At 42.1% G+C, this 235,100-nt stretch overlaps 1 protein-coding gene across 2 annotated transcripts; it reads right to left on the bottom strand.

Annotated features, from left to right (window-relative positions):
- Positions 1 to 51,454: 51,454 nt before the first annotated feature.
- LOC126210142 (uncharacterized) lies at positions 51,455 to 171,847 on the bottom strand. 2 transcript variants are annotated; one of them, XM_049939291.1, is made up of 7 exons: positions 171,733 to 171,847; positions 102,334 to 102,384; positions 98,721 to 99,714; positions 85,384 to 87,300; positions 67,348 to 67,434; positions 54,738 to 54,973; positions 51,455 to 52,489 (listed from the first exon to the last, which is right to left on the bottom strand). In XM_049939291.1, exons 2-7 carry the CDS (start codon positions 102,381 to 102,383, stop codon positions 51,862 to 51,864), a joined length of 3,912 nt encoding a protein of 1,303 aa, XP_049795248.1. In that variant the 5' UTR covers position 102,384; positions 171,733 to 171,847; the 3' UTR covers positions 51,455 to 51,861. The 2 variants fall into 2 exon arrangements, with proteins under 2 accessions (XP_049795248.1, XP_049795249.1); XM_049939292.1 differs by lacking the exon at positions 102,334 to 102,384 and having other exon boundaries at positions 51,456 to 52,489; positions 171,733 to 171,841.
- Positions 171,848 to 235,100: the final 63,253 nt, after the last annotated feature.

The following is a 235,100-nucleotide window of genomic DNA, read 5'->3' as shown; positions in this document are numbered from 1 at the left end:
TGCCTTTTAAATTCCTGTTTTGGTTGAGTTTTCCCTAATTAAGAACTGTTTTATGCAAGGCCTTTTTTTTAAAAAAAAATTAATGTTGTTTAGCCTTTCAGCCGATTTTGAATTCAAATTGTTTGGTCTGAAAAGCTCAGATTCTTCGGGCCTTCAGCCTAAGTAAGGAACTGTTTTAAGATAAGGCTTGCCTTTTAAATTTCTGATTATGCTTGCGTTTTAAGTTATTGGCCTTCAGCCGTTTTTAATTTAAAGTGGCTTTCACCTGGTAATTAAGTCCCAAAGATTAAATCTGTGTGTTAAAAAAAATTATTTTGGGGCTTTTGTAATGTCTGATCAAATAATAAAATTGTATGTTCGAGTGTAACTGACAACCCCTTATTTTGGCCCCTTTCCACAATTTAAACTACCTGTCCTGTCCTGCAGGTTTAGCAGGGCGTCTCAATACATGTAACTTTTCATATGAGATTTTCGATTTGTACATGTAAAGTCTCAATTAACGAATGTTCATGTTTGATATCACTACATCTTTTGATTTATTTCAACATAGCAAGAACGAGAAACTGGCAATAATCAGTGAAACAGTCAGTTCACAAAATGAATAACCAAATGGTGTAATAATTCGGTAAAATTCTCTCCTACAATCGCGGCTACATATCCAGTGAATTCCTTCCTCCCAGTTTGTCAAAACAAGTTACGAAGAGCTGCAAGTCCCACAGATGTCTTCAATCTGTCTTCCCAGCCAGGCTCGAACTCAACATTTGCCTTCCGTTGTTCTGCTCCCCTAATCCTAAGGGTTGTAGACACTGCCAGGGCAATAGCTCCAAAAATAACTGCATCCTCTAAGCATGTAAATTTAGATGAACATATGCTAATGTAAACATAACATTACATAAACAGATGAGCCCTTAATTCAGAACAGTAGCAACATAATTCTGTGATAGCCACATAAGAGAGCAACAGTTACTTAATAAATAATAATAATAATAAATGAAATAATTACTTAATAAATAGGAACCTTGAGCTATTAGAAATTTTTAATTTGAATCAATGCCTTTACAAGAAATAATTCAGTTTCCTCCAAGTTTTGGTCATTATTGACACACAGTGTACACGTGCGGATTTTTGTGAGAAATATCACACGCGTATCTTGTAAATCAGATGACATGAGCCAGTCTGCAGCTCTAATCATGAACACTTGGGGTGCTGCTGCATAGATAATTCATGTAGCACAGGCTTAAGTGAGTGTACCTATAAGTGCGCATTAGTGTAAAAAAGTTTAATTTGAAACTGCTGCTAATCACAACTGACTAACGGTGGCTGTACCGACACAACTACTGGAAAGCAAAGCACGAGGTAGCTAAGGATGGTTCACCGTTTAATAAAATTTGTAGAACAGGATAACATCATTAAATTGATCAGTGACCCAGCCATGAGGTACCAAAAAAACACACACAAAACTTCTTAAATGCTCAAAATTACGTCCACAGAAGTTCAAGATGGCGCAAAAGATTCCCAAAGCACCCCACCTAAATAGTTTACCATAAATACAGAAAAACAACTGTTTAAGTAGGCTGTTAATTAACTGAAAATGCACTATCTTACCACCTAGCAACACACACTCACTCACTCACTCACACACACACATACATACACACACACACACACACACACACACACACACACACTACTACTACTACTACTACTACTACTACTACATAAATTGTACACGTACATTAACAACTGGGGCCTACAAAACACGAACTAACTGATAGAAATTCCACAGACAATACAGTCAGCCACTGGCACACATACACTCAAATTTCAGATTCATGCTGCACAGTCTTAACAGAACTCCACTGGACAAACTCAGCTATGCACGGAAAATATACATAATATAATAGACGGCAAGAGAGAAAGAGTAGAAAACACAAATAAGCAAACTGTACAACAAAATAAAAAGAAGCAAATTGAAAAAGAACAAACAAATATATATTACCAGTCACAAGAAAGGACTAGCAACACTAACACATGACACACACAGAGATCACAGGGAACTAAGAACACCTTACCAAGAACACAATATGTCATATAGTAACATACAGTAGTTAAAACGTTAGACGTGGGGAATTTTTTTTTTAGATTAACAAATTATTATACTGTGGTCACAAATTAAATGTTAAATGTGTTTGCTCTGCTGACTTTAATTGTCCAGGTAACTCGTTCTCTTGACTTGCACAAAATTGACATTAAATACAATTCTGGTGTCAGGATAAAACCTTGTCCAGATGTACGATTTTTGCTTTATTTATTTAATATTTATTTGTGCTTCTCAATCAATTTGTTGATTTTTTTAGGTCGTTTAAAATTATTTAAAGGAATATTTACCGGCACATGCACCACTGCACAATCAGACACCTATGTTGGCTGAGAACATACTAAATTTACTATACAGGTGTGTGCTTGCCCAACGGTTTGTAGTCAGCAGCAAACATTCGCCTGACGATTAACTTCACTTTATTTCAATGTTACAAACCGAATGGTACATTGAAATTGGTTAGCTTTCATCAGAAAATAAAGCACCAATAGTATACGTGATGAAATTGGATTGGCTCATCCAGGATAGTGCTGTAATTTGCATTCCATTGCATGATTTAGTTAGAGTTCTCGTGTTCCAGTAAATGTTAATGGCTTTGAACAGTTAAAGTGGAGGCTCTGAGCCACAGGCATTGCAAGAGCAGAAGGAGCGTTAGTAGCAGTGCAATCGTCACGTATGGGAGCACATTTAGTGTAGCAGCAGGCTACGGCACACACGAAATCGAAGCGCATTTTGTACCACTGCACTCTGCCACAGTCTCTGCACAGAGTTTGTGGCCGCCACACATTTACGCAAGTGTTCACTGGGTCGCGAGGATAGTGTTGCTGCCATCCGAACCGCTGCGCGCGACTGCTCCAGATTTTCATCGGATCGCCACATTCACACTTGCCGTTGTAGCTGTAACACTACGTTACTGCGCAGCTGATGTAACAGACTGTGGGAGAGAGCGCGTTGGGACATAAGTATTCCTACCATCCGAACAAGAGAAACAGACTTGTTGCCAAGAATTGAACTTAGGTGGAAATAATAATTTGTTAGGGGATCCTATGGGGATAATGATTTCTTACCAGAGCTTTTAATGGAGGGGACAGATATCATACGAAGGGTTTCTTGGCTGTATGCAAGGACACTTTTGTAGGTGGCATTATAGATGTTGCTACAGTTAAATTTGTAAGGAGGCAGTTAAAAAGGGGCAGTTCAAACTTGAACTAGTAAAAATGATGAACTGTTTTGTAAATTAGGACACTGGAGAGAAAAAGCAGTTAAGATTAGAAAATGAAACGATGGAAACTCCAGGTACGAATATCAACAATGTAAGAAAAGACAGAGCCGTACTTACTGTAAAGAAGATGCATTATGTTGCAGGTTGGTACAACTAAAAGACACTTACATAAAGCTTTTGGCCACAGCCTTCATGACTAAAAGAGAGACACACACCATTCAAACACACAACCAAGCACATATCATGCACACATGGCCACCAACTCTAGCATCTCGGGCTGGAATGCAACAGTCACGTTGGATGCAAGCAGCAGCAATGTGAAGGGATCGGGGAAGGGGAGAGAGACGAACGCTGTCTGGTGAAGTGTGCAGGGACTAGAAAGCAAATAGGGGCAGCGTTAGGATTTTGTGGAGCAGGGAGGTGGGGAAAAAAGGAGCTGGGAAAGACAAGTGGATGCATTGACAGAATATGGCACATAAACAGCATTGGAGATGAGAATGAGGAGGGGGTGGAAACTGTTGGGTGGATGGTGTGGGGACAGTGTTGAGCCGTGGTAAAACTTGCTGTTTTGAAGAGCGCGCCACAGTGCGTAGTGTGAAGCAGTCGCCCTCCGTTTCTGGCGGTGGCGCCGCTGTGGCAATCGCAGCTTTGGTGTCTCCCTCTGGTGGGAAAGGAGAAAGGTTGCCTGTTCACGTGAATTTAAGGGGCGCTATGAGCTCGCCAGTCGGTCAGTCTCTCGTCCGCATTTGTTGGGCAGTTAGTGTCTGTCTATCGTTCGGAGTGCTACTATGTTTGTCGTTCGGATCAACCTTTAAAGCCGGCAAAATGAGAATCTTTCCACTCCACCAGGAAGAGAACTCAGCGAGTGATCGCCTGGTCGGGGCTTAGTTCCTGCATCTGAGTCTGCTCGAGTTTGCTCAGGCAATGGTCATTGGCAGTTGGATCGATCGGTTGGTCAGTCGCGCACTGAGACACAAGATGACTTGTCCGTCTTGAACGTCGGCGCATGTGAGGTCGCCACGTGAGTCCAATGGGCCGCGGCGTATAGCGAGGGGTGGTGAGTGACTTCGCGGTCGACTCGAGAGCAACAGGAGTCAACCCTCGACATCAGTCTGACCGGTGCAAGCTGCGACGCCGTGAGACGGGAGATCGGCGCTCCTTCCTGCGTCCGTTGAAGCGGCTGGCAGCGGGCGATTCGGGAGAGCGATTTGGGGGTGCTGCGCCAGGTCTTCTCAAAAAATCGCAGTTTATTAGAAGTGATTGGTGATATCTTGTTTGATTTACTCTTGTTAAATTCTACTTGTTTTCTTGGTGAGGTCACCAGCCGTTCCGTTTGCCCACCGCGGGAAGGTGGTTGTTTATAAATTGGGTGGTCCGTTTTTCCCTTGTGGAGCAGGGGCGGGTTAGAGCAACCTCCGGTTCGGGTTGTTCGGTAATTTCCCTATCAATATATCGTACGTTAGTACCTGCCTCTGCCATGTTTGTCGGATTTTGAGTGTTAACGAATTTATTGCTTGGAGCGTAACGGCCTAATACCTGAAATACACTCCTGGAAATGGAAAAAAGAACACATTGACACCGGTGTGTCAGATCCACCATACTTGCTCCGGACACTGCGAGAGGGCTGTACAAGCAATGATCACACGCACGGCACAGCGGACACACCAGGAACCGCGGTGTTGGCCGTCGAATGGCGCTAGCTGCGCAGCATTTGTGCACCGCCGCCGTCAGTGTCAGCCAGTTTGCCGTGGCATACGGAGCTCCATCGCAGTCTTTAACACTGGTAGCATGCCGCGACAGCGTGGACGTGAACCGTATGTGCAGTTCACGGACTTTGAGCGAGGGCGTATAGTGGGCATGCGGGAGGCCGGGTGGACGTACCGCCGAATTGCTCAACACGTGGGGCGTGAGGTCTCCACAGTACATCGATGTTGTCGCCAGTGGTCGGCGGAAGGTGCACGTGCCCGTCGACCTGGGACCGGACCGCAGCGACGCACGGATGCACGCCAAGACCGTAGGATCCTACGCAGTGCCGTAGGGGACCGCACCGCCACTTCCCAGCAAATTAGGGACACTGTTGCTCCTGGGGTATCGGCGAGGACCATTCGCAACCGTCTCCATGAAGCTGGGCTACGGTTCCGCACACCGTTAGGCCGTCTTCCGCTCACGCCCCAACATCGTGCAGCCCGCCTCCAATGGTGTCGCGACAGGCGTGAATGGAGGGACGAATGGAGACGTGTCGTCTTCAGCGATGAGAGTCGCTTCTGCCTTGGTGCCAATGATGGTCGTATGCGTGTTTGGCGCCGTGCAGGTGAGCGCCACAATCAGGACTGCATACGACCGAGGCACACAGGGCCAACACCCGGCATCATGGTGTGGGGAGCGATCTCCTACACTGGCCGTACACCACTGGTGATCGTCGAGGGGACACTGAATAGTGCACGGTACATCCAAACCGTCATCGAACCCATCGTTCTACCATTCCTAGACCGGCAAGGGAACTTGCTGTTCCAACAGGACAATGCACGTCCGCATGTATCCCGTGCCACCCAACGTGCTCTAGAAGGTGTAAGTCAACTACCCTGGCCAGCAAGATCTCCGGATCTGTCCCCCATTGAGCATGTTTGGGACTGGATGAAGCGTCGTCTCACGCGGTCTGCACGTCCAGCACGAACGCTGGTCCAACTGAGGCGCCAGGTGGAAATGTCATGGCAAGCCGTTCCACAGGACTACATCCAGCATCTCTACGATCGTCTCCATGGGAGAATAGCAGCCTGCATTGCTGCGAAAGGTGGATATACACTGTACTAGTGCCGACATTGTGCATGCTCTGTTGCCTGTGTCTATGTGCCAGTGGTTCTGTGTGATCATGTGATGTATCTGACCCCAGGAATGTGTCAATAAAGTTTCCCCTTCCTGGGACAATGAATTCACGGTGTTCTTATTTCAATTTCCAGGAGTGTATATGTCCTCCCGAACGGATGCAACACTGACAAAGAAAGTGGCTCAGAAACAATGTTACCTTACTACTAAAGCCATCATGAAAGATGATGTCCTGAAAGCAGATTAGTCAAATTAATTTACATGCCTGCTGAGGGCCTGCACTCATTCGTGTCCATGATTGACAGTATAGGTTTGTTGTCAGGGTTGCATAAAGTATGTGTCCTTTACAGAAAGATAGCAACATTTGTTCATCAGACCACAAGGATCAAATTATCGCACATGTGCGCCTAGCCAATCCTCACAGCGTAGAGACAAACATATAAAAAATCACGAGTTCACGCTGAGCGAGCGAGGCATGCGCATAGCTGCTAACGTTTGCTGTGCTACTGGGTCTGAAGGAGAGCTGAGGTGATGTGTTCCTGCTGTGGCGTTTGTTCAGAAGCAGATTGTCACGTTTTGAGCTGCTGCATGGGCCAAAGAACCAGGCAGAAAGAAGCAGAGAAAGCTGAGGCTACAATGCGGCCTTCTGTCATACAACTCAGCGAGCATGCCAATTGGCAGAAGACCGAAGACGACTGTACACCTGTCGCTCATCTGTAAACCGGCTGCAGAGCTACAGGCCGGACAGAGACGTACGACGACAGAGCCAGCTGCTGCAAGCATAAGATCGGTATCACGTCTGTCAAATGTGATGCTACGATTGAGCAGCAAACAGTGAGTGTGGCCGACTTGAGGGCACTAAAGAGCAATGTGATCGCTCACATCTTCGAGACACCTGAGAGGAAGAAGATGCCAATGACACAGCGCAGTAAGTCGACTGAGGCACTGCTCTGTGACTTGCCGTGCACCTGTAGGGAAGAGACACTCAAAGAACATCTACATCTATGTGATTACTCTGCTACTCACAATAAAGTTCCGGGCAGAGGGTTCAACGAACCACCTTCGAGAGGGTTCAATGAACCACCTTCAACAGTCTCTCTACCGTTCCACTCTCGAACGGCGAGCGGGAAAAACGGGCACTTAAATTTTTCTGTGCCAGCCCTGATTTCTCTTATTTTATCGTGAAGATCATTTCTCCCTATGTAGGTGGGTGCCGACTGAATGTTTTCGCAATCGGAGGAAAAACTGATGATTGAAATATCACGAGAATCCGTCACAGCGAATAACGCCTTTGTTTTAATGATTGCCACTTCAATTCACGTATTGTGTCTGTGGCACTATCTCCCCTATTTCGCGATAATACAAAACGAATTGCCCTTCTTTGAACTTTTTCGTTGTCATCAATCAGTCTCACCTCATGCGGATTCCACACCGCACAGCAATACTCTTAATACTCTAGGGTACGTGGGACAAGCGTGGTGTAATCAGTCTCTTTAATAGACCTGTTCAACCTTCTAAGTGTTCTGCCAATGAATCGCAGTCTTTGGTTTGCACTACCCACAACATTATCAGTGTGATCACTCCAATTTAGGGTATTTATAATTGTAATCCCTAAGTATTTAGTTGAATTTACGGTCTTTAGATGTGTGTGATTTATCACGTAATCGAAATCTAGTGGATTTATTTTAGTGCTTATGTGAATAACTTCACACTTTTCCTCATTCAGGGTCAAGAGCCAATTTCCGCACCATACAGATATCTTATGTGAATCATTCTGCAACTCGTTTTGGTAATCTGATGGCTTTACAAGACGGTAAATGACAGCATCATCTGCAAACAACCTAAGAAGGCTACTGAGATTGTCTCCTATGTCGTTAATACAGATCAGGAACAATAGAGGACCTAAAACACTTCCTTGGGGAACGCCGTATATTACTTCTGTTTTACTCGATGACTTTCCGTCTATTACTATGAACTATGATCTTTCTGACGGGAAATCACTAATCCAGTTGCAGAACTGAGGCGATATTACATTCGCACGCAGTTTGGTTAGAAGACGCTTCTGAGCAACGGTGTCGAAAGCCTTCTGGAAATCTCAAAATATAGAATCAATTTGACATCCCCTGTCGATAGGACTCATTACTTCATGTTTATAAAGAGCTAGTTGTGTTTCGCAAGAACGATATTTTCTGAATCCGAGCTGGCTATGTGTCAATAAATCGTTTTCTTCGAGGTACTTCATAATGTTCGAATGCAGTATATGATCCAAAACCCTACTGAAAATCGACGTTAGTGATTTGGGCCTGTAATTCAACGGATTACTCCTACCTCCCTTTTTGGGTATTGGTGTGACTTGGGCAATTTTCCAGTCTTTAGGTACAGATTTTTCTGTGAGCGAGCGGTTGTATATAATTGCTAAATATGGAGCTATTGTATCAGAATACTCTGAGATGAACCTCACTGCTATACAATCTTGACCGGAAGCCTTGCCTTCATTAAGTGACTGAAGCTGCTTTGCGACACTGAGGAAGGGCCTTTGCATGCTGGTTTCACAGATGTGGCAGTCAAGCTGCAAACCCAGACAAACATTAAGTAGCTGCCACTGGTTGTCATAGCTGTGCAAACAGCAGGCGACGTCTTCATGCTGAAGAAGCAAGCTCCTAGGCTTGCCGATTCAGATAGGAGGCCCCCTCCAGTTTTGGACACTAAGCCCCAGTGCTTCAGGTGCCAGGATGACGATAACGGGGCTAAATTTTACCGCCACACCCTGAGACGCATCAAGAGCTCTCGTGGGCACAAGAGCACCTGTGACAGATGAAGAGAAGACTCTCTGACAAGTGCTCCCTACGCTGACTCACATGTCACCAAGTGGCGTGGCTGCCCGGCCTTCTCTGGTCACAGCCGAGCCACGGACAAAGGAAGACCCCAACAAAGAAGAAATCCCACTGAAGGAAAGATGCTGGTAGACGGCGACAACACGACTGAGAGGCGAGCAGCCAACTGCCGACCACGATAGGCCGGAACATCCCACCAGAGGCCCGAACACTAGCAGAGGAGCAACGGATGCTGCCTGCTACTGAGCAGGTGACTGTAGCCTTCGAGGCCGCCACAGTGACAGAGAGGGCTGCTTTCGTGGCCGTCCTCACAGTGGAGACCGAGGAGGCGTGCCGCAAACTGCGTCAGTTGCACGCTGCTCTCACGAATTGACCGGCAGCAGAGGCAGAAGTGGAGCCAGCCCCAGCCACTGCCTCAACTTTGGAGCGTATAGTGCAGGAAGGAACCATCGAGTAGACAACCACTCCCGTCGTACTGGGGCCAACTGAGTGTAGCCTCAGTTGCCTGAGACTGCAGTCTTGTGTGTGTGTGTGTGTGTGTTGTCTGATTTCGACAAGGCCTTACTGGCTGAAAGCTATATTTGTGACATTCTCTTTGCTGTGCCTATCTGCGATTCAGCATCTCCACTACATGGTGTGTACAAGGTGTATACGAGGACAAGGAAAAAAAATTCCCGTATTTTTCCCAGATTTCACGCTCAAAAATACATTTTCTCCCGGGTCAAAACACACTTTTTCCATGTTAATTGAAAGTCTATTTTCCATCCGAACTGCAAAACTTATCAATCCTTTGAATGGTTATGGTTTTATACACGGGCAAAGAATTTCCTGGCACTTTAGAAAACGAAACTGAGGGAAATGGCACGTTTTGGAAATATATTTGATGTGCAGCAACATGCACACTGCGTATTTTCCTATTGCGAAAGTATGCATTGGAATTCCACCAAACACCGCATGTTACTTTCCGAATAATTGAAATCTATATTGCCATGAGCCTTTGTAAGCCAGTCATAGCTCATTTCACGTGATCTCGCCAGCTGTTGACAACGGATATTCAGAGCACAGGACACGTGATATAGTCAGCCAACAGCAACATCACTGTTAAGTAGCACGAACACACGAACAGGGAAAGTCCATAGTTTAAATTCATATACACAGTGTTGCTACAAGAAAATCAAAGCTTTCACATATAATATTGGTCTCTTGGTTAATAAGCTGCAAGAGAAACTAAGCTTTCGCAACTAACGTTGAACTTTTTTGCGCGTATTACACTTTAAGATATATCACACAAGCGTACCAGTAAAATTTTTAATAATGACATAAATATCTGATCTTCAAGATTCAAAATTCTTCTAAATGGCTCGTCATCAAAGAGTTGATTTTTAAATGAGAGTCAAACGCTCGGTGATTTAAGTAATTCGTGGTACATTCTTGCACATAGTTCAACTTACATAAAAGGATATTTACTTGGAAAGTAACGCTTTTCAGACCACCATTCGCAATATTTTCCCGCGACCTGTTAGAAATGGGTTCGTTTCAGCAGTCGCCAGAGAGTGCAAATAACAGACGACACCGCGCTTGCGCAGCTACCATGACGTAGGCTCATAATCAAAATGGTTCAAATGGCTCTGAGCACTATGGGACGTAACATCTGAGGTCATCAGTTCCCTAGAACTTAGAACTACTTAAACCTAACTCACCTAAGGACATCACACACATCCATGCCCGAGGCAGGATTCGAACCTGCGACCGTAGCAGCCGCGCGGTTCCGGACTGAAGCACATAGAACCGCTCGGTCACCACGGCCGGTCATGACGCAGAAAGGCCGTACGCACATACGTGTAAATCATTGAAAGATCATACATTATGTCATAAAATAAACACGACATCCGAGGATACTCCAAGTGCATCAGAAATTTCATGAACCATACTAAAATGTGCACATATAAAGTACGTATTTAAAGTGCACATTCGTATGTCCAGATTCACAACGAAGTAGACCTCGACCTGATATTAAACTTTTCAGTGTGGTTTTCGGGATGTAAATTTTCTTGGAGCGCCAGTACTGTATTACATCATGTTTTGTTCTTTATTATGGCATAATTCCATACGTGCTAGAAGATGAAAACGTGCACTTGCAACGCAGCGAACACAGTTGAAACTAGTCAGTACTGCGGAATTAAACGACTGCCTCTGAGGAAAAGGTTAATAAAAGTCAAATTTCTTTAGCAAACAGACAAAAAATAACTTCATTGTTCTGCAAGGCGATTAATGCTTGACTGTCGGAAAGATGGAAATAAACTAAAATTTGAAGCTAATAACATATATTAGCCTTCCGTAATTATATGACTATATTTTAATTCACTTGATAGCTCCTGGCCACAGATATCTCTTTTGTTTTCATTTGACATGAGAGTAAACTAAGGGGAAACAGCAAAATCACTAAATGTAAACACGGGTCACGTGGAGACTACCCACTATAACTCATAGTGCTCTGCACATCAGCCCTGGATCTACGATATTTGCTAACCGGGTCAATACTAAAAAAATTGAATTTTCAAAAATATGTTCATCTTGTAGCGAACATCCTTCTGAAAAGACTGAACATAAAACTTATGTGTTCGAGAAAATGTAAGAATGTTATTCGGTCTTAAGCGTGCCAAGGTGCAGTGCCACACCTCTTCATACAGCATTCTTCTATCGCACGTCACTGTATGTCGTTCTGTGGTACTCAACCATGTAATATTTTGTAATGGTTTTGTGTGACATAAAATTAAATATAGGATACATGAAACCAATAAAGACAAGAGAGAAGCAAGAAAGTACACAATTCTTCAAACCTTAGCTCCTAGCATTTTTTTCTCAATCTTGCTACAGCTTTACATGGCATGCTTTCTTTTCTGCGAAAAAATCTATTACCTTATGAAAGTTCGTGGAACGTTGTGCTACATGAAAAATCGAAATGTTATCTAATACTGAAAAAGCTGTTAATACAAATAATACCCAAGACTGGTGTGGTTTCTCGATCTGATTATATATATTTTGTCACTGACTGCTAGATAAAACAAAATAGGCCTTTCTAATATTGCAGCAATTTTGTAACACAGACCAAATAAACGAGACTGTTTTGGCACAAATGGTCATATTTATAAACGACAGAATATAATTCACAAAGTACCAATGTCAAATGCATATTAGGCCTACTACGAGCAAAAAGCTTTATGTTAGGAAATAGTTTCACATTTCATTCATACACACCAGTTTCTCAAACATGAGATCGAAATCTGGTATTACAAAATTTTTATATAAATTTGGAATCGTCTTATTCTTCCATAATTTGTGTGATGTTCCCGCTTATTCTTCTTCCTCGTTCTAACAAACAACCTTGTAATCATCAGTTCTGTAGCTGTTCCTGCCATTGTCAATATTTGTATGCTGATTAACGTCACTAACCCTGCCAGAATCACCGGTTTAGTTATCCCGCGATTATTCTCCGGTTAGGCGTTGTTACGTGTTCGTACAACACGTTTTCCGAGTTACTTCCAGAATAGAGCGTAAGCGGACGCTAGCTGGGGACTGTACGACTGGTCCTTACTAGTGTAGAGATCTGGCCAAAAATTTTCTGTCAAAATTTCATTTTCTCGCATACACGGAGAAGATAATACGTAATCATTCGCATCTGTTATTCCTGTTAGTCGTTTATTTTAATTCTGGTAGTCTGAATCTGTGGATTTCGCTTGTAATTATAACAACGCCGAACATTCTCAAACCCAATCAACCACATAATCAGACAGTGATTGGCATTCATCCGTTCAGCTTTTCTAGGCTCAGCTCGTATAGTCTCGTCCTCTTTTGTCTGCGGAAAGTTTATTTCTAGATGTGACGAGGATACTCCAGACAGATACATCATGTACACTATGCACGCATTCAAAAATCAACTTATGATTCATTCATAAATCAACTTAAAATATATTCAAAAATATTCAAAAACCAACATGGATGCGTTTCAAAATCATATGAATAATCGATAGACCAACGTGCGCTGGATGCTAGGCGCTTTGTGAGACAAGTTTTTTTCCTCAAGAATTTGAATTTGGCTCCCCCTTTTCCCGGTAGCATCTAGCTGCTTGCTGAGACTGCTTACACTGCCAACAGCCACAAACAGCCACATGCTTGCAGCCAGATGCGGGAGAATCTACTACTCAAACGCGACTCAACTGCGCAAGCGCATTAGCCTCCTCCTATCTGCTAAAACGAATCTAATGTAAACAGTTGTGACTTCACGCTCATCGGAAGGAATTTTTTGTTATGAATCATTGCGTAGTGTTCCTAAAGCCTTTGACACATTTCGCTGTTGGCAGACGTTTGCATGAGCACTGTGTGTCGTTGATGTATATGGTGCATTTCCTTCGCAATTTAAGTTATTTTCGCTTTTTTTCTCTCATTTATGTTTTATTGTTGAAGTATTACTCTTCAGTAGCGGGATACAGTAATATCCTTTGTTAGTGTATCGGTTCTTACTAGTCAAAATTATAAAATTTTAACAGAAAAATAAAACAATGAAAATTTCCCGGAATTGTATAAAATTCCCGGGTTTTTCCTGGATGAAAAAATTCCCGCGTCTCCCGGGTCGTGTACACCCTGTGTGTAGCAACTGCCTTTTCACAATATTGAATACCGGGATTCTGAGGAGGGACTCCACGAAGCCACACTGCCTGATATAACTGCATTTACCAGCAAACTCACAAACACTGCCACTTCAGATTCAGAGTATAGGCATGTGGTCAATATCTGGCAGGAGTTCAACATCTCTGGCTTAGAGGGGTATGCAAAATTGTACATAAAGACAGTTGTGCGCTTGCTCACACACGTTTTTAAGAAATTCCAGGGTGCATACCCATGCACATATACTCTGCACACTGTGTTCTATTACATCGAGCTGTGGGATTTGTGGGATGCAACATTCAAAATATGTGTATCGTTATCGAATTGTTGACTGATATCGTTATGTTGCTTTTCTTCAAACGCAGAAGTCGCAGGCAACTTTGCCAATGCTTCACCGGAGAGCTTCCTTTCACCCGAACGAGCTAAGGAAGTGACGTCAAAAGAACATAGCTTACATGAAGTACATCGATCAGCGAGTACAAATCAAGTTGACATAAAAGCTTAGGCCAGCCATGGGTATTAGGGTGCATGCGCAGACTTACATGGAGTCTCCGCGAAAATAGACTGTGTTAACCATGCAATAAAAATATGTAGTTAACATGTGGATAAGTCATTGATGTTTCTCTTGTATTCTTATTAACTATACTGTGTCTGTTCAGTCATCCGTGGCAAAATATACATACGACCTTTCTTCCAATTGCATTTGCCAAATTTTACGTGCATTTCCTAGATGATTAATGAAGTGCCATATTAACAGACGTAATCCAGAAAAGTGCATATAGAATCGAAAAACGTGTTAACTGGTTTGTTGCAAAATAATTCATCGAAGTATGATTAAAAAACGAAAGTTGTCACAGACTCAAAGAGTTCTTTCTCTACATTTGTTTCAGTATATATGAAACGACCATGTCACTATACCATTTAGAACATTCATTCCCACGCTGTATCCGGTATTTCAGAAATGAATGTGGATGTTCAGACGACTATTTAAAAAGACTATTTAAAAAAACGTGAAAAAATTATGAAACAAATACCCGTACTCTTAAGTGAAAGCTAATTTTCAGAAAATGTATGCATTGTTTTACTGTTTTCATTAAGAGCAATCTACAGTCTCCAGTCACACTTATAATCATGACTCCATACATACAGAACTGTACCAATAGTGTGCAATGATGTGTTAATAAAAAGTGAAAATAATATATGGCTACCTTGTGAGTGGTAGTGGGTGATTAAATATAATTCACAAACTAAATATTGAGGTAAGTGTGTGATCTGACTGGCAGTTGGTTGGCATAATATACGCAGCTTCTGAATCTTTTTTACCCTTAGGGGTTGGGTGGGTTTTGTAAACAGCAACAATTTGTATTGTGTGAAAAAAGTGCATCACTGAATTTATTTCTATGTGTACTGTATCATTTATAAAGTACTCATCTCTATTTGGAATGTATTCTCATATGCCAATACTGAATGGAAATTACCAAAGTAGTTAGCTTCTATGGAAAGTAGCTGGGTAGCCCATACAAGTATGTCAGTTACACAGCCACAAATATGTTTCATTCGTTTTTGCATCCAGATACTGATAGTGGAGACTGTTTTAATAGAGTGACAGTACTGTTTTAGTATTGATTCTTCTTGCACCACCACAAATTTAGTACGTGTTGTTCATTGCCGTGCCCTCAGTTTCAGAAAGGTTATTTGCGATAGTTTTAGCTACACTTGTGACAGTATTTAATGCTAGGACACTGAGACCTCATTTTTTGGTAGCATAAAACCAGTCAACTTCATGGCATGAAAGTGATATGTAAAGCAAAAGTGGCAGAGCTTGGTGTCCTCTACAGATGTAGTACAACATCAAATGTCCAGTTCAGTCTGGTGCCAATCATTTTCTATTTTATTTATTGTGATTAAAATTATGTTTGATATTTGTTAGCAAGACAGACTGTGAGGCACTTTACAGAGATAAATGGTAACAGTAAACAGTGGCTGCACAGAATACTATTTATTCTCAGGCTCTGAACATATTCGCATATTCACGGAGGAGGTGAGAGAACCAAAAACCAATATGAACAAAGCTCCTAGCTACACTTTTACAGAAGGGCATGGAGGAAGGGGTGCAGATCAAGACAGTAATGGCCAGGGTACAAAGGGACAGAATTTCATGGGGCTGGGCTTGTCTACTCTGTTCCCAAAGGAGTTCTCATTATTTTTCATACATCAGTTTCCTTTTCAAATACTGTCAGTACTATATAGAGGAGACTGTCATAAGCTAGAGTTTATGGTTGCAGATTTTTCACTGTACCTCTAACTGGTTCTAAACTCCAGAAACACTGAACAACTAAGGTCTTTCTTAGCTCTTTCAGTTTAATAATGTACATTACAAATTCCGAAGATTATTTCTCTTTTAGTACTAGGTGAAGCAGGTATGTTTCTTATCATACAAGTACTGTATAGATATATGTGTGATTTATAAACTGCCAGCTCTTACCAGCTTACCATCGATTTTCATCTGTGTACAGGCCTACAATTACTAGTGTACCATCATTTGTTAATTTCTTGTACATCCATACATGTTTGCACGGAATAATTACACATCCAGTCTACAATAATGAGCTACATGATTGTGTCCATGCAGCATTCCGTGGTGTATTATGAGAAGCACAGAAAATGATGGTGGTCTGCACACTCTATTGTGTTGTTCAAGCACCCAGTGAATAGGTTTTTGTTATGCTTTTCAGCAAGATGATGGCCCAGCTCTAATACAGACAGTAGAGCACTTGCCTGCAAAAGGCAAAGGTCCCGAGCTCGAGTCTTGGTCCAGCACACAGCTTTAATCTGACAAGAAGTTTCATATTAACGCACACACCGCTGTAGAGTGAAAATTTCATTCTATAAACATCCCCCAGGCTGTGGCTAAGCCATGTCTTCGCAATATCCTTTCTTCCCGGAGTGATACTTCTGCAAGGTTTAGAGGAGAGCCTCTGTGAAGTTTGGAAGGTAGGAGACGAGGTACTGGCAGAATTACAGCTGTGAGGATGGGGCATGAGTCATGCTTGGGTAGCTCAGTCGGTACAGCACCTGCCTGTGAAAGGCAAAAGTCACGATTTCGAGTCTCAGTCGGGTACACAGTTTTAATCTGCCAGGAAGTTTCATATCAGCGCACATTCCACTGTAGAGTGAAATTTTCAATCTATATGCTTCTAATGGTTGAAAAATGAATAAGAGGTGGAATTTCACAATGTTGTAAAAGATATGTAAAAGTAAATAATAAATATTTAAAAGGTTTTAATAATGAAGAAATATCAAACTGTATAATGTATCTAGAAGCAAATAATTCATATGCTTATGCTATGAACCAATATTTACCATATGGCAGATATCAATGGAACGAACCAAATAATTTTAGTTATACAAAATTAATGAAATTTCCATCAATTGTGAAAATGGTTAAAGATTTGAAGTAGATCTACAATATCCAAAAGAATGACATGATGTACGTAAAGATTTACCATTAGCTCCTGAATCAAAACTTGTTCGAGGTACAAATGAAAGTAAATTAATAACTACTTTAGATAAAAAGCATTATTAAGTGTTACAGTATAGAAATCTTAAACAATATTTATCTTTAGGAATGCAACTTTCAAAAATACATAAAGTTTTTAAATTTAACACTCTGATTGGTTAAAGAAGTATATAGATCTAAACACACAGCTAAGAACTATAGCCATGAATGATTTTGAAAAAGATTTCTATAAATTAATCAATAATTCTGTATTTGGAAAAACAATGGAAAATATAAGAAAGAGACAAGCTATGAAATTAATTTCAAACAGTAAAATTTGTGATAATCTTGTAGCTAAACAAAACTTTAAACATTGAACTATATTTAATGAAAATTTTGCTGCTATTCTTATGAATATATCTAAAATAATTTTTAATAAACCTATTTGTGTTGGATTAAGTATATCTAAAGAATTAATGTATGATTTTCATTATAGAATTATGAAACCTAAATTTTGGAAAATATTGAATTATGCTATCAAGATACAGATAGTTATATTTATAATATTAAAACTAAATATTTCTATGAAGATATGAAATCGATGATTGATTACTTTGATACAAGTGATTATTCAACAGATGATATATATGGTATTCCACAAGTAAACAAGAAAGTGGTTGGTAAAATGAAAGATGAATGTGATGGAGAAGTAATGGAAGAATTATGTGGCTTAAAAGCAAAGATGCATGCTTACAAAGTTGGCGATAAAATAGAGAAAAAATCTAAAGTCATTAAAAAATTTGTAGTTATAAAGAGAATAAGTTTAGAAGATTAAAACGATTGTTTATTTAAGAATATAGAATAAAATAGAAAAAATAATTTAATTAAAAGTGAAAAACAAGAAATGTATACAATTCAAGTAAATAAAAAAAACCACTAAATCTTCATGAAAAAAATATATATATTGGAAAATAAAATAAATACCATATGATTATTATAAGTTATTAAATTATCAAAAATAATTCTGTATAAAATTAATAAAATTTTTATATAAAAAGTTTTTAGATATTAATTGAATCGTTTTACAGAGATAAAATAAAATTTTACACAAGTCAAATAAATCATAAAGATTAGTGTAGACAAAAACTATGAAGGTTAAATAAATTAAACAATGAAACAAATAAAATAAAAGATGAAAGAATTAAAATCAAAGATGAAGTACTAAAGTAAAAGAAGAAAGAATTAAATCAAAAAAATTCAAATTCAAAATTTGATGGAAACATTTGATACTTATTCTTTGAAACATAATTGATTGTTCAACTTATTCTTTAAGACAGCAAAAAGTTCTCTTAAGACTGCATTTTTATAAAATTAGTTTATCTTTATTTATCCAATTGTGTGTATTATCGAAACATCATAATTTAACATAAACTTTATTATCTTTCTTTTTTAAAACTTTTTAAACTAAGTATACATCTGGATATTTAGTTTTTTGTAGTTCCTTTTATTTCTTTTAATTTATATGTAATTGGATTAGAATGAATAACATCTTCAATTCCCAATATTTCTGTTGACGAATAAGCTCTACATCCTTTTTCAAAATGACTAAGTTTATCACCTTTATTAAATTTAATTTCTTCATTAGATATAATATTACTTATTTTTAAATTATTTTCATTTACTTCTACTGGTTACATTTCTTTTGTAGAATGTTTTGTATTTTTGTATTAATGAATTACATTTTTTACTCAATTTAACCATTAATACTTTCTTGTAAAGCCAATTTCTTCCACATCCTTCCTTTAAGTGTTCTGTTAAAATGTTCAACAATACATGCTTTTAATTCTGAAAAAGTTGAATAAAGATTAATGTTATATCTCTTCATTAATTCTTTTAATTCTTTGTTATTGAATTCTTTACCATTATCGTTTGTAAATTATTTTGTTTTCTATCTATAAAATCTTTTTGAAAAACATCAACTACATTCGTACTTTATCTCTAATAGGTTAAAATTCTTTCTAATGGGTTTATGTAATACATTAATTATATTTCCACAGATATTATTATTATTATTAATATTATTATTTAAACCTTCATCATTTACAAAATTTCTTAACAAATTTCCTTTTTTGACATTTACATATTGTACAGGCCTTCAATTCATTGTCTTCCATTTTTAGTTAAAATTCTATGCGGATTTTACATTTGAAACAATTAATACTATAGTCATGTTAAGTATGATTTTCAATTAATATAGTTAAAGAATTTATTAAATTTTAAATTATTTCACCAATTACAATTATATTTATTCTGCAGGAACAGTTTTAACAGAATCATTCTGTATTACAGTTATAAAATTAGATTTATGTAACATTATTAATTGATAAATATTATTCATTTGATATAGCTTATCAGCTACACTTACTGTTATATCAAATTCAGCAATGTTTAAACCTCTATTTATGTTTTTATCAACAATAATAAACCTATTAGGTATGAAACGAGTTTCAAAAATATACATTTTTTGTTCAGCACCTATCATAAAAGTAAATTCAATTATTTGTTTATCCTATACTTTTTCTTTAAGATTACTTAATTGTTTTTGTTTGGAGTTAAATCCGTTTCTGAAAAATAATCTGAAAAAACTTTTTCTATTTCCTTTTTTGTGAAATAATCTGAAAAAGATTTTTCTACTTTCATGACATTTTTAATAGTCAGGTTGTTATTTTGATTAATCTGATTCATTTCTTCATTAAACTGCATATTGGTTTCATAATAATTAAATTGTGTTAAAATGCTAGTGTTTTCTGGTTTTGTAACATATTCTTTTTCTGAAAATTATTTGTTAACTGTTTGTTGTTGTTGTGGTCTTCAGTCCTGAGACTGGTTTCATGCAGCTCTCCATGCTATTCTATCCTACCAACCGATCCCTTCTTCTGGTCAAGTTGTACCACAAACTTCTCTTCTCCCCAATCCTATTCAATACTTCCTCATTAGTTATGTGATCTACCCATCTAATCTTCAGCATTCTTCTGTAGCACCACATTTCGAAAGCTTCTATTCTCTTCTTGTCCAAACTATTTATCGTCCATGTTTCACTCTCATACACGGCTACACTCCATACAAATACTTTCAGAAATGACTTCCTGACACTTAAATCTATACTCGATGTTAACAAATTTCTCTTCTTAAGAAACACTTTCCTTACCATTGCCAGTCTACATATTATATCCTCTCTACTTCGACCATCATCAGTTATTTTGCTCCCCAAATAGCATAACTCCTTTACTACTTTAAGTGTCTCTTATCCTAATCTAATTCACTCAGCATCACCCGACTGAATTCGACTACATCCCATTATCCTCGTTTTGCTTTTGTTGATGTTCATCTTATATCCTCCTTTCAAGACAGTGTCCATTCCATTCACCTGCTCTTCCAAGTTCTTTGCTGTCTCTGACAGAATTACAATGTCATCGGCGAACCTTAAGGTTTTTATTTCTTCCCCATGGATTTTAATACCTACTCCGAATTTTTCTTTTGTTTCCTTTATTGCTTGCTCAATATACAGATTGAATAACATCAGGGAGAGGCTACAACCCTGTCATACATCCTTCCCAACCACTGCTTCCCTATCATGTCCCTCGACTCTTATAACTGCCATCTGGTTTCTGTACAAATTGTAAATAGCCTTTCGCTCCCTATATTTTACCCTACCATATTTAGAATTTCAAAGAGTCAACATTTTCAAAAGCTTTCTCTAAGTCAATAAATGCTAGAAACATAGTTTTGCCTTTCCTTAATCTTTCTTCTAAGATAAGTCGTAAGGTCAGTATTGCCTCAGGTGTTCCAGTGTTTCTACGGAATCCAAACAGATCTTCCCTGAGGTCGGCATCTACTAGTTTTTCCATTCGTCTGTAAAGAATTCGTGTTAGTATTTTGCAGCTGTGGCTTATTAAACTGATTGTTCGGTAATTTTCACATCTATCAACACCTGCTTTCTTTGGGATTGGAATTATTATATTCTTCTTGAAGTCTGAGGGTATTTCGACTGTCTCATACATCTTGCTCACCAGATGGTAGAGTTTTGTCATGACTGGCTCTCCCAAGGCCATCAGTAGTTCTAATGGAATGTTGTCTACTTCCGGGGCCTTGTTTCGACTCAGGTCTTTCAGTGCTCTGTCATACTCTTCACGCAGTATCGTATCTCCCATTTCATCTTCATCTACATCCTCTTCCATTTCCATAATATTGTCCTCAAGTACATCGCCCTTGTATAAACCCTCTATATACTCCTTCCTCTTTTCTGATTTCCCTTCTTTGCTTAGAACTGGATTTCCATCTGAGCTCTTGATATTCATACAAGACGTTCTCTTATCTCCAAAGGTCTCTTTAATTTTCCTGTAGGCAGTATCTATCTTACCCCTAGTGAGAGAAGCCTCTACATCCTTACATGTGTCCTCTAGCCATCCCTGCTTAGCCATGTTGCACTTCCTGTCGATCTCATTTTTGAGACGTTTGTATTCCTTTTTGCCTGCTTCATTTACTGCATTTTTATATTTTCTCCTTCCATCAATTAAATTCAATATTTCTTCTGTTACCCACGGATTTCTACTTGCCCTCGTCTTTTTACCTACTTGGTCCTTTGCTGCCTTCACTACTTCATCCCTCAAAGCTACCCATTCTTCTTCTACTGTATTTCTTTCCCCCATTCGTGTCAATTGTTCCCTTATGCTCTCCCTGAAACTCTGTACAACCTCTGGTTCTTTCAGTTTATCCATGTCCCATCTCCTTAAATTCCCACCTTTTTGCAGTTTCTTGAGTTTTAATCTACAGGTCATAACCAATAGATTGTGATTAGAGTCCACATCTGCCCCTGGAAATGTCTTACAATTTAAAACCTGGTTCCTACATCTTTTAAATCAATTGGATCATTTACATTATCAAGTCTCCTATTTTTAAAACCAATATAACCTTTAGTTGTTTTAAAAATAACATTAAATTCTTTTTGAAATTGTTTCATTTCATCAGTTAGCTTTGGATCTATTGATGATTGTAGTTGCTTAATACTATTTTAACAATTTCTTTATTTAATGAAGATGTATTAACTACTTTTTCATTTTGCTTAACTAAATGTATCTTATTTCCAAAAATGACCATTTATTAAATCTAAAATATCATTAAAATTATAATTTTCACTAAGCAAATCTTAAAACAAATAAACATAAATTACCACCTATTAATTCATCAAAATTTTTGTATTCTTTCTGTATTGTATCAAAGTTCACTTTTTCCTAAATAGTTAACTAATTGTTTTGGTATATTACCGCCAAATGAATCAAAAACAACTTTTTTATAGATGCAGCCTGAAGACTGCTTTAGCTCTTGCTCATTATTTTTATAACAACAAATCCAATATGTACCAGGATTATCAGATTTATCTAAATTTACTATACAACATTCAATTTTGAATGTCTTATTTGGCAGTTCATCAATCATATATACACAACGACAGTTTTTAATTTTTAATTGTTTAGTTAATTGTTCTATATAAAAATTGCTTAATGCACGAGGATATATATTCATTGTTTTTTGAAATATTTTTTCTTTAGTCCTGCGCCAGCTGAAGCAGGCTTAAGACTGCATCCAGTTCCTGCTTTCCTTTCCAGTTCTAAGTTATGTCTTTTTTGTTCTTCTAATTCTTTATCATTTTTCTTTTTATTTAATACTGCATTTGCAATTGTTGCAGAATCACCAGCTAAAGAACCAGTGGTTCCTAAATATGGTAATGCAGCTAATAATAATGGTAAAACTCCACCTTCATGTTGTGTTAATCCTTTACCTCCTTTCTTTTTTGTTAAATATTCAATAAGTTTTTAACAACAGGAATAGCTAATCTAACAATTAAATTTCTACCAAATTTCTTTTCTTTTCTATGTTTTTGTGGTTTAGTTAAAAATGGTTCAATTGCATTCAATTATTCATTATTTAACTACAATTTTATTGATTTTGGTTTAGTTTCTCCACTAGGTAGCAAAGTATATTCATTTGTAACGTTATTCATTTATATAGTTAAAAATTAAATAATGCTTTTTTATATAGTTAAAATTTTATATAGTTTAAATTTATTATGAGATTTATTATGGTTTATAATTTAAAATGATTTTTATATAGCTTAAAAATTTATAAACCCTTACCATTTTCATCAACATTAACTCCAGCACCAGCTGATGCAGTCATAGCTGCGCCCATACCTAATTTACATTTTCCATACATTATTACTCTAACTGCTGTTAGTCCTACTATTTCACCAAACGAAGTACCATTTACATACATTCCTTCTTTTGCAGTTAATTGAACTTCTTTATCACCTATATGTCTTCTTTGTAAAAATATATTATCTCTATAAGCAATATCATGTTTTTTTACAATCTTCATCTAATGAATTTATACCATTATCATCTATAGCTAATCTATTTATAATAATTATATTAATAATAATTATAACCTGGAAGATGCGTTTCAAATGGTAGTTTGTTAATTAAGTATTTAGTAATTCCTTTCCATATTTACCTCTTTTCCAAAATGTATGTGGATGATTATCCAAAAAAGTAATTAACTATGGAATTCCTTTTGGATTATCAATTTAAAATCACTAAATTTATTTGCTAACATTTGTGCAATACTAACTTTTTCATTATGATAATTTTTATTTCCAGAAAGTTCTTCCCCATGAATTACTACTAATCTATCAATTAATTGTCTAACATCATGTAACCAAACATATTCAATTCATTTATCGGTATATTTTTTAATTAAACCTTTACCTTTTCATTCTGGAGAACTACTATGTGTAGAATTTATAGTTCGTTATCTTAAATTTGGAAAATAAACATCAACAATTCCTTTTAATGATACTTATATTTATTACCTCTACTTGATCTTAATTTGTTTGGATTATTATCGGTATATAATGCTCCTGAAATAAATAATATATCTGCCTAATTTGATAAATCTACAGCATTGGAACTTTTTATTTAAAACTATCATAGTAAAGTTTTTTTCAGTTAAGAGTTTCATTAATCCATCTGTACCTTCATATTTCTCATCACCAATTTTTAAATTATCAGCATTAAATTCTACAGGTAAATTACCAACATATTTAAATATTGCAACAGTTTTCAAACCAAATACTATATCTTCAATATGATTAATATATTTTAACATTCTTCTACTAACATTTATATATTTACTTTCATTTATATTTTTATATTTATTTTCATATATATTTTCAATTACATTTTTATTTTTATTTTCTTCTTCATTTCTTTAATGTGTCAATAACTTCTGTTTCACTTAATATATAATTATATTTTCCAGGAATATCATCAGACCAATGTTATAATGATTTAATTCGTGATAAAACTCCAAAATCTTCTATATCATGGCGATATGGAATGATTTGTTTTTCAACTTCCTTATTTTCTTCAGTTGCTTTTAAAACATTATCACCTAAACCTTCAATACCTTGTTTTAATTTTTCAATAGCAGCAATATCAGGTTATTCTTCCTTTTTAGATTTTTCATATGGTGTTCTTTAATGTTTTTCCCAAAGTTTAAATTTTTCTTTTAATTTATCAGCTTTCTTTTCATTTTGTTTAGCTTTTTTTACAACTTTTTCATCATACTTTGCAAACATTTATTAACGAAGAAAAAACATTAATTATGTTTATGTTTAATATCCATGAATATCGTTTATGTTTACGTTTACGTTTATATTTAATGTTTATGTTTATGTTTATACTTATATTTACCATTTATGCTTAAGATTTATGTTTATGTTTAATGTTACGTTTTTGTATTGTTTTAATATTTAATTGTAATGTTAATGTTTTAATGTTTAGTGATTATGTTTTTAAGAAATCTTGTATTTGACTTCCAAACTTACCTTCATTTGGTTTTCTAGCCATATCTATTGTTAAAAAACCAAATTCATCATTACAACATTTTCTACAAATTTCTTTAAAATTATCAAACTTTAAATCTCCACCAACAAACTCATGCCAAATATGATTTAAATTTGTATGATCTTGTCCAAATAAAGTTAAAAAATTGAAATTGTCTCTAACTAACTGTTTGGGTATTTTTGAATATATTTGAGCTAAATAAAAACAATCTATACCTTTGTGGCAGCCTATAGTAAAATAATCTCTAACAATATCTTAATATTCGAAAATAAAATCATAAAATACAACAACTGAATTACTTTCACATTTTTCTAAAGGGATAATTTCTTCATTATTTTCAATAAAACTAACAATATTTTCCTTAATTCTATCTTGAATTTTTTTCATTGTTTTATCAATTCTTGATACTTTCGTTGTTCTGAACTTTTTTAATAAATAGACAAATGTTTAATTTTATTCCAATTTAACCATCCTGAACCTAAAATATAATTATCAATCATTAATTTTGTTTTTCCACACCACTTGGTTCAATTAATGCACATCTTACAGTATTTGGTAAAAGATTTCCATGTTTGTATTTTGAATTATTTTCTGGAAATCTTACTTTAGCTTCCCAATCTGTTTTGTTCATTTATTTAATAATTTTTTATTTATTTATATTTTTCAGTTATTTATATTTTTACATTTATTTATATTTTTCATTATTTAATAATTTTTATATTTATTAATAATTTTTCTGTAGTAAATGAGCCGTTTATTTCAACTTATTGATAAACCTTCTATACCTAGAAAAAGATTAACTGGTCCAATACATTATAATTATACTAATGTTTCATTAGTTGGTTTTTATTCTACTTTTTTAAGACAAAATATAAAAAAATAATAATAAATTTTATTGTTATGGTGCAACAATAGCAATTCCTGTAGGTCAATGTAGTTTTTAAAATTTTAAAAAAATTTATACATTTAAAAAAACGTAATATACACCTTTAAGCAGATGAAATTTTAAACAATTGTTATTGAAAGTAATGTAAAACTGTATACGGATATAAAAGATAGAATTGGATGTTTACTTGGTTTTAATAATCAAGTTATTTTACCTAATTTAAAAGTTGTAGCTACAGGTGTTCCGAAAATAATTCCTTTTGAATTAATAAATATAAATTTTAATCTTGTTAAAGAATTGTGTGTAAAACATAACAAACATTTTCATACAGAAAATAATATTATTGCTTCATTTCAACATAATGCAGAATTGGGTGGAGTAATAATTTATGAAACAAAGTATCCTGTATATGTTCCCATTTTTAATACAATTCAGAATTTAGTAGTTACTATAACTGATGGAAATTATATTTTAATTGACTTTAATGGTGCTACTGTAACAGTTATTTTAAAAATATCTTAGTCGCAGACTAAAGTCAGCTTCAGCTGATGGTAATAAATTTTTTCCTAAATAAAAATAATTACTTAAACTGTATTTGTGTGATGAATAAAATTGAAAGTTATCAGTTATACTCATTGCCTGTTAATGAAAAAACTAAAAATAATCTACATGTTCCTAACAAAGATACAGAAATTAAAATAAATATTGCTGATGGTTAGCTACATTCAAATCATGCACAATTATACATGAATTTTTGTATTATTAATAATGATGGTACAGATTACCCAACTTAAGGTGGAAAATCAAATAAAAAGTTAATATATAATTATGTAACTAAATTGTTTGACTTTGTACCAACAAAAACAAAAGAAATTATATGTTATCTAGAATTGAACATCCTTTTATTTCATCAACTGGTTTATTACATTTAACTTCATCTGTTACTGATAAAATAAGTTTAGAAGGTCATATTATTAATACAGGAAAAATAAATTGCAGAATATATATTTAAAAAATGGTAGAAATGAAGTGTTTCATCAAGAAATGTCGAACATTAATCCACTAAATAATTTTCTAAAAGCATATTATGCATTTTTAGATTTTAAACGAATTACTTTACTAAAATCAGATATTGATATTAGTCCATTTAGTTTTACAACTAATTATCCAATTTATGAAATCAATATGACATGTAGAAAGAATGTTATAACTACACAAATAACAACTATGAAATTTTGTGCAACTTTTAATGATAAAATTCCAAATGGTATGCTTGCTTATGTAATTATGTATGTTAAAAAATCTTACATATGATGCACAACACAGAATACTTACTGAAAATTTTTCATTATTAACATTTGCTTCTATATAAATGAGTGAAAAACTTAAAAATTTATAAAAATGGTAACTTCATGTTGATATACATTTCAAGAAAGATATAAAAATAAAAAGTGATTTTTAAAAATAACTTACTTTTTTTAACTAATTGTTTTAATTATTTACTTACATTCACAATGCAATTTTTAAAATAATGTACTTTGTTAACTAATTCATTTTATTTATTTTCTTATTGTTATCCGTTTTTTGTTGTCCATTTCATTTTTAATATAATTAACTTTTGTTAACTAATTCATTTTAATTAATTTACTTACTTTCATAAAAATTGTTTTCAAAAAGTAGCTGAAACTAGATAGATGAAAGCAAAGTAAAGTACTTTTCTTACATATCTGAAAGCAAAGTAAAGTATTTTTCTTACATATCTGAATGTGGTAGAACTGCAAATACGTATTATCTCAAGAAACATTTACAAACAACAAATCATAATAATCTAATGGCCACTAAAAGTAAAAAATAAATAATTTTATATATTTAATTTATTATACATAGATATTAGATTCGCCTATGGGAAATTTAAGTAAAATAAGTGATTTTTTAGTCCTTTACTAAAATGATTTTACTTAGTAAAGTATTTAGTAAAGGTTCTACTTAATAAATAAAACAAGTAGATACCTTTTGTAGGTTCTGGATAATTAGATCAATTTTGTGAAAAATAACAAAATTGTGAGTGTTAACGAACAATTTTTAATTTTTATAAAATTGGTCTAGTGGTCCTGAACCTACAAAAGGTATCTACTGAAAGCCTGTCTACTGATAAATCTTCAGTTGTACTAATAACAAGCGTTATCCAGTTCTGACTGTGCTCTAGTGATGCAAAATGATTTTTAGACTCCAGGTAAATATCGTATTCAAGTATTTTTCCGCTTCTCCCATACTCGAAATACAACAGACTTACATGAATTTGAGCTGATGTGCTTCTAGTGAAAGCATTAACTTCCAGAACGACAGAACAAAAAACCAACTGCGCCAAATGATCACAGTAAACAAGTCACAAATGTTACCTCTCAAAGTGTAAAAAATAACATTTATATCAGACAGCAGATTTCACTGAAATTACTAAAATAGATGTATCATTGTTTGTGATATGAAGAACAGCAATTAAAAATACACTGTACACAGTGTGACGACGCTTAAAGGTGGCAAAACGCGATACGTTTCAATGAGTACAACTCCTTTAAGAGTACAGTGAAGGACTCCATAAAGAACTGGTTCATGTAGGCCTCACAGTACACTGCTGCAGGTTTCCGTTCTCCACTCCTGAAGAAGTACCAATTGGCAAACAAGTGCAAGAATATTGTTTTCCCATCAGGGAACTGGTACACTATTCCAGCCATCATCAAGTAGTCCCTTTAAAACGATGGCGTTGCTGGTATGTATGTATTCCACAACAGAACCGATGCTGCAAGAAGCATCAGCAGTTCTTCGTGCCTTTCCTCGGCCTCCTCAAGCTCTGTCTCCATTCCAAGAGTGGACAATTTGCCACCTCATTTCGCCCTCCAAACGCTCCTGATGTTATTTCAGAAGAAATATTCGTACAGTCAGAATGTCGTATGTCTCCTGTATTTACTGTGACAGATTTGAAAACAGAGGGATTCTCAGCATACCCTTTGTGCTCCATTTGAGACAACTGAAGGGTGGGACGTTTTTCCTCGAGGAGTGATATGTGAAGGTATCTCCTGCCCTGAGTCTCTGAAAGACTCCAGTGAATATGCCGGCACTTCCAACCAAGCCTCTGAACACCACCGTTGCTGGTCGCATTGCCACCAGCAGCTTGCCCCGGCCTGGTCACAGCACTGGCAGCACCTCGAGACACTTGTCGATGTAGTTCGTACAAGCCTCGTCAGAGCCATCCACAAAAAAGACCGTTTGCAGGGACTGGAGCAGCTGTGACGAGGAAGTGCGTATTTCAGTTCATCCAGCTCATTTTTGTTAAAAACTGTACCCCTCAAGATGTCTTTCACAGCAATCACACTATTCTTACTGTAATTTAAAATTGTGTAAAACTCAAAAAGATTAACTCTCAATAGCCAGCATATAGGGTCGTCTTCTTTTATTTCCTCTGTCTCATGTGACAGCACCTTCGACTAGCCCACTTCAGGCATCCGCTCCCCAATTAGTCTGCTACTAGCGGTGGGTAACCCTTTGGGCTCTCTTCCCCCTGCTCTCTTTCAAAACCTCGAATCGTAACCAAAGTAGAGAGAACACGTCCATCAGCAGCCTCTGGGCCACCAACTTCCTGGGCATGTAGTTCCAGGGCAGCGTTTTCAGCTCTGTGCCCATCTTCAGTGGTTGCTACAGCTGTCTCAGGGCCAGTAATAGTAAGACTGCTGCTTTGCTGCCCAGCAGTTTTACAGCTTTAACAACTGCCACCAAGTCCCTCAGGAGGTAACTGTAGCAGTCCCCATGCGTTCTGATGTTGACACCCAACCAAACATTCCAGATGTCGTCCCTGTCATTAGTTGATCAATAGCTCTGAATGAAGCCATTATATTTCCTGTATGACACAATGATGAGATGGCGTTCAGATTGTATATGCATCACCACCTAATCCAAAAGACAGAGTTACATTCTCTGTCATCGCCCACATCACCTGTAGATGAGTGAAGTAGACTAGTTTACACAAATATTTTCCAAGGCTTTATTTTTTTAAAAAAGGGCATTGAGTAACCTTCCAGAAATTGTGAAATGCATTCACCTCATTTTTTTCGCGTTTGGTAACATGCCTACATTAAAAATATTGATTATTCTGGTTTATTTTCAAAAACCTTTTGTGCATACATTTATTCTATCAGTCCTCTTCATAAAACTGAATTTTTTTGAGTTTGCTTTGAAAAACTATATGCTTGATAATATGCAATGGCAGTAAGAACTACCAGTTATTTCCACTGCAATAATAGGTTTTGTAGGGGTCATCTATCATTGGATAATTCTAGCAAACTTATGATACAACAGCGCTGTACTACTTGGTATAAGGTACTTTTTACAAACAGCTTATTGAAGTAACTGAATTTTCTGAATAGAATTAAAAAATTAAAATATTTATATTCATACACTTTCCCTCACAACACTCAACTAAAGTGAATAAACTAAAGTCTAGGTTAGCTCCAGTACACATCTACTGGGAAAAATATGGAAATAGATTCATATTCTCTGTATCACACAAATCCTATAGTTCAATATGCTTGTCTATAACATTTCATTCACCTTTTATTGAAGTAATGCTGTAGAGAATTTTTATATATTTGTAGTACTACTACACTCAAGCCAAACTGTACAATATACATTTTGCAAATACGATTTTCATCCATAAGGAAGTCTTATTTAATGTCTCAGTGAATTGCAAAAAGAAACCGTTACACTGTGTCACTGATAACTACAATGATTCTTTAATGGACAATATTGGTTGACAATCACTTGAAAAATTATTTTGATATGCTTTCCATGTAATATGATTGCCTCATGGACCAATCACATCAATAGTGTTAGTACAAATTTGGTAAATACATGAAGCAGGAATTTGCTCAATGACGTACTTTCCAGTGAATGTTTCTTCTGAATCTGAATTTCTGATGTCAAACTATCTATACTAGGGAATAAGTTTTCTCTTTTGCAGATTTTAAATAAGCTAATGTTTCAGTGGACCGTAAGTATACCTGAAAACCAGTGCAATTATTAAAGAAAAAATAAATAATACTGGTCTAATGTAAAGTTAAGGCAAAATTTTCACGAAAGTTGGCAATTTAAACAAGAATTTGACAAGGAGGTGGCGTGTCTCTGTTACCTTACAACTCAGTCTCATAAGAATCGAAAACTTGAGCAATTCAGAGCTTAAAACAGACCAATCATTCAAGTTAAAAACTAATAACATAATAATCTGCTTAGCTCTTGTATACAAACTAGTAATTACGTGTATGAACATACTAACAGAACGAAAAAAATATATATTCTTAACTGTGCATCGCATGTAATGAGCCTTGGAAGTCCTTGAAGGTCTTACTTCTTAAATGTTCTTGTAATTCTTGATTTAATTTCAAACTCCTTTCCAGTATTCTTCCGCTTACCATCTGGCATCCTTCTTATCAAATCTGCACTAAATTGTTTTTCAGGATTTTTGCACAGTTCAAAATATTTTCCAAAACACAATTAATGCATACACAGTCCTTTAGAAGCCCCTTACAGTTATACATGTTTTGAATTCCATATTGACTTCTACATCCATTTAGGAGCCATTACTAATTGAATAATAATTGTAGTAGAGGCAGTTGTGGTATTACCAGTAGCAGCAGCAGTAGTAAATGTAGTAGTAGTATAAGAGACAAAGTCATAGTAATCACTTTCATTTACTAGAGATGTCGGTAAACCTTTGAGCTTTTCGCAGTCACATGATTTATTGTTACACAATATTTTTGTTCTGTGCTGTTATGGTCACCATCATGGTTAATTTAGTTTATTTGTTTCCTCATTGCTGGTAATGCTGCCACCGTGAATTGTTTAGTTTTGCATTAGCGGTCGTTCGAGTAATACATATTTTTTTATTGCTTTATCAAGAAAAATAAGAGACTCAGTGTGTGCAACAGCTGCTAATTTTGATAGTGTTCCCACTCAGTGGTTTGAAGAAGCTAATTCATGCGAAGAAGGACGTATTTTTCAAGATAAAAGTAGTGAATAATCAGACTTTGAACATGCTGATACGAATGTTCTGTAAGAGTAGATTATTTCAGATAGTATTACTTCATCAGAGACTGAAAATGAAGTTCCACATCAACAACTCGGAGATACCAGCACAAATACCAATCTCAATGGAACCATTTGGAATTTAGATCCTCCCGCAACTTCTTGTACACGTCTTCACAATATCATACAGAAGGCACCCGCTCCAGCATTTGGTTATGTAATGCTACGTCTTCATATGCTTTAGACGAAATAGTCTACATGGGAAGGAAGCCACATGAACCTGTTCAGAAATATCTTAGACTGAATCTGGTGGAAGATCTTGCTAAAAGTATAGAAAGATCTTCCAAAAATATTGCAGTTGACAGTATTCAGCTGGCAGAAGAGATGCTTCAGAAGCAAATTACGATGGTGGGAATCCTCAAACAAAACAAAGCAGAAATTCCCAGTGAGCTGAAACCGTTGCTGTCAGGGGAAGTGCATTTCTCATTTTTTGCCTTTAGAGTGAAATCACAAAGGTGAGGTATGTTGCCAAAAATAAAAAAAATGAGTAGTTCTCATTAGCAGAATGTATCACAAAAAAGACATCGATCAAACTCATGCAAAAAAGTTCTACAGAAGAAGATGATCATTTGCGTTATGGATGAATATGATGGTGGTCGCAGCCATGAACACTGAAGTTTTATTTTCTGCCCACCATCCGACATATCATAGTAGAAGACCCAAAAGGAGGCATTTGTTCCTAAGAGATTCAGTAGAGGAAATAGACCACTAGTGGAGCTTCGTACACATATCGCCTATCCCCCCCCCCCCTGAAAAAAAGCTTGTGTCACGACAAAAAGAGTAACTATTCTAATCTTGTTTATAAAAGGACAGGTACACGTTTTGAACCCAAAGTTTTATACGCTATGGAAAAAGAGCTTAAGATTCTCTATATTTCAGTAAAACCATTTAAGAGACAAGCCTCGAAAATATTATTTATGAGATTCATTGTGACAAAATTCAAACAGCCTTAACCTTACGGAAGAAATTTACAGTAGAAACTCTATAACATGATCATCAAATCATAGTTTCTTGTGATTCTGTAATATGCGTTTTTTTAAAAAATAGGCATTGAACAAATCCAAAAGAGAACTAGCCAAGTTGTGAAGTTCTACAAACCTCGCAGCAAAGATAAAAAAGGAACAACCAGCGCAAAAAATGCTTCTTTTGGAGCACATTGGCGAATATGTTCTACTTTCACTACATCCTGGCGGAAAAGTGGGGAAACAGTAGCACCTCAGTCCTCAGTCTGTCTTCTTCAGCCGCAGGCAGGGATGTTGTGATGTCCTTAGGTTAGTTAGGTTTAAGTAGTTCTAAGTCTAGGGCACTGATGACCTCAGATGTTAAGTCCCATAGTGCTTAGAGATTTGAACCATTTTTTTGTCTTCTCCAACAAAAAATTTGGGATGCGAACAAATCCTTTTAGCCAGTCTCTCTTTGCAGTTAATCCTTCATACTCTGCATCTCTCTCTCTCTCTCTCTCTCTCTCTCTCTGTCTCTCTGTCTCTCTCTCTCTCTCTCTCTCTCGGTGCCACTGTCTATATACGTCTCAGTTTTCTCCCATTCATTTACAGTGTGTTGTGTTGCCACTGTCTCTTCATTCACTTACATTGTCCTCTTTTGTCTTTCTTTCCCCTGCCATTTTCACCAGCATATTACGGCAGCAAAAAATTCTGAGGACATTTAATTTATTTTTCCCCCTATACCCACAAGTTTAAAAGTTTGGTAAAAATGCGCCCTCCCCTACACCTATGTGTTAAAGTTCGCTGTTCTGTGGGGGTCCAGACCACCTAAACTATGAATGGTCTCCACTCATCTGTACTTTTCATTTCCCCTGTCTCCTCTTTCATTTGCTCCCACTACTTTTACCTTCACCCATCTCTCATTCCTTTTACTGCTATTGTCTTCACCCACGTCTCTTTCTCTTTTATTGACACTCCTGCTTTCGCTGTCTTTTCTCTCGTTTCTCTCTTTCACTGTCACTCGCTCTCTGCTATCTCTTTCAGCATAAAAAAAGTGCAAATGTGTTTGTATGCCAACACTTCAGGCGAACAAGGCGGCATAAGGATTGAGGCAGCTAGTTGCCCACTTTTCTGTTAGAGTCTTTTAAAAAGTAACATATTCACCTTTTTTACCTTCAACAGGAGCATTTTTCCAATGATTTTATTCTTTTCAAATCTACAGCAAGGTACAGTACTTATACAAAATGAATTTTGTAGGTCACTAAAGTTTTTGCATTTCATTTATATACTTCGATACATTTATATACGTTGACATACATTAACAGCAAATAAGTATGCATAATACAAGGGTAACACACAATCCCTTGCTTTACTTTGTTCTTATATCGCAGTTCAATGAAAACGCTCGGCTTAAGTTTTGTATCTTTAAAGAGCAAAAATATTGTCAGACATATTTTAATGAATTTGCAAATTTTTGCAGATTTATATAATTTTTGGAAGTCATTTTAAGTCATGTTAAGAGCCTTTTACTCAATTTTTGTCATTGTGGTACCACTTTGTGCATATTTGTAAATGCATGATATGGAGAGACATCGCGTCAAAGTTTTATTACTGAAAAAAAGCTGACTAAAAACATATTTTGCTGACCTGAGAACCCTTGCGATTGTCCTTTAACCCTTGCCATGTGTTCATTATGTCAATTAAAACTACATTTTATATCATCATGCATACCTTACGTGCAAACGTATAACAATTTGGACCTCTGGATTTCGATGACGAATAGTGATATCGATTAAAGCTTCTAGGCTCCTGGAGAATATCACCTTAAGAACGTGTGGTCAAATTTCGACGATCTGTCATTAATAGAATCTATAGAAGTGGCTGATGTGTTGGTGAATGTGCCAACACCTTGTAGATAGAGGAGGCCGAAATGCACGCTATCTAACGCAGACGGGCGTGAATTCTGGAACAGGATAAGTAGTGAATTCTAATAAGAAAAGTATGCAGCTCCTCGAATACTGTACTTTTATTTATCCTTGTTGTGAATACAGCATTCTTGATGAGATATCTGGAGATTGTGGCGATACAAGTGAGACTCTTTAGATACATGCACTGTGACAATTGGCGCCTTGCTAAGTCGTAGCCATTAACTTAGCTGAAGGCTATTCTGTCTCTCGGCAAATGAGAGCAAAGGCTTCGTCCGTATAGTCGCTAGCAACGTCGTCGTACAACTGGGGCGAGTTCTCGTACGTCTCTCGAGACCTGCCGTGTGGTGGCGCTCGGTCTGCGATCACACAGTGGCGACACGCGGGTCCGACATGTACTAATGGACCGCGGCCGATTTAAGCTACCACCTAGCAAGTGTGGTGTCTGGCAGTGACACCACAGTGGTCATCCCCGCTATTGATACTTTTTGTACCCAAAAATCGTCGTTTTCCGAGGTTTTCCAAGGAACTGCCCATGAACAAATGGTGCTTCCATCTACTACATCGTACTCCGCAAGCCACCTAATGGTGCGTGGTGGAGTGTACTTTTGGTACCACTATCTGTTCCATCCAACACTGTTAGACTCGCGAATAGTGCGTGGGAAGAATGATTGTCGGTAAGCCTCTGTATTGGCTCTAATTTCTCGAAATTTCTCCTCGTGGTCAATACGCGAGATGTGTCCCACTCCTCCTGCAAAGTGCTGTCCCGAAATTTCAATAGTTAATCTCTCTGTGATGCACAACGCCTCTCTTGTAACGTCTGCCAGCAGAGTTTGGATAGATGAACAATACTCAAGAATCGGGCGAACAAGCGTCTTATAAGGCACTTCTTTCGTGGATGAGTTAAATTTCCTTAAGATTCTTTCGATGAATCTGAGTCTGGTATCTGCTTTTGCCACTATCTGTTTTATGTGGTCATTCCACTTAAGGTCGCTCTGGATAGTTACGCCTAGATATTTTACGGTAGACGCTGTCTCCAGCTGTTTGTCATCAGTAGTGTAGCTGTACAGTAGTGGATTTCTTTTCCTATGTAGGCGCAATATATTATATTTATTTTCGTTCATAGTCAACTGCCAGAACACCATTCGTCAATTCTGTGCATGCCGTTCTGCAAATTCTTACTATCTTCTGGCGTTGCTGCTTTGCTACAGACAACTGTACCATCTGCGAATAGCTTTGAAGAGCAACCTACGCTTTCTACCAAATCATTTATACACAGGGTGATTATAATTACAGTTAAATTTTCAAAAAACACCACTGGTCACAATGGCGTCAAATTTCAAAGGAATATTATCGGAGAAGCGGGCTAACGTATGGCAGAAGAAGAAAAAATTTGAAAATTTATCAATAGATTGCGCTGTATGTGTTATAATACGTAAATTAAAACACCTGTCATGCGCACTACCCACTGAAGTTGGTATAAACAGGCCGGGTACACGGCTTTTCCTCTTTTCGCGCCTGCGACGTTCGCCATGACAGTCTCAATGCAGGATCGCGTGCTGTTTGTAAAGCTGTATTACAAGAATGATGACTGCACACGTCGCTCTGCAGAAGTTACGGACACTGTAGGGTTTGAAAAACGGCGTTGGTTCGATGACTGCCGTGGGTCTGGAGAAAATGATTCGAAAATTCGAAAAGATGGGTTCTTTTAGTGTGCAACCTGATAGAGGGAGGAAACGAATTGATTCGACGTCAGTGGAAGCAGTGGTCACAGAAATGCGGGAGGTGGTGTGCAAACATATAGTGTACGGAGAATTGCCCGAACACTGGACATACCCGTGACACGGTGCGTAAAATCCTACGAAACATCCTTCTATGCTATCCATTCAAAATTACCCATGTGCACGAGGTGCTTCCTGTTGACCTGCCACCAAGAGAGACCTTTAATTTAGAATTTCTTGCTCGCATGGAAGTGGACAATGATTGGCTGTGGAAGATTTTGTGGACAGGATATGCCAATAGACAGAATTGTCGAATATGTGCAACGGAAAATCCACACGCAAATTAGCCAGTACCACTTCATCCTGATAAGGTCACTGTGTGTTGCGGGTTTACGGCATCGTTTCTCATAGGGCCATATTTTTTAGAAGATACAGATGCTTCCGCTCCTATTTCCTGTACCGTCACTGGTAAGAGCTATGAGTAACCACGTCTTTCCAGCTCTCCAACAGCGTAGATGGGATCGTTTGTATGCAAATTCAGTTAAGGAAGTGCTGAAGCGCCATTTCGGAAATGCTAGAATTATCAGCTGTCATCTCCCTACAGCCAGGCCATCCCGATCACCTGATCTTAATCCGTGTGACTTCTGGCTGTGGGGCTATCTGAAAGATGTGTTCACTGTTCCGATTGTAAACTTATCTGCATTGAAGGCACGCCTTGCGCAACACTTTCTGAACGTGACCCCGAAACGCTTCGATCAGTTGTGGTACACGCTATTTCTCGATTTCAACTTGTAGAAAACGGTGGACAGCATATTGAACATGTTTTGCGCCAATCACACGGACATTAATAATCCGATTTGATTTTGATTGATGCTTTTTATGAGGTTTTTGGCCTCAGGACAATTAAAAACCGATTTTTCCCATCCCATGTGATATGACCTGACATTAATAATCCGATTTGATTTTGATTGATGCTTTTTATGAGGTTTTTGGCCTCAGGACAATTAAAAACCGATTTTTCCCATCCCATGTGATATGACCTTACCGTGGTGGATGGGCTTACGTAACTAAGAGTACCACACCTGTACACCGATGCACACTGAGTGGTACAGTTTGTTTAACGTCAAACGTACACCTTAGGCATTGCTGTATGATTCATTTGTCATAAGTAGTCGACCACTATTAAATTATGGTGCTTACAGCTCCATCCATTGCTACATTTTGTAACTATCTATATTTCTTCTACCATACGTTTTCTCCCTTCTCTGATAATATACCGGTGCAATTTGACGTTACTCTGAGCAGTGGAGTTATTTCCACAGTGGTTTGAAAGCTTAACTTTGATTATTATCATTCTTCCCTGTGGTACTCCGGATATTACCTTTACATCTGTCGAATTTACTCCGTTAAGAACGACATGTTGAGCTCTATCTGCAAGAAAGTCTTCAATCTTTAACCGCCCTGTTAAATTTTTAAAAGCTTAGTCAGTCAGTGTCGTAATTTTGAAATGGGAGTTCGTACGGATGTCGCGTGATAAATATTTCGCATGAAGAACCGTTCCGACAGAGGCAATGGTCAATTGTAGAAACTAAGTCACTGAATATTAAAAGTAATTTTACTAAGGAATACACCCAACTGACTACCCAAAATAAGAGGGCACGTACATTCGCGAGTGAGTGGTTCAAATAAGAATTAATACTGTGAGAGAAATGGGTTATACGTATAGTTACGTCGGTACACACTCGGTTGTATGCGAATGTACGATCACGATAGAGGAACGTACATTCTAAGTACCATCATTCCCCGTGGACTGGGTAAAAATAATTGTGGTTAAAATGCATTTACTCATCTCAGAAAGAAAATAATCGAACTTAGTAATTGAATGAAAAGAAAGACTGCAGGATCTGAATGTCGCCGCAGGTAAGACCAAAATATTAAAATTGACGTACTTCCATTGTTGAGTAGCGCCGTCCTGAAGATCGTCGCCTCCATCTAAATTCTCCATAGAAAATTAAAATAATAATAACCTTCCAGATTTACAGGAGTTGGTATCCATGGTATCGTAAATAAAAAAGTCCCTTTGTTTCAGCACTTGCTTTCATTATTTAGCACAATATTACTAGTAATTACACAGCACGTCTTACCACCAGGGCATGAGAGCAACAAAAGGTAACTATTACCAGAACCAATGAACGAAGAGCGTAAATCTTCTTTTGTCCGTCAGTGTTAAATACATTTCAAATTAATCTTTGGTATGAGAGTCGAATTATTATGTATACATTTATCAATGAGAAAAAAATTGTTAAGTTCCTTTATATCACCCCCTTGGGCGAATTGTCTCTAGAAATGTCAACTTCTGGGCAATAAACCCAATCACTTTACACACTGATAGTCATTTCACTCCTTTACACACGTAGTTGAAGTGTCTTTTAAGGGATTTCTCATCATCACTTTGCTTACATAGTTTTGGTACTGGCCCTGGCACGTAGCAATGAAAACAGAATATATACACTAGGGTACACAAAATATACACTAACTTACATACTATACACAAAAATTACTGCGTCGTCCTTTACGTCAAATACATTATTATTACATTACATTATATACAAGTCCATTGTTCAGTTCTTTACGACTGTTTGCAGCGTCATTGTTAATGTGTACAAATAACACTTTCCGTAGCACGTTGAAAACAAAATTACATTTCACAAGTCTTTTCTATGATTCTACAATTACATTTTTCCTGAAAACAAAACAAAACAAAAATTCACAAGAACGTCGCATATTTTGGAGTGTCGATCCAGGGTATAGGGTTAGCAAGAGTATCTGGAGTGGTAAGTCTGGTAAATTCTTCCTCAAAATTCCTTGATGCTCCCCACTACGTCCCTCTTTTATACCAGTATCTATTTGATAGCGTCCCAGTATATGTCCTTTATGGCTTTTTATCGTTGTCTCATCACGGGCGAGATAAACATATACCAAATAAAGTTCACAGAGATTAGTGCTTAGTCTAACTTAACCCTAACATATATTATACATAAACATAGGTATTGTTCTGCCTTAAGTTCAACGAACAACCGGCCGTAGTGGCCGAGCGGTTCTAGGCGCTACAGTCTGGAACCGCGCGACCGCTACAGTCGCAGGTTCGAATCCCGCCTACGAGCATGGATGTGTGTGATGTCCTTAGGTTAGTTAGGTTTAAGTAGTTCTAAGTTCTAGGGGACTGATGACCTCAGAGCCATTCAACGAACATGGGTGAGGTTTTTATTTCGTAACGTGGGACGTAGATCATGAGCTGTAGTGGTAAGACTTTATGAGGTGGGTCAGGAAACTGTGTCTCTAGATCTCTTTGCACTTTGGTGAGTGTCCATTTGAAGGCAAACTTTGCTTTCCGTTCAAACTGTCCTCCAGCTTCACGCCGTCAGTCAATAATAACAACGACACACGCAACAATGAGTCTGGCAGCACGCTACGCACCGTTTGGCGTCCAGTAGCCGTGCACGCACCTCAGGGTAGCGATGTCGCGCATGCCGGTCAATACATCTTTATGAAGTGTTTTGTGCAGCGTTCGCAGCATTTGCGAAACTGCTGCAACCGCTTTAACTCGTCGTACACATTAGATGCGAGTGGGGACCACAGGGCACCTCCCACGTTCACTGCATGAAGGTAAGTACAGCACTTTATTGTTGTTTACCTTGCCAACGGCACACCGTCCTAGAGACAAACACACGTACCGTAGCAGGCTTCCTCGATTCACCAAGTCTCCTTTATTTCCAAGCAGAAGGCTCGTGGTATAAAACTTGTTCTCACTTGCCTCCATGCGTATAAATGACTGTCACTGAATAACTCACTGTCACTGAATAACTATACAATGTCCCATTCATTTTTACCGTTCAAAAAAACAGTAGCTCATGAGACCACTGGCTAGTTTTTAGTAGTTGATGCCCACGTTCGTTATTTGCTCTTGCATTCTCTTTCAAAACTTTATCGGTGTATAAATTGCTCCAAATATTTTATTATACAATTTGGTAGGTGAACGTGTTCTCAGATCCGGCCGAAGTGGCCGTGCGGTTAAAGGCGCTGCAGTCTGGAACCGCAAGACCGCTACGGTCGCAGGTTCGAATCCTACCTCGGGCATGGATGTTTGTGATGTCCTTAGGTTAGTTAGGTTTAACTAGTTCTAAGTTCTAGGGGACTAATGACCTCAGCAGTTGAGTCCCATAGTGCTCAGAGCCATTTTTTCGTGTTCTCAGAAAATATGTAGCTCTGGTAGTACAGTTCCTGATTGCGATCATATCTTACATCTCACAGGGCATAAGAGAACACATTTTTGAGAACAACAGCACTTCCCTAACTTAGGATCGTGCTACAAATGCACTTATACATCGAAACGACTAAAAAAAATGAATGTACCAAAAGTGCTTCTAGAAATTGTCTCCAAATGAGGCAAAATCTGTGCATTAACCGCCCTCGAGTTACTGTGGGGGGATTTCATCTTTATATCACCCAACATTGTAACAACGCATAGTACACATATCAAAAACAAGGAGAATGAAATAATGGTTGAAATGGCTCTGAGCACTATGGGACTCAACATCTGAGGTCATCAGTCCCCTAGAACTTAGAACTACTTAAACCTAACTAACCTAAGGACATCACACACATCCATGCCCGAAGCAGGATTCTTCGATCCTGCGACCGTAGCGGTCACGCGGTTCCAAATAGAGGGAAATAAAAACATAAATACACAAATCACTACACACACTTATATTCACACATTAATAGAAAATTGTCCGCCCCGGTAGCTGAGTGGTCAGCGCGACAGAATGTCAAACCTAAGGGCCCGGGTTCGATTCCCGCTTGGGTCGGAGATTTTCTCTGTTTAAGGACTTGGTGTTGTGTTTTCCTAATCATCATCATTTCATGCCCATCGCCCCGCAAGTCGCCGAAGTGGCGTCAAATCGAAAGACTTGCACCTGGCGAACGGTCTACCCGACAGGAGGCCGTAGTCACACCGCGTTTACAATAGGAAATTAAAATGCTAGGTAATACGAACAACAGACTGATAATTAAGTTTGGCTGCTGTACGCTGTATTGCTTCCTAAGTCTGTCTGTTTGTACATCTTTTCATGTTCGTGTGTTCATCATTGTATCACTGGTATGTGCACAATTCTTTTTTTATATATACTGTTTTATACTGAACGTGATCTTAGTCACTCCCTAATTTACTTCTTCCACAAAATATCTTCAACTCAGATTGGATAAAATATTATAAACGCAAGAGAAAATCAGTGTACGTATTCTCCTAAAGTCAACATAGATCCTTAGTACTTTCATGCCGAAGAAAATCTCTGGTGTTGCTGAGCTTCAGGTAGTGTACTTCTCAGTGATCTTGGAAATATTTTATAACGTCGATCGTAAATTGTAGTGACATTAGTGTAACTTAGTTGCTTCTCATCGTCGGTTGAAGTCTCGTAGCATCTTGATGAACGCCACCTCTAAAGAATTCTATTTGTTTTGGCATTACCTAATTTCTTTGCCGGTCAGTTTCCTGTAACTTACATCGTACATATTCCTTTCTTCCTTTTTTTTATTAGTATGAGAGAGAGTGTTAAGTTTGCCTCAGATAACGTTTACAAATCGTACCTCAAAAGTGTATTTGCACTCTAACGAGTGTATAAAGTTAAAAAACTATTTGTGTTTCAGTAAGATCACACTAGTTTTCATTCATAGGTTATATGTTTAGATGCACTTTGCTTAGATTAGCTTGTCATGCGTATGGTATATACCGCGCTGAACTTTCATTAGCAGCCAGAAATCATTTCATTATCGCAGCATTAAAAAAAAATTGATACCGTTTTTCACGATTTATTCACAGATAATGCCTAGTGGTGTGGATACGTCAGAAAAAAATATTCTCTCTCGGGACCATATACGTATGTAGTACCTTACGGAGTCCAATATTTTCTGTATTTACCCTTTACTTTACAATCTTGATGCACAAGTGGCATAAAAAAACTTACAGCTACTTTGTTCTGAGGTCTGTGCCAATTGTTCGCTCTAGAATCCCTCGTACATAAACTTAAAACTAAAATACCACTGTGATCATAAACTATTCAGTCAAACCTTGCAAGTACACCCTGTGCTTACATTGTTAGTCATCAATTGATGTGTATATCCTAGCTTGCTTGTGTATTGTGTATACAGTGACTAACAAATGTAAATAAAGGTAGTGAAATGCTCTGATTCAGGTAGCTGCATAAAATGGACTTACTTTACCCTGATCGTATTTCTTCTTTTTTCCATAGGTTAATTATTTCACTTGTGTGCATAAATAGATGTGAAATGTGATACTTAAACATGGTAGAATTTCTTCAAGTCTCTACATCTACATCTACATTTATACTCCGCAAGCCACCCAACGGTGTGTGGCGGAGGGCACTTTACGTGCCACTGTCATTACCTCCCTTTCCTGTTCCAGTCGCGTATGGTTCGCGGGAAGAACGACTGTCTGAAAGCCTCCGTGCGCGCTCTAATCTCTCTAATTTTACATTCGTGATCTCCTCGGGAGTAAGTAGGGGGAAGCAATATATTCGATACCTCATCCAGAAACTCACCCTCTCGAAACCTGGACAGCAAGCTACACCGCGATGCAGAGCGCCTCTCTTGCAGAGTCTGCCACTTGAGTTTGTTAAACATCTCCGTAACGCTATCACGGTTACCAAATAACCCTGTGACGAAACGCGCCGCTCTTCTTTGGATCTTCTCTATCTCCTCCGTCAACCCGATCTGGTACGGATCCCACACTGATGAGCAATACTCAAGTATAGGTCGAACGAGTGTTTTGTAAGCCACCTCCTTTGTTGATGGACTACATTTTCTAAGGACTCTCCCAATGAATCTCAACCTAGTACCCGCCTTACCAACAATTAATTTTATATGATCATTCCACTTCAAATCGTTCCGCACGCATACTCCCAGATATTTTACAGAAGTAACTGCTACCAGTGTTTGTTCCGTCATACAATAAAGGATCCTTCTTTCTATGTATTCGCAATACATTACATTGGTCTATGTTAAGGGTCAGTTGCCACTCCCTGCACCAAGTGCCTATCCGCTGCAGATCTTCCTGCATTTCACTACAATTTTCTAATGTTGCAACTTCTCTGTATACTACAGCATCATCCGCGAAAAGCCGCATGGAACTGCGTAGAGTCCTTTGATTTTACCTTTGTGACGATACGCAAGTAAATAACATCCGTCGTGCGGAATGTGTACAATAATGTACGGACCAGTATACCTTATTTGCCACTTGGCGTTTTTCTTGGCTAAGAGAAGATTTCACATGGGTCTTAAGTAATACTTTTCCTCTAACCACAAATATAGCTGTTTGTCAAAGTGTTTCTTACGGCGTTGAGCTTGTTCTGTATTGGAGATCAATACCTGTCTTACCTTGGATCGCCCCCACGACTATCCGTAATCAACATTGGGGAGCATAATAAGACCACGTTTAGTTTAACGCCCCATTATTAGTGTTTGTAGGTGTTTCGTTTGTCATTTCTATAATATTCACTTCCGACGTGTTGTTCCTCTGTTGCACATTCCGATCATGATTCTGCCCTGAGTTTATAGGCGTAATATTGTGACTGATAAGATTGATCACTAATTAGGTACTGCCACTGCATATTTCGTGGGTCTTATCAATATGAGAAAAAATATAAGTTCCTTAATAAATCCAATTGGAAGTCTTCACCGATACCCCGTAAGCTCGTGTTTTTTTTTTTTTTTTTTTTCATTAAACAGCAATGCGGGTCGGTGTCAAATGCCTTAGTACTGAAATCAAGGAACACAACATCAACCTGAGCACTTTTGCCCACTGCGTTGTGGATCTCATGTAGGAACAGAGCGAGCTGAGCTTCACAGGATCTCTGTTTGCGAAATCCTCTCTGATTTTTATATTCATTTTCCAAGAACGTCATAATACTTGAGCATAAAACATGTTCCATAATTCTACAGCAGATTGACGTCAACGATATAGGTCTATAGTTGTGTGGATCTGTCTTACGGCCTTTCTTAAAAACGGAAATCACCTGCGCTTTTTTCCAGTCGTCAGGTATCATTTCGTTGCTCAAGCTATCTACGATAAATTACTGCTAGAAGGGGAGCGAGTTCTTTCGCATAATCTTATAGGATCTTATAGGTATCTCATCTGGTCCTGACGCCTTTCCACTACTAAGCGATTGTAGCTGCTTTTCATTTCCGCATCGGTTATCTCAATATCTCCCATTTCGACGTTCGTACGACGATTGAAATTGTGGTGTCACTGCCAGACACCACACTTGCTAGGTGGTAGCTTAAATCGGCCGCGGTCCATTAGTACATGTCGGACCCGCGTGTCGCCACTGTGTGATCGCAGACCGAGCGCCACCACACGGCAGGTCTCGAGAGACGTACGAGAACTCGCCCCAGTTGTACGACGACGTTGCTAGTGACTATACTGACGAAGCCTTTGCTCTCATTTGCCGAGAGACAGTTAGAATAGCCTTCAGCTAAGTTCAAGTCTACGACCTAGCAAGGCGCCATTAGCCTTAGATAGCTTGTATCTAAAGAGTCGCACTTGTATCGCCACAATCTCCAGATGTCTCATCAAGAACGATGTATACAAAAGAAGGATTAAAAGTTAAGTAGTCCAGAAGATACGTACTTTTCTTTATAGCATTCATTAAGTCTCCTGTTTCAGACCTCACTCCATCCTTCGTGAGTCAGCGCGTGCATCTTGGCCGCCTCTTTCAATTAGTGTGCGTAGTGTTGGCAAGTCTGCCGACACTACAGAAATGAGGGACAGTGTTACGATTTTTCGCGGTGAAACAACTTCGGGAGACCGAATTCAGTATTTCGGCCTTCTCTCTGTTATCTTCCGTTTCGTTGCAAATGTGGTCGCTGAGAGAATGAATAGATGATTTTGACCCACCTACTGGTTTTACATACAACCAAAATCTCTTAGGCTTTTTACTCGGGTCGGTTGACGTCTTACTTTCAAAATCATTGAACGCTTCTCTCATTGCTCTCCTTACGCTCATTTTCGCTTCGTTCAGCTTTTGTTTGTCAGCTAGGTTTTTACTTCTCTTGAATTTGAGATGAAGTTCTCTTTGTGTACGCAGCGCTTTTCTAACACGGCTATTAAACCGTGATGAATCTTCCCCATCCCTTAAAATCTTACTAGAATATACTTGTCTAGAGCATAATGAAGGACATCTTTGAATCTTTTCTGTTTGTTCCCCACATCTTCGTCCTCATCACAGAATATTTGATGCTGACTGCTGAGATATTCTAAAATTTGTATCCCGTCCGTCATAGATATTGTCACAGCCTTGCGTTCACTGATACCTTCCTCTGTCTTAACTGATTCGATAAGTTCAGGTCTGTTTGTTGCCAGGACGTCTAAGACGTCACCCTCACGAGTTGGTTCTCTATCTGCTCAAGGTAATTTTCAGACAAGACATCCAGAACAATGCCAGACGAATCCCTGTCTCTGCCACCAGTTTTGAAGGTATAACACTCCCAATCTATACCTGTCAAGTTAAAGTCACAACCTATTACAACGACCTGATCAGGAAAATTACTAATGCTATTCTGCAAGTTCTGGCTGAAGCGCTCTACAACTGTACTACCTGACACTGGTGGTCTATAAAAGCATCCGATCACCATTTTAGACCGTTCTTTGATACTCAGTTTCAGCCAGATTACATCTCATTCCGTATCCGTGATAACTTAGCTAGATTTTGTCGAATTTTTTACTGCAATAAACACGCCGCCACCATTGGCGACTAACCTATTCTTACAATAAATATTCCAATCTAAACTTAGAATTTCGTTGTCATTGACGTCTAGTTTCAACCATCTTTCTGTTCCCAATACTATCTGTGCATTATAACCTTCAGTAAGCGATACTAATTCTGGGACCTTTCCTTGGATGCTCCTGCAGTTTACTAAAACCATAATAATCTTTTCTATCTCTGATCTGCGAGGACCAAGATTCTCTGAGGTCACTATGGGTGATTTAACGGGCAAATCGTCTTTGATACCAAGGGAGGAGTTCTGTAACCTTTCATAAGCCACTTAAGGTCCACCCTAGATTACACCTAATGCAAAAGAAACAACTGATTTACTCAAATTGCCTGGACTGGATGATGTGTGTAATGTGTAAATTTTGACCTTGTACTGCAGGATAGATACAGTAAACCCATTCTTCCAATAGGTAGACGAAAGATCATGAGACCAAAGGCTATCTAAATTACTTAACACATTATTTCTGTGATCAACAGAACCTGACATATGACGCTCTGCAAAATCTCGTTTTTGCTGGTGACTTTTTGGAGCATATTGATAACGTGTGCTATTGTGCACCGACCGATGAAATGAATTACAGCAGTAAAAGGAGACCTGTAACAACCAGAGGTAGCACAACCGCGAAAAGAAGAATTTGGGGTAGAGTGTTCAGGAATGAGCAGTCATCCAGGAAGTAAAACCAAAGACGACTTGAACTACTTGCTCATGCTGAAGAAGTGACTGTAATATGGGGGCAAGGAAAGGGCAAAAGTCAATTCAGTAAGGTCTAAACGTGAATAATAATAATGACAAAACTGTCTTCAGTCGTTACATGTTTATTGTTACCACTATTTAAAATGAGCTAAGCTACATTTTCAGCTTTACTGTGTTCGTTCAGGTGAACTGGCTTTCGAACCTTCCACTAATTTAAAAATATAATAACTTTCGTCAAGGAATTCAAAGCTACCATTGGAGAATGACAGCTGATGGGTGTGGCCAAGGTTAGTTTACGGAACCGTAACTTCGCAATACTAAAAGGACCAATGAGCAACAGACAATGTAGTTTTCTACACTTGCACTGACAAGCCACTACGAGACTGAATGCTGACTGGTGGCGTTTTGCAAATGAAACACAGTAAGGAAAGTATATGAGAAGAATAGTGACAAACGGGGATTCATTCCATCGATGAAAGCGATGGAATCTTCCATCCTAAACCTCAACATTCACAATTATGCTTCTCTAACCACTGCAGCGCGATTTTTGCCATGTGACATGAGATAGTGAATGTTGACATTTTGGCCACCAAATTCGTTCACTCTGAAGTCGGTGGAACACATATGGGGTGCTATTGGACGCCAGCTCCACACCCACAGAGCACTGGCTCATAATTTATGGCAATTGCGTAATTCGTGATTAGATATTTGGTGCCACGTTATTTTCGTTGTGATCTTTCTCCTGTAGCACCACATTTCAAAAGCTCTCACCCCGTTCTCCTCTGAACTGCTTATCTAACAAGTTTCACTTCTGCACAAGGCTACAGTCCAGACAAATACCTTCAAAAAAGACTTCCTAACACTTATCCCTTTCAGACTCACTGATGCAATTGTGCAGATTAAATTTTACTGTCTCTTCGTTGCAACAGAATAATTTCTTTCCTACGTGGAAACCTCATGAACACTTTTGTGAATGTTCAGTCTTTTCATCATGTACAAGTACTGCCAACTATTGGTCTTCACTGTAAAAATCTCAACAACGCACCGTAGTAGTGCACAGCAGCTTGTGGCCGCCAGAATACACAGACGTGTTTTGTTACTTGTGTTCTACAGTGTAAATGAATATTATTATTGTTATTTTGCATGGCAATTCTTGAATGATCAGTTTATTTATCAAAGCAGTGAATATTTCAAAATTAGTTATTTTAGTACATAAAAGAAGAAATGACAAAGTACTTTTTGGAAGTGGGTACATAATTTTGTATAAATCTTGCATCTAAAATGACTGAAAGATCACCTAAGAGCGTTACAGCATAAAGAAAAGTTTTCTTCGTCCAGAAGAAATAGAGGTGTGAACGGTTTAAACTGATATTAGATGTTAATAAACTCCTCTTTTTTTTATAAATACTTCTCTTGCTATTGCCAGTCAACATTTTGTATCCTCTCTATTTCGGCCACCATCAGTTATGTTACGACCCATAGCGCAAAAATTCTTCTACTATTTCTAGCGTCTCATTTCGAAATCTCATTCCCTCACCATTCGACCACATTCCTTTACCCTTGTTTTGCTTTTATTGATGTTCATCTTATATCCTTTCAAGACACTGTGTATTCCGTTGAAATGCTCCTCCAAGCCCACTTCTGTCTCTGGCAGAATTCCGGTGTCATCGTCAAACGGCAGAGATTTCATTCCTTCTCCCTGAACTCTAATTCCCTTCCTGCATATCTCCTTGGTTTGCTTTACTGCTTGCTCGATGTGCAGACTGAATAATATTGGAGATACCTACGATCCTGTCTCACTCCCTTCTGAATCACTGCTTGCCTTTCATGCCCCTCACATCTTATAGATGCGGACGGCTTTCTGTGCAAGTTGTAGATACCATTTCACTCCCTGTATTTTATTCCTACTCTCTTCAAAATTTCAGTAGGTCACTTAACATTGTCAAAAGCTTTCTCTAAATCTAGAAATGCTATAAACATAGGTTTTTCTTTCTTCAATCTATCTTCTTGGATAAGTGGTACGATCAGGCATCTGTGTTCCTGTATTTCTCCGAAACCCAAACTGATTTTCCACATTGTTGCCTTATACCAGTTCTTCCACTCTTGTGTAAATAACTAGTGTCAGTATTTTGCATTGATGACCTATTAAACTAATTCACAACTTAAGAGCGACTGCCTTATTTGGAATTGGAATTATTACATTTTTCTTAAGTGTGAGTGAGTGTATTTCCCCAGTATCGTATATCTTGCACACCAGATGCAATAATTTTGTCACGGTTAACTCTCACGCCGGCCGCAGTGGCCGAGCGGTTTTAGGCGCTTCAGTCTGGAACCACGCGACAGTTACGGTCGCAGGTTCGAATCTTGCCTCGGGCATGGATGTGTGTGATGTCCTTAGGTTAGTTAGGTTTAATTAGTTCTAAGTTCTAGGGGACTGATGACCTCAGATGTTGAGTCGCATAGTCCTCAGAGCCACTTGAACAATTTTTTTTAACTCTCACAAGGGTCTCAGTAATTCTCAGGGAATATAATCTATTGCAGGGACCTTGTTACCTTTCAGTGTTCTGTGAAATACTTCTCACAGTATCATATCTCCCTTATTATCTTCATCTCCTCCTTTTGCTCTCTCTACAACATTGATCTCAAGTTAGTTTCCCTTGTATAGACATTCTATATGTGCCGTCCGCCTTTCATTGTCTCCTTTGCTTAGTACTTGCAAAACTCTTCATATTCACACAGTCGCTTCTATTTTCTTCGAAGGTCTCATCCGTCCCCTAGTTGTGCATACCATTCCTGCTTACCTGTTCTGCACTTTCTGTCAATTCATATTTTACACATTTGTATTCCCTTGCTGTATTTTTATATTTTCTCCTTTCATAATTTAAACTTAGTTATTCAGGGATTTCTACTCGGTCTTGCTTTTTTACCTATGTGATCATGTGCTGCCTTTACTATTTCATCTCTGAAAGCTATGCATCCAACTTCAACAGTATTCCTTTCACCTGTTACAGTCCAGTGTTGCCCGATGTTCTCTCTGAAACTTTCTTTCAGCCACATTGCCTGGAAAACTACCAAAGAATTATCGAACGCATGTCAAGCACATTCGCAGCTGTATTGTGAAAGGTGGCTACACTGAGTCACAGCGCCAGAGATTGCGCCAAAGAGTTTTATTCCGCCGCCTCCACTGGCAGTGCTAGTTGAGAAGTTGCCGTGGTTAGTGGTTGTTGAGAGGATGTCAATAGCAGTACTAGTTGTGAGCATGTCGTGTGCAGTTGTTCTAATGGGCTAGACACCCGATGCTGTTCGATTGGGGATGTTGTAATAACCAGAGTGTATTTTTCGTCAATATATATGAGGTAATAAAAAAAATTTTGTATTTCAAATTTCCTAACTAACAATGTCTCTTGGTCACAGGTTCAGTCAACAATGCATCTGGCTTGTGTTCATGTATTAGAGTGTAATTCTGGTTTCTATGTGCAATCATAGTATTTCTGGTTTTTTAATTACTTCATTTCACAATGAAGTTTTGTCGAAGTGAGGAAGAACCGTGCCAGATGTCTACGTTGAATCACACTTCCACACACAGAACAGTTACACTTGTGCTCTGTTGTTTCGGAGTTTTTTGTTTCGTACCTTTTATAGTTGCTGGGGACTTAATTAATTAATTGTGTTAACGAAAATTTCCTTTCATTCTTTGTTGTTATTCCATGCAGTCAGATTGCGGAGTAATACTAGTCAGGGCCAACCGGTTACGAGACTGCATAGCCGGACAGACAGCTACTAAAATTAAAATTATTTGCATTATATTTAATTAAGCCCCCATGCAATTGCGTTCCAATAGTGGAGGAACACGCTATTAAGCACATGGTAATTATGTTTTCGCTCAGCAATAAATATATGCATTTGCCACAACAAAGCATTTCTGGGTTATCATCTGAGGCTGATTTCAATTGTTTTGATGGTGGCCAATGGTGGCTAATTGAATTTAATGGCAGGCCAGAGTGGCCGAGCGGTTCTAGGCGCTTCAGTCTGGAACCGCGCGACCGCTACGGTCGCAGGTTCGAATCCTGCCTCGGGAATGGATGTGGGTGATGTCCTTAGGTTAGTTGGGTTTAAGTAGTTCTACGTTCTAGGGGACTGATGACGCCAGACGATAAGTCCCAGAGTGCTGAGAGCCATTTGAACCTCTTTTTTCTTTCTTTCTTTCTTTTTTTTTAATTTAATGATGCAAAATATTTTCTGAGATCGTATAAAAGAAATTTGTACAATTCAAAAAATTAACTCTTTCATACCCAGCAGCGAAGAACCTGTCTATAGCTACCAAGGTGTGCATTTTGTGAGCCAGTCTTTGGTGAGTCTTAGTAGAAGAGAGAACCACCGTTCCCATTTCTGGAGGCTTCATCTTTGCTGAGTTACAGAACTCTATTTAACCCGAAACAACAGCCACACTGCAATATTCACGTCTGGTGGTCACCATTCTTCACTCAGTCTCTTTCCTGGTGTATTCAACTACAAGTGTCCAACAATTGCTCCAGCCACTCGTCAAACACACACACTATTTGTTCATCCAAGACATGAGGTCATCACACATATCTTACCAGATGGATCCTCACAGGTTACCTGCGCCCAACAAATGTTCCAGCTCTCTGTAAATGTCGCCCAATATGTTCACATAATCCCTCTGATTACACAATAGGTAGAAATTCTCCACAAAGCTTATGTCCTCAAGGACTGCCTTCCACACCTGTTCGTTTTTAGGGTTGAGCTTGTACAGGTCACCACCAGCCTCTAGCAGCTCCAGACCTGGGACACTGCCCACATCCTGGCGCTGAAACATGCTGTGGCTACTGTCATCGAGGCGGGCGTTCGTCAGCAAGACGCATGTGACTCTGCCCTTCACCAGTGACTTGCTAATTTCTCTGAAGGAAGTGCAGTACTTGCCGAGACTGAATTCAGACCTGGCAGGCAGGGTCAGCCACATGCGGCTGGGGATGGTCATACTCCAAGAGTATTTGTGATTGACCTGGACGAGCAGGGCGTGCGCCTCAGAATGTTCCTCGCGTCGCCACACCAGCACCACATCGTCGAACCTGCCTGCATCGCGATTCTCGGGAGACAACTGGAAGAGAAGCCCACGCCTCAGGCAGCGGAGGAGGACCAGGGCCAGCACACACTTCTCGTACGATGCTCCAAATTCTGCAGTGAGTGCTCCCTTCTTGTACTCCATAGCAGCAGACCTACAACAAGCAGGATGATGATGATGATGATGATGATGATGACAGTGGTGGTGGTGTTGTTGGTTTTAGGGTACTCAAGTGCGAGGGTAGCAGCACTGTTTCTGAATATGAATATACTTATTTAGTACGAAAGTAAGTCAAAAAGTATCTACACAACACCTTTCTAATATATTAGAACACCATTATAAAATCTGCAATGGCACAATTTCGCAACATAGACACCCTACCCTGCCTGCCAACATCTTCTGTCTATCGCTGTATCAGTTTTCCAGTACCTTTAGAAACAAGTTTCTCAGTCGAGCAGCATGGGATGTACTCGCCACTCCCTTCCAAAATCTCTTTCTTCACTGGAGGAGAACTGACAGCCTTTCAAATTAGAGGTGCTGTCTGGGCTCCAACAGGGAGGGCAGCTCCGTCAAAAATTTAAAATTAATACCAATAGTTTGGTGTGGGGTTCCTTACAATCTTGCAAGACGAAGACGTAATTATTTTGAATGGACTGCTTGTGCTAAACACATTCACTTTTCGAACTTCGCTCTCCATCAGGACAAACTCCGAGTGGTTCCCAGACAAACGAATCGCACATGAATTAGCATAACCACAAGACTTTTGAAAGAAGTTTTAAAGGACTTTCATATGAGTTAGTATCCAGCGAAAGTCGATTTCTTCCATTCCTCATTTCATCCCAAAATTGGCCCCATAAGGCATCAAACATTGTTCCCCTGATATCACTGCTGTGGAAGGACGTACTTGCCCCTTATAATCGCAAAGAACAGTGGAAAAATGTCATTTTCAAAACTGAAATATATCAGAAGACGGATTCGAACCTTCCTATTATAACACAATGCTCAACGATTTGACACCATTAAGTAATGAAAGTGACGTCTTAAAACAACAAAGTAAACATGATATTATAAGAAGCTTGATGAGAACAACGAAGTAAAACAATTGATTCAGTGGTTTGTTAGAAAACATTCGACTTACTCGTATTTGGTTGTAGTTTGATGTATCGATTAAATCCTTCATTCATCCTTTTGAGTGAAACCAGTCTACGGAGACAACTGAAAGGAAATAATTGATTTAGCTAGCTGCTGTTTTATGGCCATTCATTTCTTTTGAGAGAAACCAGAAACCGAATGAAAACAGGGGGTACATTCTGTTGTAGTTATACATATTGACTAAGTTATTCGTTCTTTCTTTTCAAGTGAAACTATTCTGTAGTCTTTCTGTTGGCCACCCGTTAGATTAACTGTTGTTTACCTGTTTATTCTTTTGAGAGCAGTCAGTCTGTGGTACTTTTATTTGTTGAACCAAAGAACTGGTAAACATCGGGCATATCTGTGGTACGAAAACATCTCGGGGGGAGGGTGGGGGGGGATGAGTGCGGGGGGGGGGGGTTACACCAAAGTTAAAATACGACATTGCAGTGCCTGTGGCGTTCAAAAGTACGATGCATAGTTCCTTCAGACTTGCATGCATGATCGAAGGAACAGGTGCTGTAGCGACTACAGCCGTTATGAAAACCATCAGCTGTATATGGGAATGATGACAATGAAAATTTATGCCAGACCAGGACTCGAGCCCGAATTTCTCGTTTTATGTGTGTGGTCGCCTTAACTGCTTTAACTATCTGTGTACGACTCATGGTCAGAACCAAACTTCCATATGTTGTCGTTTCTGTCGCAACATATATTCATACACACATTATGTAACTCCCATACAGGGGAGGACATTTTAATTGAAAGTTGCTGCCTGGTATCGGTGGATAAACACACTATTGCGGTGTCAAGAATGGCACATTCCTCCATTGGATATGCATGCATATTCAAGAAGCGATGGTAGAGAAGAGGAATAGAAAGGAATGACGAAGAACGGCAAGATCAAGGCATTTAGCGACAGAGATGTGACATGTGGCGAGAGCTGTAGAACCCCGCCACAAGAAGAAGAAGAAGAAATACTGTATTATGAGTGATGGATGAAAACTAGCCAAAAAAGATACAAAGAATTTCAAAAATTGAAATCAAAAAGTAGTTGTTCATATATTCTAAGGGCAAATTTACAATGGAGAACCGCTTATCAAACTTTGACGTCAACCGAATATTGATATTGAACGGCAGAAGTACAAAAAAATAGCTTTTAAGTAAATGAACAAGTGAAACAGTTTAGAACTGTAGCTTCTTTACATCTCTTTGAAATGAGATACATTACTTGTGCCTCAAAATTGTCATAATAATGTAGTAACGAGTACCTGGTGCCCTCGTCGCTATCCAGCCAGTGCTCATGCCACTTCGCTGCTTGCCCACAGCCACTGGAGCCTGCTGGAGACCCCACCTGATCCTCTGGCAGGGGTGTGGTGCACCCATCTGCAACGTCGGTGGCACGACAGGGGCTGCTGCTGCTGTAGCTGCCATTTCCTCTCTTCTCGCGAAAATACCTCAAAACTCCTACTGTTCTGAAGTTGGGAGGGTCAATGAAAATGGGCACCTGAAAAATAACATCTGTCTTTAGAATATTATCGCAACAAAGTGATAATGTAGTAAGGGCAGTAACTGTTTTGTGCTGTCTGCAGTACTAGGCACCTATGCCTGGGGGCAAGGGGGATCGTGACCAACCCCTAATTCTCAGGAAAGGAGAAGTATTATAGTGTAGTCAGCTGTTTTTCTTTCGAGGAAATGATTTACATATCGGTATTACGGAGGTTTTCAACATAGTCGGAACTGGAACTTTTTTCATGGCTACTTACAAGTCACCGTTCACCTTCCAAAATGCACGTTAAGACAAAAAAAAAGTACCACATAGGAACTGTCCGAATGGGATGGAAATGGGTAGTTGTGATGTGTATATACATCCAAACAAGTGATAGCAATTTCAGGGAAATTGGGTGATATATTCAAGAGAAAGATCTTCACAAATTGGGCAAGTCAGTAAATCGTTGGTCCACCTCTGACCCTTATGCAAGCAGCTGCTCGTCGTGGCTTTGGTTGACAGAGTTGTTGTATGCCCTCCTGACGGGTATTGTCCCAAGTTCAGTCCAACTGGCGCTTTAGACACTCAAAATCCCGAGTTGGTTCCTTCCAGTAACGCTAATGTTCTCAATTAGGGAGAGATGTGGCGATCTTGTTGGCCATGACAGGGTTTGAAAGGCACGAAGAAAGGCAGTATAAACTCTCGCTGTGTGTGGTTAGTCATTATCTTGCTGAAATGTAAGCCCAGGATAGCTTGCTATGGAGGACAACAAACCTGGTCAAAGAACATCGTCGACATATCGACATACCGCTGTGCTTTAAAGGCAGCTCAGTTGACAACCAAAAAGGTCCCGCTATTAAATGAAATGGCATCCCAGATCATCACTCCCGGCTATTGGGTGACAGTCAGGTTGGTATCTCACCACTGTCTGGGGCGTTCAAATGGTTCAAATGGCTCTAAGCGCTATGGGACTTAACATCTGAGGTCATCAGCGGAACTACTTAAACATAACTAACCTAAGGACATCACACACATCCATGCCCGAGGCAGGATTCGAACTTGCGACCATAGTGGCCACGCGGTTCCAGACTGAAGCACCTAGAACCGCACGGCCACACCGGCCTGCTGTAGAGAGGTCAATGGTAGTTGGTGCAAGAGACGCCGTGAGCTTAGTCCCCTTTTTGTGAGCGTATTATTGATCTCTGTGGGTACTGAAGCATCTGTTGCACGTATGATGGATGACAATGGTGAACACAGGGCTATGAGTACCTCTTGACGATTGCTTGGTCGACACATTCTGTCATCTTTCTAGGTCGACCACTTTCTTCCTGGCATTATATTCGACCATAGTTCACTCATTCCTGAAAACGTCGTCGAATAGTTACATCAGTCCCATTCAAATGTCCAGCAAATTACCTATTACTCCAATTGGCTTCTTTGAACTCAACATCCTCTCTGAAACGCAGACATGTGTGTGTATTGCTCATGTATCTGTCTGTGGGGCATAATCACTGTGCATATGAATATACGGAACGAAATTTGGAAAAACTTTATACCCTGGTATCGACACGACCGTTGTTTACTATCCTTGCCAGCTACGAGGTGAAACTGCTCTGCAACATCACACATCCATCCATCGGCCGCCAAAGTTTATAAATTTGATTTTCTGACGATACCTTCATGATTTACAATTTGTGACCAACTTGCATAACTCTGTATCATTTTCTTTGTCTTAAGAGTGTATTAAAATTACTCCGTACCACCTGGTTATCCCCCCCTCCCCCTACAAAGTAACTCATGGGCACACTACAGTACTATAACTCAAAAGTAAGTAATAAGTTTGCATAATCTATACACCGAGTGGTTATAGTTAAACTTTCCCTACTTAACACGTTATAGGACAGAAACTAATTAGCGTACAGGTACCAAACTTGGTAGCATTAATCTCCAGAGAATGAAGTTCACGATTTACATGCATCACAGCGCCACCGTCCAGTTCCAGCTGTGGCCACCAGGTGTCATGATCAGTCATTGTGGTTCACAGTCTCACACACCTGACCAGCCGCAGTGCACCTGACATGTCAACATGGCCTTGGACAAAAGGAGCAGGGCATTACTGGTGAAGCTCTGTTATCAAAACAACAGCAATGCTGCAGCTGCACTTCGGGAATATTGCTGGCTGAAAGGATTATGGAAGGGTCTTCTTTATCCACGTGCTGTGTGGAGCATTATGAAGAAGTTTGAATGAACTGGAGAACCGGGCGTCGCTATGGGAAGAGGTCAACGACCGCTTGCACTACAGGTTGTTGATGAAACCGCTGTTGCTATGGCAGACAAGACGGCTCAAAATTCCCGATCGTCAGGCTGTACACGTGCTGTGCCACGACAGTTGAACATCCCGTGGTCCATTGAACGGAAGGCGCTTCGAATCATTCTCAAATGGTGTCCATACAAGATCCATATTGTACAGCAGCTTGCACCTCAGGACGCATAACAGCGTGCTGATGTCGCTCTCCACTTTCGCGTAAGGATTGAAGTTGACGAGGGCTCGCCCTGGACCATCTTATGGACAGACGCAGCTAATTTTTCTCTGACGGATGAGCTGAACACACAGAATTGCCGAGGGTGGGAATCTTCACCACAATTCATTGTGCAGGAAGTTCCTCTGTATGGTGAACGTGTCAGCATATGGTGTGGCTTCACAACTACGTTCATCATTGGCCCATTCTTTTTTGAAGAGATTGGCGCTATAGGATGAAAGACGTGCAGTGTGACTGGCCAGCGTTACTGCAATATGCTTCTCCAGGATGTCATACCCGCTCTGCACTAGAGAGACGCCTTGAACTCAACAGTTTTCATGCAGCATGTGACCCCACCGCACTTCGCTCGTGAAGTTCACCTGCTTTTCCGAAACACAGTTGGAAACGATCGAATTGTCAGCCCGTCGTTTCCAAAAGCTTGATCGGTACCATCAACTGCTCTCACTCCCTGTGACTTCTGGTTGTGGGTCTTATCTGTAGGACAGGGTTTACCGGGGGACCATTCACACATGTGTTGGTCTGAAGTGCAGCATATCAAGAGAGGTAGTCACCATACCCACGGACATGCTTCGTTCTGCCGTGCAAAATGCAATCCTGCGCTTTCAGACTCTTCTGGACACTGATCGGCGTCATATTGAACAGCTTTTGTAGCAGTCATGATACTGGTATGTAATGGCATGATGTACCGTAGCAGCGTATTAAAAGCGTTTCAATTGAATTGATTCTGCATTATTTCTCTTCCTTAACATTAATGCCACCAACTTTGGTGTTTGTAGGGTAATTAGTTTTCATGTTATAACGTGTTAGATATGGAAAGTTCAATTGTAACTATCCGGTATATAAAAAAGAGTGTTCGTTTGATTATTTATTTGTAATTCAAAAAAAAAAAAAACTACAGTTTTATTCCGACCTTCATGATATTTTTCGTACTTTATCTTCAAGACAAGAGGAAGATCATTTTCAACATAAGATTTCTGACTATAAATATATACATGTGTAATCTATAAAGGGGAAAGAGGGTTACCAAAAATCTCTAAAAAGTTTTTGGCCGATTTACTTCAAATTTCGTAACGATACTCTTGTGAACATGTGAGCGGACATAGGCTACATATTTTCTCCCCACCCCCCTCTCTCTCTCTCTCTCCATATGTATACAAGTTGAGTCAGGAGGTAAGGTACGTGCTTTGACGGGTGATACTACTGGTGATTCTGAATAAAAAACTTCTAATAAATATATGACCTTTTCTTAACCGTCTCTGGGTAAACCAATGTAAACAGCTAGGAGCAGGAGAGGTGCAGGTGACGGAAAATTAAGATATTTTTATGTTATGGTTTGTTTAATTGTGTACATTCCCTCACAGAAGATGTTCAAACAGTCCATCGTCAAATTCAGTGCATGATGCTGCTCTTGTAGACAGGTGTTGCGTCGACGATCGGAGCTCAGTTTCGCATTCCTTTACCTGGGCACGAGCACGTAAAATACGAGCTAGAAGTTCCTCTCTTGTGTCCACTCTGCGCTTGTAGACGTCACTCTTCAGCCACCCCCACAAACAGTAATCCAATGGGTTAAGATCGGGTGACCTCGGTGGCCAAGCAATGACTCCCCGGTGACAGATCCAACGACCAGGATACGTTGTGTTGAGATACTGTGTCACTGGCCGTACGGAATGTGTAGGAGCTCCGTCATACTGAAAGTACACATGGGCTCGTGTTGCCACAGGAATATCCTCCACGTATTCAGATAACACATTTTGAAGAAACTCAAGATACCGTGTCCCAGTAAGACAGTTATCTAAAACAACTGGACCCATGAGTTGGTCATCAATAATACGGCATCACACGTTGACTGAGAAACGTCGTTGAAATTTCGTTTCCACAGTAGCGTGCAAATTTTGATTTGCCCATACATGATAGTTGCGCGTGTTGCTGATTCCGTTGCGGGTAAATACTGACGCATCAGTGAACTGAATACGTGGAATTAATCGATCGTTGGCAATGATCCATTGACAGAATTCTTGCCGGGCGGCAGCATCATCTTCATGCAGATGTTGTACACTCTGCCGATGAAAAGGATACAGACTGTGCTCGTGTACTGGGCGTATCACTCGTGTCTGTGGAATACCAAGCTGGGCAGCAATTCTTCTAGAGCTAGTAGTAGGGTTGCGTTCCACTAATGAAGAATGTTCTCAGCTACATTAAGAGTTTGTTGTACGGGACGTTCAGAGACAACATTTACGCTGGGAAGCGTACCACGCTCACGCAATCCGTGAAACACCCAGCTAAACCCCCTGCTACCTGGTCCTCTGCGATTCGGAAATCGTTGTTGGTATTCTCACACAGCACCTCTTTAGTTCCCATTGGACAAACCATAGACAAACACCATGTCAGCATACTCTGCATGTGTGAAGATCCGTGGCATTTTCACCACACAAAACTGTATTCGTTGTTCACGTAACAACACTGTAGTTCCTTGCACTACGACAAGCACTGTCGGACTGAGACTTGAGGTAAACAAATGCACCATGCGCAAGTGAACTGCGTACTGACATAGTAAGGACGACGCTACACGTTTAGCTTTCCTAGTAGTTTTCATTGGTTTACTCGGAAACGATTACGAAAAGGGAATATGTTTATTAGGAGTTTTTTTGTTCAGAATCATCACTTGTACACCCCTCAAAGCATGCACCTTTTCTCCTGACTCACTCTGCATATACACACATCCAAAAAAGTTTTGGATCACCTCGGTTCCGAGAGTTCCGGAACCCGTACAGAAAATTGGAATAGAGACCCACATAAACATCACTGCATGCCTGTATTCGTTGTGGCATACTATCCACAAGTTCATCAAAGCACTTTTGGTCCAGATTGTCCCACTCCTCAACGGCGATTCGGCGTAGATCCCTCAGAGTGGTTGGTGGATCACGTCATCCATAAACAGCCCTTTTCAATCTTTGCCAGGCATGTTCGATAGGGTTCATGTCTGGAGAACATGCCGGTCACTTTACTTGAGCGATGTCGTTATCCTGAAGGAAGTTATTCAAAAGATATGCACGATGGGGCGCGAATTGTTGCTCATGAAGACGAATGCCTCACCAATATGCTGCCGATATGGTTGCACTATCTGTCGGAGGACGGCATTCGCGTATTGTACAGCCGTTACGGCACCTTCCGGCGTTCGTCGGCCCCACATAATGCCACCCCAAAACAGCAGGAAACCTCCACCTTTCTGCACTCACTGGACAGTGTGTTTATGGCGTTCTGCCTGACCAGATTCCCTCCAAACACATCTCCGACGGTAGTCTGGTTAAAAGGCATATGCGACAGTCATCAGTGAAGATAACGTGATGCCAATCCCGAGCGGTCCATTCGGCACTACGCAGCACTACATGGTGTCGTGGTTGCAAAGATGGACCTCGCCATGGATGTCGGGAGTGCAGTTGCGCATCATGCAGCCTATTGCGCAAAGTTTGAGTCGTAACACGATGTCCTGTGGCTGCGCGAATAGCATTATTCAACTTGGTAGCATTGCTGTCAGGGTTCCTCTGAGCTATAATCCGTAGGTAGCGATCATCCACTGCAGTAGTAACGCTTGGGCGCCACGAGCGAGGCATGTCATCAACAGTTCCTGTCTCTGTGTATCTCCTTCATGTCTGAACAACATCGCTTTGGTTCAGTCTGAGATGCCTCGACACTTCCCTTGAGAGCCTTTCCTGGCACAAAGTAACAATACGGACGCGATTGAACTTCGGTATTGACCATATAGGCATGGTTGAACTACCGACAATACGAGCCGTGTACCTGCTTCCTGGTGGAATGACTGCAACTGATCGGCTATCAGACCACCTCCATCTAATAGGCGCTGCTCATGCAAGGTTGTTTGCCCGCAGCTCGTGGTCGTGCGGTAGCGTTCTCGCTTCCCACGCCCGGGTTCCCGGGTTCGATTCCCGGCGCGGTCAGGGATTTTCTCTGCCTCGTGATGGCTGGGTGTTGTGTGCTGTCCTTAGGTTAGTTAGGTTTAAGTAGTTCTAAGTTCTAGGGGACTTATGACCACAGCAGTTGGGTCCCATAGTGCTCAGAGCCATTTGAACCATGCAAGGTTGTTTACATCTCTGGGCAGGTTTAGTGACATCTCCGAATAGTCAACAGGACTGTGTTGTGATACAATATCCATAGTCAACGTCTGTCTTCAGGAGTTCTGGGAATGGGGGTGACGCAAAACGTTTTTTGATGTGCCTATTTACTTCAAATTTCTACATGCAGATGAGATACATAATCTGATGATGACTCAACATGGCACAAGGACACTCACTTTGTGTGGTAGTGACAACCGCACATGTATGAAACCATCTGAAAGGACATTATGGGGCTGATTCCCCATCGAAAATGATCATACTACTTCAGTGCAGCACGACTGCAATATTCGCTCCTGCCAAGTTGTTCGAGTTGCCTGCAGGCAGACAACCCCTCGACACACCTTCTGTTTCACGTGCCTGCCTGTAGGCGCCTGGGAATACTTGACAGGTTGAAACTTGCTGGCAGATTAAAACTGTGTGCCGGACCGAGAATCGAACTCAGGGCTTTGGCTTTCGTTGGCAAGTGCTCTACCATCTGAGATACCCAACCACAACTCACACCCCGTCCTCACAGCTTTACTTCTGCCAGTACTTCATCTCTTACCTTACTGCGAGTTCGAGTCTCTGTCCGGCACACAGTTTAATTCTTCCAGGAATTTTCATATCAGCGCACACTCCGCTGCAGAGTGAAAATCTCATTCTGGATACTTCACAGGTTGTTTCAGTACAGTTTCACGTTTAACATTCTCGCTAAAGATAGGTAGGTGAATGTCACGAATGGTTTTCCTGAACCGAAGACTCTTAGAGGAACCGTTTGCCGCTCTGTTCACATGTGTGTCAATGTTGCACCCCCTCATCACCAAGCTACAGGAGGATGCGAAACAGGAGGTTTAAAAATCATAAGCACCTTCTGCTGCTTCGAGTCACGTTCAGATTCCATCGAATGGTACTGAGCGGTCCCTAGTGGTACCGACCTCTACACGAGAGTAAAATTGCCGATTGCGCTGCATTCTGAATGAATGCAATCACGTTCATTAGAGGTGCAACCCTCAGTGTTCTCAGGGAAGGCATGAAGCGTCGAGGGTTGTCAGTAGTGTCGAAGGCTGTGAAGAACTTCGTCCTGTTGCTCATCGCATTGTGAACTGTAGTTGTCCACAGCGAAATGTGTGGATATCAACGCCCCAGGGAAAATGGTTGTTGCTTTTATGCAACCCCCCCCCCCCCCGTAGCCCTCTCGTGTGGATCCTGAGCAGCTGTGTGTGTGAAACGTTTTCCTCGGGGGCATCCGTAAACAAACCACGCGACTTCAACGCTGGCGTCGCGGTTCTGACCTCCACAGCAGAGGCGACAAGAGAAGGGCTGAAATGTGGGTAAGAGGGGTTGCGACGACCTTCCCATCGTGTGACACGTCGACGGCGGCGTTGGGAAGAGTTGTAGTGAAATTTGGTGCCAATGTGACACCATTAACCCACCTTACACCTCACATGAAGTTCTGAGCTTTGGCCTTTTTTTCGCACGTGTCGACACGTTGCTGTTTGAAACGCCGCAAGGCAAAGGCTGAAATCGCAGGGCGCCACGCTTTTACACCGTTGCCACGGAATTTTATTGGCACATTTTAGCCAAATTTCAACCCCGCCTCCGTAGCGCAGCGGTAGTGTTACCGCCTACAGCGCAAGGGGGCCCGGGTTCGATTCCCAGCAAGGGGCTGGGTGTTTTATGTCCTTCACCATCATTTTCGTCATCACTGACACGCAAGTAGCCGAAATGGTGTTAACTACAAAGACTTGCAATACGGCGGCCGAACACCGAAGGGGATATCCCGGCCAATAAATGCCATACGCTCATCTCATTTTCAACCCTTTGCATCGCAATTGGGAATAACTGCGGAATAAGGGGATTTCGAAAAAAATAATCCTATAATTCTGTTGCGCAGCGCGCAATATTAGCCAGAGACTGTACCACTTGTAAATAGTTAGGTCAGTAAAAGAGAATTACAGTCCATTCGTCAGTATATTGTACACTATATTAGGCAACCTTCAATATCATCTTAAGACGGTCATTATCATTGTGCAATATGAAATATTGCGCAATATGATCGCCAGTCTATGGGCCTCTTGAGGTACGTTTCACATGTAGCGTAGATGAGCTAAAGAGAGATTCATTGGCTAATTATGTGATTGTCTTAGAGTAATCGTATTAATTCAGTTGAGGACTTGGTGCGTCAAGATTGATTCTCAGATCCACAGTAAAGCAGTAGGTATTTCTAGGCAATCAGCGAGTACTCATGATCATATGTGCTTCTTCGACACTCTGGAGTCATTCATTGTGAGCTAAGAAGGGTTTCACTTACTGGCTAAGATAGTACATTTTTTCAGTGGATGGCTTTAGTCGTATCGAAAAAGTGACTCTTGTCGTATCGGGATACGTGACTGAATGCGAGTTCATTTCATCAGATACTTACACATTTTTTTCGAATGCGCCCTCCTCGTCTGACATGGCCCTTCACTGCCCCAAAAATTTTGCCTACTATATTCCTGATGAATATTCTTCAGTTCCAACTTTCACATGCATATTTTGAGTATAAGTGATTTACAGATCCCAGTTTTTGTTTTTCTATATATACATTTGCTCTTTAGGATACCACACAGGGCATAAAATATTTCATGTACGTTTTGAATCCTAATTTTACGTTGTGGGCTTCATTTACGATTCCTCCATCTCAGATATTAAATTTCATTAATTTCTTCAACTGTTTCGGTTTGGACGTTTATAATTCTTACTATCTTTGGTAGTATAAGTGAGCACAGAATAATTTGTTTTGTTGCTGATATTGTTGAAGGTGAAGCTAAGAAACTGAAATTTGGATCTTCGGAAACACTTGAACATTTTAAGTGTCAAATTCCTTAAAAAAACATAAATACAAGGGGAAGTCAGAAAGTAAAGAGATTTTTGAGAAAAAGAAGCCGGCCGCGCTAGCCGAGTGGCCCTAGGCGCGAAGTCCCGAACTGCGCGACTGCTATGGTCGCAGGCTCGAATCCGGCCTAGGGCATGGATGTGTGTGATGTCCTTGGGTTAGTTAGGTTTAAGTAGTTCTCAAGTTCTAGGGGACTGATGAGAAAAAAAAATATTTATATTGATGACAGAAAATTGAAACACACATTTTTCTACACAACCTCCCTGGACATCAACACACTTTGTCTAACGTTTCACAAGTTTTTTGATTCCGTCGGAAAAAAGCTTTCTGGTTGCGCCAGTAAACAATTTTTCACCGCATCAATGACTTCTACATCGGTTTGCGAAGCTTCTTCCCCTGAGCGCTTCCTTCCCTGGTCCAAACATGGAAACCGGTTGGAGCCAGGCCTCGACTGTATGGCGGGTGTTCCAGCAATTCGAATCCCAACTTCTTTACTGCTCCAGCCGTCCGTTTTGAAGAATGTGGCCGAGCGTTTTCTTGCTGCAGGGTAACAACTTCTCGCAGTTTTCCGCGACGTTTGGATCTGATTGTAAGTTTCAGTTTAGTTCGCAACACATCAAAGTAGCTCTCACTGTTCACAGTTTCGCGCCTTGGGGAGAATTGAAAGGCTACAACACCTTCCATGTCCCACAACATTGTTAGCATAATCTTACCAGCTGATGGCTGACGTTTAAATTTCTTAACCTCTGGTGATGATGGGGGTTTCCAAACCATGCTCGCGCCCTTACTTCCCAGTTCGTTATGCGGCATCCACGTTTCGTCTACCGTAACGATTTGCTGTAAACATCAATCTCCCTCGCGATGATAACGAGTCAAATTTTTACGAGGGATGGCCATCCCTTGCGTCTTACGCTACGCTGGAAGTTCGTCGGTACCCATCTTGCACATACTTTCAGAAAGTTTAGCCTGTCATATAAGATGGAATGTGCTGAACCATGGCTGATATGTAAAGTACTGGCGATTTGGTCCACTGTGTTTTCCATCACCACTCCCTCAACGACTTCCAAATTGTCCACAGTTGTTGACGTCGATGACGTGCCCGATCTTTCCTCTCCATTCCTTGTTTCAAGCGCTCTGTTCATTCGTAGATCTTGCTACGCTATAAATAGCTGTCACCGCACTGCACTTGCATTCGACGAATAATTTTCACAGGTTTAACATCTTCTGCGAACCAAGACCGAAAGACTGCCCCTATTTCCTCCTTGGTGCAAATCGACAATGGAGCTGCCATGTTCCACGGTCTGCTACAATACACAACTAGCGCGAGAATAAGACTGACACGTTGTGTAGAACTGTTCCAGACGACATACTTCAGCCCTGGTTACTAGCAGTGTTACCAAACCCTTCGGTAGCAAACTGCAAAAGTCCCTTTACTTTTTGACTTCTCCTCCTTGTTGCCGAAAGATTTACAGTGAAGCGCCAAAGAAACTGGTGTTGGCATGCGTAATCAAATACGGAGATTTGTAAACAGGCAGTCGGCAACCCCTATATAAGACAACGAGTGTCTGGCGCAGTTGTTAGATCGGTTACTGCCGCTAAAATGGCAAGATATCCAGATTTAAGTGAGTTTGAACGTGGTGTTATAGTCAGCGCACGAGGGATGAGACACAACATCTCCGAGGTGGCGATGAAGTGGGGATCTTCCCGTACGACCATTTCACGAATGGACCTTTAAATCAGGAATCAGGGAAAACACCAAATCTCCGACATCGCTCGGTCGGAAAAAGATCCTGCAAGAACGGGACCAACGACGACAGAGGAGAATCGTTCAATGTGACAGAAGTGCAGCCCTTCCGCAAATTGCTGCAGATTTCAATCCTGGGCCATCAACAAGTGTCAGTGTGCGAACCACTCAACGAAACATCATCGATATGGACTTTCGGAGCCGAAGGCCCACCCGCGTACTCTTGATGACTGCACGACACAAAGCTTTACGCCTTGCCTGAGCCCCTCGACACCAACATTGGACTGTTGATGACTGGAAACATGTTGCCTGGTCGGACAAGTCTCGTTTCAAATTGTATCAAGCGGATGGACGTGTACGGATATGGAGACAACCTCATGAATCCATGGACCCTGGATGTCAGCAGGAGACTGTACAAGCTGGTGGAGGCTCTGTATTGGTGTGAGGTGTGTGCAGTTGTATTGATATGGGACCCCTGATACGTCTAGATACGCCTCTGACATATGACATGTACGTAAGCACCCTGTTTCATCACCAGCATCCACTCGTCCATTGTGCGTTCCGACGGACTTGGGCAATTCCAGCAGGACAATGCGACACCCCACACCTCCAGAATTTCTACACAATGACTTTAGAAACACTCTTCTGAGTTTAAACACTTCCGCTGCCCGCCAGACTCCCCAGACATGCACATTATTGACCATTTCTGGGGTGCCTTGCAACGTGTTGTACTTTTACGGCCTTACGAACACCCCTGCAGGATTCATGGTGTCAGTTACCTCCGGGACTATTTCAGACATTAGTCATGTCCATGGCACGTCGTGTTGTGGGACTTCTGTGCGCCCGCTGGGGCCGTAGATGATATTACGCAGGTGCACCAGTTTCTTCAGCGTATTTTCGAAAGGAAATCTTACAGTTTTACTCAAACCAAATACTTAAATTTGCAATAGGCGTGAACCACTGAACAATCGAATTACAGTATCATAGTGCAATAACGCAACCAGAACACCTCTATCAACGAGTAACCAAATATTTTCAGTCAGAAAAATTTCACAGACCTTAATGTAACACCTCCCTCATAGATAAAGCATCAGTTGTTATAAAAAAATCATCATACTTACCCATACGTGTCCTTGCTCCCAGGCCTTTTCGGCGATGAGATTGAGACACTGTCTTGGGATATCTTCATACATCAGGTTTACAGCAAACTGAAACGTGAGACTATGTCAGTAGGGATTCTATTTTTAATGATCTTACTTGTGATAAAACAAAACAATAATCACTAACAAGTTATTGAGTTTTTCGATATGGCTACATTTTGTGCCACAATGAAAATACTCTTTCGTCCCAATCTTGTCACAAAGCACTCTTGAACTATTAGTGTCGGTCGCGTTTGTACGGTAAACATCGTAGAGTTCTGGATAGTAAAGTGACCAGTGCGATTTTTTACATTAACTACAGCAGCGCAGATACATCGAAAATGATGTAACATATTCACATGTTAACCCTGTCAAAGTGTGTGTACTGTTCCATAGCTCTGTATTTTAATCATTTCACCCAAATTCCACATTTGCACTTCGATAGTGAATAAAGGAAGCACCTACAGAAACACATCACCTTCTGTTTTGGGAAACATGAGTCTATAAGCAAGTGGTAACATACAATGTTTCGAGCAAATGCTGGGCTTTTTGCCAAGTAATAACTCATTTATGACTCTTGTGAATCTGATGGATATAATAGTTATCCATTAGACTGTAGTGCGTATTGTGTATTGAACCAGGGACCTAGAAACGACGGAGAGGCTTCGTCTCGCCGTAGCTCCCAGTAGTTTACAACCCCACAACAGGCCACAGCAGTCCACCCACCCCACCGCCGCCCCACACCAAACCCAGGATTATTGTGCGGTTCGACCCCCAGTGGATCCCTCATGGAAACGTCTCATACCAGACGAGTGTACCCCAGATGTTTGCGTGGTACAGTAATCATGGTGTACGCGTACGTGGAGACAGTGTTTGTGCAGCAATCACCGACGTAGTGTAACTGAGGCGGAATAAGGGGAACCAGCCCGCATTCGCAGAGGCAGATGGAAAACTGCCTAAAAACCATGCACAGACTGGCCGGCACACCGGACCTCGACACTAATCCGCCGGTCGGATTTGTGCCAGGGACCGGCACGCCTTCCCGCTCGGGAAGCAGCGCGTTAGACTGCGTGGCTAGCCAGGCAGGCCAGCTACATGTCCTAATTTGTGGCACAACTTGACTAGAAGAAGGGATCGGTTGGTAGGGCATATACTGAGGCATCAAGGGATCACCAATTTAGTACTGGAGGGCAGCGTGGATGGTAAAAATCGTAGAGGAAGACCAAAAGATCAATACATTAAACTGATTCAGAAGGATGTAGGTTGCAGTAGGTACTTGGAGATGAAGAACCTTGCACAGAATAGAGTAGCATGGAGAGCTGCATCAAACCAGTCTCTGGACTGAAGACCACAACAACAACAACCTCCACGCATCGATTGCACATATACACAGAGTTTGAAAGTTAAATGACATTGATAGGTAGCAGAACTGATTCGTCTTAGAATTTTAGAGGTACTTTTATTCGACTGCAGCCGTTCGCCACGGGGTACTTCTCTTATTGTAAATAAAAGGCGGTAACGTGGAAAAGCGAAATACGTTTGTAGAAAATGAAAAACGTCGTTAAATGTTTTTTTTCTGATGAACGTACAATTTTCTCTCATCGAACGGCCATTATATTCCGAATATGCCTCGAATGTCACCAACAATACTGAAATGAAACTGCATACAAAAACCTAAAACTGCAAGGTATATTGTCCCCAGTGCTATATTACGAAAAGACTTTAAAAAATGGTATTTATAAAGAAGAGACATTTAAAACTTGAATGATACAGATTTTTTATAATTTACCCGTAAAATAATAATTTCTCTGTGTAAGTTTCGAGTGCAAAGAAATATAACAGAATGATCTAAAGAGACAACTAGATACGCTCTTTTGTTAATTTTTTAGTCGTTTTCACTTCTTCTCTTGTCTCGGTTGCGTGTAGACGGACATCTTGCGAGTGCTGGCAAATGTAAGCATATTTGTATGAATTAAGCAGATAATATATTGATTTAATATTATTGTTCACTTTTAATTTGTAAGAGGTCATCCCGATTTCATGTCCGCCTTCCTTGAATTAACCTGCATTCAAGTAATTTACAGTTCAACAATCGCAGCGGCCGATGCAGCCAACGACGCCATTACGTGGCGATATTAACTTCTAAAAAATTAGCGGAAGCGAAAAACTCGCCCGCCATTAACACAATATTCATTTTTCTCCACAGCCGCACGAAGTTGCAGAAATACGTAGCTTTAAGGTTCTTATTTTCAGTACCACAGCCGAGAGCCAGAGCCAGGACTCCAATGCAATGGTTAACGGAGGTAAGAAAAAATACTCCGCGCGTGTGTTGGCCGCAATTGTAATTAATAACTAAACGTTTTTTGATTTAAAGTGAACTGACTAGCCGAGGAAATTAATATGAAAAGTTTATTCCATTGTTCGACTTACATGCTCCTGTTTTAAATTCAGTGAGTCTAACGTTCATTAACGTAGCAAATAATTTATACTGAAGATTAATATTGTTAAAAAGGAGAACTTCACAAAAGCATTTAATCGTAAATCAAAATTGAATGAAATATCATTTTTATTAAGGCCCACCACGTAAGTCGGCAACAATCAAAATAAAAATAAAAATAATAATAATAATATATTAAATTACGACGGCCGACGGACGTGAGAAAGGCCCATACTATATTTCACTAGTCAAGGTAAGAACTGAAGTAAATTGCCACATTATTATGTAAATTAAAAAGGGAGTTAGACTATGAGCTACACAGGAATGGCATACCATATCTGATAGTTAATGACATGTACACATGTTGCCGTTCTTAGGAGTCGTCAGTCGCGTTTTCTCTGGCATTCCGCTAGGTTTTTGCAATTTCTTTTTTTCCAATGTTTAGCTGGAGTCAGCACAGACAAATGCTGCTCATCACTTTTTTAAGCGACGCCAAACGTCAATGGAAAGTGTAAGTTTATTTGCCATTACAAATAAAATTTTATGTGCCCAATCGGCAGAGCGGTCGCAAATTAGTCTAGTGCGATATTCCTTTTATCGATGTGTATTAACGGGGGCAGTAAAACACGAAGAATAGCCAGTCCCCCAGCACCGCTCTGGCCCACTGCGTCTGCTCCCACGTGCAGCAGCACTTCTTAGTAGCTGCTGGAGTACTGGTTAATCTTCGTGTTTATAACTGTTGCTGTTACGAGAGTCACTCCAAAAGAAATGTACACTATTTTTGTAAAAATGCAGTTTTCATTCTGTACATCTGAAAGTTTCACAGTGTGTAGATACATCCTTCCCGCTTGTTTTCAAACTTAGTTCAACCTCCTCCCGTGAGTGGCGCCGTCACGGCATGCCTTCGAGATGGCTGCTACACTTGATGTTCGTCAGAAGCAACGTGCTGTCATAGAATTCCTGTGCAGTCAAAACGAGACAGTGGGAAACATCCACAAGAGGTCGAAAAAGGTGTACGGAGATGCTTCTGTCGATCGCAGTACAGTTGGTCGGCGGGCAAGCAGGTTACGTGATGAAAGCGGGCACGGCAATATTGAGGATTGTCCTCGCAGTGGCAGGCCTCGTACTGCACACACTCCAGACAATGTGCAGAGAGTTAACGAATTGGTGACTGCTGACAGATGCATCACAGTCAACGAATTGTCACGCTACATTGGGATAGGGGAAGGAAATATTTGCAGAATACTGAAAGTGTTGGCGTTAAAAAAGATTTGTGCCAGGTGGGTTCCCAGGATCTTGATAGTGGCTCGCAAAGAAACAAGAAAAACGGTACGCAGCGAACTTTTGGAACAGTACGAGAATGGTGGAGATGAATTTCTTGGAAGAATTGTGACAGGTGATGAAACATGGCTCCATTATTTTTCACCAGAGATGATGAGGCAATCAATGGAGTGGCATCATGCAAATTCGCCCAAGAAAAAAAAAAAATTCAAAACCACACCTTCTGCTGGAAAAGTTACGGCTACAGTGTTTCTCGATTCCGAAGGACTCTTGCTTGTGGATATCGTGCCAAGTGGAACCACCAAAAATTCTGATGCATATGTGACGACACTGAAGAAACCTCAAGCTCGACTGTGTCGTGTTCGACCAAATCGGCAAAAGCAGGATGTTTTGCTGTTGCACGACAATGCACGGCCACATGTCAGTCAAAAAACTATGGAAGCGATCACAAAACTCGGATGGACAACACTGAAACACCCGCCTTACAATCCTGACCTGGCTCCATGTGACTATCATCTCTTTGGGAAACTGAAAGACTCTCTTCGTGGAACAAGATTTGAAGGTGATGACTCCCTTGCGCACACTGCCAAACAGTGGCTCCAACATGTTGGTCCAGAATTTTACCATGCGGGTATACAGACACTGGTTCCAAGATGGCGTAAGGTCGTTGAGAGGGATGGAAATTATGTGGAGAAATGAAAATATTGTTAGTAAAGTATGTATCTACACACTGTAAAACTTTCAAACATGTAGAGTAAAAGATGGATTTTAAAAAAATTGTGTGCATTTACTTTGGAGTGACCATCGTAATATGCACGAATAAAGCACTAGACTACTCTAGAGCACGTAAAATTCCATTTTAAAATCATTCCGTTTGTAACAGGAAACAAACCTACGCCCCCCGTCGACGCTGGCCATCGCGTGAGACACTTGATGAGCAGCATTTGTCTGGGCTCACTCCGGCTATACCTTGCAAAAACTAAACTTCAAATATCTGTCGCAACAAGAGAGAAATAGCGCCTGATGAACCATGGGAGACACATCCAATATGCGGGGTGTAAACGATATAAGCTGCCAAAAAATCATGGCAGTAGATCACAAGTAATTAATTTAAAAGTCTAGTAACATGATTGTCCCTTTCCTGCGGTTGTCCCAGGTCACTGTTTTTGGACATGTTGACATTGGACAGCGCACCCGGATTAGATGTGACTTGTCCGAGAATTACTTCGAGCAGATAGTTAGAGAACCAACTCGTGAAGCTAACGTTTTAGACCTCATAGCAACAAATAGACCGGAACTTTTCGACTCCGTGAATGTAGAAGAGGGTATCAGTGATCATAAGTCAGTGGTTGCATCAATGACTACAAGTGTAATAAGAAATGCCAAGAAAGGAAGGAAAATATATTTGCTTAACAAGAGTGATAGGGCACAAATCGCAGAATATCTGAGTGACCACCATCAAACGTTCATTTCTGAGGAAGAGGATGTGGAACAAAAATGGAAAAAATTCAGAAACATCGTCCAGTACGCCTTAGATAAGTTCGTACCGACTAAGGTCCAAAGCGAGGGGAAAGATCCACCGTGGTATAACAATCATGTACGAAAGGTACTACGGAAACAAAGAAAGCTTCATCATAGGTTTAAGAGTAGTCGAATCATAGCTGATAAGGAAAAGCTGAACGAAGCGAAAAAGAGCGTAAAGAGAGCAATGAGAGAAGCATTCAACGAATTCGAACATAAAACATTGGCAAACAATCTAAACAAGAACCCTAAAAAGTTTTGGTCATATGTAAAATCGGTAAGCGGATCTAAATCCCCTATTCAGTCACTCGTTGACCACGATGGCACCGAAACAGAGGACGACCGAAGAAAGGCAGAAATACTGAATTCAGTGTTCCGAAACTGTTTCACTGCGGAAAATCGTAACACGGTCCCTGACTTCAGCCGTCGCACGGACGCCAAAATGGAAAATATTGAAATAAACGATATCGGAATTGAAAAACAACTGCTATCACTTAGTAGCGGAAAAGCATCCGGACCAGACGAGATACCCGTAAGATTCTACAGTGATTATGCTAAAGAACTTGCCCCCTTTCTATCAGCAATTTATCGTAGATCTCTGGAAGAACGTAAAGTACCTAGCGACTGGAAGAAAGCGCAGGTCGTTCCCATTTTCAAGAAGGGTCATAAATCAGATGCGAATAATTATAGGCCTATTTCGCTTACGTCAATCTGTTGTAGAATAATGGAACATGTTTTATGTTCTCGTATTATGACGTTCTTAGATAATACAAATCTCCTTCATCATAACCAACATGGATTCCGCAAACAGAGATCATGTGAAACTCAGCTCGCCCTATTTGTCCAAGAAATTCACAGTGCCGTAGACACTGGCGAGCAGATTGATGCCGTATTCCTGGACTTCAGGAAGGCATTTGATACGGTTCCGCACTTACGTTTAGTGAAAAAAATACGAGCTTACGGAATATCGGACCAGGTTTGTGATTGGATTCAGGATTTCGTAGAAGAAAGAACACAACATGTCATTCTTAACGGTTCAAAATCTGCAGATGTAATTTCGGGAGTACCGCAAGGAAGCGTGATAGGACCATTATTGTTTACAATATACATAAATGACTTAGTTGACAACATCGGTAGCTCCGTGAGGCTATTTGCAGATGACACGGTTGTCTACAAGAAAGTAGCAACATCAGAAGACTCGTACGTACTCCAGGAAGACCTGCAGAGGATTAATGAATGGTGCGACAGCTGGCAGCTTTCCCTAAACGTAGATAAATGTAATATAATGCGCATACATAGGGGCAGAAATCCATTCCAGTACGATTATGCCATAGGTGGTAAATCATTGGAAGCGGTAACGACCGTAAAATACTTAGGAGTTACTATCCGGAGCGATCTGAAGTGGAATGATCACATAAAACAAATAGTGGGAAAAGCAGGCGCCAGGTTGAGATTCTGTAACCTCCCCACAACATTTTCTAAAAAAAAAAAAAAACTATATTTATTAGTAATGGTGCCACAGCTAAGTGTGAACTCCCACAGAAATTTTAAAAACAATATTTATTAGAAATGGTGCCACAGCTAAGTGTGACCTTCCCACAGAATATTAATGGCAAAGACAATTAAATGAAAGCTCGCTATCTGACTCAAGTACAAGTTCTCCACACAAAATATAAGATAATCCCATGATAATAAAACTGTAATGATAACCTAAACTCAATTCAACCGAAAAGTCGGTGTTTGCCCTGTGCGAAACGAGAATAAATTTCTTACCTTAGTGAAACTGCATGTCAAAATTCTGCTCTTATTGTTCTCTGGCGGTTGCATGAAAAGCATTGGAAGTACCTTTTAAAAATCTTTGTTAAAAGGAAATGGAAGGAAATTTGAATGATTGTCTCTAAAATTGCTTTTAAATCAAAATTATTATTGGGGGCGATTTTTGAAAGTTAAATTACAATGAGTGTTCGTTACATTATCTGATGAGCGCAAAGCTGCATGATTATTTATTTAAGTAAATTATACCTCGTCCTGAATCTCGACCATTGCGATGCCGGCGCCCGCCGACTGCTCTCCGCTACTGCTAGCAACCGACTCCAAGCACTACTGAGGACTGACTACTGCAGACTGACTGACTGCTGCAGACTGACTGACTGCTCGCTACTGCGAGTCGAGCGCAACTGCTCTGGTCAGAGATTCTACAATGTCTCAGCATCGCTGCCGCACAACATACGTGTTTCAATTCATAGGAAGAATTCTAAGAAAATGTGACTCATCGACGAAAGAAGTAGCTTACAAAACGCTTGTTCGTCCGATTCTTGAGTATTGCTCATCAGTATGGGACCCTTACCAGGTTGGATTAATAGAAGAGATAGACATGATCCAGCGAAAAGCAGCGCGATTCGTCATGGGGACATTTAGTCAGCGCGAGAGCGTTACGGAGATGCTGAACAAGCTCCAGTGGCGGACACTTCAAGAAAGGCGTTACGCAATACGGAGAGGTTTATTATCGAAATTACGAGAGAGCACATTCCGGGAAGAGATGGGCAACATATTACTACCGCCCACATATATCTCGCGTAATGATCACAACGAAAAGATCCGAGAAATTAGAGCAAATACGGAGACTTACAAGCAGTCGTTCTTCCCACGCACAATTCGTGAATGGAACAGGGAAGGGGGGATCAGATAGTGGTACAATAAGTACCCTCCGCCACACACCGTAAGGTGGCTCGCGGAGTATAGATGTAGATGTAGATGTAGAATTACGCCTGTTTAGCTGGGTGGTAACGTGTCTGCCTCACCATGCAGCGGGCCCGCGTTCGATTCCCGAGCTTGGTTGGAGATTTTTCTCCACTCGTGGACTGGGTGTTTTGTTGTCCTCACCATCGTTTCATCCTCATCACCGGCACACAAGTTGCCCACTGTGGCGTCGCCTAAAATAAGATTTGCACTTCGCGGCTGAACACTTCCCCGGTTGGGGCCTCCCGGCCAACAATGCCTTACGATCATTTCATTTTTTCTTTATGCACAACAGACTGGGAGAATTCATTAAACAGGATGAAACCTTTACGAGATTGCCTGCTGCACCCCCTCCTCCAACACAGCCGCATAGGTTCGTGCGAAAGAACTTGCTCACCTTCTACCAGTAATTTATCGTAGATCACTTGAGCCATGAAAGGTTCGTAACGACTGGAAAAAAACGCAGGTCATTCCCGTTTTTAAGAAAGGCCGTAAGACAGATCCACATGATTATAGACCTATATCGCTGACGTCAGTCTGTTGTAAAATTAGGGAACATGTTTCATGCTCAAGAATTATGATGTTTTTGCAAAATGAACATCTCCTCTATAAAAATGAAAATGGATTCCGCAAACAGAGACCCTGCGAAACTAAGCTGGCTCTGTTCCTCCATGAGATCCACAGCGCAGTGGACGACGACGCTTAGGTTGAGGCCGTGTTCCTTTATTTCAGTAAGGCATTTGACACCGTACCGCACTGCTGTTTAATGAAAAAAATACGAGCTTACGGAGTATCGGAGCAGACCAGCGATTGGATTCAAGACTTTCTTGCAGATATAACTCAACACGTCGCTCTTAACGGAACTAAATCTACAGATTTAAAGGTAATATCCGGAGTACCACAGGGAAGTGTCATAGGACCGTTGCTGTTTACAATCTATATAAATGATCTAGTAGAAAACATCGGCTGTTCTTTAAGGCTATTCGTGGATGATGCAGTTGTCTATACCAAAGTAGCAACGCCAGAAGATACTAGAAATTTGCAGAACGACCTGCAAAGAATTGATGAATGGTGCAGGCTCTGGCAGTTGACCCTGAACGTTAATAAATGTACCATATTCCGCATACATAGGAAAAGAAATCCACGATTGTACAGCTACATTATTGATGATGAACAGCGGGGGACAGCGTTTGCCGTAAAATATGTAGGAGTAACTATCCAGAGCGACGTTAAGTGGAACGACCATATAAATCATATAGTGGGAAAAGCAGACACCAGACTCAAATTCATAGGAAGAATCTTAAGGAAATGTAACTCATCCGCGAAAGAAGTGGCTTATAAGGCGCTTTTTCGCCCGAGTCTTGAGTATCGTTCATCTGTCTGGGACCCCTATCATGGAGGACTGATAGATCAGATACAGAAGATCCAGCGAAGAACGGCGCGTTTCGTCACGGGATCGTTTAGCTGGCGAGAGAGCGTTACGGAGATGCTAAGCAAACTCCACTGGCAGACGTTACAAGAGAGGCGTTGTGCATCACGGAGAGATTTACTATTGAAATTTCGGGACAGCACTTTGCAGGAGGAGTCGGACAACATATTCAAATGGTTCAAATGGCTCTGAGTACTATGGGACTTAACATCTATGGTCATCAGTCCCCTAGAACTTAGAACTACTTAAACCTAACTAACCTAAGGACAGCACACAACACCCAGCCATCACGAGGCAGAGAAAATCCCTGACCCCGCCGGGAATCGAACCCGGGAACCCGAGCGTGGGAAGCGAGAACGCTACCGCACGACCACGAGATGCGGGCGGACAACATATTACTTCCCCTTACATACATCTCGCGTATTGACCACGAGGAGATAATTCGAGGAATTAGAGCTAATACAGATGCTTACCGACAATCATTCTTCCTTCCCCCGCACTATTAGCGAGTGGTACAGTGTTGGAGGGATCAGATAGGGGTACCGAAAGCACCCTCTGCCACACACCATTAAGTGGCTCGCGGAGTATGATGTAGGTGGAGATTTTCCGCTGCGGATATTGAAATCGCGAGCGTGAGTCGCAAACACGTAGGCAACGACGGCCTGCGTGGTTGAGTCACTGCAATGCTCCAATCCTGGGCAGTCGTCATGTCACCTGTGTTGACGTTATTTCAGCTCTGTTAAGGGGAAAAACCACATTAGTAGGTTAAAAATATGCGATTTTTTTAAATTGCAAAAATCGGTAGGTTAACTAGCCAAGAACACCTGTCAAAATTTCAAAGCGAAATTCGCATTCGTTTAGATTTTATGAGCATAGAACCGAGTGCACATCGGGTACAGAAGGAAATTCTTCCAATATATTAAGATTTAGCAAGGGATGAATCACTGGAGAGATGTTTAGGTGGCCACACACAAACTGCGAATGAAAGTTTTAATTCCACCTCCTAAACACTTGAACTCCGGACTGAAAGTCGTTGAATTGGCATCGCATGTAGCGGCGGGCTTATTCAGTGAAGGAAATTCATCCCTTCTGATGGTGGTGAACGAGGCAGGAATTGTAGTAGGCACACGAAGCTTCAGTTATGGGTAACCAGCGCGTGAGCCGACAGAAGCGACGTAGTTAGCTGGAATCGAAGGAAGGTCGGAAAGCTCGAAAGCACTGCTGCAAGTGCAAAACGAAGCCTATGACGAAGACGAAGGATTGGTATATGATGCTGGACTCGCAGATTAATCGATAAACATTTTACGCTATTGTTAACTTCTTTGAATTTCTAGTTTCCGCGAATTTATTTTTCAAACGCGCTTATCTCGAAATGACTTTTTTCACATTTGAGTGCAGTCTAACTCAAAAAGTATAGAACGTATCATCATGAAAATAGATACTATGATTCTTTACAAAATTACGAATTATATGAACTAAATCTGAGATGATATCATGATTTTAAGGGTACTTTTATTTGTATAATTAGAAAAAATATAGTGAAATCGAAGTAAATTGTTCCAACGCCTGCAAAATGCTTAATTTGCATTATTTTCACCTCCATTGAGGTTCATATTCTTAGAAAATAAGTAATCAATGTAAACTCAAAACCTTTTTGATTTCAGATGAAAATCGGAATGACTATACTGCACGCAATTGAAGAACTATACTCACAGCCTTCAGCGGACATCACAACGTAACTTTGTTATTTTTGGCTGAAATTATTGAAAAAATTCGCAAAACCTGTTCGAAATATGAATGAAATGATGTCAAAATTTGATTAAGTTCCAATTAATTCTTACCACCCAAAAAAATCCCAAAAAATCTGTGTCGAACAGCCGGCCTAATGTGGTTAGGGTGGAAGGGAGATTTACTGTCACTGAACCATGCAACATTTATTTAATTTATGGCGAGTTAAAAGGTGTTGCGACGGCAGCTATACGAGATTGTCGAGAACGCTTCCCACGACGAAGAGTTCCCGCACGATCGATATTTGTTGGTATGCACCAAAGGTTTATATCATCATGAATCTCTACTTTTAGTCGATTATTTTGGTTGGTTGGTTGATTTGGGAGAGAGAAGCAAACGGTGCTATAGGATTAGGAAAGGGGAAGGAAATCGGCTGTGGCCTTTCAAGGAAACCATCCCGCCATTTGCCTGAAGCGATTTAGGTAAATCACTGAAAACCTAAATGAGGATGACCGGATGCGGGTCTGAACCCTCGTCCTCCCGAATGCGAGTCCAGTATGCTAAAAACTGCGCCACTTCGCTCGGTCGATTATTTTGCAATTCACTCGTAACACAGTACACCTGTTATCAAACTGCCCGTTGGCTTCTGTCTCTGGTTCTGCGGCCGATGTTTGTTTGATGATTTTTCTGACGTTTCGCCAGCTCAAATGGCTGGCATTGTCAGAGCTTCATCCTCCATTTCTGGTGGCGGACGGAAGCCAACAGACAGTTTGTCAACAAGAGGTCACGAAAACCTTAACAATTTTGTACAGTAGTTATCTTTACTTTTTCATATTTAAGTCTGTACGTGAAACCTATTATCTGCTCTGATATGCTTTCGTTTTATTATCAAATAAATAATCACAGAATACAACTTACAGTACCTACTTAATCTGTATAGATTGAGAGACGCTGCTCTTTACTGCCTCACGCAGAAGGCAGAGGCCCACAACGCGAAGAACGTACGTTGGAGGCTGAGGAACAAATTCTCGACTGCATCCACGAAGATCCTACTCAGGGTATTAGAAGCATCGCCCGCCAAGTGGGTGTATCGCACAGTCATTCGTCGCAGTTTGAAAGAGGAGCGTCTGCGGCCTTACCACATTTAACGCGTACAAGCGTTGGAAGAGGAAGATTTCCCTCCGCAACGACAATTCCCAGTGTGGTTTTTGTTACAAAGCGCGCAGCATGATTTTGTAAACAAAATACCCGTTAAAGATGAATTGTGTTTCACACGCGACGGAATAACTAATTTCCTTAACATGCAGACGTGGAGTGTACACAATCCACACCAAGTAGTAGCAACACTTTTCCGTAAATGTATGAGCGGATAACGTCGATGCTTAGATTATTCCGTCTTATGTTTTATCTGCACGATAGACTGGTAACCATTACCGAACCTTTCAAGAGGAAACCTAGCTACCAACTTTATTAGAAAATATTCCGTTAACTGTACGTCAATGGCACGCGGGGTGACCGCGCGGTCTCAGGCGCCTTGTCACGGTTCGCCCGGCTCCCCCCGTCGGAGATTCGAGTCCTCCATCGGGCACAGGTGTGTGTGTGTTAGTTTAACTAGTGTCTAAGCCTAAGGACTGATTACCTCAGCAGTTTGGTCCCACAGAACCTTACCACAAATTTCCAAAAAAATTCCGTACCTTATAACACGTGGGTCCTCAACGATGGTGCTGCATCCCACGTTAGTCCCAGAGTACGAAGATTTTTGAATAGACGATTTCCAGGACGATGGATAGGACGTTTTCGTCCACATTGATAAACAGCACGCAGTCCTGATTTAAACCCACTGGATTTTTACTTTTGGGGCCATATGAAGGAACTTATTCATGCTCAGAAAGTAAATAATGTGGACGAACTTACGCAGAGACTTTCACGGTTGCCAGTACCATAAAGGCAAATGTGCATATGTGTGAACGAGTGCGACGAACTGGGTACACAGTAATGAAGCATTTGTCGAACCGAATGGTGGGGTGGGTGTGAGGGGGGGGGGGGGGGGGCGCTGATGACCTTGCCGTTTAACGCCCTTATCATCATCCAGAATGGTGGGCATTTTAAACACTTATTTTAATATTTGTGTACAGGAGTAAAGTAATCTCGGTTTCATTGTCATTGTGGTACTGTTGTAGAAAAGGAAAATAATCTGATTTTAATTTTCGATATGGTATTGTTGTAAAAATCGGAAACAGTTCATTGTAATTAATGCATAACAAATTACGTGGTAAGTGATTCATTTTGTACTGAAGGAAACACATTTTATTTTATGTTAGCTTCTCTTTAGTACCACAACCTTCGTTATGGTAACGCTGTAAAAGAGCAAACTTCTGTTTGTACTAAATTCATTGTTTACGTAAAACGAATTACACGTTCTTGACAACCCTGTGGCTGTTTACATTGCTTGTTTCCGTAGTACCTAGCCGCCGCGCCGTCTCGTACACATCCAATGTTTACATTTCTCTGGTTCGTCCGTTACCTTTCTCTGACCGCATTATTTGAGAATGTAAAGAGAAATGCGTCTACCATCAAACCTATAAATATCTGTTTTTTTTTAGGAATACAAAAATAAAGAACGTGATTCAACGATATTTCATTAGACTTTTTTGTCAAGCACACCGAGACGTGCCGCCTGAATAATTTTAGTAGCTTATACCGTTTACACCTTGTACCGAGTTAACCAAAGTTGTCGCTGATAGGGCGACGTAATACCAGTATAATGATACTGTGGGGTGTGTACTGTAAGAGCTTCGTCGGTACACACACCATCAGATTATTTGACTCGTCGCTCTAACAAAGTAGGCGAGTGTCAGCAGTATGTCTCGTGGTCTTACCATGGCGTGTTTATCTTCTGCCGTTAGGTCAGACGATAGAAATGCCATTTGCACGCTTAGAGTAGCAGATTGACGGTGACCAACTTTAAACAGAACTTGATTAATTTTCACACACATTTATTAAAATAATAAAAAACGTAGATATTACATAACTTGATTCTGGATGCTGTTTACAATTGACAATCTGAAGTTCCTTTGGTCCTGGTACGTTAATCTTATTCTCACATCTCTCGTACTTAACAAAGTGTCTATTCCTTTATCTTCATGGCTATGTACAGGAATATGATAATCTTATCAGGCGCAGACTGAAACTTGACTACAGACTAATGCAGACTGACTAATCGGAGATCTGTACACTTGTTATAATACCTTGCGTGTTCAGGTATCACTGCATGAGTGTGATCCGCGAGGAGAAAAGGTTCTACGTTAGCAGCAATCTCATTGGCTGCGTGACATATTAATACGCAGATCGGCGGAAGCAGAATTTGGTCCGTCTCTAAGAGAGCGCCGTCTTGTGGTGCGGAGACGGACGAGCGCTGTGACTGCGCTGTTGTGCTTAGCGGGGCGCGCTCTAGTGGGAAAGTAGTGTACACGCTGACTACACGCAACTATGTACACAACAGATACACACTTTCCCTCCACTGTTACTAAGGTCGCAACTACATATCTTTGTAGCATATTATGACGAATCTATTTTAAAAAAATATCGATGTGTCTTAATTTTCTGGTTAGTCTTGTCGACTCTACGAGACACAGGCAGAGCTGCAGAGGGTCTATGTTCTGCTGATCATTCTCCTTTCGTTTCCCTGTCTACTATGAAGGCCGCTTTTTCGGGTCTGGAAAATTTTATTTTATTACTTAACTTCGAGTCCAGGCATATGCTCTTCCTAACGCTACAGTCGTGAAGATAGCCTAAGTGGAGGAAGTCGTGTACACCATCTGTGTGTGAAGCCTGTTAAGTCTCTTGTGTGTGTTCTCGTACCTTAACTGTGTGCATATCGTATACTTGGAGGTGCAGTTCGGGGAGCAGCGCAGCATTTGCGCAAACGACCGTGACAGTTGCCTAAAATTCACACGCAGCGTGGCCGCTGTACCTTGTCACGTCCTCTACTGCGACGCGCATTCGATTCAGGTCGGACTGACCTCCCTGTCTAGCAGACTAACGCGCTACGTGTTACGGTATTTGAGGTGGTCACTGTTATCAGCAGACTCATTGTGTTAATTCGTGTCAGAGCACGGTGCTTCATGCTTGTTGTTTCGTGATAACAGTGCAGACGGGTGTCAAGCTGGGTTCTACTTTCAAGTCAGGTGTAGTGTAACCTAACAAGGCCTTCGCCTACTGCTAAAGATAATGTCTGTTTTCGATGGGATGACTTTATTCACATTGTGACAGTTCTTACTGCGGGATCGCACTTTGTAATAAACAGCGTAGATATAAATTGCACTATTATTGGCGCAGAAAATTACGTGCATCATTGCTAATTGTAAAGGTCTAGTAACATTCACACATGCAAGTGTTGAGAGAATATTAGTTATGTTTATTATGAGGAGTAGTCAATGAAAACCGGACACCTGCCGCAATGGGACATGGAATGGTTCCATTCAAAAGCGATCACCACATGCGTCAAGACATTTATCCCACTGGGAAACAAAACGATCAATTCCTGTTTCGTAGAATGCGTTTGGCTACTCGCGTTTCCACAACCACACCCACTCGTACACTTCCAGAACCCTTACACAATTGAAACCGACGTACATGCACGTCTTTCTTCGGGTCACCAAAGTTGTGAAAATCGCATGGTGAAATATCCAGGCTGTGCAGAGGGATCCCAACCAAATCGCTGGAGCGTAGCCTTCGTCCGATTGGCAGCGTCGAGGGTAGGCATTGCAGTGCAACGGGACGATTTTATGCAACAGCATTCCAACAGCCGACCGTTGTGGCCGAGCGGTTCTAGGCGCTTCAGTCTGGAACCGCGCAGGTTCGAATCCTGCCTCGGGCATGGATGTGTGTGATGTCCTTAGGTTAGTTAGGTTTAAGTAGTTCTAAGTTCTAGGGGACTGATGACCTCAGATGTCAAGTCCCATAGTGCTCAGAGCCATTTGAACCATTTTGAGCATTCCAACAAGCCAAATGCAAACAGCAATGACGATAGTGGAAACATTCCACATCTACCGCACCAAACAAATCCAAAGCTGTTTGCAGAAGTTCCGCTAAGGTCATGATGACCTGCTCTTTCAACCGCAGGGCCCCTCTACGCATCAAGTTCTTCGCGTGTGGTATCACAATTGATCTCCAATGCTCTGAAGACACTTGCAGAGAACCAGTGCGCCATAAAGTCAAAACGCCCAGGAATGCTGTCAGAGGGATTCATCCTGTTGCACGATAGCGCCCATCCCCACACTGCCAATCAGACAAAGACTACACTTCAATGATCTGATTAGGAACCACTCCAACATCCTCCGTACAGCCTCGATTTTTCAATGTGCGATTTTCAAGTCTTTGGTGACTTGAAGAAAGACGTGTGGATGTCTGTTTCAGCCAGACGAGGAAGTACAAGAGTGGGAAATGTTGTGAATCCGTCATTAACTGATCACATTCTATGAAACTGAAACTCATCATCTTGTCTCCCAATAGGGTAATTGTCTTAATACATGTGATGATTACTTTTGAATGTGACCATTGCACGGTCCCATTGTGGAGGGAGCCTGGTTTTCATTTAATTGTCCCTCATAATTTCGTTCCATTGTGGAGTGTGCACCTTTCTTGGCAAATGAAAACTGCGAGCCAGACCGGGCCTCAAACCTGCAAACTTTGCCTTTTGCAGACAAATACTCTTATGTACTGAGCTACCGAGGCACGACTTCCAAACCACTCTCACAACTACACTTCGTCTCTCCTACTTTCTCAGCTTCTGAGAAGACATTCTGCACAACTTTAGGAACTAGTGCTCCTGGAAGAAACGAAGGCAGAACACACTTCGCTGCATAGTGAAAATTCACGTTGGAAACAATCTCCTCAGCTGGGGTGTTGTGTACATAGTTCCGCGTAGTCAGCACGTACACAACTTTCCCAATAGAGCGTGCCCCGCTAAGCACAACAGCGCAGGCGCAGCGCTCGTCCGTCTCCGCACTACGAGATGGCGCTGTCTTAGAGACAGACCAAATTCTGCTTCCGCCGATCCACGTATTAATATGTAACGAAGCCAATCAGATTGCTGCTAACGTAGAACCTTTTCTCCTTGCGGATTACACTCGCGCAGTGATACCTGAACGCTCGAGGTATTATAACGCGTGTATAGACCTCCGATTAGTCAGTCTGCATTAGTCTGTAGTCAAGTCTCAGTCTGCGCCTAATAAGATTATGATATTCCTGTACGTAGCCGTGAAGACAAATGTATAGACACTTTGTCAAGTATCAGAGATATGTGAGAATAAGATTAACGTACAAAGACCAAAGGAACTTCAGATTGTCAATTGTAAACAGCATCCAGAATCAAGTTAAGTAATTTCTGTGCTTTTTATTATTTTAATAAATATGTGTGAAAATTAATCAAGTTCTGTTTACAGTTGGTCACCGTCAATCTGCTACTCTAAGCGTGCAAGTGGCATTTCTATCGTCTGACCTAACGGCAGAAGATAAACACGCCACAAACAGACCATGAGACATATTGCTGACACTCGCCTACTTCGTTAGAGCAACAAGTCAAATAATCTGATGGTGTGTGTACCGAAGGTCTTACAGTACGCACACCACATGGGGTAAGCCATTTTTTGGCAATATACTTTCTTCCGAGAGTACCGATCCCTGGTATGCTTCCAAACTTGAGTGGAGTTTGGAAAGTAGGGGAGAGTACTGCCGGAAGTAAAGCTGCAAGGGTGGGGCGCGAGTCATTCGTACCTGAGTCGGTAATAGCATTCGTCTGCAAAGGCCAAGATTCCAAATAAGGTTACCAGCCAGCAGTACTGGATTAGTTACATGTAATGCACGGTACATCTTAATTTACCTCTAATTCTTCTCGCACCATACAGATGTAGGTGTCATTCTGTACGCGACGTTTCACCTCCAGGATGTGCTGGTACAGGGCCCGGCATCCGCCCTGCTGGAACGCGGCCTGCAGTTGTACGGGGTCGTGCTGCCCTGCCTTCACGACCCCCAGGTGGCTGAATTCACTTCCCGCCATCAGTAGCACTTCCACAGCAGACCAGCATTTGCGCTCCCAAGCGTACCTCACCGGCGTCCACCCGAGCAGGCCGTCCTCTGCAGACAGTGTGCCCTCCCCCGCGCGTCTGCACAGTCGCTGCAGCAGAGGGAGCGGCACGCGGCCCACCGCCAGGTGCAGTGCGTTGCGCCCACACGCGTCTGTCTGCCTCCAATCGGCACCCCCGGCCAGCAGTGCCCTCATCTCGCCTTCGTCACCACCGGACAGGGCTTCCAGCACCGCCTCCAGCAGTGGCCGACCCCTCACTGCCCTGCGGTCGAAGGACTCTCGAAAGAAATCCAGGCTCCCGGTGAGGTAGGCCTTACGATACGCCACCGCACGGCTCCGATCTCCGTATCCGAGGAAGCACCACTTGGCGAGGAAGTGTTCGGCGAACGTCCTGTGCAGGAATCGTGCTTCCCTGTAGGAGAACCCGTACACGATTCCAGCTTTCACGAAGTCTCCCCTATCGGACGGTGACATTGCTGGTACGTCTGCGCCGTACAACAGAACCGACGCCGCGAGGAGCATCAGCTGTTCTTCGTGCTTCTCCTGCGCCTTCTCGACCTCTCTCCTCTTCCCGGGAGCGGAAAAGTTGTCACCCAATTTTTCCTCGTACAGCCTTCTGAATTTATTTCGGAAGAAAGCTTCGTACAGAGTCACAATGTCATACGTCTCATCAATTTCCTGCGACAGATTTACGAACATTTCAGCAAGCAGAGGGATCCTCAGAAGATTCCTCAAGTTCTTGTTGAGACCACTGATGGCTGGGATGTTTCCATTCGAGGAATGGCTCGTGAAGAAATATTCTAGCTCCGATTCACTGAAAGGCTCCAGCGTGTGTGCCCACACTCCCATCTGAGCCTGTAAGAGCTTCACCGGTTCTGGCCTCGTCGTCACCAGGAGCTTTCCCTTGCGTGGAGACAGCAGAGGGAGCACCTCGAGACACTTGTCGACATAGTCAGGGCACACCTCGTCGAAGCCGTCCACGAGACAAACGACTTGCGTGGACTGCAGCAGGCAGTGTCTAAGCAGTGTGTACTCCAGTTCACCTAGAACGCCCTCGTTAAACACTGTCCACCTCAAGATGTCTTCTGCAGCACTCACACCATTCTTACTGTGATCTAAAACTGCGTAAAACTTAAATAGATTAACTCTCAATAGCCAGCAGGAAGGGACCTTCTCTTTTATTTTTTCCGCCACATGTGACAGCATCTTTGACTTGCCCACTCCGGGCTTCCCCTCCACAATTATTGTGTTGCTGCCGGTACCTTTGACGTGCTCTTTCTCTCGCTGTCGAATCTTAACCAGAGTGGAGAAAAACTCGCCCGTCAACACCCGCTGGTCCACGAGCTGCCTGGGCACGTAGTGCGCGGGCAGAGTTTCCAGCTCCCGCCCCATCCTCAGAGGCTGTGACAGCTGTGCTAGAGCCAGCAAGAGTGCCGGCTCGCCGTCCAGCAGTGACTGGAGGGCATCGACGTCCGCCACCAGGTCCTGCAGGCGGCATCCGTAGCAGTCCCCGTTCAACGTGACACTAATGTTCAGGAAGTCGTTCCAGCTGTCGCTGCTGTTGTCGGCTGTGCGGCAAGTGTCGCTGAAGCAGTGCCTGCCCCTCCACGACACAACGACGAGGCGGCGTTGACTTCGGCGTTCACTTTGCATCTCGTTCGTAAGCTTATCCAGAATCGCAGAGCTATCTTCAGTCTCATCATCTACAATCACCTGAAGATAGTTGAAATAGATCAGTTAGACACAAATATATTCAAAAATCGTTTTTTTAAATACAGCTTGCATAATTATTTCAGAATTTTCGCATATTGAAATTTACACTACTTATTCACAACATAAAACAGCTTTAAATGCCTTGTTTCTCTTCAGAAGAATCAATTAACACATTTTTGTTCTATCTCTGTATGATTCCATTTTCACTTCGTAGTAATTAAACTTGATAAGATCTATTGGCACTAAGAACCACCATTACTCCCAGTGAACTAATACACTATGTGGTCAAAAGTATACGGACAAAAACATAGGTTTTTCATGTTAGGTGCATTGGGCTGCCACCTGCTGCCAGGTACTCCATATCTGAGACCTCAGTAGGTATTTGACATCGTCAGAGAGCCGAATGGGGCGCTCTGCGGAACTCACGAACTTTGAACGTGGTCAGGTGATTTTCACTTGTGTCATACGTCTGTAAGCGAGATATCAACACTCCTTAACATCCCTAGGTCCACTGTCTGCGATGTCATACTGAAGTGGAGATGTTGTGTACATAGCTCCACATAGTGTGTACACAACTTTCCCACTAGAGCGCGCCCCGCTAAGCACAACAGCGCAGGCGCAGCGCTCGTCCGTCTCCGCACTACGAGATGGCGCTGCCATAGAGACAGACCTAATTCTGCTTCCACCAATCCGCGTATTAATATGTAACGCAGCCAATGAGATTGCTGCTAACGTAGAACCTTTTCTCCTCGCAGATCACACTCGCGCAGTGATACATGAATGCACGAGGTATTATAACGAGTGTACAGACCTCTGATTAGTCAGTCTGCATTTGTCTGTCCCAGTCTGTACCAGTCTGCATTAGTCTGTACCAGTCTATAGTCAAGTTTCAGTCTGCGCCTAATAAGATTACCATATTCCTGTACATAGCCATGAAGATAAATGTATAGACACTTTTGTCAAGTATCAGAGATATATGTGAGAATAAGATTAACATACCAGTACCAAATGAACTTCAGATTGTCAATTGTAAATAGCATCCAGAACCAAGTTAAGTAATTTTTATGCTTGTTATTATTTTAATAAATGTGTGTGAAAATTAATCAATTTCTGTTTAAAGTTGGTCACCGTCAATCTGCTACTCTAAGCGTGCAAGTGGCATTTCTATCGTCTGACCTAACGGCAGAAGATAAACACGCCACGATAAGACGACGAGACATACTGCTGACACTCGCCTACTTCGTTAGAGCGACAAGTCAAATAATCTGATGGTGTGTGTAGTGAAGGCCTTACAGTACGCACACCACAGGAGACGTGAAGGGCCACGTACAGCACAAACGCGTATAGCCCACCTCGTCTGTTGACTGACAAAGGCCGCCAAGAATTCAAGAGGGTTGTAATGTGTAATAGGCAGATATCTATACAGACCATCACACAGGAGTTCCAAACTGCATCATGATCCACTGCAAATACTATGACAGTTAGGCGGGAGGTGAGAAAACTTGTATTTCATGGTCGAGCGGCTGCTCTTATACCACACATCACACCGGTAAATGCCAAACGACGCTTCGCTTGGTGTATGGAGCGTAAAACATTGGACTAATGAAAAGTGGAAAAACGTTGTGTGGTGAGACGAATCACGGTGCACAATGTGGCGATCCGATGGCAGGGTGTGGGTATGGCGAATGCCCGGTGAACGTCATCTGCCAGCGTGTGTAGTGCCAACAGTAAAATTCGGAGGCGGTGATGTTATGGTGTGGTCGTGTTTTCCATGGAGGGGGCTTGTACCCCTTGTTGTTTTGCATGGCACTATCACAGCACAGGCCTACATCGATGTTTTAAGCACCTTCTTGCTTCTCACTGTTGAAGAGCAATTCGGCGATGGCGATTGCATCTTTCAACACGATCGAGCACTTGTTTATAAAGCACGGCCTGTGGCGGAGTGGTTACACGACAATAACATCCCTGTAATGGACTAGCCTGAACAGAGTCCTGACCTGAATACTATAGAACACCTTTGGGATGTTTCGGAACGGCGACTTCCTGTCAGGCCTCACTGACCGACATCGATACCTCTCCTCAGTGCAGTACTCCGTGAAGAATGGGCTGCCATTCCCCAAAAAACCTTCGAGCACCTGGTTGAACGTATGCCTACGAGAGTAGAAGCTGTCATCAAGGTTAAGCGTGGGCCAACACCAAACTGAATTCCAGCATTACCGATGGAGGCCGCCACGAACTTGTAAGTCATTTTTAGTCAGGTGTCCGGATACTTTTGATCACATAGTGTAGATTTTGTGGGCCACAAGAGCACTGAAATAGTCTGTGTTAGGCGAAACAGTTTATTGTGGAAATATTCCATTCAACACCTATTTTAGTAATACTGTACAGAGATTTTATATGTTTCTAATACTAGTGCTGTTATAACACTCCATAAAATCAGTATCTTGTAAAAGTGATTTAAATGTTCAAGGAAGTCATATTTTGTGACTCAATAAACGACACAAAAATATCTTACAATGTTTCAGTGCTAACTAGAATGATCGCTTCATTGTATAGTATTTAATAATAGTAAACTAGAAAACAGCTCTGCTTAGTGGGCCATAGACAACAGTAATGCTAAAATAATTTCGGTAAATATGAAGCAGTTGGAGGTCAAAGGCATACTTGCCAGAATATGTTCGTTTTGAATCTATTACTCAGAAATAAAAAATGTATCCTAGGGGATAAGTTTTCACCTTCGTAGACTTTAAATAAGCTTATGACTCAGTGGACCGTAACAGCCCCTTCAAAAATCTAAAGGAGTTAGGCCTAGACCTCAAAGTCAGTGCACTTATTAGACAAACACTAGATTGTGCAAAATCTAACGTAAGGTTCAGGGAAAATTTTCAGCATACAGTAATGTGACAAGATGGTGGAGTGTCTCCATTAATTTCCGTCTGTCCCTCTCAAAACTTTTCGAAAACTTGAACAAATCAAAGGTTAAAATGGAACAAAGACTCCAGTTAAGAAGAGCCATTACCATGGTAGTCAGATTAGCTCTTGCATAATAACCTATTATTCTGATTTGGAACATTCCAACAGATCACAGCGAGTACATATTCTTAAAGAAACAAAAGAAAGGGAAAGAATCCGTACCTCGTCATAAAAGGAAACGTAAGTGTTTGGCATCCAAAAAAAAGAGAGAGCTTCCCTATTTTTTGGCGAAATCATTTAAGACGCTAGCATATAAAATATTGTTTATGAAATTCAGTACCATAAAAACTGAAACAGCACTTAGACTTACTGAAGATATTTACGATAAAAGATGCATCAGAAAATGGACAAAGCTAAGAGGCTGTAATATGATAATCAAATACTAGTGTTTTATGGAGCTGAAACGTTCATTTTAAACAGATGCACTGAATAAATCCAAAAATATCTGGGGAAGCTGTGGAGTTCTGCAAAACTCGCAACAAAGCTAAAACTGGAACAATGTAATTGATCACTGCACTAAAAGAGACCTGTAAGAAGAAGAGGTAACACAACGGGAAAGAAAATTTTGTAGCAGAAAATTCATGGCCACGTAGTCAGCTAGTCGTTAGGTGTTTATTGCCTAATTTTCAGCTTTCCCGTGTTTATCTCCAGATGAGCTGGCCTTTGGAGACCTTCAGTAATTTAAGACTGTAGTAATTTTCATTAAGGAATTCAGTGCTACAGATGGAGAGTTTGCTTAAGGAGCTGTAATGTGACAACATTATGAGGACCGATGAATTACAAACTATACAAGATGGTCAGAAAGAATCCGAGAAACTTGTCAGGGTGTTGCAGGGTAAGGTGGGCTGAAAAATTATTGTTAAGAAAAAAATTCGATACATTGCGACGTTTCAGAATTACTTAGCATTTATGTTAGCAATCCGTTGCTTGTGCAAACCCAAACGACCCGCCAGAGACGGTGTTGCCAAATGTGTTCTTCGTTTCGTTTCCTAAAACCAAACAAGAGAGCGATACAAAATTTGGACATGACGATACTTAGGGCCGAACCAGAGCCAAATACTTAGCTATCGCGTGCGCTATCACCAACTGAGAATAACTGACACTAAACGTATCTGACGGGGTGCGTGAACTTCCGCTCAGCGTTCTGGTGGGCTAACTTCAGTGCTAATGGACTCGGATACGACGCGACGTATCCAAGTTTTTTCTTGACAGTTATTTCGGATCGCAACCTACCCTGCAGAACCCTTACAAGCTTTACAGACTGTTCCTGACCGCCCTGCGTATGAGTCAAAACATTATGACCATTGCCCACAGCGAGATTGAACGCCGAATGATGACGCTGCAGTCATATGACAGGGTGAGCAACGTATACTAGTGCATCAGAGATAATGGGGAACTATCATATCGACGATACAAACGGAAGTTGAGGTAATCCGCAGATGTAAGCGGCTCTGACAAATAGCATGTTGCTATGGCCCAGCATCTGGGAACGTGTATCTCGGAAATATCGAAACTTAGTAGGCTGTTCGTAACTGCATCTATGGAAAATGGTTAAACGGCGGTGGAACCACGAGCAGGCGCCAAACTGACTGACCTCCACGCCTCGTCACAGAACGTAGAGGGCAAAGGCTTGACCACCCAGGACAGAAATGATGACACAGTACAAGTCTGGTGCAGGCACAAGTGTTTGGAAGCTCACCATTCAGCCACGTTTTTGCACACGGAGCTTCGCAGCACAGGACCCCTATGTGTTATCTGCATCTACACTACTGGCAATTAAAATTGCTACACCAAGAAGAAATGCAGACGATAAACGGTTATTCATTGGACAAATACATTACACTAGAACTGGCATGTGACTACATTTTCACGCAATTTGGGTGCATAGGCCTTGAGAAATCCTACCTCTGGCCGTAATAACGGCCTTCATAGGCATAAGCATTGAGTCAAACAGAGCTTGGATGGCGTGTACAGGTACAGCTGCCCATGCAGCGTCAACACGATACCACAGTTCATCGAGAGTAGTGACTGGCGTATTGTGACGAGCCAGTTGCTCGCCCACCATTGACCAGACGTTTTCAATTGATGAGAGATCTGGAGAATGTGCTGGCCAGGGCAGCAGTCGAACATTTTCTGTATCCAGAAAGGTCCGTATAGGATCTGCAACATGCAGTCGTGCATTATCCTGCTGAAATGTAGGGTTTCGAAGGGATCGAATGAAGAGTAGAGCCACAGGTCGTAACACATCTTAAATGTAACGTCCAATGTTCAAAGTGCCGTCAATACGAACAAGAGGTGACCGAGACGTGTAACCAATGGCACCCCATACCCTCACGCCGGGTGATACGCCAGTATGGCGATGACGAATACACGCTTCCAATGTGCGTTCACCGCGATGTCGCCAAACACGGATGCGACCATCATGATGCTGTAAACAGAACCTGGATTCATCCGAAAAAATGGCGTTTTGCCATTCGTGCACCTAGGTTCGTCGTTCAGTACACTATCTCAGGCGCTCCTGTCTGTGATGCAGCGTCAAGGGTAACCGCAGCCTTGGTCTCCGACCTGATAGTCCATGAAGCTACAAACGTCGTCAAACTGTTCGTGTAGATGGTTGTTGTCTTGACTCAGGGATCGAGACGTGGCTGTACGATCCGTTACAACCATGCGGATAAGATGCCTGTCACATCGACTGCTAGTGATAGGAGGCCGTTGGGATCCAGCACGGCGTTCCGTATTACCCTACTCAACCCACCGATTCCATATTCTGCTAACAGTCATTGGATCTCGACCAACGCGAGCAGCAATGTTGCGATACGATTAACCGCAATCGAGATAGGCTACATTCCAACCTTTATCAAAGTCGGAAACGTGACGGTACGCATTTCTCCTCCGTACACGAGGCATCACAACGTTTCACCAGGCAACGCCGGTCAACAGCTGTTTGTGTAAGAGAAATCGGGTGGAAACTTTCCTCATGTTAGCACGTTATATGTGTCGCCACCGGCGCCAATCTTTCGTGAATGCTCTGAAAAGCTAATCATTTGCATATCACAGCTTCTTTTTCCTGTCGGTTAAATTTCGCTTCTGTGGTGTAGCAATTTTAATGGCCAGTAGTGTATATCTACATGATACTCCACAATCCGCCATAATGCGCGTGGCAGAGGGTACCCCATACCACTACTAGTCACTTTCCTTCCCGTTTCACTCGCAAACAAAGGGAGGGAAAAACGACTGTATGTGTTTCCGTATCAGCTCTAATTACTCGCATCTCATCTTCGTGGTTCTTACACGCAATGTGTGCTGGAGGCGGGAGAATCGTTCTCAGCTTCAAATGCCGGTTCTCTATTCTCAATAGTGTTCCTCATAAAGAATGTCCTTCCCTCCAGGGATTCCCATTGGAGTTCCCGAAGAACCTCCGTACATTTGCATGTTGTTCGAATCTATCAGTCACAAATCTAGCAACGTACCTCTGAACTTATCTGATGTCTTCCTTTAGTCCGACCTGGTACAGATGCCGAACGCTCGAGGTCATCATGATGATTTAACGACATCATCAGTTATGATTCAGTGGTCACAGGATCGTTGAGACTTGACCGTGGATCAGTCGAAACGTATCTCCTGGTCAAATGAATCTCGTTCCTCACTACACACAATCGGTGGTCATGTCCAGAGTTGCCGTCATTCGAACGAATGCCTGTGCGAAACATTCGCTGTGTCATGCTAGGACTCTGGTAATGGCAGTATTGTGCTATGATGGAGGTTCCTCTGGACTTCCAGGGGACCTCTGGTGGTAATCCAAACCACTATGAGACCTGTGAACTAGTTACTATTGTGGACCACCTGCATTCCTTCGTGCTACATGTCCTCCCCGAGGGCTGTGACATCTCCAGCAGAATATCAGTTCCTGTCACAAGGACAGAATTGTGCTGCAGTGGTATTAGGAGCGTGTTAGTTAACTCATGTAGATGTTTTGGCCACAAAATGCACCTGTTCTGAAGTAAGTCGATGGGACACATACGGGACGCTATGGGGTGCCAATGTATATACACCAAAAAAGTTTTGCATCTCCTCGGTTCCGACATTTCCGGAACCTATACAGAAAATTGGAGTAGAGATCAACATAAACATCATTGCCGCGCTTTTTATTGTTCATGAAAACCACACACTGAATGTTGTACCACCATACAGCGATACCTTCAGAGGTGGTGGTCCAGATTGCTGTACACACAGGTACCTCTGATACCCAATAGCACGCCCTCTTGCATTGATGCACGCCTGTATTCGTTGTGGCGTACTATCCACAAGTTCATCAAAGCACTTTTGGTCCAGATTGTCCCACTCCTCATCGGCGATTCGGCGTAGATCCCTCAGAGTGGTTGGTGGGTCACGTCATCCATAAACAGCCCTTTTCAATCTTTCCCAGGCATGTTCGGAAGGGTTCATGTCTGGAGAACATGCTGGCCACTCTAGTTAAGCGATGTCTCTATCCGGAAGGAAGTCATTCACAAGATGTGCACGATGGGGGTGCGAATTGTTGCCCATGAAGACGAATGCCTCGCCAATATGCTGCCGATATGGTTGCAATATCGGTCAGAGGATGTCATTCACGTATCGTACAGCCGATATGGCACCTTCCATGACAACCAGCGGCGTACGTCGGCACCACATAATGCGACCCCAAAACAGCACGGAACGCCCACCTTGCTGCACTCGCTGGGCAGTGAATCTAAGGCGTTCAGCCTGACCGTGTTGCCTCCAAACACGTCTCCAACGACTGTCTGGTTGAAGGCATCAGTAAAGAGAACTTTATGCCAATACTGAGCGGTCCATTCGGCATGTTGTTGGGCCATCTGTACCGCAAAGAAGGACCACGTTATGGACGTCGGGAGTGAAGTTGCGCATCATGCAGCGTATTGCGCACAGTTTAAGTCGTAACACGGCGTCCTGTTGCTGCACGACAAGCATTATTCAACATGATGGCGTTGCTGTCAGGGTTCCTCCGAGCCATAAGCCGTAAGTAGCGGTCATCCACTGCAGTAGTAGCCCTTGGGCGGCTTGAATTACGCATGTAATCAACAGTTCCTGTCTCTCTGTATCTACTCCATGTCCGAGCAAAATCGCTTTGGTTCACTGCGAGATGCATGGACACTTCCCTTGTTGAGAGCCCTTCCTGGCACAAAGTAACAATACGGACGCGATCGAATCGCGGTAATGACCGTCTAGGCAGGTTGAACTACAGTCAACACGAGCCATGTACCTCCTTCCTGGTGGAATGGTTGGAACTGATCGGCTGTCGGACCCCCTCCGTCTAATAGGTGCTGCTGATGCATGGTTGTTTACATCTTTGGGCCGGTTTAGTGATATCTCTGAACAGTCATAGGAACTGTGTCTGTGATACAATATCCACAGTCAACGTCTATCTTCAGGAGTTCTGGGAACTGGGGTGATGCAAAACGTTTTTTGGTATATAGAGGGAGAGAGACACACATACACACTCATAAGTCATGCTCAGTCTACAGGCGTCACTGGATGCGGATATGGAGGGGCTTGTGGTCAAAGCAACTTATCTTGATGGATTTCTCCATTTACAGCCCGTATCTTTGCTAGGATGATCCCCTGTTACCAAGTCACGCGCTCGCAACACCACTAGGTGGCATCCTATGTCATGTGGTCAGCACACCGCTCTCCTGGCTGTATGTTATTTTCCAAGACTGAAGCCACTACTTTTCTATCAAGTAGCACCTCAGTTTGCCTTACCAGGGCTGAGTGCATCCCGTTTGCCAACAGTGCATGGCAAACCGGATGGTCAGCCATCTAAGCTTCTTCCAAACTGTTGGATTGGATGCAGAGGACCTGCACCTTGGCTGGCCCATTCCATGGATTTGACGCCTGTAGACTTTATTCTGTGGGGAAAGCTGAAAGATGTAGTCTACAAGGACATAGCAACTACACCCAATGATATGCAATGATGTAGTACTACAAGTCTGCTGAAATGCTAGCATGTGTGCAGACGTTTTTTCATACCAGACTGGAAGCAGTATTGCCACTGATATTGTCGTTTTGAACACAACATTTGATGGTCAATTGTCTCAATACTGGTCATAATCCACATAACTAGTGTACACACTTGTGTCGTTCAGTGTGTGCTACCATAGGTATCGTACAACTGTTGGTATAGGGACTTCGCAAAATACGATATCTCATAAAAGATTCTCACTAAAATCCTGCAACAAACACCACTGACATTCTGATTTACACTACTTTTAGTTTGTTAATGTCAATAGGCACTGTTCCATTCAAAACGTATATGTTCGCACAAAAAATGTACTTTCTAAGTAACATTAAAACAGGTTTACTGGCTAATAATACAAGCCCCTGACTAGCAATACATTCTGTGAAAGCCACACACATCAATAGCACTTTCCAGTTCCGCAATATTTGTGGTGCAAATTTTAGGTGATACATCCTGTATACAGGGTGTTACAAAAAGGTACGGCCAAACTTTCAGGAAACATTCAACACACACAAAGATAGAAAATATGTTATGTGGAAATGTGCCCGGAAACGCTTACTTTCCATGTTAAAGCTAATTTTATTACTTCTCTTCAAATCACATTAATCATGGGATAGAAACACACAGCAACAGAACGTACCAGCGTGACTTCAAACCGAGCGAGGTGGCGCAGTGGTAAGACACTGGACTCGCATTCGGGAGGACGACGGTTCAATCCCGCGTCCGGCCATCCTGATTTAGGTTTTCCGTGATTTCCCTAAATCACTCCAGGCAAATGCCGGGATGGTTCCTCTGAAAGGGCACGGCCGACTTCCTTCCCCATCCTTCCCTACTCCGATGAGACCGATGACCACGCTGTCTGGTCTCCTTCCCCAAACTAACCAACCAACCGTGACTTCAAACACTTTGTTACAGGAAATGTTCAAAATGTCCTCCGTTAACGAGGATACATGCATCCACCCTCCGTCGCATGGAATCCCTGATGCGCTGATGCAGCCCTGGAGAATGGCGTATTGTATCACAGCCGTCCACAATACGAGCACGAAGAGTCTCTACATTTGGTACCGGGGTTGCGTAGAGAAGAGCTTTCAAATGCCCCCATAAATGAAAGTCAAGAGGGTTGAGGTCAGGAGAGCGTGGAGGCCATGGAATTGGTACGCCTCTACCTATCCATCGGTCACCGAATCTGTTGTTGAGAAGCGTACGAACACTACGACTGAAACGTGCAGGAGCTCCATCGTGCATGAACCACATGTTGTGTCGTACTTGTAAAGGCACATGTTCTAGCAGCACAGGTAGAGTATCCCGTATGAAATCATGATAACGTGCTCCATTGAGCGTAGGTGGAAGAACATGGGGCTCAATCATGACATCACCAACAATGTCTGCCCAAACTTTCACAGAAAATCTGTGTTGATGACGTGATTGCACATTTGAGTGCGGATTCTCGTCAGCCCACACATGTTGAGTGTGAAAATTTACAATTTGATCACGTGGGAATGAAGGCTCATCCGTAAAGAGAACATTTGCACTGAAATGAGGAATGACACATTGTTGGATGAACCATTGACAGAAGTGTACCCGTGGAGGCCAATCAGCTGCTGATAGTGCCTGCACACGCTGTACATGGTACGGAAACAACTGGTTCTCCCGTAGCACTCTCCATACAGTGACGTGGTCAACGTTACCTTGTACAACAGCAACTTCTCTGACGCTGACATTAGGGTTATCGTCAACTGCACGAAAAATTGCCTCGTGCTTTGCAGGTGTCCTCGTCGTTCTAGGTCTTCCCCAGTCCCGAGTCATAGGCTGGAATATTCCGTGCTCCCTATGACGCCGATCAATTACTTCGAACGTCTTCCTGTCGAGACACCTTCGTTATGCAAGATTTGTCTCGATACAAACGTGCCGCGCCACGGCTGTTGCCCCGTGCTAATCCATACATCAAATGGGCATCAGCCAACTCCGCATTTGTAAACATTGCACTGACTGCAAAACCACGTTCGTGATGAACACTAACCTGTAGAGCAATGAGTCGCATGTCAACACAAGCACCGAAGTCAACATTACCTTCCTTCAATTGGGCCAATTGGCGGTGAATCGAGGAAGTACAGTACATACTGACGAAACTAAAATGAGCTCTAACATGGAAATTAATCGTTTCCGGACACATGTCTACATAACATCTTTTCTTTATTCGTGTGTGAGGAATGTTTCCTGAAAGTTTGGCCGTACCTGTTTGTAACACCCTGTATATGTATTTCCTCTGATAAAGTATTAGTTGATTACCATCTCACACTATTTTCAATCTTTGTGATGATGACCAATAGTTGCTGACAGTAGTTAGTAAAATAAAATATTTTCTTTGATTGCATGAAATGTCAAGTTAAAATAACAATTTTTTACTAGCTCCCATCACTCTGAAACTTACCAGCCATTGGCAGTACGGTCCCCAACAGCGGAGAATCCGGTGTCGCAGCACTCTGAATCGGTCCACAGCCACCATGATGTGCGTTTCATTAGCCAGTGCCTGGTGAATCTTCGTAGCGGAGAGAGCCGCCATTTGCCTTCCTGGAGGCCTCAACCACGCTGGGTTACACGACTCCATGTAGCTCCGTACATTTTCCACATTGCAGTACTCGAGTCTGGTGGTCACTGCTCTGCACTCGGTCACCTCCTTCCTGACGTATTCGTCCACGAGTGCCTGCCATGTGCTCCAAGCACTCGTCAAACACGCACTTTGGTTGTTCATCCAGTCCCTGATGCTCTTGCACAAGCTGTCACACAGGGTTTCGCATAGGTCACCGGCGCCCAGCAATTCTTCCAGCTCCCTGCAAATGTCGCCTACAATGTTATTAGAACTGCTCTGCTGGCACAGCAGGTAGAAATTCTCCACAAAGCTGATGTCCTCATGGACTGCCTTCCAAACCTGTTCGTTGTTCGGTTTGAGCTTGTACAGGTGGCCACCAGCCTCTAGCAGCTCCAGACCTGGAAAGGTGCCCTCATACTGGCGCTCAAGTATGTCGAGGCTACTGTCGCCCAGACAGGCGTTCGTCAACAAGGCGAATGTGGCTCTGTTCGTATCCAGTGTCTCGCTAATTTCTCTGTAGGAGGTGCAGTACATGCTGAGCCCGAAGTCGCATTTCGTGGCCTCTGACAGCCACGCGCCACTGTGTACGATCATGGCCGTCGGGGAGGTCTTGTGCTTGAGCTGGACGAGCAGGGTGTTCAGCTCATTTTGTCCCTCAGGTCGCCATACCAACACCACGTCATCGAACTTCCCGGCATCGCCATTGTTGGCACACAACTGGAAGTGTAGCCCAAACCGCAGGCAGCGGAGGAAGACCAGGGCCAGCATGCGCTCCTCGTACCGGTCCCCCTCTCCTGTAGAGTGTGATCCTTTATTGTATTCCAGAGCAGCAGACCTGCAACAAGCAAGATGATAACGATGATGATGATGATGATAGTGATTATGACGATGGTTTTCGTGTGCTCAGGGGCGAGGGTAAAACACCCTTGCTGTACATGAATGTATGCATATAAGAGGGTAATCCCAAAAGTAAGGCCTCCTATTTTTTCATAAGTACATAGACCTGTTTATTTCTACAATGGTTTACGTCAGTTTACAGCTTGGACATTTAGCTATTTTTCGACCTAATCGGCATTCCTGTCGATGTATTTTTGTAGACGCTGTGGCAGGTTTTGTTTGCCCATGTCATACCAGCTCGCCGCCGTGCTGTTCAGAAAGTTATGAACCTTTTCTTTCACCTCGTCGTCGGAGCTGAATCGCTGGGACCACAGTTAACGCTGGCAGGTACTGTGAGACTCTGGAAAAACTCAAACGGGCAATTCAGAACCGGAGAAGAGCAATGTTGAGCAAGGGCGTACACATTCTCCATGACAACGCTCGCCCATACATCGCTCGGCAAACCGTTGCTCTCCTGCAACAGTTTCAGTGGAACATAATCACCCATCCACCCTATAGTCCTGACTTGGCCCCAGTGACTATCACCTGTTCCCTAGGTTAAAAGAACATTAGGCCGGAAAGCGATTCAGCTCCGACGACGAGGTGAAAGAAGAGGTTCATAACTTTCTGAACAGCATGACGGCGAGCTGGTATGACATGGCCATACAAAAACTGCCACAGCATCTACAAAAATGCATCGACAGAAATGGTGATTATGTCGAGAAATAGCTAAATGTTCAAGCTGTACACTGATGCAAAACATCGTAGAAACAAACAGGTCTATGTACGTATAAAAAAATAGGAGATTTTACTTTTGGGGTTTATCATAACAGTATAAAATTTACAATGGTACCATTTTTCTAGATAGGAACCCTGGTTGTCAGTGCAATCGGTCGATCATTGCACAAGTTTTCCGATACCATTAGAAAAGTAGAAACAAGTTTTTCATTTCAGCAGCAAATGATGTACGACCCACCCACTTCCTCCACCTCTCCCTTCACTGGACGTAAATGGATGGCTTCTTAAATCACGGCTGCTATCTAGTCTACAACCTAATGGCCATCGCCATCAAAATTTAAAATTAAATATTCTGTTGTGTCATCTCCCTTACAGTCGTGCAAGACGGAGACGTAAATGGCTTGTTTGGCTGAATCACCTGATGGACAGCTGCGATGAGTTGAGGCAACATTCATCTCTCAGACTTCGATCTCTATCACATCAAACTCGCAGTAGGATCCATAGTAACGCGTGGCGCTTGAGTTGGCAAGACCGCAACAGTTTTAAAAGGATGGTTAACGGAATTTTGGCTGTTTTATATTATTCATTGTACGTTTCATATTAGTTCGATTCCACGAAAAGACGATGTTTACCGCAACTCACTTCATCCCAATCAGCACCAATAAGACATCAAACATTGTTTTCCTAATCCTGGACACACTCTAAGAACATCACTTATGATCACAAAGAACAACTGCAAAATGGCAGTTTCATATTTGAAGTTGAACAAAAAATGGCTTTGAATCCTCTTCTTAGAAGACAAGTTTCAACGTTTTGGGATTGTTAATTATTGAAAGTGATGTTTGAGGGCAACTGAGTCATGAAGATAGTATGAATAACTTCCGGAGCTGCGTCATAGTCGCGAATTAAAACAGTGATCCAGGAAATGTAGAATAAATTTCTTTTTCATTTATTTTCGTCAATGATCACAAGACTTTTGCCCAGAAATGATCACTTTCATACCTTCAACAAAACATTGGAAATGAAGTACAACTAACAGATTACATCTTAAAACAATAAAATTTTCCATAATGAAAAATTATTACTTTCATACATGAGGAAACATGCGCTAAAATATGATGAGGCATACCTATTTTCTCACATATACTACTATAAAAAAGCCGTAAAATGTTCGCAAAATCAGCTTAGCTTGTCACACATTTAAAATACGGTGTAAACCAAGCCACAGTTCCGGCGGAGTCATGCTACCAATAGCGCTGTTCATAACACACTGCAGTACAGAAGCACAACATATGTTTGTCCCATAAGCTCGTTAGCTGTCGCTTCTGTAAGTCTACAAAGTCTATAAAATTGTACAGAATGCAATAAGTAAATAGTGCAACAGGTAAAGTCTACAGCAGACTTGCCAAGTGCGTAACTTATTAAAGTGATAAAATGTAATAATTAAAACATGAATAAAGGTAAATTTAAAATTGTTGAAAAGTAAATGGTTAATTAATAATATGCGATTCACAAACGATCTCATTGTCATTTTAGAGGCTTGTCTGGTGATTAGAAACTGTACACTGCCACCTCACCTTATTGGCCAAATGTTTACTATGGAGATTTCTTCCGCTACCAGTGTTTGAATTGGCTCTCTCTGAGCCAAGTGCCACAGCACAACAGCGCCGTACCAGCATTGCCCACAGGGGTAAGTATACAATTAGTGAAACTAGCATCCTCTTACCTTGTAGGCAATTCACTCGTGTTGGTGTATCAAGACTGCCTGGCAATATCAATCAGCTGCTGTAGGTACAACAAACCTTTTGCAAATTCCATAAAGAATAAACAGAATACTCACCCTTCATGACCAGATGCCATTGCAGTTACTATGTCCTGTAGCGTAGGCATTCTGGAAAATAAAAAGAGGCATATGGAAACAGAAATGGCAAGCTGTATTAATTGCATCATGATTTTTTTCTTTTATTAAGAACTATAACCCCATAGCAATCATATGTTCTCACACTCTCTCCCAAGCATGCAATATACGAGGGTGAGTCAAATGAAAACCTTAAATATTTTTTAAAATATTATTTATTGTGCAGAAGTGGTACAGACCTGTATCACTCTTCAACACAATCTCCCCCACGCCCAATGCAAGTCCTCCAGCGCTTACAAAGTGCATAAACTCCTTTAGAAAAAGATTCTTTTGGTAGTCCACGCAACCATTCATGCACCAGGTGGCGTACATCTTCATCAGAACGGAACTTCTTTCCTCCCATTGCGTCTTTGAGTGGTCCAAACATACGGAAATCACTTGGGGCAAGGTCTGGTGAGTATGGTGGATGAGAAAAACACTCAAAATGCAGGTCTGTGATTATTGCAACTGTTGTACGGTCAGTGTGGGGCCTTGCATTGTCATGTTGTAAAAGGACACTTGCTGACAGCAATCCCCGTCGCTTTGATCTGATTGCAGGCCGCAGATGATTTTTTAGGAGATCTTTGTATGATGCACTGATGACAGTGGTCCCTCTAGGCATGTAATGCTAAAAAAATGACGCCTTTTTCGTCCCAAAAGAGAGTCAGCATAACCTTCCCTGCTGATGGTTCTGTTCGAAACTTCTTTGGTTTTGGTGATGAGGAATGGCACCATTCCTTGCTCGCTCCCTTCGTTTCCGGTTGGTGTAAGTGAACCCAGGTTTCGTCCCCAGTAACGATTCTTGCAAGGAAGCCACCACCTTCTCGTTCAAGGCGCCTAAAAAGTTCTTCACAAGCATCAACACGTCGTTCTCTCATTTCTGGAGTCAGCTGCCGTGGCATCCGTCCTGCAGACACTTTGTGAAACTGGAGCACATCATGCACAATCCTACTCCATTCGTAGACTTACTGATGTGACAAACATGCATCACCGTACTGAACCGTCATTCGTCGATGAATTTCAATAGGTTTCACACCTTCACTACGCAAAAACCGAATAACAGAACGCTGTACTTCCCTGGTGCAAGTCGCAAGTGGGGCGGCCATCTTTATACTGATACTGCGGCGGTAGGTGTGCATCTGCACTATGATGCCACCTACAGGCCATTCTGCACGCTGTTTGTAGCAAGTTTACCAACTTACAGGATAACGGTGCGAAATTTCGATTTGTTATTACAAATTTAAGGTTTTCATTTTACTCACCCTCGTATATATATTCTTTCTCATTTCGTATATTTTCAAACAGAAACTGTCTAAACAACAATGTGCTGTCCTGTTTTCGTCCTCCCAGTCAGTTTTCAGAGGAAGTGGGAAAGTTCACTATGTAATCTGAATTTGCAAATAGCAAAAAACAAGGCTCAAGATTAGAGAGAGAGGAAGGGGATATACATAGAGGAAGTGATGCACAGGGAGAGAGGAAGAGAAGATTAGAGAGAGAGAGAGGAGGGAGAAGGAGATGATCCACGTGAGGAGAACGAAGAGATGTATAGAGAGAAAATGGAGAAGGAGACTGGTACATACATCCATTGCAAAGCATTGGCAAGACCATTAAAACAACATGATAACAGTGCAAATGTCGACGGGGTGTGCTGTGCGCCTTGTTTGGAAAGAATATTGTTCCATTTACACATGGAACTTCTTGACAACAGCAACGCCCACTTTTCTCCATGTCCTCAACCATGCATTCAGCACTTCTTGTTTTTGCTTAGGTTTATTTTCCAGCAGTGTAAAATGTGCATTAACGGTAATGGAAAGTTTTATTGATGGAGACTTAACTGACACGTAGGGTCTACCACGTGTACGAATTCATTGAGTGCACTGAAAGAGCGACACAACGAACTGTGGTGAAATTTTCCCACAGCGACGGCACCCACAGCACAGTACCATAGGGTCTGTCTGAGGGATATTGCATTACTCTATTTCGCATTGCCCTGCTATGTGACGAGCCACAGGTCCCTTAATCCGAGGTACTCTGAAAATATCCCCGCAGAAACTTCGAAATTTTTGTCGGAAGAGTCGTATTTACGCTAAACGACCCCAAAACTGGAACAACGTTGTGATTATTCTCTTTCACAAGAAACTGAACAAGTAAGACACATGTCGACCTCATGTCCGTAATGTACACGATATCCATTGAAATTATCACCAGTCACACAGAACAGAACAAATTAAAAAGCTGTTTTGAGAAGCTGATATAACACAGAACGTCATTTGCACACCTAACATGGATACTCTGCAAATCTCATTTAAGTGCCAGCCAGAGGGTTCATCGAACCAACTTCACAATTCTCTATTATTCCAATCTCGTATAGCGCGCAAAGAATGAACACCTATATCTTTCCGTACGAGCTCTGATTTCCCTTATTTTATCGTCGTGATAGTTCCGCCCTATGAAGGTCGGTGTCAACAAAATATTTTCGCATTCGGAGGAGAAAGTTGGTGATTGGAATTTCGTGAGAAGATTCCGTCGCAACGAAAAACGCCTTTCTTTTAACGATTTCCAGCCCAAATCCCGTATCATTCCTGTGACACTCTCTCCCATATTTCGATATAATACAAAACGTGCTGCCTTTCTTTGAACTTTTTCGATGTCAAACATAGGTATTTAGTTTGAATTTACGGCTTTTAGATTAGACTGATTTACTGTGTAACCGAAGTTTAACGAGTTCCTTTTAGTACTCATGTGGATGACCTCACACTTTTCGTTATTTAGGGTCAACTGCCACTTTTCGACCATTCAGATATTCTTTTATAAATCGTATTGCAGTTTGTTTTGATCTTCTGATGATTTTATTAGTCATTAAACGACAGCGTCATCTGCAAACAACCGAAGACGGCTGCTCAGATTGTCTCCCAAATCGTTTACATAGATAATGAACAGCAAAGGGCCTATAACACTACCTTGGGGAACACCTGAAATCACTTCTATTTTATTCGATGACTTTCCGTCAATTACTACGAACTGTGACCTCTCTCACAGGAAATCGCAAATCCAGTCACATAACTGAGACAATATTCCATAAGCACGCAATTTTACTACGAACCGCTTGTGTGGTACAGTGTCAAAAGCCCTCCGGAAATCCAGGAATACCGAATCTATCTAATATCCGTTGTCAATAACACTCAGCATTTCATGTGGATAAAGAGCTAGTTGTGTTTCACAGGAACGATGTTTTCTAAACCGATGTTGACTGTGTGTCAATAAACCGTTTCCTTCGAGGTAATTCATAATGTTCGAACACAATGTATGTTCTAAACTCCTGCTGCATATCGACGTTAACGATATGGGCCTGTAATTTAGTGGATTACTCCTACTACCTTTCTTGAATATTGGTGTGACCTTTGCAACTTTCCAGTCTTTGGGTACGGATCTTTCGTCGAGCGAACGGTTGTTTATGATTGTTAAGTATGGAGCTAATGGATCAGCATACTCTGAAAGGAACCTAATTGGTGTACAGTCTGGACTAGAAAACTTGCTTTTATTAAGTGATTTGAGTTGCTTCACAACTCCGAGGGTATTATCTTCTACTTTACTCATGTTGGCAGCTGTTCTCGATTCGAATCCTTGAATACTTACTTCGTCTTCTTTTGTGAAGGCATTTCGGAAGGCTGTGTATAGTAAATCTGCTTTGGCAGCACTGTCTTCGATAGTATCTCCATTGTTATCGCGCAGAGAAGGCATTGATTGTTTCTTCACATACGACCAGAATCTCTTTGGATTTTCTGCCAGGTTTCGAGACAAAGATTCGCTGTGGAAGCTGTTATAGGAGTCTTGCATTGAACACCGCGCCAAGTTTCGAGCTTCTGTAAAGAATCGCCAATCTTGGGGATTTTGCGTCTGTTTAAATTTGGCATGTTTGTTTCGTTGTTTCTGTAACAGTGTTCTAACCCGTTTTGTGTACCAAGGAGGATCAGCTGCGTCGTTTGTTAGTTTATTTGGTATAAACCTCTCAATTGCTGCCGATACTATTTCTTCGAATTTAAGCCACATCTGGCCTACACTTATATCATTAATTTGGAATGAGTGGAGATTGTCTCTCAGGATGGCGTCAAGTGAATTTTTATCTGCTTTTTTGAATAGGTATATTTTTCGCTTATTTTTCGAGGATTTGGGGATAACAGTGTTCAATCTCGCCACGACAACCCTGTGTTCACTAACCCCTATATCGGTTTTGATGCTGGTTATTAACTCAGGATTATTTGTTGCTAAGGGGTCAAGTGTGTTTTCACAACCGTTTACTATTCGCGTGGGCTCATGAAGTAACTGCTCGAAATAATTTTCAGAGAATGCGCTTAACACAATTTCGGATGATATTTTATGCGTACCTCCGGAATTAAACATGTATTTTCGCCAACATATCGAGGGTAAATTAAAGTCATCACCAACTGTTATCGTATGAGTCAGGTACGTGTTTGAAATCAGACTCAAGTTTTCTTTGTACCTTTCAGCAACTGAATCATCTGAACTGGGAGATCGGTAAAAGGATCCAATTATTTTATTCCGGTTGCCAACAATGACCTCTGCTCATACTGACTCATAGGAAGTATCTACTTCAATTTCGCGACAAGTTAAACTACTTCTAACAGCAACAAACACGCTACCGGCAACCATGTTTGGCTTATCTTTTCGGAACACCGTTAGGTTCTTCGAAAAAATTTCGGCTGAACTTATATCTGGCTTTAGCCAGCTTTCAGTGCCTATAACGATTTGAGCATCCATGCTTTCTATTAGCGCTTGGAGCTCTGGTACTTTCGCAACACAGCTACGACAATTTACAACTGTTATACCAATGGTTCCTGTATTTACGCTTTACATGTGTTCAGCCTGCGCCATTTGTGACTGAAGCCCTTCTTGTGTTTTCCCGAGACCTTCTAACCCAGAAAACCGCCCAGTCCACGCCACACAGCCCCTGCTACCCGTGTAGCCGCCTCCTGCGTATAGTGGACACCTGACCTATTCAGCAGAACCCGAAACCAACCACCCTTTGGCGCAAGTCGAGGAATCTGCAGCCTACACGGTCGCAGAACCGCCTGAGCCTCTGATTCAGACCGTCCACTCGGCTCTGTACCAGAGGTCCGCAATCGGTCCTGTCGACTATGCTGCAAATGGTCGGCTCTGCTTCCATCTTGCAAGCAAGACCGGCAGCCTTTACCACTTCTGTTAGCCGCTCGAAATCAGAGAGAATCTCTTCTAATCCAAAGCGACACACATCATTGGTACCGACGTGAGCCAACACCTGCAGTTGGCTGCACCCTGTGCTCTTCATGGCACCCGGAGGATCCTTTGCACATCTGGAATAACTCCACCCGGTATGCACACGGAGTGCACATTGTTTTTCTTTCCCTCCTTGTCAGCCAAGTCCATAAGGGGCCCCATAATGCGTCTAACGTTGGAGCTCCCAACTACCAATAGTCCCACCCTCTGCAATTGCCCGGATCTCGCAGGCTGAGTGGTTTCCTCTGAAACAGGACAGGCAAAGGCATCCGGCTCAGCAACAGTGTCAGCCACAGACAGTAGGTGGAACCTGTTTGCCAGAAAAACCGGAGAGGCCTTACGTGCGGCCGCCTGGGAAGTCTTTCGCCGCCTGCTTCGCCCTGGAGCGACCTCCCACTCGACCACAGGTGAGGGGTCAGCCTCAGTGCGAGCAGTAACTGGGTTGGCCACCGGTGAGGGCCGATCGGAGGACTCTGACGCGCTGGACGTCCGTTGGATCCCCACGGCCGTTCCACAACAGTGGTGCCCATCCACTGCAGCCGAAGCTATCACAGCCTGAAGCTGAGAGCGAAGTGTCACCAACTAGGCTCGCATCCGCATACGACAATCGCAGTACCTGGCCATATCAAAGACCGTGGAAAACTAAACTACGCAGATAAACGGACTATCGGCTCGAGCTACGGAAATCTACTGCAGACCCTGACGAAAACGCACGAACTGTGTCTAGTAAAACGCAGATATTCAAGAACCTAAGTACCGAAGCACTCAGGTGAAACTAAATAATTTCCCCCTGACAAGGAGCCTGTAATATATCACAAAATCGGTTTACTTTCTAACGCAAACGAAAACGCGAAAACTGTGGCTATTATATTTTAAATTGACACGCAGAAACTCAAGAAACTAAACTATTAAAGCACACAGATGATATAATAAAATTCGCTCCTGGTTAGGAACTCGTAAATGTCACAAAAGCGGTTTACTTAACTGTTGCTGCGTCTGTCGCGGTCGGCTACTACTGCCTGACTGTACATCATGAACGTAATTATTGAACAGAGCAATGAGTATGAAAGCCCTTCACTTAGTTCAACAAAATCGTTAATGACAACACTTGAGAGCACTGCGCCCGTGCAAGTATACTGACTAAATATTTAGGTTCATACGACGACTTCCATTATCATTGAACAGGGTAAGGAGGAAATCAAAACTGGAGAATGTGTCAAAAAAAATTGCATGTTCCCTAAACTGATCTTAGCGGCCCTAGAGGACGTAAGCAGATGTTTGAACTGTGAAAGCGGACACGTGATACCTGTTAATAGCACAGTTGAAGCACTCTCGGTTTGCTGATTGTAGGGAAGCAGCCTACTCACGCTGCAGCAAATTCACATCAGTTTCCATTGTGTGTTAGTCAGTCTGCTAGCTCTGACGTCATAGATGTTGCGCAATACCTTAAAAATCAAGCAAATGACATAAAACTTTCCTAGTATGTCTGGAATAATGATAAACTAATGTGTGTTAAATATCAGCTTGATAACTTCAGCCGTTTCCTTTATTTGGACGTTTTTCTATAAAAATAATTGGCGGCACAGAAAAGAGCTAGAGACTGCAAAATTTGTATTTAGATTCAGCTTTCATAATGATTTAATAAAAATAGTACTTTGGATTTCACAAATTAAGATGTTAGTGTAAATTCATGATTTTGTGGTTTTCATCTCAAAACTAGAGGAAGCAAGATAGATTAAGTGAGCTTATAAATCATACTAGGATGTTTAGATTTTAATAGGTTGGAGGTCCGCTATGATGATGAAGCTGTAAAAAGTTTCTTTCAAATATCTATTAAATTATAGCAATAGCGGATCTCAGAAGGGACAGTTCAGAGCCCATCTGCTGCGTGCAGTGCAATTAAATTAATTCTCTCGCCTAAGTTATTAAAGTTAGCCACGTCAAAAATTTATTATCAATACTTCCCTGCGTGCTGAATGCACAGTTAAATTAGGAGCTTCATCGGCCTTCAGCAAGAGAAGCTAAAATTTATTATGTAACTTGAAGTGGTGCGTTACTAGCCTAGCGGCTAGTCGAGCCAGCCGATTTGATCGAGCATTTCCTCAGCGGTCCGCACCGCGGATATATATATAAGAGCGCTGTGCGAGGAGCAAAGGCCCCAGTTCTCTCCAGACGCTGAATGACACGCCATCTGTGTCGGGAATCGCGCCGCGCCAGTATCAGTGCTACTAACAGCCTCGGGTGCCGTATTATGTTACTCGAGATGAGCGTAACCAGGAAAGCGTTTCAAGTAAAGTGTTAATTCTGGGATGATTTTCATTATCCAGCCTCAGTGTGCGTATTGTCGTATTTTCACGTGCCGTCGCGGGACAGACATTCTACTACTTATTTAGCGTGGCGTTTGATGAGAATTTTCATCAAATTATGGCGAGCATTCATTTCAATATTTAACTCGGACATTTATAGTTGCATCAGCGCAATAGACTCTGAACTGTTCTGTTGGTTAGGTTGTAGGGATACTTGTGTGTGTATTTGTGATTTGGAGAATATACTCAAATATTTTGGAATATCGTTTTTGATTAGAAATCCCGGACAATCTCCTAGTTCCTCAGAGCTATAAGCTGCAGCTATAACATTTTTCTCAAAAGAAGTGGGCACTAGGAACTCTTATTTACAGGCTTCAGGTTTTGTCAAATCGCTTTCTGGTGGCCTACAAAGTAAATAGAGAGCCAGTGTTGAGAACGGCGAAAGACAGCATTAACAACAATTTAAAAGCCTGAAACTTTTATACAGCATTCAAACATTTATGCATCAACGATACCAATTCAATGCTAAAATACTAACCGCCGCCCCACATATGGTGCATCGGCCAGGAAACGCAACTAAGTGAAAGCGATTTTTAACTATTCGGATTCGCTAGTGGAATGCGACACGCAGCTGAGTAATAGAACAGTGAAAGTGTTACGTGTGCATGTGGACGACTCAATTGGATTAACAACGCATCTGGATTGACGGAGCTGGCATTGAGTCTAGAGGTGCTGCCAGCATCGCGAGAAGCCAGTTTTGCCGTACCGCCGTCGTCAGCCGCAGCAGCCGTAGCCGAGCCTGCAGCTACGGGCCGCGCAAACACACAACAGCCGTCGGAGTGCCGTCTGCAGTTCAACGTGCCACGTCACATCAGTAATCCCGGTACGCCGCGCAGACAACGTCGTGCAGAAGGAACTAAGTTAAGTGAAAGGCTGTTAAAATTTTTACTAACCTGCACTAAAAGACTGTCGGCGATGGAACCGCCGAAAGAAACTGAGTTTAAACTTAAATTAGAACCTATGTCTGTTGAGGGAAATGTAAATTCAGACCACGATTCGATTGTAAATATGCATGAAGGTAATGGTAAGGTGAAATATGAAGTATTGTCTCCTGACAGTAGTGTGGGAAGGTGCAATGATTCAGTGATAGAGACTCCTGTAGTAAAGCAGAAAATTGAAATTGTAAATTTATTTGATGATAGTTTCTCTGATGAATTAAAAATGAAACAGTCATCAGAGATAGTAGAATTTAAACAAAAGAAGTTAGACATGTCTGATCAATCAGGAGTTTCATTTAGTTTTGATGATTCTGGTATTGGAGCTAGTTTTTCGTCACCTGAGTGTGATAAAAAGCCAGCTAGTGAGCAACCCAAAGATGCTGGGGCTGTTGATTTAAATGTTATATTACAAGCAATAGCTGCCAGTAATGCTGAATTAAAGTCTGAAATAACTGAGGTCAAAAGCTGTCATGCAAAAATGTCAGCCAGTAATGCAGAAATGACAGCTGAATTAAAGTCTGAAATAAGTGAACAGGTCAAAAGTAGTAATGCTGAATTAAAGTCTGAAATTATGGCCAGCCAAACTAATTTTAATAAACGTTTGGAGGTAATGGACGATACCTTCAAGGCTGGTTGCAATAAGTTGAAAGAGGATCTAGACAGTTTGAATAATAAAATAGATTGCAACCATGAGGATATTAAGAAAAAGGTTGCTCAACAGTTTTCTGAGATGTATAAAACCGTAAAATCCGAAGTTGCTGAGGTTCGCAAAGACTTCCAAATGGAAGATGCGAAGCTGGAGCACAAGTTAACAGAAAAGATCGAGGCGGAGTCTGAACTGTGCTCAGATAGATTTAAAGATGTTAATATAAAAATAAACATATGTCAATCAGACGTAGATGCAATCAAAACTGACACTACTCATATTGTACAAAGAGTAGATAATGTGGAGATGAAAGTAGAAAATATTAATACTAACATGGCTAACCTTGAGAGTAAAGTAGCTTCAGTAACTTCTGGTAATGGTAGTATACAACAAGTTGTAGCTGCAAACGCCGCTTTTATCGGGTGTCGGCAGTTCTTGCGGTTCGATCCAGATAAAAATATCCACCCGCTAGATTTCTGGAACGATTTTGAAGATGTAATTCCACCAACTTGGTCTGAACGAGAGAAAATCTCATTTATTAGAAGCCATTTAGCAGGTGACGCCATGCGTTGGTCAGCTGATGTTATGTTAAAGTGTAAAACATTAGCGGAATTTAAAACAGCTTTTATTAACGAGTATTGGTCTAGCCATAAGCAAAATGATGTGTTAAGAGAATTTTGGAGTGGGAAACGCTTCAATGCAGGCAAAGAATCTATTAAAGAATTTGCTAGGTCATGGATTTCACGGTTGTCACATTTGGACGAAAAGCTGAAACCTGAGATGATTATACTAGGTCTTGAAGCCAAACTGCCATGGTATTGGCAAACTAGAATTATATCTGCCCCTAGAGACAATCTTGATCGTTTCATTGAATATTTGGAACGTGTAGAACGTGTTGCTGCCAATGAGGAGCAAGCACGTAATAACAGAAATGCCAATAACAATAATAGTAATTTTAGGAACGAGCAAAATGGCAATGTAAACATTAGAACAGTAGGTGTTCGCCAGCCTAGGAGAGGTAGGAATTGGGGGAATAATTATCAGAATCAACAATGGCATCCAAGGGATAATAATTTTGTTTCAAAAGGAAATATACATGTAAACCACAGTACGGAAAGTAATGCTATGCCAGTTAACTATAATGAAACTGAAGGAAACAGTAGTAGGCCGAGGCAGGAAAACTAGTTCCCGTCTATGAGGACACTGGCGCTCACCAGGCGGTTACTTTTCCTAAGCCAGTAGTTAAGGGAATTGGTAAGACAGATCAGAATACTCAAACTGAACATGTGGATGAAGAGTCGGTAGCACCTAAGGATACAACAGAAATATTAGATCACTCACAGTATTTGATAGATACCGTGTTAGAGACGCTTTCTAAGTGGGAAGAGAAAGAGAAGGCGCAGCAGTGTAATGATAGGGAGGAGCTAGAAAATACTGAATTGACAGGTGAAGAAGCAGAAGAAATTCATGCTTATATTTACGATGAAGATGATGTGCTCTTATCTAAAGTGCCTGTGCAGGATGTTGATAATGTATTAATAGATTTAGGACAGAAGATAAGTGAGAATGTAGAGGGTAGGCTGTTGAGGGTCGATGAACCCAGTAGCTGTGACCAGTTGTCACTTGAGAAGAAAACCGACGATAATGGTGAAAGTGGTTTAGCTGTAACTAATGTTATGCCCGGTCTGGAGGCGCAGAATCGCTCAGACTACAGTAATTTGGGTCATGTTCAGCAAACTAAAGGTAATGAAGTCGTGCGGTGTTTCGATTTAAAATTAATAGACCGACTGGAAAAGGCAGCTGAAAATTTAATTCAGGAAACCCCTACACACTGTGACCTAAATGTAATGAAGACAGATGTCGATCACTTTAGTTGGAGACAAATCCAAAAGGAACTGTTAGATGAATTTGAGAAACCACCTGTACAACCTAGAATAAGCCACCCTATAATAATAGTGAATATGTTGGGTATCAATGTACGTTGTCTCTTAGACAGTGGAAGTGAAGTGAGTGCGATATCACAGTCCTTCTTTGATGCATTACCTGGTAAAGACAAGCTTACAGTAATGAGGGTATCAGGACTAAGGATAATTGGTGCTACTGGCAAGGTGTCAAAAACAGTAAAGCAAGAAGCTTTACTGCCCTTTAACATAAATGGTAATTTAATTGATCATCCATGTTTAATTGTAAACAATCTCAGTATTGAGGTTTTAATTGGCATAGATTTCTTGTCGAAATATCAGAGTGTTGTTGACTTTGAAAGAAGCCAGTTAAAAATGGTCTTGCCAATAACCGGAGTAATTACAGTACCTTTTAGTGATAAACATGTAGTAACTAATGATGAAACTTGGGAGCTGCCTATACGAGTTCTGAGAAATAGGAGGTATTGGGACGAGGATGTTAATCTTAGTAACAGTAAGCTGAACACAGAAGAAGAAGAAGAAGCAATTATTTTAGACAAACTAGAAGCTAAATTGCAAGAAATCAATAAAATTTCCGCCAATCAGAAGGAAGAACTGATACAGATTCTAAAAAGGTATCATAAAGTATTTTCAGATCGACGTGGCGTGTTCATAGACAGCATTCAATTAATGAATGCTGTAGGGAGGAGGTTTTTCTGTAACCTCTACACAGTGTGGCAGCTGTGCAGTCCCAGCTGTGTGAGATCTTCTTTCCCTTTCAGGTCTCACTCACTCTTCATCTTTCCTATCTACAAAAATTTAGACCTCTTCTTTCTAACATATTAAATTTTCCGTTATGAATATCAAAACAGCATTAAGCTAATGAATGCTGTAGGGAGGAGGTTGTTCTGTAACCTCTACACAGTGTGGCAGCTGTGCAGTCCCAGCTGTGTGAGATCTTCTTTCCCTTTCAGGTCTCACTCATTCTTCATCTTTCCTGTCCACAAAAATTTCGACCCCTTCTTTCCATTACGAAAATTTTCTGAAGCCTGCATTCAACTAATGAATGCTGTAGGGAGGAGGTTGTTCTGTAACCTCTACACAGGGTGGCAGCTGTGCAGTCCCAGCTGTGTGAGATCTTCTTTCCCTTTCAGGTCTCACTCATTCTTCATCTTTCCTATCTACAAAAATTTCGACCTCTTCTTCAAAACAAAATTTTCTGTTATGGCTATCAAGCCATGAGTTATGTAACCATTCTATCTACCGATTAGTGAAGAAAAATACCTGATATGACAAACCTAATAGTGACAAACAATAGAGAAGTATGACGTAATTAAGATACAACTGTATTTGAGTAACAATTATGTATAGTACCCTGGTAATATTGTAAGTACAAAGTGTTGTTGTATTGGAAATGGTCCCACAATAATAATTTAAAAAGATATATGAATTCGTGTACAAGCAGGATCTGAAGTGGTAGTGAAACCTAGTGTATGCATTAGAGCTAACTAAGAAATAGTAAAAGAGATTGCTTAGTGTTAGGAAAATATGCAGATAAGTTGTAAGAGTAAACTCACCTGGTGTAGCAAGGAAAGGCAGTATAATAGAATTGAGCAGTGTTTGTGGTTGAGACGTGAAGGACACGTCCCTGAAGTATTTATAAGGTTGGAGCTGGCCATTATTTTGGTGTAGTGTGTGACAGGATACACCTACACGTATTGAGGTTATGAGTTGGAGGCGTGAATGCGACCATAGGTACCCTTATGTTAGATGAGACAGAGCAGCTCATGGTGTCCTATAGGTTTAAGGAAATTAGCATTACGCTCGTCCATAATTACTTGATGGATTTTAGTGGTAAGTCGAGAGAGACTACCTGTGGTTTCAGCGTCCGATCGAGTGAAAATGGATTGCCACGTGAGCAAACTAATCAGCTGCAATACACTATGGATATGAAGTAAATGTGCTATCCTATGCTTTAAATATTAATAGAGTGAGTGTTAAATAAGTACATACACTAGCAAAGTAAATAAGTAACATAATGACAGACGTGAAACAATATTTTTAGCTCAGCATAAATACACTTCAAAGTAAGTAAGTAAGTACCTAATTTCAGATGTGGAACTGACATAACAGCAGAGGACCAATAAGTGGATTTTGTAGACAACTAAACGTAGTGTGTTTTGAACACTCACAACTGTACTATTACCAAAAGTTACTCACCTGTACTAAGAAGCTGAAAAAAAACAACCACTAATCATACTCATACTATCTCTAAGATTAAGGTAATCAAAGATGAGTCAGCTAAGTGAATAAAATACAAAGGTGTCAGTGAATGTACCGAGCATTGGTTCAGTGTTCCGGACCTGAAATAATAAATTCAGACTAAATATGATTTATGATTGTATGTCTTGAGCATAAATTTTATCTAGTACATGACTAAAGGCGTTTTGAGCCATTTGTTTACCAATTCATGACAATTAAGTAACCTCGAGAGTATTATTGAAAAAGATTCTGTTAACTTTGTTCCAGCAACATATTGAAGGCTAAGATGTATATATCCCCATTTCATTGTGACCCACCCTTAGATGTTAAGTGAACAGAGTCTGAGGCACTCTTTTTGTTTGTTCTACAGGACAAACCAGATAATGGCAGCCTGGTAGCTGCGTGAAAGCGTGGGGTGACTTGGACACAACTCACAGTGACCCCTCCCCTTTCCCCTTGTAATTTAGAGAGATCGAGAAGGACGTACACCATAGCAACTTCCCCTCCTCTACCCTTGTGAGTGGAAGTGTAGGACGCCAGCCAAAGCGGCTACAACCACGTGTGTAAAAATTTAGTTGTGAACTTTTCTTTCAGGTTTATAAAAGACTGATAAGGAATAATCATCTGTTTATGTATCATGTTATCTTCCTTGAATTTGTGGGTGTAAAAATGTATTTGATGTATTTAATGTAACTAAGATTTTCACAGTTTTTCAATTTCTATGTGTTTGTTAGTCTAAGGCAATATGTATGCCAAAAATATTTCATTGACTTTGCTTAAAATTTGAGTAATGACATTTCTAAAGAGGCAGTGAAAATGCCCGCAATTTAAATGATTAATGTAGAAAATCAGTTTCTTTTAATATTTATATATGTTTATAATTCAATTTTGATTTTTCATAGGGAGTTTAAATTGTACTCTTGCTTCCCTTTTTGAAATTAAATTTTTTTTCTTCATTCATTAACATTCATAAACAAAAAAAATTTAAGTAGAGGGTGATGTAGGGAAGCAGCCTACTCACGCTGCAGCAAATTCACATCAGTTTCCATTGTGTGTTAGTCAGTCTGCTAGCTCTGACGTCATAGATGTTGCGCAATACCTTAAAAATCAAGCAAATGACATAAAACTTTCCTAGTATGTCTGGAATAATGATAAACTAATGTGTGTTAAATATCAGCTTGATAACTTCAGCCGTTTCCTTTATTTGGACGTTTTTCTATAAAAATAATTGGCGGCACAGAAAAGAGCTAGAGACTGCAAAATTTGTATTTAGATTCAGCTTTCATAATGATTTAATAAAAATAGTACTTTGGATTTCACAAATTAAGATGTTAGTGTAAATTCATGATTTTGTGGTTTTCATCTCAAAACTAGAGGAAGCAAGATAGATTAAGTGAGCTTATAAATCATACTAGGATGTTTAGATTTTAATAGGTTGGAGGTCCGCTATGATGATGAAGCTGTAAAAAGTTTCTTTCAAATATCTATTAAATTATAGCAATAGCGGATCTCAGAAGGGACAGTTCAGAGCCCATCTGCTGCGTGCAGTGCAATTAAATTAATTCTCTCGCCTAAGTTATTAAAGTTAGCCACGTCAAAAATTTATTATCAATACTTCCCTGCGTGCTGAATGCACAGTTAAATTAGGAGCTTCATCGGCCTTCAGCAAGAGAAGCTAAAATTTATTATGTAACTTGAAGTGGTGCGTTACTAGCCTAGCGGCTAGTCGAGCCAGCCGATTTGATCGAGCATTTCCTCAGCGGTCCGCACCGCGGATATATATATAAGAGCGCTGTGCGAGGAGCAAAGGCCCCAGTTCTCTCCAGACGCTGAATGACACGCCATCTGTGTCGGGAATCGCGCCGCGCCAGTATCAGTGCTACTAACAGCCTCGGGTGCCGTATTATGTTACTCGAGATGCGCGTAACCAGGAAAGCGTTTCAAGTAAAGTGTTAATTCTGGGATGATTTTCATTATCCAGCCTCAGTGTGCGTATTGTCGTATTTTCACGTGCCGTCGCAGGACAGACATTCTACTACTTATTTAGCGTGGCGTTTGATGAGAATTTTCATCAAATTATGGCGAGCATTCATTTCAATATTTAACTCGGACATTTATAGTTGCATCAGCGCAATAGACTCTGAACTGTTCTGTTGGTTAGGTTGTAGGGATACTTGTGTGTGTATTTGTGATTTGGAGAATATACTCAAATATTTTGGAATATCGTTTTTGATTAGAAATCCCGGACAATCTCCTAGTTCCTCAGAGCTATAAGCTGCAGCTATAACATTTTTCTCAAAAGAAGTGGGCACTAGGAACTCTTATTTACAAGCTTCAGGTTTTGTCAAATCGCTTTCTGGTGGCCTACAAAGTAAATAGAGAGCCAGTGTTGAGAACGGCGAAAGACAGCATTAACAACATTTTAAAAGCCTGAAACTTTTATACAGCATTCAAACATTTATGCATCAACGATACTAATTCAATGCTAAAATACTAACCGCCGCCCCACACGATGAAGTATGAAAGTTAATAGGAACACTAGATAGACGCTGTACGTTAAAAAGGAGGTTGTAGTTTTTGTGATACTTACGTCTTTGCCGCAAGGAGACTTGTAACTAAGCACATGAGTGAAGTAGATCTCTTTTTATTCAAAGTTTATGTTGGTGTTAGCTAAAGTCACAACTAAGGATTATGTCGGTTGTACCTGACGTCAGTCTTCTTTCTCGCCAATTCTCGTGTAATTTCCTTTTTTGGCGAACTTAATGCGCGGAGGCTGTTTTTCAGCACACTGTCGCTGTCTGTTTATGTATGCTGCGATCGCTAATATCCCCTTAATAAGCATAGGGCAGATTATACATGTTGTGAATTCCATACAAATAGGATCATTGGACGTAGCTGAAACTTAGTTGTTGTTGTGATCTTCAATCCACAGACTGATTTGATGCAGCTCTCCATGCTACTGTTCCTGTGCAAGCTTCTTCATCTCCCAGTACCTACTGCAACCTACATCCTTCTGAATCTGCTTAGGGTATTCATCTCTTGGTCTCCCTCTACAATTTTTACCCTCCACGCTGCCCTCCAATACTAAATTGGTGATCCCTTTATGCCTCAGAACATGTCCTACCAACCGATCCCTTCCTCTAGTCCAGGTGTGCCACAAATTTCTCTACTCCCTAATTCTATTTAATACCTCCTCATTAGTTATGTGATCTACCCATCTAATCTTCAGCATTCTTCTGTAGCACCACATTTCGGAAGCTTCTATTCTCTTCTTGTCCAAACTATTTATCGTCCACGTTTCACTTCCATACATGGCCACACTCCATACAAATACTTTCATAAACGACTTACTGACACTTAAATCTATACTCGATGTTAACAAATTTCTCTTCTTCAGAAACGCTTTCCTTGCCATTGTGCTATTGCCAGTCTACATTTTATATCCTCTCTACTTCGACCATCATCGGTTATTTTGCTCCCCAAATAGCAAAACTCATTTACTAATCTTATACCCTCAGCAACACCCGATTTAATTCGACTAAATTCCATCATCCTTGTTTTGTTGCTTTTGTTGATGTTCATCTTATATCCTCCTTTCAAGACACTGTCCATTCCGTTCAGCTGCTCTTCCAGGTCCTTTTCTGTCTCTGACAAAATTACAATGGCATGGATTTTAATTCCTACTCCGAATTTTTCTTTTGTTTCCTTTACTGCTTGCTCAATATACAGATTGATTAACATCGGGGAAACTTAGTACTTACCTATTTAATTACTATTCTGGCTCCAAATATGTAGACTTTTTCCATGCATGTTTCCATATTTTGACCATTTGGGGACAATTACCTGCATAATGTACATATAAAGCACTTTGCGCTTAACTGTGTGTATAATACACATATTTTCAGTTGAGATGCATATTTTAATGGTTTTGTGCAGACACTTCAGTTTTTTAGTTTTTATGATCCTGATATACGCTTCAGGAATCGGGCTTGAAGAAGGGTAAGGAGGGGGGGGGGGAGGATAATACAAATAGAAAGTTAAGATTATCACAAGAGGAAGCAACCCTCTGCAGAATGTGTGTGATAAACAGCTCTATTTATCCACAACCACAACCAGCAAGCCTTTCATTTCATGACAGCGTAAATATAACCTTCTAAGTCAGGTACCATGGCTGACGTGACAGTGACACAGTAGCAGAGTTGTCTTGTGGAATTTGAACAAACCCTGCCAGAGTGGCTGTCAAGAAATTGGTTGCCTCTAGGTCACACCCACTCCGTCAGGAAATTGGACACCTCAAGGTCACACCCACTCCCTGTCACGAAATTGGACACCTCGAGGTCACACCCACTCCCTGTCACGAAATTGGACATCTCAAGGTCACACACGCTCCCTGCAGTTTGCCAGGACTAAGAGCTGTGGTTCACGCACCCCATAGCTTAATTAAAGAAGTATGTGTAAAATTTACGAATATTTCAGTTTTAATGGTTCTAAATCTCTCAAAATAAATCAGTCACTTGAAAATAATATTCTGTTTTATACAGAGATTTTTAAAGCCACTGCTCGTGTAGCTCCTTACGAAGAGAGTCTGCCTGAGTAGCCGGCCGGTGTGACCGAGCGGTTTTAGGCACTACGGTCGCAGGTTCGAATCCTGCCTCGGGCATGGATGTGTGTGATGTCCTTAGGTCAGTTAGGTTTAAGTAGTTCTAAGTTCTAGGGGACTGATGACCTCAGAAGTTAAGTCTGATAGTGCTCAGAGCCATTTGAACCATTTTCTGCCTGAGTTACCGTTACCCCATCAGCCTATCCTTACTAGATGGGGTACTTGATTTGGGGCGGCAATGTTTTATTCTTATAATTTTGGTGCCATTAAATCACTATGAAATAAAATGAATACTTGTATATTTAATTCTAAAGCAAATACTTCTTACATTGTAGGTTTACTCATCATATGATGCCGCACGTATCAGAGTCGAAAAGCAGCATTTGGCTGCAAAAATGTGCAGCAGAATGTAATTAACATTTCGACAAACTACTCTAAATTGCCCTCTACAATGACCCACGTGTCTCCCATAGGCAGACTCAGTACCTGTTTCTGAGGAATTTCAGAGATTCTTCAGTCGTGGCCTAGGGAAATGGGATGGTTTCATAATCAGTAACCTGCATTACTCAGTAACCTGCATTACTAACTCTTTTGTTTCATAAAGATGGTATTTTATGGTGAAAGCGTAATAAAGAACTTGATCTGAAACTGTCACAAATATTTACGCACAAATTTGCGCCTATACCTTCTTGTGATATAGGTAGTCATTTCCTGTCTACATAAATATGTTGACTGATAACTGCAGGAACATCACGGGAAAAAATAGCAATGTTGCCAGTTATTAACCTTACAAAAAGGAGAAGTGAATTAATAAATTGGGAACAAAAATGACATTGCATATTTTAATGTATTTCAACTTGATATAAAGAGCTACAGACGAGAAATTTAACCGACAGGAAGAAGATGCTGTGATATGCAAATGATTAGCTTTTCAGAGCATTCACACAAGGTTGGCACCGGTGGCGACACCCACAACGTTTCCAACCGATTTCTCATACACAAAGAGCAGTTGACCGGCGTTGCCTGGTGAAACGTTGTTGTGATGCCCCGTGTAAGGAGGAGAAATGCGTACCGTCACGTTTCTGACTTTTATAAAGGTCGGATTGTAGCCTATCGCGATTGCGGTTTATCGTATCGCGACATTGCTGCTCGCGTTGGTCGAGATCCAATGACTTTTAGCAGAATATGGAATCGGTGGGTTCACGAGGGTAATACGGAACGCCGTGCTGGATCCCAACGGGCTCGTATCACTACCAGTCGAGATGACAGGCATCTTATCCGCATGGCTGTAACGATCGTGCAGCCACGTCTCGATCTCTGAGTCAACAGATGGGGACGTTTGCAAGACAACAACCATCTGCACGAACATTTTGACGACGTTTGCAGAAGCATAGACTATCAGCTCGGAGACCATGGCTGCGGTTACCCTTCACGCTCCATCACAGACAGGAGCGCCTGCGATAGTGTACTCAACGACGAACCTGGGTGCACGAATGGTAACGCACATTGGAAGCGTGTATTTGTCATCGCCATACTGGCATATCACCCGGCGTGATGGTATGGGGTGCCATTGATTACACGTCTCGGTCACCTCTTGTTCGCATTGACGGCACTTTGAACAGTGGACGTTACATTTCAGCTGTGTTACGACCCGTGGCTCTGCCCTTCATTCGATCCCTGCGAAACCCTACACTTCAGCAGGATAATGCACGACTGCGTGTTACAGGTCCTGTACGGGCCTCTCTGGATACAGAATATGTTCTACTGCTGCCCTGGCCAACACATTCTCCAGATCTCTCATCAATTGAAAACGTCTGGTCAATGGTGGCCGAGCAATTGGCTCGTCACAATAAGCCAGTCACTACTCTCGATGAAGTGTGATATCGTGTTGACGCTGCATGGGCAGCTGTACCTGTACACGCCATCCAAGCTCTGTTTGACTCAACGCCCATGCGTATCAAGCCCGTATTTCGGCCAGAGGTGGTTGTTCTGGGTACTGATTTCTCAGGACCTATGCACCCAAACTGCGTGAAAATGTAGTCACATGTCAGTTCTAGTATAATATATTTGTCCAATGAATACCCGTTTATCGTCTGCATTTCTTCTTGATGTAGCAATTTTAATGTCCAGTAGTGTAGTTCCATTTAATTAATAACGGAAATCTTTAATCGTCTAAGTTTTCTTAGTGAAAATACACTGATGAGCCAAAACATTAAGACCACCTGCTTAATAGCTTGTTTGTTCGTCTTTGGAACGAAATACATCACTGATTCTGCATATCAGGGATCTGACAGTGTGTTGGTAAGTTTGTGGAGGAATGTGGCGATAGATGTCTACGAACAGTGTAAGTAGGCTGTTTAGGTTTTTTTATTGGTAACGCCACCTCTGTATAAAAATCACTGGCTGTGCTGTGTGCAGTCTGTGTCTAGTTCGCATTGTTGTCTGCCATTGTAGTGTTAGGCAGCTGGCTGTGAACAGCGCGTAGCGTTGCGCAGTTGGAGGTGAGCCGCCAGCAGTGGTGGATGTGGGGAGAGAGATGGCGGAGTTTTGTAATTTGTCATGAACTGCTATATATATTATGACTTTTGATGATATTAAGGTAAATACATTGTTTGTTCTCTATTAATATCTTTTATTTGCTAACTATCCCTATCAGTAGTTAGTGCCTTCAGTAGTTTGAATCTTTTATTTAGCTGCCAGTAGTGGCGCTCGCTGTATTGCAGTAGTTCGAGTAACCCAGATTTTTGTGAGGTAAGTGATTTGTGAAAGGTATAGTTTAATGTTAGTCATGACCATTCTTTTGTAGGGATTTCTGAAAGTCAGATTGCGTTGCGCTAAAAATATTGTGTGTCAGTTTAAGCACAGTCATGTATAAATTTTTCAAAAGGGGATGTTTCATATGTCGACCCTTAGCCGAGGATACCTCACTGGAATCTTCTGATTTTTTCTTGTAGTTTGTGTAATTAGCGTAGATTTTGTTTATTGCTAGCGCGTAATTGTAGAGAGAATCTCCTTTGTAGTTGCAGTCTTTGATTGTTGTACAGTAAAACAGTTGCGACATGCATGTAGATTTGCACCAAGTATTTAAGTAGACATTATTTCCATTTCTATGTTAATTTGTTATCTTATTTTGCTTATCAAATTGTGCTTTTCTGTGTTATCGTGTGAAATATTGTGACAATAATGGCGTGTGAAAAACGTAACACTAGGCTCCAAAGTAAACTGAGAAATAATAGTGACGACGAGCGTAGCTTGCCAGCACCACTGTGTAATGAATTAACAGACGTTCAAGGTAGTAATTTGGTAACTGTGCATAGGGAAATGGAGCGGGCTGCAAACAATGGCGTAGACAGTGAAACAGGTAGTGAACAGGGAAGCATTACCGATCGATCGCTCGGCAACAGCACGCCTCCGGAATTCGAAATGACAGGACACAATTTTGCAAATACTGTAGATTCAGGTTTTGCGTCCTCACCGTTTTCTCAAATGAGTCAAGACACATTATCCGCTTGTCAAAATGTGAATGTTGCCGGTGCAAATTCACTGCCGAAAAGCACTGAGGAAAATGTTTCAGACACCAATGCATTGTTATTACAATTAATGCAACAAATGGGACAAAAGCTTGAAAAGTTAGACACAGTGGAACAAAATCAGAGACAAACACAGCAACAGTTAGACACAATGGAACAAAATCAGAGACAAACACAGCAAAAGCTTCAAAAGTTAGACACAGTGGAACAAAATCTTAAAAAGTTAGACTCATTGGAACAAACTCTTGAACAAACACGTGAAGATTTAACTACTGAGTTACATAACATTGAATCGAAATGTCAGAAAGTCTGTAATGACGTAAAAACTCAAATTTGTGAGCATTTTCAACCTATTTTTTCGCGGCATGAAAATGCATTACAGAATCACGAAGCAGCCATAAAAGAACTGCAAACTATTGTTCATGAAAATCATGAGACCTTGCAAGCTAAATTTGACTCAGTTGCATCTACCGATTCGGTTACACAACTTGCAAAAACTCAGGAAAACTTAAAGGACACAGTAGATACTCTGAAAATTGGTTCAGAAAGACACATGGAGGAAATTAGTTCATTATCAGAGAAAGTAGTTGAACTTTCGGATTAGCTAAATAATTTATCTACGAAGGTAGATGATAATCTGAATGACACAAAACCGGTAGTCTTTAATGAGACAGAAGAGTGCGAACAAATTAGGAAACTTAAACAAAATCTGAATCAAATTAATACGCAACACCAAAGAGAAATCCGGGAAGTACAAGATCAGCTGACACAGGTAATACAAGAATTACGTATTTCAGAGGACACTCGCGCCCCAACACGGGAAGAGGGACTTAGAAATACGGAACACCCACAAGATAATAACACAGGACACTTCGGAAATTATGAAAGAAATTGGCAAGGGGCACCGATTTTTGAGATGGAACCGCCGACACGACGTAACAATGGCAGATATGCTACTCGCCGACACGATGATTTTGATTATAAGTTGTTTATTACTACGCGTAAATTCAAAACATTTAAGAATTCTGCCAATGACATTCATCCACAAGAGTGGCTCCATCAATTCTCTCATTGTTTTCCTCCCAACTGGTCATTGGAGCACAGGTTAGAATTTATGTGTGGCTACTTGGAGAATGAACCAGCTGTAAGAATGCGATCGGTCATTCACGATTGTCACAGTGAAGGAGATTTTTATCATGCCTTCCTCTCAGCATATTGGTCTCAAGCTACACAAGACCGAGTAAAACATAGCATCATAATGATGAAACATTTCGAACAATCTGAATTTTCCAGTCTTGTCAAATATTTTGAAGACATGTTGCATAAGAATCAGTATCTTTCAAACCCATACAGCCCCTCAGAACTCATCCGCATTTGCTTACTCAAATTGCCTGAACATTTACGACATATTATTTTAGCAGGACGTTGCAAAGACGTCATTGAAGCTTTTCAGGGACTGTTACAAGAACTGGAAATTGACACTGACAATCGCGGAACGCAGGAGCACAACAATTACAGATCACATCCGTCGCAATTCCGCGATGAAAGAAATAATAACTGGACGCGACAAGGCTATTCTTACAACGCAAATCGTGAACAAAACAGACACCACCCATATGACAACCACTGGCAGGGTAATAGTTACAGAGAAAGATCGCACTTAGATAGTAATGAATATGACAGAGACAATCATAGAAACAGACAATTTGGCAACCAGAACTATTATTATCACGGGAGACAGAATAACTTTAGACGCAACGGTCCAGCGAGCAGTTACGATTCAGGGAGAAATTCTCCACCTCGTGACCGACAAGAAAGAAACTATGGAATCTACCGACATGACGACAGACGATATGATCGTAACGACAGACCTGAAATGCATCAGAACTGGCGGGATTTAAACAGGGCAGGGCCTTCTCGGCAAGGCGAATTTGTAGAAGTTAGGTCTCCTAATCCCAATAACGATGCACGCCAACAAAGAGACAGACAATGACGCGCACACCAGGCAGCCGCGTGCGCCGGCTGGGTCAGGGAAAAATAACATAGACGCTAACCTTGAGAAAAATTCCAGTATTCTTTACCGATGTATATCGCATGATAATTGCATTCAAGTTCAAACTCTGAGTACTATGAAGAGTAAAGGATTGCACCACACTTCACATGTAAAACCGTTTATTGAAAGATAATCTGCTTTTTAACTTAGTCTTTACCAAAACTTTTCACTTCACATTTCTAGTAGGCTTTGTCAGACTTAAGAAACTGTTAACATGCAACAATGTTTGAAGTTAAATATCCAGCCTAGAACCTAGGGAACATTTTAAAACAGAAATTACGAATGCATTGTTATAGTGAACAGACTACACAGTGTTGTATTTGTACATTCTTGCTTGTTAGTTGCACGATTACGTAACGACTATCAGGCTTACATACTTAGGACACATACTGGTACTGCTAATGAGATTTTCATGCAACATTTTGGTTTACTTGAAAAGACATTCTTTATTTGAAGTACTTTCTGTGGGATTAAAGATGACTTAGCACTTGGTTTCTTTGACAGCTACACAATTATATCACGACGCTACTAATGTGTGACACAATTTACATTGTTGCTTTTGTGCTGTATCTGCTTTATATCTGCACAGTTTTTTTGAATTCTTCTGGAAAGTAAAATATGTTTTAGTAGTAACTTTTGTGGTACAGCTACAATGAGACCGCCTTTTCAGTAGCACAACAATACGTTACAGCACAGTACTTTCTTCATCATGGCAATAAGCGTAATAACTAAGATATCTATACGCAAAGCATTTCACTTTTGTTTATCATGAGGTAAGTACATTGACTTCTGCAGAACTTAGCTTTCGGAGGACGACAACTACGACACTTCCACAGAATTATCTTACAACAAGACGCACAGTTTAGCGCTACAGTACACGTATTTGAGTGATTAATTTTATACTTAAAACATTTATTTTTAAAGGTTTTTGAATTACAAAGAAAGTTTTCCGTGATACATTTTATTCCATTGCAATAATCTGTAACACCTGAGGGTATAATTACATTAATGCTCAGGGGGGTACACGCCTACTTTGTGTAGCGTGCATTTGGCAAGCACAAGGAGCCCTAGCTAATATGGTATTTGCTTATACAACTTTACACATCGGTACCATATTTCTCTAACACATAAATTACACAGCTATCTGATCATTTAACTGAGAGAGACAAACATTTATTTTACTACATCAGAGACAGATGTTTACGTAATTACACCATTGGATAACTTCACAGATATGAAATTGTATTTTGTCCATAGTTTGTGAACTGTTCATATTTTTTCGGGACCATTGTGATGCTATGAGAGCTTTGAAAGATGTATTTGGTATGGGATCATGATTTTTAAAGTGCGTTTGAGGTAGATGACACTATTGAAGTAGCAGAGAATTTTTTTAGGTTTTGAAATTATTGCAGAAAGCTACGACGTTTTTGAGGTTTGACTGAGGTGTTATGATGTTATTATTACGACAACGATGTGTATTATGCTGCTGAGGTATGTTTATGATCAATAAGCTGATGCTATATGAGGAATTTCATTATGCTACATATTTATTACAATGAAATATTGAAGAATGTCTACGAATACGTATATGTGTAATAAGGCAAGAAATAATGAGTAGTGGTTAGGGATGCTGATTTGTGAAAAAGGTTGTTGGAAACCATGAATCGTACTTTAAGAGTTATGAAATGTGTGTAAATGCATGAATGTATCACAATGCCGACGAAAACGTTTTGAACACTGTTATATTCATAGGATTTTGTTTCTACAGATTTGTAACGCAAATTCTTGACCTGTGAAATATTTTTATATGAGACTGTCACTGTAGCGGAAACTGGTGTCGTAAATATTTCGGTAAGAAAGTTAAGTGACCACCTGCACATAATGTGTCGTGGGCACCCAGCTGGGCGACAGTCGCCTGAAAAAAGAAAAGCCATTAGCGTGTGCCTTTCAGAGGTACAGGTGGAGAAAAAAAAAAGGGAGGCCATTATCCTCGCTATTGACATTCCTTTGTAGAAAGCATCTCAAAAACGACATGGTCGAACTTGAAAACATATGATTACACTGTGGAGCTCTTAATTTATGATATTTACTGAAATGCCTAATGAAATGACGAGAAATATTTTTATGTCTATACACCTGATTATGACTACTGTCTCTCTAGTTGAGAGATTTTTCTACTAACTTATGAAATGCCTCATGACTACTGAATGATGTTCTTATGCTTTACTTTGTACATTGTTGCTTATTTCATTTGATATCTGGTATCCAGCTGTGTTGCAGCATTAGGTTTATAAAATAAACTTAGATGCATTTGCTAATGTGAACACTTTCTGTCAACAGATCTATTAAATAATTATTTTATGATCCACATTCTTCTAAAAAGGAGCTCTTGGAATGGAAAGAACAATAAGAAGGGACTGATAACAATAACTGCATATATAATTTTCTTTTCAAGTACTTGGTAATTTTTTGTAGAATTAGTTTTTGTGGTGCACCACTTTAATTACTTAGACATTAAGATGTGATTACACATTTCCCTTATCTGCATTGTTATCTTTAGTGTACTATTTTTTCTGCTTGAGCTATGTCATGTTTAGGTATAAGATATTTCATTTTCTGCTTCTGCTTTCCATGCATAGTGCTATTAAATTTCACTTTGCATTACTCTGTTAATCTAGTTATGCTACTGATTTATTTTTCTTGTTGCTGCACATTGGCTCATATTAGTTGTAATGTTGCTTCGCTTGGTAATTTAGATTTACTGCAGCGTGCTTTGACAATTTCCATTTTTTTTATTGCTGTTTGTATTAATTGTTTTATGTGCTGCTGCATTGCCTCGTCCCTTGGTATATATATCTGAGCTCAGTAGATTTAAGTTAGCTTAAGAGGGGGTAGACTATATAAGAGAATGAGTTGCGATGAATTGGAAGAAATGCATTGAGAAGTTATACAAAAAAAGTACAGAAAGCAGGTATAGATAGGACTTCTGGAAATAATGAAGAACGAAGGGAGATCTCCAAGAAGTAAAGAAAGTTTTGTTTGCAAAATACTGCAGTAAAACAAACCCTGTCCTTTCCTTTTGTATTATTATGCTATGTGTTTGTGTACCCTTGTGTATTTGTGTACTTCCTGTCTTTAGTTGTTTATCTGATAAGACCTATGTTGTAGAATTTTTCTAATACTATGTTATTTACTTTGTAAAGATGTTTAGACATTATTTATTCTGGTTTGTTGCTCACATGTGAAGGTGATGTTTCAAAAGTTCTTCTGATCTTTATGTATGTACTCATGTCATAATTCCTCTAACACTGATGTATATGTTATTTCGATTCTTTTGTAAAGCCTGTACTACAAATGTTCTCTGTATTGTTATGTTCTTTAATGTTGTATTTTGTATCATTGTAATTGTATTCTTATGTTATAAAATTGTAATTGACACCAGTTCATCATATTATTAACTTGTAAGTTCCATTTCACTGCACACATTTCTGTTGGTCATAGTATATGGACAATATGTGAGAAGTAGGGTCTGTTAATGTTTGCACGTGTGTTAATAATTCAGCAAGGGACTGGATAACAGCATTGCTGGTTCTAAGGACAATTCCAAAAACTTTGTGAGTGCACGAGTGGTGGTTCATGGACTTCCTATATTATCCGCAAGACTCTTCAATGGTGATTGTGCACCTGCACAGTCCCAACAGATGGCTGCTGGCCATCTCTACAAGGACTACAGTGGGTCTACACCTTTGCTGACTCACCAGTGCATTTCTACAAGGACTGCAGTGAGTCTGCACATCCGGTGGCCCACCAATACCACAATTTCTACAAGAACTGCAGTGGGTCTGCACCTCTGGTGGCCCACCAATACCATACTCTCTACCAGGACTACAGTGGGTCTACTCTGTGATGACCTACCTACCAATATTCTTCAAAACGTCGAATGACTCTGCTGTGGGTTTGCTCTGTTGTGGCCCATGACCTGTCTGCATGTCGAGAGTCAGCACTGTTTTTCCGTTGGAAGGACAACGCTACTTCTTCAAGACTGCATGGAAATCCACTACTTCTGTGTGCATTTTCTTTTACTGCTCAGACTATGAGAAAAACACTGCTATTTTGCTGTGATGAACGATTAGGACTGTCTTTATGGACTGTGAGAAAGTTTAGCTTTTGACCAACATTGTATCAATAAGTGTGTGCAATTGATATCTTTGTTATTGTAATTATAAAAAATTTTATCAAATCATTATTGGCCACTGTCCAAAACAATTTGTAAAATTTTTTGTGGGGAGCATGGGGGCTATGTAAGTAGGCTGTTTAGGTTTTTTTATTGGTAACGCCACCTCTGTATAAAAATCACTGGCTGTGCTGTGTGCAGTCTGTGTCTAGTTCGCATTGTTGTCTGCCATTGTAGTGTTAGGCAGCTGGCTGTGAACAGCGTGTAGCGTTGCGCAGTTGGAGGTGAGCCGCCAGCAGTGGTGGATGTGGGGAGAGAGATGGCGGAGTTTTGTAATTTGTCATGAACTGCTATATATATTATGACTTTTGATGATATTAAGGTAAATACATTGTTTGTTCTCTATTAATATCTTTCATTTGCTAACTATCCCTATCAGTAGTTAGTGCCTTCAGTAGTTTGAATCTTTTATTTAGCTGCCAGTAGTGGCGCTCGCTGTATTGCAGTAGTTCGAGTAACCCAGATTTTTGTGAGGTAAGTGATTTGTGAAAGGTATAGTTTAATGTTAGTCAGGGCCATTCTTTTGTAGGGATTTCTGAAAGTCAGATTGCGTTGCGCTAAAAATATTGTGTGTCAGTTTAAGCACAGTCACGTATAATTGTTCAAAGGGTACGTTTCAACAGGTCATGGTGAAATCGGCAATTGCGGAGCCCAGCCTCACGAACAAACATAAAATATTGTTAAATGAAACAAAAATTCTGTCCCATGCCTCCACGTACTGAGATTCTCTTATTAAGGAGGCTGTTGAAATAAGAATGTACCAAAAGAAATTTATCCGCGATAGCGCATGCCATCTGAGCTGTGCATGGAAACGAGCGCTTGATGCAGAGAAGCAGCAGAGGCGTTCCTTCCAAGATTTTCGTTCCAACGGAAGCTGTGGCGCCACCGGCGCACATAGTGACCCCGTCTGCGACAGCAGTACGTAATCGCTGACCAATCAGAAGCCGTCCACGGCCTATAAATAAGGCTACAACAGCAGCAGTGAAGACAGTCAGCTCCTGACGATGACGATGGAGGTAATCGTCGAAAGCTCGAGATTTTATCCAGAACTGACGCGGCAAGAATACCGAGAATGTTCGGCAAGAATACCGAGAATGTTTTATATACAATTCCTTCATGGCGCGTCGTTTTTTTTTATTTTTTTTTTCTTACAGGGAGAGCTCCCCAGCCGTGCGATCGACTTTTTTAAACTATCTGGCCGAGCGGTTCTAGGAGCTTCAGTCTGGAACCGCGCGACCGTAGCCTGCCTCGGGCATGGATGTGTGTGATGTCCTTAGGTTAGTTAGGTTTAAGTAGTTCTAAGTTCTAGGGGACTGATGACCTCAGATGTTAAGTCCCATAGTGCTCAGAGCCATTTGAACCATTTTTTAAAACTATCTGGTGGGCCCTCCTTTGCGAGTAATAAACAAAAAAATGGGAATTTTGTGTCAGTCAACAGCGTTAAAAAAGGTGCATTAGAGAGTTTGGTTGCATGGTGGAGTGGCTAGGATAAGAACCTCCCATGCAGGAGGCTATGGGTAATCAGGGGCAGTAATCCTTTTTTTTCATTGTTAAATCTTTATCAAAATGACTTTGACCATTTTTATTCACTTAATTGATTTAAATGTAATTTTTTAAATTCCATTCGTTTGTCATACAATTTTAATCATAATATCTACTTCTTCATTTGCTCCCATTTTCCTTCTTTCCTCACTTGAAATCTTTGTTCATGTGTTTTCAATTAATTTTATGTAATAATTTTGATTTAATTTCTTTTGTTTTACAACCCTCCTTTTTTCGTCCACTTTATTGCGTACATTATATCTATTTGTCATTTTGCTCGGCTTTCGTTTCACTTACTAATCCGTCTCTCATTTAAATTTTCAACTGCGTTATTTTTTCCATGGCGCATTAGGTATTCAGGAAATGTTTTAAATATTTCTATGACAATTATCGTGCAAAAAAAATCGCACATCTGGTAACAAAAATACATTTTTCAGACCATTGCACAACATAAATAGATCATGTCCCCTTTTGTTTTTTAACTGACAGATTGGAACTTTCAAGCAATTGAATATTATAAGAGATAAATATAATTAAATTCATATTCACTACAATTGCGATTGGAAAAAGAACGGTTTAAAGAAAAAAATGAAACAAATGAAAAAGTTCATATGGTGATGAAAATCATATGACAAAAGAATACAGATTACATTTAAACCATTTTATTGAATAAAAATAATGATCATAGTAATTTCGATAAAGATTTTAAAATAAAAAAAGTTACTTCATATGAGGAGAATTGTGGAGACAACCTCTTGCATGCAAAGCTATTATCCTATCAAGTATACCACACAGCCAGACTACAGAATGGGACTATTTTAATGCTATTGTGCATTACACAAAATTCCGAATTTCTTTTTTCGTCCAGCTGTGCACCACTGAAGACCTCTCCTTGTTAGGGTGTATGAGAATAAGAGAACTTAGCGTCTCCCAAAAATAGCTTTGTCTCGTTTACATGCTTGAAGTCAAATGTTTAACACATTAACTCATATATAAAGTAAACAGACAACTGAAGCTGTTTTAGACACGGGAGCTAGATTTTTTAAACACTCGCGGTTTTAGTGGTATCTATGCACATATTTCAACATACACAAGACCATCTTTGGATATAAATGAAGATTCTTAAGAAGGACACCCTATACATGAATGAGAGTAATACACAGGGTCTATCAAAGGGTTCGAGGCAAATAGTAAATCTGTCCGTGATTATAGCAACCTTCCTTTTGAAGACGGTAATCAAATACCTTGGTCTCTTCATCGACCATAAGCTAACCTGAGAGCCGCACACAAAATATGTAGCTAAGAAACGCGATATGGTTGTCAATGCAATCAGAGCTATGGCAGGACTCGGTAGGACTTTAACGTCTGCACCAAATTTACAGCACTATGGTATGTCCATTCACTGATTGTAGAAGTTGTTATGGATCTGCACTTGGCACTCAGCTCAACACCATTAATAAATGCCAATAGAAAGTGCTGAAAGCTTGTTAGGGTGCAATACGCTTCACCTCTGCCGATGCTATCTTGGTCGAAGTGCATGAACCTCCAATCTATCTTCGCTGGCCGTACATCTCCGCCACATTTCGCCTTAAAAGGAACCAATATGAATCTAATAAGCTGAGATCGATCGCCACAAATCTAACCATGCAGTGCGCAACTGGATGTTTCTGGATCACTAGAGCTCTCCCCCCCCCCTCCCCCCTCCTTCCCCAGCAGCGCAAATGTATGTAGATAATCAGGATATTTCCGGAAATATCATTAGAGAACCTAGACTAAGTAGTTTTAGCAGCCCATTTACGGCAAGAAAAAGAGGAATAAAAGTGAGATAGTGTTAATACTTTCATCCTTCTTTACCTCCTCTGCACTATTGCAGATGACGTGTCACTGAGCACATTTGTAGTGTGCATGCAGTACACGTGAGGTGCCTAATTGTTTGCACTGCCCTGTGTGGAATACATAAGTTCTTGTACACTTCACTAACCCGCTGTCTTCATGATGATGATGTCCCCAGCGCAGAAAACAGCACTCAGGTCGTGGATTCTTTTTCTTGAGGCTGAAATTAACTTCGCAAGGAACTGCTACTACGAATAAACTATAACTCATTTGGGATGCCACTCGCGTTTTTATTGATGTAGACACGAGAAACTATTCTTGATCACAACGTATTGAACATATCTTTCCACAGTCATTATATCTGGCTAAAATAACATGAAATACATCCTGCCACAGACAACATGTCTGTCTACTGGAACCGTCAGAACTGGAGAATAAAATTACATGAATCAAATACTACTATTACAGACAACATGTCTGTACCTAGCGACGGTCGGAACTGTAGTAAATAAAATTGCGTGAAACAATTTCTGCTATAACAGACAACATGGCAGTCTACTGGAACGGTCAGAACTGGAGAGCAGGACTGCCCGAGACAATTCGCGCGCCAAGCCAGCAAGGCGTGACCCGAACGCCACCGAAGTGCATCGGCAGTAATATCATCAGTCTTTTGTTTTAGTAATACTTTGATTTTAATAATTTGGAAATGACTGATTGATAGCTGGCTGTTGAGAGATGTTTATTTTAAAAAAATGAGGTAATTTGGATGGCAGGTTTAATTAATGATAGCAACTAAAGTTTAACGTTTTGGCGCCCTACCGCCGAACACAGCAGCCAATCACAGAGCAGCAGCATCATGCAGGCGATCTTTCTCACGGGAATGGTACCGAATCTAACATCTGTCACCGGTACCTCATCCCACATTGCGTCATCTCTGTGCTTCTTGCATCTCCATTGCCCTGGGAATAGCTTCCTGGAGCCTAATATGATGGCTGAAAAAGCCAGATGTATTACACATTTCCAGTGAAACTGCCTAAAGTGAACATAATAACTGGCATTGCCTTTGAGAATGAGACTCACATTAACAATAAAATTCTGGCGGTGTTCTTATCACAGTATCCGAAAGCCATATATATCTACACTGGCGCCACCAAAACCAGTGATTCTGTCGGAAGCGCCTACTGCGTACCATGTTTGCAAAAGTCTGGGCTATTCAAATTACCAACAGAGGCAGTATCGTGATTGCGGGTCTTGTTGCGATGCTAGAAGCACTTCGCTTCCGTTCGCGGCTGTCCACTTCTCAGAATTTCCTACTGCCGTGGAGGAACGTAATGCGTTAGGATAACACCATCCAGTCGTACACGAGAATCACCATAGTTTCACCATACTGGGGCTCTGACGCACTTTCGACTTTTGCGGCGACCCATAACGACGCCATTTGTTGGATTGGCGTTTCAGTTTTGGCTCGCACGATGTGGCCCATGTCTCATCCAGTGTTACGATAAAGCCTCTCCTTCGCGCTCATAGCGTTCCAAGTGCGTCTGAGCAGCGTCGTAACGCATCCATTCCTGTATTTCCGTCAGTTCATGCGGAACACATCAAGATGCAATTTTTCACATGCCCAGGCGTTCCTTCAGGATGCGAAGCACCGTCGTATGCGCTAATCCGGTTTCGTGGGTGAGCTCACGAATCGTATGGTGTCGATCACTGTCCACTAACGCGGCAACAGCAGGCACTTCTTGTTCAGAGACGCTAGGACGACCTGCCCGATGCATGTCTCCCACAGTCTGCCGACCTTCGTTGAAGGCTTTTACCCAACGTGCCACTGTTCTGTACGGCAATGCCGATTCCCCGCACGCCTCTTAAGACCTTGATGACACTGTCGCGCTGTACGACCTCTGGCACATTCAATCTTGATCCAACTCCTGTTTCGAGAACATAGTGACACCGTTACGTTAGACCGCTCGCTCACAAGTGACTGTGTTTCCCTCGACTGTGCACACGCCGGCGACGTGGGACGGGCGAGTCCATTTGCTGGACGTAAGGTAGATATGTCAACAACGTGTGCTATCAGCGACAATACTAGAATCCACTGCATGGTGTCTCCACAGAAGTGTTGCCACTATTTAAGTTCCATCTCTCGTAAAAGGATAAATTACCCTTCCATGTTGCACAGTGGTGATAAAGGGTCAATATAAATCCAGTAAATCGCTTCACTGACAAAGAAGGAAAAGTAAAGGTTTCTATATTTACGCTTTCTTTTCTTACTACTGTGACATACAACAGATTTTGGCCTGAAGCCCAGGCATGAATGTAAAACCGCAGAATCTGTTCTCACAATGTTATCATATGTTATTCGCAACACAGATTTAGTTGCACTGGTAAATGGAATAAGGGGCCAGTTAAATAGAGTCGTACCCATCCAGTGAAGACCAGAACTACATTTATTAGCAATATTTTTCTTTGTCTGACAGTTACTCACAGATACTGACACCTTTGTCACAGGACCTGCAGACTTTCAGATCAATTCTTAGTTTCTCGCAATGCTTCAGGTAAAGCTTTCTACACAGCTTGCTTGCTATTAACAGTCACCTCAGGGACTGAAAGTGTATGTAGTAGAGGTAAGAGGTATAAACACGAGATTATACTGCCCTAAATTTATGTTTTACAGCAAAGTACGACCTATGCAGGACGACTGAATGTAGAAGAAGAAATTTTAACTTGCAGTTGTAGATGGACTGATCTTCTGCTGATGATTTTTTGGATGACGGTTAGACAACAACACGAGGGATCACACAAGCACAGGGACTAAGGTAAATAATCTGCAAACCTGAACTGCATGTGCATGAGTAGTTAAATGCGGACGTGACAAACTGGGCAAATGACAGATGCGGGAACAACATGTGCAGTGGATGGACAGTGACTCAGTTGCTAGTATGGAGCAATAACTGAGCTCGAGAACTGTAACTTGTGTAAAGTTAATCCATGACTGGTTTCATGTAAAAATAGTAGAGTCGTATTTGTCTTGTAACCTGTAAGTGTATTTACTACGCTAAGGAGGTTATTGGTTTACTTCTGTGTGGATACCTGGTGCAGTAATATAACAAACTTGTCAGAATAAGGGAGGGGGAGGATGTGCCGATACTTTTTACTAAGTTTATGGTCAATCCGGAAAAACAGAAACAAGAAGAGAGAGAAATTAGAAAAAACGAAAGGGAAGGAGACTTAACCTGATTCTTCAATTGTATGAGAGAGAAATATCAAAGCTGAACAATGATTAGAGCATCTTCCTTCTAGTCTAATAGCCGGTTTGGTTCAGTATTAAATACGGTGGAGGCGCAAGTGACAACTCTGGATGCTTCTGTCGCCTAGTTTATAGCAAAAGAGTAACAGAACTGTGATGAATTTCGCAAATTGCGAACTCTGTCCAAAGTGTTCGAGAAGGAGCCAGCATTATTGAAAAATGAGAGTCACTATCTCCAGCATGGTTTAGCATCATTAAAAAAGAAGGTAGTCACAGACAGACGTTCAGATGAGGGATGTAGAAAGGCTGAGAGAGAGAATGGCATGTAGGTCGATAGGTTAAACTGTTGTTGAATTAACAGATTCAAAATGATTCAAATGGCTCTGAGCACTATGGGACTTAACTTCTCAAGTCATCAGTCCCCTAGAAGAACTACTTAAACCTAACTAACCTAAGGACATCACACACATCCATGCCCGAGGCAGGATTCGAACCTGCGACCGTAGCGGTCGCGCGGTTCCAGACTGTAGCGCCTAGAACCGTTCGGCCGAATTAACAGAAATAGCAAAAAGGCAACAAAAGATATCAACTAGTTTTCACTATGCCCCACCGCAATATAAGGTACCAGATGGCAGTAGTGAATTTGTGGGCCTTGGAAAGAGTATACAAGGGAATACACAAGTAACAAATGGTTCAAATGGTTCTAAGCACTATGGGACTTAACATCTGAGGTAATCAGTCCCCTAGACTTAGAACTACTTAAACCTAACTAACCTAAGGACATCACACACGTCCATGCCAGACCGCTCGGCCACAACGGACGGCACAGAAGTAACATCTAGCAGTCTCTTTAAGAGTATAGACCAGGGTGAGGTAAATCAAGGAGAATGTGGCAAATCGAAAGAAGTGTTAATGTTTGGTACGGGTAAAGGAATGTACAAACATTTCCCATATTTAATCCATAGGGGGAAACACATTCAGTATTTCCAAGATGGCTACAGAAATATACGTTTCGCAACTAACCACATGCACTTTAGTGGAGTTTACTGAATTTAGAACAGTTTGAATAATACAGTCTGTTTGAAATTGATTTCAAAGTAGAAATTTGCTCGCCAGGTATGTAGAAGAAACTGCAGTTACAGTTGTTGCGCCCATAGTCTAAACCGATTCTTGGGGAGGATACTGGAATGTTGTGGAGCAGTGTGCTGCCCAATCAAGAATTCGTGACAATGATGTACCTGAAGCACATTTAATGGAAGTATTAATTAACAGTTTACCTGACGCATCTAGAGAGAAGCTTGTTGGGAGAACGTGGAAAAATAAACAAGCTTTATTAGAACACTTGGATCAGCGAGATTTCCTAACATGTCCGACGAGAGTTGAGATAATCAGTGTTGATTCGGCATTGGAGGAATAAGATTATTTAGACCTCCTGAAAAAAGATGTCAAGCGAATAGTGTGCACTACAGAAAAACTGTAAGCTATTCTTAAGCATTCATCTCTACATCTACATCTACATCTACATTTATAATCCGCAAGCCACCCAACGGCGTGTGGCGGAGGGCACTTTACGTGCCACGGTCATTACCTCCCCTTTTCTGTTCCAGTCGCGTATGGTTCGCGGGAAGAACAACTGTCTGAAAGCCTCCGTACGCACTCGAATCGCTCTAATTTTACATTCGTGATCTCCTCGGGAGGTATAAGTAGGGGGAAGCAATACATTCGATACCTCATCCAGAAACGCACCCTCTCGAAACCTGGACAGCAAGCTACACCGCGATGCAGAGCGCCTCTCTTGCAGAGTCTGCCACTTGAATTTGCTAAACATCTCCGTAACGCTATCACGGTTACCAAATAACCCTGTGACGAAACGCGCCGCTCTTCTTTGGATCATCTCTATCTCCTCCGTCAACCCGATCTGGTTCGGATCCCACACTGATGAGCAATACTCCAGTAGATGTCGAACGAGTGTTTTGTAAGCCACCTCCTTTGTTGATGGACTACATTTTCTAAGGACTCTCCCAATGAATCTCAACCTGGTACCCGCCTTACCAACAATTAATTTTATATGATCATTCCACTTCAAATCGTTCCGCACGCATACTCCCAGATATTTTACAGAAGTAACTGCTACCAGTGTTTGTTCCGCTATCATATAATCATACAATAAAGGATTCTTCTTTCTATGTATTCACAATACATTACATTTGTCTATGCTAAGGGTCAGTTGCCACGCCCTGCACCAAGTGCCTATCCGCTGCAGATCTTCCTGCATTTCGCTACAATTTTCTAATGCTGCAACTTCTCTGTATACTACAGCATCATCTGCGAAAAGCCGCATGGAACTTCCGACACTATCTACTAGGTCATTTATATATATTGTGAAAAGCAATGGTCCCATAACACTCCCCTGCGGCACGCCAGAGGTTACTTTAACGTCTGTATACGTCTCCCCATTGTTAACAACATACTGTGTTCTGTTTGCTAAAAACTCTTCAATCCAGCCACACAGCTGGTCTGATATTCCGTAGGCTCTTACTTTGTTTATCAGGCGACAGTGCGGAACTGTATCGAACGCCTTCCGGAAGTCAAGGAAAATAGCATCTACCTGGGAGCCTGTATCTAATATTTTCTGGGTCTCATGAACAAATAAAGCGAGTTGGGTCTCACACGATCGCTGTTTCCGGAATCCATGTTGATTCCTACAGAGTAGATTCTGGGTTTCCAGAAACGACATGATACGCGAGCAAAAAACATGTTCTAAAATTCTACAACAGATCGACGTCAGAGATATAGGTCTATAGTTTTGCGCATCTGCTCGACGACCCTTCTTGAAGACTGGGACTACCTGTGCTCTTTTCCAATCATTTGGAACCTTCCGTTCCTCTAGAGACTTGCGGTACACGGCTGTTAGAAGGGGGGAAAGTTCTTTCGCGTACTCTGTGTAGAATCGAATTGGTATCCCGTCAGGTCCAGTGGACTTTCCTCTGTTGAGTGATTCCTGTTGCTTTTCTATTCCTTGGACACTTATTTCGATGTCAGCCATATTTTCGTTTGTGCGAGGATTTAGAGAAGGAACTGCAGTGCGGTCTTCCTCTGTGAAACAGCTTTGGAAAAAGGTGTTTAGTATTTCCGCTTTACGCGTGTCATCCTCTGTTTCAATGCCATCATCATCCCGGAGTGTCTGGATATGCTGTTTCGAGCCACTCACTGATTTAACGTAAGACCAGAACTTCCTAGGATTTTCTGTCAAGTCGGTACATAGAATTTTACTTTCGAATTCACTGAACGCTTCACGCATAGCCCTCCTTACGCTAACTATGACATCGTTTAGCTTCTGTTTGTCTGAGAGGTTTTGGCTGCGTTTACACTTGGAGTGAAGCTCTCTTTGCTTTTGCAGTAGTTTCCTAACTTTGTTGTTGAACCACGGTCGGTTTTTACCGTCCCTCACAGTTTTACTCGGCACGTACCTGTCTAAAACGCATTTTACGATTGCCTTGAACTTTTTCCATAAACACTCAACATTGTCAGTGTCGGAACAGAAATTTTCGTTTTGATCTGTTAGGTAGTCAGAAATCTGCCTTCTATTACTCTTGCTAAACAGATAAACCTTCCTCCCTTTTTTCATATTTCTATTAACTTCCATATTCAGGGATGCTGCAACGGCCTTATGATCACTGATTCCCTGTTCTGCACTTACAGAGTCGAAAAGTTCGGGTCTGTTTGTCATCAGTAGGTCGAAGATGTTATCTCCGCGAGTCGGTTCTCTGTTTAATTGCTCGAGGTAATTTTCAGATAGTGCACTCAGTATAATGTCACTCGATGCTCTGTCCCTACCACCCGTCCTAAACATTTGAGTGTCCCAGTCTATATCTGGTAAATTGAAATCTCCACCTAAGACTATAACATGCTGAGAAAATTTATGTGAAATGTATTCCAAATTTTCTCTCAGTTGTTCTGCCACTAATGTTGGTGAGTCGGGAGGTCGGTAAAAGGAGCCAATTATTAACCTAGCTCGGTTGTTGAGTGTAACCTCCACCCATAATAATTCACAGGAACTATCCACTTCTACTTCACTACAGGATAAACTACTACTAACAGTGACAAACACGCCACCACCAGTTGCATGCAATCTATCCTTTCTAAACACCGTCTGTGCCTTTGTAAAAATTTCGGCAGAACTTATCTCTGGCTTCAGCAACTTTCTGTACCTATAACGATTTCAGCTTCGGTGCTTTCTATCAGCGCTTGCAGTTCCGGTACTTTACCAATGCAGCTTCGACAGTTTACAATTACAATACCGATTGCTGCTTGGCCCCCGCATGTCCTGACTTTGCCCCGCACCCTTTGAGGCTGCTGCCCTTTCTGTACTTGCCCGAGGCCATCTAACATAAAAAACCGCACAGTCCACGCCACACAATGCCTGCTACCCGTGTAGCCGCTTGCTGCGTGTAGTGGACTCCTGACCTATCCAACGGAACCCGAAACTCCACCACCCTATGGCGCAAGTCGAGGAATCTGCAGCCCACACGGTCGCAGAACCGTCTCAGCCTCTGATTCAGACCCTCCACTCGGCTCTGAACCAAAGGTCCGCAGTCAGTCCTGTCGACGATGCTGCAGATGGTGAGCTCTGCTTTCATCCCGCTAGCGAGACTGGCAGTCTTCACCAAATCAGATAGCCGCCGGAAGTCAGAGAGGATTTCCTCCGATCCATAGCGACACACATCATTCGTGCCGACATGAGCGACCACCTGCAGATGTTTCCTAAACAAAGCCTATCAGCTGAGTATTGTGTTATCAGTAAGTTACTGTAGGGACTTGATTGGAGCGTAACAGAGTGAAGATTTCATGGATATTATTTGGTTTAACTTCCAGACCAGTTTTCCATTTAGTGTCACACTGAACAAAGAACATGCCTCACAACATCCATTAAAAAAGCCACACGATTAACACCAAATAGATGGAAAGAACACATCCTACTACCTACAACGGTCGAACACACGTTTCAGATATGGACAAGAAGACTGAGATGTGATGGTGAGTTGCATTTCACACAACTGGGGGCCACGACGTTCGGATAACGGATTTACTTGAGACGTTGTACATTCTAAACAGTCCATTACGACAACATAATGCGCAAGTAGTAAGGCGCAGTACTAAGACGATTTCGAGAAAATCGCACGCGAAGCTTTACGCGTCGATGATGTACTGTTGCGTTGTGACCCTGACCACGAACTGCCGGCGGTCATGTTGTAAGCGTTCAAGCTCCGTACTCGGTAGATCGCCGGAACGAGACACACTGCTCTTCCATTTCTTTAAATTTATATGTTTTTAAACGCCAGTCATTATTTCGCACATATTACATTTGAAAGATAATACGATGAGAATACACGTGTATTTGCATGAAGATTATTGTATTTCCAATGTTATTTCACTGTTTACTAATTTTTGTCATTACAAGTTAAAAAACTTTATCCAGCGCCTTCAGACTTGTTCATATTTTATGGACAACGAACGAGAAATTGCTTCTCGTGAAGATGCTCTCAAAATATATTCTGTCGTACATCAGCAATATTCGACACAAATATTTACAAAACTGTTGCGTTACTCGTGGTCTGTATCCAAATTGTCGGAAGAAAGAGAATTTTTTTCAAAATGTCAGCTAGTTTTGTTTTTTTCCAGAAACTCTGAAGAGTACTAATGAAGGCGGGAAAACTGCATTCGTTCCACTTGTATTGTATGGAACTGGGGATCTAGAAACGACGGAGAGGCTTCGTCCCCGCCGTAGCTATCAGTGGTTGACAACAGGCTACGGCAGTCCACCCACCCCACCGCCGCCCCACACCGAACCCAGGGTTATTGTGCCTTTCCCCCCCCCCCCCCCCCCCCCGCCGTCCAGTGGACCTCCGGGAACGTCTCACACCAGACGAGTGTGACCCCAAATGTTTGCGTGGTAATCATGGTGTAAGTGTACGTGGAGACGTGGAGAAAGTGTTTGCGCAGCAACCGCCGACATAGTGTAACTGACGCGGAATAAGGGAAACCAGCCCGCATTCGCCGAGGCACATGGAAAACCGCCTTAGAAACCATCCACAGACTGGCTGGCACACCGGACCTCGACACTAATCCGCCGGGCGGATTCGTGCCGGGGACCGGCACGCCTTCCCTCCCGGAAAGCAGTGCGTGAGACCGCACGGCTAACCGGGCGGGTTTCATTCCACTTAGTAGATGTCTCTTTAAATTATATTTTCCGTGTCTGTATGAAAAATATCGTCCCGCAACTTGTAATGTCGAAAGTACATCCGGCGATTAATCGTACATTACCCTCATTTTCTGGTATATTGTAACTCAATGTATACTGAATAAGTTATTAAGATTTTATTTATCGATGTTTGCCATCCAAGGCTGTCTCTCGTTCTTAAAACCTGTGTGTACAGATCGAAACGTCCAGGTAAAAAGCAGTTATCAGTATCTTACCCGACTGCAGGTATAAAGGATTTCGGAAATCACAACAAGCATGCATTTTTAGGAAAACTTTATGCGTTTGGTCGTTTACTTGTCGATAATTATAAACGTAACATTTGTTGTGATAATAAAAATTGGCGAACAACCATATAACACCGGAAGTTCAATACAAGTTCATATGAATGGTTCAAATGGCTCTAAGCACTATGGGACTTAATATCTGAGGTCATCAGTCCCCTAGACTTAGACCTACTTAAACCTAGCTAACCTAAGGACATCACACACATCCATGCCCGAGGCAGGATGCGAACCTACGACCGTAGCAGCAGCGCAGTTCTGAACTGAAGGGCCTAGAACTGCTTCTCCACAGGGACCGGCACATATATATACACGTCTTTTCAGCATATTACCTTTCAGACAGAAAATGCTTAAAATAATATATTAGTGTTGGAGAAAATATTCATAAATTAAAAAGAAAAAAGGAACATGAGCGGGACTCGACCCAGTGATCCACCGATTACGGAATCCGAATGCTGATCACATATCCGCCACCAGCTCAGTCTCGGGGGTCGCAATGCACCGGTACATCACAGATGCTTGAAACTTTTCTTGCGATTGTCTCTAATTCGCCTAAGTAGTACCCCTTACTACTTGCACATTATGTAGTCCTAATGTACAAAAGAACTACAAAGTTTGCAAGAAGTCCATGATCCAAACCCCGTGTCTTCCCCTTGTTAGCTATGCGGCATTCTTTGGGTATATAACTATTGTCATCAGGGGCGGTGGCAAGGGGGGGGGGGATGTATGGGGGCTACAGCCCCCCTCTCCCCAATGGAGTATCATATTACACTGGAGAAAAGGACTTCAGTAATCAGCGAATTTATTACTTCAATAGAGTCAATCTTTTTTTATAATTATGTAGCAATATAGGTTGCAATGTATTTCAAACACATTTTAACAAAAGAATAAGAGCGGCAGCCGGCCGCTGTGGCCGAGCGGTTCTAGGCGCTTCAGTCCAGAACCGTGCGGCTGCTACGGTCGCAGGTTCGAATCCTGCCTTGGGCATGGATGTGTGTAACGTCCTTAGGTTAGTTAGGTTTAATTAGTTCTAAGTCTAGGGGACTGATGACCTCAGATGTTAAGCCCCATAGTGTTCAGAGCCATTTCAACCATGAAGAGTGGCAAATAGCTTACTATCTAAACCAATAAATATCATTTAACTTAAAATGGGCATCTTATTATTTATTATATACATTGTATGTATATTAATGTACGAGTACCACTTACAATAATCATGAAAGCTAAATATGCCAGGTATGCCTACCAACACTTAAATTACTGACCCCAGACAAGAACTTCGAAATCGCCGGACATCTGGGTCAAATCGTATTACGAGGGTAATCCCAAAAGTGAGGTCTCCAATTTTTTTGTAAGTACAGAACTCTGTGTGGCAGTTGGTCATACTGTTATGAAGAGTGCTTCACGCGCTGTGTGTAAACATGCGCACGCAGCGCTGAGGCGCTCAGTCTTGGCTCGGCAGCCGTTGAGAATGGAGCTCCCGTTGGATGTCACCGCCAAGTGCGAAATGCGTAAAGTTATTCGGTTTTTGAACGCAAAGGGCACTGCGCCGATTGAAATCCATCGCCAACTGACGGAAGTGTATGGTGAATCGTGCATGGATGTCAAAAATGTTCATAAGTGGCGTAGAGAGTTTGCAGTCTGCCGGAAAACTCATGACAACCGTTTTTTGGGATCGGAAAGGGGTATTGTTAGTCGACTTTATGCCTACTGGACCCAAAATTAACGCTGACAGGTACTGTGAGACTCTGAAGAAATTCAAACAGGCAATTCAGAACCGGAGAAGAGGAATGTTGAGCAAGGGCGCACATAATCGCCATGACAACGCTCGCCCATACATCGCTCGGCAAACCTTTGCTCTCCTGCAACAATTCCATTGGAACATAATCACCCACCCACCCTATAGTCCTGACTTCGCGGCGCCCAGTGACTATCACCTGTTAAAAGAACATTTGGCCGGAAAGCGATTCAGCTCCGACGACGAGGTGAAAGAAGAGGTTCATAACATCATGGCGGCGAGCAGGTATGACATGTGCATACAAAAACTGCCACAGCGTCTACAAAAATACATCGACAGAAATGGTAATTATGTCGAAAACTAGCTAAATGTTCAAGCTGCAAACTGATGTAAACCATTGCAGAAATAAACAGGTCTATGTACTTATAAAAAAATAGGTGACCTTACTTTTGTAATTACCCTCGTATTTTCTCTGGCACACACATTCTGTAGGCATGATTTTATCCTGAACTCCAAAACAGTTACCAAAACTACTTTAAGCAACACAAAATTTTCCAAATTTGTCGGTAGAGTACCCCAGCTCTCCTTTTGTTAAACGATACTTCATTCCCCCAAACCCCTCCCCCCCCCCCCCCAAATCCCCTCTTGGCCAACTTCTAGAATCGTCCGTGATTGGCACACTACTAGGATACAGAAGCAAGCGAAACGTAGTGCACTCCACAAACAAGAGTTACGAAAAGCTTTAATCGGCTCACAACACAGCCAACTGACGTAAAGACTCACAGTCCCTTGCAGATAGGTAGTGGAATGAATTCAAACATTAAAACGGAAGATGACTGAAACGCAGTGAGCAAAAACTTCCGCCACATTTTAAACAGTGAGTGAAAGCGGTTTGGAAACATTTAATGGTATTACAGCACGAATAAACTGACCTAAAGTCATGTGATTCAGTGCCAAAGAAAGTGGCACGAATTCTCTCAATTAAATCGGACATTTATAGGACTGTCACATTCAAAACTCCTATAGCTCATGAAGGAAACAACAGCCTCAGTAAAAGATTTAAATAGCACTCAGAAATATAATACACATAGGAAACAAACCCGCTGCTCTCTCCAGACCAAAGTACATAATTACCTCTGTGTCCACCCGATGTGTCGCCAAAATACGTGTGGGAGGAAGAGGACTGTTTGAAAAAACAAGTAGGAGAAAGAGTAGTGTTATGTGTTCACAAGGAAAATTATAAAATGGGAAGACATATTGGGAAATTGATTTGAAGGAAATTTGAGATCCCATTGCACCAGTCATTGAAGACCCAGTGTTGGATAACAATGAGGACCGTACAGTGCTTGCGATTTAAAAAGGTATGTGGCTGATTCGCGCCACTATGGAGAGCAGTTGTACACAGCAGTACGAACTGAAAGTAGTGCTAGCCCGCAACAGCAAAAAAGGAGTCGAGAAGTAAAATTTAAGTCTCAGGAGCGAGAAGTTTGGTTGGCATTAGGGTAGTTGCGCAATGAATATAAGACAATGTTAGGGATTCTTATAGACAGTATGACCGGTCGAAAGGAAATTGTATTACTTAAAGTGTCGTCACAGTAGTCTGTTTCGTCTCAATACATTGTCGCAGTGGCTGTATTGTAAAGAATATGTATAAAATGTATGTTTGATGTTATTATTATATGTTACTTTTACGTATCCTTTCGAACCATATGTTATACTGTACCAGTGCTGATGCGAGGCTGAATTCAAACGTGAGCTTCGAAGAAACCTTTTACAGTGTGCAGGCACCATGAACGGTTCGAGTGTCAAATATTACTTTGAAGGCATTCGGACATGCGAAGAAGAGTCGAAGGCCATCTAAAATTGAATTAATTGTTAAAAGTAATGGTATCTCTCTACACTTGTCTAGTAAATGGTTGCTAAATAGTTTTACAAAGGGTTACATTAGCAGTGGTTAAAATAATTTTGGAGAAGACTCAACTCAGAAGAACTGAACTGGATATTCTCAGTACCAGGTGACATGTGTATTGTTATTGCTAGCACTGTTGGCACTAATCTCAGCAAAACAGTAGCACTTGCTGAGTGGAGTTTGTTGTATTGGCTGCTGTGGGAATCTGCAAGGAAGGAGAGAAGTTGCAATAGCTGGACAGGAATCCAGTTGTGGCGGCAGCAACGTCCAACGCACGAAGGGCTGAACTACGGCACTGCCGACACAAGTAGGGGCAGCTGTACCGTTACGCGGAATTTCGGCAACGGTGCGTCGCACACCGGACCGCACGGGAACAAAGCTGCCACCAGTGCGAGCTAGTCGACGCGACGCGACACACGTCTCCCAGTTCTTCCGCCGCGGACCACGTGCGTCGAGTCGACGTGACTCCGCCGTAGATGCGTACGCGCGGTCGTAAACGCAGTCGCCGATAAATTGTCTTTCGCTTCTTCGCGGACGTTACGGCGCCTCCGGTCGCGCCAAGAGCAGAACATCCTGTGACGCGGCCTTTTGTCTCGCTCGGTCCACGCGGTCGCGCCACGGCTCGTCACTGGAGTGTACACCCTCCGGGATCGGTGACCGAGCCGTGCCGCCAGTGCAACGCGCCTATATAGACGGACATTAGCGAAGTATATTAGTTGTCATTTATTGTAACGGCGGGAAAAATAAATGTGTCCTGTCCAGAAACCGCTTTAGTCGTTTATTGCCACAAAGCCTCTGCCATGAGCATAGTGCGTGGGCGCGGCGATAAATGCCGGTTCACTGCACATGAGCGACTGTAAGCGGAGATAAAACACGTTCCCGCTTCACTGGTGATCCCGACGTGATCTTGAGGCTAAAAAAATACACGTGGTGACGAACGTTCGTCGGTACGAGAGACGTGGAACCGCGAGTAGGCTTGCGCGTACACGTCCGCGCCGAACAGTGCTCCGTAGTAAAAAAATTTTTTTAACTAACTTTTTTTTTTATTGTTTTTGTGCGCACATGTTTTGATCGCAGACTGCTTAGTGTTTTTTTTTTCGTGTGTTTCCCTTGTCGTGTTATTTTCACTGTGTACTTTCCTCTTGTACGAGGATTCGACTCTGAACTAAGATGGCGACACTGGAGGAGTTGCAAAAGACCGTCGAAGAACTGCTCGCACGCAACACGAGGCTAGAGAGTGAGCTACAGGCACGGACTACACGCGCGGACGCCGCGCAGCCACAGACAGCTCAGGACAATGTTGGCGCGCAAATCCCCGCCACACCGACGCCTCCTACGACCGCCGGAACGCCGACAAGCGCTGGACGGGCATTGATCAGGCTGCCTCCCTTTTGGCCGCGCGACCCTGTGATGTGGTTCAGCCAGGTTGAGGCGGTATTTATGAGCAACCACGTGACCTGCGACCTGGCGAAATTTGGGCACGTCGTGAGCCAGCTGGACCAGAACTATGCGGCCGAAGTGCGGGATATAATCACCGCCCCGCCGACGCAGTCGAGCTACAAACGGCTCAAGGCAGAGCTGATCCGGCGGATTTCGTCGTCAGAGGAACAGCGAGTGCACCAACTGCTGCGGCAAGAGGAATGCGGCGATCGGAGGCCCTCGCAGTTCCTGCGCCACTTGCGGAGCCTCGCGCAGTCCGATATGGTGCCAGATTCGCTGTTACGCACTATCTGGGTGCGCAACCTCCCAGCTCAGGTGCAGGCAGTGATAGCCGCACAGACGGAGATGCAGCTGGACGCCGTCGCTAACTTGGCCGACAGGGTGCACGACGCGCTGACAACGGCGCCTAGCACCGCGGCTGCGGCAGCTTACGACTCCGTCCCCCCACCTCCGTGGCGGCAAGCGCATCCCGCACCCGCATCGGATGCCGACCTGCACCAGCTAGTGCAACACTTGACCGCACAGGTGGCAGCTCTCACGACGCAAGTCGACCGGTTGGCGCGCTCGCAGCAAGAGGGCAGCACGCGCCGCAGCGGCAGCAGACCGGGCGACAGGCGGTGCGGCTCGCGCAGCCGGCAACGCAGCAACAGCCGCTCCAACGGTACCCCGCCGACGTCACAGCACGCACAAAGCGGCTACTGCTGTAAACTCAAGAGCGAGCAGCGCTTTTGGTGGGGGAAGTGGCCTTTCCCGGAAGAACGCTGCCAGCGGCCTACAGGGGCACCCAAAATCTGTTGCCCGTAATCGGTCTAGCGTTGTAAATCGGCGTGCAGTGACATACGTCGTTTCTGTTCGTGGGATCTTAGTTGTCAGTGTCTGTGAGTTAACTTTGTACACTTACTGATGTACTTCGATATCCGGAGGTGATGGATAATCGTCTAGCATTGCAAGAAAATATGCAGAATACTAGGAAGAGGAAGTATTTGTGGAGTAACGAGCGTTCGATTGTCTCTAATGTTATTACAGCTTGTATTAAACAGGCGACCCAAAAAGAACTGTTGGCTAATATTACCAGTCCCAATTAAAGGGCCGAAATCTATGCAAACGTCAGCCTCACCCAATAGGGCACATAAGTAAGGAACGGAAAAATAAGCCGCATGGTTTACTCGAAACGCCACCAAGGAAAACTGATAATTTTGGGACGAAACCCATCGTTATAGTTTCAAAATCACGTAAAACCTTTGATGCTTGTGGAACACTAAATCTGTATCTCGGTTATTATTCACCTGTTCCTAAGACATATTGCTTAAAACATGTGCGCAATAGCTATTCTAAACACTGCTGAAATTTTCTTCGAAACATGTACACCGATTCTGAACTTGTATGCAAAAAGCTTGACATTCGAGGTGCTTTCACATATTCATTTTTATTTTTTGGTAAGAACTTTATTCGTTAATCTACAGTAATGTTATCATCTTCAAAATATTCCCCAATACATGCTATACACTTATGCCAGTGGTTTTTCCCAATTCCCGAAACACTTCAGGAGCTGTTTCTTCGGGACAGTTTATACGTCTCTTTAACTGTGCATTTTTAATCTCATCCATGCCTGTAAAACAGCTGTCTTTTAAGGTCTGCTTTGAAATGTTTATACCACTTGTCTGCCCTCGGTTTACTCATAATAGGCTCACCAAAAGCAATATTTACTATTTCTAAAAATTTCATACACTTTATTCCTTTCTTATAACAAAATTTAATACAGATTCTCTAATTTATTTTTATACAAAACAAATAATCGTTGATGCTACCAAAACACATGAAACCTTTCTGACAGCTAACAACAGAGTAAATACCCAATATGCATATGGGGGACTGATGACCTTCGCTGTTTAGTCCCCCTTACACATCCCAACAACCACCACCACCAATATGCATAACATTGTACACATACTTTTGAGGCATGTTTACAAAGACAGTGACGAAAAAGTAGTGCGAATCGGACTAATACAACACACAAAATTATAAATGTCTGCTTACTTTTTAAACACTCTTCGTGCTGCAAGAATTGTTCAGTTTCAATGTAGTACTCAAAGAAAACTTCTACCTCTTAGTAGAAACACAAAGTAAGAAAAGGCCTTAAATTGTACAGACTGATTGCATTATATGGGGTTCGTTTCACGAATAGCAATAGAGGAACATACATTCACATGAACAGGCATTCGGTTCTATGTTTGTAGTATAATCCTGACTTCCGTTCTTATGTTAATAATATTTACTCTATGATGTGTTTCGGAAGAAGCTATGGTTTTTTGTATTCTTTATGATCTTAATGCATTTGTCTAAAAATGAACGCAGCCGAGACGTATCTGTAGGTGGCGTCGCCACAGATTTAAAGCGCGCGCAGTGGCAGGGCCGGTACTACGTTGTGAAACAGCCTGTAGAAGCGCCCTGTGACGTAGCTGGGTTGGCAGAGTGGGGACTCGCTCGCTCACTCTTCAGTTTACCGACAGACTATACGACGCCCGCTTCGGCAACGAAGCAACCAGGTGCCGCGCTCCTTGCTCGCACCCAAACGCCAGCTGCGACCGGACCTAGGCGCACCCGCCTGCAATATGATATCGAAGCGTCTGTTTGTTGCGGAACGGGGGGCAGGCGTGAGGTACCTCGTCGACACGGGTTCGGACCTCTCGATATTCCCCCGTTCTATGTTACGAGACCACAGGCGGGTCGAGGCACTCTGCCTTACAGCGGCGAACAATTCCGCTATTAAAACTTACGGCACACACAGCCGCAATACAGATCTAGGCCTACGGCGCACGTTCTCGTGGACCTTTACCGTGGCCGACGTCAATGAGCCGATCCTGGGCGCAGACTTTCTCGGCCACTACGGGCTGCTAGCCGACACCACAAACGGCCAGCTCATCGACGCCACAACGAATGTAAAGATAGCGGGACAGCGCCGGCAGGCTGCATACTACAGCGTTAAACCCGTGAAGTGCCCCGGACCGTACGCTGACATTCTTGAGCAATTCCCCGACCTCACCCGCCCAGCCGGTGCACCGAGAGACATCAATCATTCGACGGTGCACCACATAATAACCACACCCGGTCCCCCCACATCATGTCGCCCACGTCGACTCGCGACGGACAGACTCGCAGCAGCAAAGGCAGAGTTCGAGGCCATGCTGCGGCAAGGCACCGTGCGACCATCGAGCAGCCCCTGGTCATCGGCGTTGCATTTAGTGCCCAAAAAAGACAGTTCGTGGCGCCCGTGTGGGGACTATCGCGCCCTTAATTCGCGAACGGTGCCGGATCGATACCCAGTCCCACACCTTCAAGACTTCAGCTACGCCTTGGCGGGCTGCGCGGTGTTCAGCAAGATTGACTGCGCAAAGGCGTACACCCAAATTCCGGTGGCGCCCGAAGACATCGAAAAAACAGCCATCGTAACGCCCTTTGGGCTTTTCGAAAGCCTGTTTATGACTTTCGGTCTTCGGAATGCTGCCCAGACTTGGCAGCGGTTCCTGGACGGCGTCTTGCGAGGCTTGCCATTTTGCTTCGCGTACCTCGACGACATCTTGGTGTATTCCAAGTCGCCCGAACTCCACCGCCGCCACTTAACGACCGTCTTTCAGCGCCTGAGTGAAGCCGACATCGTTATTAACCCCGCTAAATGCGAGTTCGGCGTGACGGAAATTGAGTTCCTCGGCCATTTAATTACGCCCACCGGATCGACACCGCTACCGGAGAAAGTGAAGGCAATACAGAACATGCCGCGACCGCAGACGCACAAAGAATTACGACGTTACCTCGGCATGTTGAACTTTTATTGTCGACAGCTGCCCAATGCCGCAGCCGTACAAGAGCCGCTGACTAAGGCGTTACAAGGTCCTACCTCAAAAGGAAAGACCCCCGTGAATTGGACAGACGCAATGGAGCAGAGCTTCACGGACTCAAAAAGGAATCTCGTGGAAGCGACGCTGCTCGCGCACCCGGTACATGACGCGGACTTAGCTGTAGTCGTGGACGCCAGCCAGGCCGCCATCGGCGCGGCGTTACAACAGCGCGTCGGCGGGAGTTGGCAGCCTCTCGGTTTTTTCTCTAAAAAGCTTTCCGATTCGCAACGTGCTTGGAGCGCTTATGACCGAGAGTTGCTTGCGGTGTATGCGGCGGTGAAATACTTCCGATCGTCCATAGAAGCCCGACAGTTCACCATTTTCACCGATCACAAACCCATTACACACGCGTTCGAGAACAACCACACTAAGTGTTCACCGCGCCAACTCCAGCAGTTAGAGTACGTGTCGCAATTCACGACTGACATTCGACACATTTCGGGGATAGACAATATCGTCGCCGATTGTTTGTCCCGAGCGTGTGCCGTTATTTCACCCCCTGTGAACTTTGAGGACGTGGCCCAAGTACAGGAGAGTGACGAAGAACTGCACCGCTTCCGTCACGACACTTCCAGCGGCCTGCAACTGGAGCTGGTGCCTGTCCCCGGCTCCGCACGGAAGATTTGGTGTGACACCTCAACCGGCACGCACCGACCGTTCCTCCCGGGGAAATTCCGGCGCAGTTCCTTCGACCGTGTCCACGGACTGTCACACCCCGGCACCAACACCACTGCGACGCTCGTGGCTGCGCGTTTCGTCTGGCCCGGGCTTCGGAAGGACTGTCGCGAATGGGCGCGCACTTGCACCCCATGCCAGCGCGCCAAAGTCGGGAGGCACACCCACGCACCCGTGGGCACCTTCCCGGACGCGACACGCCGATTTGCGCACGTTCTCGTGGACCTCGTCGGCCCCCTTCCTCTCTCACAAGGCAAGCGGTGGACCGCTTCACTCGCTGGCCGGAAGCAACGCCTGTCGCGGACGTCACAGCCGAGACCGTCGCCACCGCATTCGTCGACAGCTGGGTGGCACGCTTCGGATGTCCCAGTCACGTGACAACTGATCGCTGCCGCCAGTTTGACTGCGCGTTGTTCACGCACGTCGCCAGACTGTGTGGCACCCGGTTGCACAGGACAACCAGCTACCATCCGGCGTCGAATGGCACGGTCGAACGGTTCCACAGGACTCTCAAAGCCGCTCTAACTTGCCACGACACCTCATGGACAGAGGCGCTTCCACTGGTGCTGCTCGGCCTGCGAGTCACGCCGAAGGAGGAGATCGGCGCGTCACCTGCCGACCTCGTTTACGGGCAATCTCTGACAATCCCGGCCGATTTTGTCGAAGATGTAAGACTCCCACGCGACGCCGTGGCACCCACTCTGGCGGAACGTCTGCGCAGTCACACGGCCGGCCTCCGAGCGCACGCACCGACGCGGCACGGCACCGGGAAGATATTCGTCCACGCCGATCTGCAGCGCTGCACGCACGTCATGTTGCGTACCGACGCAGTACGGCCACCTCTCCGACCGCCCTACAGTGGACCGCACCGCGTGATCGCCCGAGGAGACAAAACGCTGGTCCTCGAGTGCAACGGAAAGCCGTCGACAGTGTCAGTCGACCGCGTCAAACCGGCCTACGTCTTGCCCGCTCCATCAGCCACGCATTTCTTCGACCCGGCAGAAGATCTGATCACGTACGACACTCCCTCTGCCAGCGGTCAGACGGAACCCGCACCCGGAGCCGCCGGTGACACACAGCTGCAGCCTGCTGTCATCGCGCCGCCACGTGCGCCTCCCTCCACCACGCCCAGGCAGCTGGTACGGCCGCCCGGACCGCGCCCACCACAGGCGCACCGGTCGCCCCCACCACAGCCGCCAGCGGACTACGTCACGCGCGCCGGCCGCCGCGTCCGATTCAAACGGCCGTGCTGCGTCGCCAGCGCGCCACGACACCCAAACCGGCAATCACGCGCCCGAGCCGCCGAACGCCGTCAGAATTCGGCGCCCACGAGCCGCCGCCCGCTGTAGAGACCCGACCTCCAGCTGCAAGTGCCTTCGGCCGGTAACTCCAGTCGAGCCCCGGACACCGTCTCCTGCGTTCGTCACAGCTCCTGGACCCGCGTTCGCGTCGTTTGCCTCCGCCGCGTCGGGCGTTGAGGCCCGATCGGCATCCGCGCCAGCTTACCGCATTCACTTCGCCGTCGAGCTCCGGACATCGCGCTCCACACCGCCCGGCTTGTCCGTAGCAGCTCCCGGACCCGCGTTCGAGTTCCGACGGTACCGCACTCGCGCAAGCACCTTCGAGACGTCACCACCAATGACCCGCAACGCGCGCCTTCACGCGCATCGCTACGGACAGTCGCAGCCAGTGCCTGCTGCCGCTGTCACTAGCCGCCAGCGCGAGGACACGCCCACCGCACGCTCGCCGGTCCGGCGCGCTGACGTCACGGGCCGCCGCCCTTTCGACACTGACCGACCCCCCACCAAAGCTGCCTCACTGCCATCACTCAGCGCGCGAACTTAAACACACGCGCGCCACAGAACGATCGCCGCGTTTTCGCAGCTACGGAGCTCCGCTCTCCTAGGAGGGATCTGTGTGGCGGCAACACCGTCCAACGCACGAAGGGCTGAACTACGGCACTGCCGACACAAGTAGGGGCAGCTGTACCGTTACGCGGAATTTCGGCAACGGTGCGTCGCACACCGGACCGCACGGGAACAAAGCTGCCACCAGTGCGAGCTAGTCGACGCGACGCGACACACGTCTCCCCAGTTCTTCCGCCGCGGACCACGTGCGTCGAGTCGACGTGACTCCGCCGTAGATGCGTACGCGCGGTCGTAAACGCAGTCGCCGTTAAATTGTCTTTCGCTTCTTCGCGGACGTTACGGCGCCTCCGGTCGCGCCAAGAGCAGAACATCCTGTGACGCGGCCTTTTGTCTCGCTCGGTCCACGCGGTCGCGCCACGGCCCGTCACTGGAGTGTACACCCTCCGGGATCGGTGATCGAGCCGTGCCGCCAGTGCAACGCGCCTATATAGACGGACATTAGCGAAGTATATTATTTGTCATTTATTGTAACGGCAGGAAAAATAAATGTGTCCTGTCCAGAAACCGCTTTAGACGTTTATTGCCGCAAAGCCTCTCCCATGAGCATAGTGCGTGGGCGCGGCGATAAATGCCGGTTCACTGCACATGAGCGACTGTAAGCGGAGATACAACACGTTCCCGCTTCACAGTCATCTGTACAAAACACTCTGCAAGAATAACAGACACTTCCTTTCTATAAATAAATTAACAACAGCTTGCTCCGTTACACACTATTACTACTCGCAGAACGCGGGTTACGTATCGTATTCCTATTACTAAGTACTGATGCTATCGAAGTCTGCGACAGAACTGGGCCGACCACCGATGGGTAGCTAATTAAATCAGGGCTGACAGGGGGCGCTGAACTCTGTCTTCCTAGAGATATGGTGCTGATCGCTCTTGGTGGTACTGATTAACTCTATATAGTCGGAGGATTGATACTGTTTCCCCTAGTGAATTCTTAGTAAATGGTTAAAGCGTTGAACGTTTAACGTAAGGAGAGAGATCTGGCTATTTGATAGTGAGGAGTGGGTTAAATATTTATTCGAAGCGAGTGTTATGTTGTGTAGACAGTACGGAGATCAGATTATAGTCAATAAGTCGTGATTGTAAACGGATCTGACCTCACTGGTTCTCTAAAATCGTATTAGTGTCCCAGTCCGCAGATTCATTTATGACTGAGTGTTGCTATAATCACTTGGGATAGGAATTTGGTTCACATTGATAGAATCGAGTGATCGACGTGGAGAGTTATGGAATTATGCACTCGTCGAGAGAATAGTGTGTTGCGTCATTGTTGTAAAAACGGTGACTGGTTTTCGCTTTGCGGAATAGAAACCTATCTAGCGACGATTGGTACTTTGTTGGCACTAACGAATTTTAGGACATGATGATTAGTCGTACAATATTAAAATCGTTCACTCATCGACAATATCTTACTTTAAAAGTCGATTAATAATCAGCTGGAATCTTTTACTTATCACCTTCAAGGCTTTTTCTTTGTGACAGGTGGCCTTTAAAGTAGGAAAAGATAGGTAGTTATTAGCCAACACTGGAAGAGATTTAATTTTGTTCTTATTATTAAGTGTATGGCACAAAATGGTTGTGGCAAGCATTTATTTTTTTATTTTCAGTGTCGAATAGCATTCTTGCGGGTTAGTATTACTTTCAATCGTTCATTACCGGACACAGAATTCAAATAAAGCAAAGGTGTGTTAAACTGAAATAAAATACCGACTCTTAACTTCAAAGAAAACTGATGATGATGTTTTGTTTGTGGAGCGCACAACTGCGCGTACAAAGTCCCATTTTTTTCACAGTCCTATCTAGCCATTGTCACGAATGATGAGGAAGACAACACAAACATCTAGACCCCGGGTAGGGAAAATCCCCAAGCCGGCCGGGAATCGAACCCGGGATCCAGAGGCAGCAACGCTAGCCCCTAGACCACGAGCTGCGGATAAAGAGAAATGAAAATATCCCCACTACAAGAAGTACACTAAAAGACCTTTTTCTTCCTGATGAAATAAAGGGAATTTTACGAATTGAAATAATAAGATTCATTACAAGGGATAGTACTGGACACTACCATACAGATATTTTCTTCGATGCTAATATTTGAGTTTGTGAAGTTCAAAGATTTAGCACTTTAACATCATGTCTGAGATACTGTCTGAAAATAATTACTACTGAAGTCCAGAAACTTTCAAAATAGCTCGTTTAGTTTAAAGGCAGGAGATGTGAAGACTATAGTTCTGGATTATTTATTTGAAGTCTAAATAGATATGTAGCAAGGACATTAATTTTTTTACGTGAAAAAACAAAAACAATCTGCGGCGAGGGAATATTATATCGCAGACTGAACAACCAGTTACATCTCTGGATACTAATTTGACGCCAGATATAGTATATGAAAATTAGGCTTCCTTAACAGAGCAGTATCGTAAGTAACAAGTTATTTACCTGATAATTAATAATAACAAAAAATCGCAAGTATAAAATGTTTGCTAGCCTTGTGATCAGTCAAGTCGTCTTACGTCATTTCAAGGCAGGAAACGATGATACAAATGGATCAACGGACGTAGACGCATTTTGTGATTGTAATTATTTTTGAAGATTTATTTATCAAAAAGATTGAGTATGATAAGTAAATTCGTTGAAATTCATAACATTTGCTAGATAACTGCAGATACCTACTGTGAGGTTTTTGTTGTGATAATAACGACAGTGTGGTGCACGCAAACTTGTTCATTATGTGCCGAGAATTCATTTTAATTAGTGATCATCATAAAGGTATATTACGTGCGTAAAATCAGAAAAAGTACGTAGCGTATACATCGACGTGCAGGCTTTAACCGTAATATTAGGATCGATTCCAAACTTACGATTTTATGCCTACAAAGAAAGTGTGCAAGAACTGTTATATCTTAGTACTGTCGATCCAGATGCGTGCGCATATAGGATTGCAAGAGTTTAATAACTTAATAAGTAAAATCATCTTACGCCGGAACGCAGTAACTTTAGACGAGTTTAATAACTTAATAAGCAAAATCATCTTATTCTGGGACGCAGTAACCTTAGACGAATAGTCAGGGCATTTCCACACAGTAACAATTTCGTTGTGTGTAGGAATTAGTAGCACATTGGGTCACACGGTAGGTGGTGACTTATAGACTGCTTCTTAAATTATAAGTGGTATTTACTGTAAGAAGCGTACACTGGTATAAGTTTTGTATAATTTACTACTGCTTAAAGTTAACCGCTTCCCGAATTCCACTCTAGGTAAAACAATACAAGAAGGGTTACCGACTAAGATCTGCTCCTAGCTACTGCACAAGGAGGTGTTGGACCGCTGACAGTATTTCTTTACTTGCAGTAGACCACAAGGAGTAACGTTGCCTGTCAAAATTGTCGCTTCTGCGTATTAAAACATGAAGTAGCGACAATTTACCACACAAATATTACTACGTAACTGTTGTTCCGTCACATTGGATCTACGACTGTATTTGAACATGACTCGAATTTTTCGAGCCGTTTCGGCCACAGTCCAGGAAATCTCAGATTATGTTCGATCTTTTCATAATGCACTGTGGGTTTTAGTAACAAAAATAATTGTGAAACACGGACTGAAATATCTTCCAAGGTGCAGCTCACGCGTAACAACAGCAACTAACAAATAAAAAACTTCAATAATGATCTGTTCAATTCTCGAGCTTTCGCTCGTCCTGCCATCTAGTGAGATGTAATGTTCTCTCTCCAAGACAGGTCTTGCCGCTGTGATTCATTCTCACGATACAAATTACTGTTACTTTATTACGATACATTTCGGTTGTTCGACATTTAATTCTTGATTAACAGTCTCCATTGTTTCATCTGAATGTTGCAGTCTTGTGTTCAAACTGATTAAAAGCTGATAAAGTTTTTGTCTGTTATTCTATTATGTGACCAGGGATTTAACTGCTCACTTACAACCTATCATTATTGCCTCTCATAGACAAATAAAATATTTTACTGAGCTCAGTCAAGTAATACTTCTAGACGATAATAGTATCTTCTTTGTTACCTTTACTTAAAAATCAACATAAATGTTTATCTATCCTTACAGATCGCTAGTGTATGAGAACTCGTATTGAAAATTTCTTCAAACGCAACAGGAGTTTGTGCAGTGGTAGGATTTAATGCTGTTTACTCCAGTGTTTCAAGAAATTGCCAAATTTTAAGCAGAGCCACAGCTTTTTGTTGTGGCTAGTACGTAGTTTCTTGCCTCTCTCTTGCACTCACCCTAGTCAAATGTCACTTGATTGTTCGAACTAGCTCGATACTGATCAAACGCTGAGGTGTCTCAAGAAAAAATTTATTGCCCGTTCGAATGCGAGTATCGTTTGCCCAGCCCTAAGTGGAACAGTGTGTTACGTAAAGGAAGTGCAGTAAGTAGTGACCACTAAATTATGACCACGAAGTAGTTATGAGGAGAGCACGTGGCTAAGAGGAAGCAATATCGCGACCAGTGGTCAATTATGAAGTAGCCACAGCATTAGATTCAGGGAACGGTTATTGTTTACTTCAAGAAGAGTTATGGGTAAATGCATGTAAAGTGTAGAGGCTAGAGTACTTTGTAACTTCTGTGTGTATTTACAACAATATCTGGAACAAATGGCTGTTAAGTACAGGAAGAGGTTCCAGTAAATTTGTGGACTGAGGATATGCAATATACACAGTCATTACTGTCGGCAGTAAACTTGAATGCAGGTTCTTTTGCTTGGTCTAGTGTGGTTTGCAGAGAAAAAAGTTGTAATGATGGTGAACTTAAGTTTTTTCTCTTTGTTTTTCAATCCTGGCAGTAAGGAGGGAAGTGAAGGCAAAAATAAAACAATGCCATATCGCTGATGAGGTACTACTATGTTTGGGTAATATAATAATGCCGAACCGGGCCGCCGCTCCACAAGTTCTTTAACGCCACTACGCCGATTTGCGAGTGAATGATGATGAAAGTCACACAACACCCAGTCGCCTCGAGGCAGAGAAAATCCTTAACCCCGTTGGGAATCGAACCCGGGGCCCCCTGCGCGGGAAACGAGAACGCTACCGCAAGACCACGAGCCGCGGATTTTCGGTAATAATAAGAAACTGCTCTGTGTGGATGGAAAAAGACTTTGTTGTCTGTGCAAGACGTTGTGGGGCGGTGGGTGGAAAATTTCTATATATTGTTGTTGCCATTCTCAACACAGGCTCTCTAACTACAATGTTGGAAACCAGAAAGTGATTAACAAAAACGTGATGCCTGTAAATAAAGTTCACTGTGCCCACACAATGGAAAGCATATGAATTCTATATATCGTGAGTAGGCTGCTTCCCTACAACGTGACTGACGTTTAATAAAGAACAGTGCGAGGGGGTAACCAAGAAAAAAGCAGAATTATTTTTTGAAAGCTATATATTTTCAAATCGTATACAAAACAATCTTATCGCCTTCAAAATACTCTCCATTACAACTAATACATTTCCCCCACGGGTGCTTCCACTCTTCGAAACATTTTTTGTCGTCATCTTTAGAAATGGCTGAAAGCTACTCCCTCGTTTTTTCTTGACTTCATCAGTGTTGTGTAATCGGTGCCCTTTCATGCCCATTTTTATGCGCGGAAATAAAAAAAAACGTCGCTCGAGCCAGGTCAGGCGAGTAAGATGTGTGGGTCAGCGGAACCGTACCACTTTCAGCCAAAACCTGAGAGGAATGGCTGTGTGTATAGGTGCGTTGTCGTGATGGAAGAACCAGTCTCCTGTCTCTCACAAATCGGGTCTTTTTTTAAGAACACGGAGCTCCAAGATAAGCCACTAATCTCTAACAGTTTATCAATTATCTGTCGACCATCTATGAGCACAAGCTCTCGAAATTTTTCAGTGTTTTCGTCGATTCGGGAGTTGATGGACGTCCAGAATGAGGTTTGTATCAATCGACAAGGCGCCAGTTTTAGATCGAGCAAACCACTCGTAAACTTGAGTTTCTCCAATAGAGTCATCTTGTTAAGTTGTTCTCAACATTAAAACAGTTTCAGCAGCATTTTTACCAAGTAAATAACAAAATTTCACACCTGCGCGTTGTTCACTTAACATCTTCAACTTTTGTAGTCCTGTCTTCCTCAGTTGCGTGTAATATTACGGTATATTGATAATTTTTACTTATGGACCGTCTGACAGCAACTGAATAAAACACAATTTTAGTGCCATACGCGTTTCGCCTTTATTTTCTGCAAGGCATCATCAGTGGCCTGGAATATGTACATATGTTAGCTATTTTATTTACATTTTTGTCACTGTGCCTATAGGTTATAAACAGTTCTGGTGGTTGCTATTTCTTATTAAGTAGTAATGTTTTGAACTGTACTTACAGCTTGCGTGGACAATTTCTTACATACTACGCTCCTGTTCCATTTTTGGTGTTGTTCTTTGTGGTGTCACTGCCAGACACCACACTTGCTAGGTGGTAGCTTAAATCGGCCGCGGTCCATTAGTACGTGTCGCCACTGTGTGATCGCAGACCGAGCGCCACCACACGGCAGGTCTGGAGAGACGTACGAGAACTCGCCCCAGTTGTACGACGACGTTGCTAGCGACTATACGGACGAAGCCTTTGCTCTCATTTGCCGAGAGACAGTAGAATAGCCTTCAGCTAAGTTCATGTCTACGACCTAGCAAGGCGCCTTTAGCCTTAGATAGCTTGTATCTAAAGAGTCTCACTTGTATCGCCACAATCTCCAGATGTCTCATCAAGAACGATGTATACAAAGGAAGGATTAAAAGTTCAGTACTCCAGAAGATACGTACTTTTCTTTATAGGATTCATTAAGTCTCCTGTTTCAGACCTCACTCCATCCTTCGTAAGTTAGCGCGTGCATCTTGGCCGCCTCTTTCAATTAGTGTGCGTAGTGTTGGCAAGTCTGCCGACACAACATTCTTCTTCTTATGAACGCCAATTTGCGTTTTTTTCCACATTCCACAGCACTATGCACTGAACGCTTGTTTTAATGCAAAGTTTTGGTTTCTGTTGCCGACTGTCAAATGTTTTTGCCAAAGATCGAAACTTATGAGTGTAATTGTTGAAGTATCTCTGGTCTGTTCGTTTATGCATTTGTGTGTGCGTTTGTGTATGTGTGTGTGTTTTTTTTTTTTTTTTGCTCTGTGTGTGCGGGTGTGTGTGTGTGTGTGTGTGTGTGTGTGTGTGTGAGTGTGTGTGTGTTTGTGTGTGTTTGTGTGTGTGTGTGTGTGTGTGTGTGTGTGTGTGTGTGTGTGTGTCCAGATGGTGTGGGGAAGAGTTTTCTTGTTTTATGTTATCACTTCCTTTATTAAGTGTAGTAGGGAGCTTGTGCTGATGTGTGTTTGTTCATTTATCACATGTTTGTTTTCTGCTATGGCTTTCTGGATGTGGAAGTTTTCTTGTGTTTGTATAAGATGTTTGTCATGGTTGCCTATTCTCATTATTTTCATTTCTTGTTCCATGTTTGTAGGATGATGGTTGTAGTGTTTAAAATCCTCTGCAAATGTGGAATGGTTTGTTTCATACTTCCAACATCTGATATGTTCTTTGTATCTTGTTTCAAAATTCCTGCATGCCATGCCTATGTATACTGCATCACAACTTTGACAATCAAGTTTATATATTCCTGATTGTTGGAATTTGTCCCTCTTGGTAGCTGGCTGGCTTAGGTGTGATTGAAGGGTTTGCCCAGGCTTATATGCTATTTTGAAGCCCTGTCTCTTTAGGATGTTTGCAACTCTGTGTGTTAGTTTATGTGTGTAGGTCACGGTGTACCATCTGGTTCTTTTCTATGTGGTGTTGGCATTGTGTGTGTTTGTTGAGTGTGTTTGTAAGTTTCCAGTTTGTGAGTTCTTTTGTATTCTGGAAATGTTGTGTTTGTTTTTTATTACTGTTTTTATTTTTTGATTGAGCCTGTGTACCACATGTGTGTCATACCCGTTGTTCCTAGCTATTTGTATGATTGTACTCATTTCTTGTTCATAGTTTCTCTTGCTGAGTGGGATTCTGTTTAATCTATGTAACATGTCTCTTAGTACTGCAAGTTTCTGGCTGTGGGGGTGGTTGGATGTGGAATGTATTATTGTGTCTGTTTTCTAAAGATGTTAAATGTATGTTTGCCATTTTCTTGTTTAATTGTAATGTCAAGAAAATTTATTTGATTTTCTTTTTCTTTTTCAAGTGTGAATTTTATGTTCTGATGAGCTTTGTTTATTTCTGAATGGAGTTCATCAATTTTTTCACTTGGCTCATCTACCAGACAAATAATGTCATCCACGTATCTGTACCAATATATGATTTTGAAACATTCATTTGTGGTTATCTTTTCAAATATCTGATTTTCTAGGTGACTGATGAAAATATTTGCTAGTGTTCCTGATATAGGGGATCCCATGGGCAGTCCATCAGTTTGTAGATAATATTCTTTCTCAAACTGAAAGTAGTTTTGTTCAGTTGTCAGTCTGAGCATATCTGTTATTTCTTTTATTGCGTCTGTGGTGAGGTTGCTGTGGGATGAGAGATTTTGTTCTATGATTTCTATTGTTTCTGTGATAGGGATGGAGGTATACATATTTTCTATATCTAATGAAATCAGTGATGCTGTGTGTGGTACCTGTATGTTCTGTATGTTTTCTATTAGGTTTCCTGTGTTTATCACTGTTCTGTTGTTTTCTACTTTATAGTGTTTTGTAACTAACTTTTGGAGGTGTTTGGCTATGCGGTATGTTGGGGCTTTCTTGAAGTTGATAACAGCTCTCATTGGCATTCCGTCTTTATGTACTTTCGGTTGACTGTGGAGTGTTGGTGCTTGTGGGTTTTTCTGTGTTAAGTAGTATTTCTGTTTGTCTGTGAGTATGTGTTCAATGTTTTTCAGTGTTCGTTTCACATTTGCCTGGAATCGTGTAGTTGGATCTGACTTCAGTTTTAGTATGGCATTGGTGTTTATGTATTCCTTGGTTTTTGTGATGTATTGCTCTTTATCCATGAGTACTGTTACATTTCCCTTGTCTGCTCTTGTTATTAATACATTATTGTTTGTTAACTTTTGTTTTTACCTTTTCATAGTGGCTGCTTCTGTTTGGTTGTTCTTATTGTGCGTCAGCTGTGTTTGTTTTATTATGCCTTTTATTTCTTCTTTTACTAGCTCTCTTGTCAGTCCTATGTTTATTTCACAATTATTTTGTTGTTCTTCACGTGTAAGGATGTGTTCAGTTTCTACTATGAGATTTGCGATGTACTGATTGTTCACTTTGCTATTGGTGCAGTGTTTCAAACCTTTTTGCAAGAGCATTTTTTCATTTTCGTGTAGTTCTGTCTCTGTTAGGTTAACTAAGCGTGGATGGAATGTGTGTTGGAGTTCATGTGGTTTCACATTTAAAATGTAAACGTATTTTTGCGTCTTTTTTACTGTTAGTTTCATTATCTTCTGTTTATGTTTGTTTTGTAAATGTTTCATTGCTGTGTATGTGTTGTGTTCAGTTTTTTCTACTAGTGCCATGAAAACTGCGGCGTTTCTTACGTTTTTTACCAATCCTAGATGAGTCTCATAGAGCATCATGTTTAGGTGCTGTTTTTTCGAATAGAGCATCTTAATTTCATGTAGTAACCAATATCGTTCTGCAAATGATTTCGACTTTTGTGCCACTGTAGAACTGTTTTTAACCTTTACATTAATGTAACTTGGAATTAAATCGTTCTTTTTGCATGTTTTGTTGAATTTTATGTGCTGTATCGTCTTATGGAGTCTCAGATGTATTTTCTTGAACCTGTTGTACACGTTGACAGGGAATGCTTGACATAGCTGTATTGACATCTTCAACTCTTGTAGTCCTGTCTGTAGTCACACCTAAGCCAGCCAGCTACCAAGAGGGACAAATTCCTACAATCAGGAATATATAAACTTGATTGTCAAAGTTGTGATCCAGTATACATAGGCATGACATGCAGTAATTTTGAAACAAGATACAAAGAACATATCAGATGTTGGAAGTATGAAACAAACCATTCCACATTTGCAGAGCATTTAAAACACTACAACCATCATCCTACAAACATGGAACAAGAAATGAAAATAATGAGAATAAGCAACCCTGACAAACATCTTATACAAACACAAGAAAACTTCCACATCCAGAAAGCCATAGCAGAAAACAAACATGTGATAAATGAACAAACACACATCAGCACAAGCTCCCTACTACACTTAATAAAGGAAATGATAACATAAAACAAGAAAACTCTTCCCCACACCATCTGGACACACACACACACACACTCACACACACACACACACACACACACACACACACACACATACAAAAAAATTATACCACACAAAAATACAGACACACACACACACACACACTCAGCATAAAAAATATATCTCACACCAAAACACATACACACACACACACACGCACACACAGAGCAAAAAAAAAAAAAGTTAAATTAATATCACACCGAAACACACACACACACACATACACAAACGCACACACAAATGCATAAACGAACAGACCAGAGATACTTTAACAATTACACTCATAAGTTTCGATCTTTGGCAAAAACATTTGACAGTCGGCCACAGAAACCAAAACATTGCATTGAAACAAGCGTTCAGTGCATAGTGCTGTGGAATGTCGAAAAAAACGCAAATTTGCGTTCATAAGAAGAAGAACAACACCAAAAATGCAAGAGGAGCGTAATATGTAAGAAATTGTCCACGCAACCTGTAAGTACAGTTCAAAACAGTACTACTTAATAGGAAATAGCAACCACCAGAACTGTTTATAACCTATAGGCACAGTGACAAAAATGTAAATAAAATAGCTAACATATGTACATATTCCAGGCCACTGATGATGCCTTGCAGAAAATAAAGGCGAAACGCGTATGGCACTAAAATTGTGTTTTATTCAGTTGCTGTCAGACGTTCCATAAGTAAAAATTATCAATATACCGTAATATTGTTCACTTAAACTTGTCGTCATAAAACAGCTAAACAAGAACAAAACAGTGTTAACAAATACAGTCACTGCAGATAAACAGCACAAGCCCGGTGAACACAGGCGGAACTGAACTGGAATTGAGTTGCGCTACGCACGCCTCGCGGCACGAATGTGTACTACACAAGCTCCGCCCACGGCAATGTTATTCCCGTTTTTTGGGTACCCCCTCGTTTAAGCATATATCGGCCGTGAGAGTATAAGGTGCTGAAAAGCTTGATTGGTGTAGTACATGAGAGAATCACGGGACCAGAGAAAGAAGTATGGGTGCCAGATTATGTCAGTGTTCTAGGCTTCTAGGACAACTAAAGGTAAATGTCGTGTGACTAGGGCCTCCCGTCGGGTAGACCGTACGCCAGGTGCAAGTCTTTCGATTTGACGCCACATCGGCGACTTGGGCGTTGATGGGGACGAAATTAGGATAACACAAAACCCAGTCTCTGACGGGAGAAAATGTCCGACCCACCTGGCAATCGAACCCGGGCCCTTAGGACTGACATTCTGTCGCGCTGACCACTCATTTATCTAGGACAACTGAGATAGCAACAGCTCCTGCGGTGAGCCAAGACTATGTGATGTAGGTGATAATGTTTACTGATGATGCAGTGGGAATTATTTGAGTACACATTGATGAGATGGGTAATTGAAGGGGTGGCAGAAGGCCGTAAGAGTAAGTGAGTAACACGGAGGTTTATAGAAATTACTGGTACCTGTATTTTATTATTGCAGGACCAGAGAAGCAACACATTTTTGTTTACCGTTCCATGCTTCATGCTCTTCTGGGGTTAGTTTCTGTCACACTCTTGCAGACATTATATCAAAAAAGGATAAAATATGAATTAGGTACTGGCCAGAAAGCTAATATTAATCAGAGAAAGATAGAATTCTACCGCGGCAGTCCACAGTCTTTTTTTTTGTGGATGTCACCTGTTTTGACAGTATTAGCATCCAAATAAAAGAATAAATCACCATTCTGCCATGCACTGGAGGTGAAGAATCGTTTTCAGTGCCATAAATCACTGCACTGGCAAAGAGGGAAGGCGCACTATCAGTTTTTTATAACTTTTTTTGTGTTGCTGACCGAAGTAAACATGAAAACGTACAAAAACAGAGGTTTTTTGCTATTCGACTAGCACTTAAAAGTTGCTCTGGCCTGGAGAGGAGTCAAATGTTAAATAGCACACTGTTATCAAATGTTATTTGTAACATTACATCTAGTAGTTTCGTTAAATAATGATGTATGCGTCCGCCCCCCCCCCCCACTTCGGAGGGGGGATGGGGGACAGAGAGTAATAGAAGGGGGGCGCTGGCTTTCATTGAAATCTTTGCATTTCATATTGCAACAGACATCCGCCGAACAAATATTGTTAGCATCAGATTCTCCTTTCATGAACCAAGTTAGGAAGCTGCCGCATCGGTAAATAAATGTCGTGTCTGTAGGGCCTGCCGTCGGGTAGATCGTTCGCCAGGTGCAAGTCTCTCGATTTCACGTCACTTTGGCGACGTGCGCGTCGATGGGGATTAAATGATTAGGACAACACAACACTCAGTCCCAGAGCGAAGAAAAATCTCCGAGCCAGCCGGGAATCGAACCGCGGCCCTTGGGATTGACAGTCTGTCGCTCTGACCACTCAGCTACCGGGGGCGGAGACAGCATCGGTAATTCGCTGATTTATTTCGCAAGAACTTATCAGTAGTTCCCGTCAGCAGGAAATCTGAGAATCAGACCAAACACGCAGAGGTTTAGTTGCTTACGAAGCATTTACCAATCACCAATGACAATAAACCACTGGACAATGTGACTGCCACTTCTTTACAGCGCTGACTTCAAAACCAGATTGTTAATCATAGTCACTGTGACGGTCCACACGATTTCAGCCAGGCTTCCGAAACCAGTCGAAGGTAGTACGTAGGCTAGAAGCTGAGTACTAGTGCATGTTCAGTGGAAGCAGTCAAGTGGATTGAAAATAAAGTAATCCAAGTTCCTCCATTGCCATGGATAAATGGAAGATTCGCAGTGGGGACAAGAGATCCCACGGTAGGGATTTACCGAGTGCCTTCTCCTTCGAAAGTATGCGATTCTAATAAGGAAAATGATTCGAATTTAATCAAATTCACGAATCTTGTGTGTCTTTCTCTGTTCTTATCAGCAATGTTAGTTTTAAACCAAAGTGCGTAAACATCGAGTTGATAATCTGGCACTACAGTTTAGCAGCACCAGTTTGAATAACGAGGAAGATTGTAATGTATTTTTTATTTAGCCACCAATAGCTTGAAGAGTGTACAACTAAGGAGACACCTGAAAAAAAAAAACCATCCAAATCGTATGAGTGAAACCCTCGAATTTTTACAGCGTAATTAGCAACAACTAAAACGAAATTCCAGATTCCTCAAAAACCAGGTATTAGCTTCTACGAAAGCACTACGAGCATTCAAGATTTATCGTACTTAATTGCAATATGCAAATCAGCAACCATTGTTTGTGAGAAATTACTTCTTCCCACAACCGTCGAAATACACGAAGAACGGTTTGGCGCGAGTGTGGAATCGATACCACTCTCAGATGATACCGTGATCGTCATAGTAATGCTATAACGTGACATGAAAAAGTAAGTACTACCACATCTTCATGATAGCCCAAAATTCCCCCTGCGACTTCATGACAGTACTGATACAGGAAATCTTTCCCAGCTTCTTGTTTTTGTTCGCTAGTGTTACGAACGCGAAATACACGAGGATGGTCTATTTTGTAAATCTCTGAAAGGGGGGACCGCAGGCGAAGATAGTTTCTTTTCTGTAAATTACTTTTTTGCTGACAACAATCTGTGATGGACAAATTGTGTTGTTACATGTAACGATGCGGTAGCAGCGTTTACTGGAACTGAAAAGGGGTTCAAGGAAGAGTGCGCCATTTCTACTTCTGTAAAATTCACACATTTCACGGTACACAAGGATGCATTGTCTTATAAAGTAATACGAACGGAATTAATGAAGTGCTCAACCATGCAGTCAGTGTTGCAAATTTTGTGAAAGCTCGAGCTTTAAACAGTAGGCCATTTTCCGTCTTTGTGAGGAGATGGGTTCTAATCATGCTCGCTTCTATCGCACGCGGAAGTACGTTGGTTGTCTCGTGATATAATTCTTCGTCGAGTTGCGGATCTGAAGGATGATGTCCGTCTTTTGTTGTTGAACAGCTGAACCGACGTTTATGAGAAACTGAATGATCTTAACGTATCACTTCAAGACAGAGATACTAATATATTTCTAAACAATAAAGTGCTTGCGTTTAAGAGAAGACGTGGACTTTTGAAAATACAGATGGAGAATAGCAACTGCGAGATATTTTCTCTGAATTCGTGAAGAGGAAAGGACTTGCATCTAGGCAAAATTAGTAGAATTGGCGTAGTATCTCAAAAACCTTCGTCAACAATTCAAGGACAGAGTTCCAGAACCTTCATTTGAGTAAGACTGGATCCACAAACCGTCAGATCCTACACCATTAACCACACTTAAAACAATAGAACATGAGGAGTTAACAAAACTCTCAAGTAATAAAACATTCAAAATACTAACGCAAATTCCTTACAGACGAATGGAAAAACTGGTAGAAGCCGACGTCGGCGAAGATCAGTTTGGATTCCGCAGAAATGTTGGAACACGTGAGGCAATACTGACCCTACGAATTACCTTAGAAAATAGATTAAGGAAAGGCAAACCTACATTTCTAGCATTTGTAGACTTAGAGAAAGCTTTTGACAATGTTGACTGGAATACTCTCTTTCAAAATCTAAAGGTGGCAGGGGTAAAATACAGGGAGCGAAAAGCTATTTACAATTTGTACAGAAACCAGATGGCAGTTATAAGAGTCGAGGGGCATGAAAGGGAAGCAGTGGTTGGGATGGGAGTGAGACAGGGTTGTAGCCTCTCCCCGATGTTATTCAATCTGTATATTGAGCAAGCAGTAAAGGAAACAAAAGAAAAATTCGGAGTAGGTATTTAAGTCCATGGAGAAGAAATAAAAACGTTGAGGTTCGCCGATGACATTGCAATTCTGTCAGAGACAGCAAACGACTTGGAAGAGCAGTTGAACGGAATAGACAGTGTCTTGAAAGGAGGATATAAGACGAACATCAACAAAAGCAAAACGAGGATAATGGAATGTAGTCGAATTAAGTCGGGTGATGCTGAGGGAATTAGGTTAGGAAATGAGACACTTAAAGTAGTAAAGGAGCTTTACTATTTGGGGAGCAAAATAACTGATGATGGTCGAAGTAGAGAGGATATAAAAAGTAAACTGGCAATGGCAAGGAAAGCGTTTCTGAAGAAAAGAAATTTGTTAACATCGAGTATCAATTTAAGTGTCAGGAAGTCGTTTCTGAAAGTATTTGTATGGAGTGTAGCCATGTATGGAAGTGAAACATGGACGATAAATAGGTTGGACAAGAAGAGAATAGAAGCTTTCGAAATGTGGTGCTACAGAAGAATGCTGAAGATTAGATGGGTAGATCACGTAACTAATGAGGAGGTATTGAACAGAATTGGGGAGAAGAGGAGTTTGTGGCACAACTTGACAAGAAGAAGGGACCGGTTGGTAGGACATGTTCTGAGGCATGAAGGGATCACAAATTTAGCAGCATTGGAGGGCAGCGTGGAGGGTAAAAATCGTAGAGGGAGACCAAGAGATGAATACACTAAGCAGATTCAGAAGGATATAGGCTGCAGTAGGTACTGGGAGATGAAGAAGCTTGCACAGGATAGAGTAGCATGGAGAGCTGCATCAAACCAGTCTCAGGACTGAAGACTACAACAACAACAATAAAACATTCGGAAATAAACTTATAGCAAAGTTTCTTAAAAACTTCTAAATGCAGATTCGGAATGATGAAGGACAGTGGACACGTTATTACTCTTCGCATTAACTTACATGTGTGAGTCAACATTTTTCGCAACGGTATTAAGACAAAATACGGGCCTCGAATGCGCCTGATCGGGATCTGCTAGTTCCTGTTTCAGATATACACCAAAACTGGTTCTGCTTTCTTCACAAATTCACGTATACACATCACAGTAAACGTGCAAATTTCAGAAACATCCCGAATTTTCATCGAGTGCAATTTTGCTCTTATTTCCTTTTTGGATGATCAGTTTGAATATAAGTGTTTTAATTGGCATTTAAAAGTTCGCTGTTCTATCGTCATTTGTACGTCGTAAAATTTCACATAATATAACGTTTTAAATAAATTAGATGCAATGTAGACGGAAAAAGCTAAGCTTTAACTAATAAATTTGTAAAAAAAAAAAAATGCAGTGAAATGAAGACTTTGTTCAGATCTAATAACACACACAGTCGTTGTTATTTATAAACTAGAAGTAACCGTTAAGTTTCCTCACCTTTGAATAACCCTAATGTGTGATAATTAAAAACAATGTTCGATACGTTCGAAGGGCAGTCTCTAATTTTTATTATTATTGTTATTGTTGCAACTGTTAGTTGCAAAAATTAGAGCGAAGTAAGTGGAGTGTTTCTGTGCCAGGGACGAGAAGTGCTGAGGAGGACAGAAAATTAGGAGGGGGAGGGTAAAATAATTTACGGTTCAGAAGGAAAGCACGACGGAAAAAGTTTGAGAACTGCCGGTTGAGCAGACTAGTCTCAGAATATTGAGATCTGTACTGCCCTTAGCGAGTAGTCTACAGTTATATTCAGGTATAGTTATATGCAGGCATAGAAGCACGTAGAACGACGTGAAAAATCATAATCCACCCAGCGAACTTACGTTTGGAGATACCGGATCTTGCCGCGTGACACTAACTGCGAACTCACACAACGGCCGCCCCGCCCGAGTCTTCGTCAGCGGCACTCCGCGCATGCGCGGTGCGGTTTTCCTCTTCGATGCTGATTCCTGCTACTGCGTGGCGCGAGGCAACAGCAGCGGCAAGCGTTTTTCCGCGGCGGATCGCGGAATAGGCGTTCCCATCTGGAAGCGGCGGAAGATAGCGGTAGCCAATGACGGACCGCCGCTGAGGTACGCGCCGTGCATTTGATTAACTGTACCGTGAATCTACAAGAAGAAAGACGAAGTAGGGTCAAGACACAGCAATTCTTTACTTTCTTTACGACGTACTCCTTCACACATTTCATTATTCGTGTTTCCTTATTTTGCCATAAACAGATTTGATGATTAACGTTCATGATTGTTCACTATCTCATTTAGAAAACCGATCGCCCCAGTGTTGAGTGGTACTTAAGATAGGTAAATAAAGTAGTGAAATCAATGTGAAGTGAAGTAGAAATTAGAAAATAAATGAAAAACTTAGTTTAGTTTAGAAGAATTACACACTGGCAAACTGCGGACAGAGCAGCAGTGGCAACGTCCGGTGCTTGCAAGTCAGCACGTTCAAGAGAAGCCATCGCCCTCCCCACATAAGCGGACACTGTCGATTCAGCCGTCAGGGCATCGCCAGACCAGCTCACGTGTTTCTCAATTGTCACATGTGATCACAGGCCCTCGCATACATTCCAAGAGCCAATGACCCACGTTAAGAAGATTCTTCGAGAAGCTTTTCAACGTGACAGAAGAGGCAATGACCAGCTCACGTGTTCCTCAGTTGTCACATGTGATCAAAGGCCCTCGCCTACATTCCAAAAGCCAATGACCGACGTCAAGAAGATTCTTCGAGGAGCTTTTCAATGTGACAGAAGAGGCAATGACCCTGAAGTCGTTCACCTTCAGTGAACTGAAGTGAATAAATACGCGAGATGCAGTGCGCCCGACAAGATTGTTTCAGTTCAGTTTTGGTGCTGAAGACCGTAATGTAGGAAGAGACTACATCGTACACAGAAGCACCAAGTCCGTCGCTGTGATGGAATAGCAAGCCACAGCCTCGCCGCCAGAAGACAGAAGTTAAAAGGTATTTGAAGACTGATTTTTATGTACCCGGGTGACTCTAGAGGACGGGAAGGAGACGGCCTCACATCAGCAGTCACCCGTGAGCTGGGGATGAAGATCTGACAAGACTGGCAAGCTGGAGTCCGTTGTTCGAGTCCGGGACGCTGGCCTTCCCCCGCCGCGCCGCTCCGCTGGCCGACGCACAACACTGCCACACGCGGCCTCACAGAGAAGAGGAACACTGGGACGCCACATCCAAGGTATCACCATCCGATTCACGACTTCGTTCTCAATAATTAAACGGGCCACAGCACGTGCGCATCTCCAGCCTACTGGGCGAGACGGCGACATGAGATACACACAGCCAGGCGTAATCAGACGCCGCCGCTCACGCAGCATGAAGGCTTCGCAAACGACACAGACGCCGCTCTCCGAGCCAGAACAATCCAGTAAGGAAACCGTTGTACAAATCTTCAATAAAAGTTATCTTATGAAAATGCTGTTTCATTCTACCTCATACTCGAGCGTAGACAGAACCCACCCTGCCCACATGTTGTTAAGAGAGGAAAAGTAATTTATTTAGTGTTTTTCACCCTGACATAATGCTTTAGAATCAAATGCCCTTTGCAGTAATGCTCATCCTGACAATTGACTAGCATCAAAAGAGAAAACCCAGTTACATTAGAACAGAAACTTTATTGTTTTTTTTTTTTTTCATACTAGCTTTTAGTATTGAAAATTGCAGTCCTAGACGCAGTTTACTATAACGATAGCACTTTACCTGTTATGTGGTAGTCATGTATTTATAGCTGAAAATATCTGACAGTTGATCCTCGGTACTTTCTATGTTAAGTTCATGTATTTCAACCACTCTGTGAGTGTCAGCTATTGAAACTGCCAGTAAAGTAGTATCACAAAACTCAGCTCCATCTCTAAACTGGCAATAACATTATCATTACCAAGACAGACATAACGTTAACATTCACACCACAGTGATACAAATGGTTCAAATGGCTCTGAGCACTATGCGACTTAACTTCTGAGGTCATCAGTCGCCGAGAACTGAAAACTAATTAAACCTAACTAACCTAAGGACGTCACACACGTCCATGCCCGAGGGAGGATTCGAACCTGCGACCGTAGCGGTCGCTCGGCTCCAGACTGTAGCGCCTAGACCCGCACGGCCACGCCGGCTGGCACGGTGATACAGGTTTACATGCCTACCTACACCACAGATGATGAACTGATTGGAGCAATGTACGATAAAAGGGATTATTCAGGTAGTTAAGCGAGACAAAAGTTTAAAATGTGATGAGAGTATGGAATTCGTTTGCAGATATCGGAAGAGAAAATAGTAGGAAAAGGTAGAGTTGGGGAAATGGATGAAAGGGGCAGCCTCCTGATTGAATTCTGCGCAGAGCACAATTTTATCATCGCCAACACTTCGCTTAAGAATGATGAAAGAAGGATGCATATTTGGAGAAGAATTTTCGAAACTCGATTTTAAATTGTAATCCATTTCCCATTGCAGACGCTGACCGAGGATATTTTATTGGATATGAAATGCAGTTACAATTCAAGAGACCGTAAACGATAGCAAATTGAGGATATGGAACCTGAATAATTTAAGACCCAGCGTTTTTCGATAATCTTAAAGGGACGATTAGGCATCGACTAACTGAAACAGAGGAAGGAATCCACTACAGTACGATTGAATATCTTTGAGAGTGGAAGTGGTCAAGGCAGCAGAGAATGTAAATGGGAACAACTTACAGTAGAAATCCTTGGATAAAACGCGATATATTGAATTTAATTGTCAACAGCAAATAAAGAAGGCCGTATGGAACAGAAATTCTAAAACATGACATTGACCGAAAGTCCAAAATCGCAACTGTGATTTTGCGCTTGGAAAATATATACGCTGAAATTAAAAAAGATCAACAGGGAACAAAACTTTGTTCAAGAGAGAACTGTCAAGAGCTCATTTGCCAAGCCAGACCTATGCAAAGAAGAGAAGGCTGGAAGGTGGAAGGAGTACTCGTATTTAGAGAGGGGAGGGAGAGGGCTTATACAAGCTAACATTAGCACAATGTTAGATTCCTGTGAAATTTCTGAACACGCGAGGCAATACTAATACTACAACTTAGCTAATTAAGCAGACTGAAGAAAGGGAAGCCTTTGTTTATGGCATTTTTATATTCAGAGAAAGGTTATGACAGTCTTAACTGAAAGAAACTCTTAGATACTCTGGTGGTATCAGCGGTAAAACACAGAGACACAAGATATCTGAAACTTGTACAGAAATCACACTGCAGTTGTAAAACTTCAATGTCTTCAAAGGGATACAGTAATTGAGAAGACAGAAGTAGGGGGGATATAAAATGCAGACTGCCAACAGCAAAAAGAGTGTTTCTGGAAAAGAAAATTTTTTGACATCGTATAGATATTTAAATGGTTGGGTAGTAGTTTATGAAGGTATTTGTGTGGTGTGTAGCCTTGTGTGTAAGTGAAATTTGGCCAATGAACAATTCTGTCAAGAAGACAATGAACGCATTCAAAACGTGGTGATAAAGAATAATGCTGAATATTAGGTATGTAGATTGTATAACTAAATAGGTACTGAATTAAACTGCGGAGGAAAAGAAAATTGTGGCACAACTTGTCTAAAAGAGGAAATTATTGACAGGCCATATTCTGGGGCATAAAGGAATCATCAGTTTGGTCGTTAAATTGTAGAGAGAGAGACCAAGGCTGGCCAACGGTAAGCAGATTCGATTGGCTGCAGGATGCAGTAGTTAACGTAGAGACGAAGAGGCCTACACAAGGGAGAGTGTCGTGGGGGCACTGTATCAACACAGTCTTCAGGCTGAACCTCACAGCAAACGAAACAGTGAGACGAATGTATTTCTTGTTAATGCAACCCTGTAGCAGTATTTATTGCCAGAATATTTCTTTAATATAGCCCCTAGCACATATCACTTGTGATGTATATATGTATGCACCTCTATTCCCCATTACAAACAGCTTTATGTTAGGGAAAAGTTACAACTTGAACGCAATTTTCTTATGGCGACTGTCAGCAAATGATAAAGTTGAATTACTGTTTTGGCCTCTCTGACCAACCACCAATGATCGGTTACGTATTATCCATGATTTTCGAATCCACTGGCAGTTCTCGAACAGTGTAGAAGTCATCGATGACAAATGTATCGTAATGCAGTACTGCATATGCCGCCATACGTTTTTTGTGAAGTGGAAACTTTTCCACTGACTTCAAATATCATGTGACCATTCTCAGGCATATTAAAGGATGCACTAATGTCGTATAAAATTATTTTTAATTGCCGTTTGCGTTGGTAAAGCAAGTTAATCAAAAAATAAGTACAGCATTTTGGTAACCAAATATCGAATCGGAAATTTGATCATGATATCTAAAGTAGTAACTATGAAACCAATTATTATTACTTCTCCTTCATAACTACTTGCAGGACCGGAATCAATGAGACTTTAAGGATACTGAAGACGACGCACAGAATATTATATTTGGTACTTTAAACCAAGGTGTTTGACACAAAGATTCGATTAGGGATTTAAAATCGTTCGGGAAAAGAAATCAACAAATCAGAGGCAAACTATTCTGTCTGTGAAGACTATTTCAGCCATGCTGGAAAGATTAATTGGCAATCTGGAGTTACTACTTCTAATTATGAAGTATTATAAACGCTGCAAATAAACAAAATGTCTTTAGGTACAACGAAATAATTAATAACAAGTTTGTTTGCGTGGTCATAGTCCGCAGCAACACACAGGAATATTCGCTTTGTAAATAACAGACGCTTCTTTCTTGCTGTAATATATTTTATTTGCTCCAGACGCTTTTGCCTTTTACTTTAAGGCATTTCCAGTGGAATCTTTGCGATATTTGCAGATTGTAAAACAGTTCACTTCTTATTTTTGTACGTGAATAAGTGACTAGGTACAGTTAATCGAGAGTTTGGCTGGCATCTGCGTTTCCTCTCATCTGGTCGCAGGCTGGAGGTCGCACTATAACTGCAATTACGGGACGTAAGCACAGTTTCACGTTACAAACATTTTCTCCCCATTTTTCATGTTCTCTCCTCTAATTGGTGTGGAACACTGGTATTCTTCTGTCACTAGCTGAGGGTATTTTACCAAAAACATTTAACGTCATAGCTACTGTGCCTTCGATTTATGCCACTTCTTATTTGGTTTGTTTATGTACACACTGCCAACCTATTCCAAGCTAAGGAAGAATATGCTGAAAACTAAAGTCTGTTCATTTCCGTTCTCGTCTCTACATCTGTGTGTGTGTGTGTGTGTGTGTGTGTGTGTGTATGTGTGTGTGTGTGTGTGTGTAGTTAGGGAGAGTTGAAGAAAGTTGAATGTAATGTGAACGTAATAGCTCTCAGATAGTGGTTGAAAGTTTTCGTGCCCAGCTGATTTGAGTTTTGGTTTAAATGTTTTGTAGATGGGTTCATGTAATATTGAGGAGAAAAGGATTGGATGCTAATGTTCTGATAATAATCATCTGTTGAAGTGATATTCTATCATTTTATTTATTAATTTAAGCAATGAGTTTACTCTTACATGAACCCCTACACAATATATATATATATATATATATATATATATATATATATATATATATATATATATAAACCATAACTCAAGGCAGATGAACACCAAAACTTGCTGTCACATCCAACTTTCTATATCTCTCACTGACTAGCCACACACTTACAGATATGAGGAGAACAGAAATGAACAAATGTTACTTTTCAGCATGTAATTCGTTAGGTTGTAGGTTGGCAAATGTACATAAACAAACCAAATAGGAAGAGATATAAAGTCTACACACTGTGGTTGCAACTTAAAATCACAGTTTTCTGTAAAATGTGTACAGCTAGTAAAGCAAGCACTCCATCTTCAGGGCACAAGTGGCCCATCGGGACCATCCGACCGCCGTGTCATCTTCAGCTGAGGATGCGGATAGGAGGGGCGTGTGGTCAGCACACCGCTCTCCCGGTCGTTATGATGGTTTTCTTTGACCGGAGTCGCTACTATTCGGTCGAGTAGCTCCTCAGTTGCCATCACGAAGCTGAGTACACCGCTGTATAGCTAATGACAGACGAATAATAGCGCTCCACACCAATTAGCGCAAAGAACATGAAAAAAGAGAAGAAAAAATTTCGAACGTAAACACGTGCTTTCGTTTTGTACACTGTGTGATCAAAAGTGTCCAGACACCCCCAAAAACATACGTTTTTCATATTAGGTACATTGTGCTGCCACCTACTGCCAGGTACTCCAAGTCGGCGACCTCAGTAATCATGAGGCATCGTGAGAGAGCAGAATGGGAACTCACGGACTTCGAACGTGCTCAGGTGATTGGGTGTCACTTGCGTCATACGTCTGTACGCGAGATTTCCACACACCTAAACATCCACTGTTCCCGATGTGATAAGTAGCAACGTGAAGGGACACGTACAGCACAAAAGCTTACAGGGCGACCTCGTCTGTTGACTGACAGAGACCGTCGTCAGTGGAGAGGGTCGTAATGTGTAATAGACAGACGTCTAAACTGCATCAGGATCCACTGCAAGTACTATGACAGTTAGGCGGGAGGTGAGAAAACTTGCATTTCATGGTCGAGCGGCTGCTCATAACCCACACATGACGCCGGTAAATGCCTAATGATGCAGCGCTTGATGTAAGGAGCGTGAACAATGGACGATTGAACAGTGGAATAACGTGTGGAGCGACGAGTCATAGTACACAACGTGGCGATCCGATGGCAGGGTGTGGGTATGCCGAGTGCCCGGTGAAAGTCATCTGCCAGCGTGTGTGGTGCCAACAGTAAAATTCGGAGGCGGTGGTGTTATGTTGTGGTCGTGTTTTTCATGGAGGGGGCTTGCACCCCTTGTTGCTTTGCGTCGCACTATCTCAGCACAGGCCTACACTGATATTTTAAGCATCTTCTTGCTTTCCACTGTTGAAAAGCAATTCGAGGATGGCGATTGCATCTTTCAACACGATCGAGCACCTGTTCATAATGCACGGCATGTGGTGGAGTGGTTACACGACAGTAACATCCCTGTAATGGACTGGCCTGCACAGAGTTCTGACCTGAATCCTATAGAACATCTTTGCGATGTTTTGGAACGCCGACTTCGTCCTAGGCCTCACAGACCGACATCGATACCTCTCCTCAGTGCAGCACTCAGTGAAGAACGGGCTGTTATTCCCCCAGAAACCTTCCAGCACCTGATTGAACGTATGACTACGAAAGTGGAAGCTGTCATGAAGCTTAAAGGTGGGCCAACACCAAACTGAATTCCAACGTTACCGATGGAGGCCGCCACGAACTTGTAAGTCATTTTCAGCCAGGTGTCCGGATACTTTTGCAGGGTGTCTACGACCTGGGACAACCTGGAGATCCGGGAAAAACCCAGGAATTTTATTTATCCGGGAGAAAACCGGGAAAAACCCGGGAATTTTTTGAATTCCGGGAATTTTTCATTATTTTTGTTTTCAGTTAAATTTTTCTAATTTTGACTGGTAAGAACCAATACTCTGACAAAGGATATTACTGTATCCTGCTGCCGGCCGTTGTGGCCGTGCGGTTCTAGGCACTACAGTCTGTAACCGAGCGACCGCTACGGTCGCAGGTTCGAATCCTGCTACGGGCATGGATGTGTGTGATGTCCTTAGGTTAGTTAGGTTTAATTAGTTCTAAGTTCTAGGCGACTGATGACCTCAGAAGTTAAGTCGCATAGTGCTCAGAGCCATTTTGTATCCTGCTACTGCAGAATAATACTACAGCAATGAAACATGAACGAGAGAAAAAACTGAAATAAAACTTAAATTGCAAAGGAAATGCGCCATATACAGCAACTAAACACAGTGCTCATACAAGCGTCTGCCAACAGCAAAATGTGTCAAAGGCTTTAGGAAGACTATGCAATGCTTCGTAACAACAAATTGCCTCCGACGAGCATGACGTCACAACTGTTAACATTAGATTTGTTTTAGCAGTTATGAGTGGGATCATGCGATCATGCGCATGCGCAGTTGCGTAGTACCATCTTCCGCTTGTGGCTACAGAAACGTGGCTGTTGGCTGTGTAAGCAGCCACAGGGAAAAAAAAAAAAAATTACTGGCGTGCCCAAGCTGACAGATTGCGCACCAGACCTGTATCTAGGAGTGTGTGTGTGTGTGTGTGTGTGTGTGTGTGTGTGTGTGTGGAGGGCGGGGGGGCAATTCATATTCTTGAGGAAAAAACCTTGTTTCACAAAGCGCCTAGCATCCAGCGCACTTTGGTCTATCGATTATTCGTATGACTTTGAAACGTGTCCCTGTCGGTTTTTGAACATTGTTGAACACATTCTAAGTTGATTTCTGAATGAATCATTGGTTGATTCGTGAATGCGTGCATAGCGTACGTGATGGCTCTGCCAGTGGAACCCTCGTCACATCTAGAAATAAACTTTCCTGCAGACAAAAGGGGCTATACGAGCTGAGCAGAGTATAACCGAACGAAGGAAAGCCAACCACTGTCTGATTATGTGGTCGACTGGGTTTGCGAATGATGAGCGTTGTTATGATTATCGAAATCCATTATTTCAGACTACCAGAGTGCGAATAAACGACTAACAGGAATAACAGGTAAGAGGGATTACGCATTATTTTCTCGGTGTGTCCAAGAAAATGAAATTTTGACAGAAAATTTTTGTCCAGATCGATATGCTTGCAAGGGCCAGTTGTACAGTCTCCGGCTAGCAGCTGCTTTAAGGTCTATTCTGGCAGTAGCGCGGAAAACCGTTGTGCGAACACGTAATAACGCCTAACCCGAGAATAATTGCGAGATAACTAAACTGGTGATTCTGGCAGAGTTAAGTTAACCGGCGAATAAGCTTTGACACTGGCAGGAATAGATACAGAATTAGTGATGACAACATTGTTTGTTAGAACGAGGAAGGAGAAGAAACCGTGACCTCACATAAATTATGGAAGAATACGACGATTCCCAGTTTATATAAAACTTTCGCGTTACTACTTTTTGATCTCATGCTTGAGAAACTGGAGCGTATGAATGAAGTGTCTTTTTGCTTGTAGTAGGCCTAATAGGCATTTGATATTGGTACTTTGTGAATTATATTCTGCCGTGTTATAAAAATGACCATTTCTGCCAAAACAGACTCGATTAGTTGGCGTGTGTTACAGTTGCTGCAGTATTATAAAGGCCTATTTTGTTTTATCTCGCAGACAGTGACAAAATATAGGTAATGAGCTCGAGAAACCACACCAATCTTGGGCCTATTTGTAATTACAGTTTTTTCAGTACTAGACATTTCGATTTTTCATGTAGCAAAACGTTTGACGAACTCTGATGAGGTAACAGATCCTTTCGCAGAAAGGAAAGCACGCCATGTAAAGCTGTAGCAAGAATAGAGAGAGAAAAATTCTAGGAGCTAAGGATTGAAGAAATGTGTACTGTCATGCTTATCTCTTCTCTTTACTGGTTTTGTGTATCCTATACTTAATTTTATGTCACACAAAGCAGCAAATTTTTATCTAATAGGGAATAAAGAGTGCAAATTGTCTGAAGAGTTTTTTTTTTTCTTTTTTTAAATAAAAGATGGTCAGGATGTGAAACCGGCCGACTAGAAGCAGGAGAGGCACCATAGGACATTTTAATTTCCACTGTCCTGAATATAGTTTGATGGCTCCCAGTACAAAATATACACGTTTCAATTCCACAGACCGAAATACAGTGTCGTGCGATAGAAGAATGCTGTGTGAAGAGGAGTGGCGCTGCACTTTGGCAGACTTAAGATCAAATCTACATCTACATCTACATTTATACTCCGCAAGCCACCCAACGGTGTGTGGCGGAGGGCACTTTACGTGCCACTGTCATTACCTCCCTTTTCTGTTCCAGTCGCGTATGGTTCGCGGGAAGAACAACTGTCTGAAAGCCTCCGTGCGCGCTCGAATCTCTCTAATTTTACATTCGTAATCTCCTCGGGAGGTACAAGTAGGGGGAAGGAATATATTCGATACCTCATCCAGAAACGCACCCTCTCGAAAACTGGCGAGCAAGCAACACCGCGATGCAGAGCGCCTCTCTTGCAGAGTCTGCCACTTGAGTTTGCTAAACATCTCCGTAACGCTATCACGGTTACCAAATAACCCTGTGACGAAACGCGCCGCTCTTCTTTGGATCTTCTCTATCTCCTCCGTCAACCCGATCTGGTACGGATCCCACACTGATGAGCAATACTCAAGTATAGGTCGAACGAGTGTTTTGTAAGCCACCTCCTTTGTTGATGGACTACATTTTCTAAGGACTCTCCCAATGAATCTCAACCTAGTACCCGCCTTACCAACAATTAATTTTATATGATCATTCCACTTCAAATCGTTCCGCACGCATACTCCCAGATATTTTACAGAAGTAACTGCTACCAGTGTTTGTTCCATCATACAATAAAGGATCCTTCTTTCTATGTATTCGCAATACATTACATTGGTCTATGTAAAGGGTCAGTTGCCACTCCCTGCACCAAGTGCCTATCCGCTGCAGATCTTCCTGCATTTCGCTACAATTTTCTAATGCTGCAACTTCTCTGTATACTACAGCATCATCCGCGAAAAGCCGCTTGGAACTTCCGGCACTATCTACTAGGTTATTTATATATATTGTGAAAAGCAATGGTCCCATAACACTCCCCTGTGGCACGCCAGAGGTTACTTTAACGTCTGTAGACGTTTCTTCATTGATAACAACATGCTGTGTTCTGTTAGCTAAAAACTCTTCAATCCAGCCACACAGCTGTTCTGATATTCCGTAGGCTCTTTGTTTATCAGGCGTCAGTGCGGAACTGTATCGAACGCCTTCCAGAAGTCAAGGAAAATAGCATCTACCTGGGAGCCTATATCTAATATTTTCTGGGTCTCATGAACAAATAAAGCGAGTTGGGGCCTCACACGATCGCTGTTTCCGGAATCCATGTTGATTCCTACAGAGTAGATTCTGGGTTTCCAAAAACGACATGATACGCGAGCAAAAAACATGTTCTAAAATTCTACAACAGATCGACGTCAGAGATATAGGTCTATAGTTTTGCACATCTGCTCGACGACCCTTCTTGAAGACTGGGACTACCTGTGCTCTTTGCCAATCGTTTGGAACCTTCCGTTCCTCTAGATACTTGCGGTACACAGCTGTTAGAAGGGGGGCAAGTTCTTTCGCGTACTCTGTGTAGAATCGAATTGGTATCCCGTCAGGTGCAGTGGACTTTCCTCTGTTGAGTGATTCCTGTTGCTTTTCTATTCCTTGGACACTTATTTCGATGTCAGCCATTTTTTCGTTTGTGTGAGAATTTAGAGAAGGAACTGCAGTGCGGTCTTCCTCTGTGAAACAGCTTTGGAAAAAGGTGTTTAGTATTTCCGCTTTACGCGTGTCATCCTCTGTTTCAATGCCATCATCATCCCGGAGTGCCTAGATATGCTGTTTCGAGCCACTTACCGATTTAACGTAAGACCAGAACTTCCTAGGATTTTCTGTCAAGTCTGTACATAGAATTTTACTTTCGAATTCACTGAACGCTTCACGCATAGCCCTCCTTACGCTAACTTTGACATCGTTTAGCTTCTGTTTGTCTGAGAGGTTTTGGCTGCGTTTACACTTGGAGTGAAGCTCTCTTTGCTTTTGCAGTAGTTTCCTAACTTTGTTGTTGAACCACGGTCGGTTTTTACCGTCCCTCACAGTTTTACTCGGCACGTATCTGTCTAAAACGCATTTTACGATTGCCTTGAAGTTTTTCCACAAACACTCAACACTGTCAGTGTCGGAACAGAAATTTTCGTTTTGATCTGTTAGGTAGTCAGAAATCTGCCTTCTATTACTCTTGCTAAACAGATAAACCTTCCTCCCTTTTTTATATTCCTATTAACTTCCATATTTAGGGATGCTGCAGCGGCCTTATGATCACTGATTCCCTGTTCTGCACTTACAGAGTCGAAAAGTTCGGGTCTGTTTGTTATCAGTAGGTCCAAGATGTTATCTCCACGAGTCGGTTCTCTGTGTAATTACTCGAGGTAATTTTCAGATAGTGCACTCAGTATAATGTCACTCGATGCTCTGTCCCTACCACCCGTCCTAAACATCTGAGTGTCCCAGTCTATATGAGGTAAATTGAAATCTCCACCTAAGACTATAACATGCTGAGAAAATTTATGTGAAATGTATTCCAAATTTTCTGTCAGTTGTTCTGCCACTACTGCTGCTGAGTCGGGAGGTCGGTAAAAGGAGCCAACTATTAACCCAGCTCGGTTGTTGAGTGTAACCTCCACCCATAATAATTCACAGGAACTATCCACTTCTACTTCACTACGGGATAAACTACTACTAATAGCGACAAACACGCCACCACCAGTTGCATGCAAGCTATCCTTTCTAAACACGGTCTGTGCCTTTGTAAAAATTTCGGCAGAATTTATCTCTGGCTTCAGCCAGCTTTCTGTACCTATAACGATTTCAGCTTCGGTGCTTTCTATCAGCGCTTGAAGTTCCGGTACTTTACCAACGCAGCTTCGACAGTTTACAATTACAATACCGATTGCTGCTTGGCCCCCGCATGTCCTGACTTTGCCCCGCACCCTTTGTGGCTGCTGCCCTTTCTGTACTTGCCCGAGGCCATCTAACCTAAAAAACCGCACAGTCCACGCCACACAACCCCTGCTACCCGTGTAGCCGCTTGCTGCATGTAGTGGACTCCTGACCTATCTAGCGGAACGCGAAACCCCACCACCCTATAGCGCAAGTCGAGGAATCTGCAGCCCACACGGTCGCAGAACCGTCTCAGCCTCTGATTCAGACCCTCCACTCGGCTCTGTACCAATGTTCCACAGTCAGTCCTGTCGACGATGCTGCAGATGGTGAGCTCTGCTTTCATCCCACTAGTGAGACTGGCAGTCTTCACCAAATCAGATAGCCGCCGGAAGCCAGAGAGGATTTCCTCCGATCCATAGCGACACACATCATTGGTGCCGACATGAGCAGCCACCTGCAGATGGGTGCACTCTGTACCCTTCATGGCATCCGGAAGGACCCTTTCCACATCTGGAATGACTCCCCCCGGTATGCACACGGAGTGCACATTGGTTTTCTTCCCCTCTCTTGCTGCCATATCCCTAAGGGGCCCCATTACGTGCCTGACGTTGGAGCTCCCAACTACCAGTAAGCCCACCCTCTGCGACCGCCCGGATCTTGCAGACTGAGGGGCAACCTCTGGAACAGGACAAGCAGCCATGTCCAGCCGAAGATCAGTATCAGCGTGAGACAGAGCCTGAAACCGGTTCATCAGACAAACTGGAGAGGCCTTCTGTTCAGCCCTCCGGAATGTCTTTCGCCCCCTGCCACACCTCGAGATGACCTCCCACTGTACCACAGGTGAGGGATCAGCCTCAACGTGGGCAGTATCCCGGACAGCCACAGTCGTAGTCCGATCGGGGGATGCGTGGGACGAGCTGGCCGTCCCCGACAAACCCCCATCCGGACCCCCACAGTGATGCCCATTGGCAACAGCCTCAAGGTGTGTGACCGAAGCCAACACTGCCTGAAGCTGGGAGCTTGGGAGTCTTACAATTCCTCAGACACATATGTTATACGTATCAGAGTCTTCAGAAAGATGTGCACTACAAAATGAACATATTTTTGAAAATTCGACTTTTTTTAAAATTTTTGACGTCCTTTCTCAAACGCTCGAGGGACGCCACAATCTACTATTGCCCCGGTTCGGAAATATCGTAAATACGGGTCTGATGCACAGAGCAGTCTCTGTTATAATAGGGAAGAGGGTAGTCTCCACGTGACCTGTGTTTACATTTAGTGATTTTGCTGTTTCTTCTTTGTTTACTGCACTCACGTCAAATGAAACAATATTGATTTCTTTGGCCGGGAGCTATCATGTGAATTAAAATACATTCACATAATTACGGAAGGCTAAAATACGTTATTAGTTTCAGATTTTATTTTATTTCCACCTTTCTGACAGTCACGCATTAATTGCCGAGCAAAACAAAGAAGTTATTTTTATCAGTTTGCTGAAGAAATTTTCTTTTATTAATTTTTTCCGCTGAGGCAGTCAATATATTTGAGACAAAGGGTTTAATTTCAAACTAGTGGCTAGTTTCAACTTTTCACTGCATTTCAAGTGTACGTTTTCATCTTCTAGCACATATGGCATAATGCCATAACAAAGAACCAGACATGGGATAACAAAGTACTGGTACCCAAGTAAATTTACATCCCAAAACCACATTGAAAAGTTAAATATCAGTTCGATGCCTACTTCACTGGGAATCTGGGACTCATTGAAAAATCAGCTCTTTCATGACGAGCCATGTAGAAGAATTTATAGCCCAGAAGATCACACTTTTATGTCGTTATTAAAAAATTTACTGGCATATTTGTGTGATATATCTTAAAATGTAATACGTGCATAAAGGACCAACATTATATGTGATAGCTTACCTTGTCTTGCGGCGTATTGGCCTTAGAGACCAATATTATATGTGAAAGCTTTGTTTTTCTTGTAGTAACATTATATATACGAGGTGTGGCTAGAAAAAAACCGGACTAGTACTGGTGAAACAATAAAAAGAATGCAATAAGGCTGAAAGTCGCGTGGCCTGTCACGTGACTCTCGCTCCGCCTACTGCTCGAGTTTCATCTGCCTCCTGCACTCAGTCTGCCCGACGCGTCTGTTTTAAGTAGTTGACGTTTTGTCTGTGCGTCGGAAAATGTTGAGTGTACAGAAAGAACAGCGTGTTAACATCAAATTTTGTTTCAAACTAGGAAAATCTGCAAGTGAAACGTTTGTAATGTTACAACAAGTGTACGGCGATGATTGTTTATCGCGAACACAATTGTTTGAGTGGTTTAAACGATTTAAAGATGGCCGCGAAGACACCAGTGATGACACTCGCACTGGCAGACCATTGTCAGCAAAAACTGATGCAAACATTGAAAAAATCGGTAAACTTGTTCGACAAGTTTCCTTGTCAACTCCTGTTAACTCAGACACTGCTCTGATTGTTAAACGGCGATCTTGTCGAACAAGTTTACCGATTTTTTCAATGTTTGCATTAGTTTTTGCTGAGAATGGTCTGCCAGTGCGAGTGTCATCACTGGTGTCTTCGCGGCCATCTTTAAATCGTTTAAACCACTCAAACACTTGTGTTCGCGATAAACAATCATCGCCATACACTTGTTGTAACATTACAAACGTTTCACTTGCAGATTTTCCTAGTTTGAAACAAAATTTGATGTTAACACGCTGTTCTTTCTGTACACTCAACATTTTCCGACGCACAGACAAAACGTCAACTACTTAAAACAGACGCCACGGGCAGACTGAGTGCAGGAGGCAGATGAAACTCGAGCAGTAGGCGGAGCGAGAGTCACGTGACAGGCCACGCGACTTTCAGCCTTATTGCATTCGTTTTATTGTTTCACCAGTACTAGTCCGGTTTTTTTCTAGCCACACCTCGTATATTAATTTAAACCATTAACTTTTCCTGTTCGTGTGTTGGCGCCACCTAACAGTGATGTTGCTATTGGCTGACTACACCACGTGTCCGAAGCTCTGAATATCCGCTGTCATCGGCTGGCAAGATCACGTGACATGAGCTATGACTGGCTTACAAATACGCATCGCAATCTCGATTTCAATGCTTTGGGAAGTAACATGCAGTGTTTGGTGGAATTCGAATTTATAGTTTCGTAATACGAAAATATGCATGTTACTGGACATCAAACATCTTTCCAAAAGGTGTTTCGTTTTCTAAAACACCGGGAAATTCTACGTCCATGTATAAAACCATAACCATTCAAAGGATTGATAAGTTATACAGTTCCAAGAGAAAATATACTGTCAGTTAACAGGGAAAAACTATGTTTCCACCCGGGAGAAAGTGTATTTTTAACCGTGAAATCCGAGAGAAATCTGGGAATTTTTTTTCCTTGTCCACATATGCACCCTGTTTTGATCGCTTAGTGTAAGTAAAGTTTTAGTGCGACCTCCAGCATGTGGCCAGGTGAGAGACAGGCATAGGTCAGCCAAAAACTCGATTAACTGTAAGTAATCACTTATTTACATAAAAAAAGAAGATGCGAACTGCTTTATAATCTACAACTATCGCATATCAAAGCAAAACTGAAACAGTGTAAATTGCACTGAATATGTCGCAAAGCAAAAGGCGAAACGCGCCTGGAACGAAGAAAATAGATTGCAGAAAGTAAGATGCGTTTGTTACTTACAAAACTAAATAATCAATAGTTGTAGATACTTAGCAAATTACATTTTATGACACACCAGCAAGTTAGTTTCGAGTTAACTTCTGTAGATCTACATACACTCCTGGAAATTGAAATAAGAACACCGTGAATTCATTGTCCCAGGAAGGGGAAACTTTATTGACACATTCCTGGGGTCAGATACATCACATGATCACACTGACAGAACCACAGGCACATAGACACAGGCAACAGAGCATGCACAATGTCGGCACTAGTACAGTGTATATCCACCTTTCGCAGCAATGCATGCTGCTATTCTCCCATGGAGACGATCGTACAGATGCTGGATGTAGTCCTGTGGAACGGCTTGCCATGCCATTTCCACCTGGCGCCTCAGTTGGACCAGCGTTCTTGCTGGACGTGCAGACCGCGTGAGACGACGCTTCATCCAGTCCCAAACATGCTCAATGGGGGACAGATCCGGAGATCTTGCTGGCCAGGGTAGTTGACTTACACCTTCTAGAGCACGTTGGGTGGCACGGGATACATGCGGACGTGCATTGTCCTGTTGAAACAGCAAGTTCCCTTGCCGGTCTAGGAATGGTAGAACGATGGGTTCGATGACGGTTTGGATGTACCGTGCACTATTCAGTGTCCCCTCGACGATCACCAGTGGTGTACGGCCAGTGTAGGAGATCGCTCCCCACACCATGATGCCGGGTGTTGGCCCTGTGTGCCTCGGTCGTATGCAGTCCTGATTGTGGCGCTCACCTGCACGGCGCCAAACACGCATACGACCATCATTGGCACCAAGGCAGAAGCGACTCTCATCGCTGAAGACGACACGTCTCCATTCGTCCCTCCATTTACGCCTGTCGCGACACCACTGGAGGCGGGCTGCACGATGTTAAGGCGTGAGCGGAAGATGGCCTAACGGTGTGCGTGACCGTAGCCCAGCTTCATGGAGACGGTTGCGAATGGTCCTCGCCGATACCCCAGGAGCAACAGTGTCCCTAATTTGCTGGGAAGTGGCGGTGCGGTCCCCTACGGCACTGCGTAGGATCCTACGGTCTTGGCGTGCATCCGTGCGTCACTGCGGTCCGGTCCCAGGTCGACGGGCACGTGCACCTTCCGCCGACCACTGGCGACAACATCGATGTACTGTGGAGACCTCACGCCCCACGTGTTGAGCAATTCGGCGGTACGTCCACCCGGCCTCCCGCATGCCCACTATACGCCCTCGCTCAAAGTCCGTCAACTGCACATACGGTTCACGTCCACGCTGTCGCGGCATGCTACCAGTGTTAAAGACTGCGATGGAGCTCCGTATGCCACGGCAAACTGGCTGACATTGACGGCGGCGGTGCACAAATGCTGCGCAGCTAGCGCCATTCGACGGCCAACACCGCGGTTCCTGGTGTGTCCGCTGTGCCGTGCGTGTGATCATTGCTTGTACAGCCCTCTCGCAGTGTCCGGAGCAAGTATGGTGGGTCTGACACACCGGTGTCAATGTGTTCTTTTTTCCATTTCCAGGAGTGTAGTATATTGTAAATATTGATGTGGTCCATGTCACTGCAATCCTCATTTCATACCCTATTAAATGCCGTTTTAAAAAAGTTCATCGATGCATTTGTGAAGGCATTGCTAATTGCGCATATAAAATTTTTTCGTGATTTTCTTTAGATTTCTATTCTTTTTCTTTTGTTCATATGGGCATTTCTAATTGTGATTATGTAACATTCTACTGTGGTTTTTAAATGTAAGGATGTAATTGTGATTATTTCGTTTGGCAATGGATAAGTATGTTTCTTGCTTTGTAACAGTGGTAAAGTTTGTAAAGTTCTCTTTTGGAATATTATTTATGCAGTCAATAACATTTATAAAGTTTATGTAATTTACGATAACGATATAACACATATAGACATGGGGACAGCGATAGTGATATCGATAGTTGAAATGTTGTTGTGTAGTAGAGGGGATGGTGGATGGTGTGTCTGTGAAGCGTGCGCGGAAAAATAGTACTGTGTTTTATGAAAAGCATACTTAATTGTATGGACAGTGATACCGAACTATCAGATTGTTAATTTTCTTTACCACTGCGGTATGTAATGCCATCGCCAGCGGACTTTAAGAGCAAATAAACCGGACTGTGAAAGTGCCGCTAACAATACTTTGTTGTGGCCGACGCGAACTGTGCTTTTATGCGAATGAACTTTGCTGGTATTGGTTTTGGGTGGTGGAACTGTTGTATGTCACATTCTATCAAACCGTGAAAGTGAAAACTTTAATTAACAGTGCAATATAAATGACTTTCAGTGACGTTGTCGAAGTTTGAAATGCGAGAACAGAGTGGACATTGTTTACGGTGTGCTTCACACACAAGAACGATTCTATGAACTGTGTACAGTGCATAAAGTGTAAAATCGAGCGATCTCTACGTAATGTACTTTGAAAGAGAGGCCATGTCAACAACTGTCGTATACTGGCGTCTTGTGGTTTGTTAATCACCACGGGGTTAATGATACATCTGTGCCGGAACTTTATTTGCGTTTCGCCGGAGGAGATTAACCAGCGGAACTGCCTGTATCCTGCTCTCATCATCGTAACCCGCCGACATCGTGCTGCCCAACGTAACACTTCGTATGCAACAAAAAGTTAAGAGATTTCGCCGAACGCTATCCCCTGATCTAGAAACTTTCTTTCTCTATTAAAAGTATAAGAATTATAGACTCTATTCGAATAAATTATCTGTTAGTTTGTGTTTGCTTTCTGGTAACGAAAATAAAATTACGATCAGTGAATTAAAAGTTGCCTGGTAGTCATTGTTGAAACACCAGTAAATATAAACTTCTTCCTCTCATTAGAACTGATTCTCCTTGCATGTCAAAATTATTGTAGTTATTTTATGTAGTTTTATGTATTGTTATGAGACTAGATATGTGACAGTGACTAATAAGAGTATTTTGTCGCGAAATATGCCTTCGCGCGAAAATTACGGCGACCGCCATAATTGCTTGCGTTCTGACCAATAACGTAAAAGCTGCTATTCCCGTATTGGTGCATTTCGTGACGTGAGCGTGAATTATAAATGTCAGCTGTCAAATCACATAGGGACTGTTTACCCAGTAATAAAAGCATTTGATATTGTATTGCTACGAGTAGTAATATTAAGAGACACTGGTTATACTCAAAAGTGGGTAGATGTATGGTGAAACCCCTCGGTGTTCATGCGATTATTAACAGTATTGTGTGTAATTCACGAAATTTTGTCACATTTTCTAATTCCTTTCAGATATTGTCTTAGATGTCTTTGAAGTTTCAGAGAATATATACACAATTTTGTCGGTTCAGGTTAATTTAAGAGCAGTTTCTCGTGAATATTAGTTTTTTCAGTTCATAAAGTGGGGTCGTGACCAATTGAGAAGTATAACAAAGAGTGTGGTTTTCCGGGTTGAGGTCATCACATATGGCGCCATGTTGTGACCGTAACTATAGTTACTTTCAAGTCTCGATAGATGAATAGATTTTGCATACTTACAATGCAAAAAAATACGTGACTCCTTCCGAGCTATAATTTGAAAAAAAAATGTTTTCTATATCTGGTACCGTTTAAGAAATTCGGGGCCGATACAGCCACATGATTTATACGACGTGCAGGGCGAAGTATCGGTCGTATCGCGAGCGCCCCGCGCGGTGCGCCCGCCAATATGTCACCCAATATCTCCATAAGGGTGATAGCTATCGTTCTGTTATCAACTTTAAACACGATTTCGCTATGTTGACTAAATTTCATACACAGTAATATACCACCTAAAATGAACTATACGCAAGTGGACGAAATGTGCTCTTACCTCTGCACACTGAATAAAATTTCGTCTAGTGGTTTACATAAAAGTGATGCAGCAAGTAACCACGACGAATAACCAAAACAAATTCAGTCCTTTGTCCAGCGAAAATATCAGGCTGTAAGATGCAGAAAAATCAGTTTTTTTCACGAAATAGTTTGCTTGAAATGGGATGACACACCATGTGATCAAAAGTGTCCGGACACCTGCCTGAAAATCATTTCCAAGTTCGTGGCTCCCTCCATCGGTAATGCCGGAATTCAGTATGTTGTTGGCCCACCTTTAAGCTTCATGACACTCTTCCACTTTCGTAGTCATACGTTCAATCAGGTGCTGGAAGGATTCTGGGGGAATAACAGCCCGTTCTTCACTGAGTGCTGCACTGAAGGAGAGGTATCGATGTCGGTCTGTGAGGCCTGGTACTAAGTCGGCGTTCCAAAACATCGCAAAGATGTTCTATCAGGTCAGAACTCTGTCCAGGCCAGTCCATTACAGGGACGTTACTGTCGTGTAACCACTCCACCACCAGCCGTGCATTATGAACAGGTGCTCGATCGTGTTGAAAGATGCAATCGCCATCCCTGAATTGCTCTTCACCAGTGGGAAGCAAGAAGGTTCTTAAAACACCAATGTAGGCCTGTGCTGTGATAGTGCGACGCAAAACAACAAGGAGTGCAAGCCCCCTCCATGAAAAACACGACCACAACATAACACCACCGCCTCCGAATTTTACTGTTGGCACCACACACGCTGGCAGATGACTTTCACCGGGCACTCGGCATACGCACACCCTGCCATGGGATCGCCAAGTTGTGTACTATGACACGTCCATTGTTCACGCTCCTTACATCAAGCGATGCATCATTAGGCATTTACCGGCGTCATGTCTGGGTTATGAGCAGCCGCTCGACCATGAAATGCAAGTTTTCTCACCTCCCGCCTAACTGTCATAGTACTTCCAGTGGATCCTGATGCAGTTTGGAATTACCATGTGATGGTCTGGTTAGATGTCTGTCTATTACACATTATGACCCTCTTCAACTGTCAGCGGCCTCTGCCAGTCAACAGACGAGGTTGGCATGCACGGTTTTGTGCTGTACGTGCCCCTTCACGATTCCACTTCACTATCATATAGGGAGCCGGCCGGTGTGGCCGAGCGGTTCTAGGCGCGTCAATCTGGAACCGCGCGACCGCTACGGTCGCAGGTTAGAATCCTGCCTCGGGCATGGATGTGTGTGATGTCCTTAGGTTAGTTAGGATTAAGTTTTTCTAAGTTCTAGGGGACTGATGACCGCATACTGATGTATGACACAAGTGACACACGATCACCTGACCACGTTCTAAGCCCGTGAGTTCCGCGGAGCGCCCCATTCTGCTCTCTCACGATGTCTCATGATTACTGACTCGCTGTTATGGAGTACCTGGCAGTAGGCGGCAGCACAATGCACCTAATAACGAAAAACTGGGTCTAGTTTAGCAGGGGATACAACCCGTCAGCGTTGGCCAATGACGTCAGAATTGGCCAGAGAGCATGAATTACAAAGATGAAAGAGCTGAGAAGAATGTTCAGAAACAAAGGAATGCAAGAGAAAAAAACTGTACCTCACATGTACAAGGGCCAGAAGCATTTTCACGTTAACGATATCGCGTGTTTGTATCTTAGTATTTCTCCGCAAAATGCAAATGAATGAAATATATTACTAGCAAAGAATACATCACGTTACATGTATGTCAGTTGTATCTCGAAACTCTTTAGAACTGTATTGCTTAAGTGCAGAACGGGATACAAGTTCAGCGTACGTCGATTTCTTAGTTTCAACTAGCATTGCTGTCCTGTTGTTCACTTGAACTATGTATCCCCTGCTTCACTAAACCGTAAATGAAACACCGGATACAAATTAAAAGCTCACTCGAAGTGTCTTGCTGAAGTACAGTTCGGAATACGAGTTTGTCGTAAGTCGATTTCTTCGTTTTCACTAGCATTACTTGTTGTGGCGTAACAAGCTTGTCACACCACACTGAGGAGGAAGCCGAAAGGCACGCGTACACACACGCCGACTGGCGTCAAGTCTGGAACAGGATACGTTATGACTGCTATAAAGAAAATACGTAGTTTTGGAATATACTTAACTTTTAATGCTTCCTTTGGTACATCTCTCTTGACTATACAAATGAGACTCTTAAGATACATGCACTGTTACAATTGGCGCCTTGCTAAGTCGTAGCCATTAACTTAGCTGAAGGCTATTCTAACTGTCTCTCGGCAAATGAGAGAAATGGCTTCGTCCGTATAGTCGCTAGCAACGTCGTCGTACAACTGGGGCGAGTTCTCGTACGTCTCTCGAGACCCGCCGTGTGGTGGCGCTCGGTCTACGATCACACAGTGGCGACACGCGGGTCCGACATGTACTAATGGACCGCGGCCGATTTAAGCTACCACCTAGCAAGTGCGGTGTCTGGCAGTGACACCACACTTTTGTTACGTACATATCAGTACTACTGATGACAGAAGGACCTACGTATGTAATATATGTATACCAGACTTCCGTTGACCTCTATATATGTACACTGGCAACGAAAAGGTGGAAATTGACGTAAGTTACATTTGCAACCTGTACCACAACTGATCAACACGGAGACAGGAAGACGACACATGTAGAATTTATATCCCGTACTTCTCTATGGGCTACAGTTTTCTTGTTGCCTTGGACGCTAATAGTATCCCATTCGTTACTTGAGCTATGTAGCTATACGCAACATTTGTATCTTGCTCGCCAATTGACATGTATAGTGTCGGTGTAAAGGCGAAGTGAAGGACGGGATACAAATTTTAGTTGTGTCATGGGTTTCGCCTGTGATATAGCAAGTACACATTCGAAAATGTCGTACTGACACTAGTGCTGGGAAACGAAAGAAGATCGACAGCTGAGAAATTTCTATTACGTACTTCACAACACGAAAATACACATATTGGTGGAATAAAACAGTGAAATATGTCAAAATAGTGAAATACAGTGAAAGAAGCAAATGGAAAAGTGAACTTACCACACGGAAATATCGAGGAATAACCGAAGCTCGCCTAGACAGACAGTAACGAAAATTACATACCCACAAACAGACAAATCCATTCCTATAAACGAAAATACGACAGTATAAATTGTTCTACAATAACAAACTAATACTCCAAATTACCTCAAATCTTTGCGAATAATTTTAATGTACAATGATAGCGCTTATCCGGAACACAAAACTGTTTTATTATCTATGCCTCGAAGTGAAGACATTACTATCTATGACTAATGCATGACGTCATTGGTCAAAGCCGGCGGGTTGTATCCCCTGCTTCACTAGACCCGGATAACTTTGATCACGTAGTGTACGTATTTCATAGCTGCTGCTGCGTCCGCACCAGCGCTTCGGCAAAAGTTCGTATAGCAGGGGGTTGCGTACCTGACGTCACGCTCAGCGCGTTCTGTGATTGGTGGCGCGGACCTGCAGCGCGGCACGCGGCAGCTACAGCGGTTCGAGGTGGGAAAACCGCGACGCAGCGCCGCTGATGCCGTTTCCGTGGCAACCGAGGCTGTGGTGCGCCTTAAGGCTTGGCCACACAGAACGCGGCCTGCCCGCGAGGTCTGTGACCTGCGTCGTTGCATCGTGTCTATCACACACAGAGGACTGTCTTGCTGCCACGGGGACCGGACAGCCGCCGGCGCGACCGCGTCTGTCTCGAAATACAGATTCGCCGCCGCGGATGGCGGCTGTGAGCGCCCGCAGCCGCATTTTTTGCCGTGTTCTCACACCGACGGGTGCGGCCGAGACAGCAGCGGCTGCAGGCAGATCCGTGCTACAGTGAGCGTGTGGAAATGATGCAAACAAACTTATCGAACAGTCGAGGAAGTACACCTTCTTCTACGGTACAGGGGATGCAGATTATAAGAGAATTCTGAAGGCCGATTCTAGGAGGAATATGACTGATAAACTGGTTCAAAATGGCAAATATTTTTGCAAAAAGGTTAATTCACACATGCAGTCAGTTACACAAAATGAAGTACAGTATAGTGTTATGTACTGGAAGTTATATAGTTATATTACATCTTAAAGCATCTGAAAGATATTATGGCTAGCATGCAAGCAACCATGTGATCAAAACTGAAAGCACTACTTAGAAAATCGAACTCCATGTAAGAAAAAGCCGGCCGCTGTGGCCGAGCGGTTCTAGCCGCTTCAGTCTGGAACCGCGCTGCCGCTGCGGTCGCAGGTTCGAATCCTGCCTCGTGCATGGATGTGTGTGCTGCCCTTAGGTTAGTTAGGTTTAACTAGTTCTAAGTCTAGGGGACTGATGACCTCAGATGTTAAGTCCCATAGTGCTTAGAGCCAGTTGAACCATTTTAGACATTCTACAGTATATATTCACTGGTTTCTCGTCTTCAGCAAGTAAAAACAGAATAACAGAACGTTGTTCAACTAATGTGGACGTTTGAAGTAGACTCGCCATCTTGAAATGTATTTTTGAGGTTATAAACAAAACACTGTTGATACATCAGCTGATCAGGGCTCATCCCAGTGATGCCAACTTAAAGCCCTGTAAGTACCAAACTTGCCCTACTAACGGTTTTTTCCACAGACCAATTTGTCTCTTTAATTACTGAATGACCCTCGTACAATTTAAAACAATGGCTCCTGTCCTACGAGAAATTGTATACTTAACGTTTGAAGTCAGTAAAGAGTTTATCTACTTTTTAAAATTGAACAAAGCCCCAGGACCCGATGGAAACCATATCAGATTTTATATTGCAGTATAATTACCCCCCCTTTAACTGTAATCTGTCGTAGATCCCTACCGTGCCCACTAATTGAAAGGAAGCGTAAGGTCACATCCATCCACAAGAAGGTTAGGAGAAGTCAGCCACAAAACTAGTAACCAATATTATTCACGTAAATTTGTTGTGTCATGGAACACATTCTGAGCTCAAACATAAAGAGGTATCTGGAAGAGCATGACCTTCTCCATACCAACAAGCACGGATTTCGAAAACATCGATCATGTGAAACCTAACTCACACTTTTCTGATATGACATACTGAAAGCCAAAAATAAAGCAGTCAGGTAAGTGTAGTATTTCTCGATTTCCGACTAGCATTTGACTCAATGCCACACCTAAGCTTATTATCAAAAGTATGATCGTATGGGATATCAAGTGAAATTTGTGACTGGATTGAGGAGTTTTTTCTAGTGGAGATGCAGCAAGCTGTCTTGGATGGAGAGTCATCAAGAGATGTTGACGTAAATTCAGGTGTATCCCAGGTAGTGTTTCGAGACCCTGTTCATGTTTGTTTTTGTTACCTTACCAACAATATTAACAGTAATATCATTTTTGCAGATGGTGCAGGTATCTGTAATGAAGTACTGTCTGAAAGAAGCTGCCCTAATTATTCATTGGGGTATTGCTAAAATTTAGATGTGATGCACATTTTCATAAATGTAAAACCGTGCCCTTCACAAACGTCCGAAGAACGTGCCCTTCACAAACGTCCGAAGAACGATGTCCCGTGGCAAACCCGGTGCCTCGCCACACGACGACAAGTTAAGTACAGTCGCTGCCAGATGCAATGACGAACGAGAGACACCGACGTAGACACACCCTCAAGAGTTCCATACGTCGCCTCTATGGAATGCTGGGCCCAACGAGGTATAGGGGCCATGTGACGTACGGAACAGTGGCAGTAGAGGTCTTATGATTTGCAGGGACCGCCTACAGCGGGAAGCGAGTTACTGTTTCAGACCACTTTGATACTTTGTGGCTGCTTGTTTACATAGACTCATGCTTTCGATGCCATACGACGTACTGATTTCCAGCTTGGCCACAGACGTAACCGAGCGTTCACGACGTACACTCTAAGACAAAAAGAATGGCACACCACGGAGGAATTATCCGAGTAGGACGAAGATCATGCACAGAGAATCAAATGATAATTTCAGAAAAATTGGACGATTTATTCAAGAGAAAAAGCTTCACAAATTGAACAAGTCAGTAACACGTTGGTCCACCTCTGACCATTGTGCAAGAGGTTATTAGGCTTAGCATTGATTGGCAGACTTGTTGGATGTACCCTGAGGGACATTGTACCTAATTCTGTCCAACTGAAGCGTCGGATCGATAAAGTCCTGACACAGTTGGCTGGCCCCGCTCTAAATGCTCCAAACATTCTCAGTTGGTGAGAGATCCGGCGACCTCTCTGGCCAAGGTATGGTTTGGACAACACAAAGACAAGCAGTAGAAACTCTCACCGTGTGCGAGCGACGATTATCTTACTGAAATGTAAGACAAGCATGGCTTACCACGAAGGGCAACAAAGAGCTGTGTAGGATATCGTCGACATACCACTGTGCTCTAAGGGTGTTGGGATGAGAACAAAATGGGCCCCAGTCTGAATGTCTCCCGCTATACGGAAGGGAGACTGATATTAACGTCTCGTTGACATTAAGTCCATTAGAGATGGAGCACATAGAAATCGGCTGTGCCCTTGCACGGGAACTACCCTGGAATTTGCCAGAAGCAATTTACGAAAATCACGGAAAACCTAAATCTGGATCGCCAGGTAGAGATTTGAACTGTCACCCTCCCGAATGTGAGTCCATTTTGTAACCACTGTGCCATCTCAATCGGTCCCGCCATGCAGCCTGACAAACAGGAGTGATGATATGGACTGCCATTTCACTTCATGGCAGCATGCCTTTGGTGGCCAACAGCCCCCTGGTACATTGACGATATTCTGTCCCCATTTTGTTGTTCTTCATGGCAGGCCATCCTGGGTTTACATTTGTTGTGTACATAGTTCCACGTAGTCAGCGCGTACACAACTTTCCCACTAGAGCGCGCCCCACTAAGCACAACAGCGCAGGCGCAGCACTCGTCCGTCTCCGCACTACGAGACGGCGCTGCCATAGAGACGGACCGAATTCTGTTTCCGCCGATCCGCGTATTGATATGTAACGCAGCCAATGAGATTGCTGCTAAGGTAGAACCTATTCTCCTCGCAGATCACACTCACACAGTGATACATGAATGCGCGAGGTATTATAACGAGTGTACAGACCTCCGATTAGTCAGTCTGCATGTCTGCACCAGTCTGTACCAGTCTGCATTTGTCTGCAGCAGTCTGTACCAGTCTGCATTAGTCTGTACCAGTCTGTACGAGTTCTACATTTGTCTGTAGCAGTCTATAGTCAAGTTTCAGTCTGCGCCTAATAAGATTACCATATCCCTGTACATAGCCATGAAGATAAATGTGGTGTCACCGCCAGACACCACACTTGCTATGTGGTAGCCTTTAAATCGGCCGCGGTCCGTTAGTATACGTCGGACCCGCGTGTCGCCACTATCAGTGATTGCAGACCGAGCGCCGCCACACGGCAGGTCTAGAGAGCCTTCCTAGCACTCGCCCCAATGATACAACCAACGATCAACCCGACGAAGACGGCAGCCGTTCTGTTCACACGGAGGAAACCAGTTCTGAACGACAGACTCCAAATAGCTGACCAATTTATCCCATGGTCGCCGGGAGTGAAGTATCTCGGTGTCTACCTTGACAAAAAATTACTCTTTACGCAGCATATTGACGACAAGAAGACGGCAGCCCAGAAGATGGCCAGGTCATTGATTCCGTTCCTGAAGAGTAATGATCTCAACCCTAAGACTAAACTCCAATTGTATAAGGCAACAGTGGAACCCACAATGTTGTATGGCTCCACCTCGTGGGGAACTACATGCGTCTCCAACTACAACAAACTCCAAGCGCTGCAAAACATTTGCTATCGATGGATCACAGGAGCTCCATGGTGGACAAGAAACGTCGACATCCGCACCGCACTCCACGAGACCACTATACAAGAGAAGGTCCATGACAAGGCTCTACGAGTTTTTGACAAGATCGATGCCCTTAGGGACGAAGTTCGACAATTAGAATCGGTAGGAACGGTAAACCCTGCAAGATGGCACAAGTATCGAGTACCGAAGTCAATAACGTTTCACCCCCCATAGGCAATCTGTCATAACACGAGGAAGCAGTCACACATAACAGCCTTGACACATTTCACCCTCCACAGGAGACAGACATCACCAAAGACAGCAGGCTAAAGGACCCATTGCGTACCCAAGCCTAACTGAATGTGTAATAAATAAAGTGTTTTCCTTTTATCCTTACATCCCATCCTAGAAGAATAAGTCATCAAGGATGATCTCTTCAGTCCACACCACACACTATATTTAAAAAAAAAAAATGATACAACCGACTTTGCTAGCGATGGTTCACTGACAAAATACGCTCTCATTTGCCGAAACGATAGTTAGCATAGCCTTCAGCTACGTCATTTGCTACGACCTAGCAAGGCGCCATTACGAGTTACTATTGATACTGTAAAACATGTACCGTCAAGAGCGACGTTCACCATTTATGGATTAAAGTTAAGTATTCCACCAGCTACATCCATTTCTATAAAGTCTAATTTCCTTGTCCTGTTCCAGACCTCACGCCAGCCTGCGTGAGCTAAAACGCGTGCCTTTCGTCTTCCTCTCATAACCGGTGTTGGCTCTCCTGCCAACCCACAACAATAAATGTATAGACACTTTTGTCAAGTATCAGAGATATATGTGAGAATAAGATTAACGTACCAATACCAAAGGAACTTCAGATTGTCAATTGTAAATAGCATCCAGAACCAAGTTAAGTAAAATTATGCTTGTTATTATATTAATAAATGTGTGTGTGCCGGCCGTGGTGGTCTCGCGGTTCTAGGCGCTCTGTCTGGAACCGCGCGACTGCTACGGTCGCAGGTTCGAATCCTGCCTCGGGCATGGATGTGTGTGATGTCCTTAGGTTAGTTAGGTTTAAGTAGTTCTAAGCTCTAGGGGACTGATGACCACAGATGTTAAATCCCATAGTGCTGAGAGCCATTTTGAAATGTGTGTGAAAATTAATCAAGTTCTTTTTAAAGTTGGTCACCGTCAATCTGCTACTTTAAGCATGCAAGTGGCATTTCTATCGTCTGACCTAACGGCAGAAGATAAACACGCCACGATAAGACCACGAAAGATATTGCTGACACTCGCCTACTTCGTTAGAGCGAGAAGTCAAATAATCTGATGGTGTGTGTGTACTGAAGGTCTTACAGTACGCTCACCACAACATTCCAGCAAGATAGTGCCTGCCGACACACGGTGAGAGTTTATACTGCTTATCTACGCGCTTTCCAAAATCCTACCTTGGCCAATGAGGTCGCCACATCTCTCCCCAACTGAGAATGTTTGAGGCATCAAGGGCAGGGACTTCCAACTATCTTGGAATTTTAACTATCTAACGCGCCAGTTGGACTTAGATTGACACAATATTCCTCAGGAGGACATCCAACAACTCTGAATGAAATTTTCACTCTGCAGCGGAGTGTGCGCAGGTATGAAACTTCCTGGCAGATTAAAACTGTGTGCCGGACCGAGACTCGAACTCGGGACCTTTGCCTTTCGCAGGTAAGTTCACTAGCACCTGAACCACCCAAGCACGACTCACGACCCGTCCTCACAGCTTTAATTCCGCCAGTACCTCGTCTCCTGCCTTCCAAACTTCACAAAGCTCTTCTGCGAACCTTGCAGAACTAGCACTTCTGGAAGAAAGGAGGTACTGGCGGGATTAAAGCTGTGAGGACGCGTCGTGAACCGTGCTTGGGTAGCTCAGTTGGCAGAGCACTTGCCCGCAAAAAGGCAAAGGTCCCGAGTTCGAGCCTCGGTCTGGCACACAGTTTTAATCTGCCAGTAAGTTTCCTCCAACACCTCTGTCAACGATTGCGAAGCCGAATAAATTCTAGCATGAGGGCAAGTGGTGGATCAACGCATTAATGACTTGCTCAATTTCTGACGCTGATTCTCTCGAATAAATCATCCACTTTTTCTAAAACTGTAATTATTTATTTGTCTCTACATATACATCACATCTACTGCTTTCCATCCCATTCTGGTAATTTCTAAGTGACGTACTTTTTTTATATACGAAGCTTTTCCCTGGAATAAATTATGACTAACTGACAACCTCAGCTGCCGACAGGTGTTGTTGATATACCTCGATGTGGACAGCTGAAAATGTGTGCCCCGACCGGGACTCGAACCCGGGATCTCCTGCTTACATGGCAGACGCTCTATCCATCTGAGCCACCGAGGACACAGATGAAGAGCGTGATTGCAGGGACTTGCACGCTTCCCGTGAGACTCACATTCCCAACTGTCCACAATTCTACATATGTATGGTTCCTTATAGACATTTGCCCACCCACTCATTACTCGCGCACGCTTTGGCGATTCCCGTAAGCGTTTGGGCAACCTGTGCGCATTCGCACAGACGAAGGTCAATGGCTGGGTATATCAACAACACCTGTCGGCAGCTGAGGTTGTCAGTTATTTATTTTTATTTATTTATTTAACCTGATCAGATTAGGGCCATCAGGCCCTCTCTTACATCGGACCAGTGTTCCACACATGCAGCATTTCACACAACAGAGTTACATCATGAACATAGTTTAAATGAGAAAATTAGCTTACTCTAGTGACAATATGAATAAAGAGTAGTGACTAAACCCTAATAAAGTAAATGCGGAAGTATTTTTAGAACAAGTGCTATACATACAGATTATGATAAAAGCAATAATAATAACAGTAAAACAAAAAATCAAATAATAATGATAAACATGACTAAGACCTAATAAAGTAAATGCTGGCAGTATAGTCATCATTTATACCTTTTTTTTTATCTTTGAGTGGTAATCGGGCAGTCTGGAACCGCAAGACCGCTACGATCGCAGGTTCGAATCCTGCCTCGGGCATGGATGTTTGTGATGTCCTTAGGTTAGTTAGGTTTAACTAGTTCTAAGTTCTAGGGGACTAATGACCTCAGCAGTTGAGTCCCATAGTGCTCAGAGCCATTTGAACCATTTTTTGGTAATCGGGCAACTCAGCTAGTATGACGTCAAACGTTCGTTGCGGGGCCCATATTTCCCAGGGGCACCATGCAAATGCTTACTTACGACACAGCAGAGGCCCCTCACACCCCACTCTGCACACATCGTCTCACTACAGAGCCAGCAATGCCAGAGTTGCATTAGTCAGAAGTATGTAGCAGAGTTTATAGTCAACTGTACTTCAAGAGAAGAGACAATTATCTTGTTCTGCATCAGGTGATACTATAGTATTCAGTGACATTCGCAAATAAGTTTGACATTCCAGTGTCCATAGATTGTTTCAAAGATACGTATTGCATCTGTTCGAAGTTATTATAAAGTGATATAATATTTTGTATGTGCTGCAGTAACAACTGGGACACCTCCAGAAGTAAATCTAAGAACCCATCACAGCGCCAACGATTGTTTTGTCGTCCAGAAGAACAGATATGACGAAAACTTGTAGCACTATTTCGCTGACTTCTCCATTTTCAGTAACATTCTGTAGAAAATGTAACAAAATATGTTTCAGTAACTACAGCAGACACACTATGAGCTATGGTACATACCAAGAGTATGGCAGAAAGAGTTGTACTAAAATGTGCTCACGATCGGTTCCTACGTTCTCAGTCTATGCAGTGTGAGTTATGACTTGCTACATCAGCCGGCGAAAATTCAGACCAGGCGCGATCCTTAACTTCAGATCTCGGGCGTGTCAGACGGTTTGAAGCGGATATGATGAAAGACTTGTTGGTACAATAAGAGAGCTGCAAATGCTGATAGCATTTATCTTATCCGCACAGGCCTCTGGCCGCAGCCCTGCTAAGTGTAGCTCAACTAACTTTCCGGAAAATAATTTTTAACAAAGGGACCACAAAACCAGAGTAGAACTGATATTTACATTGTTTGTAGATGAAGCACTCCACGCATATGATGCGTTCTTGCAGAGATTTTTTTTTATATACACTCCTGGAAATTGAAATAAGAACACCGTGAATTCATTGTCCCAGGAAGGGGAAACTTTATTGACACATTCATGGGGTCAGATACATCACATGATCACACTGACAGAACCACAGGCACATAGACACAGGCAACAGAGCATGCACAATGTCGGCACTAGTACAGTGTATATCCACCTTCCGCAGCAATGCAGGCTGCTATTCTCCCATGGAGACGATCGTAGAGATGCTGGATGTAGTCCTGTGGAACGGCTTGCCATGCCATTTCCACCTGGCGCCTCAGTTGGACCAGCGTTCGTGCTGGACGTGCAGACCGCGTGAGACGACGCTTCATCCAGTCCCAAACATGCTCAATGGGGGACAGATCCGGAGATCTTGCTGGCCAGGGTAGTTGACTTACACCTTCTAGAGCACGTTGGGTGGCACGGGATACATGCGGACGTGCATTGTCCTGTTGAAACAGCAAGTTCCCTTGCCGGTCTAGGAATGGTAGAACGATGGGTTCGATGACGGTTTGGATGTACCGTGCACTATTCAGTGTCCCCTCGACGATCACCAGTGGTGTACGGCCAGTGTAGGAGATCGCTCCCCACACCATGATGCCGGGTGTTGGCCCTGTGTGCCTCGGTCGTATGCAGTCCTGATTGTGGCGCTCACCTGCACGGCGCCAAACACGCATACGACCATCATTGGCACCAAGGCAGAAGCGACTCTCATCGCTGAAGACGACACGTCTCCATTCGTCCCTCCATTCACGCCTGTCGCGACACCACTGGAGGCGGGCTGCACGATGTTAGGGCGTGAGCGGAAGACGGCCTAATGGTGTGCGGGACCGTAGCCCAGCTTCATGGAGACGGTTGCGAATGGTCCTCGCCGATACCCCAGGAGCAACAGTGTCCCTAATTTGCTGGGAAGTGGCGGTGCGGTCCCCTACGGCACTGCGTAGGATCCTACGGTCTTGGCGTGCATCCGTGCGTCGCTGCGGTCCGGTCCCAGGTCGACGGGCACGTGCACCTTCCGCCGACCACTGGCGACAACATCGATGTACTGTGGAGACCTCACGCCCCACGTGTTGAGCAATTCGGCGGTACGTCCACCCGGCCTCCCGCATGCCCACTATACGCCCTCGCTCAAAGTCCGTCAACTGCACATACGGTTCACGTCGACGCTGTCGCGGCATGCTACCAGTGTTAAAGACTGCGATGGAGCTCCGTATGCCACGGCAAACTGGCTGTCACTGACGGCGGCGGTGCACAAATGCTGCGCAGCTAGCGCCATTCGACGGCCAACACCGCGGTTCCTGGTGTGTCCGCTGTGCCGTGCGTGTGATCATTGCTTGTACAGCCCTCTCGCAGTGTCCGGAGCAAGTATGGTGGGTCTGACACACCGGTGTCAATGTGTTCTTTTTTCCATTTCCAGGAGTGTAGTTACTGGAGAGGATATCGGTTCGATCATGAAATTTGAAATTTCACTCTCCTTTTTCTCTTCTAGCATGAAAAATTGTATTTTCTTTTTACAATCTTTTTTTTAGTAGCTCTTACAACCTACGTCCGCAATTATTAGCTGGATGTATTCCAATCCCCGTCTTTCTCTACAGTTTTTGCTCTCTACAGCTCCCTCTAGTACCATGGAAGTCTATCCCTGATGTCTTAACAGATGTCCAACAATCACACTGTCGCTTCTCCTTGTCTGTGTTTCCCACATTTTCCTTTCCTCTCCGATTCTGCACAGAACCTCCTTACATTATCAGTCCACCTAATTTTCAACATTTCTCTGTAGCACCATGTTTCAAATCCTTCCATTCTCTTCTGTTCCGGTTTTCCCACAGTCCATGTTTCGCTACCTTACAATGCTGTGCTCCAAAAGTACGATCTCGGAAATTTCTTCCTCAAATTAAGGCCTATGTATGATACCGGTAGAATTCTCCTGTCCAGGAATGCCCTTTTTGCTAGTGCTAGTCTGCTTTTGATGTCCTCCTTACTCCGCCCATCATTGGTTATTTTACTCCCTACGTAGTACAACTCCTTACTTCATCTACTTCGTGACCATCAATCTTGATGTTAAGTTTCTCGCTCTTCTCATTTCTGCTACTTCTCATTACATTCGTCTTTAACCGATTTACTGTCAGTCCACATTCTGAACTCATTATACTGTTCAGTCCAGTCAACACGTCCCATAATTCCTCTTCACTTTCACTGAGGATACCAGTGTATCATTGATATCCTTTCATTTTGAATTTTAATTCCACTCCTGAACCCTTCTTGTATTTCCGTTATTGCTCCTTCGATGTACAAATTGAACAGTAGGGGCGGAAGACTACATCTCTGTCTTACACCCTGTTTAATCCGAGCACTTCGTTCTTGGTCGTCCACTCTTATTATTCCCTCTTGGCTCTTGTACATATTGTAAATTACCCCTATTTTTCTCAGAATTTCGAACATCCTGCACGATTTTCCATTGTCGAGCGCTTTTTCCAGGTCGACAGATCCTATGAACGTGTCTTCATTTCTCTTTAGCCTTGCTTCCATTATCAACCGCAACGTCAGAATTGCCTCTCTGTCGCATTTATCTTTCCTTAAGCCAAACTGATCATCATCTAACACATCCTCAGTTCTCTTTTCCATTCTTCTGTGTATTATTCTTGTCAGCATCTTGAATGCGTGAGCTTTTTAGCTGATTGTGCGATACTTCTTGCACTTGTCAGCTCTTGCACTCTCCCGAATTGTGTGAATGATATTTTTTCTAGAAATCATATGGTATGTCGCCAGACTCATACATTCTGCACACCAACGTGAATAGTCATTTTGTTGCCAATCCCCCCAATGATTTTAGAAATTCTGACCGAATGTTATCTATCCTTTCTGCCTTATTTGATCTTAGGTCCTCCAAAACTCTCTTAAGTTCTAATTCTAGTATTGGATTCCCGTTCTCTTCTAAATAGATTACTGTTTCTTCTTCTGTCACCTCAGACAAATCTTCTGCCTCACAGAGGCCTTCAATGTACTCTTTCCACCTATGCGCTCTCTCCTCAGCATTTAACAGTGGAATTCCCGTTGCGCTCTTAATGTTACCACCCTTGCTTTTAATTTCATCGTAGGTTATTTTCACTTTCCTGTATGGTGAGTCAGTCCTTCTGACAGTCACATCTTTTTCGATTTCTTCACATTTTTCATGCAGCCATTTCGCCTTAGCTTCCCTGCAATTCTTATTCATTTCATTCCTCAGCGACTTGTATTTTTCTACTACTGAATCTCTGTGAACATTTTTATACTTCCTTCTGTAAACGATCAACTGAAGTATTTCTTCTGTTACCCATGGTTGCTTTGCAATTATCTTCTTTGTACTTACGTTTTTCTTTCCAACTTCTGTAGTTGCCTTTATAGATATGTCCATTCCTCTTCAGCTGTACTGCTTACTGAGCAGTTACTTATTAGTATAGCTACAGCCTTAGGGAACTTAAAGCATATCTCATCATTCGTTACTACTTCTGTATCCCACTTCTTTGCGTATTGATCCTTTCCTGGCTAATCTCTTGAATTTCAGCCTACTCTTCATCACTACCACATTGTAATCTAAGTCTGTATTTGCTCCTGGGTACGACTTAGAATCCAGTGTCTGATTTCGGAATCTCTGTCTGACCATGATGTAATCTAACTGAAATCTTGCAGTATCACTCGGCCTTTTCCAAGTAGTTAGTCTTCCTCCTCTCTCATTCCTTGTCCCAAGCCTATATTTTCCTGTAACCTTTCCGTTTGCTCCTTCCCCTACAACTGCATTCCATCCCCCATGACTGTTAGACTTTCATCTCCCTTTATGTACTGTATTACCCTTTCAGTATCCTCATTTGCTTTCTCTATCTGTTCATCCTGAACTATCATTGTCGGTGTTGATTTGCCGTCGATTTTGATAAGAACAGTCGTATAACTGAACTCTTGACAGCTGCACACTCTCTGCCCTACCTTTCTATTTATAGTGAATCCTACTCACGTTATACCATTTTCTGCTGCTGTTGATATTACCCAATACTCGTTTGACCAGAAATCCTTGTCTTCCTTCCATTTCACTTCACTTACCCCTACTACGAGCGTGGTTTGAAAATTTCTCGAAATCACCACGAGAGATCAGCGCTAGTGCAATGAATTGTTCACGTGACATTCATTGGACTGTTGTCTGTAATCAAGTGTCACGTCAGTGCTCTTGGAAGAGAGGCGTGGCAGTGACGTGGCTCTGTTGTTCTCACCTAGGGATTTGCGAAGATGGAAAAAATCGAGATTCGAGCAGCTTACATTAGATTAGATTTGTTTTTCGTTCCATAGATCCGTGCCGAGGAGATCCTCGTGGATGTGGAACATGTCAATTTTTTTAAGCTGAAATAACAATACTAATAGTATGAATATATACAATTCATCATTTGTTCCTATTAAAAAATTCGTCAATGGAGTAGAAGGAGTTGGCCACTAGTAAGTTTTTCAGGCTCCTTTTAAACTGATCTTTATTTGTAACTAAATTTTTTATGTTTACTGGCAAATTATTGAAGATGAGTGTTCCTGAGTAGTGGACCCCTTTTTGAACTAAAGTAAGTGCTTTTAAGTCCTTGTGCAGATCATTTTTGTTACTGGTATTGTATGTACGAACTGAGCTGTTTGTTGGAAAAAGGGATATAGTATTTAGGACAAACTTCATTAAGGAGTAAATATACTGAGAAGCAGTAGTTAGTATACCCAGTTCTTTGAAGAGGTTTCTACAGTACATCCGTGAATTTACTCCACAAATAATACGTATTACACACTTTTGGACTCTGAAAACTTTTGTTTGACTTGAAGAGTTATCCCAAAATATTATACCATATGACATTATGGAATGAAAGTGGGCAAAGTATGCAAGCTTTTTCATTTTTATGTCGCCTATGTCTGCTAACACTCGAATTGCAAATACAGATTTGTAAATGCGTTTCTGCAGTTCTGTGGTGTGCTCCTCCCAACTGAATTTATTATCAAGTTGTAATCCCAGGAATTTAAGACTGTCAACCTCTTCTATCTGCTCTTCTTCGTACTTTATGCATATGCTGGGTGGAAACCTCTTACAGGTTCTGAATTGCATATAGCGAGTCTTTTCGAAGTTTAATGTCAGTGGATTGGCTTTAAACCATTTATTAATAACCATGAAAATATCATTAGCAGATCTTTCTTGAACTACACTCGACATATTATTTATTGCAATACTTGTGTCATCTGCAAACAAAACGAACTCTGCTTCTGACAGTATAACTGATGAGAGATCATTAATGAACACAAAAAAAGCAATGGTCCTAAGATGGATTCTTGTGGGACACCACATGTAATTTCTTCCCATTCTGATGATGACTGATGACTTAATTCACTAGTCCCTTGCACTGACACCCTTTGTTCCCTGTTAGTGAGATATGACTTGAACCATTTTGCAGCACTGCCCGTGACACCATAGAATTCTAATTTACTTAAAAGGATGTTGTGGTTCACACAATCAAATGCCTTTGACAAATCACAGAAAATACCTGCTGCTTGTGATGAAGTACTTCACAAAGAAAGGTATGAAAGCAAAGCACATTCATGCCTTTTTCCAGAATACACTGCGGGACTCTGCTCCTTCACATTCAACTGTTGTTAAAGTGGGCAAACAAATTTAAATTTGGTCGGGAGAGCTTAGATGATGAAGCTGTGTCACTACACCAGAAATCACTGCAAAAGTGCACAAAATGGTCATGGAGGATCGCCAATTGAAAGTGTGTGAAATTGCTCACGCTTGCCATATGTCATCTGAAAGGGTATATCACATTTTAACTGTAGAATTAGAATTGAAAAAATTATCTGCAAGATGGATGCCGCGACTTCTGATGCTGGATCAAAAAGGCAGGAGAATGGTCACATCTGAACAATGTTTGGTCCGTTTTAGAAGAAATGAACAAGATTTTTTGCGCCGGCTTGTGACCACAGATGACACTTGGGTGCACTACTGTACCCCAGAGACTGAACAACAGTCAGAGCAGTGGAAACATGCTGATTCTCTGCCACGAAAGAAAGCAAAGACAGACAATTCCTTTGGTGGGAAAAGTCTTGGCATCAGTATTCTGGGGTGCGAAGGGGATTCTGTTTGATTATCTCCCCAGTGGGCAAACAGTTACTGGATAATACTATGCTAACCTCTTGGACAAATTTCAACAAGAGATACGCGAAAAAAGGCCAAGTTTAACAAGGAAGAAAGTCATCTAACATCGAGACAATGCGCGCCCGCACACATGTACCGTCGCCATGGCAAAATTACACGAACTAAGGTATGAATTGTTGCCACACGCGCCTTATTCACTTCCATCTGTTACCAAAAATTAAAATTTTTCTTGGTGAACGAAGATTCACTTCAAATGAAGAATTGATAGCCGGAGTTGACAACTATTCTGCAGGCCTGGAGGAAACTCATTTTAGAGATGGGATCAAGGCACTGGAACATCGTTGGACCAAGTGCAATAATCTACAAGGAGACTACATTGAAAAATAAAAAAAGTTTCAGTGATGTAAGTATTTTTTTCTATTCCGTTCCGAGAACTTTTCAAACCACCCTCGTATATCTAGACTGAGCCTTTGCATTTCCCTTTTCAGATTTCTTAGCTTCCCTACCATGTTCAAACTTCTGACGTTCCATGCCTCTACACGTTGAACATTATTCTTTCGTTGGTTATTCAGTTTTTTCCTCACAGTCACCTCCTGCTTGGCAGTCCCCTTTCGGAGATTCGAATGGGGGACTTTTCCGAAAATTTTTGCCACTGGCGATATCATCATGACACTTTCTCAGTTACAAGTTCTATGGATACACGGTATGTGTCTTTAATGCAGTGGTTTCCATTGCCTTCTGTATTGCTGATTCTTACGCATTTAGGTGCAGTTTCCGACCCCTAGGACAAGAGTGCCCTGAACCTCTGTCCGCTCCTCCGCCCTCTTTGGCAAGGGCGTTGGCAGAATGAGGGTGGCTTCTTATGCCGGAAGTCCTCGGCCGCCAGTATTGATTATTAATCAAAATTTAATAGGTAGCGGGTTTCGAACCCGGGATCTAGGACGTTTTCATTTGTAACCAAAGACGTTTCCCATTTTTTAACTTTATTTATTGACACCAACGATATTACAGAGCTTGACCACCTTAACAATGTTACAACCCATACCATTAAAGTGAAAGTCGTTCAAGAGTGGCCAACAGCAGACTGCCTACACTTTTGAAGACGTACATGACATTCTGTGGTGTCACCGCCAGACACCACACTTGCTAGGTGGTAGCCTTTAAATCGGCCGCGGTCCGTTAGTATACGTCGGACCCGCGTGTCGCCACTATCAGTGATTGCAGACCGAGCGCTGCCACACTGCAGGTCTAGTCTAGAGAGACTCCCTAACACTCGCCCCAGTTTTACAGCCGACTTTGCTAGCGATGGTTCACTGCCTACATACGCTCTCATTTGCAGAGAAGAGAGTTTAGCATAGCCTTCAGCTACGTCATTGGCTACGACCTAGCAAGGCGCCATATTCAGTTACTACGAATGTATTCTGAACAGATAATATTGTGAATCGTGTACCGTCAAGAGCGACGTTCATCATTAATGGATTAAAGTTAAGTACCAAATTTATTACGTTCGCTTTCTGAATTCTAATTCCTTGTCATGTTCCAGACCTCACGTCAGTATAGTCCTTCCCTCCTCACGCCAGCCTGCGTGAGCTAGAACGCTTGCATTTCGGCCTCCTCTAGTAACACGGTCTAGCCAACACAACTCATTCATTATTCATTCTATTATTTCATAGTAAGATCGTAACCGCTGCAGGAGATGTACAGTTTCAGGCAGCTTCTTACGGGCAGCCGTCGATCAGGTAGGTATTGTATCCGTGTGAACTGTAGCCGCGGCCCTCTACGCGCGCCTTCGCTGCACGAGAAATCCCAGCTCAGTGACTGCTTCAAGTTGGTCTTCTCGAAGGGTAGTTTCTAAGTTTTCCTTTGGTGTCAGGTATGTATCCACAACCTGGTTTCCAGAATTTGCGTTTCTCTGTTCATCTTCTCTGAACTCTCAGCGTCGCGCTCTGAAAGATCCTTTGTCCCAGCTTGGGTGTATCAGAATATGAGGAGGGTGTCATATTAATGTAGTGGATTTGTTGTTTTAATATCCTAATGAATGTTGCGCATGAATGCTATACACAGCAAACAAAAGTACAGTAAAGGAAGGAAAGGTGAGTCTTCTGTGATGGTAGCTTCTGACCGTTTGGAAATGAAATTTACTTCGCAGCAATATGTAACCGTTAGTTTAAAATAAAGAAAATAAAAGCAAAGAAAAGATTTGACCATGGGTGCATCCCTATACAGCCCTATCGTTGCAAAAAAACGTATGTAATTACAGACTGTCAAGAGCAATACGTCTTATTGGATGTATATATGAAATAGCTGCAGTTACACCCATTACTCACCCTGTATAACATGCACACAGCAAGTTCACGATTACACGGCTGAACAAGAAAATATTTTATTTTTTCAGTTACGAGAACAACACGTACTGTCTCTGTGAGACAATCTCCACCTGCACCAGTTTCAGAGTTCCTGTACTGGGCGCGACGAGGCGGCTGTTACTTCGAATAATGTTGGTATAGCAATTCGCTCTCTGTCACGTGAACGCTAAAAAACAGATATGTAACAAAACTATCACTGGCAATACGAACATAGTAAATGTTGTCTAGAATAAATGATAATTAATTGAAACCCTCAGCTGCCGACAGGTGTTGTTGATATACCTCTTCCAGAGAAGCTGCACAGTCATCAGTGGTACCTGTTCTTTCGAGAACATTTACTATCTTCATATACCGGGTGATCAAAAAGTCAGTATAAATTTGAAAACTGAATAAATCACGGAATAATGTACACTCCTGGAAATTGAAATAAGAACACCGTGAATTCATTGTCCCAGGAAGGGGAAACTTTATTGACACATTCCTGGGGTCAGATACATCACATGATCACACTGACAGAACCACAGGCACATAGACACAGGCAACAGAGCATGCACAATGTCGGCACTAGTACAGTGTATATCCACCTTTCGCAGCAATGCAGGCTGCTATTCTCCCATGGAGACGATCGTAGAGATGCTGGATGTAGTCCTGTGGAACGGCTTGCCATGCCATTTCCACCTGGCGCCTCAGATGGACCAGCGTTCGTGCTGGACGTGCAGACCGCGTGAGACGACGCTTCATCCAGTCCCAAACATGCTCAATGGGGGACAGATCCGGAGATCTTGCTGGCCAGGGTAGTTGACTTCACCTTCTAGAGCACGTTGGGTGGCACGGGATACATGCGGACGTGCATTGTCCTGTTGGAACAGCACGTTCCCTTGCCGGTCTAGGAATGGTAGAACGATGGGTTCGATGACGGTTTGGATGTACCGTGCACTATTCAGTGTCCCCTCGACGATCACCAGTGGTGTACGGCCAGTGTAGGAGATCGCTCCCCACACCATGATGCCGGGTGTTGGCCCTGTGTGCCTCGGTCGTATGCAGTCCTGATTGTGGCGCTCACCTGCACGGCGCCAAACACGCATACGACCATCATTGGCACCAAGGCAGAAGCGACTCTCATCGCTGAAGACGACACGTCTCCATTCGTCCCTCCATTCACGCCTGTCGCGACACCACTGGAGGCGGGCTGCACGATGTTGGGGCGTGAGCGGAAGACGGCCTAACGGTGTGCGGGACCGTAGCCCAGCTTCATGGAGACGGTTGCGAATGGTCCTCGCCGATACCCCAGGAGCAACAGTGTCCCTAATTTGCTGGGAAGTGGCGGTGCGGTCCCCTACGGCACTGCGTAGGATCCTACGGTCTTGGCGTGCAACCGTGCGTCGCTGCGGTCCGGTCCCAGGTCGACGGGCACGTGCACCTTCCGCCGACCACTGGCGACAACATCGATGTACTGTGGAGACCTCACGCCCCACGTGTTGAGCAATTCGGCGGTACGTCCACCCAGCCTCCCGCATGCCCACTATACGCCCTCGCTCAAGGTCCGTCAACTGCACATACGGTTCACGTCCACGCTGTCACGGCATGCTACCAGTGTTAAAGACTGCGATGGAGCTCCGTATGCCACGGCAAACTGGCTGACACTGACGGCGGCGGTGCACAAATGCTGCGCAGCTAGCGCCATTCGACGGCCAACACCGCGGGTCCTGGTGTGTCCGCTGTGCCGTGCGTGTGATCATTGCTTGTACAGCCCTCTCGCAGTGTCCGGAGCAAGTATGGTGGTTCTGACACACCGGTGTCAATGTGTTCTTTTTTCAATTTCCAGGAGTGTAGATAGTGAGGTACAAATTGACACACATGCTTGGAATGACATGGGGTTTTATTAGACCAAAAAAATACAAAAGTTAAAAATATGTCCGACGGATGGCGCTTCATCTGATCAGAATAGCAATAATTAGCCTAACAAAGTAAGACAAAGCAAAGATGATGTTCTTTACAGGAAATGCTCAATATGACCACCATCATTCCTCAACAATAGCTGCAGTCGAGGAATAATATTGTGAACAGCACTGTAAAGCATGTCCGGAGTTATTGTGACGCATTGGCGTCGGTTGTTATCTTTCAGCATCCCTAGATATGTCGGTCGATCACGATACACTTGCGACTTCAGGTAACCCCAAAGCCAATAATCGCACGGACTGAAGTCTGGGGACCTGGGAGGCCAAGCGTGACGAAAGTGGCGACTGAGCACACGATCATCACCAAACGACGCGCGCAAGAGATCTTTCACGAGTATAGCAACATGGGGTGGAGCGCCATCCTGCATAAACATCGTACGTTCCAGCAGGTGTTTATCAGCCAGGCTGGGGATGATGCGATTCTATAACATATCGGCGTACCTCTCACCCGTCACGGTAGCAGTTACAAAACCAGAAACACGCATTTCCTCGAAGAAAAAAGGACCGATAACGGTAGATGTGGTAGATCCAACCCATGCGTGACTTTCTCGTCGTGCAATGGAGTTTCCACGACAGTTCTAGGATTTTCGGTAGCCCAAATTCTGCAGTTGTGGGTATTGACAGACGCTCGGAGCGTGAAATGAGCTTCGTCGGTCCACAACACGTTACTCAACCAATCGTTATCTTCCGCCATCTTTTGAAACGCCCACACCGCAAATGCCCTCCACTTCACTAAATCGCCAGGTAACAGTTCATGATGTCGATGGATTTTGTACGGATGCATCGGAGGGTACGCCTAAGGACCAACCAAACAGTAGTGTATGGAATGCCAGTGCGACGAGCCACAGCACGAGCGCTGACTTCCCCGTGCATAGACGAACCTGCTACAGTCTCCATTTCTTCATGAACTCTCTCAGCAGCATTACGCCTTGTGCTCGGTCGGACACTACGGGCTCTATCTAGACGTAACGCTGAACTAGCACATTTCCCATTCTGATAATATAGCTTCACTAAAAGCGCCTTTGCAGGTAACGTCAACATGCTGCGACTGCTGGCGCATCTGATTCTCTCTCTCATTACAGCTTCTTTTATACACGATTGGCATGCGCAGTCACTGACGTTTTGCTGTCCAGGGCATTTTGTGAACTTTGTTTTTTTTTTGTACTAATAAAACCCCATGTCAGTCCAAGCATGTGTGTCAATTTTTACCTCTCTATCTACATCGTTCCGTGGTTTATAAAGTTTTCACATTTATACTGACTTTTTGATCACCCGATATACACGGTGTTACAAAAAGGCACGGCCAAACTTTCAGGAAACATTCCTCACACAAATAAAGAAAAGATGTTATGTGGATATTTGTCCGGAAACGCGTAATTTCCATGTTAGAGCTCATTTTAGTTTCGTCAGTATGTACAGTACTTCCTCGATTCACCGCCATGATTTCATACCGGATACTCTACCTGTGCTGCTAGAACATGTGCCTTTACAAGTACGACACAACATGTGGTTCATGCACGATGGAGCTCCTGCACATTTCAGTCGAAGTGTTCGTACGCTTCTCAACAACAGATTCGGTGACCGCTGGATTGGTAGAGGCGTACCAATCCTATGGCCTCCACGCTCTCCTGACCTCAACCCTCTTGACTTTCATTTATGGGGGCATTTGAAAGCTCTTGTCTACGCAACCCCGGTACCAAATGTAGAGACTCTTCGTGCTCGTATTGTGGACTGCTGTGATACAATACACCATTCTCCAGGGCTGCATCAGCGCATCAGGGATTCCATGCGACGGAGGGTGGATGCATGTATCCTCGCTAACGGAGGACATTTTGAACATTTCCTGTAACAAAGTGTTTGAAGTCACGCTGGCACGTTCTGTTACTGTGTGTTTCCATTCCATGATTAATGTGATTTGAAGAGAAGTAATAAAATGAGCTCCAACATGGAAAGTAAGCGTTTCCGGCCATATGTCCACATAACATATTTTCTTTCTTTGTGTGTGAGGAATGTTTCCTGAAAGTTTGGCCGTACCTTTTTGTAACACCCTGTATAATTAAAGGCTACCCAGCCATTGACCTTCGTCTGTGCGAATGCGCACCAGTTGCCCGAACTCTTACGGGAATCGTCACCTCAGTGTGCGCGAGTAATGAGTGGGTGGGCAAATATCTATTAGGTACACTACGTATGTAGATTGTGGACAGTTGAGAATGAGGGTCTCACTGGAAGCGTGCAAGGGATAAGTCCCTGTAGTCGCGCCATTCGTCTGTGTCCTCGGTGGCTCAGGTGGATAGAGCGTCTGCCATGTAATCACGAGATCCCAGGTTCGAGTCCCGCTCGGGGCACACATTTTCAACTGTCTCCATCGCGGTATATCAACAACAGCTGTCGGCAGCTGAGGGTTTCAATTAATTATCATTTCTTACTGGCAATGCTTGTAATTGAAATCGGTTGGTGAAACATCTTCAGTTCAGCTGGTGCAGATACTTTTCCACATCTGATTGTTGTAATACGTCGTACCGCGGCCACTTTCGCCAACTCGGAGCGAGTGGCCGAGGAGGAGGAGCGAGCGCCCAACACTGCAGTCATTCTGGAAGCACTCAGCGGGAAGCCGTGGAGTGACAGTTGCGAAGGGCCTGTCTGACAACGAGAAGCGCGCCGAGAACTGATGGACGCCTGCAGCCGTCAGGACGGAACGCCAAGAATGTAAGCACGGAAACATCTGAGTTCTTCTGGCCCGGCGGCAGTCACTTTACTTGCCTTAGAAAGCAGGGATATGCCGACCATTCCAGCACCCCACGGGCACAGGGAGGAGCGTATAAAAAAAAGCGCCGGAAATTGCCTCAGGGAAGCGTGTGAAAGATGTTTTACTCGTCGGCGGGGACATTCTGAAAACCGAGCGAGGTGGCGCAGTGGTTAGACACTGGACTCGCATTCGGGAGGACGACGGTTCAATCCCGCGTCCGGCCATTCTGATTTAGGTTTTCCGTGATTTCCCTAAATCGCTCGAGACAATTGCCGGGATGGTTCCTTTCAAAGGGCACGGCCGACTTCCTTCCCCGTCCTTCCCTAATCCGATGAGACCGATGACCTCGCTGTCTGGTCTCCTTCCCCAAAACCAACCAACCAACCAACATTCTGAAATGGTACAGTAGTTTCCGCTCCATAAGCAGCAGGTTTCGCTGCTCGATCGCACCGGGAAATACAAACAAAGGGGGCTCCACAGCCAATTATATTACACGACGCGGCCGGCCGCGGGTGCAACAGAACCCAAGTGGACGGGTGGAAAGAAATGTGTCAGGCTTCATAATACGTATTTATATGCGTCGTGTATTATGCATTTCTTGTACGTGAATGTGAATCTGCACATGAACTTTCCTGATCCTCCTCACACCTTTCCGTAAAGCGTGGCCAAATCTTAGTTGGGAAGTAGTTCTGAAGTATAGTAGTGCCAACCTTACTCCTGGGTAGGGGTTCAGAGAGACAGCACAGGCAGGTAAAAGTCAAAGACGTTCCAGTGTCACAAGATTTGGGTTGGAGAGGTTGGTCACCGCCAAGTGGTTTGACCACCCCCTCCGCTGGGCCAAGGAAGACTTCCGGGTGCCCGCCATATTCTAAGAGTGTTACAGAAGACGGGTAAGTGAGCAGACGTAACCTCAGTGCGTCTGTCTCAATGTTCACGCATGGAAGAGAGGTATTTGAATATTTGTACTAATTCTTTTATTTCCAGCTTTGTATTGAGTAAGGAAATGAATGTTCTCGTTTAATTCCAGAAATTTGACCCCCTGTGTTAATGTATCTGGTCCCCAGTTTGCCCACTATCCTCCTCACATAGTGAATGTCCTATGTAAAATATTGGGAGACTTTGGTGGTATACATTTGGCCACCGCAATTCCGTCTTGCCCGTAGAAATGTGCGTGCAGATTAGTATATAATGTACCCGAACTACAAGTTGTAAAATTGTAATAACTGTAAACTGGAACAATTGCTGCAATCGCTGTAAAATCGAGTGATAATGTTTAAAATAAATAGGTAATCAATTGTCATTAATCTTTAACATACCTTTAAAAAAAATCACATAGGAGTCCAGTTAAAGGAATTCATTTAAAAATAGAAGATATAGAACGCAGGGAACCACACATCAGCGTTTGAGCCCTCCAGCCCCTTGCCTAGTATCATGCAGAAAGGGCACGCTCTCTAGGTAGCGCTCTCAAGCTCCCCTCCCCAGTTATCCGTGGCGCAATTTTCATTCGGGGCTTGACGACATAAACTTTCATCTGGCGTCTCTAGGCAAGGAGGATGGACGATAATCTTTCAATTCCTTATAAAACGCGGGCGCCGGCAGATTTTGAGACGGAGCCGAAATATGAGTCTGTCCAGAGCTCACGCAAAGTGAGCGGTTATAAAGACTTGTGTAGCTGGTCTCCCAACAACCTCGGAATGCAGTAACGCAGCTTAAGAATGTGAAATTGTGAAAAATATGCCAATCCACGAGGCACACGCCAGCCCACGCCAGATAGGAAATTTCCACCCCACACGGAGAGGCGTCGCGATGAAACGGCGATCTGCCATTGGGCGGCATTGAAAATTTCGTCCGCAAATGACAACGCCGAAAAGAAGAATGTTTCGAAGAGGAATTGAGCTGAGAGATGGATGAGAAGCGAGAAGGGAGTCGTGCAGACACCGCCGAAGCGTGAGCACATGGACGCTCTTCTACCCATCACCAATATCCGCCTTCCGACACTGTGATATCACAGCTTCGGCCACGCAACCGACAACGGGCAGATAACGCAGAGGTTGTACGCAGCTGGGCTTCGCAGCAAAACCGCGATTGCTGATGGGGGCAGCCGACTGGCGCCGAACAGCTCCGAGGCAACGCGACAAAACCGAACGATAACGAGTAATGGTGAGATCGATTCGTCTCCTCCTCCTTCCCTTTGATAACTGAGTCGTGTCTACGCCCAGTCAAATCGGCCCCGAGGTTTGTATTTTTGTTTCGGTTTGTGTAAACAGCACGAAAATAAATACATTTCTTTCATGTTTTGATCACATAAGCAATCTTTTGCATTCATACGTGGACACCTTAATTTTGTACCCTTTGTGTTTGATTTCATTTAATAATTGATATCAATTAATTGTTAGCTCCTAACGTGGCACAATCTCATCAATCATCTGCTCGTCATTTCACGTCCGACAGCAGAGAGAAGAAGTCACAGTTAACCACATTTTTGCAGCCCAGACCTGAGTCGAAACAAGACCCCCGGAGTAGACAACATTACATTAGAACTACTGACAGCCTTGGGAGAACCAGTCCTCACAAAACTCTACCATCTGGTGAGCAAGATGTATGAGACAGGCGAAATACCCTCAGACTTCAAGAAGAATATAATAATTCCAATCCCAAAGAAAGCAGGTGTTGACAGATGTGAAAATTACCGAACTATCAGTTTAATAAGTCACAGCTGCAAAATACTAACGCGAATTCTTTACAGACGAATGGAAAAACTGATAGAAGCTGACCTCGGGGAAGATCAGTTTGGATTCTGTAGAAATGTTGGAACACGCGAGGCTATACTGACCCTTCGACTTACGTTAGAAGAAAGATTAAGGAAAGGCAAACCTACATTTCAGGCATTTGTAGACTTAGAGAAAGCTTTTGACAACGTTAACTGGAATACTCTCTTTCAAATTCTGAAGGTGGCAGGGGTAAAATACAGGGAGCGAAATGCTATTTACAATTTGTACAGAAAGCAGATGGCAGTTATAAGAGTCGAGGGGTATGAAAGGGAACCAGTGGTTGGAAAGGGAGTGAGACAGTGTTGTAGCCTATCCCCGATGTTATTCAATCTGTATATTGCGCAAGCAGTAAAGGAAACAAAAGAAAAATTCGGAGTAGGAATTAAAATCCATGGAGAAGAAATAAAAACTTTGAGGTTCGCTGATGGCATTGTAATTCTGTCAGAGACAGCAAAGGACTTGGAAGAGCAGCTGAACGGAATGGACAGTGTCTTGAAAGGAGGGTATAAGATGAACATCAACAAAAGCAAAACGAGATAATGGAATGTAGTCGAATTAATTCGGGTGATGCTGAGAGAATTAGATTAGAAAATGAGACACTTAAAGAAGTAGTAAAGGAGTTTTGCTATTTGGGGAGCAAAATAACAGATGATGGTCGAAGTAGAGAGGATACAAAATGTAGACTGGCAATGGCAAGGAAAGCGTTTCTGAAGAAGAAAAATTTGTTAACATCGAGTATAGATTTAAATGTCAGGAAGTAGTTTCTGAAAGTATTCGTATGGAGTGTAGCCATGAATGGAAGTGAAACATGGACGATAAATAGTTTGGACAAGAAGAGAATAGAAGCTTTCGAAATGTAGTGCTACAGAAGAATGCTGAAGATTAGATGGGTAGATCACATAACTAATGAGAAGGTATTGAATAGAATTGGGGAGAAGAGGAGCTTGTGGCACAACTTGACTAGAAGAAGGGATCGGTTGGTAGGACATGTTCTGAGGCATCAAGGGATCACCAATTTGGTATTGGAGGGCAGCGTGGAGGGTAAAAATCGTAGAGGGAGACCAAGAGATGAATACACTAAGCAGATTCAGAAGGATGTAGGCTGCAGTAGGTACTGGGAGATGAAGAAGCTTGCACAAGATAGAGTAGCATGGAGAGCTGCATCAAACCAGTCTCAGGACTGAAGACCACAACAACAACAACATCGTTGGGCGACCCAATTGGTAATTTTCATGGTATCTGATGTCACAAAACAATTTCTTGAGATCACTACATTTTGGCGCCCAGCATGGGGCGACCTGATTGGTAATTTTCGTGGTATCTGATATCACAAAATAAATTCTCGAGTTCATTACGTTGTACTTTACTAAAAGGAAACGATTCTATACTCCAGATAAATCTCGCAGTCACACGAATCTAAAGTACTTAGGAATCAAAGTTACGAATAACTGAAATTGGAATGATCGCAGAAAATTTTGTGAGGAAAGCGAAACAGAGACTGTTTTATTGGCAGAACACTTACAATATGCAACAGATCTACTAAAGAACCTGTCTACACTGTTATCCGTCCTCTTCTGGAGTATTGGTGCACGGATCGGATCCATATCAGATAGCATTGACGGATGCCATAGAGGAAGTTCAAAGAAGGGCAACTCGTTTTGTGTTATCAGGAAATAGGGCAAACATTATCTGAGGTGAATTTTAATCGAAGACGACAGAGTGCGTCGACGGCCGCGGCAAACACCAACGGAGAGGGCGACTGAGTTCCGCTATTCCACCAGCGAGGGCGCTGCCGGCGGGCAGTGTGGTTCATCTATCAAGTTTTCGACGCATGCGCAGAACATTTACAGTACGCTATATATTGCGAAACGGAGGACGTTTTCGCCAGTCTGCGACGACTCACCTGAAGATGACTGGCAGGTGCCCAGTTGAAATATCGTGCGAAGTATTGAAAGATGACAGGATGCAATCCCGCAATGTGTTTGAACAGTTATCTGAGGTATCATACACGAGTCGGAGATGTAAGCATTAAAACAAAAGCTTTTTCGTGCTGGTGGGATTTTTCTGCCCTAATCCGAAGATTTACTGTCACTACCAGGGCAATAGCTCCAAACGCAGATGGGTACTCCATGTGCAAAATGTTGTATAAATACATATACCTGTGCAACCGAGTGTCGTAATATAAAACTAACTGTTGAGTCTGTAATTCAGAACAGTAGTAACCTACATAAGAGGATAGCAATTACTTAATAAATAATGGTAAACATTTTTTTATGAAATAGGAATCTTGAGTCACATAAATAATTCGAACGGATGACGTTCCAGTATGTCACATGGTCCCCCCTGTTTCGTGTGGCAGAACGAACAACTTTACAAGAGATCAGATAGTTCTGTCTACTTTGCATGCATGCCAAGTATATCCCACGTGGATGGTGTAACAGGTCCATGTGAACCTGCCTGTAGTTACAGATATGCACACTTGGGGCGTTGACGCGCAGGTCTACAGTTTAGGCGCATCGTGAAATACAGACTACAGAGTTTCTTTCCTGAAGAAGGTTTTGGCCGAAAGCTGATTTGTCAGTCTTTCCATCATGTATGTCTGGATCTCAATGTTTAGTCTTCACAGTGAGTACCAATGTATCCTTTCCATAAAAATGTTTATATTCTGACATGGGATTTCCATTGTTTAAATAAATTCTGAATTTGAATGGATACTTGTAATAGGTCTGTTCACTTTTATTTCCACACGTCTACATTTTCCATGGATAATTTTATAATGGCTCCTTTCCCCATTACACAGACAAGTAGAATATCGAATAGTATATGTTGTGGCACACACAAAGGCCTTTGAATAGTCGAGAAATATACCACAAACGTCTTTCTGTTAACCTAGTGATACAAAAACCAGACAGACAGCTGTTGTTCTGTAGATCTACCCTTCCTAAACCCATGCTGAGCATCTTTCTCCTATTTAATTAACTTTTCGCTTCAGTTACATTTTGTTATTCTAGACAATGTAGGTGTAATAGTTGTTCTGTAATTTCCTGCATTTTCCTGACTGCCATCTTTTTGTACAAATATCACTCAACATTGTTCGCTTAAACGTAATGTAAATATTCCTTCTTCCATAGCTAAGATTGTAAGAAGAGCTGTAGGCTTTGCTAGCCACTGCAGACAGCATTTAAATAGTTGAGTAGACATATTTTTTAGTACCTCAGTAGATTGTCTTTAAACTGTGTTCTATTTTTACTGAGTCAGACAATGAGTAAACATTGTCTTGTGAGGAGTACTTTGTGTGCATTTTGTGATAGTAGACTTTCACATATGGTTACTTTTGGTTATAATGTTAGTTTAAGATGTCACTGGTTTACTGAGAGTCCACAGTTTTCTTCCCATTATTCTTTATGGCTATGTTCCCATTGTTACTTGTGTCTACTCTTTCTTTGTGGGACTATACAGTGTGATATTAGTGGAACCCATTTTCTTCTGATTCAATTTGGTTTCATTGAACACTTTATTGGATGATCTCTTCTTGTCCCTATAGGTATCACAGTTTGCTTGTGCGTTTCATCCAACAAGTGTTAACTGTAGTTTTTAGTTCTTCCTTCTTCCTCATTATGTGTTTTATATCTAAAAAGAAAGATGATGAGACTTACCAAACAAAAGCGCTGGCAGGTCGATAGACACACAAACAAACACAAATATACACACAAAATTCAAGCTTTCGCAACAAACTGTTGCCTCATCAGGAAAGAGGGGAAGGAGAGGGAAAGACGAAAGGATGTGGGTTTTAAGGGAGAGGATAAGGAGTCATTCCAATCCCGGGAGCGGAAAGACTTACCTTAGGGGGAAAAAAGGACAGGTATACACTCGCACACACACACATATCCATCCACACATACAGACACAAGCAGAAATATGTCTGCTTGTGTCTGTATGTGTGGATGGATATTTGTGTGTGTGTGCGAGTGTATACCTGTCCCTTTTTTCCCCCTAAGGTAAGTCTTTCCGCTCCCGGGATTGGAATGACTCCTTATCCTCTCCCTTAAAACCCACATCCTTTCGTCTTTCCCTCTCCTTCCCCTCTTTCCTGATGAGGCAACAGTTTGTTGCGAAAGCTTGAATTTTGTGTGTATATTTGTGTTTGTTTGTGTGTCTATCGACCTGCCAGCGCTTTTGTTTGGTAAGTCTCATCATCTTTCTTTTTAGATATATTTTTCCACGTGGAATGTTTCCCTCTGTTATATTCATTACGTGTTTTGTGTTCTAGTGTGTGCTTTACTTACCGTTTCTATTTCTGCTTACTACTAGACATGCAAGATTTATGTTGTAGGCCAATGTTCTGCAAACTGATCATCATCCTCTTGTTTACTATTAAATAATCTTTGTAGTTTGTGTAGGCTTACTGTCTTTGTCGCAATTCATTAAAGCTGTTGTGTGGCCTTTCTGTCTTGTCTGGTACTTAAGTAAATACCCCATAATGATCAGCAGTGGCTCTGTTTAAGAACTATAACTCGGCTGTAAAGTGGTAAATTGATAATTACATGATCTGTCTCTCTGTAATTTTACTGCACCTTGTGGGGCCGTTAGTTTAAGATCAATTTAACAGTCGTCTTTCAGTGTGTTCATATTTTCATCACCTGTTGCCATTATGCAAGAGAATTCCCTGACAGTCCCGTGTGACACCGCTTCTAGCTCCTTTAGAAACCCACTTACCTGACTGACTGGTGATGTGTATAGCCCCGATGTGAAACACTCTCTTTTTTTTTTTTTTCAGCATTATCAGTATTGCTGCTAATTCAAATTAAGTTTCTTTTCACTTGTCCACTGACCATGGAGTGCAGTTCCTCCTTTCATGTGCTGTAGGTCTTCCACATTTCTATTCATATCTACATAAATCGGACACCTTTTCATAGTTATGTTTGTTATAAAATAATATTCATGTACTATAATAGTAAAATTTGTTAGTACTGCTGCTACTGCTACTTCTGTTTCATCTATTTTACTTCATGCATACTTTATACTGTAGTGCAAAATATTGACAGTAAAATATTTGTATTCCCCTCCCCCCTCCTGAGTCTGGCGCAGAAAATGTGGTCGTTCAGATGTTTGTGTTTCTTGGTTCTTTCTCCTCCTTCCCCGATTTCCTGTCCTGTGCTCTGTGGATTACAGTGCTTCTTCTGGTGGGATCAGTGATGTCTTCTTCTGCAGGGCTGATGATGTTTCTCCTTCATTTTCATGAGTCTGTGGCGGTTCTCATGGAGGTAATGATTGCTGTTTCTTTCATTGTTGACAATGGGATTGGTCTGTGTGTTTATTTTCTTGGACAGCTTATACTTTCTGGCATTTCCTTGCACGAAACGTTTCTTTATTTTTTTTATCATTATTGTGCAGCACATGTACCATGAAATGCTCCTTTTCTGAGCTTGTAGCTCCAGGAAAGAATATAGCTACATATCTTCTTGAACTTTCTGTTTGTACTGTTAGTCTTTATTTACACATCAGGCTTCATTTAGACCACGCCTCGCTTGTTAATGCCAGTTACTTTTTATTTGATTTTCAATGTAGCCATAACACTTGCAGAGCTTCTTACATAGATATCTGAAACTATTCAATTTTGTCCCTTCTTATTCATATTTGGTGACTCATTTTGGTGATACATGGTATTTTCTTCTCACTTCAGAACACATTTTCTCGATTGTGTGCTTATCATGGTTTATAGGCCTACTGGGGAACTCGCCATGTAAAATATAGAGTAACGCATCATTCTTGGTACCTCTATGGTGATGTGGACATCCAAGTGGTGTTAATAAGGTAAATAATTTGTGTAACTGTTTCTGTTCACCTTCATTGTTCACATCTCTATCCTATTATGTGTAACTAACAAGCCTCAACTGAAATACATAGGTAATTTTCATTATTAACTGGACTGAGTATTTTCTTGTGACAGTGGCTTCACTGCCGTTCACATGTGTCAGTATCCACTGAAGTCCCACAAAAAGGTGTATTGTGAACACTGTAATACATTGTTCATCACCATTCCAGGTCTATACCCTGTACTGCAACATTGTTAATTTATTCATAAAATTTTCACCTTTCTCCAGTAACATTGGACTAAAAGCTATTTTTTACACATTCATAACGTTAATGAGATTTCAGACTGTGTAAATGGTTTTTCATTTTCCTAAGTGAATACTTGTTATACAAGATGGAATATGTATTTACGGTACTGCATGGATGCTGCCGGTAGCTTTCTAGATGTTTGTGCTTTCATTCTGCCACCCGCAATAATAAAGTGAAACAGTTGAAGTAATCGTTTTGAGACTTTCTGTATAAAGTGATCAGTGTATTATGGTTATCTTATTCTGTACAACCTTCAGAAGTGGTGCTACCAGCCTCTGCCAGTTTAGAGCCACTCCTGAAAGTCACTGACTGCTGACCTTGTGAAAGGCAATTAATTGAACCAAATGCCTGGATTAACATTGAAGTTTCTGTTGTAGCAGTAATTATGCTGATGATTAGTCATTTGCATCAATAATCGTTAAGATTATCAGTGTGCCGTGTCCACTAAATCAGCTCTGTTTATTGAAATGCCAGAGCCAAATTAACTTGGTTATCAGAAACTACATGTGGGGTTCAGCTCACTAATGTCTGCTTTTTCGTGGTTGTGGTGTTAGACCAATCCATAGTTCAGACCCAGGTATAGATAAGTTTGAAAGGTGAAAAAATTGTTGCACAGCCAACAAATCTGATATGGAAGTAATGATTGTGGTTATAAATTGCAAATTGGTTTGTAACATAGCTTGATGTCTACATTCATGCCATATCCAATGCACCGTTCATTATAAAAACTGCAACTGGCAGGTGAATTGAGGAAACCTGTATAGAGTAGAAGAAGAGTTCCCGAGAAGTATTTTGATGGATGTGCATATGTCATCCATAAACTCAAGCAGGTGTTGGAAATCACTTTCAACCCCATGTAGGAAGAAATTGCAATTTATTTAAGGGCAATTTGTTAACAACATGAAATTTAGTAAAACACTGTTCATACCCTCTGCAACAACTGAAATTTTAGGTACTGTAATACTAGGTCCATTTTTTTTTCACTTTTGCTGTTTCTGCTACAAATGCACAGACAGGTGAATGCATTGGTGCAATAACCATATGTTACATTTTTCATACTTCCAAATAAAACACTAATTCCTGCAATAGAAAACTTCATTAACTGGTGTTGTCTTTATCCAACCTTATTTTGACTACCAACACAATTATAATTGTCTATTTATTGAATTGAAGAAATTGGACTAGTATCACTTTTGCATCAAAAAGTTATTTTTAATGTTCAAAAATTAAAGTAACAAAAACAAACAACTATTGGCAGTTGAAAGCTTACCGAATATTATGAGCAGAATTGCTACGCTAGTGAATCATAAGTATGTATGGTACACAAGTTCATTATGCTTCTCTTTCTGACGAACTGTAAGTGGCATCAGTAACTGTTCAGTCACATATGACCTTGTCATATAATCCATGTCTGATGCTGGCAAGTTCTTGTCCAGCCTCGTGATCTGTTTTTGTTTGTCTGATTTAACTAGCAGAGGCACTTCCTAAACGTCCTTATCAGGCAATGTAGCTGAGGCTTCCTGACTCATGAAATCATGATTGACGGGTTGTCATATTGATGCACTACAGCAAACTACATGCTTATTTGCAATGGAGTACTTACAGACCCTTTATTTTGGAGAAGTAAACTTCTCATTATCAGCCATCTTAGTGTTAAGCTGATACAGCAGTTTTGAGGGAGACGAGAAGTGTAAAACTACATCGTGTGTAACATTAACCACAGTGAACTCCTTGGATGTATTTCACATGCCAGAATGGCTTCTGTTTGTTGCAGTGACAGTGCAAGCTAATGACATGTCTGGTTCTTGCCCCAGAGACCCAGTGTCAAAAACTCCATTTTCTGTGCTACCCTGAATTGGATACATGGAGAGCTCTCAATCTTGCATCGTGTAATGGAGTAATTTTCCAACAGTGTAATGGTACTAAAATCATATTTTTGGCCAATACTGTACATTCCTGGCTAATGCACCAATGCCTTCATGGAAAGGGAACTATTAAATTTCAGAGGCAAGTGCTATTAAGGTCTGAATACATTACATTTATAACGGGTTGCAAAGAAACAGTTTGAAAGAGCTTTTAGATGATGTAAGCAAATTGTAAGTAAAATGTATGGTATGGTACTCAAATATTGAGGTATACCCTCATAATTTGCTAAATGCTGGTTATTAAGCATATTATACTACTTCAATTCTTGCGATACAAATTTGACTTTATCCATAAAATGTATGTTGTGTATGGATCCAATGAAAATAAATAAATAAATAAATAAAGCCAATAAGCTACTGTGTCTGCCAAGAGAAGAAATGCTCCTGAAAGCAGCATTGGTATCTTTGTCTGTCTGAGTAAATAATTTTGCTGACAGGATCCAGATCCATTGCAATCAAGAAACTAGGTGCAGCTGTCGGTACACACTCCTTGTGATAGGAGACAATGTAGCCAAAGTGGATGGCTCATTATTGCTGTGATCAATAAATATCAAGTCTTCTGAAAATGAAACTGATGATGATTACACGTTGATGAAATGATTAGCAAGCATAACTCGATAAACAATAATGTTATTGTGGTGAATACTAAAAGAACTTTCACAAAGACAGATGTTAACATTTTAGGTGACTGCCCCAGGTTGAGGGTAGGAGGGTCACAGAGACACAAGAGATGTTGCATGAAGAGTTCCCACCTGTGCAATTCAGAAAAGCTGGTATTGGTGGGTAGAATCCACTTAGCAGAGACTGTGAAGCAGTCCTGGAAATGAAGGAGGTTGTGTTGGCAGCATGCTCACAACTGAGTGGTCCAGCTGTTTCTTGGCCATAGTTTGTTGGTGACCATTCATGCAGACAGCTTGCGGCTTGTCATGTCACCATAGAATATCCCCTTTCCTGTTCCCCACTACAGCACTAAACAGCCCTCTTCCACAAGTGCGCACAGTCTTCTTTCTTCTCCTTTCCTGCTGCCCCCGCCCCTGCCCCACCCTGCCCTGCCCCACATCTAACCTCCTGACTGCACCTAGTTGCCCTGCCTTTTCCCCACCTCATTCTGGTTGTTCAGTCCCAATGAAGACCTTACTTGTTTCTTTTTCTTGTGCCTATCTGTGACTCATCTCTGCTATAAGGTGAGTAGCAAAATCCTTTCCATAAAACTGTCAATATACCATCCTGGATTTTGCGTTGTTAAATACAGATGAGCAGCTCATTACCTCAAAAATTATTTCTGGCTCGTCTTGATAAATGGTAGGGGTAGGCAAGAGGTGTGTCAGTCTTTACAAAAGAAACATTATCTGCTCTGAAGTTGCCTACATGTTCCAGTCTTGAGATTACAAATATTGTGTATGTGAAATCCACTTAGCCTGGAAAATTTCACACTGATATTTTTGAAGACCACTTTGGAAAGCAGACAATTGGCTGGGTCACATTGACATGTATCGATTAGGCAATTTTTAAAGATCTTAGAGAAATCTGAGATAGGTAGACCAATCAAAGTAAATTACTTCTGTGTTTCATAGCCACAGAAGGGATATACACTATTTTCTTACTGTTCTGCCTCTCCCTGTGTATCAGATTCTGACATTTAAGGTTGTTAACAGCTACCTACCATTGATCATGTACCTCAGTGGGTGCAAGAAAACTGAAATGCAATGTGTGCTAGAATAGTCCAGTTTTTCACAAAGTCATGAAATACAAGGAGTTGGTTACACATAAAAGGTACTCATATAGAAATAGCCTACTTGACATAAGACCATTTGTCATTAAGGATGCAATGTAGGCAACAGCTATACCTCTTTCTCAAACTTGTTATCTTTATTCTGAAAAGCCGATATTGCAGGAGTATAACCAAACACAAGTGCTGAGGGATTGATATTGTGTAATTTGTCATCAAATTTTGAGCAGCCTAATTCGTGTGACAATCAAATGATTGAAAACTTTCTGAAAACTATTCTGTGTTGCAACAAATTTGTTATTGGTATAATAAAAAATACACACCAGGCATTCAGTCAAAAGGTAGCAAGGAGAGAAAGCTGGAAACTTTAAGAAAGTGACAATCCTTTTTAATATGTCTATTCCAGTAGTATTTCTACAGAAGTGAAACACTTTCAGTATCAGTGCAGCAAACTGCGATGTGAAGAGAGCAGATTGTGGAAAGGATCAGTTTGCATGATTGGTTGTCTTGTATTACTGTGTTGTGAATAATTTTCTAGTTTTGACTTTATTCATTCATACATAAATACAACAACTATAAAGACGAATACATCTTTGTTTTTCTTCTGTTTGTTCTTATAGCACTTGAACAATTGCATTGAAGCTGATAAGCTTTAATGAGTTGAGCTCATGCCTTCAAAAGTTTGTTAGGATAACAATGTGTAGGTACATGGTGCAAAATCCCCTGAATGTCGTGAAGTTAAAATTTATGAAAGAACAAAAGAATGAAACAGCGATTATGACAGAAGCAATGATTATGTACATCAGCAAAGCCATTAATTATGAGTGGTTCGTAAGGACCAGACAAATGAACAAAAAAAACATCATCCACTTTTCTTTGTAAATTTTTTTGTTTCAATCTCTCATATGCAGGATTGCTTCAATGTGTTGCTCGAAGTAAGATGTGCAATGAGTGCTTTGTATTATATGTGATTCTGAATAAGAGAAGACTTAATAACAGCATTAATTATTTTTATTGAAGTGAAATGGAGGGAAGCTGGGAGGATTTCCATCACCTTGAAAGGCACTGGTGTCCTTGGAGTCAGCTGCCTGCATCTACACTTGAAATGTAAGAGAGCGAGTCCACGGTCCTATTTTGTAAGATAAACAGAAGTTTAAGATCTTTCATAAGATGACATAATAAAAATAAATAAATAAAAAAAGGATGCAAGGTAAAGTGAAGGAAGACTAGCACAATTTCATACACATAGATCATTTACTAATAATGCCAATTGCACTATCCATTAATTTTATTCCATTTCTATTATTGTTATAATAAAACTGGTGAGATAAGTGCCACTACTTCAGTCCACCAGTTGTAAGTAGGGTTTGTTAACTATTGTTATAGAAAGAGACTGCTATGACGTTGTTGTTGTTGTGGTCTTCAGTCCCGAGACTGGTTTGATACAGCTCTCCATGCTACTCTATCCTGTGCAAGCTTCTTCATCTACAAGTACCTACTGCAACCTACATCCTTCTGAATCTGCTTAGTGTACTCAACTCTTGGTCTCCCTCTACGACTTTTACCCTCCACACTGCCCTCCAATACTAAATTGCGATCCCTTGATGCCTCAGAACATGTCCTACCAACCGATCCCTTCTTCTAGTCAAGTTGTGCCACAAATTCCTCTTCCCCCCAATCCTATTCAATACCTCCTCATTAGTTATGTGATCCACCCATCTAATCTTCAGCATTCTTCTGTAGCACCACATTTTGAAAGCTTCTATTCTCTTCTTGTCCAAACTATTTATCGTCCATGTTTCACTTCCATACATAGCTACACTCCATACAAATACTTTCAGAAACGACTTCCTGACACTTAAATCTATACTCGATGTTAACAAATTTCTCTTCTTCAGAAATGCTTTCCTTGCCATTGCCAGTCTACATTTTATATCTTCTCTACTTCGACCATCATCAGTTATTTTGCTCCCCAAATAGCAAAACTCCTTTACTACTTTAAGTGTCTCATTTCCTAATCTAATTCCCTCAGCATCACCCGACTTAATTTGACTACATTCCATTATCTCGTTTTGCTTTTGTTGATGTTCATCTTATACCCTCCTTTCGAGACACTGTCCATTCCATTCAACTGCTCTTCCAAGTCCTTTGCTGTCTCTGACAGAATTACAATGTCATCGGCGAACCTCAAAGCCTTTCTCTCCCGGTATTTTACCCCTGCCACCTTCAGAATGTGAAAGAGAGTATTCCAGTCAACATTGTCAAAAGCTTTCTCTAAGTCTACAAATGCTAGAAATGTAGGTTTGCCTTTCTTAATCTTTCTTCTAAGATAAGTCACAGGGTCAGTATTGCCTCACGTGTTCCAATATTTTTACAGAATCAAAACTGATCTTCCCTGAGGTCGGCTTCTACTTGGTTTTTCCATTCGTCTGTAAAGAATTTGCGTTAGTATTTTGCAGCAGTGACTTATTAAACTGATAGTTCAGTAATTTTCATATCTGTCAACACCTGCTTTCTTTGGGATTGGAATTATTACATTCTTCTTGAAATCTGAGGGTATTTCACCCGTCTCGTACATCTTGCTCACCAGATGGTAGAGTTTTGTCATGACTGGCTCTCCCAAGGCTGTTAGTAGTTCTAATGGAATGTTGTCTACTCCCGGGGCCTTGTTTCGACTCAGGTCTTTCAGTGCTCTGTCAAACTCTTCATGCAGAATCATATCTCCCATTTCATCTTCACCTACATCCTCTTCAATTTCCATAATATTGTCCTCAAGTACATCACCCTTGTAAAGATCCTCTATATACTCCTTCCACCTTTCTGCTTTCCCTTCTTTGCTTAGAACTGGGTGTCCAACTGAGCTCTTGATATTCATACAAGTGGTTCTCTTTTCTCCAAAGGTCTCATTAATTTTCCTGTAGGCAGTATATATCTTACCCCCAGTGAGATCAGCCTCTACATCCTTACATTTGTCCTCTAGACAACCCTGCTTAGCCATTTTCACTTCCTGTCGATCTCATTTTTGAGACGTTTGTATTCCTTTTTGCCTGCATCATTTACTGCATTTTTGTATTTTCTCTTTTCATCAATTCAATTCAATATTTCTTCTGTTACCCAAGGATTTCTGCTAGCCCTCGTATTTCTACCTACTTGATCCTCTGCTGCCTTCACTACTTCATCCCTCAAAGCTACCCATTCTTCTTCTACTGTATTTCTTTCCCGCATTCCTGTCAATTGTTCCCTTATGCTCTCCCTGAAACTCTGTACAACCTCTGGTTTAGTCAGTTTATCCAGGTCCCATCTCCTTAAATTCCCACCTTTTTTTAGTTTCTTCAGTTTTAATCTACAGTTCATAACTAATAGATTGTGGTCAGAGTCCACATCTGCCCCTGGAAATGTCTTACAATTTAAAACCTGGTTCCTAAATCTCTGTCTTACCATTATATAATCTATCTGAAACCTGTCAGTATCTCCAGGCTTCTTCCATGTATGACATTGTTATTAGTCATAAAGACTAATCATCTGTATTTTCTGTTTACATCAATCACAATGGGGAGCAAGTAAAGCAAGAAGGAAGAAAATTTTGGAGAGAAATAATAACTGGACCCTGGTTATGTAAAATTTTCCATAGTAAGTTATTTTGTTTGATGCAGCAAAGATAGGATGGCTTTGCATGTTGCATCTATGCTTAGGCTTGGTAGCGTCTCTTTTGATGTAGATACATAGCTTTGTCTTATTATTCCCTTCATTGAATTTTACTGTGCAAAATGTACCGGAATTTTCCAGTGTGATACACATTGTCAGTAAAACATAAAGAATTGTGACACAATAGTTTGCATATCATAATAGATGTAAAACAGGCTTTGACATTTTGTAAATTACAATTAAGTGTAATGTAATACAATGAAACAAGAACAAAAACAGATATTGGCGAGTCACAGTCTCACAGAAGTTAAACGACTTAGCCAAGAATTTTCACACTTAAATTGACAAAATATTGAATGATACAAAAGACAAGCAAAGCTTAAAGTACTTTATGAAATTAAGGATAACATTACGGAGTTACAACAGAAGATGGATTCTTTTAATGACCATCATGACTAGTAGAGCAACAGATAAAGAAAATCGCAGATGTGAAGACAGATATAGAAGTAACACAAAATGAGTTGTGTTCGATAGTAAAAAAGTTTGCCATGTTGTTAAACAAAATAAACAACTATGAAGGTGTACCTCTAGCTTTACTCGTAATAATGGGGTTGGTCATAGTTACTGATGATGTGTCGCAGTCGACGTCCTGAGTACATTGACAGTCACTGTAAATTAACTACTGGAGAGTTAATTAAGCTCAATCTTGTGTTAAGTTTCATAATTTTTATTATACTTTCAAAACAAAATCAAAGTATTACTGCATTAGCCTACAATACAAAAGGAGCAACTACATGCTATGAGCTTTCAATTTTAGTCTACATTGATAACCTTTTACTCTCCCTGGTTTTATATCAAATATGTCATTATAATCCCACAAAAAATTTCAAGCTCTCTTCTGTTCTCTGCATTAAGGCTTTGTTTCAGATACCTTTTTAGCTACTAATTTACGGTAATAATTAACACTACCCCCATCAATCCCAAATTCTTCCCCTTCCTCACAATAACCATCCCTGTTAGTTTCTTACATCCCTCTAATCAGACTACTTAGACCATGATCTTCCAATACAATACTCATTTCACCGTGAATTCCACTTTTTGGTTCTACAAATGTTATTTTCATGTCACCCCAGATAAAATTTACTTTAGCCTCAACAATCCAGTTCATACCTGGTATCAAATTTTCTTTCAAATCATCAATTACTAAGCATCCTTGTACAATTTGTACATCATTAATCTTAAATACAATTAAGACTTGTCTAGTAATCAACTTACTGTTTTTCTTGTTGCCCCCTTTCATTCTTACTCTTATTACTGGAAATTCTGTGAAATTTTTATTATTTTTGATTCTGCCTCTTAGCTTTCTCGATATTCCTGTAATTGGGCTGCCTGTATCCAGAAGACAGATTCCTATCCAATAATTAATCTGTACTATAATATATGGACTTCCAAATTCTTTACTCATTTCATTGACCCCATTTTCAAATAACAAATCCTATTCTATGTCCTGTAAACTCGTCCCTTTATTTCCGTCACTAGCTTTTATTACAGATTCTACACATTTACTAATCCTATTACCATCTGGAGACTGTTCCATATTTTTCATGGCAATTTTATCATCTGAGTACACACTTGACAAATTTCACTTAAGACCTTACACTTTCGATCGCCTTACTGACATTTGTTACTATAGTTATTGACTACACTTAGTACTCTATCACTAATTAGATCTT

Source organism: Schistocerca nitens, chromosome 10, assembly GCF_023898315.1.
Source record: "Schistocerca nitens isolate TAMUIC-IGC-003100 chromosome 10, iqSchNite1.1, whole genome shotgun sequence".
NCBI lineage: Eukaryota > Metazoa > Arthropoda > Insecta > Orthoptera > Acrididae > Schistocerca > Schistocerca nitens.
The sequence above is the reverse complement of the archived record's forward strand: the minus strand, read 5'-3'. Positions and strand labels throughout refer to the sequence as shown.

Excerpts from the sequence above, each read along its gene's own strand:
- LOC126210142 (XM_049939291.1), bottom strand. The coding sequence starts at position 102,383 with ATGCCTACGCTACAGGACATAGTAACTGCAATGGCATCTGGTCATGAA. Across the intron at positions 87,301-98,720 it reads GACCGTACTGCCAATGGCTG|GTGATTGTAGATGATGAGAC; the intron begins GTAAGTTTCAGA and ends AACTATCTTCAG. Across the intron at positions 67,435-85,383 it reads TGGTGCGAGAAGAATTAGAG|TTTGCTGTAAACCTGATGTA; the intron begins GTAAATTAAGAT and ends CTCACGTTTCAG.